General features: G+C 40.2%; 1 protein-coding gene, 1 long non-coding RNA gene and 1 pseudogene across 2 annotated transcripts; 2 read left to right on the forward strand and 1 right to left on the reverse strand.

The window, feature by feature from the left end:
* The first annotated feature begins 24,102 nt into the window (after positions 1–24,102).
* Positions 24,103–24,957, forward strand: LOC115933796 (putative postmeiotic segregation increased 2-like protein 1). The gene has a single exon (XM_031008909.3). It carries the CDS (start codon positions 24,175–24,177, stop codon positions 24,880–24,882), a length of 708 nt encoding a protein of 235 aa, XP_030864769.2. The 5' UTR covers positions 24,103–24,174; the 3' UTR covers positions 24,883–24,957.
* A 67,909-nt stretch (positions 24,958–92,866) lies between these two features.
* LOC129532117 (uncharacterized) lies at positions 92,867–221,218 on the forward strand. Its single transcript, XR_010129627.1, has 4 exons — positions 92,867–93,298; positions 127,011–127,108; positions 217,412–217,471; positions 219,289–221,218. It is a non-coding gene; the product is annotated as an uncharacterized lncRNA (long non-coding RNA).
* A 41,703-nt stretch (positions 221,219–262,921) lies between these two features.
* Positions 262,922–271,947, reverse strand: LOC129532096 (uncharacterized; annotated as a pseudogene).
* Positions 271,948–288,358: the final 16,411 nt, after the last annotated feature.

Here is a 288,358-nt window from a genome sequence, read left to right on the forward strand (position 1 = left end):
TCTGTTGCTGTTTCCCTAGTTTCAGACCATTAACATTCTTCTCTTATATTTTGCCTATTATTCCCTCTAGACTGAGGTCTCCTGTTTCTGCCCTCTGCTTTAGCTGGGTGCATGTTTCCTCATGGCCCATGAGCTGCTTTCTTCTTCCTGCTCCAGGGACCTCCTGGTCTTCTTATATTCCTATTATTTATTTATTCATTTATTTCTTACCAAACAGGACTTATCAAATATTATCTTATTGCTAACCTCAGTAGGGCTTTTGTTTTTTGCATAGATGGAGTTTTTGAATGTAGTTATTTTCATTGATTTATGGCTTTCACCAACTCTGATCTCTCTTATACATGCATCTACTTTTAGCTCACATGTCTACATCTAGACTTCTTTAGTTTTCTTTCAACTATTTACATACGGCACTTTAAAAACCTTTTTATTATGAAAATTTTTAAATATACAAAAATCTAGAGAGAATAGTATAATGAACTCCCCTGTATCCATTGCCCAGCTTCAACAATAATGACCTCACAGACAATCTTTTTTTTTTTTTTTTTTTTTTTTCAGACAGAATCTCACTCTGTCACCCAGGCTACAGGGCGGTGGCATGATCATATTTCACTGCAACCTTGAACTCCTGGACTCAAGGGATCCTCTTGCCTCAGCCTTCTGAGTAGCTGGGACTATGGGCACACACCACCATGCCTGGCTAATTTTTTTTTTTAGTAGAGACAGGGTCTCACTTTGTTGCCCAGGCTGGTCTTGAATTCCTGGGCTCAGAGTGATCCTTCCACCTCAGTCTCCTAAAGTGCTGGGATTACAGGCATGAGCCACTACAGCTTGCTTGCCTTCTTCTTTCTTTCTTTCTTTTCTTTCTTTCTTTCTTTCTTTCTTTCTTTCTTTCTTTCTTTCTTTCTTTCTTTCTTTCTTTCTTTCTTTTTCTTTCTTTTCTTTCTTTCTTTCTTTTTCTTTCTTTCTTTCTCTTTCTTTCTTTCTTTCTTTCTTTCTTCCTTCCTTCCTTTCTCTCTCTCTTTCTTTTTTTCTTTTTCTTTTTCTTTTTTTCCCCCCTCTTGGAATTTAATTGTTGAAAAAAATAGTTGTGTTTCCTATTTCCTTTTCTGTAGTCTGGATTTGCTGATCATGTCTTCTTTCCCTTTATTCACCAGCTTTCAAATTAATGGTTACCTAACATCTTCAAAGATGACTAATGAGTGTCTTTTTTCTTAGTATCATTATGAATGCATGAACTTTAAAAAAATTGAGAAAAGAAATCAGGATATTGAAGAGATATCTCCCATGTTTATTGCAGCACTATTCCCAGTAGCCAAGATTTGGAAGCAACCTAATTGTCCATCAACAGATGAATGGATGAAGACAATGTGGCACATATATACAATGGAGTACTATTCAGCCATAGAAAGAATGAGATTCTGTTATTCTGTCATTTGGAACAACATGGATGGAACTGGAGGACATTAAGTGAAATAAGCTAGGCACAAAAAGACAAACTTCATATGTTCTCACACATTTGTGGGAGCTAAAAATTAAAATAATTGAACTCATAGAGATAGAGAGTAGAGGGATGGTTACCAGAGGCTGGGAAGGGTAGTGGCAGGGGATGGGGGATGCACCGGGGAGAGTGAGGATGGTTAATGAGCATGAAAATGTAGTTATAGTATTTGATGGCACAACAGGGTGATTACAGTCAATGATAATTTATTGTACATTTTAAAATAACTAAAATGGTATTAATATACTGGAAATGTTTGTAATGCAAAGAAGTGATAAATGCTTGAGGTGATGGATACCTCTCAAAATTTTTCAGTTATGTAATAAAGATTAAATCTACATTCAGATGTTGGTTTGAAGATCATTAATAGAAAAGCATTGAAAATTTTAACATGTAAGTGAATTAATCACATTCAAATCTAGCATCTTCATTTTCCCTTTATTTTACTTACATTGTATAAAATAAAGTTGTATATATAATATATACATGACATGTTTTACATATATACATACATATACTACATGTTTATGTTAAAAATGTTCTGATGACAAAAAAATTGTCAGTGTAATCCATGTATTTATCTTTATAAATATGCCCATTTGTCCTATCTTCAGCCAGTGGGAGTTTCTTCAGTTTGGCTTCTGAGTCCTTTTGACTGGGATAATATTTGGTAGCTTTTATTATGACCCATCTCACACATTTCCTTCTTCAGACTTGGAACCAGCTATATCTCTTAAGAGCTCTGGATCTTTTTAGTGGGAAGTGGTACTTAGAGGCCATAATAGAGATGCTCATTGCTACTGCAGTTGATCATTGTCTCTAAGCATATAAATATATTCATGTATATAAATGAAACAAAGCATATTCAGAGAAGTCTATCTTGTATCCCTGTCCAGAATATACCACATTCCTTATGTGTTTATTTTTCCATTCTTCCTTGTATTGCAGAACAATGCACCAATGAAAAGTTGCATGTATATTTTCTCCCATATTTTTGTTAATATACCTTTGGAATAGATCCTTAGAAGTGAGGTATTCAAATTAAAGGGTAAATGTATATGTCATGTTGCTAGCTATTGCCAAATTCCCTAAAGGTAGCTCAATTTTGCATTGTTACTAGTAACATGAGAGTCCCTTCGCCTCACAGCCTCAACAATGTTTTCTAACTCTTTGATTTTTACTAATATGATAGGTAAGAAATAGTATTTCAGTCTAGTTTTGAAAATCAACTTTATTGAGATATTATTTACTTATAGGAAGTATAAGTTTTAAGTATATAGTATTTAGGTTTTAAAGGAATGTATACAACTATGTAACTATCATCAAAATCAACATGCAGAGAATTTCTGCCATCCCCCAAAATTCTTTATGACCCTTTGCCGTCAATCCTCAATGCCTACCCCATTCCCGGCTTGAAATAGCCACTAATTTGCTTTCTATTACTGTAGATTAATTTCCCTATTATAGAATTACATAGAAATGGAATCATATCGGATGCACTCTTTTGTGTCTGACTTCCTTCCGTCAACGTTGTTTTAGGGAATCATTCATGTTGTCACATGTATCAGTTCATTTCTTTTATTAATGTCATCCATTTTATAAATGGTATGGATATACTACAGTTTGTTTATCCATTTGCCTGTTGATAGACATTCGTGTTCTTTCAAGTTTTTGGTTATTTTGAGCAAAGCTGTTATGAACATTCATGTATAAGTTTTTTTGTGGACATAGGTTTTCATTTGCGTAAAAACCGAGGAGAATTGCTCAGTCATATTCTAAGTCTATGTTTAACTTTATAAATAATAACAATTTTTTCCAAAATGGTTGCACTATATGGCATTCCTACAAAAATATTTGAGCTTTTCAGTTGCTGCACAACCTTGCTATTATTTAGTATTGGCAGTCACTAAAATTTAGCCATTTGAGTACATGAGTAGTGATATATCTCATTGTGATTTTATTTTGCATTTTCCTGTTGACAGTGATATTGGGCATCTATTATAGGCTTATTGACTAATCATGTCTTCTTTTATGAAGTATCTACTTAAATCTTTTGCTCAGTTTTAATTTGATTCCAAGAGTTTATTTTTTAATATTTTGGACAGAAGTTTTTTGTCCATATTATGAATGTATTCTCCCCGATTGTGGCTTGCCCGTTCATTTTATGAAGAATGTCTCTGAAATAGAAAATGCTGTACATTTTGAAGAAATTTGATTTATTTATTTTTTTTATTTCTAGGTTTGTGCTGTGTTCCATTTAAAAAAATCTTCCCCTACCCCAGGGTCACAAAGATATTCTACTATTTTTAAGTTTTAGAGTCTTAACTTTTACATTTATTTTTGTGTACAGTGTGGTCATATATATTTTTAAAATATTTATTTTCAGTTATTGAAGCATCATTTGTTGAAAAGACATTTTTTCCCACATTGAATTACTTTGGCATCTTTGTGGAAAACTAATTGATCACATATTAATCAGTTTGTTTCTACATACTTTGTTCTGTTCCATTAATCTATATATCTCTTCTTATGCCAGTAAGAATAATCTATGTAGATTGCAGTAGTTTTGTAGTTAGTCTTGAAATCAGGCAAAGTCCTCCTATATTATCCTTCTTTAGCAAAGTATTTTTGGCTATCGTAGGTTCTTTACATTTCTATATAAATTTTACTTGCCAATTTTTATCAAAAACTTGCTGGGATTTTTTTTTTCAGTACAACTTAGAGAGAATCAATAGGGAGAATTTAGGGAGAATCAATACCTCAACAGTATTGTTTCCTCTATTTGATTATCACATATTTATTTAGGTCTTCTTTAATTTTTCTTAGCAATGTTCTGTAGTTTTCAGTATATAGTTCTTTCACATAATTTGTTAAATTTAATCCCTAAGTATTCCATGTTTTTGATACTATTATAATTGGTATTGTTTAAAATTTTATTTTCCAATTATTCATTATTAGTATACAGGCATTTAATTAAGTTTTATATGTTGTGTTTGTGTACTACAACTTTGCTAAGTTCATTTATAAGTACTAGTAGCTTTTTTGTAGATTATTCCAAGATAGTCTCCATAGTCATCTTTATTATTTCCTTCCCTTTACTCACTTCAGGTTTAATTTATTCTTATTTTTTTTACCTTCTTAAGGTGCAAGCACAGATAGTTTTAGGCATCTTTTTGCTAAAATAAAAATACTAAGCTATGAATTTCTTTTGTGACACTGCTTTATCTTTATGTCATCTTTTCTGTAGCCTTCAGTTCAAAATATCTTATAATTTCCTTTGTAATTTCTTATATCAATGTGTTATTTAGAAGTGTATTATTTTAAAATATTTGAGGATTTTCTAGATATGTTTTTGTTACTGGTTCTAATTTAAGTCCATTATGGTCAGAGAACATGCTCCATATAATTTTATTACTTTTACATTTATCAGGACTTGTTTTATGGTCTAGCATAAGGTCTATCTTGGTGAATGTTGTGTGTGCGCGTGAAAAAATGTGCATTCTACTGTTCCTGTCTGTAGTGTTCTATAAGTGTCAGGTCAAGTTGGTTACAGTGTTGTTCAAGTCTTTAATATTCTTAATGATTTTCTATCTAATCATTCTATCGATTACTAGGAGACGGGTGTTAAAATCTCCAACCATAATTATATATTACGTATTCACCTTTCACATCTGCTAATTCTTGCTTTCTGTATTTTGAAGCTTTATCAGTAAGTGAATGCACATTTAAAATTGTTAAATTTTCTTGATACATTCACCTTTTTCATTTTGTCATTATCAAATGTTTCTCTTAGGCCAGGCACGGTGGCTCACACCTGTAATCCCAGCACTTTGGGAGGCTGAGGTGGGTGGATCATGAGGTCAGGAGTTCAAGACCAGCCTGGCCAAGATGGTGAAATGCTATCTCTACTAAAAATACAAAAAATTAGCCAGGCGCAGTGACAGGCACCTGTAATCCCAGCTACTTGGGAGGCTGAGGCAGGAGAATTGCTTGAACCCGGAGAGCAGAGGTTGCAGTGAGCCGAGGTTGCACCACTGCACTCCAGCCTGGGTGACAGAGTAAGACTCTGTCTCAAAAAAAAAAAAAAAAAAAAGAAACAAAAAAAGTTTCTCTTTACTCTTGGTTATACTCCTTGTTCTGATGTCTGATATTAATGTAGCCACTACAGTTTTCTTATAATTACTGTTTGCATGGTATATTGTTCCCCATCCTTTTACTTTTTAACTTAATGCATATTTATTTAAATAGCATATAGTTGGATATTACTTTTTAAATAATTCAATGTGAAAATCTCTGCCTTTTAATTGGAGTCTTTATTCCGTTTACATTTAATGTAATCATTGATGTGTTTGGGTTTAAGTCTACCATATTCCTTTTTGTTTTCTATTAATCATATCGGTTCTTTGCTCCTTTTTTCTTTACCCCTGCCTCATTCGGGATTAAGTGAAATTTTTTTGTATTTCAATTGAGTATTACTATTGGCTTTTTAGTTATGTGTCTTTTATTATTGTTATATTTTTAGTGGTTGTATAGGCTTTGCAATAAGCATCTTTATCTTGTCACAATCTAACTTTCAATAATAATATACCACTTCCTGAATAATGTAAGGACCTTACAATGGTATATTTTCCTTTTCCCCCTCCAATCTTTTGGCTCTTATTGTCATTAATTTTATTGATACATATATTATAAACCTCACAATACACTGTTATTATTTTTGCTTTGAAGAGTCAGTTATCTTTTAATGAAATTAATAAATGAGCAACAAATCTTTCATATATATCCACATATTTATTATTTCAAGTTTTTCATTCTTTGAGGAACTTCCTTTAAACCCTTCTTGCAGGGCAGGTGTGTTGATGACAAATTATGTTAGCTTTTATTTGTCCCTAAAAGTATCTATATGCTTCCATTTTAAATACTATTTCCTTAGGTGTAGAATTTTAACTTGGCAATTCTTTCCTTAAACATTTTAAGGATACTGTTTTACCATCATGTTACATGGTTTTGGATGTGAAATCTGTGCTCATTCTTTTGTTGTTGTTGTTGTTTCTATTTTTGTAATGTCTTTTTTTCCTCTGGCTGTATAAGATTTTCTATTTTTTCCTAGTTTTCAGCAATTTGATCATAATGTGCCTTGTTGTGGATTGTGTTGTGTGTGTGTGTGTGCATGTGTGTGTGTGCATGTGTGCACATGTATATGTGTTCTTATTCTTGCTAGGTTTGTTAAACTTCTGGAATCTCTGGAGTTGTTTTTTTCAAGTTTGGAAAATGTGTAGCCATTGTTTTTCTTCAAATACTATTTTCTGTTTTTCCTCTCTTTTTATTCCTGGAAATACAAATACATGTACGTTGGACTGCTTGTTATCGTCCCAGATGTCAACAAGACCCTGTGTTAAACTTTTATTTAATCATTTTTTTTCTTTCCATACTTCAATTTGGATATCTTCTATTGCTACGTCTTTAAGTTCATTGATGTTTTCAGTGTTTAATTTCCTACTTATCCCATCTTATGAATTAATTTTTCACTTCAAGTATTGTATTTTTAAGCTTTAGACATTTACCTGGCTCTTTTTTTAAAAAAAAATATTTTTTATTTTCTTCCTCATTATTTTAATGGTTTTCTTTAAATTTTTGAGATATTTATAAGAGGTGCTTTAAAGTCTTTTTGCTAATTCCACCATTTCTGTTATTTAATGATCTGTTTCTAGTGGTTGATTTTTCTTTTAGTTATGGGTCAGGTTTTCCTGATTCTACATCTTTTAAATTTTGATAAAATGTTGAATGTTTTGAATATTACATTACTAAGTGTCTGGATTTTGTCGTCTACCTTTAAGGAGTATTAAAATTTGATTTTGCAGTAAGCTTCAAGATCAGCTCGATCCTTTTGAGGCTTGTTTTTAAGCTTTCTTACGTTAGTTCTAGAAATAGTCTTTACTCTATGGCTAGTTTAGATTTACTCTTAAAGCGTGATCCTTTGGGGTTTTTACTGAATGACCTGAAATTTCAACAAGGTTTTAAATTCTGTTGGTCAGATTTTGAATCTCTTAGCCCTTTTGAAATTCTAGTACATATCTAGCTTACAGTTTTCTATTAGTTTTTTGCTTGGATATTTTACCCTCCTCATGTGTACTTAGCATATAGCCAAAGACTCAAGGAAACCCTTGTGCAAATTTTGAAACTTTCTCTGCAGAGTTCTCTCCTTCATAGCACTGTACACCACAAATTTTTGCCACCTTATCCTTTCTGATCTTCAGTTTTTGTCTTAACCTGGTGAGACCACTCTGCTTTGCTTGGCTTCCCCCTTCCTATAATATGGTCCACTAGGTGCCCTCAGGCAAAACACTGTGTGATTGTAGGGCTTATCTTATTATCTCCCTTCTATCTATGATCACATTCATGTGCTGCTTGTTGGCCAATGTCTGAAAACAGTGGTTTCATATATTTTATTCAGTTTTCTAGTTGTTTACAGTGGGAAGACACATCTGGTACCAGTTCATCTCTTATGGTCAGGAGCAAGAAGTCCTTTCCTTATTGTACTTTTAATTTTTATTTCTCTTATTATGAGTGAGATTTGATACTTTTTCATATGGTTAAGGGTAATTTGCTTTTGGGTGTTTTTTTAACTAGCCCATTAAAAAATTATATCTTTGAACATTTCTCTCTCTCTCTCTCTCTCTACTTTTTTCCACTTTGTCATTTGTATCTTTATTTTTGGATGGTATTGCTTGCCATGTGAACAAACATGAAAATGTTTGTTCAAATATATATACATTTATATAAAATAAAATTTTACCAATCAAACCCATCCACATTATGGAGGAATTCATCCATGTTTTCCTCTAGTACTTGGGTAGCTTCAATTTTTACATGTAAAATCTATTTACATGGAAACTGTTCTGATGCGTAGCATGAGGAATACATCCACTTCATCCACATTTATTTTTTTACATATAATTCTCTAGTTATTCCAATGCTACTTGCTAAAAAGTCCATCTTTTTCTTCACTGACTTGACATGCTGCCCTTATCATATACTAGATTTCCATATGCAATTGGGTCTGCTTCAGGGTTTTACATTTTGTTTGATTGTTCTGTGCATTAAGCACTTTGTGGTAGTTGAGGCACTGTGGTATGTGTTATACCAGGCAGGACTAGACTCCTCACTGTTGCTCTTTGATTTCCTGGGTATTTTGGTTTATTTGTTCTCTCAAAATGAACTTTATAATCAACTTGCTTAACTCCAGAAAGGAGTGGAGGATGAGTGGGAGGTACTTATTATTCAGAGGGTAAAAGTCTATAGAGAAAGTTCCATTTCAGGAGCATTTTGAAGATTAAGTTTTCTGAAGCAGGTGTGGCAGGGAGGAGTAATTGGGATAAAGCCATTTGGGAAGTTGGAATCAGACAGAGACATTGATTTTTAGGAAACTACTTAGAAAAAACACAGAGAACAGAAATCCAAAAATAACAATGAAAGAAATAATAATATATCTTATTCTTTTTGTGTTAACCTGATTTTATGTGCCTCATTGCAATTTTTAGAGTTGATTTTTCCTAACTTTGGCATTTCTCATCACATAAAAGGATAGGATTGTCTGATGCCCTTTCATATAGGAAAAGGCCCACCTGATCCAGTCTTAGTCAGATATGTGCACTGGACTGAGTAGACACTAGCAGTGATGGCCTGCTGTAAGCCATCTGCCTTTGGTGTAGTGGGTGGGGCAGGGGATGGAGGTGGATAACAATGCCTTAGCCAAAGCTCAGCCTTTGAAATTAATCAGATCTGGGCTCAAATCTCAGCACCACTACTTCCTAGTCATACGACTTGGGGAAGTCAGTTTCCTCATTTGTAAAAAGAACATACTAATGTTTATCTCAGAGATGCTGAGCTGGTTAAGTGTAACAAAAACAGTAGTAGTCTCTTCTCTCATTGTTGTCTATTTTTCTTTGGTCTTTAATGCCAATTGACACATCCAGGAATCATAGAAATGGTCTTGGCTTTTTTTTTTTTTTTTGAGATGGAGTCTCGCTGTGTCACCCAGGCTGGAGTGCAGTGGCACAATCTCAGCTCACTGCAACCTCCACCTCCTGGGTTCAAGCTACTCTCCTGCCTCAGCCTCCCAAGTAGCTGGAACTACAGGCACCTGCCACCATGCCCGGCTAATTTAACACAGCTTTCTGAGTACCTATTGTGTGAGTCAGGCACTGCCAGGCTACGTAGGGACATAACAACCAATTCCAGTGAAGTTCTTGTGGTTATGTGATTTCTAGATAATTAGGGGGAGACTAAAAGTTAAATCTCAATTTTATTTTGAAATCAGTTTCTGATTTCCTGATGCATAATGGGAAATAATAGGATTCAAGGTACACTAAAACCCCTCAGAATGTCCAAGAATTACAGTAGATAGCCAAATAATTTCCTTAGCCCCAAAGATATTCCATGATTTGGAAATGAATTATACATGATAATTTTTGATTAATTCCTCTTGGCATTTTTACTATAAATTAATTTCTTAATTTAAACAAATGCTTAATCAGAGGTGTTCTGTGCTCTTCACAGGTACTGAGATATAAAAAGATATATACATATTCTGCATTCCCCAATTGTTTATAATTTTATTATTTTAATTGATGGCTTTAAAAAATAATTTGTTCAGATCAGTGCAATATTCTGTGCCTTTCTGAGATTTGCTCTATTGTAAGGAGTAAAACCCTCAAACGTACATGTAAACAGAAACGCTTAACACCAAACACCACACAGCAAATAAACCCACTCAAAATTTTCCATCTCTAAGTATAAGCGCCTTATTGACAATCTCCTTTCCCTATGTTAAATATAAGTGAGGTGTGTACTTAGCCCCTTGTCATTGTAGTCTTGTTAGAAATGCATCTAGACTCCCATAGAGGTGACTTTCTTCCTGTTTCACACAAGTTACTATAAAATGTGAACTATCATGGTTTTGCATTATATTGACTCAAGGGTATTTAACAAAAATAAAAGCATCAACTCACATGCAATGTCTTTCTACTTTAGGCAAGGGCAAGATTATCATTGTGCTTTTCCCACTGTATCAGATCTACTGCTCTCTGCCTAAGCACTAATGGTCTCAGTGACATTGAACAGATGAATTATTTCAAATTTAGTTTCTCATCTGTAGATTCAATTGTGGTGTCCTTTTATGATGTGAGCTGGTAGAGTTACCAGACAAAATATAAGATGCCCAGTTAAATTTGAATTTTAGATAGAGGATGAATATATTTTTAGTATAAGTATATCCCAAGTATTGCATGAGGCATACTTATACTAAAAAAATTCAGTCTTTATCTGAAATTCAAATTTAACTGATGTTCTGTATTTTTTAACTGTAACTAAAGAAATTATATTGTAAATTATAAGTTAAAATTTTGTAATTAAATTGTAAATTATAAATTAAAAATTGTATTGTAAATTGACAAGTTATAACCATACATATTTATGGGGTAAAAGTGATATTATGATATATGCATAAAAAGTGGAATAATTAAATCAAGCTAATTAACATACACATCACCTTACTTATCATTTTTTGTGGTGAGAACATTTGACATTTACTCTTATTACTTTTGAGATATACAACAAACAATTAATAACTATAGTCATCATGCTGTGAAATAGACCTAAAAAAAAAACACCCTTATTTCTCCTGTCTAACTGAAGATGTTCTGTATTTTTATTTCCTAAATCTAGCAACCCTAGTTGTTTGAATTCTTGGAAAGAGAATATTCTCACAATATTTGTACATATCTAGGATGTTTAGTACAGAAGTATGTCTAATCTGTACTAACCTGTGTGTTTGCTTTAGGACAAGTGTTTTAGGACATCAGTGCGTAAACCCTGACTGGAGGCCTTGGTACATCCTACCTGTTCAGCATTAGAACCTTCGGAATAATGAAATAGGAGAAACTACTCTGGGAATGAAAACACCCCCAGGCTGCTTTCCTTTCTGTCGCCCCCAGTCCATAGGGAGTCAGTCACTCTGAGCTGGATTACGGGGCCACTTTCTGCTGTCTGGCTCAGCATGAGACTGGGTGTTTCCATTTCACCTCCAACAGGTCACAATAGGAACAAAGTTGCAAGTCCAAGTTCAATATTTGGCTTCTGTTAAATATTTTACAACTACTGATTTTTCATGCCCAGAGTTTCCTTTTATTGAATTTTGATGTCTGATTCTGTCTCTTCCATAAGAATTAAATCCACTCACACAAAGGTTCAATCTGAAACTTGTTGTGAGGAATTCTCCCCCTTAAGTCTGGGTATCCAGGGCCACCAGCAATGGTATTGTTCTCCTATGTTGCTCCCATTGTAATGAGCTTACAATCCGAATCTCTAGATCTACTGCAAGTTTAATTGAAAGAAGCATTTCAGCACTAAGATCTATTATCCAGTGAATTGAAGGGGAAGTAAGAAACTAATACTGATGTGTGTCTATGGTCCACAAACATGCCCGATGAACAAGTATGTTAGCTTATAATTTATTTTGAAAAGAGGCTTGAAATACAAAAATGTTAAATAATGCAAAGAGGTTGATATCTATAAAGAAGTCTGACATGTCCTCTAGAGCATGAGCCCTTTTTCCAAATAAGGGTCCACATCTACAAGTGGTCAGTTCTTAATTACATGGGGAAACAGAAGTGATAGAGCGAACATGTCCCATTCTTGGGCCAGCATCTGAGTAGGAGAATTACCATTATCAAAGGCCTACACACTTATCACATGAAGGCAATATGTGTTTTTAAAGTGGCAGGTTGTGCACAGGAGTGCCTCTGCTTAGTGGTGGCTTCTTACTGGTCTGTGAAATTCATATAATTGTTCTAAGAGGTCACTTGGCTATAGTAGGCTGATTTTGGTCTTGGCCAAACTGCTGGTCACCTTTACCGAGTTGCAAACATGATTTCTACAATTGTTGCCCTTGTTTAGCACATGAAAAATTTTTGTCCAGAAGAAACTTCTTTTAGTCTTCTATATCATCCAGAAAGAGGTCCTTCCACATCCAGATGTTTCAGACAGTGGACTACGTAGGGAATCAACATGTTATTGATTGATTTGTGATCTTTCCTCTGCCTTTGTTGAAGGTTTTAGCAAGCAGCAAAATGACCAAAAAGCAAGGGATCAAATTTGACTCAGACTAATAAAAATCTGACCCTTGTCCTAAGCCTCTGGAGTTTGGATTGAGGTTGTGAAACAGTTGTGTTTATGAATCTAGTTAATTGAGCTCTTACTTAGAATGCTTTCACTTATTGCAAACTATTGAAATGCAAGTGCATTTTAGAAGCATCTGTGTACTATATTCATTAAGCTGCATGTGTCTTCCACATGCCAGTGACTTTTGCAAATCCAGGAAAGGCGTTCTCCTTCCCAGAACTTGTAGTGGTTCCTACGATGCTGAAGTCCCATAATTTTATGGATTCTGATGTTAAGTATTTCAAATGCCATCAAGTTGAAATTTGGCAAAACAATTTATATTCTAGATATATTTTTAAAAACTCTCTGTTTGATTTGCTTGGGATGCTATCTAAAATGAGAGTCAGGAATGTGAGAATCCATTTCTGTGACAAGCAGGTGAAGACCATGCCTTTTTAGGGGGTTGTCTTGTATCAGCAAAGTCCTGGGTAAGTTAAAGACAGGAATGGGAATGTAGTGCAAGTTTCCATCCCTTCCTCCAGCTATTTATGGTCTTAAGGGCTGAAGGAAGGAAGAAGGTTTAGAGAAGGGGATTTGGAGGAAGAGAGGAAGAGGACACAGGGGGACAGCAGGAGCTGCAGCCACCATGTGGTGACTCTCTTGAATGGCTGCTAGTTGCCAGCTTCTTGTATGATTCTTGAGTGAAAGACCTTGAACAAACTTGTTTCTAGTGGCAGAAGTTGAGGAGACAGCAGGGGACAATTTGAAGGAGGCTGCAGGTTTGCACAGGCCCTTGGAATACTAAGCTGGCCACAATCAAATAGTAATGTTGGCCAGATATGGTGGCTCACACCTGTAATTCCAGCACTTAGGGAGGGCGGGGTGGGAGGATCACTTGAGCCCAGGAGTTTGAGACCAGCCTGGGCAGCATGGCAAAGCCCCATCTCTACAAAAAATACAAACATTAGCCAGGCATGGTGGTGTCTGCCTACTCGGGAGGCTGAGGTGGGAAAATCGCTTGAGCCTGAGAGGTGGAGGTTACAGTGAGCCATGACTGCACCACTGCACTCCAGCCTGGGCGACAGAGCGACTCTCTCTCTCTCTCTCTCTCTATCATCAATCTATCTATCTATCTATCTATCTATCTATCTATCTATCTATCTACCTATATAAAATGTTACTTAAACCCTTTTGGTCTCCATAGGCTGGTGAGGCCAGTGGTCTGAGATAAGTAATGTAACTTGCAAATAGCCCTGGCCATCATGAGACATCCCAATTTATTGAACATCTTCTGTACTTTTCATCCATATCACCCTTCAAAGGTATCCAAGCTATCTGGGGAACTGATAATAGGCATGTGCAAGACACACTGCTGGCCAGGTGCACCTTTTTGTAAGAATACTATTGACTATAGGAGTTTGAGCCTATCCTTTTAGAACAGTGTTTACCAAATTTTTTCCAAAGCATAAGAACCTTCTGAGTCATTTGTTAATATACAAATTCCCAGGCCTGTCTCTTGGAGATTCTGATTCAGGAGGTTGGTAGGAGAGTGAGGCAGGGTGGTGAGTGGTGGGATGAGGTCTGAGAATCTGTATTTTTAATGAGCACCTCAGGGGATCTTTATGATCATTAAATTTAGGAGATGTTTACTTTAGATGGGATTAATGTATAAAATGACCTGGTTGGCTGGATTTTGCCCAGAATTTGATGTCTGGGATTTAATGAATAAGTACATCATGTTACCTTATCTATTACTTTTCTTAATTTCATAGATTTTGGTACATTTCTCTTTTAGCCCTTATTAGGTGGGAGTTCAATTCTTTTAAGTCTTTCTTCCGTGAAAACTGCTTCACCCACATGTTTCCAGCCATATCTGGATATTGAGTGCAAGGACCAGAATAGCATGCAGTTTTTCAGATGTTGATGCATTAATTACCATTGTGTTCAGGAGGGTAAGAACAAGTCTTCACCTCTATCCCTTCACCACTTCCAGACTGCATCTCTTCATCTCCGCATTCCAACCACATAGAACAGCCTCTTTAGCACTCCATGGCCTGCCCATCAGTCTTTTTTCTTCCTTTGTGGAACACCAAATCCTTTCAACCTATCTACATCTACCAAACTCCCACCACTTTTGTTTGTTTTTGTTTTTGAGATGGAGTCTTGCTCTGTCTTCCAGGCTGGGGTACAGTGGTGCGATCTTGGCTCACTGCAACCTTGGCCTCCTGGGTTCAAGCACCTCTCCTACTTCGGCCTCCTGACTAGCTGCAATTGCAGGCACGCATCACCACATCCAGCTAATTTTTGTATTTTTAGTAGAGATGGGGTTTCACCATGCTGGCCAGGCTGGTCTTGAACTCCTGACCTCAAGTGATCTGCCCACCTCGGCCTCCAAAAGTGCTGGGACTATAGGTGTGAGCCATTGCACTTGGCCCTCCCAGCACTTCTTTTAGCTTACTTGAGCCCAGTCATCTGGGTATGTGTTCTTTTTCCATGTAGCATCATGTGGTTATGTCTAGAAGAGCATTTGCCACATTCCATCAGTTTATTTGTCACCCTGTTAAACTATAAGCTTTGTATTTCCAACAGCAAGCACAGTGCATGGCACATAGTCTGTGCTCAGTACACATTTGTTGAAAGAATGAATGTTTATTTGTTACATTTTCTGATGTCATCCAACATTCATGTGCTTCTTTGTTTGCAGGAACATGGCAGGGGTAGTGTCTGCAGAAAAAGCCCTTGAAGTCTAGGACAACTGAAAGCCCAGATGCTGCAGTTTCACAGGAACATTTTGTATGGCCTCTCCTAAATGTTGACACTCATCTTCCAACTTATATCAAATCACAGTTGTGAGAGACCTTTGCCCTGTTCTGTCCCTTTGAGCGTTTCACATAGTGAGTGTCTTGGCATCATCTGTATTCTGGGAGCTCTCTCTCTGTTCTCTTGTAGAATACTTATAAAACATCAGATGGCCCCAATTCTGATCTCTATGGAAACTCATTTTTTTTTTTTACCCAGAAAGATGTTTATTTCTATTTTCTTTTTCTTTTTAGCTCTTATACTTCTCTTTCTTTGATAAAACAACAGGCTTTTAAGAATAGAGGTCTTAAGCTCATTAAGAGCCATTTGGATATGAATGGTTACAAATAGTACATATTTTGTTGACTGGAATGGGAGAAGAGTCTATAAAAACATATGGACTGGGACTCATACCAAATAACATTATTTTGGGAACCATATTTTATTTTATTTTAATTAAATTAATTAAATTTATTTATTGAAACAGAGTCTCGCTCTGTCGCCCAGGCTGGAGTGCAGTGGCTTGATTTCAGCTCACTGCAACCTCTGCCTCCCAGGTTCAAGTGATTCTCATGCCTCAGCCTCCTGAGTAGCTGGGATTACAGGTGTGTACCACCATGCCCGGCTAATTTTTGTATTTTTTAGTAGAGACAGGGTTTCACCATGTTGGCCAGGTTGGTTTCTAACTCCTGGCCTCAAGTGATCCACCCACCTCAGCCTGCCAAAGTGCTGGGATTACAGGCGTGAGTCACTGCACCCAGCCGAGAACCATATTTTTAAAAGAAATGGATACTTTCATAATGTGCATGAAAATATCTATTAAGAATACATGTCAGCCAACTCAACTCAAAGTCCTTCTAAAGGCCTGTTAGGTCCTATGTGGTCTGACCCTTGCTACTTCTCTGAACACATCTCCCACCAAATTCCTCTCACCCACTTGGCTCTAGCCAAATGAGCCTCTGTGCTTTCCTGTTCACTCAGCCTGAATAACTTTCCCACCTGTTTTCCTTCAATCTCTGCTGAAATATCACCTTCTCAGTGAGTTTTCCTTTGGATACGCTATATAAAAACCCACCTCCCCCATCCTGTCTGGCACTATTTAGCTCCCTCTCAGGCTTTATTTTGCTCTAAAGCAGTCATCACCTTCTGAGGTGTGTTCCATGTATTTGTGATTGTTTTGTCTGTCTCCCCTGCTTGAAGGTAAACTCCAGAAAGGCTGAGGCTTGTCTGTCTTGTTCACTGCTGTATCTTCAGGACTTAGTCCAGTGTCTGGCAACAGACTATGAGATCAATGAATATTTGTCATTCAATATTGAATTTAATTTCTATCATATAGTATTTGTAAAATCTGTATTATTGCAAAAAATGAAATTGTACTTAAGGAAAAGTAAAAAGTTACAGAATAATTACCTCCTAAACTATTGAGTTCTAGACAATTTTGCTGTTGAGATTTTAAAGTTTTTCATGGACTATTTCATTTCAGTGCTATTAAGATCTTTTATAAGATAAGGAAAATATTCATCACAATTTATTATGGTGAAAAGTGGAAATAATACAGGTGTCCAACAATTAAGATTTGCTTAATAAGCTAATATATATCCATACACTGTAGCCTTATGCAGTCATGAAAAATCATCTTACTATGAAAAAATGCTTCTGAGGTACTAAGTGTATAATAAGATATAAATATGCAAAAAAAGATTTCAACTTTGTTGTGGAGGATTGGAAAGAAATGGAAAGAAACAAGTTGAAATAATAATGAAACAGAGATACAGATGGTTTCAGTGAACTGCCCAAGACCACACTGTTGGTGGTGAAGGAGCTGAGGGTCAAATCTCGACCAACTTCTCTGCCTTAGCATTGTCCAAACTGTGCGTACTGCCTCTGCCTGCGCGGTGCTGTGCCCATCAGTCTCACCAGCATCACTCCCTCCATCTCCTGTGCATCTCAGGGCAGGGGCTGGTGTCTATAACCCCTGCACCTGCACATGTGCCAGTTCACCATGTAGTTTTAGATTTGAGGTACAGTCTAATAGAACTTTGGATCTTATACATCTTCTCCCTGAGATAATAGGTTTAGATCTCAGCAGGCATAAATCAGTCCTTTAGTTTGACCAGAGAAATAATAGCAAATAGTAAATACTCTGTAGTGCTTTCAGTAATGACCATGAAAGAAGCCTACCAAGGTTGAGTTGATTTTTTTTTCTTTTCCAGAACTGGGACTACTGTTGACTAATGTGGAAAGAATTTAGCTAAAATGCTGGTCTATTAAAAATAGTCCCAACTGTTAAATTGTAAGTATATCAGTTAATACCTTGGGCAACTCTTAGATTATGGCATCAGTTCATTTGAGGGCAAGCTCAGATATAAAACATCTTCCAAAGAATTATCACTGGAAAAGTTTATTTGGGTATTTAACCTACATACCGTGTTAGTAAATACAGCCCTAGACTAGAGTTTATAATCTCAGGAAAGTAGCTTACCAGATGGTCACCATTTATTCTTCTGTTTCCTTAAGCAGCTATCTTGATATCCAAGATGTCCTGCTTATAAACAGTCATCTAAGAGGCCAGGGAGCAAAGAGAGCGGGGTGATGGATCACCCTCAGCGGGCTGATTCTGCCTGTCATTCTCACTGGCTCTAATTAAAAGACGCCTAAGTCAGAGGTCTGAGGCAGGGATGACAATAGGACAGCAGTCCCCAAAATAGCAGCAAAGGAAAATGGATGCCTTTGGGTGATTGCATGATGTCTGAATTAATGGCCAGGAAATGAGCGATTATTGCATACTTACAGCTCGGCTGTTTTATAAAGCTGTGGCATGCTCAAAGCCATATTCTTGAACTTGGGGAAATTTAAGAAAGGAATTTGTTCAGTTATTGCTTGGCTGAATATAATGCATATCCAAGCAGTGCTTAAACCAAGGAGAAAAACACTTTCTGTTACTGCTGTTTTAGTATTGATGTTTCTAAAATAAGCATAGTCTTATGAAACTCATTTTGTAGACACATGTAGTCTCTAGCCAGTTGTTGACTTAGAGAAACAGTTTTATTGCTACTGCTTCTGTTCCTGACTTATAATAATATTAGTTGGTATTTAAATAGCTGTCTTACTGTGGAAGCAAAGCTTCTAAAATCTTTCTCTTCCTTTTGTTTCTAAAAAAAATATTCCCACAGCACTTCTATTTGGCAAATCGGTGACAAGCATCCTTGTGGCTTGTTACTGTGGCTTATTAGTTCAGTAGGTTAAAGCATCATACAGAAGAGGCCACAGTCCGGCGTTGGATACCCTTGTGGAGGTGAGCTCCCCCAGGCTGCACTCCTCACCCTATCGCCATTTTGCAATGGTGTCCATTCATCACAAGCGGAAACGGGTGAAAGGGTGAGGGTGGATTAGAGCAAATCCATCACGACTACTGGAAACCCAACTGATTATGCCAGCCTCACAGACTGAGGGCTGGGAGGGGTCCAGGGAGTAATATTATGCAAACAACAGCATGGTATGCAAGTGAGGAAACTGAGGTATGGGTACATTATATTGCTGGGTTTTTGTTTTAAAGATCCTTTTAATGAACTTTAAATCTATGTGATTTTTCCTACTTCTTAGTCAGTTTGAATTTTTTAGACATAATCATTAGAACATTGGCCACCATCTAGCCTGCATCACAAACAGACACCTAATTATTTCTTAAACTATCATGTGTTCTAAAAATAGCCATCTCAAATTTAATAGTTCCAAAACAGATGTCAAATGAAACCTTGCTCACATATATCCTCTCACAGAGTATGGCCTACCTTAGAGGAGCCTATAGGGAATAAAGAAGAAAAAAAAAAAAACTGGAACATAACACTGACTTCAAAAGGAGGATGATTTTGGTTGAGGTAGGAGATGTTATAGTTGGCCTGGTTTTGTTTTGCAGGACAGTTATTCTTAGAGTGGCTGACCTTCCTCCTGTGGATTTCTTTTGTCTTGGCTAAACTCCTCTGTTTTCTCCTCATTTATTTATTTATGCTCCCACTGGTGGTGCCTCTGAGAGGCCCTGCTGCTTTCAGTCTTGCAGACTGTGCCATCAGATGCCCTCAAGGGGCCCTTGGTGCTGAGGTCGCCACCAAACGTCTCAAGTGTACCAAGCCCACAACCAAGTTAAGTGGAATGGTTTTGTAGGGATGAGAAAAGTCCATCTCGTTTCCTGACTTCACTCAGTGGCATGCTACTCTTTTCTCATAGCGTGTCTTTGGTGAACAGTAACTGAGGAGAAAGGAAAGGCAGCCAAGGTCTGTAAGTGCTATTTATATGCTTCCCTGACAAGAGCGATTTGGCTTCATTTTCCAAAGTGCTATATCCACAGATAACCAGAGTGTGCTCTTACCAGTACAGGCAGCCTGCAACCTACATTTCTGGCTTATTTCCTGTTTTTGAGTGGCCTCTGGACCTGGCGTTACTTCTCTGGACACCAGCATTATCTGTCCCCATCTGTGTCCTGGTCAGGAAGTACCTGATTTTGACTGTCTGAAGTCACTCTTCCTGGGGACCTGACTTTCCTGACTCCTCTGTTCCAGCTTCAGTCCCTCTGCTTCACTGGAAAGGTAACATCTGGGTTTATCCCCAGCACTTTTCCCACCCACACTCTCCATATCTTCTGATAGGAACAACAGCTTACTAATTATTTTGGGGGTTAGAAGGCTGGAGAGGAGGCTTCTTATCTCAGGCTTTAAGGAGGTTTTCTGAGTCATAATTAAGGCCACAGACCCTGGGACAAGACTGCTTAGGTCAAATCCCAACTCCGTTGCTTTTAGCTGTGTGATGTTAGATAAGTTACTTGACCTCTATGGCCTCCACTTTTTCATCTTTCAATGGGAATATGGTATCTACCTCACAGGTTTGCAGTGAGGGTTCAGTCTATTAATATTTGTAAAGCACTTAGAACAGGCCAGGTAGAGTAAGTGCCCTGTAAGTGTTACTCAAATAATGAGAAATCACTCCCCTTCAACTGCCTTGCCAGGAACTAAGCATCAGCTGCCTGCAGTTCCCAGCTCCTGGCAAAGGTGTAACTGCAGGGTTAGTACATTTTCCCTCCATGAGCCCTTGTAAAGCCTTGGCCCTGAAGTCTCACTGTGAACTTTGGGTCTAGGTCTACCCAGCATAGGGCCCTGCTGGCTATGGGAGCTGTGAGGTGCGTTGGGGCTGAGTGCCTGTGCATATTCTGTGAAGTGTGGGGTATGGTGTTAAACTGGAATCTCTCTGGGATAAAACATATTTTGTATTCAAGACAGAGGTGTTTTTAGAATGAGAGAAAGCAACCCAAGGGAACTAGAGACAAACTGGAAAACGATGTGTGAAAGACAGGAAGACTCAATAAATAAAGGGAAAATTGGTTTTGAAGGTAATTTAGAAATCTTAGTTAACCTTCTCAGTATCAGCAACAGGTACTCACTATATTTGTGACCCAAACATTTCCCTATCTTGACTAATAAGCTTAAAGCAGTCTTTAAAGATGTGCGTGTCAAGGAGAGAGAAGGGCCAGCACCACCAGCTCCTGCTGGGCTCTGCAGTGTCCCGGCATCCCCTCCAGAGCCTGCTCAGACCTTCTTGGAACTCTTCATGTTCCTAATTAAATCTGCTCTTTACAAGTGCCAACAATGAAGATCAAATAAATATGCTTTTCCTAATCCATCTTATTGTCATCTGTCACTTTTGTTTGGTGACTAGTTATGGGATGCATGAGGAAACTACTGTGTATATGTTTTTTAAAACATTTTGAAATGGTCCATATACTTACATATAATTTCTGAATTCTGAAAGACCAAGATGATTCTTCAATAGCCACAGGTCTTGGACCCTGTTTCTCTTAATAACTGTAACTATAGAACTTGCTCAGTGCCTTACTCTTAGGAGAGGCTTCAGAAATATTTATTGCATGCAATTACTGAATATATGGCACATGTAACATCTGTTGTATCAACAGATAAACAGGATTCTGAGCTGTTTTTTTCTCCATTGGGCTTCAGGTACATAGAAATGGATTGATGGCCGGGCATGGTGGCTCACGCCTGTAATCCCAGCACTTTGGGAGGCTGAGGCAGGCAGATCACGAGGTCAGGAGATCAAGACCATCCTGGCTAACATGGTGAAACCCCGTCTCTACTAAAAATACAAAAAATTAGCAGGGCGTGGTGGCTGGCGCCTGTAGTCCCAGCTACTTGGGAGGCTGAGGCAGGAGAATGGCGTGAACCTGGGAGGTGGAGCTTGCAGCGAGCCGAGATTGCACCACTGCACTCCAGCCTGGGAGACAGAGACTCCGTCTCAAAAAAAAAAAAAAAAAGAAGTGGATTGATAATTTTTGGTTTATGACACACTCTCATAGTTTTGGTTTTTTTGTTTACTTGTTTATTAATATAATTTTATGAAGTCATATATAATGATGAACCCACCATTCAGCAGAAAAGCTCAGATTTAAAAAATAACCTACATCTAACTCATGGTTCCTCTCACTCTTTCACCCTGGCTCCACCCCCTGAAGAGGTAGTCATCTAGAACCCTAAAACCTTTCTCCTGGGATGGGAGAGGAGAAGAAAAAACATTCCCATGTTCCAAACAACTGGCCCAGGAATTTCTGAAACAAATCCTGTGCAAATTGGAGACCGTCTCTACAGACAGTCTGAGTTGTTCAGGCCAATGGAGTATCTAGTCTGATCTCATTCATCTTTGCATAGAGGACTTTGCAGGCCTGTGATGAAAGAGGTAGGGTGGGAGGAATTTCTTTGCCTTTTGATATTAAATGTTTAACAAGGACATACTAATTGACTTTTTAAAGTATAGAATTAAAGCATTTTGTACTAGATTATCAGAACTGATATTCGTCCGTAAGCAAAAGCTATTAATAGAAAAGTCTTCTGTGAAGAGAGATTCTCTCATTCACTATGTAAGGAAGCTTTGCCCCTTATCCTTCAACTACTCCAAATTCTTCCAGTTGTTTCTTCTGGTATGACTTCCGTATTCCCAAGTAAACGCATGCGACTCTTGAGCCATCAGTTTTATGGGCAACCTATTGCACAGCCACTGTGGCTAAGAGGACGTAGCTCTCTTATGCCACTCTCCAGACTTTCCCCCATTATTTTTGGTTAAATCGGCATTTCAGAGTTAATAAAATTGTGACTATCGATATGGTTGTCTGAGCCAGGCAGTATCCCACGATTACCTTTCCTCTAGCCATGGCACTTTCACTTTCCTTGGAATGACTCATTCCCTTGAGTTTCATTGGATTTGTTTGCTTTGTGCCCATTAATATGTCTTTGCATACTTCCTAATTGTCTCCCAGTACCATTTCCCTCATGATAACCCATCTGATGTTCTATCAGTCTCCCTCTCTGCCTGTCCCCCTGGCTTTTTTCTCCCTGGAAGCCTCTCTGGATCCTGAGTCTTCCTGCTCCACTTAGACCCAGCTGCCCTGGAGGCTCACAGTCCTAATTTCTTTCCTTGCCCCTTTCCTATATTTACCTCTTATTTTCTTGAAGCATCTATCTTCCTTTCTTGTTTCACTATCTTATTTTGTGAGAAAAAAAAAAAAAGCACTCCTGAGAAAAAAGGGCAGGCGAGGTAATTATTTTAGTATTCTATGTCTCTTAAAATATCTTTATTCTTCCCTCACATTGAAATGATAGTTTGGTTACAGGATTCAAAATTGAAAATGATCTTAATTGTCTTCTAGGTCCCAATGTAGCTTCTGAGAAGTTAATACCATTCTTATTCCTGATCCTTCATACGTACCCTGTCTTCCACTCTCCCATTTAAAAGTTATTACAATTTCTCTTCCCCCTCAGCGTTCTAAAATTTCCCGATGTGGACATTTTTCATTAATTATGCTAGGCTCTCACAGGGACTTTCATTCTTCAGAAATACATATTTCTGTTCTGGGAATCTTTCTTATATTATTTATTTGATAATTTTCTCCCAACCATTTTCTCCTTTCCTTTTTTTTTTGTCAGTTCTATTTATCAGCTATTCCATACCCTGGATTGATACTCTAATTTTCATTTTTGGGGGGTTTCTTTTGACTATTTTTCTTCCATTGTCTGTTTCCTTAAGAGATTTTCTTAGATCCTTTTGTCGCAATTCTTTTTTTTTTTTTTTTTTTTTGGATATCAAATTTTTCTTCTTGGAACTCTTCATGTTCCTTATTAAGTCTGCTCTTTACAAGTGCCAGCAATGAAGATCAAATAAATTTTGATCAATGAAGATCAAATAAATTTGCTTGTTCCCTTTTTAGAGCTTCTTCTTATTTCATGCAATATCTTCTTTTGTCCTGCTGAGAATAGTAATTGTGGTTTGGGGGATGTTTTCTTCTGCCTTTTGCATTGTTTCTCTTACCTCTAAGATCCTTTCCTCCCTCAACCAAGTTTCTTGGTTTAGATTTCTGTCCTTTATATTACAGAAGTTCCTCAGATATCTGGTACTTCTGTGCTATAAGATTATAATTAAGAAAAAGGTCATATTATTTGTGATATCTGTAACATTTTATTTTCTAAGCAGAAGTTATCTTTGGTTTTCTGATATGTTTGATAAAATATTTAACAAAATGGAGGAATCAAAGTTTCCTCAGAATTCTACTTCCTACAGAAAACCACTATTAAAGAAAATCCGTCGGGGCGCCTGTGGGAGCCGTGGAGGGAACTTTCCCAGTCCCCGAGGCAGATCCGGTGTTGCATCCTTGGAGCGAAATGAGAGCTCGAGAACCTGCTAAGGCCATCAAACCTATTGATTGGAAGTCAGTCCATCAGATTTGCTTTGGGCAGGTGGTACTGAGTCTAAGCACTGCGGTGAAGGAGTTAGTAGAAAACAGTCTGGATGCTGGTGCCACTAATATTGATCTAAAGCTTAAGGACTATGGAGTGGATCTCATTGAAGTTTCAGGCAATGGATGTGGGGTAGAAGAAGAAAACTTCGAAGGCTTAACTCTGAAACATCACACATCTAAGATTCAAGAGTTTGCCGACCTAACTCAGGTTGAAACTTTTGGCTTTCGGGGGGAAGCTCTGAGCTCACTTTGTGCACTGAGTGATGTCACCATTTCTACCTGCCACGTATTGGCGGAGGTTGGGACTCGACTGGTGTTTGATCACTATGGGAAAATCATCCAGAAAACCCCCTACCCCCACCCCAGAGGGATGACAGTCAGCGTGAAGCAGTTATTTTCTACGCTACCTGTGCACCATAAAGAATTTCAAAGGAATATTAAGAAGAAACGTGCCTGCTTCCCCTTCGCCTTCTGCCGCGATTGTCAGTTTCCTGAGGCCTCCCCAGCCATGCTTCCTGTACAGCCTGCAGAACTGACTCCTAGAAGTACCCCACCCCACCCCTGCTCCTTGGAGGACAACGTGATCACTGTATTCAGCTCTGTCAAGAATGGTCCAGGTTCTTCTAGATGATCTGCACAAATGGCTCCTCTCCTCCTTCCTGATGTCTGCCATTAGCATTGGAATAAAGTTTCTGCTGAAAATCCACATCTCCCCTGGGTCCGGTGTTCTGGAAGTGAGAGAGACAATGTCACACCTCAAGGAGGCAGCTCTCTAGACAGGAAGGTTATTCACGTCCCATGTCAAGTCTAGCTAGAGTTCAGAGCAATTGAGAAGTGCAATTTTATCTCCTGCCTTTCATTCTATACCCTGCTTCTGAACCATCGTGTTCAACTGTGAAACTCACACTTTGGTGACCCTGACTCCAAAACTTAATACACCCAAGGTCAGCCCCAGTGATCTGCTTCATAGCAAGGACTTTGGGTGGGTCTTCCCAGGGAGTAGGGCACCCTCAGAGAATGTGGCTTTGGACTTCATCACAGCTGGGGCCTTTTGTGTCACTTCAGATCTAAACTTGTAACCGTGCTAGATCTGTTTCTAATGTGACAACATCACGAACCACGAGTCCAGAAGCCTAATCCATAATCCTCCCTCCTCATGACGAAGTCTCATGCTCTGTGCTCAACATGGTTAGCTGCACAAGATGTAAACCAAAGCTTCACTGAACCCTCGACCCAAATCGGTAACTCAAGTGCATCAATCATAATGAACCTCCCCGAACTCAGTATTTATGATTATTTTTGAGGCAGGGTCTCACTCTGTCGCCCGGGCTGGAGTGCAGTGGCAGGATCAGGGCTCCCTGCAGCCCCAACCTCCCAGGCTCCAGCGATCCTCCTGCCTCAGCCTCCTGAGTAGTTGGGAGTAGAGATGCCTCCCACATCGCCTGGCTAATTTTTGTATTTTTGTGGAGAGGGGATCTCGCCACGTTGCCCAGGCTTGAAGCCAGATCAAGCAATTGGGTTCCTTGGATTTCCGAAATAGACCCCAATATTCTGCCTTTACCCCGGAGGATGCAGATGTACCTTCTCTCAGGCCGATGACCTCAGGCCTCCATGGTCCCTGGAGCTCTAGGAAAGGTGGGCGCAATCTCGCGCCCACACCCAGTGCTCTGGGTCATAAGCCTGGATCTGGAAAAACAAACACGCTTTGAGAAGACGGGGACTCCCCAGGATACCCCTCTCTCCCCTCGTCCAGCCTCCAGCCCACCCGATTCCTCCCTACATCCTCCACCTCCCCAGGCCTCACCCACCTCCTCCACCTCCCCAGGCCTCACCCACCTCCTCCAACTCCCCCGGGGAAACCCAAGCCCTGCAGCGCATGGAACAGAAGAACTGGAACCGACGCTTCTGGAACAAGGCTATCTGAGAGCAGTTCTTCCTGGCCCTCGGGTTCATGAAACAGCATAACTGGAACCAAAGCTTACGGAGGAAGGGTGTGTGAGAGTGGGTCTTCCCATACAGGAAGTGGAAGATGTTTTGTTTGGAGTCCTCGTCGTCCTCCTCCATGTCATTGGCCAGGTAGCTGAGGACAGAAATCAGGTTGCTGCTCAGGGGCACCAGCAGGAGAGACCTCCGGCTGAGGTCAGCTTCCCAGAGAGGAAGGTAAGGGACCGTCCCTAGCTCAGGACTGGCACCCACCCTGCAGAGAGCCATGCCTTCCTCAGGAGGGCTCTGCTGGACAGAGACCTGATCAAGGGCGTCTCCCACTCCTTCAGGATGGAGACAAAAACCCAACTGGTGACCGAGAGTGGTGGCTTATGCCTGGAATCCCAGCACACTGGGAGGCCAAAGCAGGAGGATCACTTGAGGCCAGGAGTTTGAGACAGGCCTGGGCAACATAGCAAGACCCTCGTCTCTATTAAAAATATAAAAAATACGCCAGACGCGGTGGCTCATGCCTGTAATCCCAGCGCTTTGGAAGGCTGAAGCAGGTGGATTGCTTGAGACCAGGAGTTTGAGACCAGCCTGGTCAACACAGAGAAACCCCATCTACACTAAAAATACAAAAATCAGCCTGGTGCGGTGGCACACCCATTAGTCCTAGCTACTCAAGAGGCAGAAGCATAAGAATTGTGTGAACCCTGCTGGAGTGCAGTGGCGTGATCTCGGCTCGCTACAACCACCTCCCAGCCGCCTGCCTTGGCCCCTCAAAGTGCCGAGATTGCAGCCTCTGCCCGGCCGCCACCCCGTCTGGGAAGTGAGGAGCGTCTCCGCCTGGCCGCCCATCGTCTGGGATGTGAGGAGCCCCTCTGCCTGGCTGCCCAGTCTGGAAAGTGAGGAGCGTCTCTGCCCGGCCACCATCCCATCTAGGAAGTGAGGAGCGCCTCTTCCCGGCCGCCATCACATCTGGGAAGTGAGGAGCGTTTCTGCCCGGCCGCCCATCGTCTGAGATGAGGGGAGCACCTCTGCCCTGCTGCCCCGTCCGGGATGTGAGGAGCGTCTCTGCCCCGCCGCCCCGTCTGAGAAGTGAGGAGACCCTCTGCCTGGCGGCCGCCCCGTCTGGGAAGTGAGGAGCCCCTCCGCCCAGCAGCCACCCCCGTCTGGGGGGTGGGGAGCGTCTCCGCCCGGCGGCCACCTCGTCCGGGAGGGAGGTGGGGGGGTCGGCCCCCCGCCCGGCCAGCCGCCCCGTCCGGGAGGTGAGGGGCGCCTCTGCCCGGCCGCCCCTACTGGGAAGTGAGGAGCCCCTCTGCCCGGCCAGCCGCCCCGTCCGGGAGGGAGGTGGGGGGATCAGCCCCCCGCCCGGCCAGCCGCCCTGTCCGGGAGGTGAGGGGCGCCTCTGCCCGGCCGCTCCAACTGGGAAGTGAGGAGCCCCTCTGCCCGGCCAGCCGCTCCGTCCGGGAGGGAGGTGGGGGGGTCAGCCCCCCGCCCGGCCAGCCGCCCCATCCGGGAGGGAGGTGGGGGGGTCAGCCCCCCGCCCGGCCAGCCGCCCCACCCAGAAGGGAGGTGGGGTGTCAGCCCCCCGCCTGGCCAGCCGCCCCATCCGGGAGGGAGGTGGGGGGGTCAGCCCCCCGCCTGGCCAGCCGCCCCATCCGGGAGGGAGGTGGGGGGGTCAGCCCCCCGCCTGGCCAGCCGCCCTGTCCGGGAGGGAGGTGGGGGGGTCAGCCCCCCGCCTGGCCAGCCACCCCATCCGGGAGGTGAGGGGCGCCTCTGCCCGGCCGCCCCTACTGGGAGGTGAGGAGCCCCTCTGTCCGGCCACCACCCCGTCTGGGAGGTGTACCCAACAGCTCATTGAGAACGGGCCATGATAACAATGGCGGTTTTGTGGAATAGAAAGGGGGGAAAGGTGGGGAAAAGATTGAGAAATCAGATGGTTGCCGTGTCTGTGTAGAAAGAGGTAGACATGGGAGACTTTTCATTTTGTTCTGTACTAAGAAAAATTCTTCTGCCTTGGGATCCTGTTGATCTGTGACCCTACCCCCAACCCTGTGCTCTCTGAAACATGTGCTGTATCCACTCAGGGTTGAATGGATTAAGGGCGGTGCAAGATGTGCTTTGTTAAACAAATGCTTGAAGGCAGCATGCTCGTTAAGAGTCATCACCACTCCCTAATCTCAAGTACCCAGGGACACAAAACTGCGGAAGGCCGCAGGGTCCTCTGCCTAGGAAAACCAGAGAACTTTGTTCACTTGTTTATCTGCTGACCTTCCCTCCACTGTTGTCCTGTGACCCTGCCAAGTCCCCCTCTGCGAGAAACACCCAAGAATGATCAATAAAAAATAAAAATTAAAAATTAAAAAAAAAAAGAATTGTGTGAACCCAGGAGGCGGAGGTTGCAGTGAGCCAAGATTGGGCCCCTCCATTCCAGCCTGAGAGACACAGCAACACTCTTGTCTTGATAAATAAATAAAAAATAAAAAAAAAAAAAAAGAAAATCCGTCACATTTTAATGCATGTGTAAACATACATTTACATAAATAGAATTACAACATACAGTGTTTGAAAACTGCCCTTTTCCACTATTGCTAGGCCATTAATATCTTTCCATTTCAATACATATACTATACCTTTTTTATTTTTTATTTTTATGTTTTGAAATAGAGTCTTGCTGTGTCGCCCAGGCTGGAGTGCAGTGACGCTATCTCGGCTGACTGCAGCCTTAACCTCCCGGGCTCAAGTGATCCTCGTGCCCTAGTCTCTCAAAGTGCTGGGATGACAGGCATGAGCCACTCAAATTCTTAAATGGCAGTTTGTGTTACTTTTTCTTCCTTTAAACATCCTGAAGCTTAGACACAGAATCTATATTTCTCAAAGACCACTACAGCCTCCTTTCACCGAACAGCCATTCAGGTAACATACACTCAAAAGAGGAAACACTGATACTTAATTAACAAGAGAAAGTTGACTTGATATCCTGTTTGCACAGAGACAAAAATCAGTCTTAAAAAATAGCAGATTGAAGTTGATGTTAAAAATATACACCTTGACAGTGAGCACTTCTGTATCTCTATGCATGAGATTACCTATGCTATTATAGTAAATAGAGCATCGAATGGGACATGATTAGGTTCAAGTTGCTGTGATTTGCCATAACACAAATATGCATATTTTATAGTGAGAGATGACAATAAAGATTCAAACAGGACCAAGCTATCTGTACTTTTGTTATAGTCCCATTGTTACTAATGCATAGTTGCACTTAAAAAATGAAAAACAAACAAAAGAAAAAACAGCAGGACACAATCACAGAAAGTCCAGCTGGGTAGAACTACTGTTGATCAGATTCTCTAGCCTGGGGGAGGGGTGTCTGTGCCTGCGGCAACCAAGGGATTCCTTTATGGGCCAAGAATTAGAACAACTTCCAGTTTCAGCGCCCCCTCATCTTGCCAGGCAGTCTAGGCTGTGACTCGGGTATAGTGCCCGGGTAAGTTGTCTCTGGATTTCCATGATTGAATACCCCAACATAAGTACATTCATTTATTTAGGGGATGTATATACACTATTACATTATGTTACATGTACATTACATAAACCAAACAGAAAATTAACAATGATCTAAATAGTACCCATAAATAAAAAATTTAAATTTTCTATCTGTACCCAAGTATATTATTCCTATTTTGGAGTCCACTGGTCTGGGAAGAAGGTACCATTTTCATCCATGAAATGAAAGGTCCTAGAATTTGCCTTTACAGCAAGTGAAGCACTTGGTGAGAATAATGAGTCTGGAGAAGCTTATGTAAATTATCTTTTTTCCTTCTCAGCACCCATCGAGACCCGTCTGTATTATAGGTCATCCTTCACTAATGGAAAATTCCTTTAACTAGACACTGGGATAGAAACAGCTTCCAGAAATGTGTTTCTCCCTGATGTGATTTGAAAGTATTATGCTGGCTATCTTTATGTTCTCAAAGTTCAGAATCAAAGAAGGAATTTTCAGATTAGTTGCAGGTTCTCCCTTCCTTCTCCCCATCCCACTTTTGTAACTGGATGTGCTTTAATTCAAAAGGAAACTTTTCAGGCCATTAAGCTTCAGTACAGTTTAATGCCTTTGGGCTGAGAGGCTTGAAATCATAGAGATGCCTGAATAAATGTTTTAAAATAAAATCTGGAACAAAAAGCACACTCTTTAAATTTATTTTAAGTTTGATTTTCTGCCTTGTTCAAATAAAAAATCTTGCTCATGTCCATGCTGCAAAAGCCCCAAAGAATGATGGCCCAGCCCAGCTTTGGAGTGGATGGGCCAAGTCTGAGGAGATTGGGCTTATCTTAGAGGGAGGAGGGCCTCCTCTGGCTTCTACTTTTAAAATAGTCCCAAATGACCAGTTTGCATTCTAGGCCGTAGTAACTCTTTTGCAGAATGAATAATATTTTCTTAAGCACTTTTAAGTTGTCATTCACAGCCTATTTTAAAAATGACTTAATGAGTAAAAATATGCTGTTTATAAGTCCCTATGTGCATATTTTTTTAGAATGGCTAAAACAGTAGTTTTGTTTGCACACATTTACTGCAGTGGCCAAGAGAGATGCAATTGTGGTCAGACTCCCTCACAGAGATTCATGAAGGACAGTGCTATCTGCCTGGTCATCTTTTTTAGGATCAAATTGGATTTTAGCAATTGATTCACTTGAACTTGCACAGACCTTCAGCCCCACTTTTCAAATACGGAAATTAAGGTTTGCATATATGCAAATAACTTGCTCCAGTGTAAGCCAAAGGCAGTGGGGCAATGAGGAACACAGGTCACTTGAAAAGCTAGCCACTGTTGCCTGTAAACTATAGTGAAATCTCCTTAGAAGAGCTCTGGTCAGCAAGACAAGAAGTGGGTTCTTACTTCTAGACTGGGAAGGATTTGCCAAGCAAATTAATAATCCACAAAGAAAGAAAGTTTAGTGTATATGCCATTTTAAGTCCAGGAAAGCAACCAGTCATGTATAATTGGCATGCTAATTATGAATTATTTCTCGATTTGTTAACCAGATCCCTACATTATCTGTTACAAGCAGTGCCTTTCTAGCTGTATGAGTTATGTATGGTTTACAGAAATGAAACTACATTGATTTAAAACATTCTCTAATTCAGATTAGACTGAATGAAGTTCATGTAGCAAGAACTCTTTGCTTCTTGTCCTAATTTTAAAAATTAGCTTTATTCATAAATTTGCTGTTATTTAATATTTGTGGGGTTTGGAATACTTTTATTATTTAAAATTAACAATCATTCTAACTTTAAGTAGGAAACTGCATTTTAAAAACCATTTTCCACCAAGAGGAAGATTTAACTTTATTTTTTAAACTGTATCTCTATGAGCCACGTCATTAGGAGCAGCCCAGGCAAAGATAAAATTTAAATGAAAAGTAAATTTTCTTGTAGGAATGGGCTGTATCAAATCTTTAAGTGATTGTTTTAACATCTTATGTCCTTTTTAGTTAGATATTCCAGGAATAATCCAAAACCCTTGAAAAAAACTTTAAAAATACGTCCTTTGTTGCTTTTTAAATCAGTGTGGTGCTTTAGGAGTTTCAGGTAAAATGACAGAGACCACCTCAATATTTCTCAGTAAAAAGGAGGATCCAGTGATATTATACTTTATTATAATACCCTCAAATAAAAATGGAAAAATAACTAGGGACTGTATACCCATACAATCCTGCAAATGCAGAGTCACTAATTGACTTGAGTTTTTTGACAAATCTTCTGGTTCAAATTAATTCATGTTAATCAGATCTAGGCCACCAAAGACTGTCTAGAAGGATTTAGGAGATGTACAGCTCAGGCCAGTCATGACAGAATCAGAATTCTTTTAAAGAGCTACAGTTTTAAATTGTGAAGTGTTGAAAGTGGGAAAACTCATTTTTTTTTTTTTTATTGGAAAACTGAAGTCAATCTAGAGCACGTCTTCTCAGCAGAGAGTAACATTGATTTGGGGGTTGGGAGTTCTTGATGATTAGTTTTCAAATAAGGATGCCATCCTCTGCAATTCTGAATCATGCCTGGTTTCATCTTCACTTTGAAAACTAGTTATTTTCATCCAGCAAAAAGCATTTTCTACGCAGTGGTAATATCACAATGAAATTTTATCAAATGCCTCAGTAATATATAGTCATCAATGAATCTAACAAGGATAAATTTTATAAGAAAACCAATAAAAGAAAATGATTGTATTGGTTACTAGAGCCAGCATCCAGAAATGAAAAATAGAAAGGAAAATATCACTTTGCATCGGACAGCATTTCAGTATATATAATATGTTGGGATCTTCTCTTCAAAGTTATTAGGTATCTAGCGGAACAACAGGCAGCAAAGGGATAAAAATACTTCAGCCCTTTTAAAATGTCAAAAACAACGTGAAAACCACTGTTTCATCCCTAATCTGTTGTCTGAATAAAGTGCAGTTTTCTGTCCCACTGAAATGTTTATGTGTTTAAGTCAAAATGTGCTGTGAGCCACTGTTTGGAGATGCATCTACACATGGGAAAAACTATTCAAATAGTGAAGTGAAAAAAAATCAGTGAAGGATTCTACCAGATAGACATCTGGAAAACATGAGAAATGAATTTTTTTAACCTCTGAGCATTGGGGGTCTTGTACTTATACGTCATCTGCCTAGTGTTGCTTCCAGATGCAAGAATGAACTTGGTAAAGAATGATACATGTTATAAAGAAGAATAGAAAATACTTAAGATTGTAGGCACATCATAATAATCTGATTTTTTTCTTCAAAAAAGTATATTTAGTTTGAAATTGTAAAACTTGAAATATTGTTTAATAAATTTGTCAGAGCAAAAGAACTTGAATGTTTAATAAGTTTTATCATTAAATTTGGAATATGCATCAGCTATCATAACTGTAGCTGATTCTAAAATATGGATTTATTTTGATATATTGATTCTATTAATTTTTTGTCTCTTTATTTAAAAAATTTTTATAAATTGCCTTGTACAATTTACAAGGCAAATCATTTTAAAGGGTTAAAATTAATAACAATAGCCTCTGACTCAAACTTCCCCTCCTCTGAGTCCTTTTCAATGGAAACCACTTTTAGCTCCTCCAGCTTGTTCTTCTAGGATTTGTGAACATTATTTTGAGAAACATCCTTACACCACTATTAAAAATCCTTCTTTTCAGCTTTAGGTATTATCTATTAGTTTCCTACTTGTGATGATGAGGGTCAGTTTTCTTCCACATCCTTCCTCCCTCCATCTTCATTTTACTTAGACCAATATTCAAAGTTTATGACTATGTAAATATTTTTCACAGCTAAGCCATATAATATGATACTATTTCCTTTATTGCATACTATATTGTTCACTCTGGAATTGGTAACTCTCCTTCTCTTTTTTGTTTGCTTAGTTTTCTGTTTTTGTTCTAGCTTATCCCCAAGTCTTGGACAGAGTGGTACATTTTTCTCTGATTTCAGTTAAACAAACCAGGTAACTTTTTTCTTAGGTACATCCCTCCAGAATCTCTTTTCGCCTTGCTCTAGTCTAGACTAAGCTGTGTGCTATTTATTGTCCTAGAAGCTTCCTTTACTATCATCTTGTAGATTCCATTGCCTTTCTCTGCACTGGAATCTTTGTTTCCTGGATCCCATACATTTCAGGTTCTTGTTTTTCCATCCTTTTGGATAGTAAGCCTCTATTCTATTAGCTTTCTAAATAAACAAAATGCAGAGAAGATACTTTATTTTTGTCTTTGCATTTACAAAAATGATGTTATGCTATCTAATATTTGATCAATAGTTTGGCTGAGAATATAATTCTATTATGTAAGTAATTTTCCCTCAGTATTTTGATGGCATTGCTCCATTGTCTTCCAGTTTCTGATTTTGTTGTTAAGATTTCCTATGCCTTTCTTTGTGTGAGCCTGTTACAAAGCTTCCTGGATTTCCTCTTTGTTTCCAGAGTTTTGAAATTTCATGATCGTGAGCTTTGATATTAGACTTTTTTCATTTGCTGTGCTGGGTACTTGAGCCCTCTTAATACATGAATGCATGTCGTTTTCTTCTGAGTGTTCTTTTCTGGTGTTACTTCTTTGATGATTTCCTCTCCACCTCCTGCCCTAGTCTTCCTTTGTAAAGGTACTATCATTCAGAAGCTGGACTTCCTAAACGGATTACTTAAATTTTTCATCTTATTTCTCTCATGTTCATATATTTATCATTTTTATTTGGTTTCTGGGATTTTTTTCTCAACTTTATATTCCAAACAGTGAATTTTTTTCTATGATCATAATTTCCAAGAACTCTTTACTCTTCTTTGAATATTTTAAAATAACATAATTTTGAAAATCTTATTTTTAATTTTCTTTTCTGATCACACATTGTTTCTGTTTTCTCCAAGTCTGATCTTCCCTCCCTCCCTCCCCTCCTTCCTCCTTCCTGCCTTCCCTTCCCTGCCCTTCCCTTTCTTACTTCCCCCTCCCTCCCTTCCCTTTCTTCCTTCCCCCTCCCTCCCTTCCCTTTCTTCCTTCCCTCTCCCTCCCTCCCTTCCCTTTCTACCTTCCTCCCTCCCTCCCTCCCTTCCTCCTTTTCTTCCTTCCTTCCTTTTTTCTTTCCCTCCCTCCTTCCCTTTCCTTCCTTCCTTCCTTCTTTCCTTCCTTCCTTCCTTCTTTCTTTCCCTCCCTCCCTCCTTCCCCTTCCTTCCTTCCTTCCTTCCATTTTTATATGTTAGAAGCATTTCTCACATGTCTAATGATCCTTGGCTGTCTGTCCATTTGTGGGAATGAGCCTCTGTCATGTGATCTGGAAGCTGTGTGCAGGTGCACGTGTGTGCCCAAATTCCCACTAGGCTTCACTCTTAGGTGACCCGACAGTATTCTTCTATTAGGGGAATATCCAAGCTGTTTGTATGTATTGGTCTTTTCTTTAGCTTGGTCAGTCGTTCTCAGAGAGAAATACCGCCTGGGAGCCATTAGCCAGGCCCCCAGCATTCTTGCATTCAACTGGGGAAGGGTACTGTTCTGTGTGTAGACTTTCACTTAGTCCTTCTGTTTCCCGTAAGGAAATCCTATGCTCAGCTGTGACTTGTGTTCTTGTGACCAAAGTCACTCGAATTCAACTTTCCAGAGAATAAATCTCTAGAATTCTACCAGCTTAGTTAGTGATAGTATATTGCCGAACCACGGTGGCTGGAAAAGGAGATCTGTTGTATATAACTGCCATAGAATACACTGTGTATAAAATTTTAACCAATCCATTTGTTTTCAGTTCCCCCACAACCCTACCTCCAGAGGTATCAACTGCTCCATTTCCTAAGCCTTTTAGGGTTCTGTAGTGCAACTATATTTGTTCCCAGACTTTCCCCCACTGCTGGCTTCAGTTTCTGTTTTCTGACTCTGCCTAGAGAGTTATAACTTCTCTACTTGCTTCCAAGTAGAGAATTCCAAGATATTACTGTTATCTTCTCACTTATTCTCTTAATCCTTGTGAGTGAATACTTTTTTTTTTTTGAGATGGAGTCTCACTCTGTTGCCCAGGTGTGAGTGAATACTTTTAAAAAAATTATTTAATTCCCCCTGAAGCAGTGATTTGGAGAGAATAAATGCATCAGTGACAGCATCTGTTACATCTACCCTGTTTAAATAGAAACATCCTTTTTCCTGACTCTTCGGTTGTCCTTTTTATGTTAGGCCTGCTCATTCTTGTTTCTTTTCAGGTTTTCAAAGGAGACTTCTTAAAGCTCAGCCCTTTGTACTTCCTTCTCTTTGGTGTCTACTTTGAAGACCTCATAAATACAATAATCTTTCTTATGCTACTTCTTTAAAGACTGTATCCTCAATCTTATTTATCATCTAACCCCAAGTTCCATATTTCCATCTGCCCAGTAGCGCAGGGACTAGGGGGAAAGAACTGTGGTCCCAGGTGCAAAGTTTAAGGAGGCCCTCACTCTCAGGGCTGTGCTCCCTGAGACCTTGAGAGTCACCACCTTCTTGAGTTTGGTATCCTGGGCTTCTTACCCTCCCCAGCCCAATCCCAGTCCTGCTGCCTCCTACATAGCCACATTTTGGCTATCACAATGTCACCTCCCACTCATTATGTCTGTATCAGTCCATTCTTGCATTGCTATAAAGAAATACCTGAGACTGGGTAATTTGAAGAAAAGAGGTTAAATTGTGTCATGGTTCTGCGGGCTATACAAGAAGCATAGCGGCATCTGCTTGGCTTCTGGAGAAGCCTCAGAAAACTTACAATAATGGCAGAAGGTGAAAGGGGAGTGGTCATCTGACATGGCAGGAGCAGGAGCAGGAGAGAGTGAGGAGGTGCCACAGACTTTTAAACAACAAGATCTCGTGAGAATTCACTGACTATTATGAGAACAGCACCAAGAGGATGGTGCTAAACCACTCATGTAGGATCCACTCCCATGATCCAATCACCTCCCACCAGACCCCACCTCCAACACTGGGGATTACAGTTCGACATGAGATTTGGCGGGGATACAGATCCAAACCATGTCAGTGTCTAAAACCAACTTCACCAATTTTCTATTCACAATTCTTCCTTTTTTCCCTACCTCTATTTCTGGTTATTTTCAATAGCACTACCATTCTCCCTGTCAGATTCATTTATCACCTTTTCCAGTGTCCTGATATTCCAATTCTAACTTTTACCTATTTTCCCTTTAAAGTATGTCTTGGCTGGGCGCAGTGGCACATGCCTGTAAACCCAGCACTTTGGGAGGCTGAGGTGGGCAGATAACTCAATGTCAGGAGTTTGAGAGCAGCCTGGCCAAAATGGTGAAATCCCGTCTCTACAAAAACCACAAAAATTAGCCACATGTGATAACGCATGCTTGTAGTCCCAGCTACTCAGGAGGCTGAGGTGGGAGAATTGCTGGAACCCAAGAGGCCGAGGTTGCAGTGAGCTGAGGTCGTGCCACTGCAATCCAGCCTGGGCAACAGAGTGAGACCCTGTCTCAAAGAAAAAAAAGTATGTCTTTTATTTGTTCTGTCCTTTTCATGTTTTTTTTTCTAATTACTTCCGACAGAGATTTTAACTCTGGAAGCCTTGAACAGAGACTTTCCCTGCTTCAAAATTTCCTACACACTGTTTTCATCACCTCCCTCCTAGAAACCTCAGTGTCTACTTCCTCCCCATTCAAATCTACTATGCCTACTAGACTTTCAAAGCCCTCCATTACCCGACTCTACTTCACCTTCAACAAATTCATCTTTCTTTAAGGTTCAATACAAGTCATAACTCCTTCGTGAAGCTTTGAGTCACTATTCATTCCTTCACTGACTAGTCTGTTTAGTTTCCTCCTTTCAGTTTCTCTGGTACTAATTGTTCATTTCACACTTAATTTTACGCTGACTTGTGCTATTCCATGCCTCACGGCCATCTTCCACTCACTGGGCCAGAGCCAAGTCAATCATCTTCCCACTCACAACTCACTTCTCCTTTTCTCACCTATCATTCTAGTTTCTGTCAGGGACACTTCTAATCTCTAAGCCAGATTCATGGATCTCCTTTACCTGCCCCCTGATACTCTGATTTAAAGTTCGATCAATTTTTCCTGTAAAATATGTCTCATGTTTGTATGTCTGCCTCCTCCCCTAGACAGTAAGCATCTGAAAGGCAGGATGCATATATGAATATGGCTTCTTGCAGAGTTTTAAGCAAATAGCAGGTTTCCAAATTCTCCTTAACAAGTAAGAAAACCTCCTCCAATATTTTACATGATAGCTATCCATGAGAAAGAAGGACTAATTTATCTTCTTATCAAAATATATCATTTCCAAAGAAGAGGATATTGCAGGGTTACCCCAGTCCCATGTGGGAATTATCATTCAGCATGTATTTTTAAAATATTTGTACAATTAGATAAAATGTTTAAAACTGAGTGCCAAAACTGTCTGTAACACTTAAACTTTAGTTATTCAAACTATGTCTCTGGTTACTATGATTATTAAAAGGCTGTGTTTTCCATAAAGGCTTATATAATGTAAGGCACCAAGAAACTTTCTAAACATTGCCAACTCAACGTTATAGAATGTACTGACCCCAATAAAGTCTCGATATCCTGTTACCACTTCCCAGCTTCTTTCCCTCCTCCTTCCCTTTTTCCTTGGTGAATGCCTATGGTTTCATCACTAAAAACAAGAAGTTTAAAAACCAAGGAAGAACAAGCAACAATCATTATAATTTGCCAATACATTTTCAGTCTTTCCAGAGTTCCTGAACAAGTAATTTGTTCAGTTATTCCAACAACAATAAACCTCTGCAAACTATCAAACTACCAGTTATTTGGGAAATGAGAAATTCAATTAGGAAATGGCAAATGGGGTTGAATTAGCACTTCTCTGGGAATATATGAGATCAGAATTTAGGGCAGAATCTCAGAGCTTTCTGGCCTTCATGGACATTTGATGGGGAAGAGTCAACAGATGATGGCTGTTTTCCTAATGTGGAAGAGTCAACAGATTTTCCTAATGGGGAAACAGATTTTCCTAGTGGGGAATCAGGAAACAGATTTTCCTAATGGGGAAGAGTCAACAGATTATGGCTGTTTCCCTCATTGTTCAGGCCTGGACTCCACACTATTTAATTATCCATCTTGGTCTTGCAGTGTTTGTGGTGGTTACCCAGTCGTCATGAGATACCATCTCCACATTCACTCTTTTCTCAGCAGCTTCCTGACTATAATTAACAGGTATATGCTACTTTTGTCCTTATAGCAAGGCTGCTCCAATTTTATGTGCTTAGGAATCACTGGGATTTTGTAAACATGCAGATTCTGATTGGGTGGTTCTGGGTGGATCTGGAAGGGTGGTTCTGGTTCTGGGTGGGTCTAGAAAGTTGCATTTTGCAAAAGCTCCCACATGAGGCCAATGCTGCTTATCTAAGGAACACACTGGGAATAGTAAGGACTTTGGAATATTCAGAAAAATGTATTCATGTTTCAAAGTATTCTTTTTAAGAATAAAGTGAGGCAGGTTGCCAAGTTTCTGTATGTTGAATTGTTTTTTTTTTTTTTTTTTTTTTGAGGCAGAGCCTGACTCTGTCGCCTAGGCTGGAGGGCAGTGGCATGATATTGGCTCACTGCAGTCTCTGCCTCCTGAGTTCAAGCGATTTTCCTGCCTCCCGAGTAGCTGGGATTACAGGTGCCCACCACCACGCCTGGCTAATTTTTTTGTATTTTTAGTAGAGATGGGGTTTCACCATGTTGGCCAGGCTGGTCTCGAACTCCTGACCTCAAGTGATCCACCCCCGCCCCCCGAGCCTCTCAAAGTGCTGGGATTACAGATGTGAGCCACTGCACTGGCCTGAATTGTCTTGATCTCTTACTGGTAATTATAGGCCCATGATTTTGCCCTTTATTTCCAACTTCTAGTGGTCTAGGGGGTGCCTTGTCTCATATTGGAGAAGGCTGGCATTGCAGACAGGCAAGTTTTCTTTGAACTCACTGGGTCAGCAGCTGATCAGGGCTCTCAGGAAGCCAAGGGAGCGATTCTCAGCCCCTTCAGATCCTGCCCATTTGGGGATTTGGGGTATTTCTAATGCCATCCACCTCTGAGTAATTGGATCTTTATTTTTAAGAGTGCTGCTCTGAAGTACTTAGCTTTGAAGAATATTCAAGGGTCCCACTACTGGCAAGGAAGGCTGCATGTGGACTGCAGGACTCTCTGATTTATGGGGCTTCTCTTCTCCCTGTTCAGCAGGGAGTCACTTGCCAGATACTGAAACAGAAATATGACTGTTGGTGGTGATAAACATTCAGAGAAGAGGGCATGAAATGTGACTGAGCAAGGAACTGAAAAAGAAAATAACATTTTATTCATTGCACTACAGTCAGCCTCTATCTCCATGAGATTGTATGGGGGCCCTTCTTTTGGGTGGTAGATAGAAAAATATGAAGCTATGCATCACCAAGCACTGGTCAAGCAGGAGATTTTCACAATGGCTGCTTTTTGCCTGCTGTTTCAGAAGGGTTGATTCATTTTAAGACACAGATAAGATGGAGATATCTCCCTTTACAAGTGAGTTTTATTTTATTTTGTTCTTTCTTTTTCTAGGACCAGGTTGAGTAGCCTTGTGCTGGAGTTGAAAGACATTTTATCTGAACTGATATTTGTCTATATCAAAAAGGATATAGACAAACTTCTCTATTTTTAGTTTGCTAAATTTTTGTCACAAATGGGTACTGAATTTTGTCGAATGCTTTTTTTTAACATAAATTGATAAGATCATGTGGTTTTTCTTCTTTAGGTGGTCAATTTGTTGGATTACATTGTTTGATTTTTGAATAATGAACTAGCCTTATATACTTGGAATAAATCTCACCTCATTGTGATACATAATTTAAAAAATATGTTGCTGGATTCAATTTGCTAAAATTTTGTTGATTTTATGTCTAAGTTCATGAGAGATTTTTATCCATAGGTTGCTTTTTTTTGTGCTATTTGTCTGCTTTTTGTATTAGGGTAATGTTGGTCTCATAAAATGAGGTGTTCCCTCCTTTTCTATTCTCTGAAAAAGATGATATAAAATTAATGCTAATTTTTAAAATGTAAGGTAGAATTCTCCAGTGAAACTATCCAGGCCCAGGAATTTCTTTTCTGGAAACTCTTAAATTACACATGCAATTTCTTTAATGGTTATAGGACAATTCAGATTTTTATTTCATCTTGGTTGAGATTTGGTAGTTTGTTATTTTCCAGGATTTGGTCTATTTCTTCTAAGTTGTCAAATTATGAATGTAAAGTTGTTTGTAGTATCCCCTTTTTATCTGTATTGAAACCCTCTGCAGGAACTATACTGAAATCTCTTATTTTATTCCTGAGATAGGTGATTTGTGTCTTCTCTTTGTCCTTGTTAGTCTTGCTAGAAGTTAATCAACTTTATTGCTTTTTTTTTTAAAAGAAACAGCTGTTTATTGATTTGCTCTATTGTTTTCCTGTTTCCAATTTCATTGGTTTCTTGTCTTTTCTTTATTGTTTCCTTCCTTCTGCTTGGTTTGGGTTTATTTTGACCCTTTTCTGTGTTTTGTTTTGTTTTAGGCTAGTCAAGTGGAGCAGTGAGAATGGAGAACTTTTTCTGTTTTTTTAAGGTAGGAACTTAGATTATTGATTCGAGACTTTTCTATTTTCTAATATAAACATGTTTCCTTCTCAGCACTGCTTTATTTGCATTCCACAGATTTATTATGTCGTATTTTCACTTTCAATTTAGTTCTATGAATTTTTAAAAATTCTTTTGAGATTTTTCTCTTACACTATAGATTATTTGGACTGTGTTGTCTTATTTTCAAGTGTTTGGAGATTTAGCTGTTGTCTTTCTATTGTTAGTTTCCAATTTGATTTCATGATTGTCATAGAACATATATCATTTCAATTTTTATGAATTTGTTGAGGTTTGTGTTATGACCCCGCATGTTGGTCCACCTTGGCCTATGTTCCACAGCCTTCTGAAAAGAATGTGTTCCTGCTGCTGTTGATAGAAATATCATTTAGATCCTCTTGGTTCATAGTGTTCTTCTGTTCTCCTATATCTTCGCTGATTTTCTGTCTAGTGATTTTATCAGTCACTGAGGGGGTGATGAAGTCTCTAACTGTAATTGTGGCAATATGTGTTCGAACAAGACTTCCAGATGGTTTTGATTATGCTGAAGTTTGGGAACAAGTGCCTTTAACTATTTGCAAATTTCAACGTTATGAAAGGAATCCCCTTGAATATTGAGAAAACATGACTTTTTTGGTGAAGTTGAAACTCCCTAGCTCAGGTTCTTTTCTTCCAATTCATCCTTCTGATCATTAGGTACCTTTAATAAAGAAAATTCCAATTATATCACTCCCAGGGACACATTTAATGACTCTCTGCTGCCCTCGAGTTAAGCCTAACTATCTTAGCTTGAGTGGTCTAGTTTCCTCTCCAGCACTGGAATTTGCTACCATCCTGTATGGGTTCTGCTGTCTACCAGACTGGACAAGTCATAATGTCTCACATCCACACCGTGCCTTCTTTCCCCTGGGTTTTCTTCATGCATTTTTTTACTGAAATGTCTTCCCTCCATATGTATTTTTTCCTGCCTTTCTATTTCAAATAATACCTTCTGATCAGGAGTTTTCTTAATATCTGAACAATATAGAATTTCTCCCTTCTCTGAGTCTCCATGGCAGTTTCTGTCTTTCTTTCCCATTTCTTTTTTACATGTTTCTTCTTTAGAGTTATTTGGGATTTTATCTTCTCTCTCCTGCTAGATTGAAATTTTATTGAAGCCGCGGACTCCATCTTTGTATTTCCAGCAGCACATCACATGGTTTCTTAAAAATATTTGTTGAATTAAATTTTCTGGACAATTAATGATACTTAATGTGCCATTGCTTTGTTCCTATAAAATTAAAGAAGATTTCTAAAGTGAGTAAAGACAGTGTCCCCTTTTAAGGATCCTGGAAGTAAACTATTTTTCTTTTTTAATGAAAGAGCATTCATTAGGAATTTACGGTGTTTCTAAAGTGGCCTTTACATATATTTTAAGCCCTTTTTAAAGTAATGGTACTGCAGTAAAATACGTAGCAATATAAATGTAATTGCCAATGCTCATAGTGATTCTAATGTCTAAGTGTAAATGATCTCTACCCTCCTCTTTTTTATCCCCTCTACCACTCTCATGGGCTGTGTCTTAGTCCATTTTGTGCCACTATAACAGAAAACCTAAGACTGAGTAATTTATAAAGAATAGAGGTTATTTCTTACAGTTCTGGAGGCTGGATAGTCCAAGATTAAGCGACTCACACCTGGTGAGGGTCTTTTTTCTCATCATTCCATGATGAAAGGTGGAAGACAAAGGGGAGGGGAAGGAGGAGGAGAGAGAAGGAGCCTGAACTCATATTTTTATCAGGAATCCACTCCTGCAAAAACGAATCCACTCCTCATAAGTGGGCATTAGTCCATTCATAAGGACAGAGCCCTCATGACCTAATCACCTCTTAAAGTTTCTACCTTTCAACACCATTTCATTGAAGACTAAGTTTCCAACACATGAACTTTGGGGGACACAGTCACACTATCGCAGGTTGGTTCCAATAATCTATTCCTTGGACTATTGCCGTGTTTCCTAAACCTGCCTGGTTATAAGGATAGCCTAGAGAGCTCACTAAAATACAGATTCCTTGGCCCCACCCAAGATCTCCAAAGAAAAATCTGGGAATTTATATTTTTAGCAAGCATCCCCTGTGATTCCAGTTTTCAGGCCATGCCTTCTAATAGTTTCAATTTCTCACCTCTCCAATCCATGATTTGTCTGTCATGTTACTTAACCATCAATTTTATTGCAAACTACTTTCATCAAGTATTTGCAATTTGTAATTGAGATGACAGTGTCTCTGAATGCTTGATTTTCTAAATGAAAGGGACTTTCCTGGTGGTCTGGTTAGGAATCATGGAATGCTTAGTTTCCTCAATAGAAGCACAAAATATATTATTATTTTCCCCTAACCAGAATACATTGTTGGATATTACAAGAACAAAAGAAAAAATCTTTTCACAGTATAATATGGAAACATTGCAGAAAGCAATATGAAACCATCTTACCTGTGCTTTAGGGCAAACTATGTTACACTGTGTATATCTTAGCTTGAGTGGTATAGCCTCTGAAGTATAATACCATAGGTATTATACTAAAGAACTGATACAAAAGCATTTCAGGATGTCCTGAGAATGTGATGGATAGAATAACTCAATCCATTTGGTGCTCTATAGTATAAAAAACTAGGTAATTGCAAATGGGATGAAGTAAATTTACTCCTAAGGTGATATAATGTCTACTAATGTTACCATGCGATTGCCAGGTAGCAACTTTGAGTGTCATAAAACAGAAGAGCAACATTGCTATCTTGGCTTTATAGTCAAAAGGGATTTTAGAAAGTATATCATTTAATCCTATTGGTTACAGACAATAAAATGGTGGATATTTGAACAATTATATCAGGACAGACACTGTTGTAAATGTTTTACATGTACAGCATCATTTCATCTCACTGCCTCTGAGTTAGGTTACTATTGTTGTTTACATATAGGAAAACAGAGCAACAGAGAGGTTAAGTCACTTTCCCCAAAGCACACAGCTAATAAGCAGTAGATTGGAGTCAAGGTAGTCCTACTCCAGTCTGCTCTCTTAATTGCTATTCTCTTCTGAGGAAATAAGCCACAAATGTACTAAGGCAAATCCCTTTCCCTCAATAAGGGCAAAGCACAGCTTTCTTGGCTGTGACCAGTGTCCTTTCTACCTCACCAGGCTAAGTAAAAACATATCAGACAAATTGCCATTTCTTTGAGACCCCTTACTGTCATCAGTTGGAATATGCTGCATCTCATAGCTACAGCTATGTAAATACTGGAAGGTAAATACTTTCACTAATAGTAACAGCAAGATTTTCTAAAGTTTGCCTTAATTTCAAGTCTACAATTTTTCCATTCATAGACAGATAATTATCTTACTGCCACCATTACATTAATTAAAATGTAAGAACATTATAAATAACCAAAACAAATATTACCACTTAAGAGTTACTTTGTTTTTCATATGCATGTGTTATGGGCTAATTTGGGTCTTCTCCCAAATTCCAACATTGAAGTCCTAACCCTCACTACCTCAGAATGTGACTGTATTTGGACACAGGGTCTTTACAGAAGTAATTAAGGTAAAATGAAGTCCTATGGGTGTGTCCTAATCCAATATGACTGGTATCTAATACAAAGAGATTAAAATACAAATAACACAGACAGAGACCATATCAGGACACAACAAGAAGGTGGCCGTCTGCAAGCCAAGGAAAGAGACCTCAGAGGAAACCAACTTTGTCTATACCTTGATCTTGGACTTCCAGCCTCCAGATATGTGAAATGATACATTTCTGTTTCAGCCACCCAGTCTGTGGTATTTTGTTATGGCAGCCCTAATAAACTAATACAGCATAATTGTCAGAGCTTATATAATCTTGGGAATATTGATACTTGAGAAAGCACTTTGGTCATTAAGGGGATTCTTTTTTTTTTTTTAATTAAATTAAATTAAGTTCTGGGATACATGCGCAAGACATGCAGATTTGTTACATAGGTAAACGTGTACCACGGTGGTTTGCTGCACCTATCAACCTATCACCTAGGTATTATGCCCCGCATGCATTAGCTATGTATCCTGATGCTTTCCCTTCCCTGCCCAAGGGGATTCTTTATTTACTTTGCATAGAGCAATCAGCAAATTAAATATTTGCTTTGCATACAGCAATTAACAAAAAGAATTGTCTAGTTCAGGATATGTTGCCCCTCTCTGTGAACATATTTTCCTTCATCGGTAAGTTTAATTTGAATTTCTTCGTAAGGGCCCCAGAAATAATTCCTCATTTTTGCTCATCCCTTCAATCAGCAACTTTCTCAAATCCAGTAACACTGACCATTCTCCTGGCTTTTCATGTCTTTAACCAAGGCTCTAGATTGAGGTAGACAGCCTGGTAACTAAGTAGGGCAGGGAGTTCTGGCTTAGCAATTGTTCTGTGGCTTGGTCAGTAGTTAAGCCATTTTAGTAGTTGGCCATCTTGGGGAAAATTTCTGTTCTTCAATACCCGGTGAAGATTAAAAAAAAAGAGAGACAAATATGCTTTCGGAAAGTAGGGCTTTGGAAAGTAAGTTCTGGCAATTATAAGGAGCATTAAGGAAATTGTACTTATTTCCCCCAGGCTCCCACAGGAAGGACTATGGCAAAAGTTCTTGGGAAAAAGATGTGTAGAAAGGTCATCTTTCTGTCTGGAGCTTTCAAACTTAAGATGTTATTAGCAAGTACATGTTATTCGCTAGTTTATTTGAAAAGTATTCAATACAAGCCCTTATACCTCTCTTCCAAACTCAAAGGAATGTTAAAAACTTTTATGCTGTTTCTTTTGTTTAGGTCTTTTGCAAAACAGCATGAGAAAGAACATTCTTTTTCTTCTAGAATGAAATGTCTGTGTGGGTGAAAGGAAGGAGTTTGGATACCCTAAACTTTTGTCAGTTTTGTCATAAATATCAGTACATAAGATAAAACCAATGCCATCAAACACACACCACCAGAGCATTCCTCAAGCAGAGTTAGACTGGGGCAAAATGCTCACTGTAAATTTTGATAGCACATAAAAGACTTTAATGGCTCTAGGTCCACAAAGCACCAAGAAGTGGCAAAAATGACAATTGTAATGGAAAAAGAAAAACACAATTCTGTCATGTTCCAGAATTTTAAATTATGTCAGGTTTTAGATGCATTTTGGTAGCTTTAAATCCATAAAGTTCTAGGAAGTAGTAAAAACAAGAACAGTTTTTAAAAATTCTGACACGTCCCAGAAAGTTCTAATTGTGTCAGATTTTAAATAATTTTTTTTCTTTCACAGATAACATATATTTCACAAACATACACATGATTCACTAGATATTTATGATCATATGTTGGTGGGATGGAGGCCTGAGAAGCAAATCACGTGAATATCTTTAAGCATATTACTGTAGTTACCGACTTCTGGGAACATGAACTGAGGTATTACTCATGATGCAAAAGTAACATGACTTTCCTGTTTTTGCTGCTAGTTTCCTATTAAACAAATGCTGCTGGCAGCCATAATAATGTTGTGAACATAAAGCTTTCTTCGTCTAACATTCCTGCTTTCTTCGTCTAACATTCCTGACAAGTGCTTGATTGTCCAGAAAAAGCCATCTGTATGTATCTGAAATCTTGTAGGATGCTATGTGTCACTATTTTTTTCACAAAGAAACGTCTGCATTGGGGTGTAGGTGTTCTCTAATGCATTTCTTTAAGTGTTGATTTCTTTATAGCCAGTCACAAGCAGATGCCCCAAATGAGTAAACCAGCATTGAATCCTTGAACCACCAGTCCTATTAGCCATGGGGTGGATGAGCTTCAAAGTACAAAGGAGAGGGCAAAAGTGGGCTCCTTTCTTCCTCAGACTCAATAATTCTCTTGAAGTGGTGGTTTAACAGGTGGAAAATGATGTGAAACTTTAAGAACAGCAAGTCAAATGCATGGCGAGGCTCCAGGGATTTGTAAAGGGATATGGACGTTTCTAGTGCAGATTACCAGGTCATCAGTTCAAATGCAGCTGTGCTTAGCTATCACTAAACATGGTTATGCATGATGACTGCCTGGGTCTGGTGTGAAGTGGGGTGGTGCTCTTGGTTCCCTTGCAGACAGCTGGGGAGCTGAAAACCCAGCTAGGAGGACCACCATTTCAATTGGCACTCATGGAAATTTGAACTCACCAGGAGACCCAGGCTTGCTGAACCCTCAACTCTCTACCTTCTTAAAGCATCTCCTGGGCTCTGCATGCCCAGGACGTGTGCTGAAATAAAGCACATCCTGTGACTGTGTGAATGGCATTAATTCTGTCAGCCCAGAGAAAATCTTTCATGCATGGATCCAGCTGGCCGGTAATCGAGCCGGTGAATAGAGGACTTGGCTTCCCAGTTTGACTTCTTGTCTCTGAAAAAGTCACACAGTTCTGAATTTCCTCCAGGCCCCTGTCTCACCCCAAAGTGCCAAGAGGTGTCCCAGGAATTACCTCCAAGAGTGTCGTGGTGCAGTCCTTGGATGCGGCTCAGTTGCAGTAGGATTTGTGTAAATGTATGTGCCATGTTCACAGAATCTCCAATTCTATGACACATTTTTTAGGACTATGACTGTGTTGGAACCCAGTAGCCAGGGCGCAGCTTCCCATGAAATAACGAACAGTTTTTAAAAGACAGGAAAGTAATCACATCTTTGGTAGTCAGGTTAGGATTATGCTATTCAAGCCAGCTCTGCGCAGAGACAATAGCAGCTGCTGGGTTCCCTGTAGTTGGAGAAACAGACAAGCTGAATGCTGTCTTTCTATGATCCCCATGCCTGCTCTGACATCCATCCCAGACCAAAGAGTCTAGGGGCTGACAGAGGCAGCTGTGGCTAGGCAGAAAGAGCAACAGTTCGGGGTTTTAGAACATTGAGTTATAGTCTTTGATCTGCCAAGAATAATCCTGGCTAGTCCCATAGCCTCTTTAGAACCTCAGTTCCCCCATCTATAGCCTTTCTATTGCACTAGAAAGGCTTCTGATGTGGTTTCCAATGTGCTATTTTAAAAACAATTTGAATCCTTCAGAAGACAGGGCTATGAAAATAGAAGTAATTGTGACCTAAGCCACCAATGGTAATTAAATTATATAGGCTCATAGTGAATGAACAAAAATTTATTTGTTGTGTAGAAACCTGAGGATGTGTTTATAAAGTTTAAAAAGCAAAACCCATACTGGCATTTAAATAAAGATTGCTCTGTAAAACATGTGCATGTGACAAAGACTGCACAGAAAACGGTGAAAGTGGCCATGTGAGTGGGAGAAACACAGATGTGGTTTTTATTTTATATAAATTTGTTCTAACATTTTATTTATTGCACCCATTATTTTTTCAACAACTAAAAACAAACTTCCAAAGCGCTTTTATCTTTAAATTTACTTTATGGAGGTAGTCACACTGCCTTTAGAAAAACTTTGTTAGACTGTACTTACTACATTATCTAGAAAATAACACATTTATATGCCTATAGATTCATCTGCCCCCCCCAAACCACACAAAACAAAAAATATAGATGTCTGATTTTGTCTTTCTCTATAAATAAAAGGAGGCAGAGACAGTAAATATAGAAAGGTGGCATGTTACATTACCATAACACACCAGAAACCCAAGGTGAGGATAAAAGTGCTATTTATCAACCCACTGAGAGCTATGATTCTGTGGATTTTCATGTCTTCAGTGTTACTGGAGCTTAGATAATTCCAGAATTTTATTCTTTATCTTAGAACCTCATCTTTGGAAAGCTTTTTAGTAAAACTAGGAGGTAGAGTAGAGAAGGTATGAGCCTGATGGGGAACAAAGATAAATGAGTGAAACGTGGAGTATCCATACTCCAAATAGAAACAGAAGGCAGGGGAAATTTCAAATTCAAAGGGAATCCTAAGTGTCAAGATACTCATCACTTCCACATTCATGTACTTGTTTGCAACCCTAGCTCAGGCAGCACCACCTGATTTCTGTTTAGTATCTTTCCAAAAACACCATTCCAGGTCAGGAATTCATTTGTCTCATTTTAAAATAGAAATTTAGTAGAAAATAAAATAGAAGTAGACAATATTTATATTATATTTCTTTTCATCTTGAGTATATTTCTTATTCTCTCTGTGTTTCTGTTACCTCTTAAATACATGTCCACGTATTTATTATTAGGTATCTGTCTTTGTAGATAACATAACAAAGGTTTGTTAGCATTAAAGTAAATCGGATATTATTGAGGGTGAAGAATACAGCATCTCTCTCTTTTAATTCAAAAATTTTCAAAAAACAGTCTGGGTTTCTAAGAGAAGTATGACGAACATTTTCTGACACTTAGCCTATTCTAGGCTCTGAGCTATGTGCTTTAAATGTTTTATACCATTACCCCTCATACCAACTATCGGAGATAGAGGTTGTTCTGTTTACAGATAAGATGACTTGCTCAAGGTCTTGGAGGAGGGAGTTAAGCTACACCTGACATGGGAAACAGGTTAAAATTTTATACTGTACAGTTTGTGAGAAAAGAGTAGCTTTCTTTGTTTGGTTTTTCTTTTTTTATTACACTTTTTTCTATTTTTTATTATACTTTAAGTTTTGGGATACATGTGTAGAACATGCAGGTTTGTTACATAGGTATACACGTGCCATGGTGGTTTGCTGCACCCATCAACCCATCATCTATGTTAGGCATTTCTCCTAATGCTATCCCTCCCCTAATCCCCCACCCCCTGACAGGCCTTGGTGTGTGATGTTCCCCTGCCTGTGTCCATGTGTTCTCATTGTTCAACTCCCACTTATGAGTGAGAACAAGTGGTGTTTGGTTTTCTGTTCTTGTGTTGGTTTGCTGAGAATGATGGTTTCCAGCTTCATCCATGTCCCTACAAAGGACATGAACTCATCCTTTTTATGGCTGCACAGTATTCCATGGTGTATATGGGCCACATTTTCTTTATCCCTTCTATCATCGATGGGCATTTGGGTTGGTTCCAAGTATTTGCTATTGTGAATAGTGCTGCAATAAACATATGTGTGCGCACGTGTCTTCATAGTAGAATCATTTATAATCCTTTGGGTATATACCCAGTAATGGGATTGCTGGGTCAAATGGTATTTCTGGATCAAGATCCTTGAGGAATTGCCACACTGTCTTCCACAATGGTTGAACTAATTTACATTCTCACCAAAAATGTAAAAGCATTCTTATTTCTCCACATCCTCCCCAGCATCTGTTGTTTCCTGACTTTGAGTGAACAGGCAACCTACAGAACGGGAGAAAATTTTGGCAATGTATCCATATGACAAAGGGCTAATATCCAGAATCTATAAGGAACTTAAACAAATTTACAAGAAAAAACAAACAACCCCATCAAAAAGTGGGCAAAGGATATGACCAGACACTTCTCAAAAGAAGACATTTATGCTGCCAACAAACATATGAAAAAAAGCTCATCATCACTGGTCATTAGAGAAATGCGAATGAAAACCACAATGAGATACCATCTCACCCAGTTAGAATGGCTTTCTTTGTTTTTTAAAAAAGATCTTGCCCTTAAGACACCACTCCACTGATGCTGGAAGAAAAGTGCATATTTGTCAATTAAGGAAACGTGAAAGAGAATGAGTTAGACTGGAAAAGAGGCCTTGAAATGCAAAGAGATAAAGGTATCTCGGCACATCAGACTTACGCATAACAAAGTAGGTTATAGGTTTTGCACATCTGAGTCCTAGTGTATGAATTCTGGCTTGGCACGCAGGAAATTGTGGGTGGATATTGTGACGGGGCTTCTGTGGAGAGAGTGTCCCTACTCTCCTCTACCCACCCAGCTTCAGCCTGGGTTGCCTCCTCAATGTCAGAGACTCCAATAGCACCCTGTGCTTCTCATTTGCAGAACCCCTTGCCCTTCCGATTACTTTTTTTACATCCATCTCCCCAGCCAGGTCAGAGGCTCTAGGTGCGCTGTGACCATCTCCACTCATCACCATGGAACACCTGGCATACGGGGCCTCAGGCAAAGCTGCCAGTGGAGGCCTTGGGCCACTCCCTTCTCTCTTCCCACACTGGACACCCCAGTTTCATACTCAAGCTCCATCCTCTTCCACTTAACCACAGCTGGTCCTGTGCCTCCTCCTTGAAGCCATTTGGACAGGGAATTCTGGGGTCTTGGGTACCTGGAGCAGGGCCTAGAAATGGAGGAATGTGACCAGGGCAAACAGTGTATATTGTGGGGCCCAGGGCAGAGGCCCTGATTGCCTGAGTCTACAGGCAACATTGCCAGCATTCCAGAAGCACTGTTGTGCATGTGACGAACATTAATAAACTGCAGCACTGCTACAGAGAAATAACATGAAGCCAACTCAGAGGGCCCTGAACAGCAGGAAGCGGTGTACAGGCTTTGCCGGAAGAGAGGGCAGGTCTGAGGGGCAGCAATGGTAGAGCCTGAATGAAACACTCACTGTAGCTTACCGTACTCTAGCTATTATTTTTCCATTACTTTTCTATAACTTTTAAGGGCAGAGAATGTTCCTCTTCATTGCAGAGGAAGTTCCATTTACTTGGATGTTTACTAAAGGATAGTCTCAAGCTTCCCAGTAATGACTCAAACAAATAGAATTTGGACATTCTGAGAATAACCTAGACCCTCAGATTTTTTCCCAATCTGTCACTAGTAGTTTGTACATCCACACAGCATGCCTAACACGTTTCTGATAATGTATTTAAGGTTCAGATTATTAAGTGAAATTTCAAAGCAAGGTAAATTCTTGTTTATACAGCAGTGCCTATAGGGTAGAGATCAATGAAATGGGGATATCTGAATGAAACAAATATAAAACCCAAACAGAAATTTTTACTGTATGAAAACAAAACCATCTTTTCTATAGCTAGACCAATGCTATATGTCAGGCTGATTTTGAAGTTAAAGTTTAGGGCTAACAGGAAGCGAGAGCATGAGGTGCTGAGAGAATTCTTGTGAAGCAGTAGAGAAAGTTCCTGGGCATGAACCAGAATACCATTTGTTTTCCTCCATTGTTTTATTTTAAGAATAATTCTGAGAGATTCAGAATGTGCTTCATTTATAGAAGGAGAAAAAAACAAGGGAATATATATTCAGTAGACAGGAACTCCATTTAAAAAAGAATTGACAATTACTTAGAAGTCAGGAAGCCAATTTTCAAATCAATACCTTGTTTGAGAAGGATAACGTGATGTAGTGTCAAAGTAGGAAGCATTATCAAAGCTGCATTTACTTTGCATCAGTTTTTAAGCAGTCCCAGTCAATGCGGAAATATCTGAGAAAGGAAGGTCAGACAAAAAGGAGTTACAATCTGAACTAAATCTTTACGCTGTCTTAGCCAAACCTTACCATACAGGACAAAGCCAAAAATCAAGTTTGAGTTGCGTTTATAACTCACATTTGCTTAGTTTTAGCCTAACTGCCAAAGAGCATCTCCATCCAAGCCCTACCCCTGCCCCTGGAATAAACAGCATAACTATAAACAGGAACAGCCGCAGAATTGGGTCCCTTGTGTCCCACTCAGATTCTTGGTGGCATTGCAAAACGCAATTTGAATATTATTAAAGGGGACGTAGACAACAAAAGGAGGTTTAAAGTAAATTACATGAAATGAGTTTTTATCATCTCTGCTTTATTTGGTATGTGAGGAATTCAATGCCATCTACATATGTACATCACTGAAGAATAATTTCAGTGTAACCAGCTGAAGGAGCAGAAATATCTTTAATTTGTGGAATGATTAATCATGATTTGCATATCATTATCAAATCAAGAAAGTGCTCAGTAAAGTGCACTCTAAGACGAAGTAAAGACATAGACTGCTGGAACGGAATGATGAAGGAACCAAATTTGTTTTTTCAATATTTGGCACAAAGCCTTTTCCCATTCGTTTTAAATTACTAGGAAAAGTAAACATCTTGGTAAATGCTTCAGAGAGATTTATAGGGGACCCTAAATGCAGTCTACTTGGTGACTGACTCAATTTTAATTCCTTTGGTTCTTGGTTGCAGAAAGGGCAACATTGTTACCACTTGCCTGGTCAAAGGTTACACTTCCTGCCCTCCATCAACCTGGCTGGGACATGTGAGTGTTTTTAGATACTACTCAGGTCACCTTCCAAGGGGAATCACTCAGGCTAACCATCTGATTAAGAGGCTTTTGTAATGAACACTGCGGCCAGGTATGCAATTAGCACAGCACTAGCTCTCCCTTGTTTAATGAAATGCATACTAGGTGCACATTCATGGAAGAGCTAAGTAAACAGCCAAATAGTCATTCTTTCTTTTCAAAACTTTTAACTACTATTTTAATTGCATTTTTTTATATATATAATACAAAGTTTTCTGTTCACATCCCAGGGAATTTGGAAATTCAGAGTGCCAGATTTGGGTTGTTGTTTCTCCTAAGAGGCTTCCACAGACGCAGCTTGAGTCATTCGCTTTCAGCTCAACGTTAATACCCATGGCCATGCATGGGTGCTCTTCCCCTATGATCTCTGTTAATGGAGAACCCTTACTGAGTGCTTACAGGAGCCAAGCACTGTCTTAGGCTCTTGGCTTGCTTAAGACGATCATTCTTTCTTTCTCACAGACAAGGAAACTGAAGCCAGACAGCTGAGAGCCTGTGCCCTCACCTGGGACCCAGATCAACAAGACTGGGCCAGAGCAAAAATAGTGAAGACTTCTGAAGTTGTCCTGGGTTCTCCAATATCCCCTCTCTGTTTTCCCTGTAGTAGTATCCCTCTCCTGGCCCTCAGACACTAAAATGCTGGACTCTAACCACCATCCCAACTCAAAGCAGAGATTTGCCACCTTAATTTCCTCAGCTCAGGATGGGCGCTGTTGTGGTACCACCCATGGGTGTTAACTTGTTAGCTTGGCCAATCTAGCCTCACATCCTCTGACTCTAGGGATCATTTCAGTTGTGTGCATGACCCACAATAGTCCAATCAGAGTTGAGCTAGGTCCTGGCGACAACTGTAAGGCCCAGTCTGGCTGGATCTGCAGCTGGTTCTACCCCTGGACCTCTCAGCTATGTGACCTGATGAATTCCCTTTTTGCTGAAGTAGTTTAGATTGAGTTTTCTGACATTTGTCTCAGAAAGGAGTCCTTGTATCAGAAAATAAAAATGTTGCCCAGTGGCAGCGAGAAGCCACTGTGATCCTTCAAAGAAGCAGAGGGGTAGGGTGGGTGTTGTGACAGTTGAGGGTGAGGGGGAAGAGACTTAACACTGAAAAGCTACAACTTCGACATTTATTTTATCATTTAATGCCCCCAGTGATCTTGTAAAGAAGGTGACATTCTCTCTAGTTCACAGATGAGGAAACTGAGGCCCAGGAAGGTTCAGTAATGTCACTCATTTCACAGTTTATAAGTGGCCGATTTGGCCTTCAAACTGGGCCCACCTGGCCCCAAAGGCCACAAGTGACTTTCTGCCACTCGGTGCTGCTCCGGAGAGTGCTGTGTAAGATGGAGCACCTGGGCAGTGAAATTCTCCAAGGCACTCTATGTTCGATGTGCCATCTTCAAAGTACTCAACGTGTCATCTCATTTGCTGGGTGTCATGGATGAGGTGGGTGAATATGATGGGTAGATGTTATATTCACTTCTTGGAGATGAGCTCCTGTCATGAGGGTGGATAAGATTTGGGCTAACACTTTGGTTGTAAAGATTGAGAGGAAGGAAACAAATATGAAAATGTGATGCATTCAAAGTAGTAATGTTTTGCTGTAAGAGGACTCACAGAAGACAACGTGGACTTAACATGGCTCTTGGATTTTTTTGTTTTTGGTCTGGGAGGAGTCTGAAATGCCACAGTTGCCTGGTAATGAGTATGAGAGCACTAGGTTGAGGAAGGAAGAGGACATTTTCTCTTTCTTTCCCCCCCATTTTTTTTTTTTTTTTTTTTTTTGAGACAGAGTCTCGCTCTGTCACCCAGGCTGGAGTGCAGTGGAGTGATCTTGGCTCACTGCAACCTCTGCCTCGTGGGGTCAAGCGATTCTCCTCCCTCAGCCTCCCGAGTAGCTGGGATTACAGATGCCTGCCACCATGCCTGGCTAATTTTTGTATTTTTATTAGAGACGGGGTTTCACCATGTTGGCCAGGCTGGTCTCATTTTTCACATTTAATTGATGGCAAGGCAAATATTTAACATTTTAAATGTTGTACTGTGAGTACAGTTCTGTACCAGGTGCTTTGAGAATATTAAATAAAAGAGAATTTTGTTGAGGAAGCCAAAATACACAGAACCATGGAGCAATTAAATAGCAAGACATGAACAAGAGAAGATAAAAACACATGTATGCATATGTTTGGAGTACACCAAGGGTAACAGGAGGGATCATGAGTTAAGTGGGGCTGGCCAAACGCAACTTTTTGTATCTCTTGAGTTTTAAGCTGAGATCCTGAGAATTAACCTCATCAGTAGAAGTGGGCAGGAAAGATATCTTTTATTATAGTAGGAGCAAATTGAGGTGGCCTTTTATTCTACTGAGCAAAAGAAAGTCGTAGCTGGGTCTCTGGAGAAGGGGATGCTGGAAACTAGGGTTTGAGCCAGATTTCCACTGTGCCTGTCTGAAGAGCAGACAGGGAAAGGCAGCCTATCGTGAGGTTGCTATTAAAGTCCTGGAATGACACCGGGAGGCTTTACCTAGAATGGAAGCTGGGAAAACATGGAAAAGGTGAATCCAAACAAATAGGGATTTGGGCAACTGTCCTTTCTGGCTCAGTTGCTCAAGGAAAGTGTACACCATTGGGAAGTAAATCAGACTGGGTCTTATTCATCTTCCCTTAGTGTCTGGCACTCTGGGGATATTGATATGTGTTTACTAAATGAACAAGTGAATGAATGAATGAATAAGGCTGACTCAACTGGGAGGGTACCTTAGAAGCAGGAGCAAGATAATAGCTATTGATCAATGGCTGGAAGTTACGAAGAGTTCAGAAAGATTCAGAATGGAGTAGGGCCATTTTTCTTTACGGAAGTGAAGAAGTCATTAACTGGATGGGAATTGTGGTTTCTTTTGCGGTGGGGCAGGTGGAAATTATGCTGGAAAGGATGGATCTCTTTGGCTCATTTACATGGCCTGGTTACACCAGGTCTTCAACTTCCACACCAATCAATATTTATATCCTTAATGCCCCCTGGCTTCCCTTCTCACAGAAGTAAGACACATCAGGAATTGAATTCCAGGTACTTTGCTCTCCGTAGACATATTTGCTTTGGTATGAGAATTATCTTGCTTGACATACCTTAGTATTCTTTACCTCTGCTCAGCAGTTTCAGTAGTTTTTTTTCCCCAAACCTGTTTATAGGGTTTTGCAGACCTGCCTTCTCTCTTCAAGGGACATTTCTGTTTCCTCCAAACATTTTCTAAAACACCTGAACAAACCAATTAAAAGAAAAAGTCATCTTGTAGTTTATAATGGTATTTGTGACTTCACAGGCAGTGAAATCTCTTCCTATATACATCCTAAATCAACAGAGTCTCCCCTTCATCTTGTTTCTCTCGGTGCAGGAAATTGTTCTGGGAAATGGAGTCCCTCCCCCACGAATGCCTGGGATGGCCAGAGCCACAGAGTCCTCTGATTGTGCCCCAGGTTGATGGTTCTGTGTGCAGGGGGTCTGCATTGCTCCAGTGATCCCATGAAATGGAATTCTTTCCCCAAGCTGGAGCCCCTGAATTTACCTCTTTCTTCTTGCATTCCCTCAGAGATAGAGAATCCGAGTTAATCCCTTCAGGATTCTTATGCTTTTAACTCTTGCCTCTTCTGCTGCTGTCCTCCACTTAAATACCCGAAGCGAATTCCCTAAGCTCATTCCAGCATTGAACCTTATTTTCTTGTATAAAGGGAGAACTGCATTAAAGGTAGAGTTTCTTTAAGTGAGATTCTTATGCAATTATATATTTTTTTCTGTATTCAATGGTTGACTGTTATTCTCTTACAATGTCAAATCCTTTCTAACCTTGCTTTTCAAAACAAGCTTTGCTTTCTATTTCTTATAGCTTGCTTTGGGGGAAAGAACTTTCACAGCATTTAGAGGAAAGGATGCTTAGACTAGGAGTGAAAATACCAGGTTTTCCTTTTCCCTTGTCTCTTGGGGAATAAAACATCTTCACACAGGCACACTGTCAGGTGCTGCCAACAAACAGCTACTTCTATAAATCAGTTTATTAGGCCTTTAATTTCTGTGACATTTATCTTCCCAACTTAGTTGTAAACTTTTTTTGATCGTGGGAACTGACTGTTTATTTCTTTTCCTTTTTTGTTTGTTTTGCATATTCTAAGCCAACTTCAGGATTGGGTTCTCCAAATAGTGGGAAGGGCCTCCATATGTGTAGCTGGTGCCCAGGTTGAGGTAGCTACTAATTCCTGTGGGGTTGGTTCTGTTTGTTAAAATCGTTTTAAAATTAAAACATTTTAAAAATGAATTTATGCCAATATATGGAATGTGATGGCACGTTCACTATAATTATTTAGGATATTTTTGTCTACAAGTGTCAGAAAACTCAATTCAAAGTGATGTAAACAACAAATGGAGGGTTCCCTGTACTTTTTCCCTGCAATTTACCTTACTTTTTCTGCCAAAATTATTACTAGCATTCCTTTCACTCTCAAAAGTGCCTGGATTTGGATGATAAAATATTTAGTCATCCATATCAGTGCTTAGTGGCTGCCGTAATAAATGACCATAAAGTTAGTGGTTTAAAACAACACAAATTTCCTTTCTTATGATTCTGTAGGCTAGAAGTCGAACACAGGTTTCACTGGGCTAAAATCAAAGTGGCACCAAGGCTGGGGTCCTTCTTGATGCCCTAGAGAAGAACACATTTTCTGTTTTCTAAAACATTTATTTTTAAATAGACTTTATTTTTTAAAGCAGTTTTAGATTCATAGCAAAATTGGGCAAAAGGTACAGAAATTTCCCATATGACCCTGTCCTCACACATGCATAGCCTCCCCCAGTATCCTTGCTTTTCCCAGTTAGGAGAGGTTGCCTGCATTCCTTCAGTCATGGCCCCTTCCTTCAACAGTGTCCGGCCACATGCTCCTCATACTACCGTATCTCTGGTCCTCTCTCCAGGTTCCCTTTCCCATGTTTAAATGCCCTTGTAATTATAGCACACCCATCCAGAACAATCCAGGATCATCTTCCTTTTTGAAAGTCATCAGTTGAGTTGCAACCTTGATTCTATCTGCAACTTAATTCCTCTTTGTCCTGTAACAAAACATATTCACAGCAGCCAGCAATTAGGCCATGGTCATCTTTGGGGGGTCTTTATCCAGCCTACCACATCGCTATACTCATAAAGGGCTTTATTATTATATTATACATATCAAGAAGTCTAGACATGAGATGACTCCGGGAGGGTAAGTTTACAGCTGATGACATCATTATGGGCCCAAGTTCTCACGCCTTTCTGCCAAGCCATCTTCAGCGAGCAAGCTTGTCTTTTGCGTTGGGTGCAAGATGGCTGCCGCTTTCTCAGCCACTGTGTGCAGTCACAGCCACAGCCAGCTCAGATAAGCAAGGAGTAAAGAGACGGTTGTTTTGTCTCCTGTAACTCCTTACTAGTGATGAAAATCTTTTCCACAGCCCCATAAGAAGATTCTTGTGTTTCACTGGTGAGGATGTAGCACACCATTGTTCACCTTCTGAAGCATATGGCTGAGGAGGGAGTGGACGCCAGAGGAAACTGGGGTACTCTCAAAGGAAGGACAAAAGGGGAAGGACTCACAGGCAGGCAACCAACCATTTCCTGTGCATTCACAGGAAGGCGGGAGCAGGAACCTTCAGGGCACTCTTGTGACACATCCTAGTTTCTATGCATGAAATTCTTTGGGACTATGAAGTGGGTAATAATTTTATTTAGAGTGACCGTTCCAGAAATCTTAAGGCACAGCAAGATTGTTTTCAGTATTGCATAGATGAAGGAAGAAGACACTGTGAAACCAAATGCCACTCACAGAAGGAGGGTCTGAACCGTAGCCCTTAGGTATCCATCTTTGGTTTGCACCTGAGCCTCATTGCAGCTGTTTGACATCTTAGTCCTGTGACGACGTTGCTTCGGGTATAAATGTATGTAAAATCTTGAGGTACAAAAGCATAACTTGTCAGCATATTTTTTATGTTTTATAATAACTTTGCAAGTTTTCTATATTATCCATGCTCGATGCTTCAATAACTATTGTAGCTAATAGTCTCATGTACTTTTGTGAATTTATACAACCATATTGATAGCTATAGCCTCATAATGCAGAGCAGTACATTCTAGTAAACAACTGGGCTGTAAGATCCTATTATTACTGGCAGCAGGAATATATGGTAAACACAAGAAGCCACAAGCAATAAAAATTGCCTCATGTCCTTGCAATAGTCCAGGTGAAATGACATGCCAGGCACGGGTAAATATCCACAAAACCACAGAGCACCCCTTCACCCCTTGAGGAAGTAGGCTGTTAACACCAGAAGAAAAATTGCCACTGAGATTATTAGAATGGAGTAGTGACACCTGGTAGTGAAGTGGCCCATTCTAGTTTTTCCATGGCTGTGGATAAAGCATGGTTCTCTCACATCATTCTACAGAAAAAAGTGGAATAAAACATGAATATGCCATTTATTTATTACTCCAAATTATTATCTTTATGGAAACTCATTCATCTAATCAATAAGTGTTTATAGAGCACCTACTATGTGCCTTCTACCATTTCAGGCTTTTAGAGATAGATCAGTGAACCAAACAAAGATCCCTGCCCTTATGGAACTTATATTTACACAGGAGATGGACAAGAAACAGTAAATATAACAAATCAGTAAATTACATGGTGTGTTAGAAGGTGATAAATGTCATGGGAAAAGAAAAGTTAGAGCAGGTTAAAGGGGATTCGAAGTATGAAGAGACGGACAGAAGAGAAGAGGAGGGTTAGTGTTTACAATCATAAATAAGGCAGTCAGAGCAGGTCTCATAGAACAGGTGGTATTTATGAAAGAAATGGGAGGTGAGGGAGTTAGCTGTGCAGATAGGAGAAGCATAAATCAGATTACATCTCTCCCTGATTACCCCACTCACACTTAAAGCCTTTCAAAGTCTTCCCTTAGCACATACAGGGAAGTCTAACACTTTAACAGGACCTATAAGGTAATTTTTTCTTCCTCTCAAATCATATGTTGTTCATCTGTTCCCCCAGCCCTTACACTGCTTCAGCCACCTGGTCAACCTTCTGTTCCTTAGGGGCTTCACTCTCTTTGTTACTTGGGACCATCTTCCCTGGAGGTTTATCACGGCTGGCTCCTTGGCTTCTTCTCACCCTTCAAGTCTTAGCTAAAATGTCATCTCCTCAGAGAAGACTTCCTAAGTCCCTGTCAAAATTGGACACCAGTTACTCTACTGTATCACCCTATTGATTTTCCTTATAGCATTTTTTTGCTATAATCTGCCATTTTCTGGTTTATATATTTGTTTCCTTATGTTGTCTGTCTTCTTTCTTTGGAATGTAAGTGCCCTGAAAGAGCCTTACACATGGAAAATGACCTTATCAATTTTATGCCTTACTTTATCTCTAAGATTTAGCACACAGTAAGCACCCAATACATTTGTTAACTGATATGGTTTGCCTCTGTGTCCCCACTCAAATCTCATCTCAAATTATAATCCCCACGTGTGGAGGGAAGGAGGTGAATGCATTATGGGGGTGGTTTCACCCATGCTGTTCTCCTGATAGTGAGAGTTCTCATGAGATTTGATGGTTTTATAAGGGGCTCTTCCTCTTTCACTTTCTCTTCTCTCTCTTGTCACCGTGTGAGGAAGATGCCTACTTCCCCTTCTGCCATGATGGTAAGTTTCCTGAGGCCTCCCCAGCCATGAGGAACTGTGAGTCAATTAAACCTCTTTCCTTTATAAATTATCCAGTCTTGGGTATTTCTTTACAGCAGTGTGAAAATGGACTAATACATTAAGTGAACAAATGCATGCTTGTGTGTATGAGTATTTGGAGGCCTGTTGCTTTGTAGTAACTTAAGGCTTACAGAGTACTCGCCAACCACCACACCACCACCACCACCACACATGTGCGTGCATGTGCACGTGCACACGCACACACACACACACAGAGATAAAAGTTTTGTGGTGTTGCTGGGGAAATTACTGGATAATTCATCTGCACCACCCTGCTCTCTCTTGCCAAAAGACCAATTGCTACGCAAATCTGAGGGAGGTAGTGTGTTTACAGACAGATCGACCCTGGGGTGTACTGCAAGTGACCTACATGACAGCTGCTTAATAAAGCACCTGCTCTGTTGCAGGTTAAATTAGGTTGATAATTGCTCATTGCTATTTCAGGGGCTATCTATCTATCTGAAAAAATCTGAACTAGAGTCTTGCCAAGGATTGGAGTTTTTCCCAACAAAATCTGGAATAACTGGATATCAGCACAGCCAAGTTGCCACTTACAGAGGTTGTAATTGCACAGCCACAGGTGGTAGCACCTGCTTCGTTTCCATTGTTTTCAAAACAGCTGTCTTGGTAATATGTTTTACTCTTCTGAAATGAGGTGAAAGAAACAGAAAAGAAAAGAAAAAGATGGGGGCTATTTTCTTGAGTTTATTTTCCTTGAGCTCTTTAGAAACTAAATCAAATGTAACTGGTCTGTAGCAGGCATTCTACTAGGAGAGAGTCTATGGGGGTTAAAGGATATTAATGTTTTAAAAACCTAATGATTTTTGTCAAACACTTTCCATAAAGGTTGTTTAAGGATTGCATGGATAGGTGGATGAATAAATAAAATAAAGATGGCAGATTTACTTTATTTGGGAAGGCAGCATGTTGGGATAGTAAATTCAAGGACTCATAATTGCTTTGTGACATGTCTAAAACTGGAATAATTCGGGGGAATTAGCATAACCTCTGAAGAACAACATTGCATTTTTAAAAACATATGAACAAGAAGCTTTCATCTGTTAGTTCAAACAAGAATGGTAAGCCTATTTTTCATCTATCCATTAGCAAAGATTAAAAAGTAATACAGTAGTAGTCATAGTAAGGGTGTTGTAAGACAAACACTCTCAATTACTGCTGGTGTGAATTGATACAACCTTCCTGGAAAACTCAGTAACAAGTAACAAGAGTCTTAAAAATTTCCATACCCTTTATTCCAATTATTCATCTTTTAATTGAATTTCTTGCGGAGCATGATTTGTATATGAAGAGGTTTATTGCAGTGCTTTTTGTAATAGTGAAAAACTGGTAGCGTCCAAATGTATATTAGAATGATTAAGTAAATGATGGAATATCCATATAATAGTATATTCTACTACCATTAAAACTTATAAGTATGATGTAATGTTAAATAAAAAAGCAGGATATGAAATTATATATGGACTGTGAATTCAACTATTAGAAAATATGCTGAAAAAATATTGGAAGGAAATTTGAGAACATAGTGAGTGAGTGTCTCTACAGGGTGGAATTATAGATTTTTTCCTTAATAGTATTTGTATCTTTCCATATCTTTTTTATTCATCATGGGTTATTTTGATCCTTCTGGGAAACAATGTGGAAGCAGAAGTAGATCCTGATTTAGGCTTTACCGTATACGAATTGTGTGATATTTGGTAAATTACTTAATCTCTCTGAGCATCAATTTATACCTGTAAAATGGGGACAATAGTATCCAATGTGCAGGGTAGCTGTAATGCTTAAATAAGACACTGTATTTAAGGAGCCTTGCAGAATTGCTGGCCTATGTTAGACAGCCAGTAAATAGTGCTTCTTATTACTCTGGGGTAACAGGTGATTACAAGCTGGGAGGAGTGTTTCCTTTTACTTTACCAATTAATCTTTTATTTTTTATTCCATACTCAATGTTTTACAGAAAAAAGATGGTAAACTACAGTTAATTACATATATGTTTTCTGATTATTTTCAGTATAGAGACCTATATTTTTATATAAATACCATTAGTGAACACAATCATTTATGTTCTATTAAACATTTTGATTCTCATTTAAGCATTTTGCATACAATTATATATATAAATGTTTTTTAATAGCTACATGTATGATGACAACAGCAGTACACCAAAATTTACTTATTCATTTCCCAATTTGGGGCTTCTTCTTCTTCTTCTTTTCTTTTTTTTTTTTTTAAAAAAACTTGTATAAGTGGGATTGCTAGAAACATCTCTGTACAAGTAGCTTTGTTTTCTTTGAAATATTTTCCTGGGCATATGCTACTCAAAGTGGGTTAGTATGTCGAAAGATAGATTGATTATTGTGCTCTTATTATATTCTTTTAGCCCTTCTTTAAGGAAGGGCTAAAGAGGCAACAGAGAACAAAAGCCTCCCTTTTAAGAATATAATCCAGCAGTTGCTAACATCTCATTTGCTCCCTTTGGAATTTAGTAACATGGTCTTCATTAGCAGGAGTGGGGGCTGGGAAGGAGGATCTCTAGTGACTATGTGCTCAGTTAAAACCCATGTTGAGATGGAGTGCAGAGAGTGTATTCTACCATGAAAAGCAGGACAGAATAGAGAAGGGTTTTCCCCATTATCTGCAACACTTTCTCTGTGAAGTTTTTCCTGTCATCCTTAGGCAGAAGTAGTTTGTCTCTCTGCTGGGTCCCATATTTATGGTAAATAATTTTTGCACATCCTTTTCTGTCTTGAGTCTGCTCTGCTTGAGGACAAGCATAGAGCTTCCTTCTTCTTGGAATTTACCCTCTTATTTCATACTTATATGGATACTACATTCATTTTTCAGTATCAGACATTATCTAGCACGTTGACATCTCCCTTAGAAGGTGAAGTTCTAAGTCTGTTTCACCTTCTTCCCATAATACACACACCTATCCTATGTCTTCACCCACTCAATATAGTTATACAGTAATTTTATTTATGTCAACATTGTGTTGTGTTTAAATAATTATGACCATGTAAATCCTTGTTTATGTGTTGAGCAAGCAATTATGACTAATGCTTGCTCATGTGCTGTAGTGTAATATAATAAAATTTCCCATCCTGTCCAGTATTTTGTTTTCCCTGGAGTTTATAGTTATGCTTGTTTTTAATAAATTATTGTTAAGTATCTATGTAGTTATCACTGAATTCAATCCTAACTTTATCCAAATTGTACAAATATCCTTTTAAAATGTTTAAACACATTAAGCATAAATTACATCTTCTTGAAGAAAACACGCCTTCTGATATGCTCTAAATGGGACTGTTTTCTAGGCCTGCCAAATAGCTATTATCTTCCCTTGCTATCCCTCAACTCTTTTTTGTATCGGTTCCCTTGTTTTTGAGGTCCCGTTTCCTGGTTTATTCCCTCCTCTCCCCCTGCCCCCTTTTTTTTTTTTGGTAGAACATACCCTCCAGAAGCTTCTTGAGAAAAGATTTATGAGAAGTAAGATTTGAGACCTTGTTGATCTGAAAAAAATATCTTTATTCTACTCTCATACTTAAATGAGAGTTTGGCTGGGTACATAAAGTTGGAAATACTTTTCCTTCAGAATTTTAAAGGGATTACTTCATTGCCTTCTAGAATTTGGTGTTGCTCTCAAGAATTCAGATGCTGTTCTTCTTGAAGCTTCTCAACCATTTTGCTTTCATTTCTCTGGAATAGTCTAGGATCTTTTCTTTGTCCTCAGTGTTCTGAAATTTCATGATAATATACCTTGATATGAATCTGTTCTCTTCTGGGTAACTAGTAGGACTTTTCATTCTGAAAATTTATGTACTTCACTTGTTCAAATTGTTCTTGAATTATTATTTTGATTTTTTTCTTCTCAGTTTCCTTTTTGTTTCTCTTTGTAATTCCTATTATTTGGATTTTAGACTTCTTAGCCTGGTCCTCTGATTTTCTTACATCTGTCTTATTTTACTTCACATTTTATTTCTGCTCTAATTTCTGATTTTCAAATGTTTTATTATTTTTTCCATTTCTGTTATCACATTTTAAATTTACTGAGAAATGAAACGCTTATTTAAAAATGTTATATGTGTTTTTTAAAGATTTTTTCCTTCTTGCAAAAATCTTTATTTTCTTCAACTTTCTTTTTATTCTGCTTGTTTGTTTCAGCCTCCTTTTTTCATGTTATGGGCTGTCATGCCTGGTGACCCTTGGCTATTTGCTCATTTTAAAATTAAGGCCAGTAAGCCTGGGTGTGGTGGCTTAACGCCTGTAATCCCAGCACTTTGGGAGGCTGAGGCAGGCAGATCACTTGATGTCAGGAGTTCAAGACCAGCCTAGCCAACATGGTGAATCCCTGTCTCTACTAAAAACACAAAGATTAGCCAGGTGTGGTGGTGGGCACCTGTAATCTCAGCTACTCGGGAGGCTGAAGTAGGAGAATCACTTGAGCCCTGGAGTCAGAGGTTGCAGTGAGCAGAGATCATGCCATCCACTCCAGCCTGGGTGACAGAGTGAGACTCCGTCGCACTAAAAAAAAAGATTAGGGCCAGTAAAAACCTCTGTGCATGTGTACAGGGCCTGTGGACTAGATGCAGAAACAAATGAGTTATATGGGTCAGAGCTGGGTAACACAACATGAGGGAGAAATAAACCTTTATTGTTGTAAGTCACTGAGATTTGGGCATTCTTTCTAATGACAGCAAAACACAGCTGAGGAACACAAGGGTTCAAGACCCTTTTCTTTTATAAGAGTGACCTCCAAATATTTTTTAAAATCACTCTTTATTGAAGTATAACTGATATATAACAAGTTGCACTCATTTAAATTGTACCACTCCAGTTTTAATGGATGTGTGCACATGGGAAACCACTTTCATAATCCAGATACAGAATGTTCCTATTACCCAAAACATTCCTCATGTCTCTTGCAATCCATTCTTTCTCTGTCTGTGGCCCTAGATCACCAATGATCTACTTTTATTACTGTAGATGAGGTTCCATTTTTCACATAAATGGAATCATAGAGTATGTACTTTTTTGTATCATACTTCTTTTATTCAGCATAATGATTTTGCGATTCACCCATGTTGTTGTGTGTATTAGTGATTCTTGGCTTTTTATTGCTGCGTGTTCTTCTACCATCTGGATGTACCTCCAGATGTTTTTGTTTACTCTTCTATATTATTAAACTTTTTTGAGCATTCACCCCTCTACACATATATTTAGTGTATTAGTACTACAGTACTAATATATTTTATACATTATAAAATGACACAAACATCTTTTGAAAAAATGAGATCAAAATAAATATAATTTATTTTTTTCTTACCTCCTAGTGCATCATCCTCATTAGTCCCTGGGTGTACATACTTGGTGGCCATTATATTATGCCCCTGGATGTACATCTCCATTTGGATATAACTTATGATATCTCCAGAATGATTCATTATCTTTCCCCTAAATTCAACTTGTCGTCCTGATAATCTGTGCATGAAATTAGTCTTTTCACTCAATCAGACAAGATTGGTAAGAATTACCTTCAACTATCTCTTTCTTACCCCTTATAAGCAATGCCCAATCAAAAAATGTGTTCTGGATGCATCCAATAGGTGGTCCATCACTACCTCTCTGTGTTCATGGTCTATTCATATTTACTGCTGCTTCTTGGGTCAACTCTGAACAGTTAATTGTCTTTTTCTAGGAAATCATTTCCTTTTGTTTCCAAATGTGGTGGCATAAATTGTACATAATATTCCATTATAGTCCTTTAATCTTTTCTAGAACTTATGATTATGTCCTTTTCATATTTTCAATTTTATTGTTTTTCTCTTTTTTCCTTAATCAAGATTGATAGGGGTTTATCCATTCTATTAGTCTTTTCAAGAATCCAGTTTCTAAATTTATGTAGTTTTGTTTTCCATTTTACTAATTTCAGCTTTAATCCCCCCAAGGTATAGTTTAGATCATATCATTCCTTCTTGGTAAGCTCTCAATGGCTCCCCGTGGTCCTCTGAATTAAGTACACACTCTTGAGACAGGTACTTTTGGCCTTAAGGAGATGTGTATTGAATGGAGTTCTTTCTCCATTGTCAGGGAAGGAGAGTTAGAGTTGTGTGGAGAAGAAAACCATGTCTGCAAACCAGCCCATAATCTGTTTAGCTGTGTTATACAACACCTTTTATGTTTAACATCGGGGCAGATCCCTGACCTCTGGCAAGCCTGTGAAATAGTCCTTGCTTTCCTGAAAGTTGGGGATATAAATAATATTTATATATAAGGTCTGCAATACTATAGGATCAGTTTCATGAGCTGTAATTAAATAGGACTCTTGCCATAAATTCTTTAGTTCTTGATGGCATGCAACAGCTGGCGACCTTAGTTTTTAATAGTGTTTTCAGGGGAGAAGGAAAGAAAAAGAGAGGGTCATTAATATGGTCTAGCCTTTGAGACCTTTGTGAATATTTTGGTCTAGTATATACTCCCACCCACTAAGTGAAAGACATCTGTTCATTCTGTCTGCAGTAGTTGGTATTGGCATTGAAGGCAGCCTAAATGAATGGATCATCCCAGTCATGGGCTACCCGTTTGATTGAGAGGCAGTATTTATCACTTTTGGTGGACTTAGTCAGCTGAGCTGACTTTTTCTTTTTTTCTTCCCAGAGTAACACCTCAAAAGCCAATATTACTGATTGATCTGATATCTCTTTTTACTTCCTATGTGAAAAAAAAGATACCACCAGCTGTCATACTCAGGCTAGTGTGACTGGGGCCTCGTGGGCTTGTGGGTTTTCCTGAGCAGGTTGCATGAGAAGGCCATGGCTTGGTCTCTTCCTCAGTGGTGGTCACTCCCCACACTGAGTTACCAGGCTCACTGTGGATTACTAGGCATGGCAGGTAACCAGTGGTCTAAGACATTGAGGAGATTTATTGACATAAATATGATGGAAAACAAGTATGAATTTATGTGTAATTTTTACTTGAGGGTGTGGTAGATTGCTCCATGGTTATTTTGCAAGATATATGGGGAAAAGTGCCTAGCTAGCATAGAATATGGAGGCAAAATATTGTTTGTGTCTTTTCCAAATTTTAAAAGTTAAATATTTGTATTTGATTTGTTTCTGATCACAAAATTAATAAAGATTCAGTGTAGAAATTTCAAGTAAAAACGATGAAAATAAAACATCCAAATTTCAGGGAATAATATTCAGTATTTTACTTATGTCCTTATGGTTATTTTTGTTCCTTGCTACATGTCTACTTAAGAAAACACAGCTATATTAGATATATTCTTTAGTAACATGCTGTGGCAGCTTAAAAAATGATTGCAAACTTGTTGACACTCCTTTCATTGTTCTCTTGCCTTGTATTGGCAGGTTTGTGGCTTGCTTGTAATCAATAGAATGTGACCAAAGTGATTCTATGGGACTTCCCAGGGTAGGTCAAAAAATGTGATTCAGCTTCTGCCTTGTTCTTCCTAACACTTGTGGAGGAGCCTGGAGCCACCATTCAAGTTCAATTTCCTGAAGCAACCATGCTGTAAGGAAGCCCAAGCTTTACGAAGAGGCCATGTGTAGGCACTGCAGTCAACAGCTCCAGACTAACTCCCAGATGACAGCCATCTGGGGTATTCAGCCCAGGAGGGCCTTTGATGACTGTAACCCCAGCTTTCATCTTACTGTAATCACTTGAGGAACCCTGTGCAAGAACCGTCCAGCTGAGACCTTTTTAAACTTCGGACACATTTTTTAGAAACACAAAATAGAGTAATTGGGGTAATTTGTTATGCAGCAATAGTAATCAGCACACATGCTGAAAGCCAACCAACCACCAACTTAGCAGCATATTATGAACTCTTCTTTCATGTCATTCCATTTCCTTCCACACCATTTTAATGGTTCATTGTATTTTATTGTATGGAAAAATATACCATTTTAAAACTAATTCCATAGTGTTGAATATTACTTTGCCTTGTAGCTAAATATTTCAATGAATAACCTTATAGTGAAATCTTGGTGCATGCTTATTATTTATTTCTTAAGATAACTTCCTAATTCAGAAAGTAGAAGGGTTGGAGTAATTATTTTTAGCACTTTTTACAAATAGTCTCAAATTATCTTATACCAGTAGTGTCCAATAGTGTCTGTGTACCTGTATGTGCACACACATGCACACAGACAGCTGGAATAGGGGAGACTGTGGGATTTAGAGTCAGCAGGCTTGCAAGCTTGACTTCCAACTCATCTCCACAATTTGCATGACCTTGAACAAATTACTTAAGCTCTCTGGACCTCATTTTAATCACCTGTAAACTGGAGATAGTAATACTTACTTTAAAGGATTGCTATGAGAATTAGATGAGACCGTATTAAAGTGCCAAGCACAGAGTGGCCATTTAAAATGGTAACTATTGTTCTTATAATTAGCAGTTGAGAGTGAAGTAATCATTCCCAGATTTCTTTTTCCTACTCTCTCATGCCTACTTGGTGACTCTGCTTTCCTTCTGGTATTTACTGTGGCTCTGGTCATCTTGGGCCTTGCAGGTAGCTGGTTGATGAATCCTGGGTGAGTGATAGCTGTCAAAAGTCGAAAGTGTTATTTCTGCCAACTGGTGAGTGCATTTTAAGAGGCAATTCTTGAAAGCAAAGGCATTTTGAAGGCCAATGGAGTGAGTCCCTGATGCTGGGGCTCCTGGCACCTTCCCTGCAGAGGGAGCAGATGTTCTTGGGAGGAAGACTTCTGTGTCATCGCACCTTTCAAACCACATGCCTCGGGCACTCCGCATTGTGAGACTGACCCTGTTCTCAGGCAACCTGTATGGGACAGCTGGTCTTCTAAATATGAGAGAAGTAAGAAAACCAAACAATGCAGACAGTTCTTTCACATTAAGTTTTGAATTACTTTGGAGAGACACCACGTGGAGCTCTGGAAAGTGTGAAAGGAAAAGTGGTCACAGATGTGGGGCAGGACCTGGGTGGTGGCTCTGCAGGCACCCTCGAACATGTTTAGCTCGAAGATGGGTAGCTGAAAAAGACTGATATTCACAAATGACTTCTGCAGATTATCAGCAGATAAATGGGAATGAATGATGTGGTGAAGATCTGAACCATTTATATTTCTCTATTCCTTTGTTTACTTTCACTCATTCCAGAAAACTAGATAAATTGAGGGCTAAAAAGGGACAGAGTTTTTTCATCTTTAACTTTATTGACTCTTCTATATGGGAATCAGGCCTTGGCTGGGAAGGTGTTTACTTTTAGTAATTTGGATAGTCTTATTGTAAATATGCTGTTATATAGCAACCATAGAACCTTCTTTAGAGACGGGGACTAGGCAAGATTATTTTTAAACAATGTAAAATATTGACAATATAAATTATTTTCATTTTGGATATTTCCTTTTAATCTTTGTCTACATATTCATGTTGTAAGGTCACAAATTTTCTCATAATATACTTAGCTGTGCAAAAAATATAGCTTTTTGTTTATATAAAACCAACCTGATCTTCCTCATAAATCCCCATCTGTATCTTGGCAGTCAAGATACAGATCTTGATCTTTCCTGGGGAGAAATGTTAACCACTAGATTTTTGCTAACTGGCAAATTTAGTCTATTGCAGTCATTTAATCAGTCTTTATAGAAGTTCAGATGCTTTAGATAAAATGGGCTGTGACTCACGCCCACCCTGCCCTGCTCCTCTCTTTAAAGGACTTGGGAATATAAGGTAGAAGGACCTGGGGGTCCTTGAATCTTTAGAGATTTCCGTGGGATCCGTATTGGTCCCTGTTCTGAACTGTTGGTCTGGTGGCTTCCTGGGAGGGTGACTGCTGGGGTGGGACCAGTCCCATGATGGGTGTCAGCTGACAGCTGAGGCTGAGGCCTGCTGCTGGTGTCATCTGTAGTCTTGCTTGGGAAAGGCTAGAGGTTTCTCCCAGGGACTTGGCATCCCTTACCTCATCTCCTATTAGGCCCTTTGCGCCTGTGCCACATGCTCCATTTGCCCTGGCTGGGTCCTTCCACTTCATCACCTGGGGTGTCCCCAGGCTGTCTCTCAGCTCAGTTGCCAACTGTGTCTGCCCTAGAGACATGAAAGCACCTCTGGGTCCTATCCAAGCCATGCAGAATCCAGGGTGACCCATAAAAGCCTTTGTGTTCACAGCCCATTCTGCCCTGCAGTGTTTACTGGGATCAGCAGCCTCCAGTTGGGTGTAGGCCACATTTCTTCCAGAATCTAAAGACGAGGGGGCCAAAGCCTGCCTTCCCACCAGCCAACAAGTATCCCCTCATCTTCTTATTGGGTAGGAACCTTCCTCAATTAAAACTATGATCTAGCTGGCGAGCCTCATCTTACATATTTTAACAAGGATATTTGTTATTTAGACACTCCTCTCTCCTTCAACCAAGTCTTGCTTTCAAGACCAATGTTTTATGAAAGAAAAAAGAAAATTGGTTCTGAGACTCAAAGCTAATTAATTGCCTCTTTGTTCTGACTACATGTTCGACTGCACTATTTACCTGCATACGTTCCCTGGAGCAATCACCCTATTGGTTTAGCCTGGAAGTCAAAGGCAGAAGCAGCCATGATCCAAAGTGGGAAATAGAAATTCATGGGTTTAACATTTGCAATATATTATCCCAGTAACAAACATTTATATTATTATATTCAGAGTACATATGATTCAGTAATATGTTTTTCATCACTATAATATGTACCCTTATACTCTAATAAATTTCCAAGTTTCCACGAAATCACTTAAAATTATAATTTTTAGTGGTTATAAAATGTTTCATTAGTTTGACCTTTCATAATTTAATTACGTGTCTCTCTTGTTAGACATAGTATGTCTTTGCTAGTGTTGCTGTAACAAGGTACCACAAACTGGGTGACTTAAACATACAGAAATATATTGTCTCACAGTTCTGGACACTAGAAATACAAAGTCAAGGTAGCAGCAGAGCCATGCTTCCCCTGAAACCTATATGGGGAGTGTGCCTCTTCCTAGCTTTTGGTGGCTTGCCAGCAATCTCTGGCTTTCCTTGGCCAAAGACGCATCACTTCAATCCTCAGTTTTTGCCTCATATTCTCCCTGTCTCTTCACATAATCTTCTCTTTGTGCATGTCTGTGTCATGTCCAGATCCTGTCCTCCATCCCCCACAGTTTAAAAAAGAAATTTAGCATTTTTAGAGACAGAGTCTCTCTCTGTTGCCTAGGCTGGAATGCGGTAGTACGATCACTGCTCACTGTAGCCTCAACCTCCCTGGCTCAAATGATCTTCCCACCTCAGCCTTCCAAGCAGCTGGGACTACAGCAACATTCCACCATGCCTGGCCAATTATTTTTGTGTTTAGTAGAGATGAAAGTCTCATTTTGTTTCCCAGTCTGGTCTTGAACTCTTGCCCCCAAGTGATCCTCCTGCCTTGGCTTCCCAGAGTGCTGGTATGACCGTTGTAAGCCTGGCCCAAATTTCCTCTTTTTATAAAGAAAGCAGTTATAGTGGATTTAGACTCACCTTAAAGACCTTTCATCTTGACTAAATCGGCAAAGACCCTCTTCTAAATGAGTTCATATTCTGAGGTACTAGAAGTGAGGACATCAATGCATCTTTTTTTGGGACAAGTGATTTCATCCATAACAGATATTGAAGTTGTTTCTAGGTTTGTGTTGTTGGTGATGGTAATGGAGGTTGTATTATCATAGATAAAACTGCTATGGATGTCTTCAGGTATATAGCATTTTACTTCTGTTTTAAAAGAATGCTAAAATTTAAAAGCAATGAAAGAAGATTGTAGTTAACTATTTTTAACTTAAGTGATTTATTTCTACTTTTTATTATTCACACATTTTCAATTGATACCATAAAGAGAAGTAGAATAGAGATGGTTCAGGGCTTGGAATCAAGTTGTTAATAGATAGTAGGCTCAGAATGAAATAGACATTGTCTTGTAGATAATAAAGCATCATGGGCAAAATAAAATTTTAAGAACTGGGAAGTTTTGACTAAACTTTTTCTAAAGAGTTGTTTTGGGGATCATGTTGCCTTGGCATGTGTGGTAAAGTTTTTCCAGATATTTTTCCATGGAAGATAATTGGTAGTGTTTTGAACATGTTTTGAAGTTCAGACATTGCCAAAGACTTCCAAAAGAAAGAAACTTCTGTTTGATGAAGAGTAAGATCTTTATAATTTGAGACAAAGCAGTTCCTCAGTCCCAACCCCGTATCTATTCCTGACAAATGCACCCAGATCTCATTCAGGCTCAAGGCCTGAGTCTTATTGCATGTGTGTTTCTGTCTTGGTGTTTCCAATTGCATCCCAGCTACTTGGTTGTGCTTCTCTTGGTTTAGCCTCATGAATAGCTAGAATTCAGTTAGACTCTTGGTCCTCTGGGAAGGCCTGATAATTCCCAGCAAAGCTTGGTTGTAAAGTTTTCCTCTGTGAGCCAGCTTTTCCAACTTGGAATCTTCAAGATCTACACTACAGCTCTACCATATTTCCATTGGTAAACCCTTCCTCTTCTCTGGTAGTTTTGGTACCATGATTAGTGACAGGGAGTTAACATTATTGTGCTTTTCTGGTGTTCCAGGCGTTGTGTCACGGTTTTCAGACACAATTTACTTAACATTTTATCTTGGAAGCAGGCATTTTAATTCCCACTAACAATTGAGAAAATGAGGCTATGAGAAATTTAAAATATTGTCCAAGGGCTCCCAGTGAGTGAGTGACAAAACCAGGATTAAAACCTATATTTTCCAGGGGCACAAGACTCTGTGCCCTTTCTAGTGCACCACAATTCCTCTAAAGAGAAAGAGGGACTTCTCTGAAATGGGCAAATGACCTAAAGCAATCTGGGTCATAACTGGGACTGGTTTGGAGCTAAGAATCACTAGGCAAATCAAAGTAAGTCAAGAGCAATGGATCTCAACTGGGTTGGTTTTGGTTCCCAGGGAACATGTGGCGAAACCTGGAGATGTATTTAGTTGTTACAACTGCGAGATGGGTGCTACTGACATACAGTGGGTAGAGACCAGGGATGCTGATAAAGATCCTACAATGCACACATTGCTAATGTAAACAGAAGCAGACCAGAGATGGGTTGGAGTTTGGAATCAGTTCCTTTATGAATAGGCTCAGAATGAGAAGATTATTGTCCAATACACAATATAATACAACAAAGCCTCCCACAACAAAGAGTTATCTAAAATGTTAATAGTGCCGAGGTTGGGAAACCCTGGTCTAGAGGACTGGCATCTCATCTTGGCTTTTCCAAAGGGTTGTGAACCTGAATGTGTCACTTTGCTTCTTTCAACTCTGATGTAGTTTGGATGTTTGTTCCCTCCAAATCTCATGTTGAAATGGGATCCGTAATGGAGGTGGGGTCTGGTGGCAGACGTTTGGGTCATGGAGGTGGATCTCTCATGAATGGCTTGGTGCCCTGCCCATGGTAATAAGTGAGTTCTCACTGTGTTAGTTCTCATGAGAGCTGGTTGTTTAAAGGAGCTGGCTCCTCCTCCTCCCTCTTTTGCTCCTGCTCTTGCTGTGGGACATGCCTGCTCCCTTTTCACCTTCCACCGTGATTGGAAGCTCCCTGAAGCCTTCATCAGGAGCAGATGCTGGTGCCATACTTGTGCAGCCTGCAGAACTGTGAGCCAATTAAATCTTTTTTCTTTATAAATTACTCAGACTTAGGTATTCCTTTACAGTGATACAAATGGACTAACAAATTATGAAGTATGTTTGTAGAGATACATGAACTCTCTGATTCTGGGGTTCATTAAAGAAGGTAACTAGGCCAGGCATGGTGGCTCACACCTGTATTCCCAGCACCTTGGGAGGCTGAGGTGGGTGGATCACCTGAGGTCAGGAGTTCAAGACCAGCCTGGCCAGTATGGCAAAACCCCGTCTCTACTAAAAATACAAATAACTGGGCGTAGTAGCAGGCACCTGTAATCCCAGCTACTTGGGAGGCTGAGGCAGGAGAATTACTTGAACCCAGGAGACAGAGGTTGCAGTGAGCCAAGGTCGCAAGGTAGCACCATTGCACTCCAGCCTGGGCAACAAGAGTGAGACTCCCTCTCACAAAAAAAAAAAAAAAAAGAAGAAGGTAACTAAAAATGCCCACACTTGAAAAACCAAAACCAAAAATGGGGGTAATCCTGCTTTTCACCAAATCTGGACAAGTATTAAAGTATACTAGGGCTGGAGTTTTAAAAGTTCTGATTACCTTTACATGAACTAATAGGAAATAGCTATCTCTTTTTCTCCCTAAATTATTACTGGGGTAGCATCCTCTCCTTCCAACTGACTGCTTCAATTCACCTTCCCAGTCGGCTGCTGTTGCTGCTCTGATAGCCATAGCCAACAGCTCCACTTATATAGATTACCGTTTTGTTAGAACAATCTTTATCAGCCTATGTTAGCTTTCTCTTGAATCACTTGAAGAGGAGTCTTGAGTCTTCCCTTAGAGTGTGCTAAGGATTTCAGTTTTTAAAAAATGAGTTGGATTTCAATAAAAGTGTGACTATTAACATAAGTTATTTCAAATATTTCATGCAAAGTTGCATACTTCTGGGGCTCAGAGTTTGGAAAGAGCATCAGAACACAGAACTGCTGAATTTGTGTGCACAGACACAAAACCTTAAATCAGCTTAAATTCATTGTGCTAGTCTAACTTCTGTGATGTGAACAATATATATATATCATATGGCCAAGTGTTTTTATCAAATTTTCAATAACCTATTTTGTATTATTTATATAATAGCACATGGAACTTAGTGGTTAGAATATCAAGACTAACTAAAAAACATACCTAGTTACTTTTTCTTAGAACAGAAGATAGATGATTCTCTTCTAAGAACACTAAATGGGAAATACTAGGTAATATTTTCCCATGCCCCAGTAATAGGAAATATAATAGAATTTGGTAAAAAAGAAAATTTGCTTTTGGTGTGACTGCAACCGGCCAAATGAAATCACATATCTGCCATTCAATGCAGAAATCAGTTTGTGTGGTAAAAAAAAATACTTCCAGTAATCATGAGCTGTTTTATTCTTCTTTTCATTGTTTTTTGTTTGTTTGTTTGTTTGTTTGTTTTCTTAAGAACCAAAGGTACAGAGCATAGGTTTCCCAGCACCCATCATGAAATAATATTCCGGAGGGTAATATCCTTTTTTCATGTGGATAGGTTAGAGTTGTTGCCAAGTGATCATTATTTAATGACTTCTGCCAAAGTAGTTTACATCGTTGTCCTGAACTGATGGATGTCTCTATCAGGAGAAAACAGCTGTGGTAGGTTTCCTTGTTACTAATTTAAACAAGGCCCAAGAAGAAAGGCCCAGTGAGACAGATGTTTCAGTAGAAAGATTCCCTTATTAACAAATAGTAATTAAGTGTACTATGTACTATGGGGTAAAAGAGAAAGGAGTAGATCTGGTATCTAGAAAGTATATTGGCTTTGTGGTCAGAAAGGACCAGTCTCAAGTCCTCACTCTACCATTACTAGTTACACGAGCCTGGACAAATTCCCAAGCTTTTTTTAAGCCTGTTTTCTTACCTGTGAAATGTGGATATTATCTTCCTCATTGAGTTGTTTTTTTTAATGATTTAAATGGAACAAAATATGTAAACTGACTTAAAATAGACACTTAATAAATATTAGTGTTCTTTCCACATGCACACTGCTCATATTCCTCCCGTCATCCTCCACAGCTTATATTACAATGGGAGAGAGAAGGGCATTGTAGAGTGCCGTGCAGAGGCATGTGATTGGTATCATGCAAGAGAGAGACTCAGTACTCTGTAAAGGGTCACACCAGCCTGGTGACTTAGGAAGAAAAATAAAACTGAATGGGGACTAATCTCAACCGTCCTCACTTGATGGGACACCTGTACCCTATTTCTAGTTCCAGATTATGCATGAGTACCCATGGCTCTATGCATAACTCTGGCCCAGCCCTTCTTACCCTGCATTTTGTGTGTGTGTGTGTATGTGTGTGTGTGTGTGTACAAATCCTTGGTTTTAATGCCCTTCCCTTGTACATTCCTATGTTCTCTGGTCTACCTTCATAGAGCAGGTAAAAATAAATGGTCATAGAATGAATGAATGGAATGAGTGAGCTATACTAAGAACTGTCACTTTTGGAAATATCTAATGGAGAAGAGCATTCTAGGAAGAGTGACTTGCAACCAGCTTTCTCTCCCCTGTTTAAGGTAAATTTAGTAAATTGTGCCTGCCATGCTTTGTTATTTGCTGTGGGCAAATGGTTAAGAGGCCATTGCAATGACAGATTGTTTTTCTTTAGGCTCAGGCCCATGAAGAGGAGCAGGTTAGAGCACATTTCACTAAGATTCCACCAGAATCTTCACTTCATTGTAGGAGCCATGAGCAGGGTTCAGCTCTGCTCCTCATTTTACTGATTCTGGACCTGAGGCCCAGAGGGCACCGGCCACCGGCTCCCTCTTGCCTAGCCCACAATGCTGGTTGGAATGGTGATGAATAGGAACCAGCTCTTCCAATTCAGCTTAAACAAAATGAAACAAACCATCAAACAAACATTACCATTTGCTTTCTATGAGTCATTATTCTGGCTGTGTTTATTTATGGCTGAGCAGAGACCAACTGGTCAGTATTGCTCACTAAAGGCCTCTTAACCACCAGCTGGGCCACCAGGAGGAGAGACTAACTGAACCGGCTACAGTAAAAATCAAACTGTTTCTGTCACTGACCCAACATTTATTCCAGATACAGGATAACAGCTTTTATGTGATCATAAGTTTGCAGGAACAAGAAGTTAGAAGAATGTAACTGTTGCAGGCATAAACCGGTTTTCCCCAAAGTTAATGAGGCTTAAGCTTCTGGGCTTCTCACTTGTGTACAGACCCCACCCATACAAGGCCTTGGAAGGGTCTTAGCAACGTGGTCACAATATCATATGCTTTGCAACATTTCCAAAAGTTAGATATTTTTGTAATATTTTCCTTGAGAAAGATCTTTGCTGCTGCCTCCACCCTGATTATATGAGCTTCAGGCTCCAGAAAAATCTAGATCTGACCCTGGTTATGGGGTATTTTTCTCAAATTCTGATTGCTTAAAGAAAGAACACATAAAAATACTCCTTGGGCCAAAAATGGTTCATTTCCCCCGATTTCGATGTTCCCCTCCTCTCTTTTAGAAACAGCATCCCATAACTTTTAGCTGGGCAGTCTGGCTCAGCTAGAGAGTGTATTTCCCAGCTTCCCTTGCAGTTAAGTGTGGTTATGTGACTATATTTGAGCCAATAGGATGTGAGCTAATGTGAGAATGCACAAATTCTGGGCCTTAAAGCCTAAGCGATGTGTCCTAAACATCCCTCTTCCTCCTTCCCACTGGCTGGAAAATGGTGATAACTTGAAGCCACAGGTGCAGGAGGGTGAGACTGCTCTCCCTGTCCTGGCCTGCTCACTCCAGACACAGGTATGAAAGAAATTAAGTCACTTAACTTTTGAGTCTATTAGTTATAGCAGTTTAGACTGTACCCTAATGAATTCACTTCCTCCTTCTTCCTGTCAAAGGAAATAAACAAAACTGAAATCCAACCCTGTAAGAATTTATCTCCATAATTACTCCTGAGCCTATGAACTACAAGTGAGTTTGTTTAAGATAGGCAAAGCTCTAGAAGTGTCCTTATTGATAGATCCTCTCAAGTTCTGTTGTCCTTACATTGTAAAGAGCACTGGACGAGCAGGTAGGGGATGAGGATTCTGTCATTTATAGGTACAGAGCAGGCACTCTGGCTCTCTGGGTCTTTTTATCCTTGACTGTGTGTATTGTGAGTAATTATTATTTCAACAGGGTCTTGGGAAGGTCAAATAAATCCATATATGAGATAGAACTTAAATTTTATATGTATTATTTTACTTTATTTATTCTTGAAATATCTAACAAACTTAATAATGACACAAACCTGTTTGTTGTAACAATTTATTCAGTGTTTAGCACCAGCCCTGCACCTTGTAAGCATGTAAGTGGTGATTTACTGTTAGAAATGATAGCTTTTGCTGTTTATAATACTTTGCTATTAATAATAATAATGTATATCAAGTATTTTAAAACTGTAAAACTCTGCACAAATGCCTGTTGTTGAGCTTATTCTGCAAAAATATAAGCACTTATTATTGTCAGATATGATGCAATAAAAGTAACTTAGGCAATATTTACAAGATACGAGTCTAGAGTGTAGTGGACATGAGAGAGGATGGCTGTGCAGCTCATAGTACCCTTAGTGACCCTGTCTGCGGTTTCATCCCTAGCTCCTGACCTCATCTGATTGGTTCAAGGATAGAGATTTTAGACCCAAGCTGGGCCAATCAGGTTCCCTATCTTGAGAGACTGAAGATGGGTGGAACCGAGTCTGGGGCTCTGAGAGGGAGGTCACTGGTACTGTCTGAGTTTCTGCTCTTCTTGCCCTCCTCTCCATGAGCTGTATCCTTCCCATAACCTGCTTCTTGCATTAGCCAGAGTCTGTTTCTCTGGCTTGTACCCAAAGAATCTTGACTGATACCTATAGCAAAACAGTGTTTGCTCTTCTCAAGTGCTTGCCTTGAGATTACATGCCTCTAAGATTTGTATAGAGGACAATAAGAATAAGAGCTTATTGATAAGGCTGAACAAAACTGGGGAAACAATATAAATCCAAATATTTTTGAAAATTTTATCCAGCTTTCTTCAAATTATTGACTTGGCAGGTATAATGAAAAATATTAAAGCCAATTAGAAATGTTTTTCTTATCAAGTTATAAAACTATATGAGACTAAACAAAATCAAATTAAGGCTAAATTAATGCATTTTGTGTAGAGAAAATAAATACATGATTAAATGTTTCATGGTGTCTTTACCTAAGACCATGATGCAGGAGAACCTTGACCCAATTGTAGCAATGTGTGAGCCACCAGAGCCTCACTCTAGCGCTCTTCCAAGAGGGAGGAGTTTGGTGGGCTATGGGCCTGTCTTGCCCTCCAAGGAGTGCTTTATCGCTAATGTACCAAATGCGCTAATTATAGTGCCGTTTTCTCTTTAAGGCAGTTCTTGAGCACAACCTCTTGAGAATAGTCTATCTCTGCCACTTGTAAAACTGCTATGAAGTGGGTTTTGAAACATAAACAATTACATGGATAATATATGTGGGAATAGACTATTGTTAAAATAAAAATTATATTTACCTTCAGTGGCATAAAATGGAATGTGTCCTTTGCCCTGGTCACACTTTATTTGTCCCCTCCATTTTATAGGGATTTTTTTTTCTTAAATAAATCTTTCCCAAGCATAATAAAAACCTCATTGATCCTTTCTTTGGGGACGTTCATAACCAGATCTTTGATGAAATGCCCCATAATGGTTCTAAATGAGGTGTATTGAACTGTTTTGTCAATTCATTGCAGGAACAGTGGCATTGCCAATATTAAGCACGAGGTAAACAGATCTTATAAAAAGTACTACAGAAGGAGTATAATGTTTGCCTTTTAAAGCCACTGTTTTATATTTTAGATCTTTTAAATATAGTTTGAGAATGTTCAACACTATTAGATAATGAAACTAAAAATGCCATTCAATGTAAAGCCCCGCTAACAAGGCTTGGCTTTCTGTGAAGGGTATTGCCAGACGTTCCCTTTTGCTTCTCTACCTTTCACAGCTCCCCAGACAACATTCATCCCTTCATTCATTCACTCAGTCACCCATCCAATCATTCCTTCATTCATTCAACTATTGTTTATTAAATGCTCACCACGAGCCACGAGGGGAACATATTTGAACTCAGCTTTGAATATGTCTTTGTTTCCAAAAAGTGTGTCTCTCAAGGTACACTGCCCATATGTATTTCTTACACTCACTGGTCTCCCCTGTGTTACTGGGAAGACTCTTTAACCCTCATTAAATGAATAAATCCCTGCTGCTGGTCATAGGGAGGACACCATAAATGCAGCTTCTCGAGAAGCAGTTCTATCTTGAACTGATGCTTGCAGTCGAGAGGCCTTCATGAGTTTCAGTTTGGGCTCGCATCTGAAACTCCATTTTGTTTTCTTCCTTGCCATATCTCAGATTAGTAGTTATCAGCACCTCTCCTGTCTCATTTTTACCTGCTCCCCGGGGCCTCCTGTAGTGACTTGCATGTTTGCAAGCCCCATGGCCTGTTTCTTCAAGTTGGGACATCCTAAACACATCTTCAAAATTGATAAAAATCTGTCTAGCTGTTTTGGTATGATGTGGTGACAAAAAAGATAGAAACTTAACTTTAGATGTATGGAACAAAGATAAAGCTTGGTAGTATGCTACAGAGAATTCCTGCAGGTTCAAAATGAGTTCAAGTGTGTGGCAACAAGGCTCTCTCCCTTTTGATGTAGATTCAGGAATTTGGATGCCATGAATTTCAATAGCATCAGCTTTGGTTTCAAGCGCCTGTTTCAGGGCTCCTCCCCGACTTTCCACCATCTGGAATCTGAGTGGTTAATGGGAGAGGCTGTGAATACCAAATCATTTTGTCTTCTCCTTGTCTGTCCCCGCAGTGGGGTTTGTTCACATGAAAGCTACATTCTGCAGGAAAGACATCATGCACCAAGGAGAAAAATGGCATTTCTTGTCAACTTTGACTTTTTCACACACTTTCTCCAAATTCTACTCTGAGAGACTGTGATAACTTTTTTTGAAAGTCAGAATCTGAAGGAAAAGCTGCTTTCCAACTAGCTACAGGGGCATTTCTTGAGATGTAAAGTTGTGATTACATGTGAAAAAGTCTGACCATACTATGAATTATTAATTAACATTGATGTCCTATCAATCAGGCAGTGCATTTATAGTTAGATATAAGTTAGAGCAAGTCAGCCATCCTAATTGGCACTCTGGAGGGAAGGAGACTCAGACAATCCCTGCAGAAACCCCTCCTGCACTAGGGATATGGCGTCTATTTACCCTCCAGACAGTATTAATTCTTGCAAATATCTGGACAGCTTGTTGTTCCAGTGCCAGCTTTCACAAATTGCAGTATAAAGGAGGACCAGTTATTTATTGTTGGGTAACTAACCACTCAAGAGATAGTGGTGTGAAACAACAACCATTAATTTCTTGATTTTGTAATTTGTGCTGGGTTCAACTCCATGGTTCTTCTGCTTATCTTGCCTCCTGGAGTCGCCTATGTGGCAATTGGTTGGTGGGTTGCTTGGAAGCTGGCTGGTGGGGACCGTCTCATTCATATGTGTGTGAATTGCTGAAACAGCTTGCTGTCTGGGCCTCTCTACTTGGCCTTATCCTCAAGGAAGCTAGCTTGGGCTTTCCTATATGGTGATAGTGGTGTTTCAAAAGAGTGAGAGTGGAAGCTGCAAGATCTCTTAAGGCCTGGGCTTGGAAGCCTCACAACAACACTTCTGTTGGTCAAAGTAAGTCACAAGCCCAGCCCTGATTCAAGGAGTAGGAAAATGGATTCCATCTCTTTAAGAAAAGAGCTGCAAATAATTCATGGCCCTGCTTCATCTACGCAGGTAGGAGGAGTCAGTGTTAGAGCCATTGGCCCCTATAAACGTGGGCTGCTGGGATGTTTCTTTAATGTCAGGTGAAAATTCACTTTGGGAAAGGAGTTGTAAAGTGAGCCCAGGTTATGGTCTTTCTACTGTCAGATCAACCCTTGGCAATAAGCTCCTGCACTCTTGCCAGATGATTTTTCTAAGATTCAACTCTGATTGTATCACTCTCAAGCTCATACCTTAGTGGTTTCCTTTCTCCTGGAGTCTACAATTCTCATTCTTTTTTTGAGAGGAAGTTTCACCCTTGTTGCCCAGGCTGGAGTGCAGTGGCATGATCTCAGCTCACTGCAACCTCCACCTCCTGATTTCAGGTGGTTCTCCTGTCTCAGCCTCCCAAGTAGCTGGGATTACAGGCACCAACCACCATGCCAGGCTATTTTTTTGTTTTTTTAGTAGAGATGGGGTTTCACCATGTTGGCCAGGCTGACCTAAGGTGATCTGCCCACCTTGGCCTCCCAAAGTGCTGGGATTACAGGTGTGAGCCACTGTGACCGGCCTATAATTCTCACTCTTTAGCATGGCCACTCACAGTCTGGCTCTTGTCCACCTTTGAATCATCTCTCATGATTTCCCCATGAGTAAGCTTTGCTTCTTGCAGTATCTAATTGTCCCATGTGCTTGTATGCTTTGGTGCAGTTCCTGATGCCTAGAACCTCCTTTCTAGGTTTGTTAAGGATTAGGTGGCTCGCAAAGCTTTCTGTGAGACAGCCTCAGCTAAGTTAGGCTCCCCTCCCTGCACTCCCCTCTGGTGTCCACAGCATCCTGTGTGTGAAGGCTGGTCTCCTTGACCTCTGCTCCACCAGACTGCAAGTCCCTTGAAGGCAAGAACTATGCCTTATTTCTCTCTGTTGCTCCTAGCCCAGTGTTGGGCACATAAAGGGAGCTTGAAATATGTCAGCAAACATATGAATTATATAGTAAAATCTCTTTGGGATTTATTTCCTACTGTTTTTGATAAAAAGACCCCAACTGTCCTTTGGGCTCCCCAGGATGTACAAATATGGAGATACATCATGGAGCAGTCTCCAGGCTTGTTTGTGGGTCATGAGAGATCCTGGTATTTCTCACCACTTCCAAGGCTCTGCCTGGCCCCTCTTCCCAGCACCAAGGTCTCTGGATTCTTTCTTTTTCTTTCTGTATTTTAGAATTATGCCATCACATAATCCTTATCAGTGAAAAGTTCTTTTTGGGTGTAAAAGAAACCATCAAGAAATGGCAAAAAAAAAAAAAAAAAAAAAAAGCAATATTAAAATCTTGGCCAGGCACGGTGACTCACGCTTGTAATCTTAGCACTTTGGGAGGCCGAGGCAGGCAGATCATATGAGGTCAGGAGTTCAAGACCAGCCTGGCTAACATGGTGAAACCCCATCTCTACTGAAAATACAAAAATTAGCTGGGCATGGTGGCAGGCACCTGTAATCCCAGCTACTCAGGATGCTGAGGCAGGAGAATCACTTGAACCCGGGAGACGGTGGCTGCAGTGAGCCGAGATCGTACCACTGCACTCCAGCCTGGGTGACAGAGCAAGACTCTTTAAAAAAAAAAAATCTTATCTTCAAATTGCCTATGGAGTCCACGAGAATCCCAGGAAGATGGCACATAAGTACTACTTCCCAGCCATGCATGTGACCACTGGAAAAATGCTACCCTGGACTGATATGGAGTCATTAATCAGGTGTCATGCAGTGGTCCAAAATGGCCCTTACACATCTATAGTGGACTGAGGAAAATCACTCTCCGTCCATGTCAGGCCATGACCACCCTGATCATTCACTGAGGCCACCTGGGCCTTGTCACAGCCACTGGCAGCAAAGGCAGCTCATTGTGCTCTTTCACCATTCAACAGCTGCTCCAGGAGAAGGTGTGGTAAGGAGGAGTCAGGCCAGAGGAAGTGAGAAGGAAATGAGAAGAGGTGATGGCATGGGGGTGAGAGATGGAGCAAGGAGAGGGAAGGAGGGGGCAGGCCTGCTTTCCCATTCTGTTGCCCTGAGCATGGCCAATCTGTTTCTCCTCTGTGCTTTCTTTATCGTCTGGGCTGTCAAGGGTAGTATTTCCAGTTTTCTCTGGCACACATTATAAAGTATTGGGGACAGAGGAGTATTGAACTTGAAGCTCCGTAAACCTTGCAAATTTCAGCCCATAACTGATTTTCTAATAGTGCTGTTAATGTTTTTTCCTTTCAAAACCCTCAATCAATGTTGATTACCAAAGGCTTCTGTGTCTCTCCAAAAATAGTTGAACTTGCTTTTTGGGGGAATGTTTGAATAAATATTTGCTCTTATATGATACTATACACTAAGTCCTTAAATAAAACTGGGTTTAAATGAAACCAAAGGGAAGAATCATAACCTTTTACCCTATGCCAGGCACCGTGCTAAGTTTTTGTGTGCCTTATTTCATTTATCCTCACTTCAACTCTGTGAGGTAGCATCTACTGGTATTATCTCCTGATGGGGAAATGGATATTAGTGTGATTGAGTTGGTTTAGTAAGGCCACACAGATAGTGATGGAAAGAGCTGGAAATATCCTACTTCTGCGTAACCCAGTGCTCCCAACCACTTCCCTAAATGAATATAGGTCAATATATATGTGTACATATATCAGTCCTCCTCACCCAGTACCAATTTTTATTGAACATGTACTATGTGCCAAGGACTAGACTAGATACCTTCCAAAGGTCTTCACATTTCATTAAAATAGCCACTCACTAGCTGAGTTTGTATACAACTGTTGCCCCTTCTCTACTAAGAGATAACGTAACATGTTGGTTTAATACTTGGACTTTGGTTTCAGACAGGCTGGGTTCAAATCTTGACTTGTCTATGTGCTGTTTATTGCATATTCTGGCAAGTTACTTAATTTCTCTGTGCCTCAATTACCTCTCTGTGACAACACATAAGAGTAGTATCCACCTTATGAGGTTTAAAGGACTTAAAATTTCAAGAATGCCTAGAACAGTGACAGATACCACCTAAGTTCTATAGGAGTTTGATTAATAAGTGAACTGGCTTTTAAAACATGGCTCAGGCTGCAAAGAGAATAGGGTGAATAGTGAACTCTTGCTAGAGAATAACTCCTGCAAGAAAGATATTTAAAAGAAAATAAAAAAAAAACTATCAAATTACAAAATCTATCACAAGTTTAAAATGAGAATATTACCCACATGTGTCTACGGAGCTGTGAAGTGTGAGTGTAATGAGCTAAACTGTCTAAGTTTATTCAAAAAGCAAAAGTAATAGGTCTCTTAAAATGTTTAAATAACAATGGCTGGTGATACTGGATCTTGGTTTTGAGAGGAGAACACTGTTGCCCACTTCTGAATTATTTGCTTCCAAGATGTTTTTGGATTGTCTAAAACAGGGTTAATTATTTCAGCTAATGAGTGGATTATTTATTATAATTATTTATGCACTGCCAGGGGAACATGAGGTGCTTTCTACACAGGCTCAAGTTGCCAAGGAACACAGTTGACTCTTGAGAAATTAAATAACTGGAGGCCAGTTTTATACTGATACACATATGCATTATTGATGCAGGCTTTTATGAGACAGTCTAGAAATGTCTTGTGCCCTTTGAGTTGATCATGAAAATCAGGCAAGCCTATCTTGAAACTTTTGTGGGCATGTATTCAACCTTCTTCATAATCTGTATTTAATTTCCTTGACAGTCATCTTTCCTCAGATTTTGCTTTTAATCCTTGCTATAAGAACCACTACTCATCAAAATGTCCATTTTCATAAGAGGTGGGAGGAAGGCTTCCTAGAGGGGAGTGTCTGCTTTGAAGGAGGAAGCAGAGGGTTAGAGAAATCAAAATATCAATTATCTGTAAGGTCGGCTGCTGCAGAGCAAAGCTATAAAACCGAGAGAGTTTACTGCAAAAGGGTGCCCCCTGCTGGGGACTCTTTGAACTGCACGGTCATCCGTTCTGAAGATTTAGCTCAACTCAGCCCAGAAACCTAATGCAGCGGCTGGAGAGGGGCCTCCTTCCCCCAGCACACAACTCATGGTCCCAGACATCTCTCCCAGATGTTTCTTTATGACCCGTCAAAATGTTTGCTAAATATCATCTGTTAATTTCCCAAGCATCCTGACTCTAGTTCTTTTATGTGTAACCTGATTCAAGATCTTAAAATAGCTGACAGCAAAATAAAATATAAAATAAAACATGAAGGTGCATTTGTCCTGAAACATCAACAAAGTGTGCTGTTCAGTAGGATTCCAATCTCAAAGGACATTTATTCATCACGATGGGCAGACTGGTGGGGTGTTTGGCGATCATCCCTAGTCTTCAGCTTTTTGATCATGAGATTTTAAAAAATGTCACCATCTGTAGGGAGAGCTACTGGTCTCAACCTCAGTTTGTTGTGGTGGCAGTCACTCTCCACCCTCAGCAAGTACCTCACAGCAGGACTTTGGTGCAATTGTTAAGGAGGTAGCATTGCTGCTGTCAGCCTCTCTTCGTGGATGAGGTCTGGCAATTTCTCCTCTGAGGCTGGTACCAGGCTCCATTTGATGAAAGAATTCACATTCCTCCTAAGGACTGTTTGGATTGTAAGACGGGATTCGTGGATGGAAAAGTGCTTACTGCAAAAGGAGTTTCTAGTGATGAAATACTTTCATCTGGAGAAATGGAAATGGTGGAGCCCACCCATCAAATCACACACCAGGGTTCCTCTACCCCTCAGTGGATAGAGGATCAGTTGCCATGGCAACCAAACCTTCAGCAGTTGCCCTCCAGACTGTGTAGGCTGGTTCTGGCAGGAGGGCTGACGTCAGGAGGTGGGAGGAAGTGGGGAGGAAGTCCACCCTTGAGGCCAGGCTGCTCAGGCCCTTAACACACCCACGAGTCCCCTGGATAGAGGGAAGTAGGTCCAGCTGCAGCTCTGCTCCAGGAAGCTGGGAGCCTGCAGCTGGTCTGGGAACCTTTTGTGCTAAGGGAGGTCTGTGAAGACAAGCAGTCACTGATCATAGGATATTTCATCAGAGCAGCTGCAATTGATCAGCTCCTGAATCAGTGCCTCTCAGAAGGTCCACCCTTAGAAACTTCCCAGGCTGCGTGCGTCACACATTATCTGAAAGGCTCTACTACTGTCACTGTTGTTTTAAATGGAAAGGCAACCTTAAACAAAAATTTTCCCCTAAGCAGCTGTTAGGATGGGTAACTGATTCTCTGTGTTCCGTAGACTAGCAGCATCATGTCACCTGGGAAACTGATGGAAATGTGCCCCATCCCAGACATACTGAGGAAGAAACTTTAGTATACGGCCCAGGAATCTGTGTTTGCACAAGCTCTCTGGGTTATTCTGATACACACTAAAGTTTGAGTACCAAGGAAATGGGTAATAAGTACATAATTTCATTAATACAGGAATATATAATGGAAACGAGTCGGGTGGGGGGGGGGGGGTGAAATGGTGACCCAAACCCTCTCTAAGATGAAGCCACATGTAGGTTCTTCATGCACAGAACCTATTGGTTTCCTCTTCTTCTGGAACCTAGCCCATCTTTAGTGTCCTGTTGAGTCTGGACAGATAGCAGTACTGTCCCCATCTTTGACATCATTCTTATGGAAGACACCAATGTATTCAATGATGATCAGCTTTCTAGTGGAGTTTCCAATAGCCCATTGCAGGGAAACACAGGGACTGCCAAATTGCTCGAGAGCTTTCTAAAGCCGTTCACAAGGTATCTCAAACCAGCTACATAAAGGAAAACTTTGGCTTCAGTAACTGTGATAGGCTTCAGAAGATAGTTGTAGGATGAGTGATCACAATGAACTATTATTAAGAGGCTAACAATTTTTTCACAGGGCACTGTGGTGTTTAGAAGGTTGTTTTGATCCTTATCTTTTTAGCCATTCGAAAAGTGCTTGGCCCAGGTCACTCTTAAAAAGGAGGACCTGAGTAACAGCTGCCCTTGATGGAGGGCTTACTATCTACTAAACCAGCACAACAATCCAACTTCTCACTCAGTTCTCACCACATCCCTATAAAGTAGATGCTTTTAATTTCCCCTATTGAGCAGTGAAAGAAAATGAGCCAGATGAGAAGTAACTTGCCCAAATTCCCAAAGCAAATAAGGGGCCACTCCAGGATTAGAACCCTGAGTGGTCTGACTCCAGAGACCATGGAATTAACCACAACCTCCCTGAAGCCCTAGACCAAAGGCCACCTCCTTTCCAGATCTCTGTAGAAACCACCTCTTCCTCTGTATACCACTCCTAATATTGCCACTGACAATTTGCAGAATTTTACATTGATGATCTCATTTTATATTCACAACAGTCCTATAAAGTAGACAGCGGTATCAAGGTTCCTATGTTACAGATGAGGAAACTGAGGTTCCAACTAGCCCAGCAGCCTGTCTGAAATTATAGTTCATACGACGCTGAGCCAAGGTTCAGACTTGGAAGCACGTTCACTTTTAATACACTCCATTCACCCACTTAGCTCATCATGGCTTGCATCCAAATTATTTATGTTGAAATCTGTGGTTGTTAGCTATTGATGGCAGACTTTCTGAGTTAGTAACCACTTTTTTCTTTTAAATATTCAGGAGATGAGGACTTAGAACTTTTAAAAACTATTACTTATTTTTGTATTACAAAAGTGGTACATGTTTATAATAACATGTCAAACAATTTTAGAAGCCTGTTAACCTTTTTATATTCCCCATAGCACCCAATATGTTGCCCTGGCATAAAGTAGCTTTTTAGTAAATACAATGGATGTAATTAAATATTGAATTGGTTTCTCACATAGGCACTGAGTTCCCAAGTATTCATTGAACACCAAAAACTGTGCTGGGGGGTTGTGGGGATGCAGCTGTGTCCTCTGTCTTCCCGGATAACAGGTAATTCAGGTGACATGAATGGGGCAAAGGGGGAAGGGCAGGCCCTGGAGGAGACTGCACTACACAACCAGATTCTGAGATTTCCATAAAGGCTTCCCAAGGAACAATATGAGTGAGTCCACACCTGAGATACATGTCTGAATTCTGCTCGCTTACTCCATGTTATTAATTTAATCTGCAACTGAATCCCCCCATTCACTCATTATCCAACAAATATTTATTGAACACCTACTTCGTGCTAGCTTCTGTGCTTGGCCCTAGAGGATTTTGTTGTTATCAAATAACAGGTTTATTGAGATACAATTAATATACCATACAATTCACCCGTATAAAGTGTACAATTTGATGGCTTTTAATATATTCACAGAATTGTGAGCCCATCACAACAATCAATTTTAGAATATGTTCATCACCCCAATGAGAAATTCCACAGCCATTCCCCACTTACCCTCAAGTCCCTCTGTGCTAGACATCTATTAATCTGCCTTCTTCCTCTATGGATTTGCCTATTCTGGACATTTCGTATAAATGGACTCACATAAAATGTGATTTTTGGTGACTGGCTTCTTTTGGCATGTGTTTTCAGATTCATCAGTGTTGTAGCACGTATTAATACTGCATTTCTTTTCATTACTGGCTAATATTCCACTGTATATACCATTTTTAATTTATTCATCAGTTAATAGGTATTTGGGTTGTTTCCACTTTGTAGCAATTATGAATAATACTCCTATGAACATTCAGGTACAAGTTTTGGTGGGGAAATATGTTTTCATTTCTGTTTCTTACTTAGGAGTAGAATTGTTGAGTCAAACCCCCACAGGGTTATTGTAGGAAAGCTACCTGGTGGATATCAAGTCAACTAGCCAGAAATTCCTCTCTTAGGTGAGGAATAGAAATGTTTAACCATTGGAGAAACTGCCAGATTATTTTTCAAAACAGCTGCACCATTTTACGTTCCCACCAGCAGTGTATGAGGGTCCCAATTTCATCGCATCCTGACCAACATGTGTTATTATCTATCTTTTCGATTATAGCCATCCCAGTGAGTGTGAAGTTGTATCTCCTTGTGGTTTTGATTTTCTGGGTAACCTGGAGAGTTTTGAGCACTGTGGTAACACAACTTGGCTTAGTTTTAAAAGAATCTGTTTGGCTAAGAATGAACTGCAGGGGGAAGAAGCAGTGGGGTCGGGTGGGGGGTTGGCGGAGCTAGTTCGGAGGGTAATGCAGTCATCCAGGTGAGAGAGGCAGGAGAAGTGGTGAGGAGTGATGGAATCTTGGAATCTGAAGAGCTCCCATGTAAGATGTGAGGGATTTCCATATTCTTTATAAGATTGGAAAGACAAGGATTCCATTGTTGTCCCTGGAAAACAAAGTAATGCATGAACCTCAGATTTTGTACTGAGAAAATGCAGTAAGAAGAGTGGTGAGCCTGAGAGCTCCTTTGTGATGGGATCTGGATCTGGATCAAATGCTTGATAGCATAGGGAGGGACTGCGGTGTTGAGCCTGACCATGGGGTCTGCCAGAGAGCTTGCGCTTGAGACCTGGTTCCTGCACTCATGAGTATGGGTGACTTTGGGCACCCCACTTAAGACCTCTCTGCCCCAATTCTTATCTGAAAAAGGGAAACAATTCCTGACTCTTCCAGAGTTGCTGTGGGAGAAATATTACTTTTAATGGCAAAAACCGCAAATACTTTTGCACCAACCTAATGTTTGGGGGGATTCAAACATTACCGTGATTTTCTCAGAGCTTGAGAAGAGAAAGATCAAGTTTGAGAGGAAGTCAGTGGAAAATAAGAGCTCTAAAATGTTTGGTTTAGACTCATCTTTGAGATCCAACTGCCATTCATATATTTCTACTCTCAAGTGCTTTTTTTTCTTTGACCTCCTGGAAAACGCAAACATTTTAGATGTGAAAATCTAAAATTACTTGGTTTTTTTTTTTGCCTTCCTGGGTCATATGACAGTCACATGACTTGGTTTAAATAAATTGGCTGGAGGTGTGTGTCAATGGATTCAGGAACTGTAACCATCAATAGCTTCAGTCTAACCTTGTACAATGTCACTCAGACACTGTCAAATCTCTGTAAGATCTAGTTGATCAATCAAATTAAGAAGGACACATGAGAGGCAAGGCAAGTTGCCATTCTTTGCTGATAGAGTGCGCCCTTTACTGAGTGCCCTTTGTTGTCTGAAGAAGCCAAAGACACACGTGCTTCCTGGGTAGAGCAGAGGAACAAGATTCTACCCATCATATTCACATTTCAATGGAACATACCCCTGGATACAATATCCACTGAGCTTTTAATAGCAATTTTTAAAATGTCTAAAACATAGATTATCACTTTTTCAGCTGAATGCTTTATTGCTTTACCTTTGGTTTCTGTTTCTAATTTGAAAAGTAAAATGCATAAATCAATTAGGTTATATACTTGATTTATTAGACAACATAAAAATATGTGAGCATGTATATCATTTTACAGTTACAAAACTAACAGTAATAGTACATATAAGTAGTGGCATATACCTACTTAGTTCATAGAGGAGTGAAGAGTATAAACCTTTTGCATTCTCAATATGATTACAGGGTCTTGAAGTGTGAGTCTAACAATTATCTTAGTCTTATGAGGTAAGAAAGTTTAAGCCCCACTAACTCCAGATTATCCCTATTTCTTGATTATTTTGAGTTGGGGATAGAATGAAGAAGAAAAAGACTGATTTGTCCTTTCCTTCAGGAACCTCTCCTTGGGCACTCAGTATTCTTGTAGGTCCAGAGATGGTGTGGCTGGTGTAGAGGTAGCTATTCACCAAACCCAGTCCTCTTTGTTTTTGGACATGTAAAGAATGTACATTTCCTAGCCTACTTTTCAATTAAATATGCTCATGGGACTAAGTTTTGGCCAACTACATGTGAATGGAGCAATGCTTTTCCATTACCCATTTTTATAACCATTATTCAATTTTTAAAAAGCAACCTCAAAATAGAAAACTCCTATAATGTGTTAAAGGGATCTTAATAACTGGTAACTGTTATTTTGGTCATCCCATACGTTTTGGTAGCCAAAGGTCTTGGCAAGAGCTTGCCTTAGAATAGCAGTTATTTACTCATTTAAGAGCAATTCTGACCAGTGAAGTTTACTAAGATGCAGATTCCAAAGAGAAGAAGACAGGAAATTATTTCACTCCATTGGAATTTATTCTCTGTTGCCAGAAGAACCTTGATTCCAGAATCATTCTTTGGTTGACTTTGGATATAGCAGCTGAAAAGCCTGAGAGTCCCCAAAGAGTTCCAAGCTTTCACCATGACTGCTGGGCGGGGGTGATGCTCCTTCAGTGTTGGTGAAGACTTAAGTCTTTTCCTCATCTCTTTCCTGATGTTTGGGGCCTTCTCCATGGGCCGGAACTTGGGCCAGGGTCTTGGAAGAGCCTCTCCTCTCTCATAACCTCACACAAGCTGATTAATGAAAACAAACTTTTTTTTTTTTTTTTAGTTTACTTATTTGACTTCCTTTATAAACGTTTCCAACCAGATTTTATGCCTGGTAATGAAATTATGCTTATTTTTAAACTTCTAAAAATGTTTCCGTCATCCTTGAGTTGGCTGGAATTTCAATTTATTCAGGCATGGATTATTCAAAAAGAAGCTTGCTGTATTTGGCAAATGGTAAGAACAAGGACATTAAACTATTAGCACTTGTAAGTACCATTGAGCAATACTTTTATTCCCTAAATGTAAAGCTTTGCATGAGAACGTGTCTAATATTTGCTGGTAGACCAGATTACTCGGGAGTCTCTTCTGGTCTCCTAAGTAAATAGTATTTCTTGTGTTGTAATTATTTATTTTCCCAAGAGGCCAGAAAGGCTGTAATCTTAACAACAGTTTTATCTGTTTCCTCTCTCTATAACGATTTACTATGTATACCTAAGAGACTGGGAAACCTCTTTGGGTTTCCCTAATCCAGACTTCCAAAAGATATTTCTCTTTTAAAGAACCCAGGAGTTAAGCCAAATCCCCTGTTTATAGAACGTTAAGGTTATGACACAAGTCAATAAAAGCCTGGAAGTGCTGTTACTGCTGACATTGCACCCCTAACACACACCATTGTGCCTTTTATTTCTCTTTCACAATAGTGTGGAGTTAAGGAGGGAGTGTAAAACTTAACTTTGAATTTCCTGGCTTTTGTTGGTTTGTTGAGCAATCCTAATGCTATTGAATTTTTTTTCCACTTGCTGGGTGGTTGTTTTTCTGGTGTGCAGTTGTGCATTGTATTTTTCTAAGAATTACAATGGTTTAGACACGTCATATTGGTGTGAATGTAAACCAGAGGTTAACCTTTGGCAGGATAAGGAGAGTAGAGGAATATATGTAAAATGTGTGAATTCATTTGAACCTGACAGTGATTTTCAGTAGGAGAGGGAGTTTTATGTACACAGTTCATTGGGCAGCTCTCTCTTCTTTTAGCCCATGGGTTGGATCTGCTCATGGAGTTGCTATTATTACATGAAGGTAAGAGCCCAGATGAAAGGGAACACATTCTGCCAATCAGCACGGTACTTCCAAACTTAGAGATCTCACATTTATTCTTTAGGGACAGTGGACACTCTTTCTAGTGAATTTACTGCAGAAAAGTGGCTCTGAGCTTGTTCCTATGGCAAAATTAAGAGGTCCCTTTGGTTGCCTTTTTCTCTTATTTCTTCTAGTAATTAACAAGAGTTTATACTGTTTATTTTTCTCAGTGCAAAAGCTATATATGTTCATAGTAGGAAAATTGTTAAAAATAAGCAAAAAGAGGAAGACAAAATCATTGCTTATCAACCGCTGCTAATATTTCAGCATATATCTTTGTAGGTATTTTTTATCATGTAAACTAATTTTTTTTAAAAAGGAATCATACCATACATACTGCTTTGTACCTACTGTTTATTAAACCATAGTGTCAAACAGAACTGCACAGCAATAATGTTTATCTCATTTTTAATGTTAATTATAAAGGCAATACATATGTATAGTTTTACAAAAAGAAAACATCAGAGGTTATTTATGCTAAAAGTTTCTAACTGTACTTCTCATATATATATATATACACTTTTTTATTTATTTTTTTTGGTTAGATGAATTATAATTTATGTGAGTACTCACCTCTCTTTTCTCTTTCCACTGGGCTGCAAGCTCTGTGGAAGCATGTCAGTTTTTATGGCCATTGCATCCCCAGCACCTGCATAGTGGCCAGTATATAACAAGCTCTCAATAAACAACTAATAAATGAATAAATAAACTTTTAGATTATTTTCATTTTTTCTCCATTATAAACACTCTTTAACGTATAACTTTGGGCGCGTATATTTTGTAGATTGTGTATAGTTCTAGAAATAGATTATCGAGCCATGAGCATGTGTGTCGGAAGCCATACTGCTTGAATTTGTATCCTGGTTCTCCTACTTACAAAGTGTAGTGTGCCGAGGCTGGCACATGAAAGCCAATTATGTACATCTCTTCCCAACTCTGAATTCAGTGACCTCATGTTGGTAGCCTGAAGTCAACTGTGGTGGAAGTATTTATACCACAGAAATTGGCAGGGCTTTTTATTTCCATTTTTCTTTCTTTCTTTTTTTGTTTTTTCTTTTTTTTACCCGAGACAGCTAGTTTACTACTTTACGATTGCTAAGACCCTAGGAAAGTTACATCACCTCTCCAGAGCTTAGTTTTCTTATGTATAAAATGGGGACAATTAAAGTCTGACCTCATAGTCAGGGAGGCTGCATTGCACAGTTACGGGAGGCATCATTCACATGGAAGTCTATGTGAAATGTGCCTTCTGGAATTGTGGAGTGTGCAGTGCTGCACAGAGGGTGGCTGTGAGGATGAAATGTTTAATACATGTAACTATATAAGCACTCAGCCTGAGCACACACTAAGCACTCAATCAATGCAAGCAATCATTATGTTACTTTATTGTAGATATATATATTATCTTAGGAGTTTCCAAATATTCTCCAAAAATAACAATTTATATTCTCACTACTAGTTTCCTTACTCCCTTGCCATAAGTGACTATTATTGGTCTTTGTCTTAGTTTAATTGCTGCAAAATATCTAATTATGGCATTCATTTGGTTTTCATTGATTATTAGGAAATCCAGGCATCTTTTCATTTGATTATTGGCCACTGGATTTCTATGAATTATCTGTTTATGCTCCTTGTATATTTTCCTCTTAGCAGCCTCTTCTCTTTCTCCTTCTTCAATCAATCTGTAGGAGTTCTTTGTGTATCTTTTGAAATATATGTGTTGCAAGCATTTTCCTCAGTTTGTCTCTTGACTTTGTTTATCCTGTTTTGTTTTTGTGTTTGTTTGCTACACCAAAAATATTTTAAATTAGTATGTAGTAAAAATCATGTATGTTTTCTGGGTTTTGTATTATGCTTAGAAAGTTACTTTAAAATTACACATATAATCTCAAAAATAATAATTATGGCAGAGTATTTTGTGTTTAGACAGACATCTGGGCTATTTTCAAATCTATCTATCCATCCTTTACCTATTTTTTAATTTGCTATTATAATTATGATAGTTAAATATGTATAAGTATATATGACAATTGTAAATGCACATAATTGTAAGTAGCTATTTTGTTATAAACAGCTCAGGTTCAATATCCTTGTGAGTACATTTTTGCACACATCTTCAATTATTCAACTAGGATAGTCCCAAATTGTCCCCCAGAAAGATCTTTTTCACAGTATTTTTACCCTCACTACCAGCAAATGTATTGAGAAAATAAGAAATCTGTGAAGCAAAATATTGTTCACATTGAGAGTCTGGGGTGCAGTTTGTAGTATTTTTCTCTTTTAGGTAAGAAGATGTCTCAGTGTCTTTCCAATTCTGATTCTGTCACATCTTCGCCACATAAATTATCCAAACACAAAGACTGAAATGCGTTGCTAAGCTCCTTATCAGATTTGGGAAAACAGCAACAACTGGAAAGACAATGTGAGCTGCTGCATAATGCTCATTATGGAGTCTTGAAAACAGACATCGCATAAACGCAAAGAGAGGCTAAGCAAATAAAGATTAAGGTGATGTGCCTGTGCGAGAGCCAAGCCCACAAAACCCGAGATGTGAATTAGAGACAATAAGGATGTGAATCCTGAGCTGTTCAGGAACTTCAGGTTCCTGGATGGATGGTGGAGAGTGCAAATGTGGTCTGAAGACATCTAATATATTTCTGGTGTGTGCTGCCACACTGCAAATTCACCAAAGGGTGTAGGAATGATTTCACACAACAGTTCACTTGGTGATTTACATGGGTGCAGGCAGTGGGGTCATATGACACTGGTGAGCCAATAGACAGCAGACCTGCTTTGCCACTGACAATCAACTGACACTGAGAGATGTCAGCAGCCAATATGACTGAGAACTGGGAAGGCATAATAACATTTACATTGATGTTTTCAGCTGCAATTGCTACATGCTTTTTCTCTGCTATTGCGAAGATACAATATGTTGATTGTACAACAAATTCCCAAGCCTTCATTCTTTAAAGCTTTCTAACCTAAATTTGATAATTTCACAGCAGTGCTGTGGCTTGCTGTTACTCTAAAATGGAATCAATATCTATCTTATATATATGGTTTTTCAGGGATCATTGTTTCTATTTCTTGAATACCACTGCCATTTAATCAAAAGGCAAAATTCAAGAAAAGGCAAGATGATATTGTGCTGAATGTTAAGCAATATTCTGCATGCATTAGACGTTGATGAATATTTCAAGGAGCACCTCATGACTAATCTTTTGTCACTTTAAGATAAAAGATTTAGTTGTTACACACCCAAACTCCTATACTCAAACCTGAAAAAGGTGATAATTTGGTAAGATTGAAGTCTGCTGTGTAGATTGCGTACCACCGTGTTCTTCAGAGAGAAAGAGAATAAAGGTTAAAAGAAAAAGAAAGCGGGAGGTATGTTCTAATTATTATTTATATTTCATACTTATAAAGATGCAACTGTTTCCTAGACTGCAGTGTATTTTTTTAGATAAAGCTGACAAAAACAACCATCACAACCAAAAAATGACAACTGCAGATGTTTAAGGCTGGTTGGTTATGGGGTCAGGGAGGTAATAAAGACAACTAGCTATCCATGATGCTCATTGAGGACTGGCTTGCTAAAATTTCTCTACCAGAGGGCTAGAATCTCTTTGCCTTTTTCTTACTGCTCATTTGGACTGCTTGGGGAGACAGTGCAGCATTAACAGAGAAATGCCATTCAAGTCCAAAGAGGACACTGGCTTTGAGCTTGGCTGGTGAGATAACTGTCCACCTTAAGAACATTGCTCCATTTTTTTTGGACTCCATGTCTTCATCTGTAAATGAGGTTTCAAATTCTGAGAAGAAAATTCCACGAATCTCTCCACCGATACCCACAGGGTAGGTGATCTTCTCTTTCATGCTGGAGGAAATTTGAGAGAGCAGATTGCCACTGTGTAGGTCAGGTCTGGGTTCTTTTTAGTCCAGAGTAGGGAAGAAACAGGAAAGAGGGCTGGTGTTCAAGGACCTTCAGCCACGAGAAGGGCTGTGTACCATGTAGCCCTCTGGGGAGGCATGAAAAGGCTCACCATTTTCTGAAAATGACTAGACTGCAGGATCCACGTGAGTGTGACTATTGCATTCATGACCTTATCCACAGGGCCTCACAAGGTGCCTGACATGCAGTAGGCTCCAGATGCATATTTATTATAAAGCGAATAGTCCTTAAGCTGCAGGGTCCCTTCTATTTGCATTCTAAGAAATAGTCACTTTTATGCCTAATTTTGTATTTGCAGTTTTATGAGTTTTATAAGAGGGTCTCCCAAACAGTATAAACTTCAAGCCCCACAAAACCTATGTTTGCCTCCCATAGGCATGCAATAAATATTTGTGGATCTAATGAGTAACAAGAAAAAGAAGGAACAAAACCCTAACTCCTCCCCCACCCAAACCAGTGGCAGCCGGGAGGATCAAATTCAACCTTGATCAGTCAGAGGCAGCATTCCTAAATTATTCCCAAGCAGCAATGGACAATGATTTACCTCAATTAATTCAGCCAGTTAAAAGCTTAGTTCTTACTTGCCAACCAAAGGCTTGAAGGCAAATGTGTTTAAGCCTCTCTAAAGATCTTCTGAGTGATTACAAGAGGATTGTAAACATCTCTGGAGGCAGGAGATGTAAGTATAGAAGGAGCGTTTGTGCTTGGCATTGTGCTAGGTACTTTCACATACAGTGTTTCAATTTATCGTTCCCATTTTGTGGATGAGAAAACTGAAGCACAGAGAGGTAAAATAATTTCCCTTAAAGTTATGCAACTATTAACGGGTAAAGTTTGGATATGCGTCCGAAATACTATGTATGTTTTCCACTCTTCCACACTGTTCTACAGTGACAAAATGGAGGGCCTTTTCTTGTGGGTTGTAAAAATCTAAATAAAAAATAAGAAAAGCACAAAGGAGAACAGCAGGAAACTAAAGTGAATAGGAATTAGTGGACATTGACAGCAATATGTTACCTGATTACTTCATGACCTGTGGCATCTTTTATTCTGCTGCTTATTGGAACAAAACCTGTATAATTCAATGTAGACTGAGAAGAATCTCTGCATTTGGGCGATAGGAACTTTAAGAATCTGTGAGCTTAGAAAGCAATTTGAAGCAGAGGCTGTAGATGATTCAAAGATCAAATCCGAGGAAACATGTAATCAGAGGGATCAAAAAAGTGCTTAGGGCTGGGTGTGGTGGCTCATGCCTGTAATCCCAGCACTTTGTGAGGCCAAAGCAGGCAGATCACTTGAGGTCAGGAGTTCAAGACCAGCCTGGCCAGCATGGCGAAACCCCGTCTCTATTAACAATACAAAAATTAGCCAGGTGTGGTGGCGCAGGCCTGTAATCCCAGCTACTCTGGAAGCTGAGGCGGGAGAACCACTTGAACCTGGGAGGCGGAGGTTGCAGTGAGCCGAGATCATGCCACAGCACTGCAGCCTGGGTGACAAAGCGAGACTCTTGTCTCAAAAAAAAAAAAAAACCAAACAAACAAACAAACAAAAAAACCCAAAATGTGCTAAGACTGAAGTGAGAAAAAATAACTTCTCGGTAGAATTTTAATTTTTTGTAGTTCTGGAGCGCTCTTGGTGATTCATTCCTTATGGTAGGAAGCCCTCAAAGAAGTCAGTTTTTTGGGCACTGCAGTGTGTAAGGCTGTGCTAAACATTGTGGTACATTCAAAAGAAATGCATGGTTGTAATTTCTGCCCATAAGAGCCAACAAGGCAGTCAGGAAGTCAAAACAGGCCCAGAACATAGGAGATAGAATCATCTGTGATGATAGAAAGTCAATTATGAGGAAGGAATAGGAAATAAGGAAATAAGGCAAAATAGAATACACTGCTCATTTGGTGGATTTCTTGACCTTTTCTCAGTGTCTCACAGTTTAGAATACAGATTTATGTGCATCCTTACAGCAATCTTGTGAAGGAGGCAGGGGAAGTATTATTATTAGGAGACTCAGAGGATGAAGTGATTTGCCCAAGGCCACCCAGCTGGGAGTCAAGCTCACACCTGCTGATTCCCAGGCTAGTGTTCTTACTAGACGATAATTCTTTATTGAGTCACATTTTATTGGGCAGTATTTACATGACCTAATGCATTTTAAAACAGCGACAAGTTTCCTATTCACTGACAGTGAGTATACAAATTTGGCTCAATATTAAAAGTGTGAGCGGAGAAATCTATGACTTTGGATTCAGGCTAAGGAGACATTTGGACATATTCTAGGACTTGGCCAGTGGTGCGCTGCTTAAATGGCTCTAGAGAAGTGCAGAACCTGCTCTGCAGCATTTACTAATTTCCATAGTGTTGGATCCTCCCATCCTAGCTGATTCTAAGCTATCAACCTAGTTTAAGGTCCAGCTGAGGAAATTCATGAATATCACTGCTAGCAGTAGTTTCTTCACTCTTCTACTGTTAGTTTTGGCGCTAAGAAGCATCTCGAGATAAAATTTTAGACCCAACTTGAAAATCTTGAGTTTGGTTCCGGGGTTATGCCTCCCTGTCTTCTTTGTCTGTGCCTGTCCATTAGAATACAAATTCATATTATGTGTCTCATTGATTTCTTAGAAAGTGGTTTGACTTTATCTGTTTGATATATACATGCTGACTACATTATTGATTATTACTTCTTTTTAATTCTCTTTTTTTTTGTTTGAGACAGTCTCACTCTGCCACCCAGGTAGACTGATAGTGGTGCAATCTTGGCTCATTGCAACCTCCACCTCCCAGGCTCAGGTGATTCCTATGCCTCAGCCTCCCCAGTAGCTGGGATTATGGGTGCAGTTCACCACACCTGGCTAATTTTTTTTATTTTTAGTAGAGACAGCATTTTGCCATGTCGGCCAGGCTGGTCTTGAACTCCTGACCTCAGGTGATCCACCCACCTCAGCCTCCCAAGGTGCTGGGATTACAGACGTGAACCACCATACCCAGCGTACTTCGTTTTAATTCTTAAAGAACAATGAACTCCTAATGGATCTGAAGTCTTTCCAGGACCCATAAGAAAGATGTGGTTTCATTTAAATATTCTCCCTTTCCTAACACATGAAAACATTTCTATAGGGAACTAATCCATTCAAGATCTCTACTTTTGCTGAATTTCATATATTCTGATGTTAATGAACATCTGATTCTGGGTTTCTGATGCTTCGCCTTGATTCTGTTGATTGCTATTCCTTGCCTTAGCAGCACTGCTTTTCCATGATTATGTCAAAAGATTTGCTTTAATCATGTTGCTGTGAAAACCTGAAGCACAAGGTATCCATTCAGTTTTATTCTTCCCCAGTGGGCACAACTTTCACTGGATACTAATGAAAGTTGCAAATGTGGGTAAAGGAGAAACTAGTGCCTTTGGAGTTGGGCTGGTTATTTAAAGAAGTATTGCCATGGCACTTAAGGGAAATGATTTATCTGTTTTGTTTTGTCCTCCTATAAATCAAAAATACACCACAGTGTTAAGCATTTCTCAATATTTATGCTAATATAAATTTGGGCTTACATACTTGACACTAATTCAGGAGAAGCTGTGGTATTAGAATAATGGCTACCTGTGACAGCCACAGTGTTATTCAACAAGCACTTTAACTCTTTATTAGGCTATGGATGTTCTGCAGAAAACAGATGCAGTAAATTTCCCTGGCAGAAGCAGCTTCTCTGGTAGGTAAATTGAGATCACATTTTTTATCTTTTGCTTGGTTTTGTTTTTGAGACTCGGTTAGCAATTGCATTTATAAATTTCTTACTAAGGAGGCACTTGGAATAGAGTTAGGATTCAGAGGATGAGTCCTGTGGGAAATCGGAACCCAGAAATTTTGACTGTGTAAGTCTTGAATAGTCCATGGATCCAGCAGGCAAACAAATAAACGTTTGCTAAAGGACAAATTTTTGTCACTTAACTAAGTTTCTTCCTTTTCTGTCATTGTGTTAGCATCACCAAGATGTGAATCTTTCAAGTTCCTCAACATCTTTGTGCTTCAATTTTCTCACAGAAAAATGGGAATAATAATAGAACTCATATCAAAAGAGTCCTCCATCCATCAGAGTGAGAGTGAGTGAGACAAATGCATATAGGTTGTGCCCGTATATGCACGTGGCAGGCAGGCTCACTACAGGTTGCCGGGTGTGACATTTGCCACTGACACCTGGGATCCCGATAATATCTCTGAACTCTGGATTGTGTTAGAGAATTTGTGAAAGTCCACTAGACCTCATCAACCACAGGCAATTTTCTGAGATGTCATGTTGGGGCATCCCCCAACTAGTCTGTAGCAGAGGCCCAGAGACTTGCTGGGGTCTACTGCACTGGGGGTGTCTTCAGTGCCTCTTCAGTCTATGAATTGGGCCAATTGCTGATTAGCTGCCTGGCTGACCTTTGATTGGGGGGAACACTTCAGCTTTACTTTCCGTATTTCTCAGTGTCTGAGTGCATTTTTGACATTTCCTATCTGCATCTACCCACAACGTGCCCACATTTAATTTGGTAATTGGCTTCCTCTGGAAGATATAACTAATGTAGATACCATATTTCTCAAGAAAATTTGGGAGTTTTTTGATTATTTTTGATGCAAAGTACAATGAGAATTCAAGACCTTATTATTCTTACTAAACAAGAGGCACACCAGGTTTAAACTCAGATTTGTTTCTGTGTTAATAATACATTTGTATTACCCTTCCTTGCAATCCCCGTCTCTACTCCTGCTATCTTCAATGTGAGTTTGCACTTGTCAAAATGAATAATATGCAGCATCAATTCAAACTCCACTTTTCCAGTGTGTTCAGCTGTAATAGTTTCACTTTGCCTTGATTCTGTTGATTGCTATTAAATCCTGGATTGCTTTAAAATCTGGGAGATAGTCCTTAAAGTCTCACTTATAAATTGTGTGCATTTATTAGAATCTTGCTTAGAACAAAGAGTATTCAAGCCCCGGGAAAAGATTGCCGTTTACTTCTACACTCTAGATAGAAGAGGTTGCAGAAACACATTTTATTTTTTGAGGAAAAAATTACTTGTTTAAAAGGTATAATAAATGGTTGTGGAGAAGACCTTCCTTTTCCTTCCTTCCTTCCTTCCTTCCTTCCTTCCTTCCTTCCTTCCTTCCTTCCTTCCTTCCTCTGTCCCTCTCTCTGTTTTGTCTTGTGGGGGAAAATTATAATCTAAACCCAACACACTTTAGTGAAGACAGCGGATTTTGGCCAAGATTCACAAGTTTCTTTGTGTCTATATGCCATTGATGTAAATGAAATGTTAGTTGAATGTATTATGAGAGCATTATTCTCATGGGGTATATTTAGATTTCAAAATCCAGCCCCCAACTCTTTTATTCAATGACTATGGTTATTTTAGACTACGTTTTAAGAAATAATTCCAGATAAAGTATTACAAATATCAAACCTATTTTTGTTTTAAGAAAATCAACCTACTCCAAATAAACACCCATCCAAAGTGTAGTTAAGTCAGTTGAGCATGGTAAATAAAATCCAGTGGCTATCAATACTGGCTGAGCACACCTGCAGGCACAGCTGTGTGCTGGGTGCTGGGCACAGGAGTCCTGGAAGGCACTGTGACAGAACAGCTTATGGGAGAGGAAGAGGGGACGCTGATTTGTTGAATGCCTGTTATGGTTACAACTAGATGCAGGTTTACCATGAGGCTAATGAACCTTGAGCTTTAGGGCCCACATTTGCACAGATCCTTTCCAAGACCCTGTAGCACCTAAGTAATATGTTCACATGGCCACGTGTTTTATAAAGTTTGGAAAAATAAGATATTTAAGTGCAGTTAGTTATGATCACTGTTTTTGTTTGCTCCTACTTCCCCTTTTGATAGGTACTTCCTTTAGTATTGAGTAGTGGGTGTGTTTAAAGATGGCCACTAGTATTTTGGGGACCTCGTTAAGGGAAATTGGGTTGGGACAACATTTTGTTTTGGTTTCCTGGTCCGCAGTCACTTCATGCCCAGTTATGTTCTTGCTAACCATCCCAGTGTAGAGACAGCTTCCCAGAATACATGTACTGTCCACCGGCTGACACCCAGCATGGGGGACAAAACTCAGAGCCCAGGCGTTGTATCACAACAGCAACACGCTCTACAGGGCCTGGCATCAGCATCAGAAATAGGTGACCGATGAGGGAGACACAATATTTGAAATGTACAGAGGCAGAAGCTGGTGTCATCAATGACTGGTGAAAACGGAAGCTCTTTTCTGTCAGGAATATACTTAATAATGAAACACAAATCGCCGTGTATAAACCCACCATACATTTTTCTTGGTGTGAGAAAAACGTGAGAAAAATGTGAGAAATAGAATGGATCATAATTCTTGTATTTTTAGGGTACAAACCCGTAGCCATATTATAAACAGAAATATGGCTGTGTTTAATGCTTAATGCATCCAGCTATCAATAATATAAAACAAGTTTTGTTCAATTGAAGTAGAGCAAAGGCTAAATTATCTTTTTATTCTCTCTATAAAAATCATATTACAAAATCATTGTCATATAAAGAAGTGATAAAGACTGTGCAGCCAAATATGGGGAAAATATTATGGAGGTTCATCAGGCTATTAATAAAAATATTGGGTTATTTTTCTGTATTTTGTGATGCATATGGCATTTGGCAGCTTAAAAATATGTAATTTATGGTGATTCCTTTTCTCTTTCTAAGTATGCATTCACTTTCACTTTCTCTTCTAGTCTTTAGACAGTGCTCTCCAAATTGTAAGCACTCTGAGCCCCACACAGTCTGGATCCACCAGGCCCAGGCTCTGTGCCAGTTTCAGGCATGTTAATCTTATTTCAGCTGCACCTCGGCTGGGCATGCTAGAACCTGCTCATCCCTTTTCGTACAAAAAGTGAGGCTCAACAAGGTGGAGTCAGTTTCCCGAGGTGAGATATAAGCGCAGGCCTGGATCCTTCCCCAGGTCAGCCTGTATTCACCACATGCTGGATTCACACCCAAGCCCAAGACTTGGCAGTGAGACTTTTCTCTTTTCAAGGCTGCCCTTGATGTCTGTCCTTTAATGTAGCACTTAGGAGCTTTCTCATTTAGCCTTCACAGTAGTTTTTTTCTTGTTTCATTACACCTCCCTTATTTTCAGCAAACTTTAAAAAATCTATTTCACACTGTGAGCAGAGGTCACCAGGTGGAAATCTCAACCCCTCCTCTTCCTCTGCCCCCCGCCCCCAACCATCCTCCTCCTAGCCTGTCCTAGTGGAACTCAGTGAACGATGCCCCTCTGTTTCCCTCCTGCAAACCAGCAGTCCTCCCCACTTCACTCACTCACTCACCTCTGCATTCAGTCAGTTCCAAGATTTGTAGAGTTCAGCTCGTCAATACCTCTCGCCCTCCCTCCATCCCGCCGACCCTCCCCTCTGCCCCATCATTAGCTCAGGCCCGGACTGGGATTGGTTTAACTAAGTGACCTGCTACTTGGCCCCCTTGGTTTAGCTCTTCTTTAATCTGTTCTCAACAATGCTGCCATCTGATTCTATTCCCCTTCTGTTTAGAATCGTTTAAGTCATTCATTTATCATCTAACAAATCCTTACTGAGATGCTAATTTGACGTGGGCAATGGGGACACAGTGGAGAACAAGACAAAGTTCCTACCTTCATGGAGCTCACATTCTAGCATGGGGAGACCCACTATAAACAATGTTAATAAGTTAAGAATATAGATATTTCTAAAATCTGGACAAAAATGTGCATGTCAGAGAGTGATAAATGTTAGGCAGGAAAATGAAGCAGGGTAGGAGACCTAAAGCAAACAAGCAGCAAGGGAAGGAAATTTCTTATTTTGTGTATAGACTGGCTGGAGGAGGCCTCACTGATAAAGCAGATATTTGTCTGAGCAGAGACTTGAATGAAGCAAGGGCGACAAGCCATCGGGACATGCGGAAGAACATTCTAGGAGAGGAAACCGTAGGAAGGAGCATGACTGCCATGCTGGAGGAGCAGCAAGGAAGGTGGAATCTTGGTAGCTTGGTGGGAGCTCAGGGGCATGGGTTGACAGCATGGCATTGGGTGTATGTCATGGGAGGCCTCTTGCTATTGAGAGGTTTGGTTTTTACTCTGAGTGGGTTGCAGCATTGTGAGGTTTTGAGCAGAGTAGTGATATGATCTGAGTTGTAGTTAACAAAATCACTCCTGGCAATGTGTTGGGAAGGGATTGTAGAGGGGCAAGAGTAGAAGCAGGGAGAACATCAGGAGACCACTGCCATGATCCAGGCAAGAGATGATGATGGCTTAGAGCGGATGGCGAGAAGTGGGCAGATTCTGGATGTCTGTTGCACGGTTCTGTGTCCTTCAAGATAAAATGCCAAGTGCTCAGCATATCACACAAGGTCCTTCATATCTGTCTCCTTCATATTTCTTAGCTGTCCCTAGGGCTTTGCACATACTACTCTGTGTTCCCGGAGCCCCTGGCTACTTCCTTGAATGCACAACTCAGTAAGCCCTCTCTTCTCTTCTTCGTCCAAACCTGGCTGGACTATTTTTTCAGCTCCTTGCACTTGTCTCCATTCCTTTGTGATATAACTGTGTCTTTACTTGTTTGCCTTCTCCACACTGGGCTGTGAGCTCTTTGAAGGAAGAAATTACCTGAGACTGGGTAATTTATAAAGGAGAGAGGTTTAATGGACTTGCAGTTCCATATGGCTGGGAGGCCTCACAATCATGGTGGGAGAGAAGGAAGAGCAAAGGGATGTCTTACATGGTGGCTGGCAAGGGGACTTGTGCAGGGGAACTCCCATTTTTAGAATCATCAGATCTTGTGAGACTTATTCACTACCACGAGAACAGTATGGGGGAAACCGCTGGCCTGATTCAATTATCTCCACCTGGCCCCACCCTTGACACATGGAGAGTATCACAATTCATGGTGAGATTTGAGTGGAGACACAGCCAAACCATATCACCAGTGCTTGGCACATAAAGAGATGTTCAATAAATATTTGTTTCGTGATGAAATATATACACTAATGAGGCCTGGGCTTGAACTTCCTTTTTTTTTTTTTTTTTTTTTTTTTTTTTGAGATAGGGTCTCACTTTGTCACTCAGGCTGGAGTGCCATGGCATGATCACACCTCACTATAGCCTCAAACTCCTGGGCTTAAGTATCCTCCCACTTCAGCCTCCCGAGTAGCTGGAACCACAGGCATGTACCACCAAGCTTGGCTGATTCTTAAATTATTTTTGTAGAGATGTGGTGTGTCTCTGTTTTCCAGATTGGTCTCCAACTCCTGGGCTCAAACAATCCTCCTCCCTTGGCCTCCCAAAATACTGAGATTACAGGCATGAATCACCATGCCTGGCCTGGGCTTGAACTTCTGGTTCTTCAAGGAAAAGCCCTAGAGAAGCATTCCCAGCCTAGGGACATACATAAACAAAGACAGCAGTGGGATTTAACTTTGGAATATAGACACTGCAAACTTAGGAACTTTTTAGAGTATTGTGGGGTTTAAACAAACAAAAAGAAAAAACTAGCAGTATAGGCAAAAGGAGTGAAGGGTTAGCAGTTATGGAGTAAAAATACAAAGACTTACTGTTTGTAGAGTGCCTACTCTCAGTCATACTCTCTACTAGCATCTGAACTATGGAGAGATTGACCTGGAGGCTTCTGGGGCCCTGTGAAACCTGGCTGAGTGTGTTTTTTAAAAAAGTGTTATGGTCTGAATGTTTGCATCCTCCCAAAATTCATATGTTGAAATATTAACCCCACGGTGATGGTATTAGGAGGCAGGGTTTTTGGGAGGTGATTAGCTCATGAGGGAAGAACCCTCATGGATGAGGTTAGTGCTCTTACAAGAGGCCAAAGGGAGCTGATTTGCCCCTTCTGCCATGTGAGGTTACAGTAAGAAGATATCCATCTATAAGAAAGCGGGCCCTCACCAGCATCTAGCCATGCTGGCACTGTGATCTTGGACTTCCCAGGCTCCAGGACAGTGAGAAATAAATTTCTGTTGTTTATAAGTCACCCAGTTTAGTGTATTTTGTTACAGAAACCCAAACAGACTAAGAGAATAAGCTTCCAAGAGTTCACCCATCCTCTGAACAGGCAGAAGGATACAAACATGATGAAACCAGCATTTGAGAAAGAGTATGGAAATGGTCCCTTGCCAGGGTCCCCATGTGTCACCATATGCAAGTACCATAAAAATACTTATTCTTCTTGGCATCCCCAACAGCATTTAGAATTGGTATGACTGCTGGGTACTTTGTCACAATTCACTTGTTAGTCTTCACCTAAGTGGTTTTATCTCTGTGTTTAGCATTTCGCCTGTATTGTCCCCCACCCTCAGCCCACCTCTTACTCTACCTGCTGCTATTGTAATTAGCTTTCTGTGGCCAAATTTGACAGCACCTCACCTCAGCTACACCATGGACCTCTTGCTTCCTGTCCCAAGGCCCCTCTGACATCAAGGCTGAGAGAGATGCCTGTGGAACCCATTCACATACGCAACCTGGAAGTGCAGGAAGGTAAAGTTTCACAGGCAGCCCTTGATCAGTGGAAATAAGAGCTGGCGGAGAAATGCTTCCTCATCTGTGTCCCTAGGCAGGTAATTCTGAGGCACATTCTTTTTTTGAGATGGTCTCGCTATGATGCCTAGGCTGGAATGCAGTGGCGTAATCTCGGCTCACTGCAACCTCTGCCTCCTGGGTACAAGTGATTCTCCTGCCTCAGCCTCCCGAATAGCTGGGATAACAGGTGTGCACCATCACACCCAGCTAATTTTTGTATCTTTAGTAGAGAGGGTTTCACCATGTTGGCCAGGTTGGTCTCAAACTCCTGATCTCAGCTGACCCATCCACCTTGGCCTCCCAATGTGCTGGGATTACAGGCGTGAACCACTGCGCCACTGTGCCTGCCTGGCCTCTGAGGCACATTCTATACAGTGTCTCAGAAGCTCCTGGAGGCTTGAGCTCCATCACTCACAGCATTGACTGGACAACACACCCTTCTCTGGGCTTTCCCCTCTTTCCTCTTTTATTGTCCACAGTGTCTCATTTCCATTTCCTGTTTTTTTGCCTCTCAACCAGATGTGGCAGCACAGTTGAAGGGTAGAAGGGAGCCAGGCTCAGAACCCCATGCTTAGTACCCTCAAGTCATCAGAACACCAGGACTACATCTTGGAGCCAAATAACATGTTTGCAAACAAAATATACACAAGGAGCAGTTTGGGAGAAGCAAAATCATCAGCATAGCTGGTTGAACACCTTCTGTGAAAAGATTTTTCGTTAGATATTCTAAATGTTACCTTCCAGCTTCAATAGGTCAATCCGTTTCTTTCTTCTATGGACACAGGGACCACGTTTTTCAGGAACAAATGACCCTGAGCTGAGAATCCTTGTGGGGCAATCTGCTGCATTATTCCCTGATAAATGGCCTTTACCATAAAGATGTCATGGATTGCCACAAAGAATATTCTAAAAAAGGAATATTTCTCATTATGAAAAATCCTGTGAAGACAGTTATCACAGTTTTGCTACAAACTGTCATAGCAAACAGTTGTTTTCTAGTTGATACAACATTATTTTGTGAAGTCTTTTATTTATTATTAAAATGAGAATTCCATTAATTTCAGTCTTGTGTTTCTAAAACGTAATATTTTCTCGTAGGGATCAGGAATCAGGCAAACATCTTTCATTTTTGTCTAAGATGGGTTTGGGTAGACAAAAAGTGAAATGGATTGCATCTCTCACAAGTACAAAGCTGCCTTATTATCGGAGTCCTTCCATTACGCATTGTGCAGAGGAGCGAAAGTAATCATAACATGAAAGTCTTTACTAATGTTATTTATTCATTTATTCACTTAAAATTCATTTATTCACTTAAAAATCTCTCCCCTAGTTAACACAAAATTTGCCATTTACTTTAACAAAATAGTATAAGTGTGCAAAGTGAAGCTGTAAATCTTACAAAAGATGTGGGATTTGTAAAGTTGATAAAAGTGATGTTGACAATTGTTTGAATCATATGCAAAGCTATAGAAAGATAGGTGCAGCAAACCACCATGGCACACTTTTACCTATGTAACCTGCATATCCTGCACATGTAACCCAGAACTAAAAATTAAAATTTAATTAAAAAAGAAATTAAAGAATCAGTAAAATAAACAATAAGTAAAAGAGAAAAAAATGATGAACTAGAAGTTCTTCATAAATGTTTAAAAATCAAATGATTAAGAGGGCCCTTGAGAAAATACTAAAGTCCTAAAATATTACTATTTTTATGATAGGGATATCATGATGTGGTATTATACTATCATAAAATTTGGTAGAAAAGTTATGTGAAGAAATCTACTTGTTTCATTTTTGGTTCTAAAGAGTAATTTATAGTTGCAATTATAGCCCACACTTTAAAATATATGATAATGTAAACCTCTTTTGGTAATTTTTAGGTTTTTTCTTTTTTTCAAAGTGACGTTCCATTCAAACGTTACTCTCAGGCTCAAACTATTTATGCTGAATTTTTAGTTCTTGCTGTAAATGAATTCACTCAAAGAAGCTCTTGCCCATTATAAATTGTCCTGTATATGAAATCACAGAATCATGAATCAAGGCATTTTAGAACTTGGAAAACAGTTTCAGGAAGCCATCTGCCTTTGTATGCTCACTTTGCAGTTGAACATTTTAGAAATTGGATGATACAGCTCACTGTCAGGGATATGGCAGGTAGGGGGAAAAGATAAGATTCTAAGTCTTATGATTCCCAACAGTTATCCCTACACTATGCTTATGCAATTTTGCCCAAATCATCAAAATTCTTTGCATCTGAGAACTCAAGAATTATACTTGATACATGGTCATATCCATAAAGTTTTTGGAGAAGATTGAGAAAAGGTGCCATTCAAAATTTAAATATAGTTACATAATTCTTGATTACTTGGGTCTCTGGATTAGAATGGAAGTACAGATAGTTGAAAAAAAAACCTCGAATGCTTAAAAATATTTTAGCTCTGTTCTGTTTTATAATGTATGACATTCTCAAAATTACATTATATTTTTACTCTGAAGGTTTTAAAATGGTTTTTGGCCAAAAGTATTAAAATTCTGACCTAATAATCTAAAAACAGTAGATAATTCAGAAACTATTTATATTAAGCTTTGTAAAACCTTATAGAATATTCTGGTAGTGAATTTATCTTTTCTAAATATATCTTGAAAAATGTGTAAAATTAGTTTGTCTTTCCTCTGAGCACAAATCACTAGTAGTGGGTGGTAGAAGAAGTCAGTTTTGAATTAAAAATTTGTCTTAGATAATCCACTGAGCCAAGAATATGCATTTAGATGTTATAGAGTTGCTTGTATTTCAATGTTTTAAGGCATTAAGAAAATACTCAAAATGGAGAGAGATGTTTTTGGATCATTAAAACTACTTAGTATCAATAAGAAATACAAATAAAAAAAACTCACCTTATTACTTATTGCATTATACTTGATTCCCTCCCCTGTCCCCCTCTTGAAATTACATCTGGTTAACAGATGGCAGACACTAAGATTGCACAAAGAAGCAGTCACACGCACACATGCATCCTCTTAATGAGGCCCCCACTTCTTAGGGTGTCCAGTGAAGACTACTGGCTGAGAAAGACCCAATTGGCAGTCTTCTGTCAGAGCTAATGTGGAAAGGGGAGGGTTTGGGGATACATTAGCTCTGTATGTGTGTCCCACAAGACCAGTGGATAAGTCACATGTTCAAAGTTCTAACATAGTGGAGCCTTCTCTGAATGTTCTGTGTTGTTGTTGTGTTTTTTTTGTTTTGTTTTGTTTTGAGACATGGTCTTACTCTGTCACCCAGGCTGGAGTGCAGTGGCGTGATCATGGCTCAATGTAGCCTCGGTCTTCCAGGTCCAGGGGATCCTCCTACCTCAGCCTCCAAGTAGCTAGGACTACAGGCGCATACCACCACACCCAGCTAATTTTTGTATTTTTTTTTTTTTTTTTGTAGAGACAAGGTTTTGCCACATTGCCTAGGCTGGTCTTGAACTCAGAGCTCAAGCGGTCCACCCACCTCGGCCTCCTGAAGTGCTGGGATTACAGGTGCGAGCCATTGCGCCAGGCCTGAATGTCTATATTCTTGAAGGAGACCTTCTGGGGCATGTTGAGTAGGGAAGTGACAAGACCAAGTTGAAAAGACTGTTCTTGCTGCAGTGAGGAGAGTGAACTTTTTAATGGCTGTGCAGAGGAAGGTTGGGGGTGCGTGAGGGTGGTTGGCTACTGAGGCAAGAGGGGAAGCGTGGAGACTCATAGCTGGCTCTTGTGGTGGTTCAGATGAGGGATGATACAGCCTGATCTAGAGAAGTGCCCAGATTCCAGAAAAAGTGGAGTTGAATCAACAGGACATGGTGATTAATTGGCAGTATGAGTGCAAGAGAGAGAGAGGTCTCAAGGAAAGCTCCCAGGTTCCTGGCTTAAACATCTGGTTGGGTAAAGCCATTCATAAAAATGGGGGAAATTCAAATAGGTGGAAATCGGTAGGAGACAATCAAGAAGTCCATGTTGGACATGCTAAGTGTGAGATATCAGTAAAATATTCAGGTGGAAATGCCAGGGAGACCACCTGGAGCTCAGAAGCGAAGTATAGAGAGAGTGCTGGAGACTTATGTTTTAGGACGTTTTATGTCTTTCAAAGCACTTGTATTAATTTAATCTCAGTCACATAACAATCTCTTTATGAGCTCAGCCGAGGAGATATTGTTATCCTACATTTCATAGGTGAAAATTGAAACAAAAAGACATTCAGAGACTTTGCCAAGTTCATATCCCCTGATCCAAGGACATCCTATGGGATATGGTAATGTGATCTTGTTCTTCCATCTCAAAGTCTTACTGATTGGTTTAGTCTGATTTGAGACTTGCTTTCTAGTTTTCTACAAGTGGATCAAGAAGCAGAGTTTTTCCTCTTTAAAGAGCATCCCAGATTCCATAAGTATTAAAGGGCCACAAGTCAAGTTTATTGCTGTCTCTTGTCTCTTGAGGTCCAGTGAAGAAAGAAAAGGGATTATTTTCAGCTCAGAAAGAGTTCAAGGCCACCCATGGTTCCCATCAACCCTGACAGAGTAGGTACTGCAGAAATGATGGCAAAGGTACAGCCTATGGTTCTGCAGAAAACTGGTGTGTGTGTGTGTGTGTGTGCACGCCTAGTGCATGGAGGGACAGTGCTATCATCCGTTGGGTCCCAGCAGGAACAACAGTAGACCTGTAGATTAAGAGTTTGTTCTGTTGCCTCAGGCAGTTGGTCTTCAGGCTGTCACTCTTGTGGGGCATCTGGGTGTCATCCTAACTTATCACGAGTGTCTGGGCATCCAGGAGTTCAACTACCTAGACATAAAACCCATCAGTTCTTTTAAAACTTCCAGCTAAAAGTCAGTCACATTTCAAACCTATCTTTGGAGGCTGTAAGAACCCCTTATTATAACCAAGATGCAATAGGCTTAAATTTTTGAGGGAAAAACCTGGTGACCAGACAGTCTTAAGAAAAAGTGGGGTTTGCTTAGGGAACTCGATGCCCCAGGGACGTACATGTCTCAGAAACCAGGGCCAACTTCAGGTTCCTTTGCTCCTTTTCTCTAGCCAAGGTTCGTCTAGCTTTAAACATATTTTTCTCTGTGCATATTTGAACACTCCCTTGTCCTTTCAGCTCCAACATACTTTTTTTCTCCTTTCATTAACTTGACATTAAACATGTCTTCCCTCAGCTGCTACACAGACTCTATTTTCAGTAGGAGAAGGTGAACATTGCTGCACTTTGGGTTCAACTAACATCTTGAACTATTTTTCAGATGTTGTGAGTAAACCCAAACCCTAAATAACTTTAGCTGAATACTTTCCCTTTATTTTTTATAGCCTCAATATGTATATAAAGGGAAATATATCCCACATGGTTCTGATTTTATTTATTCCCAATTCCTCAAGAGGTTATTTTCTGAGACATGGTGGAAGTTCCAGAAGCTTCATGAACATTTTTTCTCCCTCAGCAAAACCCATCTTTCTCAAGCTTAGAAGACCCCCGATCAGTAACTTCATCATCAAAGTTTTCTTCTGAACTATGTAGACTTCAGGAATTAGGTCCAAAGAGTGTCTCCACAGTTGTCTTCCAGTCTTCAATTTCCTAGATCTTCCTAAGTCTATGTATTTAGGGCATTAGAAATGTACATACCTTGAGATTTTCTTTCAACTTAATCTTTCTGGTTTCAATCAACCCACAAAGATGTACTTAGCATCTCCAGTAGGTCCAGCCAGTGCTGGAGAGAGGTCCTTGGGGGTTGTAGAATATAAAAGTAATTTTGAACAAAATGCCTTTCACTTGGGCCAGTAGAGTGAGGGTGTCTGTGGCCTGTTAGGAATACAGGGCTAGAAAGAAGGTAGGAGAACAGGTGGGCAGTTTAGAAGTCATGAGACCGAATGTGCTCCCAGAGGAGTCAGAATCAAAAGGGAAAGAGAAGGTTGCAGGAAAAGTAAGGAGGCACCAAGGGTTGGGAAGGAATGGTCTGAGATGAAGCCTGGGAGAGCATCCAGCGCTCTGTAGGATGAGAGCAGGTGTCCTTGTCCCCTGAATCCGCGTGTCTGTGTCTCGTGATGCATCTTACAACAGATTATTGTTGCAACAGGAAGGGTTTGCTGATGGAAATCATTTTTCACATACCAGTTTATTTTCATACTGAAGGAAAAAGCCGGTAGAGAAATTTTCTCAGAACTCACATCCTCATGGGTCACTTGGCACTTGGGACAGACACTGTGAAAAAGTGACAGGAACTAGTTTTTTCTTAAAAAAGATATTCCTAAAAGAATAAACAAACTCAAGCAAAACCACTAGATCCACTAAGGACCCAAACACTATTTAAAAATGCCCAAACACTTCAGCTGGGGGAAACAGAGGAAATTCCAGGGAACAACTGAAAGAAGAGGAGAAGCACTTAAAAATAGGTGGGGTTCATTTCCTCAGTGCATGAAGTTTTCTCCAACCCTTGCCTCAAGGCTTCGTGTTTCTGGTATTAATAATTCACAGGAAAAGGTAATGAAGTAACCCTAGTCTGGTCTGGAATGGAAATGATTTAGAGCTTTAATGAAGGACGTACCTTACCAGGGAGTTTTCTCCATAGCCGTGTTATGCATCTCCTAACACGCTCTCCTGGGTTTGTTCTGACTCAAGTGTGGTTTCATTGATGATATAGAACAGTTTAATGTTTGGCAAAAGAATTACCACCTCGAGCTTGGGACAGCTGACTATAGATCAATTCTGCTTCCACAGCCAATTTCTGTTGGGCATGATTATCTGAAGGCAGCTCTTGGCTCGTGTATACGATTAGCATGGTTAAATGAAGATTTAATGACCCAGGATTCAGCTGTTTAGTTTTCAGTATACCTACATCTTCCAACTAATCATTCTGACACACCCTACCTTAAAGGGAGCAGTACATCTGGGACTCATTTTCGTAGACACAATCAGGGGCTTGAGCACCAAAGATGGTACCATTCTACAGAAAGTGACTCAGAGTCCGATGAGAGTGAGTGTGTAGGAGTTATTGCTACCTGTCCTCAGAACAGCGAACATGGACTCAGCACCGTTATGAAAGGTCTGTATTTCTCAGCCCTCGTCCTGGTCCCTTAAGGTAGAATGAAGGAACTAAGACCATACCAACCTGTCCAAACCAAGAAAGTAATTTCACATCAGAAAGAGATTAACTCTCTCAACCCTCCGTGTTCAGCTTGCTGGTTATTATTTCACGACCCATCCTCTGCTTTTGACTCCTGATATTCAGAGAAGGCCCTCCTCTGAAGTGAACAAAGCCTCTCCTTCGTGGAGGGTGCCTGCTTTCTCCTGTACCTCCCCAGCAATGATTCATCCCTGTGAAAGCAAATTGAGATGCCTGCTCTCCCTCCCTCCCTCTCCTGAGGCTTACGGTTGCACAGTGGCTGTGGCTGGCTCCACTGTGGAGCTGCTGGGGTCTCTGTAATGTTATTTGACTTATACATATTTTATTATGTTTGGCTGTTGGTGATATTTAGATTAAAATGATTTCCAGATTATAATAAGGGCTGCATTCCATTAAAGGAGAGCAGTTAGATCATTGACCATGTTAAAATCCTCAAAATTGGGGACTATATATCAAGACAGCTAGGAAACGGGTTTCAAAAGTTGGAATGGGGGTAACATGGGAAACTCCACAGCCCATATGTAGCATTTTTGGCTTAAAGGAACTGCTGAACCTTGAAAAAGATTTATACCACATTTATTATGATGCGACAACATCACCAAGGATATAAACCAGTCACTGGCACTCTCTCAAAGAACACATCATTGTAACTCGTTATAACAATACTGCTGTGATATGTGCTCATAATATTTATAAAGGCTAAGCTATGAAAACAGTACATGCCAACTGTCAGCAGTGATGTATCATTTAAAACAAAAGAGAGTGTACACAACATAATGGTTTAAATGAACTCCATAAAAATGCATTGTTCTGCTGAAGCAGTTTGGCCGTGTGGACCTCCAGTGTCATGCACTGCTTTCCAGGATTTTCTGTGGCTTGGCCTCTGGGAGCTCTTTGTAGCTCCCTTTGCTGTTTTCAGAAATCCTGCAGTGTTCTTGGCAACCTGGCTGGACTCTGTATCTGGTTACTTAGTTCCTAGCAGAGTACCTTGCTAAGAATGCTTGTAATCTCTATAGGTAGGCTGATTGGATTTTTTTTTTTTTTTTTTTAAGACAAGGCCTTACTCTGTCACCCAGGCTTGAGTGCAGAGGCATGATCATGGCTCACCTTAGCCTCCTGAGTAGCTGCAGCTACAGGCATGCACCATCACACCTGGCTATTTTTTTTTCTATTTTTTGTAGAGACGGGGGTCTTGCCATGTTGCCCAGGCTGGTGATTTGATTTTTATATGGGTGTGGGACACTTGATGGCCAGTGAGAGGGTGAGGCAAATGGGTTTTACTTCCTTATAAAAAGAAAGGTGATTAAGGGGGCAGTCAGGTGGCCTGGCTGATAATTTAGCTCTAACTTTGGGTATGTTCTGTGAAGATGCTCTTGGAGCTTTTCTGAAACCAGCAAGATGTGATTAACCAACACTACCCCAGTGAGACAGATGCTGGGCAGGTGAAACCACAGCAGCACCCACCAGAGTGGGAAAGAGAAGGAACATTTGATAGTCAACTCAAGAAATAACTCAGTGACTTCTGAGGGGTGGGCAAGATGTTCAGTTCATACATTACTTTAGTAAAAAGCCAAGATGGCAGGTAAAATCCCTCCCATGAGTGCAGGATGGAGAGAGGAAGATAGGGAGGGTGAAAGGGAGAAGGAAAGGAATTCTCTTACAGAGATGGCTCTGTAAAGTATGAGCTCTGAACATGCAGACACAGAACATTTTGTAACTAGTGGATCAGCAATGACACACAGAAGGCAATGGTCCCTTATTAATGGAAGAAGGTAAACAAGAGACATTCTCTTTGACCAGTCTTTGTTAAGGGTTCCAAACTTATTTAGAGGGAATTAATAGATCATTGGGAAAATCTAGCTGAGTATGTTTGGAGCTTTACAGGCATTTACATGTAAGTGTAAATGATCTATTTAGCAAGCTGTGTATTTTTTATGCTATAGTATAGGATTACTTGTCTCAAATAATCCTTTATTCTTTTTGATGTCCTTAGAAGTCTTGAATCAAAACAACTTCTGGTATTTTGAAGAAGTGATACCTAAATTATCTGGGGTCAACAGACAACATTTACAGTCAAAAAACTTTGCCCATCTTTTTTAAAATCTTATTTATTTTATTATACTTTAAGTTCTGGGGTACATGTGCAGAATGTGCAGGTTTGTTATATGGGTATACACGTGCCATGGTCATTTGCTGCACCTATCAACCTGTCATCTACATTAGGTATTTCTCCTAATGCTCTCCCTCCCTTAGCCCCTCACCCACCGACAGGCCCTGGTGTGTGATGTACCCCTCCCTGTGTCCATGTGTTCTCATTATTCACCTCCCACTTATGAGTGAGAACATGCGGTGTTTGGTTTTCTGTGCTTGTGTTAGTTTGCTGAGAATGATGGTTTCTAGCTTCATCCATGTCCCTGCAAAGGACATGAACTCATCGTTTTTTATGGCTGCATAGTATTCCATGATGTATATGTGCCACATTTTCTTAATCCATTCTATCACTGATGGGCATGTGGGTTGGTTCCAAGTCTTTGCTATTGTGAACAGTGCCGCAATAAACATACGTGTCATGTGTCTTTATAGTAGAATGATTTATAATCCTTTGCGTATATACCCAGTAATGGGATGGCTGGGTCAAATGGTATTTCTGGTTCTAGATCCTTGAGGAATTGCCACACTATCTTCCACAATGGTCAAACTAATTTACACTCCCACCAACAGTGTAAAAGTGTTCCTATTTCTCAACATGCTCTCCAGCATCTGTTGTTTCCTGACTTTTTAATGATTGCCATTCTAACTGGTGTGAGATGGTATCTCATTGTGGTTTTATTTGGATTTCTCTAATGACCAGTGATGATAAGCTTTTTATCATATGTTTGTTGGCCGCAAGAATGTCTTCTTTTGATAAGTGTCTGTTCATATCCTTTGCCCACTTTTTGATGAGGTTGTTTTTTTCTTGTAAATTTAAGTTCTTTGTAGCTTCTGGATATTAGCCCTTTGTCAGATGAATAGATTGCAAAAATTTTCTCCCATTCTGTAGGTTGCCTGTTTACTCTGATGATAGTTTCTTTTGCTGTGCAGAAGCTCTTTAGTTTAATTAGATTCCATTTGTCAATTTTGGCTTTTGTTCCCATTGCTTTTGGTGTTTTAGTCATGAAGACTTTCCTCATGCCTATGTCCTGAATGGTATTGCCTAGGTTTTCTTGTAGGGTTTTTATGGTTTTAGGTCTTATGTTTAAGTCTTTAGTCCATCTTGAGTTAATTTTTGTATAAGGTGTAAGGAAGGGGTCCAGTTTCAGTTTTCTGCATATGGCTAGCCAGTTTTCCCAACACCATTTATTAAATAGGGAATCCTTTCCCCATTGCTTGTTTGTGTCAGGTTTGTCAAAGATCAGATGGTTGTAGATGTGTGGTATTACTTCTGAGGGCTCTGTTCTGTTCCATTGGCCTGTATATCTGTTTTGGTACAAATATCATGCTGTTTTGGTTACTGCAGCCTTGTAGTATAGTTTGAAGTCAGGTAGCATGATGCCTCCAGCTTTGTTCTTTTTGCTTAGGATTGTCTTGGCTATGCAGGCTCTCTTTTTGGTTCCATATGAAATTTTAAGTAGTTTTTCCAATTCTGTGAAGAAAGTCAATGGTAGCTTGATGGGGATGGCATTGAATCTATAAATTACTTTAGGCAGTATGGCCATTTTCACAATATTGATTCTTCCTATCTGTGAGCATGGAAATAAAACTTTGTCCATCTTTATCACTCTTATAGAATGACACCTACAAAGTCATTCCTCCTCTGTAGTGCCAGTCACACAATTGAGAGCAAATGCACCTAGAAGGGCAGTGAGGAAAGGGGATGAGAATGGGGGAAAAGCCAAAGAGTGGGGCCAGGAGGCCCAGGCCATTAAATGGGGGCTGTGGTTGGTATGAGAAGATGGGGGCAGGAGGACGGTAACCACAGCAGGGAAGTGGCAGACCTAGGGGATTGGGAGGCTCAGAGAACACATTTCACAGATTGTTCTGGGAGGCTTAACTATGGTGATAGCCCTCCTGGCTGATCAGAATGTAATAACTTGGTAACTTCTAGTTTCAGGAAGATATCATTCCACTGCAGAATTCCTACAGAAATTCCCACTCTCACCAGAGGGCTCATCAGGGAAGGAAGCTGGGATCTGTGCTTTGAGAACTCTTCAAGTTAAGATGTTGTCTGGGAATGTCCATGTCCCTCTGGAGAAAAAGGGCCCTGTTTCTCACGAAGCAATCATTCCTGGAAGCTGACTTGCTTTATCCATGCTCTATCAATCTGCCACCTTTTGGGAGAACTAAATCTAGTCCAAACGTTTTTATAATGCTATTTGATATTTTGAAACTGAGTCATATTTTATCAAACCTCCATTGTCATAGTTCCAACAGAGAGGTTGAAGAGCTGCCCTCTAAACACGAAGTTTTAAAAAACAATCTGTGTTCCTCATTAGCCACAGACTTTAAATTTTACTGTTGGAAACTTCTCAACTTAGAAAAATGTTAGGTGAAACAGCCTTAAATGTGGGCTTTCTCACGACTGTTAATATTTGATGTGCATACTGAGAAATACTCTTGCTACAGAGTTGGATTTGTGTCTCTGTTGTCCTCAAACCCCAAAACTTAAAGAACAATGAGAAGAGGACAAAGTGTGAACAAAAGATTTAGATGCTCTTAAAATCAGCTGTACTTTATCAGGGTTTGGTACTGAAAACCCAGATTCTAAAGTCCGGGTGATGAAGCCTTTTCTGCATGCAGGATAATGGTTTCTGAATAGCAAATCGTCTCATACATAGGTCTCCCTGGTTGATTTCTGCATGGGTCTCAGAGATGACACGGCTTTCTCACTAAGGAGCATTCATTATTTTAGATGTGCCCTCATTTAGCAGTAAATCATCAGCAGTAGAAGTGCAAAATTTGGAAATGGAGATTCAGCTGGAGAAAATGCTATGTTACTTCTCTCCTTTTGGAAATATTTTATGTCCTTCATCCCATCACTGCATTATATATTTAAATAAGGAATTCTCCTGTGTAAATTCCTGAACAGACACTACAACTTTATTTGTAATTTTGAAATTGGAAGATACCTTAATCCACCCTTCAACTTTACAAATGAGAAAAACAAGACCAGCAGGAGACCAAGTGACTTACTCATGCTCATATGAAATAAATTGTTTAATTTAGGGGTTAACTCAACTTCTAAAGTGAAATAAAATGAAACAACCAAGCACCTGCTTTGTTTCCTATTGTGCACTGAATGAAGGTTAAAATTCGAAGTTTAAATCTGAGCAGCAGCCCCTCTACTGCCCTCCCCAAACCTCCACTTCCAGACTAAGGGAAATTGGTCAGAAAATGTTCTTAAGAGCTTTCATTCATAGGATTGCATTCAGGCTTTTCCTTTTTGTGGCAATCAACAGTTATAATCAGCAAGTGGGTCACTGCTGGCCCTGATTACAGACAGGAACAGGTTTTATAAGCGTATGGTAACACCAGGCAGGCAGGACTGGCTGAGGTGGAACAGAAAAAGGAGCAACGGGAGGAGAAAGGTGCCATGGCCCCAGAACCTTGCTCTGAATTGTCAGCTGGAAAAGAACAGTGCCTGGGTGCAGTCACTCTTCCTTGAGCCTAAGATCATAGCTTTTCTTCTGGGATAGCCTGGCACTCCACAGACAAGCTGGTGATTCTGAGGGAAGTTTTGGTTCCTTCCTCTTGGAAAGAGGCCCCCTGAGCAGACTGTGAACATATTTTGCCTGTTAATTATACCTATAGGACCTATTCCGTCTTCTATTGAAATTGGTGGTTTACTCTCTCTTCTCCAGCAGTCCACAGGCACCCAGCTGCAGAGTTCTCCCGAAGGACGACCTGTGCCTCCTCCAGGGCACGTCTGTGGCCAACCGGGCGCTAGGAGCCTGTGGGGTGGAGTCCTTCTCCGTCCTCTTTGGCCCTCACTCTGGCACTCTCCGCAACCTTTGTTTTGGATTTTCCTCCCTGTAAGCTGTCGCTGTTTCCCGTGTCTCTGTCGCCATTCCCTCGGCCGGCGCGCAGGGGACACCAACGCAGCCGTTGCCTGGGGACTGGGCCTTGTGCGGGGCCGGAGCTGCGGGCTGAGAGCGAGGCGGGCAGCCCCAACAGTGCGAGGACCGGCTGGAAAGGTTGAAGGAGACTCAGATTGCCAACGGGGCGGCTACTCTTGCTGCAAAGGGAACGAGGACCCGGGCTCTCCCGGCCTCCCAGCTGCTCCCCTCCTGGGGATCGGCCCAGGCCTGCACGGCCTGAGCTGCAGACTGCCTGGAGCAGCTTCCGCCGATGGCCGGGACACGGCCTGCCCCCCCCCCCCCCCCCCCCCCCAGCGGCGCTTCTGTCCACAGCAGCCGCCCAGCGCAGGCTCCCCCAAGGTTTCCTGGCAACCCCCCTACAATGCAGCGCTGTGGCCTGCAGCGGAGGCAGGAGGCCCGGTGGCGGGTGTTCTCTCTGGCCTGAGCTCTCAGATGGCGCCCATTTTGATGTGCTTGTCATTGTCAGAAAGGCCATTCACAAGCCCAGATACTTTCCTCAACGAGACAAAAACACAAGCGATGCTTGCCTTCCCTCCACTCGGAGGGCCAGGAGGGGTTCAGCGTTCTCACCTCTATCACTGAGATTGGACACTAATAAGGGAGGATGACTGTGTCAGTTATTTGTTCCAGCTGGAAGCAGGGGTACAAAAACAAAATTACCTCTTAAAGTTTTTTTCTAGAACTGTGTATGAATCTATTGGATTTGGGACCATATCCCATTTGTCCAAGCAAACATGATAGCCACATACACACAAAGAACCCGAGAGATCATAAATAAAAAACCAAAACTCAAAAGCAACTGCCCAAATAAAATCTGCCCAATATCCCCAAAACTGCTGACCACTTTTATAATCTCCAATGCGGAGTGTTTCTCATGACTAGCAAAGGGAGGGCTTAGGGACGATGATTCAGAAATTGGCCTGAGCCAAATGTGGGTGTCAGTCTCTGGTGATATTTGATGCGCCTCAAGTAACCACAGGCAGAGGAGGAACAGAGCCTTCAAATGAGTTCTGGCTTGTGAAAATGACTCAACTTGTTTGGGGGGTGAACTTGAAAGTGTGCAGCCCAGATGTCAACTTTAAGATCCACTCTGCCTGACACAGCTGTGGTCTTCAAGTTGCCTTGGGATTGAGTGGAGCCACACCCACAGCTGCAGCCGAGCTGTGCTATTTGAAACTCCCCCAGGGCCAACTGCTGTGAAAAGAACAGTTTATTACAAAAAATAAAACAAAATGCCAGCTCATCTTTACAGTTTCATGGTCTGCCTTGGGGAAACGAAAAGGAGTTTTAGTTTTCACCCCTTGTGCACCAAGTGTGCTGTCTGGGGCCCGTTTTGGAAAGATCTGGAAAATTCTCTACTGTGCTGTTGACTCACTGTCTGACCGTGGGCCTGCCATTTAACTTGGCCAGCCACTGCTTCTCTGTTTGGGAAATGGAGAGAATGGCATTTGCCATCTACCACATGGTGAGGTATAGAGTGCTTTGGCAATGAACGTAGATCTGAATGAAATCTGTGATGCATTATAATCATTTTCTTCAAACAAAGATAACTTCAATCATTGTTTCAAACAAAGATAACTGAGTTTGGGAAAATTGTTTGTCCTGACAGCCTTAAGAAGCTCATTCAGGTTGATTCAAGGGCAGGCTTTAAAAGAAAACAGTGTGTCTGAAAGACTATGAAATTGGAATATTGAGGCAAATATTAAAAGTTTTTCTACTCTAAATACAACACAGACAAAAGACAACAAAAATATTTTGTTATCAAATGAAACATCAAATTACTGGACTAAAGATAAAAAGTGCTTTCCCCGTAATATTCAGCAGATAGGCTAAATGCTACTTATTTAGTGTTAGAAAAACAGCCCCCTTGTCTATTATTTCTCAGTGCTTAATATATTGAATTTGATCCTTTGAGCCTAGAAAAATGAGTTTGCACTATATATATATATATGTATGTGTGTGTGTGTGTATATATATATATATATGAGAACCCAGCCTGTGAGTGGGTACGATAGTGTTTCTGTGGTACCTAAGCATCTGAAAGAAACATGAACTACATTGATCAACCAAATGTTTTGTCTACACAATACCAAGCATTAAGATATTTCACTTATATGTGGATTCTTGGTGTCATATAGATGAAACGCTTCAGAAGATAATTGAGATTTTTCCTTTTTGTTAAAATATTTATCATATATAGAAACAGTTGAAGTCTTCAAAGTTCAGAGGGAGGAAACAGAAGGACATAGAAGCAAATAAAAACAAGGATGGGGACACTGCTAGCTTTTATGGTGACACTGTCCTCTGGGTGCACAAGCAGAGGACACGTTTGTATGAAGAAAAAAGCACCACTTCCTGATTACAGCAACTTCATGCCAAAGGCATGTGACTTGGCCATTGGAACACGGACTAAATTTTATCCTCCATTCTTTCCTCAGCTTGGAGCCTTTGTGCAGTGCACTAACCATACAACTGTACATACTGGCCCTGAAAAGCCATTGAAAGGAATAGGAGAAATGTTCAATAATAAGGTAGAAGTAGATATGAAGAAGAGAGATAGAGGCTTGCCTTTGCTCACGGGCCTCCTCAGTGAATGTTCACAATCCAGAGGGCACTGTGTGTGTGTGTGTGTGTGTGTGTGTGTGTGTGTCCGAGCCACTTGTTTGTTGGTTGGCTTATTTTTGAGGTAAGAAAATACTATAAATTCTGGCCATATATTTACTGCCTTCTCTATTCGGTGCTGTGCCTGTCAAGTTTTCACTTCCTCTGAATTTTAACTCCCTGTCTCCCTCCCTATGCTATTCTCCCCTCCTGTAACACAAATGCCTTTTTAAATTTTTGCTAGTTTAATTAGTACATGCATTCATTTTGATTGATGAATTGATGTGGCTTATTTGTATGAAGACTCTCTTCCACTACCAGCGCTGTAATAGAAACGGCTTGCGTGGGGCGACACCTGCTTTGATGCTGCAGACATTCTGTTTGATGCGGAGAGGCCAGCCATTCGGCTGTGATTTGGTAGTCTCTGGGGAGATATTTTTTCCTCACTGTTGGTGGAGTGGGAGGAGGCTGGTGGCGAATAAGGAGAGAGAGTGGTGTGAAACTGATGGCTGAGGAACAACATAGCTAAGGATTTAATGTTAATATCTTACTGGACTGATTTTGAAATAGTCATTGTTCACACCCTGGGCCCAGGAGGGAAGGAGACCTTGACATTCTGCCATCAGTAGTAAGGTATTGTGAATTAGTGCAGCCAGTTGAAACTTTCCAACACCTCTTGCCAAGGAATTAAGCTGAAATTAGTGCACAGTTGGTAACAATTTGATTTCTAGTTTCACTTTAATCAGTGAGGATTAATGGGTAAAATTTTTACTTCTAATCTCACTTTATCCTGACTAACAAAAGCTGTCACTTCCTTGAAAACTGCTAAATGAAGAGGGATTTATACGATCTTTCAGAGAATAAAAGCTAAAGTGCTAAGGCCCACTTTTCAGACCATAAAATTTTCAAATTCCCCTCATACCCTCTACATAATGCTTAGAGAGCTGACTGCTGCCTGATTCAGTAAGGTTTATTGCTGGAAAACGGTGGTGGAAAAACTTAAGAGCATTCCTAATGGCTTCAAAACTCCAGAAGAAATGCAACAATCTTCCTGGGGAAAATTAATATTACAGAAGAAAAGAGGAAGTAGGATTCAAATTGCGAATACAGCATTGCCCATCTAGTACATATTTTAACTCCTTTTTCTTGTTTCCGTTGGCCACCTTAGCTAGCCCTTTGTATGACCCTTCCCTGACAATCAGTCCACAGCAACATTGTGAAACTGGTGGTCTGTCCCCACTCTACCAAGGTTTTCCCTGAATATCTTATGATCCATTTTTTATTAACTCTCACTCCCAAGAGGCCCTCACTCAAGATCTTTTTCCTTGGGGACAACCTCCTACTCCAGACTTTACTCTGTTTTCTTGTCCCACTTCCCACCAAAACCAATGTTGTTATGAACCTTTATGCACTCATTTCTCACCTCCCTAATTTTAGTATCTTCAGGGTAGGAACACAGCACCTTGAGCTTGGAAGTCAAGGCTCGAGTAGGTATGATTGATGGAGATGTTGGGGAAGGCATTATTTGAACGTCATGAGTTGTGAGACCGGGTGATCTTTCAAGTTCCTTCCATTTTCCAATTCTGTGAGTCCACAGCATCACCAGAAGGGAAACATGGCCTCCTCAACCCTTTCTCTAGTTTGATCAGAACCAAATATGAACCTTTACTCCAAGGCTTAATTATCTTCAGATAAATTTAATTCCCTAGCTACTGGGTTGCTCCCAAGATTATGCCGCAGAATGGACACCTCTTTTCATAATCAACTGGGAAATAGGAATGAATTCTCTAGTGCTCGGATGCAAGAACCATCAACCCTCACAATTCTTTGTTTTTCCCAGTCATATTCATTCTAAGTTTCCACTTAACAAAGCAGGTTCACTATCAGTTATTTAAGGGGTTCCTTCCCCCTCCAATGAATTACATAAGAACCCTGGAATTTAGGTGGTGCCAAGAGAATTTGAAACACTGTGTTTCTAGCTCGTGGTGGCTTTAATCTTTGTAATAAGACTTCTGCTAAATGAAGTGCTTGCTGTTCAGCATTGGCACAGAGGGCTGGTTGGGTGAACCCATAGGGCACCCTGCCAGCCCTCAGAGTCATGATTCTTACCCTCATTTACCACACAGGCTGTCATTTGAGGAACTTGTCACAACCCTTTGTTTCCTATCTTGTTTTGGGAGGATACTTCTGTTCCCTTGGATTGGGCCATGTCCAGTTCTCACCCTTAAGGCCTTTCCTTGTCTTAGTCAATTTAACTCCTCTGCTCTGTAATCCTTGGATTACAAAACAAGTTGTTTCTCCTTTCCAGGGACAAGAGGAGTTTCCCTATTGTTCTTAATTCTTAGGGCAGAGAAAAAGGCACAATCATATTAACTTGTAGCAGACGAGAAGGAATTGGGTAGATTAGTGAAATCCTTTATTCCTGCTGATTTTTTTTTTCTTTTTAAGACAAGGTCTTGCTCTTTTATTCAGGCTGGAGTGCAGTGGTGTGAGCACAGCTCACTGCAGCCTCAAACTCCTGGGCTCAAGTGCTGTTCCTGCCTCAGCCTCCTGCAAAGCTGGAACTACAGGTAGGTGCCACCACACTCCACTTCCCTACTGAAATCTATCAGTCATTTAGGGCTATGCCCACATCTACATATGTACCTTAGGTTTATTTAATAGAGGATTGTAACTGCTATTTGAAAGCTCTGTTAGAATGAACTTGTCTAGTGATACTGTGTGTTGGCTGGGATTGCATATGATCGTAGGTAGCAGGGGTTTATTTTCCTCACGTTACAAGAAGTCCCAGGGTAAGGAGCTTAGGGCTCGTGCCGTTGCTCCGTGTGGTCACCATAGTTCCCTTTCCATGCATGGTATGTCCTTTCATCTGTGTGATTGAAAATTGGCTGCTCCCAGGCAGGAATAAGGAAGACAAGAGAAACCTTCTCTTTGTGAGGCGCTGTCTTTTTATTTAGGAACAGGAGTATTCTCCAGGGGCCTTGCTGGTATCTATGACCAGGACAGTGCTGTGTGGTCGCCCCTGGTGATATGGCAAGCTGGATAGGTATGTTGATTTTCCAGCCCTTCTAGTGGAAGCAGAGGAAATGGCAGAGGGGAAGCATTGTAGTGGGTACTGAGTTAGCCAATCTATGGTATCTGTCAAAATGCATGCAGGGGTCTACATTATTTACAAACAGAAAAGAAAAACTATGAGTTGTGTCTGTGTTGTGTGACTGTGACTAAAGAGACAAATGGTTACCTAAAAATTACAGTTCACATTATCACTGGATGAAAAGTTAATGTATGGAGATTGATAGCAAGAGCTATGTCAGAGTCAAGGCACAAAGAGTGTGGAGAGGCTTCCAGGGAAGAGGGCTATAGCCAGAACCATCCTTTGCAAAGACAGGAGAAAATGAAAACTCAAACCTGCATTGAGACTTGTATATTGTCCCGAGTCTCACAATGGGGGTGGGGGTGTGTGTGTTCTGCTTCTGAGGCTGAACTGGGGAGGTGCCTGTGGGAGAAAGAAGGGTATTTCTTGATCACAGTGGCTCTTGACACTGTCTGCACACTGTACTAACATGGGAAACTGTTTTTTCTTTTCTTTTAATACTGGCTCCTAGGACCCATCCCCAGAGATTCTGATTTAATTGGCCTGGGGTATGGTCTGTGTATCAGGATATTTCAAAGATCCCCAGTTAAGATTCTAATGCACAGCTAGGGTTGAAGCCACTGCCTTAGATTATTCTGGAACAATCACAGTAACCCACCTTCTTTAGAATTATGCTCACTAAATCACACCTTGTCCTGATCTCATCGCAGACACCAGAGGATGAACCTGCCTGTAGGAGCTCCTGGTTGTATCTGCTGTCGGGATGCTGTTGGGCATCCTCTTTACGAGAAGCTGTGGGGAAAATGCTTCCAGTCTCAGTTTCAGGAAGTGTGATTCTCCTGAACTTTTGGTTTGCTTTTGTCTTGTTGACATGCTGAGTCTTATAAATGATTGTTTCCCCTTTTATTGTGGCTGCTAGGAAGCTTGGGAGCAGCTCTACATTATCATATGGTCTACATTCCTCTCTCTTAATATCACTTAGAGTTTCTTATCCAAAATGTTTAGTTAGACTCCTTCAATTTTTAAGAATTATTTTTTGTTGTATATCTGTAAGCCATCTCCAATCCTTGGTAGAAAAGACAGAGGATTAAAATGAATCAAATAAATAAAATAAATATCCAAAAAAACGCCTAAACTTCTCACCATCACCCAAGCAACACCCTTTCATCCTTTTATTTGCAACTTTGCTAAAGTTCTAATTTCTAAAATTTGATTTATTTTTTGCCCTTGAAATTTACTTTAATCTGGGCTCTTCTGTGTAAAAATGTTTTCAATGGGAACTTGAATGGTAGTATTTCCAAGAGTAATTTGTTTCTGGATCTCTCTACCCTCAAGGGATGGCCTTAGTTCTTTATAAGGTTGCTTTGCTTTGGGAATACAAAGAAATTAAAATTTAGAGAACTAGACATTCAGCTTACTCTAATAGAGTCATTCAGCAGACAGTATAATAGGTGTTGTTAGAAAATGACTATATTTGTATTTTTGCCTTTTATAGTTTTTTTCTTGGGTTTATTGTTTCAAGAAGCTGTTTTTAATCAAAAGAAGTGGCTGCTGTAGCCATTCACTGTGAGACAAAGAACCAGGAAGCCATCCTCATTTGATTTCATTTCATTTCACAGAGGCAGCACTCAAGCTCTGATTCTCACTGTTGCCCAGCGTCAGTTGTTTAGCAGACATGATTTAGATAGCTACAACCCGTTTGTAAGTCACTTATTTTGTACATTACTTACTAATGTCTGGCAAAGTGGTTCTAAGTTACCTATTGTCATAAAAGTTAAGAATTCTGACAGAGATCTTAGGAATCATAATGATACAATATTTATGAGGCAAACTACCAGGTAACATCTACTGATGGAAAAATAGCTAGCAAGCATTTTCAAAATAAGTCTGCTATTAGCCTTTTTTTTTTTTTTTTTTTTTTTTTTTGAGACGGAGTCTCACTCTGTCACCCAGGCTGGAGTGCAGTGGCGCGATCTTGGATCACAGCAACCTCCGCCTCCCGGGTTCAAGCGATTCTCCTGCCTCAGCCTCCCGAGTAGCTGGGACTACAGGCACGTGCCACCACGCCCAGCTATTTTTTTGTATTTTTAGTAGAGATGGGGTATCACTGTGTTAGCCAGGATGGTCTCAATCTCTTGACCTCGTGATCTACCCGCCTCTGCCTCCCAAAGTGCTGGGGTTACAGGTGTGAGCCACTGTGCCCAATCAGCCATTGCTAACCCAAGTAGAGTTAGAAGGAAGCCAGATGCCCAGGATTAATTTCTAAGTACTTGCTGTGTGTATTTGGGTGACATACTTAACCTTTCTGGATTCCAGCATCCAAGGAAAACAGTTAAAATGACATGAGTATTGTAAGATTTAACTAAGGAGGCAGACCATCAGGCTCTCGCTCTCATGATTTAGTATTCTGAATTTAACATGGTAATTAACAGGATGGGCTTATGCTTGTAATCCCTGCATTTTGGGAGGCCAAGGAGGCAGATCGCTTGAGTTCATGAGTTTGAGACCAGTCTGGGTAACATGGTGAAACCCTGTGTCTACAGAAAATACAAAAAATTAGCTGGGTGTGGTGGCGTGTGCCTGTGGTCCCAGTTACTTCAGGGCTGAGGCAGGAGGATCGCTTGAGCCCAGGAGGTAGAGGTTGCAGTGAGCTGAAATTGTGCCACTGCACTCTAGCCTGGGCAATAGAGCCAGACCCTGTCTCAAAAAAAAAAAAAAAAAGTAATTAACAGATGCCAAATTCTTCTGCTGTTGACTGGTGCTAATGTGAATACAGTCCAGAGGGGAGGAAGCCTTCCTTGAGCAACCTGCAGGATCCATTGCATGCATCTCTTAGTCCTTTTCGAAAGCATAAGCAAGGAAAGAAGGACAAATCTGGACAGAAGAGAGGCATGAATTCTGTCTTTTTTCCCCTCCGCTTTCTCCCCTCTCTGCTACTAACATTTATATGTGTCTTATTTTGGTATTAGAGGTGGAAAATTTGGTTTCATTCACCCACCACCCTTCCCATCTCTCTCTCTCTTTTTTTAATCGGAAGACTCTGCAGAGAAGAATTCACAATAGTAAACTTTGACCTTCAAGGTATGAGATCATGCTAGGAAAATTGTAGAAGTCTCTAAACTATAGCATTGGCCATGGCCTTTGGGTAAATTAGATTCCTAGCTTTCAGGGCATGGACTGTCTCTTGCAGAATTCTGCCCACCCCTGCTGGCCTCTCTGCTAAGCAGCAATAATTGTGCTGAGTACTGCTGCTTCCCATTGTCTGAGAGTTCTGTCAAGAGGAAAAATGATAATTGTTACATTGAAGTTATTAAATTTTGTGACACTAGCAAAATGTCTTGCAATACAATCAAAACTAAGAAGAGAAAGAGACCGTTTGTAATCAGAGATCCCACCCAGCTCCAAATGAAATTTTTCGATCACAATGTGATGTCCCAGTAGTAATTTGGTAGCAAAATCTCTGTGAGATTTTTTCCATTGCTATTTTTCCACTGTGTACCAAGTGAATGTAGGGAGACTTTGGCTCAAGTGAAAAGGCCCGTCTGCTCAGTCTGCATCCTCTTGCCTCCCCTCACTGTCCAGCCCTGCAGGTGTCTGAGTTTTATATATTAAAGAACCGTTGATACTCAGTTTCCAGTGAGGTTGCCTGGACCACCAAATCTGCAGAGACACTTCTCCCCAACCCCTTGACTCCCTCTTCACCCCCCTTATTTCTGCTTGTTCAGTTATGTCATGGGGTACATGTAACTTTGCTAGTGACTGAGATGAGCTGCAGGACCTGGCCAACCCAAGACACATAGAACCAGAAAGGGAATGAAATGGCTGGGCTGTTGGAGATCAAGTAGGGACACTCAGCTTCTCTGGCTTCCTGAGGAAGCATACTGCGTAAGATGTGAGGTTTGAAGTGTGCTTTGGAAGAAATGAAGCATGTGGGTTGGTTACTAAAGAGAGGAAAATTATACCACACCTGGAAGTGGTGAGATGATTTTTCTTATGCAGATGTTTGCACAGGGTCCTGCCTAGGAATCTCTGATGGGAAATGAGAATAGCAGCAACCAGTGGACGTATCCTGAAACTCATACTCTCTTTTGATTGAACTTGAACACCTTGGGTATTTTTAGGTGTAAAGAAATGTCCTTTTTCCAACCTACAACGACTCTAGCCACCAATGTCTCTAGAGCATCTGAATCCATTTCTTGATACCATACTCATACCATACTAGCTATGAACATGTGCTCCAAGCCAGATGGCATAAATGGGAATCCTGGAAATGGGAGGTATGGTCAAAATATGTGGTTTGACAGTGAGGGAGGATTAGCTCCCCAAAGAAAACCTGGGGTATCCCAGAAAGGAAGGAGTAGCAGTTCTGGGGTAAGTTAGACCTAGGCTTGAATCCCAGCTCTACTAAATCACTGCTGTAAACTGGAGCACTTTATATAGCCTCTGTACACTTCAGTCACTAAAATGGGTAAAAAGTATCTTTTTTGTGTATTCTTGAGAGGACTTAATGAGATTAAGTTATAAAAATATATATATAGTATGTGGGACACAGCAGGCTCTCAATAAAAGGGCATGTTAAAATATTTGGATCTGGCAGATCTTTCGCTCCCTCATGGTATGAGACATTCTCTAAAGTTCTTTGGATTTGGTTATCCTTTTCAGCATTCCCTTAGCCACTAAGGTTTCCTAAACATCAGCATAAAGAACCTTTTCCAGTTATAGCTTTGAGTCTGCCTTCTGTATCCCCTGGGAATGAAACTATTTTTTTGGTATGTGTTTATTGTTGTGGTTATGATTATTATTAATTCACCATCAAAAGACAGTGTATCCTTAATAAGTTACTTTCTGCATCTCATTGCACACATTTCCAAATCAAAGCATTGAAATGAGCAACTCAGCTTGTTGGTAAAACATGCTTTTTAGTTTGTGTAACTCCAGCAAAAAAATGCTCCCCATGACCTGCCTTCCTAATAATTCTTGAGGGATGAACTAATGCTCATATAGTTACATCTGGTTCTAGAGTTAACAAATGGGTCACAAGGAAAAGGAGGAGTGAGAAAAGCCAACCAGTTCCCCCCGCCCTCCCTCTCTGCTTTTTTTTTTTTTTTTTTCCTTCCTCAGTGTGAAGTCATTTGCTTTTCTTTCTAGCCCATACCAAGTCTTCAGAAGTTGAGCCAGGCAGATGGTGAGGTTATAGCTTGGGCAAGATGTGTTCTAATGTTATCAGCTTTAAAGGAGCACATGGAGCAGAGAGGAAAGATGGTTTGTGGTATTTTTGTTTATTAAATTTGATGGTTGGATTATGACATTTATATTTATTAAATGCACAGAATCTCATCCATCACAGTTGACAGTCAGAACATGTCCTGTGTGGTTGGCATAGCTGTCTCTTCCTGCAAGGAGATCTAACATTTATTCTTATTTGGGAGACTAAGAAGAGGTGAAGAAAAAAGGAGATCCACCCTTCAATGCCACCACCCTGGAGACCGTGGGAGCGGGAGATAAGTGTTATTGTGTTTGATTCTGTCACGTTAAGAAGCATTTTCCTTGTTTGGGTTGTGAGTCGGTTTGATGGTGCTGTGTACGGAACACTCAGCAGCATGGGAGCAGCAGAGCCAGTGAACCTAGCACAGGAAAAATATCCATAAAGAGGGCTCTCAGCTTTGCCTCATTAAAATCCTGGCATTGCTATGGTTGAAATAATGTTGCTATGGCTTTGTTTAGTTGCTAGAGCACCTCAGCAGCTAGGCGTCCTCATTCCACTCTATTTTATTACCTGCCAGATGTGAGCCTCTTAGATATTTTATTAGAGCACCAGGTGAGCTGATGAAAGGACAGCACTCTGACTGCCTTCTAAATGACTCCTGGTTCACTTGAGCTTTGTTTGTACGTAAGAGGCAACAAGAGCTGGCAAGACTTAGGAACAAGAAGAAGGTACTGCCACTCATGGGTCTCAATAGGTCCTTAGGTGGAAGAGATGGTGTGCTTGCTTAAGGTTTACAGATTTTTCCAGAGTATAACTTGAAGATATTTCCACAGTCAATGTGCAAATGAATTAGACACACATGGATTCAATCTCTCTGCCATATATACTTCCAAGAATAAAAGGTTCATTTAGGTTTGAGTGAACCCAGTCTATCTGGAAATCAGATAATCCACAATACTGCCCATATAGCCTAGAAATCTTTGAATTTTAAATATTTAAGATACCAACCTGAAGAAGAATTAAGTCCTTTTTCTCTCCCTATGCCCCTTGTTATTTTGTTAGGGCTAATGTTCAGTTCTAACTTCAGTCATTAGTGTCCTGGTTGGCATTTTCTGAGGCAGCAGGCTGTGTGTAGTTGCTATGTCTAAGAAAGATTTCAAGCAGTACCAAACATTTATGTAGGCCTCACACAAATTTGACTATCATGTATTTTTTCCCCTTAGGTTGACTTAGGACCTAGGAAATAGTTTATAAGGGTACCATGTACTAATCTCATTCCTTTTTAAATCTAAAAGTAATTGTTCATAACCATTACAAGTCACTGTCTGAGCATCTTTAGGGAACAGCTCTAGTCTACATATTATGTGGGCTGTTAAACAGGTAAATGGCAGTTTATCTCTAAAGAGTTTAAACAAAACATACCAAAAGCCAGACCTCTGTGAAGAGGCACAATTTCCTGCTAGATAGCATGTGTGCATCTGATTACATAATGGACTGTAAACATTTCCAGAGGTGGGAGAGAGTGCAGGTCCCGAGGGTTAGAAGACAAAGGTCATGAGTATACCTCACATGGTCCACTTGGCTCCATTCTATCCCACAGCCATAGCCACCCCTCACTCCACCCTGACTACTTTGCAGTTCACATGAGTGAAGCCAGGGCTCACTGATAAGGGAAAATACTGGTAGTCTTCTATGTCTCCCTTTCTTTCTTGAATAAAAACAATACTGTGAAATACAGTTTTAATTCTTCTTCTAACACATTTACTGCTTATTCTTATCTGCTGCTTTAATGGAGTGAATACTTGTGAGAACATAGCATGTGCTAGGGTACACATACATATCTTATACACATACATGCACACACACATATACATACATACATACATATATATTTTCATTTGATTGTCACAACAGCCCTCTGAGGTCTGGACTTAGTATCAACATTCAACTGCTAAAAAACTTAAAGATCAGCACCTGGTATGTAGTTGGTGCTTAATAAAGATCTGGTGAATGAATAAAACTCAGAATAAAGATCTTGCTTTTGCTTCTGTGATCATAAAGCAAGTACAAGGCAATGGCAGGATTCCAACCTGGTTCCTGTAGCTGCAAAGCCTGCTCTTTCCTCGCCAGTGCATGAGAGGGCCAGCACAGATAGGTCTGTGCCTGCCTAGTTCTCAGATGGGTACACCTCATGAAAGAGGAGCACATCTGAGAAAATTCTCTATCCCTCCACTAACTGTTCTGTTGCAGACAAAGCCATAACTATGGATCTTCTAGCATTTTATTTTTGGATCAGAACCCTGGCTATAGAACAGAGATCAGGAGACTAATGGGCTTGGAACTGGTCATCTCCCTGGAACAATTTTTTTGTAGCCAATGCAAAGTGAGAGTTCAGAGGGGGCTGAGGACATGGGTGTGGAGCTAAGAATAGTGGACCCAGGAGTACTCCTGAAATCTCTGATTTATATTTGTTTCTTGCAGTTGCTAGACCCCTGAAGAACAGATTTCAGAGTTCTGTGGGTTGAGACACACCAATTCCACACTTGGGAGGGAACTGCTATTTTATTGCCCCAATTAACTGTTTTATTTGTTTATAAATTCTTCCCTTTTCTGTTTTATGATGCAGTTGTGGTGTGTTTAATGGAAGTACAAGATTAAAACTGGCAAGCTGACTGCATGTTACATTTCCAAGGCTTATAAATAGTTTGAATCCAGAATGTCTGTGGCCCTTTCCAAGAATATTTGGTTTCTCTAAAAAGCAACAGCTGTTGGGAAATGGATGTAAAGTTTTTTGGCTTTTTTGTTTGTTTGTTTGTTTTTCAGGAGGAGAAAAGCCATTGGCTTTTACTATAGTGTGTACAGCATTTTGTTTAATGCTTTTATTCCGTTGGGGAATTTGCCTGTTTGATAAGAGATGAAACAACAGGGACTTAGTAAAATATAAAAACTCATGATGTTAAAAATCAGCAAATTGAATGCTACTTTAAAAAGTCACACAAGAAAAGAATCTTTTTCTAAAAAAATACCTCTTGCTGAGTAGAAATTTTTTTCTGTAAGAGTAGTATAAAATTAAAAATTTTACTTTCCACTAACGTTTCTGTTGTATTCTGTAGTTTACAAAGCACACATATATTTAAAATCTGAATCTCACTACAATTCTACTAAGCAGCTTAGGGACAGTGATTTTCCTTGTTATAAATGATTCATATAAGTCCTGGAAGGATGAAGCCACTTGCCTGGAGTCAGGCAGCTCACCAGTGGCTGAGCCAGGGTTAGGAGAGAATTTTGCAATGACTAGCTCAAGGCTTTCTGTCATACCAAATTATCTAATTATTAAATGGTATCATTATCAGTTGAGTTAGGCAATGTGATCTGGCCAAGCTGTTATCACTGCTCCTGCTGGATGCTGTTCCCACAGCTATAAACCCATCACTTATCCCTGGGTCAGTATCCTGGTGGAAGCATCAAATGGCTGAGTATGCTCACATGCTCAAGCCCTGACTACCAGGGGGTGGGACCAGAGAAGCCCTCTCTGCCTGAGCTATCCAGAGGAGCAGGGCACTGTATCCCAAGAATACTATATACATATGGTGAATGGTTCGCCTCAAACAGGACAAAAGGTTGGATGCTAGGTAGAGCAAAATGCAGTGATAGCGTATCAGTTTAGTAGGGCAAGTATGGACCGAATTGAACCTAGTTGACTAAAGTGGGGATAAACCTTCCTTCCTCCCCTCACTCCCTTTCTTTCATTTTCCCCAAAATATCAACCAAAAGGATTGAGAAAGAAAACTAGAGGAAGTAGTTTTCCAATTGTAGTGAATGTAAGACTCACACAGGAGCTTAACATACATGCAGACCCTAAGGCTTGAGCCCCGAGATTCTGATTTCATAAACGTTTTCAGTACTAGTCAAAAACAGGCAGGATCCCCTAAACTAAAAAAAATGGCCTGAATAATATCAAAGTAACACTAAATAATTCTTTATTTTAAAATAAAGGAGTAGTAAAATAACTGGCCAAAGACCCTTGATATTATAGAATTTCTATGTTACTACTTTTAAAAAAGAAACACAAAGACACTAAGGTAGTATCCTAAAGGCTATGACCCCTGATTTTGGCAAGCTGCTGAAATAATAAGTCTGGAATGAGATTCAGGAATCTGTATTTTTAGTAAGCCCTTATGTGATTCTGATGCAGCTGGTCCAAAGACCTCATTTTGAGAAACTCAACCTAAGAAGTCAGAGGGTTAACATAGGCAATTCTGTCTACTTGATAACTGGAGAAATCACAGTCCAGCTCAGCTAGGGTCCCTCCTCTGTGCTCTATTAAATGGGCTTCATCTCACCCCTAAATTGCAGGTTTGGCCTCCATCTGTTGTTACTGAGCCTCTGCAGGCATCTACACCATCACCTGATTTGGCCCTTGCTTTGGCTTCCGGTGGCTGGCATTAGTGGTCACCAGAGTGCAGGAAAATGGATAGAATGTGCTCCATTGACAAAGAGAACTGGACTTAAGAGTGAGGAAGTTTAGCACTTTGAGTTTTCTTTATAAACCCTGCCACCACTTCTCCAAGTGAGAGATTGGAGGGTTGGTAAGAAAAAGAGGAAAAGGGAGAAAAAAGAGTAAGATAATGAAATTGTATCTTTCTTTACTTTATGGTTTATGTAGCACTCTGTCCTTCAAAGAGCTTCTAGAAAAAGATAACTGTGAGACTAAACAGTCTGGGGCAAAAAGTCAGTGCGATGGGGGACAGATGAGGGCATATGGGAGAGCATCAGAGGCAAGGAAGCATGTTGGGGGACGCAAAGCAACGTGCCTGATCAGGGGGTGCATCATGGCAGGGTGAGCTCATTGAAATGCCTTCCAACTTCCAAGAGGGGAGAAATTGTCATATTACATAAAGGTAGATTGTTAAAAGTCCAGGGAATCCTCTGAATTGATTATGAAACATAAGCCCACAACTGTTTGGTCTGGAATAGTTTAAAATATTGAACAATTTTTATTATCAGGGAAAATTGGAACCCATAACTACCATATCCTGGTAACCTATGCTCCCATACTCCACTCCCCACTCACTGGATTCTCGTTATACCTTCCAGCATTGGTTCTTTAGAAATTTTTCGAGTTGTTCTAATATAAGGAAGCAAAGAGCCAGGGGTCCAGGACCTGTGTCCTGGATAGAGGACATCTTTGCTTGGCTGCCAACTTGCAGGTGACCTTGGAAGAGTCATTTCATCTCTTTGGCTTTCAGTTTCCTCATCTGTAAAAAAAAGAAGTAGTTGAAATAGTAGTCTGTATACCCCTTCTATGTATAACACTCCACATTCCCTTAATATATTCAGGATATTTTTAAAGAACTTGCTAACCTTTCCGTGAAAGACAAAATAAAAGTCCACTATTTAGAGCTAGTGATATTTTTATAAGACCTAGGAGAATTCTCCTAACAGTAAACAAACTAATGGCTTTAGTTTCCCTATCATTTTGCTAATGCTGTGAGCAAACCACCCAGTTTTAAAAAATAGAAATTTATTTTCTTATGCTCCTGGAGGCTAGAAGCCAAAGATCAAGATGTCACCTGGGTTGGTTTCTTTTGACGCCTCTCCTTTTGTTTTGTAGATGGCCATCTTTTCCTCTGTCTTCGGATGGTTTTCCCTCTGTTGTGCCTGTTTGTGTCTCAATCCTCACTTTTTTTTTTTTAAGATGGAGTCTTGCTGTCGCCCAGGCTAGAGTACAGTGGCACGGTCTTGGCTTACTGCAATCTCCGCCTCCCGGGTTCAAGTGATTCTCCTGCCTTAGCCTCCAAAGTAGCTGGGATTACAGGCTCCTGCCACCGCACCCAGCTAAATTTTTTAAATTTTATTTTTAGTAGAGACGGTGTTTCACCATGTTGGCCAGGCTGGTCTCGAACCCCTGGCCTCAAGTGATCCACCCACCTCGGCCTCCCAAAGTGCTGGGATTACAAGCATGAGCCACCATGCCTGTCCTCAATCCTCACTTCTTATAAGGACACCAGTCAAATTAGATTAGCGGTCACCCTAATGGTCTCATTTTAAGTTAATTAGATCTTCAAAGACTGTATCATGAAGTAATACAGTCACATTCTGAGTTACTGGGGAGTTAGGACTGTAGCGTATAAACTTGGAGGGATGACGAGACTCAATTCAGCCCATAATAGTCCGTCTCCAAGCCAGTGCATCTTTAGGAGTATGGTAAACATCTTATACCTCAGCTATCTTGGGTGAAGCCGCAGATTAGATGAACAAAGGATTCAATGAACTCTTAAAGACCTCATCAGTTCTAGGTATTTGTGATACTATATAAAGTTCTTCAAACCCAACACCCAATCACCAGGAACATAAACCAAGGAGGGGTGCAAAGAGCAAGTCTGCAGGAAAATAAAATAAAAGGGCAAATTGTTTGTACTTTGGGGAAAGCAAAGATGGAAAAGAACTTTGAAGCATTTACATTTAGAGCAGTTCCATTACATCATAAGGGCAGAAGTATTTTATCACACAGCCATTATTGTTTGATCTGTGCCAGTAGGTGAACTTTTAGAGAGCATAGGAGTCTATTTCACATAAATCGCACTTTTAGCAAACGCAGAAGCAGGATCCTGCTGAGGACAAAGGAAAAATTCATGATGCAATTCCCACTTATCCTCATGGGTGCCTTTTTACCACTAAGAATGAGGAAGAAGAATTCCTTTCCAACACCACTGTAAAAAGAATACTTACAAATTACTCTTCCTCATTGTTTGGACAGTAAAAGCAAGTAATGAGTCTCACACCACATATCTTGGGTTTTTATAGCCTCGATAACCTATCTGTCTCCTCAGGTATGTTCTCAGTGGCACAGATAACTGAAAAGAGAATAAATGCATAGGTTCTTGTGCTCAGGCCTGCCTCCAGGCCATTGCTCCCTGTGGCTTCTCAGGGCCCACAATACACTGCTGGGCATCATCTCTGTTTTCCCAGTGGGAAAAGAGGTACACGATATTCATTGTGTATTTCTCCTACACTCTGCAGCCAACCATCCTCATCTGTAGAACGTTACACTTCTCTCTCAAGGAACCCCTACTGCCTATGAAATCACATTTGTTTATTAACTAAAATTCAGATTTAAACACACACACACATATACACACACAAAGAAAATAGTTTGGATGCCATCTTAGACATTAGCCTCTTTATATGTCATAAACTGTCTGTGTCTCAATCCTCACTTCTTATAAGGACACCAGTCAAATTCTGGAAACCACTGCCCAACCACACTTTTAACTCATTCTAGTGAGATATCACCCACTCTCTACTAGTTTCTTATCACTGTTGTAACAAGTTACCGCAGAGTTAGTTGCTTATACAGCATAAATATATTACCTTATAGTTCTGCAGGTCAGGAGTTCAATGCGGGTCTCACTGGTCTAAAATCAGGTGTTGGCAGAGTTTGGGGAGAATCTCTGCCTTTTTCAGCTTCTAGAAACTGTCCATATTTCTTGGTTCACACCCCACCCCTTTCTCCCTTTTCAAAGACAGATAGGTTGCATCTCTCTGACACTTTTTCCATTGTCATGTCTCCCTCTGACTCTGATTTTCTGTCACTTTTAAGGACCCTTGTAATTAGATTGGGACCACCTGTATAATCCAGGATAATCTTTCCATCTCAAGGTCTTTAACCTTCATAACATCTGCAAAGTCCCTCTTGCCATGTAAGGTAACATATTCAAAGGTTCTGGGGATTGGTACATGAACATCTTTGGAGGGCCATATTCTGCCTACCACAGGCTCTGACTAATTTAGCTGTGCATTTTGGTGTCTTCGTTTGCACACACCACAGAAAGATATGTAATTACAAGGCAGATTGTTTTTCTTGAACAACCCAGTGTGGTTTCTTTTGCATCATGTAGGGAGAGAGTAGGAGGGGCCTACATTTAGAGCCCCACTGGGTGAGATGTGGGATCTGTCAGAGGATTTTTTTCTTGCTCACCCGACCATGCAAACCAGTGGAAATCTTGATTTCATTTTGGTTAGTCGTGATCCCCGATGGGAACCACATTCATGTGTGTATATCTGTATGTGTGTATGTGTATGTGTATGTGTGAATTTAGGTAAAGCCTTCCAGGAGCCCTCTTTGTCCCCTTAGACTGGTTCTGATGTCTCTTGGCTCTCATCAGAGCAGTCATAACACTTTGTTGCATGTGTCTGTCGTCTCATCTGTCAATGTTGGACAACACGAGGGCAAGTACTCTAACTCGTTTCTGTTGTACTCCCCATGCCTAGCACATGGCCTGCCAGGATGTTTAATAAACATTTGCTGAATTAATGAATGCTCCACATCAAATCTCCTATTCATAGTGTTACTAGCCCAGCCTCTGACATAAGTGAGTGGCCTGGCAGACTACTAAAGATAGAGTAGAAATCTGAGGAGTATTTCCCAGAATTTTAACATTGAATTAATTAAATTGGGAAAATTCAGAGTTGTTTTTTTCTCCTGTAAAACAACTTGGCAGACAAATTGTATATATTTGATCATTGAATTTCTAACACAATAGTAAAATCTGCCAATGGTGAACCAGGGACACAATGTAGAATTCAGGAAAGCGCTTTGATTTAGGATCACAACGCTTGAATTCTGGTTTACGTAGCTGTATGGTTTGGGGCAAGTCATTTACCATCTCTGGGATCTTGTCCTTATCTCTAAGTGATTCTAGTTGATGCTTAACATAGGTAACGGCCAAGGGCCTTCTCAATGCTGAAATGCTGTCATCTCCATGGTCCTGTTATTCTAGTGTGGCGTGACTCATTCTTTCCTAAAGTGTGGAATATGAAATGTAGGTGATCGGTTGGGAGTGGGGTGGGTGTGACACGATTTTAAGTACATAAATGAACATTTTTTAATTTTAACAATTTGTTCAGTGGGCTGAATGCCATGAGGTACAATCAAGAAATGGCATGGTTTTCATCCCCTACTGTATCCCATGCACTCTTACAGCTCTCCGTTCTGCTGCTGAATGATAGTCTAGACCAGTTTCATAATTTTTTGAATCATTTTTGGTATTTGAACAGTCTCATGCTCATGTATTAAAAACTCCAGTCAAATGAAAACCTAAATTTCAATCTTTCATCCAATTCAGAGTTTTTGCCCTCCACCATCTGAATCCTTACCCTTGATTCTGAAGACCAATAGTAGGAAAAGAGAGTGATGGTTTATTTTGCTTTCCTTGATTCACTGACTCCAATTCATAGTGTTACCACTGACATCCCCAGAGTCAAGGCCAGGGGAGGGGGATTGGAGGACAACAGAAAGACTGGCTTGCCTGGAACTGGTATAAACTTGCTGTCAGAGGCTTCCCTGGAACAGAGGCCCAACTTGGTTTTCTCTGGGGGCATTTTTATGGGCCCTTTGGAGATGCTCTCACCCAATCAGCCTCTCTGTCAGGATTTGCTCTCCTCAGCAGGCGAATCTTGGGTAGCATCCCTTCAAGATGGCTCTAACCCCTCTCCTTTCTGGGGCATTGCCCGTGGCTCATGGAAGCTCACATACCTTGCCCTGTCTGCCATTTGTAGAAGGGCAGCTTGCTTGGCCCTGTCTTTGTGTTACCGCCTGGTGGAAGCACCAGGTAACCTCTTGTACTCTGACGCCTTCGGTTGTCCAAGATTCCAGGGGATGTGACTTGGGCTTCCCCCAAGAATTCACAAATGCTCTGGAGCTTAGCTCCCCAGAGCTTGCATCCGGCTAGGGAGTAAGAAGCCAGCGTCCACATCTGGCAAGGATCATCATGAGTGGTTTTCTTGGGACCTCCCTTAATTTGCTCAGAGTGGAAGGGGAAGACCCCACAGTATCCTCTAATCCAATGAGATATTCTCATCCTGTTGAATCTTCAACCTTCTCTTTGTAGTCCTAAAGGACAAGCTTGGCCACCTATTAGCACCTTACTTTAGATGACTGGGGCACTTCTCATTCCTTTTTAAAAGCTTTGAAACTCAGCCAAAATTTTGAGATGACAGGGAAAGTCCCCTTTTACATTTTGTTATGTATTTATTTTGCTGTGTATCAGCATATATAACTTAACAAATCTGATTTCATAAATACTGTTTAGGATTAGAATAAATACGGAAAGTAGGAGAATTAAAGAGAAAAGTAAATTAATAATAGTATAAGTGGCTTATAGATATTGCAAAGACATCATGTATATTAGGGTTCTCTAGAGGGACAGAACTAATAGGATAGATAGATATATAATAGGGAACTTATTAAGTAGTAATAAATCACATGATCACAAAGTCCCACAATAGGTCATCGGCAGGCTGAGGAGCAAGGAAGGCAGTCTGAGTCCCAAAGCTGAAGAACTTAGAGTCTGATGTTTGAGGGCAGGAAGCATTCAACACAGGAGAAAGATGTAGGCTGAAAGGCTAAGCCAGTCTAGGCTTTTCATGTTTTTTTGCCTGCTTTATATACTGGCAGCACTTGCAGCTGATTAGATGGTGCCCACCCAGATTAATGGTGGGTCTGCGTTTCTCAGCCCACTGACTCAAATGTTAATCTCCTTTGGCAGCACCCTCAGAGACACACCCAGGATCAATACTTTGCATCTTTCAATCCAATCAAGTTGACACTCAGTATTAACCATCACATCATGGTAATACTCTGTTGGGCCTTCATGTCAATGTTAAGTGGGACAGTGCAAGGCTGAGGCAGCATACTCTCCCCTTTCCAGCCCAACTGTGACAAAGAGTGCTTATCCCGAATTAAAGACAACATTTTTACTCCATTGTAGCTAATCTACAATGGGACATTTTCTTCTTCAGCTTCATAGTTAAATTTTTCCAAGTGCTCAAACAGTGAGAAAATGCTGATTTCCAAGTTATAAGAGAATAACCTGTTTACTCTATTGAGATGAAGAATTGTCTTAAAATTATAAAGTGGGTGCTAAATAAGGTGGTCACAATACAGAATAATAAAGCCCTCTATAATGATCTATAGTTAAAAAAAAGAGATGGTCTGTATCTTCTTTCTTGATTACTTAAAGTAGTATAAAGCAACTGCTATGATCTGAATGTATGCATTGCCCTTTCCCAAATTCATATGTTGAAATCCTAAGCCCCAAGGCATAGTATTAGGTGGTGGGACTTTTGGAAGGTGATTAGGTCATGAGGGCATGAGTGGGATTAGTGGCCTTATAAAATAATCCCAAAGGAGCTTGTTTGCCCCTTCTGCTATTAGAGGACGCAGCCAAAAGATACCATCTATGAACCAGAAAGCAGGACCTTACCAGGCACATAATCTGTCAGAACAGATGTTAGACTTTCCAGTCTCCAGAACTATGAGAAATAAATTTATGTTTTGGGAAAGGGACCCAGTCTATAGTGTTTTGTCAGAGTAGTCCAAAGGAACTAAGATGGCAGCACTTTGAAAATGTTAAGGGAAGTTTTAAAAATATGAATTTCCATGGAAAAAGAGGCTTTGTAGGTGAAAGAATGGTGAATCTAGAATAAAAATTCCAACTTTGCAACTTACCTACAGATAGCATGATCTTAGGCAATTCCCTTGGCCTCCCTAAGCCCATCTTTGTAGAATTGTCCTACAGAGCCATACTGGATCTGTGCAAAGATCAAGTAAGATAATGTACAGTCTTGCATCACATAACAACAGCAATACATTCTGAAAAATGCATATTTAGATGATTTTGTCATTGTGCAAACATCATAGATTGTACTTATTACAAACCTAGATGGTATAGCCTACTACACACCTAGGCCAAATGATATAGCCTATCACTCCTAGGTTACAAATCTCTACAGCTGTACAGGATGCTGAATACTGGAGGCAATTGTAACATAAGTAGTTGCATACCTAAACATATCCAAACATAGAAAAAAGTACAGTAAAAAATATGGTGTAAAAGAAAAAAGATGGTACACTCGTACAGGGCACTTAGCATGAATGAAGTTCACAGGGCTGGAAGTTGCTCTGGATGAGTTGGTGAGTAGTGAGGGACTATGAGGGCCTAGGGCATTACTGTACACTACTGTAGGCTTCATAAACACTGTACACCCAGGATACACTAAATTCATAAAAAAAACTTTCTTCAAAAATAAATTAACCTTAGTTTACTGTAACTTTTTTACTTTATAAACTTTAAAAATTTTAAAAACTTTTTGGCTCTTTTGTAATAACACTTAGCTTTAAACACAAACACATTGTACAACTTTACAAAAATATTTTCTTTCTTTACGTTCTTTTTCTATAAGCTTCTTTCCTGTTAAAAATGTGTTGTTGGTTTTTTTGAACTTTTTAGTTAATAAAGACACACACACACACACACACACACAATTAGTCTAGGCCGACACAGGGTCAGAATCATCAATATCATTGTCTTCAACCTTCACATCTTGTCCCACTGGAAGGTCTTCAGGGGCAGTAACACCCATGGAGCTGTCATCTATGATGATAACGCCTTCTTCATAGCTCCTGAAGGACCTGCCTGAGGCTGTTTTACAGTTAACACTTTCTTAAAAGTCAAAGGAGTACACTCTAAAATAATGACAAAAGTATATTCTAGTAAATACTAGGTGATGGGAATTTTTTAGCTCCATTATAATCTTATGAGACAACCACCGTATATGTGGGCCATCATTGGATGAAACGTCATTATACGGTGCATGAGTGTATGTGACACAGAAATAATCTAAAGAGCCCAGTGCAGTGCTTTATCAGTCAATAGACAAGAGAAATTGACCTTAACATTTTTCACTGAGATATAATTTACATTGACAATGGACCAATTTTAAGGTACAGTTCAATGTGTTTTGACAAATGTATGTAGCCATATAACCGACGCCACAATGAAAATTATAGAAAATTGCCACCATCTCAAAATATTCTATTGTATCCCATTGCAATTCCTTCCCTACTCCCGCTTTCATTTTTTTGTAGAATTTTATATGTAGTCATGCGCCATCTGAAGACATTTCAGTCAAGGATGTGCCACCTCTATGACAGATTATAATGGAGCCAAAACATTTCTATCATTTAGTATTTACTATACTGTACTTTTTATCATTATTTTAGAGTGTACTCCTTTTATTTATTAAAAGAAAACACCCACATTCACTGTAAAACAGCCTCAGGCAAGTCCTTCATGAGGCATTCCATAAGAAGGCATTATTATCATACGAGATGACAGGTCCCTGCGTGTTTTTGACCCTGAAAATCTTCCAGTGGGATAAGATGTAGAGGTGGAAGACAGAGATATTGATGATCCTAACTCCGTGTTGGCCTAAACTAATGTGTATATTTGTGTTTTTGTCAAAAAAGTAAAAAATAAATAAATAAAAATAGAAAAAACCTTATAGAATAAGAATATAAAGAAAAAATGTTTTCATACAGCTGTACAATGTGTTTGTGTTTAAAGCTAAGTGTTTTTACAAAACAGTCAAAAAGTTAAAAAATATTTTAAGCTTATAAAGTAAAAATGTTGAAGTAAGCTAAAGTTAATTTATTATTGAAGAAAGATTTTTAAAATAAATTTAGTGTAGCCTAAGTGTACAGTGTTCATAAAGTCTACAGTAGTATACAGTAATGTCCTAGGCCCTCACATTCACTCATGACTTACTCACTGACTCACCCAGAGCACCTTCCGGTCCTGCAAGCTCCATTCATGGTAAGTACGCTATACAGATGTATTATTATTTTCTTCTTTTACACCACATTTTTACTGTACCTTTTCTATGTTTGGATATGTTTAGATATGCAAATACTTATTATGTTACAATTGCCTCCAGTATTCACAGTACGGTAATATGCTGTACAGGCTTGTAACCTAGGAGCAATAGGCTATACTATTTGGCCTAAGTGTGTAGTAGGCTGTACCATCTATGTTTGTGTAGGTGCGCTCTGTGGTGTTCCCACAACGACAAAATCATCAGTATGGAATGCACGACTGTAAATGGAATCAAGCAGTGTATAGTTGTTTGTGTCTAGCTTCTTTCACTTGGCACAGTGCTTCTGATAGTCATCCATGATGTTGCCAGTATCAGTAAGTTCCTTTTCTATTGCTGAGAACTATTTCATTATGTGGATACATAATATTTTGTTTCTCCATTCACCACTTGATAGACATTTGTGTGATTTCTAGTTTTTGGCTATCATGAACAAATTACTGTAATTATTTCAGCATAAGTCTTTGTATGGATATGTGTTTTCATTTTTATTGAGTAAGTATGAAAAAGTGGGATTGCTGAGTTGTCTGGTAAGTCTGTGTTTAATTTTACAGGAAACTTCTAAACTACCTTCTAAAATGGCCACACCATTTTGCATTTCCTCTAGCTGCATATGAAATTTCCAGTTGCTCAACATCCTTGGCAACACTCAGTGTTATCAGTATTTCTAATTTTAGTTAATCTAGTAGATAGGAAGTAACATCTTATTGTGCTTTTAATGTACATTTCCCTAATGATGAGTGATGTTCAGCATCTTTTCATATGATTGTTTCTTGGGTGAATAATCTGTTTGAATCTTTTGCCTATTTGTAAAATGGATTTGTTGTTTCCTTATATTGAGGTGTAAGAGTTCTTATATTCTAGGTAAATGTTCTTTAGATATATAAATGGAGATTTTGCAATATAATTTCCTGGTCTGTGGCTTGCTTTTTTATTTTCTTTTGAAGTGTAAACAGTGTCTTTTGAACTGTAAAGTTTTAATTGTAGTTATACCACAGAGGCAGGATGGATCCCCTCCCCAGTTTTGGTTTAGTTGTTGGTTTAGATGTGTGATACCACACTTGCACCAAGAATATATGAAAAAGTTATGGCTTGTAGAATAGGACTTTCTTGGGAGAGCAGGGCAGGCTCCTAAGCAAGTTTAAAAATGGCTTGAGAGAAAGCAAGAAAAGAGTTTGGCTTGGCTTTTACTGTGATTAGGGAATGAGGTTGGGGTGAGAGTTCCTGTGCATGAGAGCCAGGGCTTGCATATTTTGAACTTCCCGTTGGCAACAAAGGTAGATGCACCTGGGTTTTCTTATCAGCTAGCCCAGATGTGGGGCAGAGGGGAAGGGGAAGTGGTGGGGCTTGAAAGATTTCAGCAGTCAAAATCAACCATCCAAATGGAGTCAGGCTCTTTATTATAGTTTTGATTTTTTAAAAACCAATTTATCATACTTTTTATGTGATTCATTATTTTTGTGTGTTCTAAGAAATATTTTCCTTACCAAAATAAAACAATTTTCCCTTATGTTTCCTTCTATTAGTTTTATAGCTTTAGATATTACAGTTAAGTCTTTGATCTATTTTGAGTTAGTTTTTGTATATGGCGTGAGGTATGAGTCTAAGTGTTTTTCTTCATATGGATGATCAATTTTTTCAGGACCATTTATTGAAAAAGACTACCTTTTCCCACACTGAATTTTCTTGGCACCTTTATTGAAAATCAGTTGGCTATAGATATGAGGATCCATTTCTGGACTGTCTATCTCATTGATTTATATGTTTATATTCACACCAATACTACACCATTTTTACTACTGTAGCGTGTGTGTGTGTGTGTGTGTGTGTGTGCGTAATTTTATTTTTTAGATGGAATCTCACTGTGTTGCTCAGGCTGGCATTGAACTTGTGGGCTTAAGCAATCCTCCTGCCTCTGCATCTCAAGTGTCCAGGACTACAGGTCCACACCACTGTGCCCAGCTATAGTTTTATAACGTGTCTTGAAAATGGTTATCATAATCCTCCAAATTTGTTCTTCTTTCCAGAATAATTTAACTTTCTACATCTTCTTTTGCATTTCTGTATGTGTTTTAAAATCAGCTTTTCAGTTTCTACGAAGATACCTCTTGGGGTCTGATTGAAATTGCATTGAATCAATAGATCAATTTTGGGAGAACTGACATCTTAACAATATTGTGTCTTCTGATATATGAACACGGTTCATCTCTCCATTTATTTAGGTCCACTTTTAATTTGTGTCAAAAAATGTATCATAATTTTCAGTGTAAAGTTTTACATACTTTGCATTTTTTCCTAAGATTTTATATATATAGATTTTGAGCTGAAGTGCGGTGGTGCCACGTTGACTCACGGTAGCCTTGACTTCCCAGGCTCAATTAATCCTCCTGCCTCAGCCTCCCAAGAAGCTGGGACTATAGGCACATGCCACCACACCTGGCTAATTTTTGCATTTTTTGTAGAGATTGCATTTCACTATGCCTAGGCTGGTCTCCAACTCCTGGCTCAAGCAATCCACCCACCTTGCCTTCTCAAATTGCTGGGATTACAGGCGTGAGCCACCACACCTGGCCAGAGTTTTATATTTTTGATGTTTTTGTATATTAGTATTTTTTTTCAATTTCAAATTCAAATTGTAGAACTTTTGCTTCCATCCAAAGTGGAGTAAACAGGGATTGGATCTATCCCCTCAACTGAAACAGCTAAAAAGCTGAACAGAATATATCAAACAATGGATTTCAAGTCATGGGACATCAGGCATTGAAAGACAGTGATTTCTGAGTGATGCAGCACAGTGAGGAGAGCCCAGCTCACCACCAGGTCATGGCAGAGGGAGCAGCAACCCAGGCAGGGCCCAGCAGTTGCCCTGAGTTGAGTAAATAGAGATGGGAGTTCAGGGAATTCCGCTGGGCGTAGAGGTGTGTGCGTGTAGTCCCAGCTATGCGGGAGGCTGAGACAGGAGAATCACTTGAGCCAGGGAGGCAGAGGTTGCAGTGAGCTGAGATTGCGCCACTGCACTCCAGCCTAGGTGACAGAGCAAGACTCTGTCTCAAAAAAGTGAATAAATAAAATTAAAAAAAAGTAAATTTGAAAATATAGCAACCATCCAAAATGAAACTCAGAGATGAAAACTTACTGAAAAACTAAAAAGAATAGAGCATCAGTGAGCTACAAGACAACTTTGAGTCTTAATGGGGTGGGAAAAGGGTATGGAGGGAAAACAGATAGGGATTACCAAGGGACACAAGAAAACTTTTAAGGATAATGGGTATGTCCATTTTTTTATTATAGTGATGGCTTCATGGGTGTGCACATATATGTGTGTGTATATGTATATATATGTATACACATGTATGCTAAAACTTACCAAATTGTACACTTTATGTACAGTTTATTATTTGTCAATTATATCTTAATAAAGCTGTTTAAAGGACCCAATTATTTGTTGATAGTATGTAGAAATACAATTAATTTTTATGTATCAACTCTGTGTCCTGCAACTTTGCTAAAACTCACTTGTTCTAATAATGCTTGTTATTGCTACTATTATTGTTGTGATTAAAATCTACACTATCAATGAGATAATCATTATCTCATTATCAATGAGATTTAATGCAGGTGTTAGGGCTTTACAAACTGTGAAGCACTCTATGAGTATGAGTTATTTTATTAACTATAATAGAAAAATCAAACTTTTATTCTTTTAGGCACCTATGCAGAGGGTTTCTCTGTAGAAGAAGGCCCAGATAAACTGGGATCCTCGCCATCACATGAGAGCAGTAATGCACATAGGACTCTAACCTACTCATGGGCCAGGCTGCCATCCTTCTCTAACAATTGCAGGAAATGGACTTAGATCCCTTTTCCTTAGAGCTCGTGTGTGCCAGCTCCCCTGCTGGAGAAGCCCCTGCATCCTGTCTGCTCGGTATTTGATGCTTGGTGATAACAGGCCTTCATACTCCAAGAGCTGGGAGCTGCTCAGGACAGAGGTATTTATAGGTTCTCTGGAAATGCCTGCTGAATGTACCCTGGAGGCTGGCTGGAGAGCTTTCCCTTGCAGCGCTGCTCAGCTCCTGGACTGTTGTCAACGCCAGCAGAGCAGGGTAGAGAGTCTTCTACAGAACCAGGCTCACTTTCCTGGCTTGCTGTCCATATGCCCGTCTACAAAAGACCCTCTTCATCCACTGGCCCTGTTACCGCAAAGCTATAGTTCTATGTAACGGCAGTTAGTGTTAGAATAACAGATTTCATTTACCCTTTATGAGGAATTAATTATTCAGTGTTGGTAAATTTATTAAGAATTCTCCATGGGCTGCCAAGAACAAAGCATTAGACTAGAGAGCAAATTAGATGTGCTGAAATCCATGTATTTATATTCTATTGTTTTCTTAAAGCCATGAACGAATATTATTTCATATGGACATGATATTTCTTTAGTCCTGTCAAACATTTGATGTATATTTGGTACATTTGAGTTTTTCCTTGTTTCTGTAGACAGCAGTGTAACAAGCTAGGCTTCCAGCTATTCCTCAGGGGCCTTAGCTGAAATCACAGCCCTGATTTTTCCTCTTATGGAACTCATCTTTGCTCCAAAAGACTTCTTGAACAACACAGAGAGTTTAGCAATGGGTGAACTCATTTTCTTCAAGTTCAAAAATTATTCAGATGTGAAGATTTTTGAAATTTATGGGGATTCTTGGTTTCTACATTAGGTCACCCATGACACAGTGCAACTTCTGTTTTTGCTTTTGTTTTTGTTTTGAGACAGAGTCTCCCTCTGCCACCCAGGCTGGAGTGCAGTGGCATGATCTCTGCTCACTGCAAGCTCTGCCTCCCGGGTTCACACCATTCTCCTGCCTCAGCCTCCCAAGTAGCTGGGACTACAGGTGCCCGCTACCACGTCCAGCTAGTTTTTTGTATTTTTTAGTAGAGACAGGGTTTCACCGTGTTTGCCAGGGTGGTCTTGATCTCCTGACCTTGTGATCCCACCTGCCTTGGCCTCCCAAAGTGCTGGGATTACAGGTGTGAGCCACCGCGCCTGGCCCGCAACTTCTGTTTTTAAGTGGGATATAAATGCTTTAAAGAAGCTTGTTGAAAGGCCTCAGAAGATTTTGTGGACATCAAATAGTTTTTAAAGAACATTTTGCTGGTTTAATTATAAGAAAATAGAAAACACGCAGATCAAATTGACCCTAAAACACACGATTTTAAAAATTAAGGGCAAATAATTCTGACAGAACACATTTTTCAAATCTAAAACACATGAACAAAATCAGGAGGACTGAGGAATTCAGGTTATATTAATAGCAGTTGGACTAATGATATCAGCCATACAGAACTTCCAAGGAGACCACGGGCTGCTTCCCTGTGTTGCCTCGGACCTCATCACCTGGGATCGTGTTTCTCACCTCAGTTTTTAAAATTTTATCCTTTTAAATGGATAAAATACTAAATCTTTCCCCTTGTCAAGTATTTGTGTTTTTTTCTTAGATTCTAAAGAAAATTACGTGCTCTTTGAATTCCTTACACATATAGTTTGTTCCCAAGCAGATTAGGTTCTTGTCTGAAGGAATTTGATGACTTTTACTCTGTTTGGCTTCCTAATTGTCAGAGAACTGGGTGCACCTATGAGTCACATAATGAAGAAATCCCAATATTTGCAGCTCCATGACACTGCAGTGTTTAATCATTTTTAACTGCAGAAACTTTTCTACAAATAGTAGATGTATTAAAAGGCACCTGCCCTGGTGGGGCTGGGACGGTGTCCCCTCCTCTCCTAGTGATCATCCTTCTGTTGCGCACAGCTTAGGGCTACTCAGCAGATAACAGATTTGCTCGAGATACCTTGTTTCTGTGTGTTTAGTAAGTTTTATGCATGTACTAGTCATTGCCTTTGAAAATTATTTGTGAGAGTCTTTCGGGCCTATCATGAAGGTGCCTTTCTCCAGAGAAGTTTTGCTACTGCCTGGCACTTGTGAGCATTACTAATCCTCGACCACCTTAAACAAGTTCAGGAGTTGAGGCTCCTTGGAAGCTCCAGGCAAAACAAACCCAGGTGCAAATTCACATCAGGGGTGGCCTGTGGCTATAAAGTCTCAGAGATGGATACTTTTTCTTTCTTTATCCCCCCGCTTTCCTTCCTTTCTCTACCTCTGGATGCATTAGAGGCTAATTGACTTACGGTTGATACTTATTCTGAGGGTGTAGTCTTTGGGCCCCATTTAATGTGAGGAAGGACTTTTTCCTCAGACTTCCTTCTTGCATTGGCCCTGAGCCTTAACTTCTGCCCACCTCTGCATAAGACCAACAAAGTTCAGCAAATGTCTTCTGCATAAAAGCGTCTGTGGTGCTCAGGTCTTGCTTTCCTCTCTTGCTTCCCTCTTTCTCTTAGGTTTGGGCCTGGTAGTTCCTTACAGCTTTGTCAGCTTGTTGACATTTTTGTGAAACTTTTTAAATTAATGTTTTATTATATATTTTTAGTTTTTTTCTGCAGGAGATTTCATCTGAAAAAACCTGTCTCACCATCTCTGAAAATAGAACTTCTCTAGATATTAAACTGAGTTGACAGTTCCCAAGCATCTGATAGTCAACTAAATCTTACCGCAAGGCCCTGCATTAAATCAGGGCTTTCAGATTTCGAACAAGGAGATCATTTTCTGCTTCTCCTATACTGGTTGACAATGTATGTTCCACCATTTTTCATTAATAAAATTGTATATTAGAGATTTTATAGGAATCCTGTTTTATCTCAGCCCTATACTAGGCAGTACATGTGATGGTATAAAATATGATTTATTTCCATATAATTCTAAGGAATTTGGGATGCTGTTTATTTTAAAGAATACATTTAGTTGGCCTTTAGCTTTAGGAAATAAACATTTTTAAAGTGAATTATATGATGTCATTAATTTATCCTGAGCAGAAAACTAACTCTAAGTTGAGAACAATAGTGTCAACTCCTCCAATATGGAATTTCCCCCACTGTGCCCGAGTTGGTATTAAACCAGCTTCCATGCTCCACCTCTCTCATCAACAGAGTCTACCCTGCTGTCAAATGATTGTGGGCTCAAGCTCACAGCCAGTCATTTAAACCTCCAGCATTAAAGGGGGTTTCAGGAAGTAAAATCAAAATGCTGAAAACAGAGAACAGAACATGGGCACTTGTATGGTATCTTTCTGGAAACAAGGAGGCTATACTTGAAGAACAGTAGCTAGCAGCCTCAAAGAAAGGGAAATTTGAGGAGAAAAAGAATAATTTCCTGCGCCCAGTGACTCTGTTTCTGACAATGGGCCTTCTCATGGGCTAATCTCTATGCATGGGCCTCAAAGAGCAGCCACAGGCCTGGAAAGCAAAGAAGTGCTTTGTGATAGGTGCTCAGTGGGATTTGTTCAAATGAATGAAGGCATGAGCGAAGAAACAAATGAACAGAATGCCCTTTCCTTCCAGACTAGCAATCTTTCTTCTGCTCATCAGAGAGCAATTGTCTCCATGTTGCTTTCTAAAGTGCTTCTTGGCTTACTGGAAATACATCATTCTTTCTTCACAATTCATGCCCTATAATGGTATTTTTCAAAGTGTGGCCCACACACCATCTACATCCAAATTACCTGAGGTGTTGGTGAAAACTACAGATTCCTGGGCCCTATTCTACACCTACTGAATCAGCATTTCTGGGGATGGGCTCAGGAATCTGCACTTTTAACACATTCCATGTGATTCTATTTTACAAAGAGGTTTGAGGAGCATTGCATTATGTGAACAGTATTATTACCATCAGTAAACATTTATGAAGCAACCACTATGTTCATTGCAAATTTTAGTCTTCACTGTATGAAAATCTGTAGGAAGTCTGTAATCTGTTCTATCACGTTGTTTGATGCTTTCTAATGTTGAATGCATCTGTTTGCCTTATTACCACAGTCATCTTTATTAAAAACATTCATACACATCCTGTATCATGATGAGTTTCCTATAGAATGAGAAAAACAGGTAGAAATATTTCCCTTCAAACTCTAGACAGAAAATCTGAAATATGACAGTACCATTGAGGATATAAAGCTTAGAACCTAGCTAAAGAGTTAAGGGAGAAGGGAATTGTTCCTTTCAGTTTTCTGTAGTTTGGAAGTTCCTTCAATCCTGAAATAGTAATTTGTTTAAGCAAGTTTGTCTGATCTTTGTCCAATATGGCTTCGCATAATAAAATGAAATTCCTTTTATGAATTCTAATCAGAATTCCTTTTACGAATTGACACAAGATAAGTCCAGACTATTTGGCTTGGCTAATTCTCTTTGGTAAGAAAAATTTCTTGGGTGTAAAAGAATTTTTTTTTAAGAAGAAAAAAAAATATCTTGAAATAGGTTCATGTTCCTAAAAAGTAAGCTTGCATAAAGACTGTTCTTGTTGCCAAGTTCAGGAGATTTCTAATGCAATGTAAAGGATTAAGTGACACACTGAAGAGAGATTTGAAAAGTTAACTATGCTGCATGTGAACAGAAAGCCTTTAGCATCTCTACATAACATCCTTGCATGAAAGAAACGTGGATTAAAACCACTGTGACTTGACATAGTACACACTTTGTTGCAGACAATAGGTAGGTAATTGATCAGTTGTTCTCCACTGACTTTTCAATCCCGTGTTTACAGCAATAAAAACATAAAGCAGTACTCATGCAGACACCAGCAAAGAAGCATATTGTGATGGATTTACTATTTCCTTTGTATAGGCCTTAGATTGGAAATTAGCTGAACTTGTAGATTTTGAGTCCTCATTCGTCATATGAGGGGCTGGCCTGCCAATGCAAGGCATGTTGCTGCACAAACATAAGATCTCCAGGAAAACAGCGTTCTGATGTGGGCACACCCAGCCTGATCTGGGGAAATGCTTTAAGCATGCCTTGCCAAGGGAAATGGGTGATTAAAAGAAAGGCTGTCAGGATCCTAGTGAAAAAGAGGCCATAGAGACATCAACCATCCTGGATGACCTGAGGTTCCACCACTATTAGGTGAGAGACACTGTAGCTTCCCCAAAGGTTGGTACTATAAAGGATAGTTCACTAGACTTCTAAAGATAAAGGGCAATTTTATAAGACAGAACTGAAAGGACTCAAATAAAATATAATGACTTTTAATTTATAAAGGCACTGGTGGATCGTTGCCTGGTGTCACCCAGAATCTTGTATCCAGTTAAGAGGAATAAGTTCAATTGTTCAGAAAGAAAAAAATATATTTTTAAAAATTCGTTGTTTTAGTGATCATTTAATAATTGTTCATTGCAATAGTTACAAAGAAATCAATTTAACTTTAACTCTCATGTCTCCAAAAGGAAAAAGAAGATAGCTTTATAATTATTTTACATGAAATCTTTAGAGCAATTTATAAGCACTGCACATTTGAAACAATGAAGGAAAAATCTAAGGCATTTCCTACTGCAAGATTCAATTGTATGAAGGCAAAAGGGGCTAGGAGTAATATATTGCCCAAATGAGCATAGGGTGTATATACTCAAATCAACTAAGAATTTATAGGAGCTGGATTTCATTGATTAGGACTGTTTTCTCTCCTGAAAGCATCTGATGGTTAGAAAGTTTAAAAATAAAAAAGTCCATCTGTTAGCTTGATTCAGCTGTGTAAGTATTGCTGGTAATTCATCAACAAAACACATAATCTACCTCACTTGTAGAAAAGGGCAAGAGGAGAATCCTCAAATGGGGAAAAACAAATTCCGTCATAGATTCAAAAAGCCCAAATAGATTTTGTCTTCTCCCTCTTATCTTTTTCTCTTGGCCCATCTTATGTGAAGATGCTGCCCCTGGCTTATATCTTTGGTATTCTCCTTCATCCACTGGAATTTGTGCTGTGTCTTAAGAGCTCTTCTGAACCATAAGTAGTGTATTAATTAATTATTGAGCAAGTGAAACAAATTGCACATCAGTGTATTTTATAATTATTCTCCAATTAGATTTGGTTTATTGAGTTAGAGGAGGAGGAGAATGGGATTTCTGGTTAGACTAGAGGGAGCAGCATGCAGGGTTATGTTCTGAACTGGGAAACATTTTGAGTTTTCTTATTAAATAAAATCAGTCATTACATGTATCCACAGCAGCTGGAAGAGTGTAGAGAGAATGTTATTCCAAGAATCAGATGCCATGTTCCTTATTTGCAGGATTTCCCCAACTTTTGGAAAGGCTGCAGCTGATATGCAAGTGCGAAATGCTGTCTGGAGAAGATATGCTGGAAAGGGAAAGAGAAGGAGTTGAAATGTTGTTGGCATGGGGTCAATAAGGCAAAGGGTCAGGAATTTAGAGTATTTCAGATGGAAGAACAATTTTGGATCTGGGATATCAAGGAAGAGAAACAGAAATCACAACGGACATCACATTCAAATGGTCACATGCCATAGAGATACCGTTTGAGAAAAAAAATTCTTGTACCTTTGGAAGTATCCCACTTCTGTTACTGCTAGTACATGTTTAGTGTGTGTATTCCTGAAATATTTGGTTACGAGCTTTGGACTCTTTTCACTTGTAACCTTTTCTCTCCTACACTAGGGATCCTCAACCAAGGTCCTCCACACTTGTCAACGTTCTATACAATCTGGCCACTATCTCCTTTCAAATGTTACCCTTCCTGTGTTACCTCCAGAAACCTCTGCACAGCCATGCTGCTCCGTCCTCTGAACACTTGTAATGCCTACCTGCACTTGTTCAGAGCATAGCTCAATCTCTGCTTGATCCTCCTCTTACCCATTTCCATATTCTACCCAGCCTTCAATGTCCAGCACAAACACTTCCTCCCTTAGGAAGCTCCCCCTGCTTTCTCTACCCTGAGAACCCATGGTGCTTCTTTCTGAACCATTAGTTTGGCAACTTACTACATGCCATCATATATATTATTGCTTATATTGTTATTAACATTTTGAGGTGCTATGCCTTGTCTTTCTTATGTGGCTGTTTGCCCTTTGAGAGCAGCAGCTGGGTCTTCTATCTTTATACCCTCCACAGGCTCTAGGACAGTGCCTGATACACAGTTGGAGCTCAATTAATGTAGAATGATAAATTTGTAAACAACAAAAACAAATTATAAGTTCTAAGAAACGTTTCTTCCATTCCTTGCAATTTCTTCTTCCCAATAATATTAGATTTATTAAACCTAATTTTTTTTTTTTTTTGAGACGGAGTCTTGCTCTGTCGCCCAGGCTGGAGTTCAGTGGCATGATCTCTGCTAACTGCAAGCTCTGCCTCCCGGGTTCACGCCATTCTCCTGTCTCAGCCTCCTGAGTAGCTGGGACTACAGGAGCCCGCCACCATGCCCGGCTGATTTTTTGTATTTTTAGTAGAGAGGGGATTTCACCCTGTTAGCCAGGATGGTCTCAATCTCCTGACCTCGTGGTCTGCCCACCTTGGCCTCCCAAAGTGCTGGGATTACAGGCGTGAGCCACCGTGTCCAGCCTAAACCTAATTTTTAAATTTGTTAGATGCTTAATTTAAAAAAAAACTAATAAATTATTAGCTTTTAAAAAGTATTTAATTACTGTGAAGGAGGGCCCAAGGGATGTGAACTACTCTGTTTCTTGGCATAATACTTGTATTTTCTCATAAAATGCAACAGAATAATATTACCTTAAGGAAATTACTTATCTTCATTAAATTTTTGTATTTATTCTTGCTTCCCTCCTTACTATTTGAGAATAACTGATGAACTTGCCGCACGACATAAATAATAAAAGGAGGAAGAGACAGATATCACGTTGGCTTTCTGGCCCCTTTCATACAGAAATGTCCCAGGTTTGACCTCTTTTCTTCAGTCGACACTCACCCGTTGCTTCTGCTCTCCTTTCTCAGGTTAGGGCTGGGCAGGAGCCCAATGTGATATTCTACTAAATCACTGAGCTATTGGAAATGCAGCATGCATCAAGAGGCAGCTAAGTGGTTAATTGCAATTCATGGACTCAGCCAAACTAAAAGGCAGCTTGTTCACCAAGCCACCCTCCTTTTTCCTCTTTTCTCTGGAGCAATCCCAGCTCTAATTAAAATGTAATATTCTCCTTATGTGATTCCTTGGAAAAGTTTGTGGAATGACCACATAATACAGAGCAGGTTTTCCAGATGTTCCCTGTCTTGGCTGGTATTCTCATGCACAGAATCTCCACCTCCAAATTTCTCTTCTATATACTTACCAGATGACCTCCTCTCTCCTCCCACTTCTCCCCTGCTGTCCCTGATACATTGTACATAACTTCCTGAGTCTTATTGTTGTGCCTTCAGTGTATAAGAACCATTACTGAAGTGCAGTGGGCCAAGAAAAAAGTAATACTTGCCTCCAAAGAGCACTTTAATGCTATTTACAATGGAAAAAACAACTTTGAACTGCTTCCAAAATAACAGGCATTAAAATCACTTCTGTTTGCAGTTGAGACGGATTTTGCAGTAACCTTTCCAAACCTGCTTCCTCTGAATGTTTTTCAGTCCAGAGAGTGGCTTTCTCAATGAAAATTTAAAATGGTGCCCACATAAACACTTGACATACACCGCAAAAGGCAATTTTCCAACACTTACTCAAACAGTTGCTCGTGAAACCAGGGTCTGCAGTCACACGATTCCAGTGAAGATTGTACAAGCCTAGAGATATTATGAAACACTGTTCCAAGCCATGAATCAATAAAAGTGGCCACAATGGCATAGCCATCAGGTTTAGGCACATGTTTGATAAAGTGATCATTTAACATAGTTCCATGAATTCAATTTCCCACGTCTTTCCCCCACGTATTTTCCATCAACCTTATATCCCTTCAGTCTTTTAATCTGGGTTCATAAAATGTTATGAGGATTTCTCAGCCAGAGGTTGCAAAATGGCACTCTGTAAGTGAAATCTATGTGATTTTTGTTTCATTTTTAATTCGTATAGGTTTTTTTCCCCACAATTTATGAATCCATACTAATGTTTTAAAATTATAATATTCCACTCAAAAATTTGGATTCTTGGCTTCTTTTGAGATATCATTTTGGTCTAGCACTGTTCTGCTAGCACGAAATTGAAGGGCTGTCCCCTTCACAGGGGCAGGAACCTGCTATTCTCTGGAGCTTCTGATTCTAGTCATTTTTTCCTCATCACCTCCCTGGCATTGAGTTTAACATTTTGAGTCATAACTTTTTCAGTTTAAACATTTTATAGCCAAAAATTCAGCCAAGCAAGACATTTAAAGCCATATGTTCTAAGTTAATTTTTTTTTGAAATCTAAATTCTTTCTCCATAGTATATTTCTCACTTATCTATATTCTTGACATTGGATTCCCCAAGTAAACTGAGGTTCATCACATAGCAAACCTACGTGCTATGTTAAGAACAAGGGCTCTGGAGTCATGCAGCCTTGACTACTTTCTAGCTATGTGGTGCTGGAAAAATTGCTTAAACTCTTTGTACATCCTTTGTCTTATCTCTAAAACAGGAATACTCCTTAACGCAGTAATTCTCAACTATAGTGTGCATCCAAATAATCTAGAGGGCTTGTGAAAACATGATTGCTGTTCCCATCCCCAGAGTTTCTGATTCAGTAGGTCTGGGATGGGGTCTAGAAATCTGCATTTCTAACAAGTTCACAGGTTATGTCACTGGTCCAGGGACCACACTTTGAGAACAACTGTGTAACCCATTGGATGAAAGTTAAACATGATAATTTTGTAAAACACAGGGTGCGGTGAACTAGTCATTTTGACTGCAAGAAAAAGTTATATTTAACTTGTTAGAGGTTCAAAGTTTAACTCTTTATAAAGCTTAATGAATTATTGCATTTTTATAAATAGTATTGATTAGTGGAGATTCCACATGTAATTATTTCATTTCTGCAACCTATATATTTTTATAATGAAAAAGATAAAACTCACACCTTAACCATGTTCTGGTCTTACTTTGGGTCTCTTGCTCTTTCACTGCTGTAAGGGGAGAATTAATAGATTTGTCATAAGACATTGGAAGGAAAGATGAGCTGGAAAGGTATCATCTTAGATTGCCATGAATGAAATCACATTCCATTCTTCCACTACCCACTCCGTCCTCCTCCCATACCCTCCTGGAATCTAGACCCAGTGATGGAGGATCACCCTAACAATGCAGCGTTCCCTCTCGTCTGCAGAGAACACAAAACAATCCATGTTCCACTGGCTGTTTGTCTGCCCCTTCCCTCTCCCTGCGTTGCCCCAGTGATGGGCAATGAGACATGGCATGGCCTCATAGCAGACTCAAGAATCCTGGGAGTGAGTTCCACATGGACTTAAAATCATTAAACAGATTTCTTCCTCCTTTTCCTCTCTCCTTCCCTATCTCCCTCCTTTCTTTCTCTTTCTCTTTCCTTTTTTCCTATATTTGAACATTAAATGTCATAGGGATATAGTATCCATTTTGCGATACTGGCAACTGACACCTCTTTAAAAGAAACTCTAGAACCCAATCCTATTTGCCTGATTCTAAAAAAGAAGTTCTAGCACAGTATTCAGGCATATTCTACTCACAAAAATAGCCCTGGTGCACATGCAACAAATAGAAGCTATGTAAATAACACATGGAATTGAATGTGTTATATCTAATTACAAATTTATGGACCCCTAATTTTCAAAAAGCTTAACCATTACATTGTACTCTACTTCTTCCTGTGGTAGACCACTTGGGATTTCAATGCCTCTTCATCTGGGAGAAATGGGTGTGAATGTGAGCTGCAGGGGCTTGTGGAGGTGCTGGGGAAAGCTTACCCGAGTGACAGGCTTGTTGAATGGTAAATTTTGTTACCAAGGAAGGAAGTCTATGGAACCTCTTTTCTGAAGATTCCAGGGAATGTTCTAAATGCAGCACTGGACCAGAGACAGCAGACTGGACTGAATGACCTCCGAAGGATCCTTTCAAGACTGTGATTTTGTGAATGTTTTTGTTATACCAATCTACTCATTGCTTCCTAGAAGCTTATGAAGCTCCACACATCTTCTCCACTGCATAGTTAACTGCCATGAAGTCTTTTACAAGTACTTCTAATAAAATACCCACTTCAGAGAAGCAGAGCCCATCACAGTCAAAAATGGCTATGACTTAGAGCAACCTTTGAGATAGGAGCTCTCAATTGGTATTTAAATTTAAATACCTCATCATAATTCAGGATGCTAAATCAGTGTGTAAAAAAGGATCAATACACAATAAAACTACAAGCAAGACTGGCACAGACCACACAGCTTCTTTTTCCATCTAAACGCTCCCAGCTTGTCTCCAGATCTGCTTGACACTGCCTCATTTGACATTACTTAGTCCATAAAACTTTACACATTTATAATGGGCAACAATAAGACTGGGCAGTTATCATGGCATAAAAATGGGAGAAAGAAGTTTCCAGATAATCAAATATGGACATCGTTTTCTAGCCAAATGCTTTATTAATGATAAATTAGCAGTCCCAAATGAACACAGATGTGATAAAATATCTACTTCATTGACAGGTTTTTATTATGAACTGTACTTACAGGCTTAAATTGAAAAGACCCATCTCCACAAACCATTTCCACATTTTGAATAATGTTTCACTTGTGATAGGTAAATAGGAGGCATTTTAGGAACATTTCAATAAATCTCATTTGGAGTGAGACTGATTTTTCTTAAGTAGACAAAGTTGAGTTGGAGGACTTATAAAAATAGATTGATTATTTCCTGGTGCCATAAGAAAAGAAAACCGCAATAAGTACTTTGCTGCTGACATTTTGAAAATCTTACATCCTATAGCTTGTTTGACTTCATTAGATTATACTAAATATTAGGAAGATGCAGAGGAATGGTGAAGAAATGAAACTAGAGAACAAGGGTGTATTTGCAAAAAAAAACTGGAAGGAAAAAATGAATTCTTTTCATTGAACCACTATCTGTTCCTTTCCATCCTACTTATGAGACAAGTCAGTCCACAGCTATTTACAAGACATGGAAGCTTAGAATTACATTGCTTTAAAGTATGAGGACTTCAATATTATGGCCTAACAACTAGCCAGTATCTTTTACAACACAAGAGTAAGCAGTCTGGCAGATCTCTGGAGTTCTAAACCAACAGATCAAGTTCTCCCCTTGGTTGTTTAGGCCTCTATAAAGAAAGAAATGCAATCCAATAATGACGATATTGGCAGTGGAGAAACACACCCAAACCCCTATTAAAGCTAATTCAGAGAGACTTCCTGTACCCTGTAATGATATTTCAAGGCATCTTTTTTGACTTGTGGTGGATTCAAATGTATGTAATGGGTCATAGACTAATAAGATTTTATTGTTCTTGGAATTGGGTTGAAATATCTCCTTTACCTCCCACCTCCTTCATTCTATCACATACCCATGCCCTCTCTGCCCTGATCCCAATATGACCTCATAGCACATGTCCCTCAGGACCAATGCACAATGAGGATTTAGCACAGCTCTCAGTGCCTTACCTCTTTGGAGTCTTTGGATAACCTTCCAGGTATGGTTCTGAACCTTTTCCATAAAGCAGTAGCAGCCTTGCAGGAATTTTGCTATGAAAAAAGTAAAATGAACTGGACTTCACGATCAACCAGAAACAAGCGTGAACAGACCTGTTCTCAGACCAAATCAACATCTACTCCTGCCCTGACAACTATAAATTCAGAAGTCGTCACCACATAAAGTGCCTCATGCACAAATACTTGAACTCTGACTTCCTTTCAACAGCCTTAATGGTACTGCTTCCCATATCATTTTAACATGTCCTGGTGTTGTAATGCCATAAATGACAAGCTCAACTATGATCATGGCTCTAGTTGCCAGGCCTAACTCCACAACACCTCTGTCATGTAACAGGCGGCCCTGATGTGGCACACACAAGGGAACTCCGCCCCCGCAACTCCCAGAGCCTCAACTCTCTCAAGCCTTTCCTTCTGTATTAGAATGTGGAGGCCTACAACCCACTACTGCAAAGTACAGACATGAAAATAATTAACCATCTCTTCTATTCAGCTATAACTTATATTCCCTCTGAGGAGGAAAAATGGAGAGAGAGAGAAAAAGAACTCCAGGCCCAGAGACCCACGTTTCATTTGGAACACTAGGGGTTCTTGGTAGAGATCATTAAAGTGTAGTTTGAAATATTTTCCTTTTCTCATCAAATCACTAGCCCTGTAATTGATGTCATAAAAAATATCTGTGTTCAGTTGCAGTGGGTTTCTCAGGTCCCTTCAAGTTATCAATTATTTACATCCCAATGAAATGAAAGGAAGCTGCATTGTAAGCTCCTGAAATGCCACTGAGGAGTCTGAGGGTGGCATCGTTAATCTTGTGCATTGCACCCATGAAGAGCGCATTATACTCTACTTGGGAAAGTTCATTTCCCCTTCTCTGTCATACATTATCTGGTGGATTTTATTGCTTCTCCTCATAAATAGTCTCATTGGGCTTTTTGTTTGTTCATATCCTCCACAATTTAGACTCATAAGGATGACAGGAAAAACACCAGTGCCTTCGGATTCCACAGACCCTTTTCTTTGGGTCTTGTGGGCTTTAGCCATTTCCTCCTCATTCCCATGGCATCCAGGGAGTTTTGTTCACCTACCAACATTACACAGTCTGGATTTTAGGAAGAATTACATTTTCTAATGGCATAATTTAATTAGTATTAGGGTTCATAGCCTTCCATTATTTCTCCTGCTTTAATTTCCCCCTTCCCAAACTTTCTTCCCCTATTCACACAACAGAGTAATTCTAGCAAGATGAGATAATCACACTGTTACTTTTCCTTGGGGGAAGCAACAGAAAACATTTGATGATAAGTCTTAACATCCTAACTTGGCCATTATTCTTTTAGTGAAATGAAAAGGAGTCTTGGCTAGCACACTACCTTTATATATTCTGGTAAAGAACTTTATAGGTATCGCTGGTAAAATCTGATACTGCACCTTGTGCCAACACATTATTTTCAGGCTTGTTTAGGATTGTCCTTTTATAGGCCTCATTGTAACAACTAGAGACAGTTCATGGAATCAGAGTTATATCTAAACAGAGTGCTGCAATAGGCTTTAGCTTTTCCATCATGCAAAGTGCAGATTGAAATCCAAATGAATCTGTTCCTAATCAGCCTATGTCTCTGATTTACAGACTATAAATTTGGTTGTTATCAATGATATGGCATGCAAGTGTAAGTAAGGATTGCTTATGTGGAGAAACCACTAAGAATGTTCTAAAAATGTTGGAAGAAAGGAGCATGAATTTATAAGAAAAAAAACGGGTACAAGCAAACCCAAATAACCTTGTGTAGTCTTACCTCTACATGACCTATATTTTCTGTTATAGATCATGATCTCCTTTTGGAAAACAGCAAGGTAGCTCTTTCCAGGACTGAGGAGGGCATATATATTATTGTTCCCCATCTAGTCAAAGGGAAGTTTTGAGAATAGGGAGCACGCTGGTTAGACAGGACTGCAGCCACAATTCTTTCTTAACGCTGCAGTTTCATGTTTTATATTTACTATTCCCTAGACATCTAAATTGGCATTAGGAGTGTGGGGAAATTCTGCCAATATTTGGATCCTGAAAACCTCAACAACTTGATTAACTTCAGAGACTTGCAGTCCTGTTTGCCAAGTATTATGCCATCCAGAGTTTCACAATACACCTAGCAATACAGATAACTAATATTCCTCTCCCCTTCATTTCCTGCAAAGAAAGGACTCTTTAGAACATAAGGGGATATGTTCATTTAATGCAGCTACAAAGAAGGAGAGAGGGATATTTTTGCAAAGTGATCAAAAGCTACTTAAACAATTAGGTGCCTGCGATGAAGGCCCCAGCACTTGTGATCTCAGCTTGGTGCTCCAGCTTCCTGTAGGATGGAGAGGCATCATATGGCTGAGGCTATGTGTTTCCTGTCCAGAGGAAGCAGAAGGGATCAGGAAAAAAAGAGAGTAGGGGAAGGAGCAGATGGGTAGAGCTAGAGAGGACTTCTAGCTCTCTCTGACTCTAGCCATGGTCCGTGCTTGATGGTTCTTTTAACAGAATGTGGTTTTGTAGAGGACAAAGCAAGTGCAGCTTAAAGAAGCCCCTGCAGACAATTTCAAAGCTGAAAAAAAAATCAGGGTTGCTTATGTGGAGAAATTACTAAGAATGTTCTAAAAATGCGGGAAGAGAAGGGCATGAATTTATAAGAAAGAAAATGGGTACAGGCAAACCAAAGTCACCTGGTTTAGTCTTAGCTCTCCGTGATCTGTATTTTCTGTTATAGGCCAGGATAAATGATTTCATCTATGTCAAGCTTAATGTTTTTCTTTTCTTTTCTCGTTTTGTTTTGTTTTGAGATGGAGTTTCGCTCTTGTTGCCCAGGCTGGAGTGCAATGGCGAAATCTTGGCGCACTGCAACCTCCACCTCCCGGGTTCAAGCGATTCTCCTGTTTCAGCCTCCCAAGCAGCTGAGATTACATGCATTGCACCACCACAGCCGGCTAATTTTGTACTTTTAGTAGAGATGGGTTTCACCATGTTGGCCAGGCTGGTGTCAAACTCCTGACCTCAGATGATCCACCCGCCTCGGCCTCCCAAAGTGTTGGGATTACAGGTGTGAGCCACCATGCCCGGCCAAGCTTGATGTTTTTCAAAGCATGTTCACATAGGTTTTGTTGGTTGTTCCTTGAGTAAGGTCTGGCTGCTGTCCTGTTTCCAGGTTTAAGGCTCGGAGGGGTAAGTGACTTGCCTGGTGTCCAGCAGTCCAGAGCAGGAAGGACATCACTTAGCTTCTGTTTATGGCTTCTCCGCTACTCAGCTCCTCTAGAGTGGAGCCTTTGTCTCAGGGACTCCTCCACCCTTCTGTTGCTCGGCAGGGCACAGTGCTGTTCCCCTTTCTCAGTGGCAGCTCTGTAAACACTGATTGATGAATTAATTGGCAACAGTGATAATGACTGCTCTCAAGTACCTACAACAAAAGTTGTTGTTTTCCTCAGGGATCTGCCCAGAACTGATGTACCTAGGGTTGGCATTAGAAAAATAATGAACAATATCAGCGGATATTAGTGACCGAGGAAGCAGGCGCCAGTTTAGCTCTAGACACCACACTGAGATTCACACAATTAGAAGTTTACAGTCAACTGTTGGATGATACAGTCCATTAATCTTTCTAACAGTTACATGGTTCCATTTGGACCAGGCTCAACTCTCATAAAATGCAGACTCATTACACTGACTCAGATGGGAGCCGGGAGAACATGTTCAAGGGCAGCACTGCCATTGGCCTGCATACTTGAGGAACTATTTTGGCACCTTAAATGTGAAATGGAAGTTAGGCAGTTTCTCCGGAAAGTCAGTCCTTGCTTTTGCTTATCTAGTCCTTTGCTCCTCTGTCCTGCTTGTCTCGTCCACTTGGGCTGGGAATTCAAATACAAAGAGGAGAGCATCTGTAATCATCTGCTCAGAGAACATGGCCAGGGAATTTTACCAAAGTAGATTTAAGAACAAAATCATCCTGTTTGGGAGGCAGTGGAATAGGCAGCCAATGTAAATATAGCAACTCAGAGGATGAAGTGGGTAATTTGACCTCTCGAATACCCTTTGGATCTTGAATATCCAGTCTGATTATATTGAACAAATGAGCACATAGTTCTCAAATCTACAGACTTAGAATGATGAGGAGAACGCTGTTTCACCTATGTACTTTCTATTACAGAGACGTGCCTCTTGGTGTTACGAGCTTGGTGAAGGTAATTTCATTACATCTGTATCGCCACTTTTTCAGCTGAGAAATGATGTCTTAGAAAAGTAAAATGACTCACTCAAAGTCACACAACTGTGAAGTGAGCAGGCAAGCATATGTAAATGGACCCCAGGCTTATTGAGGCCATGCCCTGAAATCTACCTTGGCATTATCAGAGGGAGAGGCTATACTTTCAGCTTTTGTTAATAATTTTAACCCTAAAGAGGAGGAAAATGAAGGGTAAAATATGACGAAGTTGGGAGAGAGAAATGTAGAAATGGTGTTGACTTCACCTACATCACCATTGGCCTAAACTGGCCGTGCAGTCAGGGGAAGAGGGCATTTGGATGTGGTTCTCTGATGCCTGGGAATGGGAATTAAGATTTATTTGAGATCAGTTAACAAGTAGGCATCCTAATAACTGCTTAAAAATGCATGTGAGGCTGGAAAACATGCAGGCTCTAGAGGAGAATGTAGAAACGCTGCAGGACTGTCAGTTCTAAGCATTATTACTATGCTGCAGTGGTTTCCAATGACTATGTAGTTCTGATGCATGTGGCATGGGTCTTTCCACTTAAAACCACTTTCAGGATCTTTTACACACTCTCCTTGCATTTGCATAAACTATAACCACTGTAATCAATATTTCCTACCAATAGATTCTGGTCATTGAGCACTGAGCCTGTTCTGAAAAGATGGTTCCTGGAATCCTAACAGTGATGAAGTCATATTGATCATCTGCATATGGATTGTCTATGGCCAATTTTTAAATGCCATTCTGATTTCTCACAGCCCACAACATCCTTCTAAGCCAGCTCCTTTTATACTCTGTCACTGGGAGCAAGGGAGGGCACATTAATTTTAATATTGGCTTTAGTCAAACCTCATTAGGAAGGTCAATATACTGCCATAATCTCACTAAATAATATGTTTAAAACACTAAATAAATAACACTTGGATTATCCATAGTTTTGGAACATCAGGGCAGCTTTTATTCTTCCAGTATCACAGCTTATTTAAGACAAAGGAGTTTTAAGCACAGTACTTTTGGCTTCTCTCCAACAATGTTGCAATATGATATTTAGAGCTTGTGAATCGAGACAAACATGTATGGCCAGGTGTGGTTTGACATAAAAATTTCTGAGAGACAGTTGGTCTCTGTGCATGATAAATGATCAAAAATCTCATTCATTTCTAACGTCTGTGCTTTAAAAGGAAAGGTAAATATACCGAAGGCTTCCTTTTCTTTGGTTGGCATTTATCTTCTCAAGTGTGGAGGTCCATTTGATTAATGTCTAGTCATTTAAGGAAAATGATGTCTTCTTTAAATTGCATGAAATATGAAATGATTAGGTCATGCTTCTGGGGAGTTTTTATGTTCAATTACTTAAACTTTTTAAAACTTTTTTTTTTTAAGTTTTGTGTTGTGTGCGCCAAGGAGACTCTCACATCCCCTGCACAACTCAATAGATGGGGCAGGCCAGGCATGGTGGCTCTTGCCTGTAATCCCAGGACTTTGGGAGGCTGAAGCAGTAGGATTACTCAAGTCCAGGAGTTTGAGACCAGACCTGGCAACATAGTGAGACCTCATCTCTACAAAAAAAAAAAAAAAAAAAAAAAAATCAGCCAGGTGTGGTGGTGCATGCCTGTAGTCCCAGCTAATTGGAGTCTAAGGTGGGAGGATCACTTGAGCCTAGGAGGTTCAGGCTGCAGTGAGCCATGGTTGTACCACTGCACTCCAGCCTGGAGAACAGAGCGAGACCTTGTTTAGAAAGAAAAAAAAAGATGGGGCTATTTTCTGATGTGGATCCTTCTTTAGCAGGAGTCTTCATCTGCTGGCAGTGATGGCTTTGAATTCTGGCTGTGCCCAAGTACTAGTGGGTAGTGGTCTCATCTGGTGGGCAACCACATGCTAACCTATCCCTCTTTCAAAGTTTTATTAATTATGAAAGACAAATGTCCATTCTAATTTGGAAATTACATTTTAGATTGTTGGCCATGGTACCACATTGAGGCTGCTGCTTTTCATTATATTATTATCCAGTCTGGGTTTTGACTTTTGTTGTGTGCTTGTAGTCATTTTCTCCTAGTGGACTAACATAGTTTCAAACACTACATAAATAACCCAGTTCCATTTGCTAGTTTCCACAATTTTTAAAAATCAAGATACCAGATAAAATAATGTTTTGATGGCTAGAGGCTATTATCAGCATATTACACAAGCCTGGTCTTTGGAAAGGTATAAATCAGACAACGCAGTTTCAGTGATGCTGTGCTCTTCTGATTTTTTAACGCCTTCTGTCAAGGCTGCCTTTACCTGCATCTTTTGATAATAAGAGAATTAGATCATTGGCATCATCACAAGATGCATCTGGCAGCAGCGTTTCTTCATTATTATCATTACCAGGGGTTTGTGGTGTTGGATTTCTTTCAGTTCCATTTGTTTCATGTCTGTATGTTTCTGGGTTCTGATAGTGCCTGTCTCTCTCTCTCTCTCTCTCTCTCTCTCTCTGTGTGTGTGTGTGTGTGTGTGTGTGTGTATGTGTGTCTGTGTGTGGTTTAAGGATACAGAGAGTTAGAGAGAGAGACTAACAGAGAGATTGACAGTGAGGAGGAAAGAGATTGGTAGAAAATTAAAAGAAGGTGGGGCTGGGCGCAGTGGCTCATGCTTGTAATCCCAGCACTTTGGGAGGCAGAGGCAGGTGGATCACAAGGTCAGGAAATCGAGACCATCCTGGCTAACACGGTGAAACCTCGTCTCTACTAAAAACACAAAAAATTAGCTGGGTGTGGTGGTGCACCCTTGTAGTCCCAGCTACTCGGGAGGCTGAGGCAGGAGAATCACTTGAACCTGGGAGGTGGAGGGTGCAGTGAGCGGAGATTGCAGCACTGTACTCCAGCCTGGGTGACAGACTGAGACTCTTGTCTAAAAAAAAAGAAAAGAAAAAAGAAAGGAAAAGAAAAGAAAAAGAGAAGAAGTTGGAAAAGAGAGACTGGGTAGTGGTGTGCTGGGGATTCCTTCCCTTACCCTGATCACACCCCTACCCCTATTCTTTATCTACCAAGCAGCCTATGAGGCCTAGTCAGCCATTCCTCAGCACTCAGCAGAGGGACAGTGTGGCTTCCTTTGAGACCGTTCCTGGGTTTTCTATCCTTTCTCTGTCTACCTTCCCACCCTCCTTCAGAATCAGAGGTCCTGAAATGTGTGGCATAGAGGATATCTCACACAGGGAAGCACGATTTCCCTACCTATCTTTCGAACAGCCCGTTCTAGACTTAGTGGCACTTGAGGAAACATTCTCTTTGTTTCTGTATAAGCTGTCACTCCCTCTTCCTGTCAAAGGTTCTGGTTTCATTCAGCCAAGATGAGTAGAGATGATTTCCCACATGAAAATCCTTGAAGAGAATTCCTTTTGCCTTCCTTCTTCCTGAACACACAGCTTAACTGTTCTTCCTGTGCCTAGGGTATCAAAGTGGGACCATGAGACCGAGTTTTGGCCAACAGAATGTGGGTGGAAGCTATGCTGGCCACTACCAGGCCATTAAACCTTCTGTGCAATCTTCCAAGCTTTGCTTCTCACTGTCCTTGGGCTGGAAGTAGGATATTCTGAGACCCTAGAAGACAGAGTATCCTCATGATGGAGGGCCCAGATCTGTGTCTCACTGCTAGGAAGAGGTGCTCCAAGTGAGCTGCCTGGCCAGAGACATTCACACTGGTCTCTCAGTGAGCAGCGCCAGAGATTTAGGGTTATGACAACTGTTAGCATCACACCAGAACTGCGTATCTGTGATTTTTTTTTTTTTTTTTTTTTTGAAGAAAACAAGTTTGGTTGTGGTAGTTTTCAGTAAAGTCTTTTGACTTATAAGAAAGAAACTAGGATGCTGCTATCTTTGAAAAAAGAATAAATTTGTGCAAAGCACTGATAACGTCTTCAGATCTAATATCCAACATTGTGCAGCACGGTCAATTTTCAAGAGGATATATATTTCCAGGAATAATCAGGATATTTGCATTATCCTCAGTTTTGGGAAGAAATTATTATAAATGGTTCCATTTGTGCATTAGTGAAATCCCTAATCCCATGGTGTGCTTGTCACATGACTGTTCATTTGCAGGTATTCAACATTTCCGATACGAGTATTCCCTTACCTGCTTTTAAATCATTACTGTTTTTATAATGGCTTCATTATTTCTTAATTGTCCTAATTTTTTTTCTTACCTCTTCTTGTTAAAAGCCGATTAAAATGTGAATAATTTCAACATCCCAGGCATTCTAGAAACAAAATGAATTTCAGGTTTACATCCATTTGTCAGTAAAAGGCAGAAGAGGAGGGCAGGATGGACAATTCTAGATTAACCTCAACTGAATTTAATTATGGCTTTATGCCACATCCTCATGGCACTCAGAATGTAGTAATGTCAGTGGTGTTCACTGCTCATTCAGTCCTGATGAGGAAACTAAGGTCTAAAGAGGTCTGCACAGTTAGATAGTGATGAAGGCAGGCTAAGTCCCAGGTCTAACAATTTCCAGTCGAAGGAGCTGTGTGGAACTAAACCTGTTAATGTAAGTGGGTGTTCACTCTCTTCAGCACTGTGTTCTCTCTCTCTGGTTTCCTCCCCTGGCCATAACCTAAGGCCCACAGGATAAAGGCACTAACAAATACCACTGATGCATTGGGAGGCTGACATCTCTAGGTGCTTCTGCCAAACACTGAGTTAAACTAAACTTTTTGACAACATATTTGTGAAGGTTTCTTTCTATCCTCTCCATTCCCTACTTCTTCAATTCACTGGCTATTCTTGCTTGAACCATCTCTAGGCAAAGCAAGATAGGAAGAAATGTTCTATTTCCTGCAATTGTTAGAATATCACCCTCTTCTGTATGATAACAGTCTTCTAATTAATTAGGAGAATCACTAACAGCCAATCTACTTTTTCAAGCATAAGAACATTTTTTTCCTCCTCAGTTCAGGAATATTGAATTCTTGTCTCTGATGATCCTTTAACTAGCTATGTGACTTTGAACTAAACTCATCACCTTTCTGATCCTTAGTTTTCATCAGTTAAATTAGGGGTTAGTTCAGAATGCCACTGTCTCTTCCAGTTGGAATTAATCGATCAGTTCAACAATATGTGACAGCCACTGTGGAAGGTACTGAGAATTTTAAACGAAGAAGAAGGAGGAGGAGGAGGGGAGGAGGGGAGGGAGGGGAGGAGGAGGGGAGGGAGGGAGGGAGGGAGGGAGGAAGGAAGGAAGGAAGAAAGGAAGGAAGGAAGGAAGGATTTCCTGTCCCAATCTGGCTTGAAGTTCCTGCTTTTTCTGGATGGGGTGATGAAAATTAAGGGGTACCTGGTTTTCTGGGTAAGATCTGGTTTCCAAAATCACACTGGGAAATGGAGAATCCGGGGACATCCTCTGAATCTGTCTGGATTTCCAAGCCTCCATTCTTTCTTTCTTTTTTTTTTTTAAATTATTACCCTGGATAATGTTCTTGAGATTTGAATTACCTATCACTTGTATTAAAACTCCTTCTTTGGCAAGGTATGGTGACTCATGTCTGTAATCCCAGTACTTTGGGAGGCAGAGGCAGGTAGATCACGAGGTCAGGAGATCGAGACCATCCTGGCTAACATGGTGAAATCCCGTCTCTACTAAAAATACAAAAAATTAGCTGGGCGTGGTGGCACGAGCCTGTAGTCCCAGCCACTGAGGAGGCTGAGGCAGGAGAACTGCTTGAATCCGGGTGGCAGAGGTTGCAGTGAGCCAAGATTGGCTACTACTGCACACCAGCCTGGGCGACAGAGCGAGACTCCATCTCCAAACAAACAAACAAACAAACAAAAACTCCTTTTATTGTTTCACTTGTCTCTTGTTCTCCTAGTTTTTTTTTTTTTTTCTCCCCTGCAAATTGTCAACATTTAAGAATTTGACCTGGGCATAATGGCTCATGCCTGTAATCCTAGCATTTTAGGAGGCCAAGATAGGAGGATTCTTTAAGTCCAAAAGTTTGAGACCAGCCTGGGCAACACTGAGAGACCTCATCTCTACAAAAAATAAAATGAAAATAAATTAGCTGGGCATGGTGGTGGGCGCCTATAGTCCCAGCTACTTTGTAGGCTGAGATGGGAGGATTGCTTGAGCCCAGGAGTTTGAGGCTGCAGTGAGCCATGATCACACCACTGCACTCCAGCCTGGGTGACAGGAAAAAAAAAAAAAAAAGAAAAGAAAAGAAAGAGAGACAGAGAGTTGTGTTTTAGATTCTCTACAAAGGCCACCCATTGATGCACTTATCCTGACATCCAGTTCTTCCTATATAGACCTTTGTTCGTTTGCATACACATATGTATTTACTACACTAAAATTCTTCTTATGCTTTATTTGATAGTTTTCTTAATATGTTGTTATAAAACTATATCTGATTGATCAAAGGAAAGCAGTTCCCTCTCCCTCTATTTCTCTTTGAAATGTTGAATACTTGTCAATCATATCAAACCAGGGTCAGAGGAAATCTGATGGAATGGTAGAGGCAGCCCAAGGAAGTCTGCCTACCAAGAGCCTCCTGGAAGTCTGTGCTTGGTCTGCTGGTGCAGAACCTGTACAGTCCATTCTATTTTCTCATCCCAGACAGCTCTGATGCTCTGCAAATCTAAAACACGTCCACCAGCTGGTCTCCATTTTATGTCTTCTCCTTTATTTATTTGCTGTTGGCAGTGGATAAACCAGAGATTGTCTGTGTCATTTCAAACTTCAGTTTGTGCCAACCCCTCTCAGCCTGGAGATGATTTTTCCCAACATGACCTTGTAATCTTTCATCATATCCTTCTTCCTCTAACTCACTCTATGTTTAGCACATGGACCCAGCAAGGAAAGGGCCTTGGTTCATCCAGAGCACAGATGGGAGTTCTTTTGTGTCACCTGCCAGAAAATAGATTCAGACTTTATACTCACTGTCTCACTCTGGTTCATGTTCATTATTTTGGAGTATACCCATCAGGACTGTCTTGGTTACAAAGGACAAAAAAGTCACCTTTAAGGTAACATTAGGTTTTTAAAAAAAAAAAAGATTTAAGACATTATATAATTCTAAAAACCAGGAGAAATTCTGGCTTTAGGCATGGCTAGACTCTGGAGTTCAAATTTATGTGGACTCAGTCTCTTACTCACTCTCCCTTTTGTTGGCTTAACTCTTGGAGGGATCCTCTTCTTAAGATGGCCCCCAGCACCTTCAGTCTTACACCCTCCTGGGTTCATGTGCAGCTCAGTCTGATTATTACTGACCAGAGTGGAGTTTTGTGCCTTCTCCTGAGACAATCACTGTGAAATATGTTCATGGCAAAAGCTTGGGTTACACGTCTCCTTCAGGTGCTGGAGTGTGCCCAATCTCAGTGTACACTGAGGTTAAGGGAGGTGATTCCTCCCAGGAAACCAAAGGTATGGCTACCAGAACAAGGAAAAGGTGACTGGCCAGCCAGAACACCAGAGGTCCACTGCATGAGTACATTGCCTGACCATGCATGTGCTTGACTCATTTCTTTTTCAAGATTATACTTTGAGAATATCAGTCTCATATGTTTTCCTCTTGGTTTTCCAGTTGTGTCATTATCTCTGATTCTAACTCCCAGGCAATGAAGGAGTTCTCATCTTTTCAGTTCTTCAGCTTGTACTTTCAAAAATCAGAGATGGCTTCTGTTATTTCAATCTGTAAATCAATAGAAAAAAATCACCATTGTACAAGGTTTCAACTGTTTCTCCAATCCAGCACGCACGTGGCGATGACTGCAGGGTGTTTACAGTTATAAACACAATATAACATTGTACATGAGGCAAAGAGCACATTTTGCAGTTCAATTTCATAAACTGTTTTCTAGTTTATCAATTCATTTATTCTGTTTTCATCACAAGAGTTTTAACATTTAAACCCTGGGAAAAAAAAGCAGGCAGTCCGCATCATAAAACTAACAAGTTTGGTAAACACAAAAAGAAAAAGCAATCGTTTTCATTTGCAATTGTCTAAACAGTCCACAGATGCACATGAGCTATTGCCAAGTATATTTGTTTATTTACTTGATTTATAACATGGGCTCAATGCGTAAAAACATCATAGCATACATACAATAAAATATGTGCGTGCATGAATCTGTTGGCTCACAATATTATGTTTCTTTCTGTACTTCAGAATTCCCTTAGCACGTCTTTGACGCTCAATGTATGTTCACTAATAGTGACTCTTCCTGCAATTTCACATAAACACCAAACAAAAAGAGTAACTGGGAGAAAGAGAAAAAAAATATATATATATATATATGTATATACCTGTATCTTTACAGTCATTGTACTTTTCTGGATCCTTCTCAAAAAGCCAAATGGAAGTGAGTAGGTCTGGCATTTCTTCCTTTCCTCTCAAGAGATATAATGTGTTCATAAGACCTTATAACGTGATGAGATTCTAGGAATACTTTCTGACTGTTACTCTGATTTTTTTATTTTTCTAATCAAATATTAACTTTCTAGTTCCAGAAGTTGAACTTAAACCAGATTTTTCTTCTTTTTAATGAGGGATCCTTTGCAGACCCACAGACACGATAAAGCATGAGCATGTTTTAATGCCACCCTCTTCCTTCCCATGACCCAGTGGAGAAGAAAATGGAGAATGTGTATGTATTCAAAGAAAAATGTAAAGTATTTCTCACCATCCAGGCAGGGTATAGAGCATTCTAATTAGTCACTCCAACTAGTTGGATGTCCCCAAGACACTGAGCCTGTCCTTTTGTGTTCTAGGATGGAAAGATAGTTTGGATCTCAGACGGCACCATGGTAGCAGCCATGCATGTCTTGTTGCTTCTTGCCATCCCAGAGTAACCAGCAGTTCCTCTTTTCCAGCTGGATATAGCTCCAACTTACAGAGTGACCAGTCTTTCAGAGGTTAGGCTGCCTAAGTGCAAATATGTATCAAACCCCTTTGCAAAACAGAGCTAAAACCTAATCACTTTCATACATTTCAAACATCCTATGGTGCATTGCCATATTAAAATTAGGTTGTGTCAGCCAGTTTTACATTTAAGGCCCATGAGATTCAACTAATTTAGAATTCAATCTTGTAACTAAGGAAAAAGACTCATTACAAATAGCCTTTCTTGGCAGCTTTATGTCTCATAAAGAGGATTGTTTTTACCAAGATAGTCTCCTAGGCTGAAACAAAGGGATCACTGTTCCAAATGTTGGTCTCTACCCCAATTCTTTGATTTGATTTCCTCAGCTACAACACTGATACGGGCAGTACTCACTACCAAATGTATTCAACCTCTCAGGAATGCTCTGACAACCAATGAAACAATGCCCTAGGTTCTCTGAATTCTTTGGCACTTCCCTGAAAAGCACCCAGAAAAGAAGCAATGTCTGAACAGATGTAAATTTCACATATCCTTTCTTTAATTAAATGGACAAGTGTAAAAGGCTCAGAAATTAGGAGTATGGACAAAAACAGCATCCACTAATCTTTGGGGGATGTTTCTAAGCAACCAGCATTGTGTGATACAGAGATCATTACATCTGTTCCATTAGTATGCCTTGTGTTCCCAAGGGGTTCCGAAACCTCACAACATTCCAAACATTTTATGAAGAATCTTCCTTTGGCCTCATTAATAGGAACTGAGGACATGATAGAAGCAGAGACATTGCTGGTGCAAATTATGTGAAAATGGAAATCTTACACATTTTAGGCTTAGCCAGCAAATTGATTTGTGATGCAAATGCTATTGTCCAATGTCTCTCACATCCCTGGACTCTCTGAATGTGTATGTGTGTGTGTGTGTGTGTGTGTGTGTTTTAATTTCAGTCTGGCATTAGAATTCTCTTAGTTTATGGCCATAAACTACCATCATCCATTCCATGTGGATATTGTTTCCTGCCAAGTAGCACAGGCTGTCACAACTACCACACTGACCAGGGGATTCCCCAAGTGGCCTCTGGATGCCTTCATTTAAGTAGCTGAAATTTATGAGTTCTGGCCTTAGAATAAAAATTTCTATTACGAGGTCCAGACTGTTTTTGGCTGAAATTTTGATTTCCTGTGATTTCTTGTGGAATGTAGGCAGCTGTCAGTCTTGTTCATGAGAGGAGGTCTAATGAGTCCAGAAATTATTTGTATTTCATTGTTTGGGGATCTGATGTACTACTCCTGATGGGCCAACTGTCCAGTACCTGCAATAAGTAAATGCACATTCTCCCATTTCTCTGGAATACAGTCTGTCATAATTCTCTGGACTTTTAAAATAAGAGGCTAGCTGTCCACTGCTGGAGAGAACGTAAGCTGTGGAACAGGATGACCTTTTGAGCTCCTTTCCAACTCTGTCCCCACATTCTGATTTCCCTTCTGGAAAGCAGACATTAACATTTGACGAGGTTCCATGCTTCTTCACTTTCTCAGCTTTTGTATTTCAAATGTCTATTGATCGTGCAGTAGTTGCACATTATTCCTTTGTTCTTTACATCTTTATTGATGCAAAGCAGTGCCAGAAACTGCTTTTTAACAGTTATCCAATCCCTGATGCCCTTCACGTATCAGATTTGGGATTTCATTTCTTAGAACTACTGGGCTGGCTACACAATTAATTGCTTCTTATTAATAAGCCATTAGATTCACCTGACCAGCCATCAACAGCTGAAGAAAAGCACGCCTCCCCCTCCTTTGCCTGTATCTCTTTCTCTTTTGATGTTGAAGCTGCTCTCCTGTGCAACGGGAGACTTGCTGGAGTGTCTGGAGGTCTCTGGCTCGTTTAAAGTGACAGGCAATGTTATCCCCTGATAATAAACAGGTTTCTGTGGTCGTCGCTATGACCTTTATCCATTCACCCATCGGAGAGATCCCAGAAGGCCACTGACACTTCACTCTGGTTAATCACATGGCATTTAAGGAAAGAGGTTGTATGTTTGTGTGTGTTTAAATTTCCATCCACTGGCATCAGCAGTCTGTGCTCAGGAGGAGGCATAACAGGCAGGGTAGCAAGGCTAGGTCTGGAGAGAGAGAGATGTTGGTTTCAAATCCAGCTCCACCACTTATCAGAAGACATCAAACACATTACTTCTCTCCTAAGCCTCAATTTCTCCTCCTGGAAAATGGTGGTCATAGTACACCAACCCAGCTTGATTGTTTGCAAATGAAACAAGCCTGCATATAGGATATATTCCATAAGCATTTGCTAGAATTGCTCTCTTTAGCCTGCTGCCAATTGATTTATATTCAACAAGAGATCTGCATGGTGTAATGGGCCATGAATGGCCTTTGGCGTCATCAAACAGACCTGGTTTGATCCCCAACTGTGCCATTTACTCTGTGACTTTATTTGCTGATCCTTATTTCCCCTTCTCAGAGGGCGTGTATGAGGAATAAAATGAGTTAGTGAGTTGTGCCTGGCATGCAGCAGGCCCTCAAAAAACATGGATCTCCTGACTAGAGACCATCAGGAGCCATTAGACTTTCCTCTCACGAGAACATGGGGCTAGGGCCAGCCCCAGGTTGATTCTGATGACTATCTGAGGACTCACAGTATTATGTGAGCACAGGCCCCATCTGTGCTCCATGAAGGTGGACCTCTTGCCCTGGCTGTGGTCTCTCTGTAGGCTCTGTATTCATGGTTCTGACACTCCCAGGCATGTAGTCCTCTTGGCCCTCCCATTTCAGGTCTAAGTGATTTATCTAGATCCTTGGGGCCAGATGTGTTTCAGAGTTCAGAATTTTCCATGTTTTAGAAAGATCATTCAGAGCTGTCTGTATTTATGGTACCTAATATCCCCAGTGGTCTCTGGGCAGCACTCCATAATCAAACACATTAATATTTCTTCAGTGAAATATATGATTGCTTACCATAAAGTGGGATAATGGTAAATATCTTCACATCTTTTCAGATCAGGTTTTGTCACCAAATATATTCCAATCAAGTCAGTATCAATGGCCAAATGAGTTTGGGAAAAATATTCAGTTTTCAGAGACTTTTCAATTTGGGGATTGCTGATTGGGGTTGTGGACCCATAGAAACCCTGGAGCTAGAATTGACTCCTCAGACCTTGTTTGTTTTTGTCCCGCTGATGTACAAGCCATTTCCAAGTATTCCGTTCTCCTCGGCTATAGGTAGCCTTTCTTGTCTGTGCCAAACTATAAAATTCTCATTTTAAAGCCTTTTCTTGAGGACCCTTTTTTTTGGTAGATACATTTCATTTATCCAATTCACCACCTCCATCTTTTATTCCTTTCCCCACCAACTCTGAACTTGAATATTCTGCATAGGTTTATGTGGTTGGCCTTGAATAAAAGAATGGTTCCTTGATTTGCCCTTAATGTGTGCATTTGCTTTTTTGCTTTTTTTATATCAGCCCACAGAGCAGGGATCCTGTTATTAGATTCCTTATTAACTCGCTACCCACAACCAGGGACTTCCATGGGTTGTATGCATGCTAATGGGAGGAGAACCAAGCACACTAGACAGAAAAACCCAACGGAGGCTTCAGTCACTACCATGGCCACAGGCTGCAGTCCTAACCTATTTATGTTCAACCTTTTTACAAAAGGGACTGAGTAAAAGGCAGTGAACAAATTAGTGTTCACCTCTATCTTTGTTGCCATAAAAGCAACTTAAACTCGTTTCATCAAACATGAACATCATCTTAAAACAATAAAGAACTGAAAACTGTGCCCCAGACAGTGTTACTCTTGATGGTAACAGTGATCTTTTTATAAAGGACTGTTCTAAGAGGAATATCTGATCTCGACTAATAAATAATAGTGACTGACAAGAGGAGTCTTTGGCAAGGTAAACGGGGAGCTGCTTATACTTGCTGGCTCTATTTCTCACACACCAGTCACTACAATTCAGCTTAATTTGTCTTCCCTCATCAGTGCAAACAGTTCTCCCAGAGTCACCAGTGGCCTGCAATGGCTGGATTTAAGGGCTATTTTTCAGTCCATTTTACTTAAACTCTCAGAAGTATCTTATGCCACAGCCAGCCCTTCCTACTTGAAATACTTTCTTCCTATGATTTCTATAATCATGTGGAAACTTAGTTATCTCCTTCATCTTTTACCTCTTCTATTCATTCTCCTCAGCAGGTCATCCTTCAGTACCTAATCAAGATAAACTAGCATTCCATAAGACCTTCTTGCCTTTTCCCTCAGTGATCTTTCCCTAGGTGATCTTTCTATAGTCAGATGACTGACAAATTTATATTTCCTGCCCAGGTCGAGACTTTCCAACTCCAGACTTGTATACCCAGCCATCTCCTTCCTATCTCTTCATGGGGGTCAACAGATCCAAAATGGAGCTCATGACCTCCCCTTCCAAACCTGGTCTTTTCTCTCTCTAGAAACAGCATCACTATTTGTTCTCTTTTGCAAGTCAGACACATAGGGGTCATCTGGAATCCTTCCGTCTCCTTCATTGCTGATATCCATCTCCCACCAGCTTCTGCTGGTTTTACTTCTTAGGGAGCTCTCCTGCCCACCACATCTCTTCATCTCTACCACCATAAACCTAGTCCAAGCTTCTATCACAACTCACCAAAAATTGTAGTCCCCTCACTGTGGAAGGAGGAAAGAGTGGAAATTGGAAGAAAACAAAGTCTCTGTTACAATACCTGTAGGTTTATAACTGTTAAGATAAGTATAATAATCAATAAAACATTATGTTTCTCAAATTTGCATTTTTTTTGATGCTAGACCATTTATGATACCAAGGAAGGGTCTCATTTTCTCAATGCTTTTAGCAAAGGAGTTCCTAAGACCTATGTCTAACTGATGACTGTGATGGCGGTGCCATGTCTGTGGGGAGAGGAACAGTGGGGCCTAAGTCACTCTAAAAACCCCTTAAGTCCAGGGATGCAAGGAAAACTGGATATACTTGCTTCCTCTCCCTGGTTTCCTGAGTCCTGTATTGGCTCAGATTAGAGGATTTCCTTAGTTCCTGTATGATCTAGCCCTTCTGTGGGACAAGGTTAGAAGCTCTCCCGTCCTGACACTCCCCTGACACCCGCTCAGCAATGGACATTGCCCCTGGAAGCAGATTTGTAGGAGGATCCCAACTCAAGCCTGCATTAACTTACTTCAAAGGAGTCTGACTGGAATTGATCAGGTCTGGGTGGTTTTGTTCTTTATCCTCATTACCTACTGAATTTGTTGTTTATGATAATATATCCTAAGTCTCATCTTAGAAAATAGTCTCAGACAGTTGCAAGATCAGCCTCATAAACAGAAACAATTGCAGTGACAATTCCAAACAGTGGCACTCACCTCCCAATTCTGCTTTTCTGTTAGTCTTTCCATTTCTGTACATGTCACAAATGGACCCTAGTTGTTCATGCCAGAAACCAAGGAATCATCCTAACACCATCTTCTCTGTAACCACTTCTACCCATATTCATGAAACCATCAAGTCCTTTTGTTTCCATCTACCAAATACTCCTAGGGTCTTATGCTTCTCCCAAATTTCACAAGCACCACCCTAGTCAAAGCCATCATCCTTCTTCGCCCTGCCTACAGTAATAAACACCTAGCTGGTATTTTGCATGAACTCTTCATCACCTCCATGTATAGTCTACACAGAAGACCTAGTGTCTTTAAAGACATGGGTTATAGTGTGTCCTTCCCCCTTTGCTCTCACTCCACTCACTTCTTTCAGTTCTTTCCACATGATCATCCTCTTTCCTGCCATGGGGCCTTTGCAAATACTGCTGTTTCCTCTCTCTAGAACTTTCTGTCCTTTTCATCATCTGGCTAATTGTTCACTCACTTCTAAGGCTCCGGTTAAGTGTTATTTCCTTGGACCCTCAAACTAAATTGAATCCTGTCATGCTCTTACAAATTTACCCGTTGATTTGTCAGCTTCACTTGTTTTACCTGATAAATATATAGTCATTTTTACAATTGTTTAATATCTGTCATCTCAACCAAAGTATGAGTTCCAAGAGGACAGGGACTGCATCTGAACCAACACAAGTGTGGACTGGCACTTGGTAATGTCTTTGATGGAGGAGGAGCTCAGGCTGCCGTAACAAATTACCGTAGACTGGGCAGCTTAAACAACAGGAATTTTTCTCACAATTCTAGAGGCTGGAAATTCCATATTAAAATCCAGCAGGGTCAGTTTCTAGAGGGCTCTCTTCCTAGCTTTCAAACAGCCACCTTCTTGCTACATCCTCATATGGCCTTTCCTTGGTACATGTGTGTGGAAAAAGAGAGAAAGATATCTCCCTCTTCTTTAGGACACCACTTCTATCATATTAGAGGCCCATTATGACCTCATATAACCTTAATTACCTCTTAAAAGCCCTATCTCCAAATACAGTCACATTGGGGGTTAAGGCTTCAACCTATGAACTGGGGATGGGGGACACATTTCAGTCCATAGCAGAGTCCAATAATATTTCTTAAAAATATGAATATAAAGCACAATCATTAATGAAAAATGACTTGCCTTACATTGACAGTTGTCTATTGTAGTTGGGTTTCATGAATATGGAAGAATTAATTTATTGAAACTTTGTATTCAATCATAATTATCTTAATAAACATTTTGTGTTTATTTTTAATTTTTCCTTTTCTGTCATCATTTCCCAGGTAATAGTGTGGTGTTGGCATCTGGATATGTATGTGGCAAAATAAAAGAGAAAACGTTTTTCAAAAGTTTATCAGAATTTAGGGGAAGTTTGAAAGTTAAGTTTCTTTGGCCACTTGAAGACAGTTTAATTCTAAAGTCCTTTTAATTCTGGTTGTGAACCTTACTTCCTCGTTGTGATGGCTAATTTTATGTGTCAACTTGACTGGGTTAAGGGGTGCCTGGGTAGCTGGTAAAACATTATTTCTGGGTATGTCTGTGAGAGTGTTTCCAGAAGAGATTAGCATTTGAATCAGTAGACTGAGCAAAGAAGATTCACCCTTACCAATATGCGCTGGCATCGTCCCGTCTCTTGAGGGCCCAGATAGAAGAAAAAGATGGAGGAAGGATGAATTCCCTCTCTCTCTTTGAGCTGAAACATCCATCTTCTCCTGCCCTCGGACATCAAACTCCTGGTTATGGGGCCTTCAAACTCACACAAATGCCTCCCATTCCCCATCCCTCAGTGACATCTTAGGACTCAGAATTAATTACAGCACTGGCTTTCCTTGTTTTCCAGCTTGCAGATGGCATATCACGGGTCTTCTGGGTCTGCATAATTGTATGAGCCAATTCCCATCATTCATATATATATATATATATATATATATATATATACACACACACTATACATATATCCTACTGGTTTTGTTTCTCTAGAAAGCCCTACCTAATGCACTAGGCAAATCATTGGTAGGGAAATAATCCTGGCTCATTGGAAGTGCAACAGGAATGATAAGTCTGACAGATCATCCCATTGTTCATGCTTAGTGTCTATCCTAAAAGAAATACAGTAAGAACCTCCACAAAAACTTTGACTGTACTTTGATACTTGCGTTTATTTTCCAGAGTGAATACTTCCTCTGGGTTTATTTCCAGAGGCTGCTTCTTTTTTGGGGGAGGGGGAGGGGCGGTGCGGGTGTAGGGGTAAAGGACATCTAATTTGGCTTCATTCCAACTAAAGAAATTCCTCACATCTATTAATGACAAACTGCAATACTGTTGCTGGACTAGAAAATTATCTGTTAGAGTCAGTACAGCTACCAGGGTTATTAAGGAGCACATTTGTTTTTTTTCCCGAGTCAGTGCCCAAAAGACATTTTATGTAGCCTCAGCTATTTTGAGTACAGTTACACAACTGGCTTGAACTTATTTTGGCAAAATCTTAGTGTGTGTGTCATGAGCAATAAAAAAATATGTGTTTTCATACAAAGTACCATTACTTACACTTTCTGGAAATTAATTTCATGTAAATCACAATGAATGTTTGATCTATAGTCTCATATAGCTAGTTGACTCTGACCAGAGACTAAGTGGCTATATGAAGAGAATTTGGTCCAGAGAGTGTCTCAAGGGCTTGCCTGAGGTAGTAGTTGAAGCTGTCAGCCACAAAAGGCATGCCTGTCAAGGGCTGGCCTCACAGCCTAGTTTGCATTCCATCTTTTGGTGTAGTACTTTGTCAGAATGTAGCAAGTAGAGAAATTCTGTTGTGCATACATTTTATGGCTCTCAGTGGTTAGGATCTGAACTTGGTAGACATTTCACAGGGCACAAGATGGTAAAAGATCCATAAGGAGAGCCTGGGTGGTAAGGGTCAGAGCTCTGAGTTCTAGACCTCTGTTTGCTGCTGAGTGACTTGGAGGTAGTCTGCCGCTTACAGGCTCTGCGACCTTGGGCAAGCCATTTGACCTCCTCTCTCTCTCTCCATTTTCTCATCTCTAGTAGGAATAATATGAGTGCCTGCTTTGTAGTGTTGTTCGAAGATTAAATGAGTTGATGCACAGAAAACACTGAGGATTATACCTGACGTGTAGTTGGCACTCGATGTTCGTTGCTTACCTCTTTTTCTGTTTTTTATTTTTTTAATTTATTACATGATTATCCCACTAACTTGCCTCCAATGATTGTGGTTAAGTATAAACTACTAATCCTGCCCTGAGAAATGTCTCATTTGATGAGACAATGGTTAGAAATGGTCATTTGATGAAATAGTTTATAACATAAGTGAGCAAGGAACTATTTTCAAATATGAAAACTTTTGGGCCATGTATTTCAACTCCTTCCTCCATTTTTCAAAATTCTCCTCTAGATGCTTACAAGGGGGTTAGTACCCCTTGTTTAGGCTCTCTCCTGAAACCTCCCTTCCACTCCAACTCCCTAGTTTTCTTTAACTTTCTCCCCCTTAGGAAAGTGAAAGAATAACAGCTCCAGCTAGAGACGCTTGCTTGAAATAGCACGGGCACACGGCAGCCTCCTCTGCAGGGCTTTGCCAGCGAGCCCCGCCCCGCCTGCAGATCCTGGGTATGCTACTGGGTATGGGAACCGACCCCTGGCCGTGAGGCTTGGCATCGGGCCCTGGCTGTTCTGAAGATAAGGACGATCTCCCTCCGGGATCCAGGCAGGCACTGCCCGTCTTGCTATCCTTGGAGTCTGTGCCAAGTACATCAGGAAAATCTTTTTCATTGTTTGATTTTCCACGGGCTTTGAAAACGTTCCCATTTCATACAGCCAAGTCCAGAATTAAATTGGACTTCACTGATCTTTGCTGACAAAAAATTCCCATTCCACTTCCTGAGGCTCTTTCTCCTGGATTTGTTTGTTGGCCTCATAGATGATGTTTCTGACGTGCGCCCAGAGCTCCTCACTCAGAGCCCCTTCACACACGAGCTGACCCTGCACATTGCTTTGTGATATAAATTATTCATCTGATTTCTTCAGCACTAGGCAGGCATGGCCGAGGAGAGCCTCGCTTTCCCAACGTGGAGTCATTGACGTTTTTCTGTTTTCCCGCGAGGTGGTTAGGGAATGATTAAAATGGACTTGAACAGTCAATTTCTGTTGGGATTGTAGCTCGGCAGTCAGCAATCTGCTAGGGTGGTCTGAGGGCCAGTCATTACGGAAACGCTGCCAAAGGTGTGTCTTCATACTTCTCTCTTTCCTTCCTACCACCCTGCCGTACCTAGAGAGGGAGAATGGCAATGATGTGAGCATTTTATGTTTAAAAACAACAGCAACAACAAACTCAACCCCCCAAATCCCCTGAGCTTGCTTTCAATTCCCCTCCCCCTCCTTATCGCCCACGCCACCATCAACAGTGACACCTAGTGGTCAAATATAAATTAGTCCCTTTATTCTGAATTGACTAGCTTTCTACAGAAAATAAAATTTCCTGTAGAAGCAAATAAAGACTGAACTTTACTCCTTCCATGAACATAGAGAAAGATGGATTATTCATAATGAGAAGCTAAAATATATTACTTGGGAGAAGAGGCAAGTGCATTTTTTTCCTTAAGAACATATTGGAGCTTTGTATCTTAAAAAATAGTTTCTATAGACGAGTGCTTGGTTTTCCTTTCTTTGATGATGGCCACTTTAATTTTATTATAATTTTAAAAGTTAACAGCTGTTAATCAATGTTTTAAATTTCAACAACTGTAATTGTTATGTTTAAAGTATTTAAAAATGTATGATAGTACAAATCAGTCATTTGCATAATCCGTCTCAAATTCTTGGAACCACATTTACTGGCAAAAAATGGTTTCCACTTTAGTGATGTAGTCTCCAGAAACAGGTGAAAATTTTTATTTTAAGAATTTTTTTTCGGTAAGTGAGGAAGCAAAAACATTTATATTTTTAATGAAATCTTTTAGTGGTTAAAAAAGAAAAACCTTGAATCTTCTTTTAATTTTTAAATAATTATAGAGTCGCAAGAAATTACAAAATAGTACAGAAAAGCCCTGTGTACCCTTCACCCAGTTTCCCCCAATGGTAACATCTTACATAACTATGATACAATGTCAAAACCAGGAAACTGACATTGGTACAATTCGTGGAATTTATTTAGATTTCACCCGTTTACTTGTATGCATTTGTATGTGTGCATAGTTCTATGCAATTTATCACGTGTAGTTGCATGAACCACCACTACAAACAAGGTAAAAAATTGGTTCATCGCCACAAAGATACCTTGTGCTACCCCTTTATAATATTGAAATATATGCTTGAGCCCAGGCACCTTGTCTGCGGCAGGAAGAAGGCATGTGTATGTCATCATCATCACACACATTTACTGAACTCTATGGGTCTGTCTTGTGTTAATTGCTTATGCAGTAGATACTACTTATTTTTTTAACAAGTGCATTAATTTAAAAGGACAACAGGGGAGAATTAATAAAAGAAGAATAATAATTCATCTAATGTCTTGTCCTTTAACACAGTGGTTCCCAACCTTTTTGGCACCAGGGATTGGTTTCATGGAAGACAATTCTTCCATGGATGGGGGAGATGGTTTGGGATGAAACTGTTTCACCTCAGATCATCAGGCATTATTAGTTAGATTCTCACAGGAGCGCACAACCTAGATGCCTCGCATGCGCAGTTCACAATAGGGTTCGCCCTCCTGTGAGAATCCAATGCCGCTGCAGATCTGACAGGAGGCGGAGCTCAGGTGGTAAAGCTCACTTACCTGCCGCTCACCTCCTGCTGTGCGGTCTACTTCCTAACAGGACGGTCCGCAGCTCCGAGGCTGGGGACCCCTGCTCTAACACACCAGATAGAGTTTTTTCCAACTCTGTTTTGTATTTGATACAGATTTAATTCAACAAATATTATTGGGCACTGCGCTGGGTGATGAAGGAATTACAGGTGCTGACAAAGTGCACTGCTCAGCACCAATCCTCAGATCTCAAGGTCCGGTCTTCTTCTGGGAACCTCAGACAGCCAAGGCCAGGCTCACTCTCTAGAGTCCCAAGGACAGGACCAGTTCCAGTTGAGAGGCTTGGCACAAGTCACTTCCGCTCTTTTCAATCCTCCTTGCTAGGTTTTTCTTAGACAATTTACTTCTTCAATACTTGAATATCTGAAAAGTCACACCATATTGGGAAATACAGATTATCAATGTGATTTGAATTAGCTACTCTGAAGTAAGGAAAACTGAAACGCAGTTTAATGATTGTTTTCTTCTGTCCAAGCAGGCAATCTGACAGGAGGAGGTACCTAGAAGAACATTGGACTGGGAGTCAGAGATGTGCCCTAGCGTTGGCTTTGGCATGAACTCACTTGTGATATGATGTGAACTTTGAGTGTCTCAGGTTTCCCATATGAAGAAAAAGAGGCTCAGCAGATGGCCAAGTCCTTTTCAGTGTTATCTTTATAAAGCAAGTGTTAAAAAGTTTCTTTATGGTATCAGCTTCTAAATATTGGGTAGGTGATAAAAGTTGATTAGAGATGCTCCGCATGACTTAAAATAGACTTCTGTCTCAAAATGAATGCTTTAGAACTATGTATTCTTATAAATGTGCCCTGTAAGATCTACATAAGACTTTCCTCTAGAAGTCACTCTCAATCTTGAACATCTAATGAAATGCATTTATTAGTAAATGATGTGCTAATGCATGGTATCATTCTAACGCAACGTGTCTGTTGAGCAGAAATCTCACTCGTGAGGAAATTGTGATGCTAAATTCCTGATGTAAATATGTCTCTTTCCAGCTGTGTAATCTTGGCAAGTCAGTTGGCCTTCTTGGGTCTTATGTGTCCTCCTAAGTTTGCTATCTAAATACAGAAATTTTCTTAGATATCATTCAGGAAATTTCTAGAGAAAACTGAAAATACAGGAAAACACTTTGTAGTCAAGGGCAAGTGAGACACTACCCCAATAGTATATATGTATATATTAGGAAAAAACCTTCAGATATATGATTTATTCTACATGCAAAAGAGAAATAATCTTTCACAACTTTGAAATGGTGGTTCTCCCTCACATAGGATCTCAGGGCCATTGTTCAATGGGTAAGGCTCTACTCAGCCTACCCTGGTCCCTTCACAGGAAAGCCTGCATTGATTACCCACTGGCTATGCTGCACAGCCAGCTGTGGTCCCCCCTTCCTCCACCTCACTTCCAGGCTCCCGATAGAGAGGAGTCCCAGGCATTCCCGCCTGAGCCATACCTCCTGTCAGATCTGTGGCAGCATTAGATTCTCACAGGAGCACGAACCCTGTTGTGAACTGCGTATGGGAGGGATATAGGTTGCAAGCTTTTTGTGAGAATCTAACTAATGCCCGATGACCTGAGGTGGAACCGTTTCATCCCATCCCCCCGACGTGTGGAAAAATTGTCTTCCAGGAAACCAGTCCCTGGTGCCAAAAAGGCTGGGGACTGCTGCTGTACAGGTCTCCATGATGTCCTAAGGTGCATAATTTGAAATAATTATTTCAATGTGCTAAATCTACTAAAATTTAGCACTTACTTTTAAGTAGTAATACTGGCAGTACCCTACTTTTGGACATAATGCATTTCCAAAAACGTGCTTGAAATTTAAGTGTGTAAAGACGGAATAAAAGACTCCATATTTTAAGAATGGGGAATGTCCATTTCCAGAGTTAAACATTTTAATTGATTCTATGATTAGTTCATTCAGTCAGTCAGTATATGTTAAATGAGCACATGCTATGTGCCAGGTAGTATGCTAGGTATTGGGGAAATTGCAGGGAACAAAACATGTAAAAACCCCTGCCTTCATGGACTTACATTCTGGGGATAAGTGGAGGAAACAGAAATAGACAAAATAAAAGAGAAGTGTGTTTAGGCTCTGCACAATGGCTCATGGGACCTGTAATCCCAATGCTTCGGGAGGCTAAGGCAGGAGGACCCCTTGAGGTCAGGATTTCCAGACTCCATCTCTATAATTTTTTTTTTTTTTTGTAATTAGCCAGGTGTGGTGGCACTCGCCTGTAGTCCCAGCTACTCGGTAAGCTGAAGCGTGAGGATCATTTGAGCCCAGGAGTTCCAGGCTGCAGTGAGCTGTGATTGTGCCACTGTACCTCAGCCTGGGTGACAGAGAAAGACCTTGTCCAAAAAAAAACCAAAAAAAGACAAAGAGATGGGAATTTTCTTTATTAAGAGGCAATACATGAGAGAAAATAAGCATGGGGGACTAGGGTGTGTGTGTGTGTGTGCACATGAAGGGTGCAATTTTTGGTAAAGGGGTTCAGAAAGGCCTCTGTGAAGAGATGATGTGTGTGAGAGTCTGAAAGGCAAAGATGGCTGATGGATCCCAGCTACCTAGTATTAATATGTAACTTCATTTCCATACCAAGAAAGTTTCATGCTGAGGAAGTTCCTAGAGCTGGACTCAGAAAGGAAATGGTGCTAAAACTCACTGTCTTCTCACACCATGCAGAAGCCGGCCAGCCGGCAGAGAGGCTGAAGGGTGATTCCCCACGAGCGTCTTTTGTGGGCAGCTCTGATGGATGCCACAGACCAAGGAATCCAAAAAAGGGTTATAACACAGTTAGAAAACAGGGTTTTTGGCAACTTCTGGGGGAGCTGAATATATCCTAACTCAGCAATTTCTTTTTCTCTTAGCTGCCAGTTTGCTTGCCTGTGCATTATGTGTACACTCACCATTCTCCACAAAGGTCCCTGCCGTTCTCTGTGTGGTCAGGCAGGGGCCTGTGGTGCCTTCCCTACTCCTGTCCGCCCTCTCTTCTCAGTTTCAGGAGGTGTTGGGTTCCCAGGTCTAAATGATGACCAACCCAGCAATGCTAAAGAGAGAATGTATTATTAGAGCTCTGGATCACTTGCTTGTTTCTTTCCCATGTTATGCAGTCAAGTAATAATGTCCTTTTATAGAACAAGAAATAAAAATATTTAAAAAATGAAATGAAAGTTCAGCTGGTAAGAACCATAACTGTAATACTGAATGAGTAGCTCCAGGTATCACTTTTTTTGAAGTATGAGGTCTGCTTATCTACCCTCACCCCTGGGAGCCTAGCCAGCAGCACAGAATTATTTAGACTCTCCCTAATTTGCTCACCTACTTCATGTCATGGCCAGGACTAGCCTTCTGCCAAGGCAATCTTGTGAGTTTTAGCATGCAGGGAATATGTCTCTCTAACCTACTTTCTGAGGCCACTCATTCCATTCCCTAATTCCCCGATATTAAAAAGATGTCCCCAGAGAGGTAAAAATTGACCTAAAATTAGCTTCTGTGTAAAAGACTGATCTTAGATAAGAGCAGATTGCGTTGGGGAAAAAAAGGCCCCAGTGTTGGATAGAAGAGGGTGGGAGGGAAGAGACTCAGGGCCTGAGGCATAAGGAGCAGAGCATTGTTTGGAAGGACAGCAGCACCTGCTTCATTGTTTTGCTCCAAGCCAGGCTCTGTCTACGCAAGGCAGGAAGGAACTGTGATTAGAGGAAGAAGGTGACAAACTTTGGAAGGGAATGTATGGAAGTGGAAAGCAACATTGGCTCTGCTGTGTTCCCTGAAAGCCTCTTAGAATCTGTAAGCACCCCAGGACATCTTGGAGCCCTGGACACACAGAGAGAGTTAGAGAGAGTTAGAGAGAGTTAGAGAGAGAGAGAGAGAGAGAGAGAGAGAGAGAGAGAGAGAGAGAGAGAGAGAGAGAGAGAGTGTGTGTGTGTGCGCGTGTTTCTGTGTGTGTGTGTGTGTAGGCAGCTCCGGAGGCACAGGGTGGAGGCAGCTCAGACACCTCTCCATGAGGAGCCTGGAAGTGAGGTAGAGGAAGATGGTGACCACACCTAGCTGTTCAGTATAGCCGCTGGATAATCAATGCAGGTTTTCCTGCTGAAAGAACCAGGGTGGGCTGAGCAGGGCTTCACCCAGTGAACCATGGCCCTGAGGTCCTGAGTGAGGAAGAACAGGGAGAGCTGTTTGTTCAAGGCAGCTAAGAAGAATACAACTGCAAGTGTAATCTAAGCAAACCCAGCTGGGGTAAGATAAAGTCAGTGTTGTCACTGGGAAAACTGAGAGGCATGGTGATGTCAAAGAGTAAGGCTGCAAACAGGAAAGTTGAAAATAGGGTGGGACATGGGCAAGGAAGAATCTGGCATAAGAATTCAGAAATATGTTGGTTATAACAGGCAGCATGGTTAGGGGATTTGGGAGAGTCTGGAGCAGGACAGAGAGTGAGTACCAGGATCTTCTGGGCAAGCCCAGGGCTGACCACAAGAAAGGGGTTTGGAATCTCTCCCAAAGCATGTTTCAGAGCATAGTAGTCCAGTGAGATGAGCTGCTCCATAAAAAGGCTCCCCTGCACCCCCATTAAAAAGGAATTGATGAGACTGCAGCCTGCACTCTTCTTACAGATTCATTAGTGTAGTAAAGCTCCAAGAAGTCCTGAAACAAACCTCTTTAGCTTTACTTAACCCATAATTTCTCCAATAAATTCGACCTTGGACCCCTTTTCTTATGTTATACCTATTCCATTCCTAGCAACACACTTTGGGAAACACTCTTTAATGGCTCTTTCCCCTGGTCTGGTTGCAATGGCCACCCACCTGAAGTCCCCCGGTCATGAAGGTGATGCCTGCAGACCCCTTGCTATAAAGTAGAAGTCTCCTTGCCTTCCTGACGTCCAGGCCCACAAAAAGGCACGGACACTATTCATATCCTCTCCCCTCACTGTCCTTGTATGCATTTGGGTGTCTGTTGAAATGGAGCTCAGAGAACATCAACAACCTACCATATTGGCTTGAGAAATTATTACAACTATGTTATAAGAACATCTTTGATCTACTGAGAAAAATATTTTTCTTATAGCTGGAGAGGTATATCCTTTTCTCCCAACTTCCTACCTGTACTTTTTAAATCTGGAGGGTTTTTTTTTCCTTACTGTGATTCTTGATGCTACCTCAAGGCGTGACTGTCAGTTAGCTATACTTTATTGCCAGCTGATGCTGGCTAACAGACCATGAACCATTGATAGCTAATATCCTTAGTTACATCTCACCCCTCGTGAATACAGGAGTTGAATTGCTAAATTTCTTTTTCCAAAGGACATTGATTAAAGGAGTTGACAAAGCCACTTGAATGCACAATTTCCAACTGTCTAAAATGAAAAGCTTTCTCGATCTTCATGTCTTGGACTGGAGAGAAGGTTTATTTTCCTACTGTGTGTAAATAATGGATTTTGCCTTTTCTGGAAATCCATCATCAAAGAGTATGTTGAATACTCAAACAATGGCAGTCTAAATTGTCCTGCAGTGACACTAACTAGGTGGAACTAATTCAGAAATGTGCAGGGAGCATGATGAGGATAACTTCGTGTGTGGGGAAGAAGCAACATGCCTCACCTGCCTCCATCATAGCTTAGCGTGGCTCAGGACAAATGCTGCCTCATCCAAAGCTGCCCAGGAAATATAGAATCCTCATTATAAATTACAGTCAGCTTTGTTTTTTCTTTTTCTTCCTTTCTTTCTTTTTTTAAAGAGGCTCTTTGCCAGAGAATGTCAAAGCTCAAATACTTTTTACTCATTTTCTTGCTGAGAGCTGCAAGCATAACCAGCAGCAACAGCCAGTAATTAATCATAGCTCTGGAGATGGGAGCACACGTTCAAAGACATTTTCAACCCACTGAAAGACGTCATGGGTTTAAAATTCTGCATAGAGCAGAATCTCTGGAATGAGGCTTTACATCCTTGCTGATTTTGATGTACCTACCGAGTGTGGCCAAAGGTGGCCCTTGGTAAGACATTAGAGGTTACAGAATTCCTCAGGAAGCATCTAGTGTGGGCTAGCATCTCTGGAGCCCAGTAGGGAAAAACCAGAAGATGGGCAGAGATAAGCATGTGACACCAGGCAAAATATTAGGTGAGTATTTTGCTTATGACCTTTTGTTGCAGTGAACCAAGATTTACAAGTTATGCAAGGGATTTATTGCAAAGATGCTTGTGGAACAGCATTGGAAATGGAAAATGCTTAGGGTTGGAGATAGTTCTAGAAATCACCTAGCTTCTCTGTTGCTCTCAGGAGACAGAGAACTGCCCTCTATTAGTTGAGCTAATTACTTAATGATGACTTCTGTCATCACCATTCTAGTCCCTCTGTGGACTGGCCTAAACTTCCCCTTCCTTATAACTTCAGCTTGCACATGTTCCTTTTTGCTCCATCCTGTCTCCAATGTCCTTTTAAAACTTCAACTCTTATTAGTAACTGGCTCATTCTCTTGGCATTTTCATAGTTCATATTCCCAAGAGAGCAAATTTAGTTGGTTCAGATTACAATTAGGGGATGGGCTGCATCATTGGTTGCTGGCCAGCCTATGGATGGCTTGCCTCGGGGTCAGGTGCTCATCCCTGTTCTAATCAACTGTGACCAGGTAGAGTAGGGTTACAGTGTTTAACACAAGCTCCTCTAGACCTGCCCCTTCAGCAGGACTGTGATCAAGGCAGGCACAGTGATTGACATCTGAGGTCACCCTATATTCCTATTCCATAATTAATGAGGTGTCTTTAGGCAGCTCATGCTATACTCATCCACAAGCCCACACAACTATCATGTCAGTGCTCCAGACTCTCCCAAATCCCCTAGTCATGCTACCTCTTGTAACCAACTTATATCTGAATTATTACCGCAGATTCTTTCTTGCCCCTGTCCCACCCTATTTTCAACTTTCCTGTTTGCATTCTTACTCTTTGACATCATCATGCCTCTCAGATTTCCCAATGACAATACTGACTTCATCTTACCCCAACTGGGTTTGCCTAGATTATACTTGTGTTACAGTCTAAATAAATCTCTAATCTGTTCAGTTCTTCCCATCATAATGACCACTATCCTACTGAAGGCCATAATTACTCCTTAACTAGTCCCCCTGCTAACAATCCCATGGCCCTCCAATCTTGCATTCATCTTTTCTTTTTTCTTCTTTTTTTTTTGAGATGGAGTCTTGTACTGTCACCCAGGCTGGAGTGTGTAACATGATCTCGGCTCACTGCAACCTCCGCCTCCTGGGTTCCAGCAATTCTCCTGCCTCAGCCTCCTGAGTAGCTGGGATTACAGGGGCCTGCCACCACACCCAGCTAATTTTTGGTATTTTTAGTTGAGATGGGGGTTTCAACATGCTGGCCAGGCTGGTCTTGAACTCCTGACCTTGTGATTTGCCCGCCTCAGCCTCCCAAAATGCTGGGATTACAGGCATGAGCCACCACACCCGGCCCTTTGCATTCATCTTTCAATGATATGAATCTTTTTGTGCTTTCAGCATTCAATGGCTCCCTTTGCCCACAGGTTAAAATCTAATTCCTTGATGTGGTTTCAGAGGTTGACAGGCTTCCATAATTGCCTGGTCCCTGCCAGCCTCTTCCCATATCTGCTCTCTTAGCTGCCCTCCTTTGCTTTATATGCTCCCCCTTACTCAACTCCTGTGTGTTTCTTATACATGCTGCACTCTCTCTTGACTTGGGGCCTTTGTACCTGTTTTTTCCTTTGCCCATTTTTCCACTCTCCTCCTTCTCAGCTGAAAGTTCATTTCCCCAGACATTTCTTACTCCCTAGATGGGTGCAGTGAGGATGAGGAGCTCATCTGCTACGTTTGCAGCTGTATTCCTGCACTGGCGCAGATGGCGCCTGGCGGGTGCCCTCTGAATGTTTCTTCTTCTTGTGATGTTAAATCCCAGTGCTCCAAGAAATTATCACTTCTGTGTGGGAATCAAAATGAAGGCAGCTAAAAGGAGTGATTGGAGAAAGGGAAAAGAGGAAACGAGTGAAGTGAAATAGAGGGGTATGTAGTATAATGATTTTGAAAAACTCACAGAGTATAGATGGACCCCTGAAGGGAGAAAAAAGATCTATGAACTTTGATTGCTGAAAGAAATATGCAGCTCCCAGAAAGATCACTGAGATCAAAGGACTTTGCTGAGGAATCCATCTCAAGGCTATTTAGCCATTAACAAAGCAGGATTTTGGCTCTGGATTAATTTCTTTAGCAAAGAGAAGTTCAACTCTTTTCTGAAATATTTGGAATAGCTGTGGTAGTTCTAATGGGTTATGAATCCAGGCACCTGTTACCTGGGGCTTCCTGGGACAGTTTGCATTCCAAGGTGCAGTCTACCACTCCCAGTGTCCAGAGCTCTCTAGTGTTTCTTGATAAAGGTTCACAGACACCTGCAGAATAGTTTATTTGCCCTTTAAGTAACTTAGCCTGTGCTCTCCTCCTTGTGCTCTGCCCTTGGAACTCAGAGGAGAGAAAAGGGCTGGCAACCTTGTTGCCCCTCTGTGAAGGAGACAGGCTCAGCTCTCTCTGACATGAACTTTCTCTAGGACAGTCCTATAGCCATATCTGTTATCTCTACTCTACTCACACAGGGTATGTAGTGAGTTTCCACAATAACTGCCTGAGCATGCAAGTGACACCATTCCCCCATAGGTTTGAATGTGAGAGTCTAGATTTCTGAGGTGGCAAAATACACTGGAAACCAAAATGAGAATGGCCACTGCATGGTATTTAGCCAGTGAGAGATAGGGCAGGAGAGGAAGATGGCAAGTGGCTAGTCAGTAATGCAGCACCTCAAAATCCATTTTCTTTAGGCACACAAATTAGCCACATACCCCCAGTGGAATCCTTTCCTACCAATGGCAGATGGTGATCACAGAACACAGTTTTGCCCCAACCTAGGAAGGAGAAGATGGCTGAAATAAACATGTATTGCAAGAACCTGGGATTCATCTCCTTTGATGGGGTCAAAGAAGGAAGAAATTGCTCCTGGAAGACATGAAAGGCTTGCAGACCACACCCCACCACCATGTCCTTCCTACCCTGCCTCCCAGTGTCCTGCCAGCCATGAGGTTTGGTGGAAAGCAGCTTTTGTCCTTCCATCCAAAGGCAGTGGTGGCCCATCAGAAAAGCAAGGATCCAAGTTCTTTATTTTCCTGACAGCTCAGTCTGGAGAGATGCAGGATCATCCTCTCCTTGCATTCCAATCTGAGACTGATACAAGTAAACATAACACTGCATCATTTAAGTCTTCTTTTTTTCCTATTTTTCTCTGAAAACAAAACAAAACAAAACAAACAAAAACCAAGTTGGGTTACCTATCTGAACCTTTCTTTTTTAATCTGCAAAATTAGAGGATTGCAAAATTTTTGAATTTTTTTATCTGCAAAATTTATTGAAAATTCTCCTATGAGAGCTATTTCTAATGCCCTATTTCATTTCATATAAAATAGTCAGAGGCCACAGGACAGAGAAGGAAACACATTATTTTCACTGATGGGCTATCAAATAAGAAGAGTAATGAGGATTTGGGTGCAGGGTGCACAACAAGACTGACTTACAGACACAAGATGCCCAATTAAATGGTGGCCTCCCCAAGGTCACAGCCTCTTTCCTGGTGGTGTCACCTCTCCCCTCTGCTCCTGGTACTCTGTAATGCCATGTGTGTCCTGGACTCCCTGACAGCTGTTGACTTAACTCTTCACAGACTTTGTTTATTTTTCTCCAAGTTGGATTATAGACCTAAGGCCAAGCGGGTGGAGACACAGGATTGCTGTAGATATTTGCATTCATTCTTTTCTCGTCATCACTGTTTAGACCAACATGTCTGGTGAAAGTGAGATTTATGAAGAGCCGCCCTCCTTTTGGCTGCCTGGCTTCCTTGCTCACAGTCGGGCCGCCTTGGGATGTTGATTTTTGTTCTTTTGCCATTGTTTCCAGGCTCCCTATTTCTAAGTTCTTTTTTCAGAGGCTGACGCAGTTATTTCCACCTCAAGTGCTTGGCCCTGCTCTCCAGCTCTGGGCTTCGTAACCCATGGCAACAAGGGAAGGGAAGCAGGTGATCGCATACCACACACATGCACATACACACGCGCGCGCACACACACACACCCACACACTCGCATGCACCATATTCTCCCCAGCCCCCTTCTTTGACGCTGGCAGTCCTGCATAGGGCCCACAGAGGGAGGAGGCTTTCCTGGCTGCAGTGCCAATTAGACACACAGGCCTCGTGGTGCTGGGCGCTCAGGGCTTCCGGGTCACAATGCAGCAGCTGCGGTGGAGCAGCGTGGCCTCTCCTTCTGAGTGCTCCAACTCCTCGTATTTCTCTGGGGCAGCAAAGTAAAATCCGACCTTGCACACACAGAAATGCCTTCACAACAGTCCATTTCCTGCTAGCTGGGAACCTTATTTTATGTCATAATGGCGATTGGCAGAATTATGCCTGTTAGTAATAGGCACAACTACTTACATATATTTACAGTAAGAAGACTATTTTTCACATGATTTTACAAATGTAAATGATAATTCAGTTATTTAAAAGCTAAACTCTCACTCCTCTGCCTCCATCCCATATTTATAAGTCCTGGGAAGCTTCAAACCAGTTCAACAATTTTCTGTTCCTTGCCAAATTTTCTAGCTGGTTTTACCAAAGGATTGAAGGAATCAAGGGATGGACTTAAGCTCAAGTGGTAAAAATCCCTTTTCTGTCCACAGACTAGAAATACGTGATGACTGCATTCTCATCTGACTTAGTCAAGACTGGTGGTAGTAGGTTAATAAAAGATTAATTAGGGGATTGCAAAATTTTTGAATTTTTTTATTTGCACAATTTATTGAAAATTCTCCTATGAGAGCTGTTTCTAATGCCCTATTTCATTTCATATAAAATAGTCAGAGGCCACAGGAAAGAGAAGGAAACACATTCTTTTCACTGATGGGCCATCATTTGAAGTGTGGCATCATAAAAAGTGACACATATAAAACAGGAAACATTTTCTTTTTATTTAAAACTTACAAATATACATTTATCTCCCATGCTTTTGAGGTAGGGCCAGGGTCTGATGCTTGGAGTCCAAGTCACCTTACTTGTACAACCTGCATCCACGATGTGTCATCAGCAACTTCCAATTTTAGTTTCTTAGTGCTTTAAGAATTTAAAGACACTTGGGAAGCCCAGAGTCTGTCTAGTTTTTAATGTCCTGCCCCTGATACATTACAACAGTTTCATTCCTACCTCATTTACTCAAAGCAAAGTAGCTTGCCTTATCGTTTCCAAACAATTCAACTTATTTTCATTTAAACCACTTTATTTCCTTTTGCATTCATATTGCATTGATTTATATATTCAACAAAATTATGAATTACAAAACAAATGGAACTGACAAAAACTGGTTTGGGAATGAACACAAGTGCTCTTGATGAGTTGGATATGAAGCTGGTGGGAGCAGAAGTGTATGGACATTGAAGAGAGAAGCAGAGAGCATTACAAAGCAAGTAGGAGCTTTTAGCCCTTCCTGCGCATGCCAGTTGGATGTGATCACACATCTTAGACCCACTAGAATGTGACTCCTAATATTTGAAAGCTAATATCAGCATGACACTAGACAGCCTCTTTCACTGATCTCCTCCACACACGTGCTTCTGAACCTATATCTTCATCCCTAAGATCAGTTCTTTATATTTTACATTTGGACACCTCCATTTGTCCCATTTGCCCCTCAAATTCAGTATGTCTGAAAGCAAGCCATTCTCTTCTTTTGCGATAGAGTAGAACATGCTGATTTTGCCCTTAGAATTCCTTCATCAAAGGAAATATTAAGAAAGGAAGCCAAGATGAGGGCCCAAGGCCCAATCTCCTTCATGCCCTTCCTAGTAACCCCGGGACCCTCTGAGGATCTCCAGAATTCTTCAGAACACAAATTGAAAACCTCTGGAATAGGTACACAGTATAGGCTTTGGAGCCAGACAGAGCTGAGTTCAAACAATCACTGTGTCACATTTTATCTGTGTGAATATAAGCAAATTGGTTATTATCTGAGCCCCAGTTTCCTCAGAAACAAAGTGGGAATAACATAGTTGCCAATAAAAATTGTGAACATAAGATGAAATGGTGCCCGAAAAGCACTTGACATGCTGAGGTGCTCAACAGTGTCTGCAGATCAGTTCATTGCTTTGTTGGTCTGTTTGTTTAATGATACCCAGTTCCCAAGGTTTTCAGTCTCAGTTAACACCAACTTTTTCTTCCTCTTGGGCCACAGCCCTCCTACTGTATCCCTCTAGTCATTTGGAGAGCCTTCGAGGGAGACAATGCCTTGGATAAGAGCACAAGTCAGTGCCCTTTACCACTTGAGCATAAATGCATTAAGTGCTGCATTTTCTATCCCCTTAACACGTAACCCTTACTTTCACTTCCATTTCATTCCTATTGTTATCACTCTAGTTCATGCCTCCATTGTCCTCTAACTTCCTGCTAATCTGTACCCATGCATTCAGCCTACACATTGATGACCAATTACCTTCTTGCATCACAGAACTCATTGGACAGATGGTGCTCAGAGTCCCTCAGTGGTACCCAGGGGTCTACCACATAAAGTCCCTATGGCTGAGGTTGGCATTCAAAGTGTTTCAAGTTTTAGCCTCTTGTCTTTGACCACTTTGCCACCCACATCTTTTGTCCAGCCAAAGCGACTCCTCTCCATTCTCAGAATACAAAAATCTCATTCTTCCCCACGTCTGTGACCTTGCCTGAGGCATTCCCTCCCTCGAGTGCTCTCCTTCTGTACTTCTGGCTAAGTCCCACCAAGATTTCAAGCTGAAGTGGCACTCTTTTTTTTAAATAGTATTTCATCTTTTCCTATTTTAAACACCCTCCCCTTACTCTGTCCTCCAAAGTTTATTCACCTGAATAACTGGTGAATAACAATTCACCAGTCTTCCTGAATTGTTATTGTTTATATGAGATTTTTCCCCTCATGAACCTGGCTTAGAACCTTGCCGTAGTAAGCTTCAGAAGAGGTATCTTGGGTAAAAACTTTTTGATGGATAAAATCTCGATAGAATAGATAAGATCCAGATGAGGAAACAAAAACAAAAGCAGATACCAAGCCTCACCATGGGTTCATAGTGTACTATCTCAGCATCAGTCTCTCAAAAGGGGCATTATTCCCCTTGAGGTCTTGGTTTTCCTCCTAGGAGGCTGCATGTGTAGGCAAGACAGAGATCAATCTAAAGGAAACACAGTTTTCCTTGACTCTATGTTTTGTTACAAGTTTATTCATGTTTTTTGGAGAGAGAAAATCAAACTTCTATAAATTGCTGCATTGCTATAACGAAAGAAAATCCACATGCTCTTCCAAGTGTTTCTTGCTGCCATTTTATTTTCTGTCTTCCAAGCTTGGTGTGGGAGATAATTGGCCACAATTTCTTGAACACATATATTGGAAACTATGACCCCAATAACAATTTCTGATTCGTCTGCATTAAAGATTTTCCCCTTTGCAATACAACAGATTAAAAATTTTGTACAATCATTCCACATTGTAACTATGGAAAGCCTGGAACATTATATGAGTGGTAGAAAACAAATCAATTGACATTACCAAATGAGCACAGTCAAAACCCCCTTATCCTTTTTTATTAAGCTGGACAGACTGGCTAATGAAGGTCTGGGGCATTGGGCTCTGACAACTCAAGGAAGCCACCATTAGCAAACAAACATCTGCTTGCTTCCCTCTGCGGTCCCTGCCAGCTGAGCCGAGGCACAGTAAATTACTCTGCTAATTCTATTGGCTTGTTCCTGCATTTCTCTAATGTGGAATATTGATCTGTGCTGGGGAGCCTTGGCTTGCAAAGTTCCTAAAGGTGCAAGTGGGCAATGTCTGATATTTTTTAACACCAGGAAAACCTATGGTATGGGGGAACTGTTGCTGAAGTGGAATGATACCCAATGACGAAAACTGGAAGGAGAAAAGCTAAGGTTGAAAACAGTTCAGTTCATTGAGTGAGTCCCCTTTAAAGGTAAAACAGTGGGAATCACATAAGAAAATGATCACCCTTTTAGTCGTTAGTGGAAGGCAGGATGATTTTGACCCATTTTGAAGGATGGTGGAAATGAAATAGGAAAATATAGTCTATCTTTATTGATTATTTGATGTGGAAATTCTACTCAAAAGAAAAAAATAAAACCTCTATAACAGATACCTGTCTTGATTTTTAGAGGCACCAGGGTATACTGGCTGAGATCTCAGATTCAAGGATCCCCTACTACCTTAGTAGTGTGATGTACGTAAGGTTGTTTCCTCATCTCTAAATGGCAATGATAACACATAGACTTGTGAGAATGAAATTTTGCCTGGAGATCACCTATCACAGCCCCAGGCACATTGTTGGATTAACTTTCAGGGCACTATATTTTTCATACAGAAATCTTATAGACAGTGGATGTACTCCTCTCCAGATTTGTTTGAGAAAAACAGAATAGGTGTTTGAAACCGGTTCTCCACTGAGAAGATATCACCCACCAGTACCCTACAGAGTTTACTAAGCACTGACTTCTCTGGCTGGATGGGGTATGAGAAAGTATACCCTGAAGGAAATTAACCCACATATGTAGGGCCAGTGGCAATAATACAATCAGGCATTCAGAAGTTATCAGATTGCTTACAAAGTGTGAGGGGATTTACATGAGCTCCTGCTCCCCGCCCCCCTCTTAAACCTCCTTCCCTAATTTAATAGCTATTGAATTTCAAAGAATTATTCTGTATGTCTTTCCGGTTATTTTAAATCCTACTGCTGTCCCTGGCAGAATGGGATGTGGAAACAAAATTCAGGTTATCTTTCAAAAATAAAGCTGACATTGATCTCAAGCAGATATTCGGGTGGGATGTCCTCACCTCTAAGGACAGCTGGCTTCTGTTCAGTGTGGTTTTTCTGTAAGGTGACCAAAACTTCAGAACACTGAAAACTGTGGGGCATCTCAGAAGGTTTAGTAGAACCTCAGCTCCCTCCTTTCTGAGTTCATAACTATTGACTTTAAAATAAATGTTTTGGGAACTACCTTTTTGTTATGTGGGGGAAAAGCCCTGTGTGAGGCACTAATTTAATCCACACAACACTCCAAGATAGATACTATTATGCCTATTGTATAGTAGGGACAGTAAAGCTCAGAGAAATTAATGCATCCAATTGTCTAAGAATTCACAGCTCGTAAAGTATTAGAACTGAAATGGGATACATACATGTCCATTTGATTTCAAAAGCTATCCTAAATTGCCTACGCTATAATATATTACAATAAATGAACCTTATGAAATTGCTAAAGTTCAATCAATTTTGACCTACAAAATGGCAGTTTCATATACTACAACCAAATGCTTCATTTGACCATGGCATATGTTTCATTTGACTTACAGTATTGATCTAAACTTTTTGTATTGATATTACATATCCAAAAAGGAATGCAATTAAATGTATTTGAAGACTTTAGTTCCATTCTTCTCATTTTTCTGCTGCAAAATACCAGAGGAATCTGACTGATCCTACGTCAATGATTCATACATTACTTGACGTTTCCCAATAATTTTGTAATTAATCTTTGTATTTTTTTATCAGTTTCATTGTGACCTGACCAACTGAGCTTACAATTGTGTTTCCCTCTTGGCTGCTGAACTTCAACACATTTTGCCATTATGATTTTTATATTACTTTTCATTTCTTTCTATTCTCAGTTCAGCAATATTGCTGGAGTAATTATTGTTCTTTATACCTTCCAAACATGAGTATATTTTTAAAAACATAAATTAGATGAAACTATATTAAATTCTCTGGGATCTAGAACATATTCTCGAGGGGGATGAAATCCACTAAAATTACATGTACCTAAGATACGCTTGTAATATTTTGCTAGAAAAATTCTTTGTTAGCATAAAATGGTAAAATATATTACATATAGTATATACATATATAGATAGATGTTTGAACATATAAACAATTTATTTAATAATATTTATTATCTATGTTTCAAACTTACTAATTAATGTGTTGGCTTTCTAAGCTTTTCTCCTTTCCTCCCCAATAATTCTGAATCTACCTTTGTCACTATGATCAGGTAGTCCTTTATAAAAACATTTCACTATTCTGCCCCCATGTCTTCACTTTACATTTTCTTCTATGAACCTTTTGCCCTTGTTTTCTGTCAACTCTTTTGAAAGACATATTTTCTCAACTTACAGTTTTAGAGACATTCATAAGATGAATTCAGTTACCTTTTATCTCACTCTCCTTTTGTCCAAGGAGAATGTTGAAGAAATAACATTTTTTCAGTTGCTTAGCATTTTTTATTTCTGGAGAGAACTTTCACTGTTGCTATCATTTGACTTGAAAATGACATGTATATTATCCATGTGTCTGTAGGCATTTTTTAATTTTAATAATTTTGTAGATTTATTTATATGTATTTTAAGCAATAGCTGCATTAGACTGTATAAATCCCTCCCGCCCCCTTTTTTTTTTATTTTTATTTTTTGAGACAGTCTTGCTCTGTTGCCCAAGCTGGAGTGCATTGGTGCGATCTTGGCTCACTGCAACCTCCACCTCCTGAGTTCAAGCAATTCTCCTGCCTCAGCCTCCCGAGTAGCTGGGACTACAGGCACACGCCGGCACACCCGGCTAATTTTTTGTATTTTAGTATAGACAGTGTTTCACCATGTTGCCCAGGCTGGTCTCGATCTCCTGGGCTCAGGCAATACGCCTGCCTTGGCTTCCCAAAGTGCTGGGATTACAGGCATCAGCCACCATGCCCCACCCTAAATTTCCCATTTTTCAATAGTTATTTAGTTTCACAGTCTTTTCTAGTTTTTAAATTTTGAAACTGCTCATATGGACATTCTCTGTCATGTTTTTCTTGCCAAGGACAGCACAAGAGAATCCAATGCTCTTTTTAGCTATGATACCTTGGAACTAAACTTACTCTGACAAATGCAAACATTTTCCTGCACTGACAAAGGCCTTCACTAGTGAGTGGCGTGCTGGCCACATTGTCAGGAAGGCTTACCTTATAAGTTATAAATTTATAAGAGGTCTGACAAAGCTGGGATGTTTTCAGGTGGTCTTCCTCAAGATCGTTTAGATTTAAATATTTGAAAAGAACCCTCTAGAGACAACCTTTTTAAGAAAAAGCTCATCTAACAATGATGAAGATGGGGCCAGAGAACTCTCAGAGCTGCCACCACTGCTGCAACCATTTAACATCCTGTTTTCATCTTTCTCCTCCAGCAGCCACCTCAGTAGTCCCAAGGCGTGTTCCTGCACACTTACTGCAGGATGCCATAGCCATTTCCTTATTTTGTGTAGCTATTTTTATGAGGTTGTGGACAATGTGCACACTGGTTTGTGAAGGGTTAACACTCAGTTGCGCTGTTGTTGTGCCCTTAGTCACAATATGTTTCCTTTGAAGCAAGGGTGCAGTGTTTCAAACGACAATCGGTGTAATTCTATGCAGATTTTTCCTGATTAATGGACAGGAATTTTCAGTCGAATCTTTAAATGAGTTAGGACAGTGTAAGAGATGGATATAATCCTTACATTTTTTCATTAATAGACATTTCAAATTTGAAAAACTTAGGCATTTTATACATATCTGATTTATTGCTGTATGTGTTTCTTGAGTCATAAAGCTGCTGCAAAAGTTATATAACGCTTGCAAAAAAAATAGCGTGGTCTCTTTGTGAAGCTAAATGAAATAAAGTATAAAGTTGGTGATACATTAAATCACAAACATAAATACGTACTTTATGGCCAGCTGTTATTTCTAAATGTGCACATTTTAAAATAGAAACATTCACCCAACATGCTGATTAGCAATTTCCCAGTTCCAAAAGCCCAATTGCATTTAAGATGCAAAAGATTAAAATGCCTAAATAGATAAAGTTAATAGTTCATCTTCCTAAATGCTTTTATATGTTTTAAGTCTTACAGTTCCTTCCAACCCAGTAGTCTCAAGGCTGGAGCTACTTTGATGTGGATTTGTGTTTTATGCACATGTTCTCATTGGAACTGAATCTCACTGCATCTCAGACACCCAGAAAAATATTCTGCACATGAAGGGACGAAGGGACACCATGTGGCTCCATACTACTTCCTGCTGTGCATGCGGATTCTCAGAGAAAGTGAACTGTTTTTCCATTATAATTTCTCAAATATTCAACCTTCATTTTGGCTAACAATCATCTCAGATGCTAATGTTCCATCTCTCGATTTTACTCATCCCCTGCATAAAAACTGGTCAAGGAGAACATGCAAGATTATGTTGATTCTAAAATACGGTTCCCCCAGGAGACCTTATTGGCTCGTCCATATAACATTTCTGTCTTTGTAGGTAGAGCAGAATTTGTAAATGCCTCCAGTCCTTTAGGACACATTGGCAATTGGCAGTTCAAAAGTTCATATGATGCCATATGTCTGAATAATTTTTATCTACATCTAAAACAATACAGGACTGTCAAATAAAATCCTGCATGCAAACAAATGATGGAATGCAGGGGAACTCTCTGCTTTAGCCTTTTCTTCTTTGTCCGACAAGCTAATGCAATAAGGCCAATAATAAAAGGTTGTGTATTAGGCCTAAAGCCTGTGACAGATAAAAAGAAACGTTGGAAACCAATGAAGCTTTTGCACAATTAGATTTTTTGAGGCTGTGCTGTAAGGATTGCCCAGAGCCTGTTCAGTCCTGATTGATGGTAAAATCATAACTACATCATATTAGCTGTAGAGTTCACTGACAGGTTACTACAGATTAATATTGCCACTGCTGTTCACTTACCATCAAACCAGGGGAAATATGAATTGAGCTGTTCTTCTAACAAACCCCGCATATTAAAAGGTAAGGTGCTCTACTGAACAATCTCCCCCTGTCACTGAGGTAAGACACAAACAATGTCTATTTGAGAGATATGCAGATACCTTGCAGCATATTAATTAGTTCTCTGCTAAAACAGCCCCATCACATCCGGCTGGCTAACGACCCTTCATGTGAGCTTGTTCCTTCAGAGCTCTTGGCTACAGGATTGCAAATGACATCCTAAAACGTAGAGCTGCAAACCTTGGTGATTTAAATGCTCGCTGCCAGGCAAATTGTGGTGACATAAATTTGGCCCATGTGTTTTGCATCATGTGAATACGAAACAGGGGGACGCCATGGAGCCGAGTTTTGTTTGCACTGGACTCTGGAGGTTTGGTGGACTATTTTCAGAGATGCTATTCATGACAAGGGAGGAGGATCTTTTGCTTTACTTTAAAAATGTTGAAAATGCAAGAAATAAGCATGTTGTTCTCCTAAATTAGATCGTGCTGATAATAATGGCATCCTAAGATGAAAGCATTTTATCTTTTTGCCACCCGAAGCCTTGGATAAAAATTCAACAGTAAAACGAAAACAGGGCTCACTATACAGTATATGAAATGGAATGATTCTTCCTGATTAGGATATGTCAATAAGGAAGCACTGGAGTAAGAGAGGTATTTCACGTCCTGCCTGCTGTGATGACAAGAGCCCCGGCCTGGCATCAGGCAGGAGGCCTGAAGCTTTGGCCTCTTGGTCAAGGTGCTTGTCCTCTCAAGACTTGGAATGTGTGTGCGGGGGTTGAACTAGGGGATCTCCAAGCTCTCTTTCAGCACTATCATCCCATGTTGCTGGCCCCAGTGTTTTGTATCCTAGGCCATGTTTCTTTACATGGGGCTGCTGGATTTCAGCATCAGCATTCCCTGGGTAGCTGGTTAAAGACGCGGAGTCTGGCCCCACCCCATGTGGTTCAGGTGACGTTCAATTTAAGAACCACTGTCATAAGGGATGGCAGTGACTTGCCTAAACTCACTATAGACTTTATCATTGTTTAAAAAAGAATGTGCAAAGAGCTAGACAGTCAGCCAGAGACTGGGGAAGAAGATAATAATATCTTCCTATAGGTTTAAAGAGAATTGTTAATCTATTATTTAAATTTATATTATTTATTTATTTGAAGAGAAAATGATGACCCTGGCAACAGTAAACCATAAGCTTCATCACATTAGTGGACAGATGATAGACTAGGAGAAGATGTTTGCAATGCTTAAAACCAACTTTGACAAAAAAAAAAAAAAACCTGACACAATTAATATCTAGAATCTATAAAAAGCTCCTGCAAATTGACCAGAAATAAACAGGAAACACCATAGAAATATATGCAAACAGTATGAAGCTCAAATGATGAACTGGTGTTGGATGGGCTGTTCAAATTCATTGATAAGCGGAACAATTGGCTACTCTAGACACATGAGAACATCTGAGTTTAGAAAACTGAATAATGCCAAGTGTTTGCAAGGATGTGGGGTTGTGAAAACTCTTTCGTTATTGAGGGAAGAGGAAATGAGTATGATTATTTCAGAAAGCAACCTGACGATCTTGATGAAATTAAGTATGAGTATGTCGTAAGACTAAGGTGACAAGGGGCCCTTTCTTACTCAGGGTAGCAGGGAAAGTCTGAGGTTCTGACATAATTATTATTAGTGCCGTTTTCATTTCCCAGGATGTTCTTGGGAAAATAAATTATATAGTCACCCTACTACTGCAATCCCACTTCTGAACACATATCCCAGAGAAATTTTCACAAAGGGATCTTATATGCAAATGTCTTTTTAGCATTATTTGTGATAATGGGGAATCAAACTTGATGCCTTCTACCAGGGGAATGGATCAGTACACTGGGTTGTCGCAGTCTGGAATACCGTGCAGCAGGTGGAGGCAATATTTTTTATGTAAATATAGCAATATGGGTAAATTTTTAAAGCAAAATTATGAGTGATAAAGAGAGAATGATATTTAAAATTCCATTTGTCTAAATTTTAAAAACAAATATAAAAATTTGTTGAGTACAAAAATAGTAGATATATGAAAATATATGCACACATCAAAATATTAAATTGACTATTATGAGGGTGAGAAGAATGGGGATGAGGATCTGAGTGAGGAGGAAAAAAATAATGAAATATGAGAAGGATTTTTTGTGGAGTTATGTGATGATATGCTATACAAAGAGGTGTAGGATTGTTACAGACCTCTGCCCTTGAGGTCAAAAATGAAGGATAAAAGAGTGACTGTAATCTTAATTTCTGTCTCTGGAAAAGTAATGGAAAAATTTTCCTTCAAATCAAATATGATTGTTAGCAGGAAACAATAATTCATAGATAAGAAGGCTTTTGAGTCTGTCCTGTATAACCTATTTGCCAGGAAGATGGAAACTATTGTCCAGATAATTCTACTGTCTAGTAATCTCCTGACTGATAACAGCCTCTGGCATTATCAATGAGTGACACAGATTTCACAGCAAAGAGTGTAGCAAATAGTATTTGCAAGGTATATGTTTGTAACTGTCTCCTACAACTTTCAATGGATTCCCCGTTTCCTATAAGATAAAGTTCAAACTCCTCAGCTTGGCAACAAGGACCAATGTCTACCATCTGACATGAAATATCCTCTCCCATTTAATCTCCTAATTTCCCTACACCGATCCTTTGCTTTCCTGAAATGGTCCCTTGTCTTGTCGCACCATGTGTCCTGCCTCATATGCCCTTCTATTCCTCCTCTTGTCTTAGTCTTACTCACTTCCAGGACTAGTTAGAAGTTTCGACCTTCTATAAATCCTTCCTTTTCCAACTCGGACCTGCGTGACTTTGACTTTCTCCTTCATGCAGCTGTTGCAGTGCTACTTGAAATTATAATGATCTGTTCATGTATGTGCTTTCTCTTCAGGGGCTTTGTTATATACTCTCAACTCTCTCTTACAAATAGTCCTAAGCCTTTTAAAAAGTATTTTTGAACACACATTTATTGACCCCCTCCTCCCCCTGATACTACAGGAAGATAACAGTGATTCCTGGAATACTGTCCCTGACTTCAAAGGAGCTTATAGTCCATGGGGGGATATGTCAATACCCAGAGAGAACTGAGAAATAAGAAAGTAAAAAACGTCAGGAGGTTATGTTAGGAGCTAGGCTAGAGTTGGGGAGAACGATGGGTGGAGGCTGCATGTGAGTCTCAGCAGCCTCCCCACTCCCGTTTCAGATGAGACCTTCACCTTTTGTGCACACTGCTTTATTTTTATTTTTATTATACTTTAAGTTCTAGGGTACATGTGCACAAGGTGCATGTTTGTTACATATGTATCCATGTGCCATGTTGGTGTGCTGCACTTATTAACTCATCATTTACATTAGGTATATCTCCTAATGCTATCCCTCCCCTCTCCCCCCACCCCACAACAGGCCCCGGTGTGTGATGTTCCCCTTCCTGTGTCCAGGTGTTCTCATTGTTCAATTCCCACCTATGAGTGAGAACATGCGGTGTTTGGTTTTCTGTCCTTGCGATAGTTTGCTGAGAATGATGGTTTCCAGCTTCGTCCATGTTCCTACAAGGGACATAAACTCATCCTTTTTTATGGCTGCATAGTATTCCATGGTGTATATGTGCCACATTTTCTTAATCCAGTCTATCATTGATGGGCATTTGGGTTGGTTCCAAGTCTTTGCTATTGTGAATAGTGCCACAATAAACACATGTGTTGTGCACACTGCTTTAAATCCAGGACTGGCCTATCACTTTATTGCTCAGGATAGTTAGACACAAAGAAGTTCTTCCAGAAGGTCTGCTGGTGATAGTGACTATCATATCATAAAATAATTTCCCCAATACACAGCCAACACTCCTTTTTTCTGCCTGGTTTATTCTAGGGATAAAATAGTTGTTGAGTGAATCTGAACTTTGCTGAGGGAAGTGTTAGCTGATAACTGAAAACGGGAAGTTGTATCCTTAACTGATTCAGTATCATTGCCCTGAATCCCATGGTAGGAAAATTTGTCATTGGGTTGTGTTGCTGTGTAAGATGGGAAGATAGTAAGTAATTTAAGAATCTCTTACATAAGATGTTTGGGATGGGAGTTTCATAGATGATTTTGTGATTTAATCAGATTATTGGGGACCCAGGGTCTTTCTCCATTTCTACTTCCCCATGCTCAGCATGTTTTCTTTTCATCCTCAGACTTACTGCATCTTGGACATAAGATGGACACCATAGTCCTAGACTTCACACACAAAGTTGTGTTCAAAGGCAGGGTGGTAAAGAAGCCTTCTTTCCAAGATCACTCTCCACTTGTCAGAGAAGGACATATATCCCAGAAGCCTCTGGGGCTTCTGCTTACATCATATGGACCAGAAATGGGTCCCACGGCCGTAACACACCACAAAGGGTGTTGGCTGTTTTAGTGCTATAATAGGAGGCAGTCTTGTTAGTATGGAAGAAAGGGGAGGGGACTTGTGGTAGAGTAGGCAACCAACAGAGTTTTCCACAGGACACAAATGTATTGGGTATCCAAGAAATGGTGAACCTTTTCTGCAATTTCATGCCACCACCTTGTGGATTAAAATCATGTTCGTGTGGACAGGTTCTCACCATGTCAGACCTGGAGTCAAGCTTCTTCTTTGCTGGGCAATGAGGAGTTTCTTTCATTTCATTTGTTCTTTCATTCGTTTTTCTGATTACTCATTTGTAATATATTTACTGAGCATCTAGCAGATGTTATTAAGTTTGTTTGCACTATAAACCCCTTCGGCGGCCAGATGAAACCTACGGATGCCTACTCAGAACGTTTTTTAAAGCATTAAATAAAATACACAGGATTACAAAGAAAGCCAATTCCATTGAAATACAGTTTACCTTTGGACCCTGTGGCCAGATCCTGTGCTAATGCCAGGCTATAAAATAGCAGGAATTACAGGAGGAACATTGTCCTCATGCAGCTTAGGGCCCAGTGAAGGAGCCCGCTGAGCAGGAGGCAAGTGAAGGCTCTCATAAGAGAGGCCTGGGGTGCCTAGGAGCACACATGAGGGCACCAGGCTCCATCCGGGTGGAGGTTGAAGGAAAAGAGATTCCTGAGTATCTAAGAAGGGATCCAAAGGAATTGACCAGGAAAGAGGGAGTAGGAAGATAGTTGTGGTGAGAAAGAAAAGTAAGAGCAAAGAGAAGATTGAAGAGTTTGGAGAACCATTCTAGTTCAGTATTTCTGGAGTGTAGAGACAAAAGGGGTGCTGAATTTCTGGGCAAAGATGAGCTCAGGACAAAACACTCCTGAGTCTGCTGCTGTGTTGAATGAGTTTATTGTACAGTAGCTTTGCCCAGTAAAGACAAGTGACAAGCCTGTAGTGACCTTGTTGGGTTTTGCTCACTGTTGCATCTGCAGTCCTGAGCACAGTGTTGCATTAAATAATGGTTACATGAAGGAAACGCAAGCCCTCTGGGTTTCTCATTCCTAGGCCAGCATGTTATAATGCATTTTGTGAGGACTCACAGCTGTGTATGAGAGCATGCTCAGTCAGTTCCTAAAACAAAATCTTCTACAACTCTCATTCCTCTCCACCTCCATATTCCTGGCTTCGAGTAGCTGCCGCATCCTTCCATCTTTGGCCAAAATATCAAGTTCTTGGCTGCATCTGTGGGAGTAAGGCCTACAGGTGTGAATGGAGCCCAAGTATTGAGGCTCACCCAGGAACACGTGGGAGGCTATGGGCACTTGCCACCATGGCCACCATGCAGATTCAGGGCTCTCACCCCACTCTGTCACCAGGCTTCACAGAGCCATCCAGTGGTTGTTCCCATGGTCTTCTTGTTTCCTTTAGAAGTACAAGAGTCATGCTCTAGGTTTCTGGGGTTTCCTTGGTCCCTTCTAACAAAAATCCCCACCAAAAATCTCCAGAGTTCACAAAAACGTGGCTTGCAGTGTACCCTACACATTGATATGCATCTGTTTCTCAATGTTTAAGGGAGAAGATAAGGATGGATAGAGCACCCAATGGGAATAGGCGACATGGGTATTCCCTGAGAAGAGGTAATAGCTAGTCAGATGTTAGAGCTGCAAGGGAGCTTAGAATGTGGCTAGCTCAACCCTTTTCCCTCATTGAGGCCCATTTACCATTGAAATGAAAGGGTTGAACTTCGTTATGTCAACTGTGGCCTTGAATAGGGTGGTAGAAATTAATTAAGTTGTCTAAACTCTCAGAATTTAGCAACTTCAACTCTAAGATGAATGGTTTGAATATGTCTTTGAAAGTCCTAGCTAAGCATAAATGCTATGATTTTTGAATCATATCAGACACTTTCTCTATGCATAAGTCTAATTTTCACCAGAAATGTAGCCTTCTTTTTCTTTCTAAGAGAGATTGACATATAGCTAAATTTTTTAAATTGATCCACTTTTTGTCATATGGACACTATTTTGTTATGGTTATCCTACAATTCATGAGTCAATTTGCAGCACAAATCTCAGGTGATATAAGTGAATTATTCACATTTCACAGTGGTAACATAGTAGTTTTTCATTTCCCATGTCAGTTAAAATATCTCCTATATTCCATGTTCTGTATTTTTAAAAAACCTAGGAACATGCACATATTCTCTGTTTTGGAATATGTTTGAGAACTTGGCACCATGAACAATGTGTTTGCGAGAAAGAACTGAACCAAGTAAATTTCACATAACCTGGTATTCTCTATTCCAGGAGCTCAGAAATGTCATTCTGACTGATAGGAAGATCCTAATGTCAGTAGCCTCCTGATTTGGTTTAATCGGAGCCTCAGCTCATCAGTTAATTTCACTGTGTCTGATCTTTCCTTCGTAAAATGAGAGATAACCTATCTGACAGCCAGATAAAGACGAATAAAGTTTGCAAAGCACTTAAGACATCTACAGAATGAATTGAAGAGAAAAAGATAATAATCCACTCGGATTATTCTTTGATGACACGGCAGATTGGCCTGGTGCCATAATTTATAGGCCTCTTTCTTTGTCCACAAAAGGACCTTAGGCTCTGTGAATATGTTTCCTTGGAACTCTACTAATTTTTGGCATGCATCAGGCCCTGACCATGACCTAGATTTTGAGCAGAAGATCAAATGAAGCCAGACTAGACCACTAAAATTCTCCTGCATCATTTTTTCCTCTTATACTAGAGCACATACATATTTAAAAGAGAAAAACATGAAAAAAGGCATCTCTAAATCAAAAATACATTTGAAAACTTTGTCCAGGAATCCTTGCGGATGGGCACCAAAAGTCAACAAGGCAAGCTGTCTTTTTGTAAGACAGCTTATAAAATATCCATGGGAAAATGTGTACATTGTAATTCTACAAAAAGGGATCTTATAGAAAAGTCAGGCACATAAGTATGGATTTCCAAAGTATGAATGTCAGTAAGTAAAACAGTGCAAGAATTCTAGAAGTTTCTGATTCGGTTTCTGATTGTGGAATTTGCCTTTGCCTGGAACAAGAAGCCCAGCTGTTTTACGATAGGGTCTTTTGCCTCCTAGCAACACAACAGACAATGTGTGCCTTAAATAGCAAGGCTATTTTCAAGGGCTACATCTCTTGGTTGTCTGCAGTTTCAATAATATTTTCTGGAGTTATAATTCATGTTGCATAGCAGTTATTTCTTTTATTGTTTGTTTACTCAAATTTTGACCTAGCAATAAATTCTTATGGATTTTATTTTTTGATGCATTAAGTTTAATTGGAGCACAGGACTTCCATTTTGGGGTTCTGGTATTCTTTAAAAACATCGTTGGTCTTTAAACTGAAAGGTTTGATGGAATATTAAATTTGATGAATCATAGCAAGTGTCTGTGTTTGTTAGCTTTTATAGACCATATTATTCATTAATAAAGTCACACTACATTGCCTTGAGTGGGTTCTAAAAGGTTAATGACTTGGTGCAGGCTGGTGTGCTTACTGTTTGAGGGTGGCTTGTGGCAAACTTAGTTCACTTTAAAATTGGAATACAAAATAAAGATTATAATTTTAATCTCAAAGTCCAGAAATTTATTGGTCCCCTCCCTCTTTTCCTCCTCCTTTCTCTTCTTCAACCATCACCAAAAATCTTGCTCATTCAGATGTATGTGGTTTGAAGCCACTGGCTAGTTAGCTTCAAGATAATTCTGGAGGGGCAGTAGCATCACCAGAGAAGTCACCCTCCCTCCTGGCTGCTCCTACAGTGACCCTCCAGCAAGCAGACGCTGACTCAACAATGAATCACCCATTTTGAAACAAGAGCTGTTATTTGAGAAGTCTACTGTTAACTGTTTGATTTTTTTTCCTTGGAGGCTCTGTTTTGGAAGACAAAATATTTGCAACCTTCAAATAAGAATAACTTATATAGCACCAATTACAAGATCACCTGTGTAAAGGAATCCATTACATATTTGTTGACTGACTGAAATCAAGACTCAAGGAGGCACGTCTCCTGTTCTGTGGTTAGAAGCATTTGGAGTAATTATTACATTTGGATTGTTTACCCCAGAGATTTTCTGAGTCAAACTTTTATGTGTCAGAAACAGTATTAATTTAAGCCAGACTGGGATTATGTGGTTGCTTAAAAAAATAGCTAAATTGTTCAATTCCTTAATATTAAGTAAAGGCTCTACAGATACTTAACGAAAATCCATGAAATCTATATCCTTCTCAGAGGAAACCTTCTCTTGACAAAGTCAAGTGTGAGGGTAAATTTATCTTAAAAAGAGACTCGTCCAGTGCCTTGATTCTGTTGGGAGTTGTTAGTAAAATAAATGACTCAAATTGGTTTTGTGTGAGAAACAAATCAAAGCATTACCGGGGGGGTGCTGGGCTGACATGCAGTAGCTTAACCATTTCCTGAGCAATGAGAAGCTGCTAGATTGGATGGGTGATAGTTCCCGTGCTAGTCATTGTGGAGAGAAAAATAAAAGTTCATAAAAAACAGGCCACCAAGGGTTATATGGCTGCAGTTGTTTCCAGGCTGAAACAATTTCGTATCTGTTTGTTATTGTCAGTATCTTGTTATATTGTTCTTTCAGAATCAATAAAAGCTAAACTCCCTCCATGGTTTTACTACTAAACTTTCCTGGAAGGATGTGTAACACTGAAAGTCAAGAATGGCAAAATAGGCAAGTAGGCAGAATGAATGATGATGAGTAAAATGTAAACCCACTTTAGTTAACAACTTTTTTCTGAAAGTTTTTCTACTAATGTAAAACATATGGAAAGATTCTTGGTGTTTTTGTTTTCATTTTTGTATTAATGTGTGAGGTAATTTTTTTTCTTCAGAGGAAAGAAAAGAACAAACACACATAGTAGCCATATTTTTATTTTTATTAAGAAAGGCTATTTTCAGAGGATTCTTTACTCTCAATTTTTCCACACTTCTCAGAGGCCCTTGCTGGCAGTCACTGTTGCGGGAGGTTGAATTTATCCTGTTTAATAGTAGTTGTTATATTGAATGAGAAGGCGGTTTTATTAAAACTAGTTTAACAAGCATAATCATTTGCATTTTTCCCCTGCTCTATGTTACTCATCCATATCTATTTACGGCTGAGCACAATAGTCACTCTTAAGTATTTAATGCTTCTTAATGATTGGAAATCCCAGAAATAACTCACCAGCATTGGAGTCCAAGTCTGGACACAGTTCTGCTAAAGTTGTGGTGTGCTGGTAAATATTTAACAGCCAGTTCCTGGGAGTAGGGATAGGGAGGGAAGCATTTGCCATTGTTCAAGGTGTAAATACTCACATCATAGCAGATTTGAAACTACCAACCTTCTATTGCTGAGTAAGGCATTGGGAAGACAGGTACACATTGGCTCTTGCCAGCCAGTTGTGAGTTGGCTTGAGTATGTTACTGTAGACTCCCCACAAAGTTAAGTGATTATGATTCTATGATTATTTAACAGATTGGAAAAGGAGAACTCTGTTGGTTTTATTATTTTTTTTACCTAAAAGTTATGAAAACAATTGTATCTAAATATTGTCCTTGGATATCAATATGTGCTGACCTTACCCAAGCACTGTGAGAAACTAGTTCTCGCACATTTCTTTTTCTAAAAATTCTTGGTTGTAACAGAATGTTCTAGGTAAAAAATTTCTCTCCATGGGGAAAAATAGAAGAGTAAATTATTATTTTTTCCCAGCTTTATTGAGGTATGATTGATAAATAAAAATTGTATGCATTTAGGGGATGTAATATGATGTTTTGATATATGTATACATTGTGAAATAATTACCACAATCAAGCTAATTAACACATACATAATCTCCCATCATTACCTTTTGTGTATGTCTGTGTCTGTGTGTGTGATGAGAAAACTGGAAATCTACTCTCAGCAAATTTCAAATATATAATATATTATTATTAACTATGGTCAACAAGCTATACATTAAGTTTCCAATACTTAACTCACCTTACAGCTGAAGGTTTGTACCCTTTGACCAATATCTTCCCAGTCCCTCCACCCCTCAGCCCCTGGTAGTGAACATTCTACTTTCTGCTACTAGAAGTTTGACTTTTTTTTTTTTTTTTTAGATTCCACATATAAGTGAAATCATCTGGTATTTGTCTTTCTGTGCCTGGCTTATTTCACGTAGCATAATGTCCTCAAAGTTCATCCATGTTGTTGCAAATGGCAGGATTTCCTTCTTTTTTTCAGGTTGAGTAATAGTAGAATGGTAAATTGTAGTGGGTGATCCAGCTCTATAATTTTAAGAAGTTTATTTTTTAAGATATGGTCTCATTACTGAAATTAGAGTCTCTGTAGAATGGGGAAGTTTTGAAGGACCCATTCATAGGGTCAATAAAAAATGATGGGCCACTGATATCTCTACATCTTTTATAGACAAACAGAAAAAATAGGGACTATCATAAAATATATATGTATGTGTGTATATATATATGTATATGTATAGGTTAATCATATCTCTAAAGTACTTTAAAGAAAGCTATATAGAGTAAAGCTTATCATTTGCAGCTGTTAAAGAGGAATGCCTGCAATGTGAGCAGCCCAGTTTGAAGATAATGGATGTATGAGTTGCAGGAAGCAAAATGTGTGATCGCTTGGGCCAGAATCTGTTAAGTATCATGTTGCTATTTCTCCCCTTTCTTCCCCATCTTAGGTCACATCTCAAATATGAACATCACCCAGAGGTTACCCAGGTGATCCCAGGCCATCTCGGGTATGCAGCTGTGCAGAACTTGATCTTGAAGGACAGATGGCATTAGGGGGAATTCTTTTATACCTTGCACTGACCAGGGTATTTCTGACATTTCTGTCTGCAGACAACAAAAGGCTTTCATCATGAGCTGCTTTCTGATGCGTGCTTAAAACCAAGTTGAACGCATTAAAAGGGCGAAGAAGCAGAAATCTACTCGCTGTGCTCTGTGAAGAATTAAACAAAATTTTGATGGGGGTCGAAGGAAGGAGAAATAGATTTTAAAAAATCTTTATGCTCTCTCCTCCAAAAACTTGGATTTAATGTGTATTTTGGGCTAATTCTAATTCTCCATTCATGCCAATACACATTAAATCCTATATTTTCTTTAAAAATAGACATTTTAAATAAAATGTTTAATGCAAATTACATTTAGCTGAGTTTGATCTCCCTTTCTGATTCGAATAATATTATGATTCTTGCAAGCCCAAACCTTCCCTTAGCAAAATTTAATGTTACCGGGATGCGGTATGCTTTCATGAATTCCCCTCCAAATTTTTCCTTTTTCAGCTAGAATATTTTCTCAGACCTCCTTCTCTCTAATGTTACTAAAATCCTTTGAAGTATTATCTAATTACAGAACTAAGACTTAACCATGTCCTTTTCAGGAAACTTAAAATAACTCTTATATCCTTCTAATTTAGTACTTTATTCCACCATATATCCACACCAGTCCTTCTGACCCATCATATTTCTGAAAAGTACAAGGCAACATTTCTGAAATTTAGTTATTAATTGTATTACATAGAGGCTATATGCATGAGTGAAAAACATAGTGTTATAATAACTAACATTACTTGAGTTACACGACTGTCCCAGGAATTATTCTAAGTGCTTTATGTGCATTTTTCATGTAATCATCACAATAATCTGGAGGAGATAGATCATATTCTTATTATCATCCCCATTTTCCAGATGATAAACCTAAGGCACAAAGAAATCATGAGACTTTTGTAAGATCACAGGACAAGTCAGTAAAGGCAGGATTCGAACTCAGGTTGTCTGGATCGTTCACATTTTTATCCACTTTGCCATGCTTCTCAGAGTGATCTTACCATTTATTTTGAAAGCTCTATTCAAGGCAGTGTGTAGGGTGGATAGGACACTGGACCAAAGACCAGAAGATGGGCCTTTAACCTGATTTTTTTCATGAATTGGTTGTGTAAACTTGGACAAATCAACACCTCTGGAAAAAAGGGTAGGCAGAATTCATTACATTAAGTCCTTTTATAAGCATCTTATTTATTTTCAATAAATAATGCTGTCAGTGGGAGGCCATCTAAGCAGGGCCTTTAGGATCAATATTGAATGCAGATTCTAGGGTGAGACACTGTGGTTGACACAAGGCTGTGGTTGATGTGGGACTTCTGGGTTGAATCCCTACTCTGCCTCTTACCAGATGTGAGATAGACAAGTTAATCACACTGCCAGAGCTTCTGTTTCCTCATCTATAAAATTCAGATAATAAAAAACGTTCACATGACAGAGTTGTTGAGGATACTTGAAGAGTAACCTTAAAACACTTAGCACAGCGTCCATATGCTTTGCTGTGTGATCCTGTGAGGTTACTATTACCAGCTCCATTAAACAAATGAATAAACTGAGGCAAGGCCTAGAGAAGTTAAATAACTTGTCCAAAGTCATTCGTCTTGTGAGTGGTGGAGTCAGCATCCTAACTCAGGCAGATGAGCTTTCAATGAACACACCATCTTTCTCCCAGGACTAGGAGGAAACTTTATGTTATCTATTACCTGACGGTTTACTAACTGTTTGTTTTCCAGGATATCCTCCACGTCCCACAATTCAGTAGCCAAAGGATTGAACTGGTACCTGTAGAAGACTTCCTGGATTCCCTCTCCAAGACCCACAATCCACTATGATTGGATAAGGCCTACACTCTAATTGATCAGTACTACACACACACACACACACACACACACACACACACACACACACACACACACACACACTCACTCACCAAGCCTTGGTTTCCTTTTCTAAAAAACAAAAGAAGGTAAAGGAATGCCCTCCCAAGTCTCTTTCTAAAATTTTCAAGTTCTACAGGCTCAGTAGGCATCCAGCCTCTCAGCACTACCCTACGTCCCATATGCCCACGTAGATAAACTTGTTTTAATAAAAGCTAACTTCCGATTTAGCACACAGTATTAAGAATTAAAGTTGGATGAAGCTATTACTGTTAGGAATAGCCTTGGGCTATTTTTCAATTCACCTATGTCATACGTCAAGTGATCAAGAAAATCAAATGCTGTATCCCGGAAAATAGAACATGAAAAGGCAGGAATAATGTGTGTCTTTAGGACACACATTTGAACACAAAAGAATTAGGGCCCAAATTTCACTATATGTCAAATGTGAATTTATTTCTATAAAAGGCTTCAGAACTCTCTAAGCTTTGCATTGTCTGAAGAGTGCTACAAAGCCATCTGTGACTTGTAGTGGTTGCATCCAGATCTTTGAAAATGCTTTTTCTTCTTAATCAAGTTAGGATATTGGATTTCCAGAAGAGTAGGATCTCTATATTTTGATACTCGCCTGATTTCTTAAAGCTCCTAAAGGTGCCTTTTGACTTCCTAACTGATTCTAACAAACACATGGCTTCAGTCTCTCTGGCTTCCCCTTTGTCTAAGAACACTGACATTAGGAGTTGCCAATTGGCACCTCTATGTGGACACCTTCCACCCAGAAACCATGTTGAGTTTTCAGGTTTCACAATGATGCTGATTTGAGTCAGCACTGTTGGAAATGAGGGTCTTTTAAAAAATGCTTCAGATTCCCAGTTATTCCTACCTTTGTCTCTTCAGTCCTCAACATCCTCTGGGGCAAAACTAGAGAGCTGCACTGTTTCTGTGTGAGGTGAACCTGCGTCCACAGAGGAGCAGCACCCACGTTCCCCACTCAAGACCTGTGTAATTTATTTCTAGCAAAGCTCCATCCTTAATTCACTATTATCTTGTCTTTCTGGCATCCTCCTTCCCTCTGTGCTATGCATGTTGGGGTCGGTGAGGGGAGCAATGACCCAGAGAGGGGCATCTTTAGCACGGCAAAGTCCTTTGGATGAGCTGAGGATTCCCATCTTGACTGAAGTTTTCCAGTTTTAAAATCTCATCTTTCATTTTGTGATGCTTGATAAAGATAGCAAAGTAATATGAGTTAGTAAATGTTAACACGTGCTGCAAATACAAAAGCAGTTTATTCTGTCATTGATAATGGAGGAAAATGTGCAATAATAGTATTGAATTTGCACTCATAGGTAAGAGCCTCCATTGCAACGCAAAATCTGATTTTTGTTTGTGACCAGCATGAATGCTGACCTCTGCCCTTTGAATGATCTTTCCGTCTCCCAGAAAGTTCATGAAAAGGTCATGGAGCTGCGCTGACTTCCTCTGTGTGTGCATGGACGTGTCTTTGCTATTGATCCGGGAAAAGACCATTCTGTGGTTTTGTTCATTTTATTTTTAATGGAAACCTAATCAGTAATTATAAAATGTTTCTAGTGGAATTCACGCCTGAGTAAGTGAAGAAAGCTAACCTCATTTCATGCTGATTATTTAACCTTGGTCATAACTCCTAATTAAATGCATTTCTTGAACCTGTAACAAAGCAAAATATGGCACTTACTGGTCAGAAGTTCAAAGCAGGAGAGAGAAAAAATGGCTTAATAGCTGGAAATAAAAACATCAGTGAATTTTTCTTATGGATTCCTTCATGTCAAATTCATATCATGAGTGACTCGCAGTTTTCCCTTTAGATCATCTTGGCATCATCGAGGAGCAAAAATAAAAATGATTTCTAGTATATTTTTGTGGTGATTCCTTCTTTTGATGCTGCCTGTCACTGTAAAAAGGGTTATGAATCTCTGGAAACCTGCTGTACTGTCGGCAGCATAGGCACCAGTTTTCAAATCAGGCTTCAGTAACTGGAACAGTTGGAGGGTTTTAAATCTCTACGAGAAAACTATTGCCATTTACAAACAACAAGGATTGTACTGAAATGGTGAAAAATGCACTTGCGTCATATTTAGAATGATTGTGTGTGGGAGGATATAACAATACTTTTCAGGACTGTAAGCCGTACGTATATTCATATCTTGTGCTATTTATCTTGTAGATATACAGCGCTGGAAGTTCTCTGCTGCTAGCTGTTAGGCTCGTAGCATTGAGGAGGAAAGATCCCAAGGCTTGTCACTGCCGTATATCACTGCAGCTGTGCCCTTTGATTACACTGGGGCGCCACCAGTCATTAGTAACAGGGAAAGCTTTTTGTCTGGCAAATGCATCGCTGTACAGTCTTTTCTTAACACCTAGGCATCTTGGTGCGGTAGCAAAGGTAAATTAAAGATGAAGCTTGTTTATTTTACAGCCACACTTGTGAAAATAGAGGTGGCCTTTCCAGAACCATTCAGGAAAATGTATTTTTCCTTGCCTTATAAAATTGAAATATTTTCATATTTTGCATTTGCTGAAGGGAATCCTGTCATTAAGTCACTCAAACAAACAATTTGAGCACAATGTAGTTATGATTTTAATTCCATCACTGTCACACTCATTTGGCTACCAGAGGGTTACAAAACAAGCTATCATCCAAGACAACAATTACTGTATAGACTTAAAAACCCAAATGTGTTCCTGGTTGAAGATTCTTGAAGAGCATAATGTGAATGAAACTTGCATAGAATGTTTTCCAAATGTGGAAAAAACAACACAGTCAAACTTGATGCTTACTGAATGTGTGGCTTTGAAAGGCAGATGCCAGAGGCCTGTTTTCTAGGCAGTAGTGCTTTCCTATCAAAAGTAATCCTGAAGCTGACCAATTTCTGAGAAGCCTGATCCACAGTAAACTAACTCACAAGAAATGGGTTTATAAATGCCACCTCCCTATGTCAAATGTTGTACTCTTTTTTTTTTTTTTTTTTTTTTTGAGATAGGCTCTCTCACTCTGTCACCTGGTCTGGAGTGCAGTGGTGCAATCACAGCTCACTGCAGCCACAAACCTCCTGGTCTCAAGAGATCCTCCCACCTCAGCCTCCTGAGTAGCTGGGATTACAGGTGCACACCATAGTTTTCATTTTTAAGGCAAATGACACTGAATTCCCTATGATGTTCATTATATAAAGTTTATTTTAAAATAGTGTTAGGGAAAGAGGCAGTCTATTTAGAGAACATTATTAAGGAATTCAAAGTACAGAATAGGTACATGGTTAGGACAAAACACCACGATTGGCATATGCAAATTACCAAACTATTTACTAAAGTTTGGACAACACTATTAATCAACTTTAAAAACTGCCAGGATAATCATTCTAAAATATGAATTAAATCCCATCATTGCCTCTACATAAAATTGCTCAGCAGTGTTCCAGTATCTACAGGATCTGACGCCTGCCTCCTCTTCCAAACCTATCTCTGTCCTCAACCCTACTCACAACCAAATTCTGCCCCTTCTGTGAGAATGCCACTCCCTCCCCGAGGGTTCCTCCTTACCCCTTACCCCTCAAGACTCGACTCAAATGTGAAGACTCCAGCCCTCAACCCAAGCATTCAGGGCTCTTTTGGTCACTATCCAAGGGTTCTGGGCTAAAAGCGGTGGGGGCCTCAGGTGGGGATGGAGCAGTCCAGGAGTCAGGTAAAATGCTTCAGCGGAAATCACAGAGGTCTGCTGAGGTCAGCAAAGGCTGATGTCTCCCCAGCATCCTTCCTGCTTCAGCCTGCTTGGTGCCTATGCTGTGACTGACTGTTTAAACCAGCCCTGGGGAAGACTGTGGGAGGAAGTAGGAAGGTTTGAGGGTCCTGTCTAATCCGTAATCAACCCTGGGCTGTAATATTTGCAAAGAGCTTGAGGAGAAACCAAAAGTTAAGGCAGAAGACCCGTCAGAGAACCAAACACACAAGATGGGAATTGAGTGAAGAGGCTGCACCTTAGGCATCAGTAGGTAACTGAGTCTCCATTCACTCTGAGTCCTAGTGAGGCTGGACCTGCCAGCCAGTTCCAGGTCCTGTGCCAGCTGGAGAAGCTCCCCAGATGTGAGGAAGACCTGGTTCTTATTGGCCACCCCCCCCCATGGTGGGGCTGGGCCTAAAGAAGGCACAGCACAGTTAATGACCTTTGAGATCCCATCAAGGAGAAGCAATGTGTTCCCCAATAGGATTCAGGATAGATTTCCAGATAAGAACAGGATAAGCTTCCCAAAGCCAGGGGCTTATGTTTTAGAGCAGAGATTTCTTCTTCTTGGTGGTGATCACAGAGAGAGTGGCAATAAGCTAGGCCTGGTAAGATGTTAGTACTTGTATGATGTCAGCAGATGGAGCTGGGCAGGAACAAAATCCCTGTGGATAGAAAGGAGACAGCAAAGATATGGGGGGTGGAAAAGCATGCGGTGAGGGGGAGATTTATTTAGAAGAATTCAGGCCTACAAGCTGGGGAAATTGAGCTGTAAAATTGGCATTGTTTTTTAGAATAATCACATAATTTTCTCGTTCTGGAGATTATCTTGACCTGTTCTTAATCTCCAGAGGAATTCACTGCTTATGTATCCCTTCTTGACGCCAACCCCCTGTCAGTAACTGAGATTCAGCGTGTCCATGGTCCTCAATAAGGGAGGAGATGCAGTGGTGGTGGTGGGGCAGACATCAGCACTGATGAGTGGAGATTCTACTTTGAAAAGGTTTTACTCCACTGCAACCCTAGATGGCAATCAGTCAATTCCTGCTCTCAAGAGGAACAACCACTGGATGCTGGAACTTAGTTTTGGGCAAACATAGTGTTGCGCTGGATAGTATTTAAGATTCCTTCTGAGCTCAGATTCCAGGACTGTCTTCTCAAGGCTTGTTCATGCTGACAAGGTCATCTCCAAGTAGATAATATTTAAAGGAGCTAGAAATGTTTTGATTCAACTAGAAGAGTAGCTGCCACTTTTTCCATCTCACAATAGAATATTGATATTAGCCACTTTGAGAATGAATTATAAATCATTCCAATAACTATGAATTATATATTTATTGTGTACATGGAAGGCTGTGTGATATAAATGGGTATGACATGGCCCCTTACCTTGAGGGACTCTCAATGTGGTGAGACTAATATTTAAACACACAAATAGATGTGGCAATGTAACACAATGGTTGAGAAGGTGGGCCCCAGACAATGTTACGTTGCTAAATATTTAACAATAACAACTGTTGATCTGAAAGAGAATTGTGGGAGGAGGGTATGCTGGTGTGTAGTTCATGCCTATTTCCATGGTGTAAATACTCTCACTATAGCTTATTTCAAGCTACCAACTTGACATCACTGAATGGAGAGTTAGAAAGAGATCCTAATAATGGACTCTCTAATGCTGGTATGAATTGGCTCTGGTGATAACCTATCTGGTCTTGAGTCTCAACTCTGGCATGTACTGCTGTAGTCCCCGCTTTGTAACTCCTTTATCCTTTAGCACCATCTGGAAAGTGGGATGTTAGTGGTGCTTTTTCATAAGTTCATTTGAGGGTTCCATGTAAAGTACTTAGAACAGTGTCTGGTGCATGGTCTCAGTAAGCATGAATGTAGTTATTATGATTAAATACAAAGAGGATGGAGAGATGGCTACCAGGTAGGGGATTCCAGGACTTAAGAAGGGGTAAATTTTTCTGCAGGTGGGGATGGTGGGGATTGTCCCCCATCTCAAGGGTTGGGGGACAGCATGGCAAAGCCAAGCAGGTAAGAAAGTACCAATAATGTTTGGAAAATTCCTTGTAGCTCAGTTTGTCCTGGATACAGGTTTGCCTTTTTAGGGAGATTATGTGCTTAGGAATTAGGGTGGTCTACGAATGCAGGAAGATCGGACTTACTACAGGGGACAGTGAGGAGCCACTAACTATTTAGGGACAGCAGAGTGACATGAGGCCTGGTATTCCCAACAAAACTTCTTTAAGCTGAGGGTGACATGAATGTCCAAGTGATGTGAGGTGAGTGCTTCAAATTATCCCTTGGGAATGCAGACTTAATCTATGATTTAAAACCAGTATCGACTGGCTACAGCCAAGTCTGGCATGCAACTAAAGGACATCAAGGCAAACTCTGGGTTTCAATACAGTGTTCAGGACTCCAATTGGGCCAATGAAAGTTGTCAAACAGGTATATCTTCCATAATAATTAACTCACATTAATGAAATTTCCTATCAAGTAGATGCTCCATAGATATATGATCGAACTGACCGGAATCATCAGTTCACAGAAACTGTAATACAAAACAAATTGCTGCCCTTTAGAAATGACTTACAAACAGAACTTCTGCAAATATTATAGGATAGGAGAAGAGTATCACTTTCTACAGAGCTGACTGAAGGAAAAATTGCTCAGTTGATATTGTTTTCCAGAAGGTCACCCCTTCAGAAAACACTCTTTCAAAATGGCTCATTTACTTTGCATCTAATTTCTATCAATTCAGGCTTTGTTTTGTAAACAATGTTCCAAGAGCCAAGTTCCTTTTTAACAGCTTACAAATTACCCCAAATCACACTATTGTTCGTAACAGCCTTCACATTTTGTGTGCTGCTTACCAGTTTAGAAGGTACAGTGGAATGCGTTGTTTCCTCTCATCCTCATAGTGGCCCTGTGAGAGGGAACTGCAGGACTTGAGAGTTGGAAGGGACCTGTGAGATGACATTGAAGGCCCTCTTTCCTCATTAATTCATTCAACAAACATTTGTTGTATACACACTTGGCAGAAACTGTGCCAGGATTACCCATGCTGAATAAGAGAGAAGGTTCCTGTTCTCAAGGAACTGACATTCTTAGTGGGAGCCCAACTGCAAACAAATACACAAATGTATTATCAATATAATTAAATTGTGGTATGTTCTCTGAAGGGAATATACAGGTTCTATGATAGAGAGGATTTGGGTTGAAATTGTACTTTAGATATCACTGTCAGGAGGTGACATTTGAACTGAGATTTGAATAGTAAGAAGGAGCTAGTCATTGAAGACCTTGGGGCAGAGCATTTAAGTCAGAGAGAACAGCAAGGGCTCAGGCCAACAGTGAGCCTGGCATGGCTAAGGAAGGTGAGGACCAGTGTGGCAAAGCAAAATAAGCAAAGGGGACAGTGGTACAAGATGACATGGGAAACTTGGACACAACCCAGATTCTGAGGACTGAATTTCAACCCAAGCCATGGAAGTGTTCTGAGCAGAGGAGATATATGTATCTGCTGGGAGGTGAAGGGACGTGTCGAGGTACTGAGAGTGTCAGCAGTGGGACCACTCAGGAAGCCGAAGCCCAGAGAGAGAAAGTAACTTGTTCAAGATCATTCAGATGGTTGGTGGCAGAATTGGTTCTAGAACCAGGTTTTCACCTTCAAGTTTTAAGTGTTCTTGTCATTTTGCAAGTAAGGAAGTGTCTAAGGGATTTTAATTACTGTTTGTACAGGAGCATCTAGAAAGTTTATAATCATCCCAGTCTTCAGAAAAAAAAATTATATTGCAGAGTATATTTTTAGTGTGTGTGTGTGTGTGTGAACATGTGTGTGTGTACGTTAGAAACACTGAGATCAGTCTATACTTTGTAGATACTAGGTATGTGGGTGTGGCAGACACACCTTATTGTCTATATTATTATAGTCTCCATCCTTTTTTCTTTCTCCTGCCCACAGACTCCTCATTTTGTTCCAGATAACATTGTATTTTCCAGTCTCCTTTGCAGTTAAGAGTAACCTAGTTTTGACCAATTAGAATTTTGCTGAGGTTTTCTGGAAAATTTTTACTTTTCTCATAAAAGCCCCATTTTTTCTACATTCTTGTCATTTTCTCTTTCTTTTGTGAAACCATGGAAATGAAAGCCACATATTAAGATGGCAAAGTAAGAAGCTGGAAGGAGCCTGGTCCTTGGTGGTTTAAAAGTCATGGCACCAACTCTGTGCATATTATATTACTTCTGAACTTCATGGCAGTTAAGAAAATGTTAGTTAAACCACTGTGTTTGGATTTTTGTTAAATGCAGCTGAACGCATGAGCTAATTCACTGGCCTGGAGAGAGACGGAGCGATAAGTTAATACACAGTGGCTGCAATCCAATATAAACAGCTTATGAAAATATGAGATGGGATCAACTATCTGCTAGAACCAGGAAAAGTAAGAGTTGTGGATTTTCCTAAACAAAAGTGGTATTTTTCTAAGCAAAGCTATGGTAGCACTTTCTTTAGGAGGAATTAAGCCATCAGCTTTGACAATAAAATTTCCTATCCATGTGGGCCCAAGAATCAAGGAGACCTAGAACCAGGGACATTTGAATTATACCAGGAGAAGGAACCCTGAGAGGGTGTTCAATCAAGCTGCTGTCAATCACCTGCAAATTCACTTAAAGCAATTGTCAAGAGGTCTAGGCAAGTTTAAGCCTCCTTTGCAGGTTATGAGTCCATCTGAGGTTGCATCCAGAGTCAGCTCAAGGAATTCTTGGTCCCTTTTATAGATCAGGCTCACAGTACATCTTCCTTCCAGGCTACTCACACCCAAGATGGTGATGAGCCTCTAAAGGTCACCCTATTTTCAATCTAGGGATCTCCATGGCTAGCCAAAGGAGATGTAAATAAGAGCTTTCTGTGTCATTTCTTTTCATGACTACCTGAAAACATTGTCTGGCCCTACTCAAGTCCTTTGACAGTTATTCAAAGGCGCTATTTGGGTCAAGGAGCAAAGGACATATTCATGCCCTCATTTTCTCACATTAGAGCTGCTCTTAGAATTTGCGTTTTCTCTCTTATACATAGACACACATAGACATTAGACTATAAATTTGAAGGCAAAGTCTATTTGTAATGGTTACTATATAATTCCAAGCCCCAGTACAGCATAAAGTACTATGTGTTATTCCATAAATATTCACCGTGTATCTGACTCGTGGACACAGACGTTCTTACAGCTTCCATAGAAAAGGCTCTAATAGGTCACTTACAGCTTCCATAGAAAAGGCTTAATAGGTCACTGAACAGGTACACAGAGGTAAGAGGAATATCAGGCTCTCCATCCCTCTAAAAGTTTCCCAAAAGCATGACCACTGAATACCCACCAGACTAAACTAAGAAATCCACCTGGGCCTTATCCATAACAACAAGCTGTGACATTGAAAAAGTATTTTCACTTCTGAGGCTTCTGGTTCTTCTTGCATTATCCACCTACCACTCTATCCATGTAGCACACATTTATTGTTTCTTAGTTTCAGTTATTCTCAAATTCTTTTAGCTTGCGGGGTGTCTGGGAAAATAAAGCATTTGAAAGCAAAGAAAGCCTGACCATGAACCAGCAGTCTCATGTAGCTACAACCCTGCAGGCCAGACTGTTACTCTAAGAGACATGTCATGGAGGTGGCTCAATTACCATGAAGGGGTTCCCTGCTGAGTGATGGGAGCTCCTTTACAGCCTTCAGTAGTTACAATATCCCCTCTTAGTGGCTTATACTTTGGTATTAAAAACAGAATTTGTATCAGAAGTAAAAACTGGTCATGGCTCACATTTGGGGAATACTGTTGCCACGCTAATTTATTTTTCTTTTAAAAATACATCTTAATGAATTTTTTGACATTCCTTGGTCTCCTCTCCAAATGATGCCCTAGGAAACACTGGCGTTGTGGTCATAACTGGTTTTGAGCTAGTGACTTGCAGTGATTTTTCAAGCTTGGGTTGGGGGAGAGGAAGAAGAGAGGAGTGAGTTTGTTATTGGGCGTCAGGGATATACTTTTCAAAAATGCACAGCATCTTGGAAATTTGGTTTCCCATCACCATTTATATTGCTGAGGAATAGACATGTCTCTCACTCTGCAGTAGTGTTTCGTGACATTTAGATTTACAGTGTTCAAGTTGAAGTCTCTAGCCCCTTGCAGTCTGTCAAAAACAGCTTCTTTGTCCATTTATTTTTGTCTTCCACACCCAGTCTGAATATCTTTTGTAAATTTATACTTGACAACCCTCGTATTTCAGTAGCTGGCTTTGGTTTCACAATCTACCTTGCTTGCTCAGTTACATTAGCTGAAACAACAAATTTAATCCATGATGTCAATAGTAAATTATAGCAGAGAGGTAATATACGTCTGACATCATAAAGGTCAAGGCTATGGTGGAAACACTGCAAATTCTGGAGCCATTGTCTGAGCAAGTGGTTGGCTTTTGCTAAACACTAATATTATGAAAATCAGATTATAAAACTGCATTTGGCTAATCTTATTTTTTTAATGGAAAATTTCTAAAAGCAGAAAGCTCTCATACTCTATACTGCACTGTGGATTTTGTTCCCATGGACATTGGCTATGTAATTATATTTTATATTTGGCAGTGGATAAATAATTAAAATGAGAATTACTTTCCTGAAAAGATTCATTTAGAGCACACATTTTCTATTACCATAGCTGTTAGACAGGGGAGGGGACATTGCCTCCTACCTACCTAAACTACCTTGCCATTAAAGTATCTAAATTACCTCGGTGAATTCTGACCACAGAAGTGGTTGATGAATTGCTTTTGCATAAATGCGCTTTCCCTTTGCTAGAGTCTAATTTTATGAAACACACTCGTGTGTGTGCCCACACACACACACACACTCACCAAGAGACACACATATACCAAAGCAACCACTGAACCCTCTCAAGAAGAAAAATTGAAGGCTGGAATTTTCTCTATATAATGAAGTTTTTTTAAACGTTGCCAGTAATATAAGCATTGCTGAGGAAAGCCCAAATGGTTTCATCTCCTGTAGGGAAGAGCAGTTCATGAATCATTGTTTCCATGCAAAAGTGTTTCATTCCTTTAACTGGTGCTATTAATTGTACTGGCTGAATTTTTTTTTTTTTTAAGTATCAAAATTTGATTCTGGCTTAAACTCATTTCTTACAAGTAGGGAAAAAAATCTTTCTGCAGAGTAAGCCCAAAAGCCATTCTGTGGATGAAAGGGTCTGAAAATCCCATCCCTTTTGTCATTATGATGTGTTTAAAAGCTTTGATCCATCATAGGCAAGCCCAGCAGCCAAGGAGGGTTCTTAAGCAGCTATATCTCTCACTTGGCACAGATGTATTTTTATTTGTTAATTAGAAGCATTTATTATAGTTGCCATGTATTCTTGCTGCATGCGTTAGACTAGGAAAGAATACAGTATCTGAGCCCCAAGATATGATGTGGTGGAATAATTCGTGTTAGGTATTATCTCAAGGTAGTGTCATTTTTGTTTGTGTCCCTGAGAAGGGAGAAGATGACTTTAGTCCCCCAGTGTCAAGGATAACCAGCCGCTCATAAGATGAGAGTTGGAGCAACTGCTCTAAGGAATCTGAAGACAAACAGGCTGGCGGAAAGGAAGTCACCTCCAGTGCTCTCAGTCAGAGCCTCTCTGATTCGCCTGTCTCCATTATTGTACAGCACATGATGAGTCTGACTTTGAGAGATAAGTTGGCCAAAGTGGAGGAATGCCACATGCTTAGGCCACTTTCTCTGCCTAACTTTCGATCACTTACCATGAGCAAGCTGAAGAAACTTACTCCTCAAACTGGCCTTTGCTCAAGTTCATAAAGCACTTCAAAGAAAGAAAATGACTCCTGTATATGAATGTTGTTGCAATTAATAACTGCCCATTTTTTATTTCTAAGATATCTTTAATTTGGTGGTTGAGACCTATGAATATGCCCAAGAGATCATGAACAAGACACAATTTCTGCCTTCAAGAATCTTAAAATTGAAAAATCACGACGAAAAAAAACAAAGCCCTCTGATCTGGTTTGGATTTGTGTCCCCACCCAAATCTCATGTCGAATTGTGATCCCCAGTGTTGGAGGAGGGGCCTGGTGGGAGTTGATTAGATCATGAGGCGACTTCCTCCTTGCTGTTCTTGTGATAATGAGTAAGTTCTCACAAGATCTGGTTGTTTAGAAGTACGTAACAGCTCCCTTTTTGCCCTCTCCCTCCTGCTCTGTCCTGCTTTCCCTTCGCCTTTCGCCATGATTGTAAGTTTCCTGTGGCCTCCCCAGTCATATTCCCTGTACAGCCTGTGGAGCTGTGAGTCAATTAAACCTCTTTTCTTTGTAAATTACCCAGTCTCAGGCAGTTCTTTATAGCAAAGCAAGAACAGACTAATACACCCTCTACCTAGTCTCTCAGTCTATAATCCCTCTCGACGTCACGCTGCTGCAAGTGAGGATGATAAATTGGAGAACAGGTGTGTGTCATTCACGATGGGCTTCATCACAGCGTCTACCACAGCGTATTTTGCTACACTGACAGCATTACCATCACTTATGTGTACTGATTTATATGCCAATGAAAGATCACTGGGGTGTGGTGTGTACCTTGCCTTATATCACCAACATGTAACTTTGATATTTCTTCTTCATAACAAAAAAGAAAAATTATTTAATTTCTCTAATTTTTGTTACAAAGTAAAGTAATATCCTACAAAGCAGGTTTTGATCATTTCTGGCAGCAATCAGTTTTCTTCTCTACTTTAATTCAAGAGTAAATTTTGTTTTCGAATGAATGAATAAGTGAATTGTAGCTGGTACTATGATCCACCCACCTGTACTTCTTTTTGACTCTGATAGTGAATAGAAGTTTACAAAAGTTTACCCTCCTAGTTTGGCCTTAAAAACATAGAACCTTGGTTTCAGGACTATTTGACTGCTGCTTTAGCTAAACAATAGCAATAATTAACCATTACTATGTCCCATGTCGTAGGTACCATGCCTGGCACATCATTTGCTGTATCTCATTCAGTGTTTGCAATAGCCCTTTGAGTTAGGTATTGTTATTTTTCTGTTTTACAAAGAGAGAAGTAGGATTTAGCAAAACTCGATAATGATCAAATGCTACAAAAACAAAAAATAGGTTGATTGCTAGCCTATGGATTGATTTCCTTTGGGTCAGGTGTCCACTCCTGCTCCAAAAATCCATTCAAGGATACAAATCTGACTGCCTCCAAATGCAATGTCTCTTATCTCTACCCAGTCCTACTTCATTGATGGTTCACATTACAGAGTTCCCTTGATGTGGATTATTCTCCCTGTTAATTATCTCGGTCCTAGAGTGACAATTGTACTTCCTTTAGCAATTAGAAAGCAGTGGTTTCCTGGGCTTGCTTCATCACCTCAAGCAAGCCTGTTAGTTACTGCTCTTAGCAGGGGAACTGGGAACATGACGAATGATGGCCGTCTGCTCCAGGAATAAACAAACTCTTCATTATTCCATTAGTGATTTTCCATTTCCTGCTAAGCCTAACAATTTATTAGCACTATTTAGGCTAATGTATGGCTGTATTATTTTACATATTTACTTCATATTCTTCATGTGATGACATATTTAGGTGTTCAGATCCTCTGTGTGGTTTTCTGCAGACAGAATTGGATGAGTTTGAGAAGATAAATCTCCCAGCACTGGTAAGACCACCATTAATTCCTCTTTGTGGAGCAACTTTTCTCCAAGGATTTTAAAAGAAATGACCGCATGGCCATTGTGAATCAAATAGGTTTGAAATGCAATGCATTAGGAGGAAACATTTATGTGTGCTTCTCAGTCACGCTACACTGAACATAATTCTTAGGGTTGTGTTGAAAGCAGCACTAGACAAGGCCCCAGGACCCCAATTTCCAGCCCTCTACTCTGTAGGGTTTTTATGAAAATCAGCAAAGGCATGTAGGTGATGACTCTGAAAAAGTGACTCTTATCCAGACTCCTTTAAAAGAAACACCTTTATTGCAAGATCACACGTGGACTGGAATTGGAAGAAGAAAGCAAAGTCCCAGGGGATAGAGAACACTCTAGGTCTCCTCTGGCCACCTCTCTCTCTCCCTTTCAGGTGACATGTTCTTGCTCCCATTGTGTCTGTTCTCTGTGATGTTGCTGTCCTCTTGCTGTGGCCACTGCTCTCTCGACACTGACCAGCTTCTTTCTTCCATCTCTTCCAAGATTCAGAAAATGGTGGCCAAGAAGCCAAATACAGCCTGAAGTTGTGCTTTATTTGGCCAGCTTAATATTTAGATCAAATTTTGAATTTGAATGTTTTTGGCAAGGCATGTATTAATTTTTGCCTCTTAGTTGCAAATCCGTACATTTACTTTTTTTCAGATGAAGGCGTTCAAGTTTAAAACCACTTTATATATTTTCTCTACTTCCTTATTCTTATTCATAGTTTTCGCTACTTCTTAACTTTCTATGACTTCACATGCTGTCCACCCATCTAATAATGTGCTCTGCTACAATTGTATGTCCTGTCACTGCTAACCCTCAGTTGATCTGTTTATCTCCATTTACATTTCTGAGAAAGAACACTGCTGTCCCATATGACGTAATAGGTCATTCCAAGACATCACTACTGACATGTGTATTATAAGTGGAAAAGTTGTAGGGTATCCATTATTATTATTGTTATTCTTATGTGGTAGTATATATTAGGGCCATATAATAACTCCAACTCCAAAAAAATTTCTCTCCTGGCATATGTGATGATTTATTGCTTTGGAGTTTATCCAAAGACCTTAGCTAAGAAGCACAGCAGTTAAGCTACGGACCCGTTTTTTTACTGATGTGAACATACCCGTGGGTCTTCTGTACACATCTGTGAGGCAATAGTTTCAGGTTCAGACAAACCACTCAGGTTCTTAGTTGAGTGAGGTAGTCTGTAGGCAGAGCCAAAGCACCCTGGAGATACATGGGCAGGCACGGGTCATCTGGGGCTACCTTGAAAAGAGTTTAAAAAAACTTTTGGATACAACAAAGCCATCAGTGTTGAAGAATATTATGTGGTCCTTACTTATGCTTACAAATTTGGCCCCTTCTTCATCTTTGATACACCTACCTTCTATTCACTCAGTCATTTGTCTGTTTTATTCTGTTCCAACCTCCTCTGCCAACATGGACTCAGATTAAAAATAAAATGAAGACAAATAAGGGAAAATAGACCATTTTCTGCTTTCTGCCAGGTCTAGGCACCAAGGCTGAATGTGTCTCTTTCAGTATCTCATTTTATAAAGAGATAAAGACCACAATTATCAGAGAAGCCAAACCACTAGACTGAAAGATTTCATAAATATTTAGACTTAACTAATAAAGTAGCATATGTTTACAAAGAATATAGTCTTGGAGATCTCATAACTAGAACTAATTAAGGTTGGGAATTAACTTTGGAAAGAACTCAAAAGCAATGAAAACAATTATACAAATGATCTCTTAGTCCAGAAGATGCAAGATTTTGCAAGTGGCTATGACTCGGCCAATGTCTCTTAAGCTTTCTACTTTAGACATTGTACTGGAAGCTCAAGAGGCCAGATCTTAGCCCATGAGTTATCTGCCTTGGCCCAATTCTAAGGGGTGTCATGAAGATAAAAGAGATAATCAATGTAAAGACATATCAAACATTTAGAAAGAAAGGTACTGTATACACCCAAGGTATTATTAGCATTATTACCATTACCTGTTCTAGCAGGCTTTTTTCTTCAAGGATGCTGCAGTGTAGTACCCAGTTGTAAAAAGCCTAAGTAAAAACAAACAAAAACAAGACCAACATGCAAACAACAAATATCTTGAGGCCATCCAGGAATGCCTGGAAAATCATCCTTTCATGTGCGTGGGAACTCTGCCCTTTTGAAGGCTGCAGGCAGGCTGAGCACAGAGCTTAAGAGCAACATTGTAATGGGACCAAATCACTTGGCTCACAAACTTGTGTGTGTGTTTTTTTGGGGAGGGTGGGGGAGGGTGTTGATTAATCCCTCTTGGTGGCCATAAGTGATGCAAAGGGCCCTAACTTGAGAAGAATTGAGTCTCTGTAGATGCCAACTGAACTGCCCCATGTCTTCAGGTGGTAATTCCTTTACACCAATGTCAAAATAGCAGGGATTAGAGCAGTTAGCAAACGTTAAGAGGTGTATTTATTATCAGTATCATTTGAACGTCTGCATCTGCCCAGGATTCTTTTTTAACACTTTGTTTTCCAGGCACCTAATGACTAACTAGAAAAGCCCAGTTAAAATTAATTTTTTTTTTAATTTTAGTAGAAGATTTCCTTTGAGAGGAGGATGTGGACAATATGGGCATTTGTAATTTTTAAGAAGTCAGTTGTTTTAAAAAGGATGATAAGGGTGATATAAGGTTACACTCAGCTCATTCTCAGCAGTATTAAGTCAATGTTTGTGGAACACTGTGTGGAAACAATGTTGAATTAGGCCATAATGACTAGAAAAAAGGAGGATACAATAGCAACTTGGAGAGATGGGAGAGAATAAATTTAAAAATTGTAGTCATTAAATCAGAAGTTCCAAGTTGAAAAGAATCCCAATTGTCTTCTACTCTGGTTTCTCAAATTTTAACTTGGACAAGAATCACCCAGAGGTCTTGTTGAAATGCAGATTCTGGGCCAGGTGTGGTGGCTCACACCTGTAATCCTAGCACTTTGGGAGGCCGAGGTGGGTGGATCACTTGAGGCCAGGAGTTCAAGACCAGCCTGGGCAACATGGCAAAACCCCGTCTCTACTAAAAATACAAAAATTAGCTGTGCATGGTGGCACACACTTGTAAACCAAGCTATTCGGGTGGCTGAGGCATGAGAATTGCTTGAACTCATGAGGCAGAGGCTACGGTGAGCCGAGATCAGACCATTGCACTCTAGCCTGAGCAACAGAGCAAGACTCTGTCTTAAAAAAATAAAAATAAATAAAAAAATAAAAAAAAAAAGCAGATTCTGATTCAGAAGGTGAGGTGGTGGGTTGCTGAGTTTCTGAATTTCTAACCAGTTCCCAGATGATGGGTCCATAGACCAACTAGGGAGCTCTACCCTAGCTCCCTACCTGGAAAATGAGTCCATTCAACCACACAATACCTTTTACATCTGGTACGGGCCATAGAGTTCACAAAGCACTTTCATATGTCTTCTCATCTGATTTTCCTAATCCTTACTTTATATCCTGCCAACCTACTTCCTTGGCCCATTTTACCAGTGAGAAAACCAAGGCTTAGATGAGTTGGACAGGGTCTCGTGGTTACAGAGGGCAGACCAGGACAGAGGTCTTCTTCCTCCTAGTCTACATCTCTTATCTCAGAGGGGCTGTACTTGGGTGTAGATACCAGATAAATAAGCAGAGAATGATAGCTAGTTAGAGGAGAAGTATTGCAGTAATTTTGGGAGCATTTCTTCTGTGAAGTTCAAAAGTTCTTTGTACACATTACTATACAACCTAGTGTAGGACTTGATTCTCTTTTAGTTTTATTTGTATGAGGGGCCTTTTGACAATATGTTGAAAGGTATGGGCCCTTCTCAGAATATTTCACTCACACTCACACCCTAATGTTAAGAGTTATAAATTTTCTTGAAACCTATGTCACTACAGCCAGGCTAAGGAGTCTGTCTCTGCTAGAAGCTACCTTTCAGTTTTTTTCTCACCTTGTACCTTGAATTCTCCAACTAGCAAAAACATATTTCCCTCTCTTTGTCTCCTTCTATTCTCTTGGAGATTATGATTACAGGTGACATATAATTTATGCAGAAACTTCTAGGTGATAGCACTCAAGGTATTATTATGTTCCCTTCCCTACCTCATTCCTTTCTTCCTTTATCTCTCTCTGTCTCTCCCACCTTCCCCGCCCACCCTCCCCCCCACCCCCCGTCATATCACACTCCTGTCTTGGGCTGAACTTGCCATCTAATAAGATCTATTTATTACATGATTTGCTGCTAGGTCAGTGTCTTCACCTGGGTTCCCATCAAAGTAGAGTAAGTAGAGTCTGATGACCAGGACCTGTGTGCAGCAGGTGTCTTTGGAGATGATCCTAGGGATCAGGAGTGACAACCAGGTACAGAGGAGAAGCCCATCAGTTCCTTATAGAGTTGGTTCCTCTTGTACTCAACTGGACTATCTTGTTAGGACCATCTGAGGATATAGAATGCTTCTCAGAATTGCTCATAATGAAAACCACTGAAAACAAAACACATTTATCCATCAACTCTCATACCTGTTGTCTAGGAGTTGCCCCAGCTACTGTTGCATGTGACCTGAGCAGGCTTCTCTAGGTGCAGTTCCTAAGAATCGCAGGGCTTTATCCGTTTCTTCAAGGTTATCCAATTTGTTGGCACATAATTGTTCACAGTAGCCTCTTATGGTCTTTTATATTCTGTGGCATCAGTTATAATGTCTCCTCTTTCATTTCTGATTCTATTTATTTGAATCTTATTTTCTTAGTTGAGCTGAATTTTGTCAGTTTTAACCATCCTTCTCAGGGGAAAAAGACAATTTTTCCATGGATGGGGTGGTGGTCGGGGGATGGTTTCGTCAGGCATTAGGTTCTTCTAAGGAGTGCGCAGCATAGATCTTTTGCATGCACAGTTCACGATAGGGTTCTTTTCAAGAAAACAACTGTTTTGTGATTTTCTAAAATTTTCTATTTCATTTATTTCTGCTCTAATATTTACTATTTCCTTTTTTCTGCTAATTTGGCTTAGTTTGTCCTTTTCTAGGTCCTTTAAGTATAAAGTTGGTTTATTTGTGATCTTTCTTCCTTTTTAATGTAGGTGTTTATTACTACACAAGCTCATAAAAGTGGAGAGTAGAAGTGGGGTCACCAGGGACTGGGGGAGAAAGAAATGGAGAGTTGTTCAATGGGTATAAAGTTTCAGTTATGCAACATGAATAAGTTCTGGAGAACTGCTATACATCACAGTACCTATAGTTAACAATACCGTACTGCGCCCTTAAAAATTTTAGGGGAGTAGATCTCATATTAGGTGTGCTTACCACAAAAACAAACAAACATACAAACAAAAACCAAACAAAAAAATACAGAGTCACAAGGAAACTTTCGGAGAGGTTAATGATGGATAAATATGATGGATATGTTTATTACCTAGCTTATGGTAATGGTTCCATGTGTGTACACATATATCCAAACTCATCAAATTATAGACATTAAATATGTGCAGATTTTTGCACATCAATTATACTTAATAAAGCTAGAAGAAGGAGAAGGAGGAGGAGGTGGGAGGAAGAGAAAGAGAAGGATAAGGAGAAACAGAAGGAGAAGGAGGAGAAGGAGAAGAAGGAGGAGGAGGAGAATAATAATCTCAGGGCAGAAATGTGAGCTCTTTATATGAGGTTCTGTTAGCAGAAGTGTCCTGCAGAGCTTCTAGCACAGTGGTTCCCAACCTTTTTGGCACTAAAACCTTTTTTGTGGAAGACAATTTTTCCACAGATAGGGTGGTGGTCATTTCATCAGGCATTAGATTTTCATAAGGAGTGTGCAACCTCCATCCCTCACATGCACAGTTCACAGTAGGGTTTGAGCTCCTATGAGAATTGAATGCTGCCACAGATCTCACAGGAGGTGGAACTCAGCTGGTAATGCTCGCTCACCTGTGGCTCACCTCCTGCTGTGTGGCCCGGGTCCTAACAGGCCATGGACCAGTACCTGTCCATGGCTCAGGTGTTGGGACACCTGTTTTAGAGGATATGTGCCACAGCAGCAGCTAGAATTAGAAGTGAGGCTAGGCTGGGCACGGTGGCTCATGCCTATAATCCCAGCACTCTGGGAGATTGAGGCTGGTGGGTCACTTGAGGCCAGGAGTTCGAGACCAGACTGGCCAACATGGTGAAACCCTGTCTCTACAAAGAAATACAAAAATTAGCTGGGCTTGGTGTTGAATGCCTGTAATCCCAACTACTTGGGAGGCTGAAGCAGGAGAATCGCTTGAGCCCGGGAGGTGGAGGTTGCAGTGAGCTGAGATGGCGCCACTGCGCTCCAGCCTGAGCAACAGAACAAGGCCCTGTCTCAAGGGGGAAAAATAAAAAGGCTGGCAAGATACAAGGTGATGCCCAAGAGACTCTGATGTGTGAGATCTTCCTCAGCCTGCTTTGTGCAATTGACTTATGTTAATCTAATAGAGGAACTGAGAGTTATTCCTCTTATTTTCACCTTATTGATTTTTGCCTAGCAATTTAGCCTAGAGAATATTTCAAATATTCTGTTTCCTTCACTTACAGTTGTGCCAATCATGGCCAGTTTTGCCTGTCCACTAGGTGGTTTGCCTTTGGATGTGGAGTCTGCTGGCTTGGACTCAAATCCCAGTTCCATCAACTAGCAGTGCGACTTCAGGGAAGTTACTTAACTTCTCTCACTTATAAATTGGGGATTTATAACCCTATTGTGAACTGTGCATTACAGTATGTACATAATAAAATTTTTGTTCTAAAGATTAAATGAAATAATCCTTGAACAATTAGCTGAGTATATGGATTATGTAAAATAAATGCTTAATAAATATAAACTATATTTTTAAATCTGATAAGTTTATAACCCCATCTAAGTCATTGGTAAAAGGATTGAACAGGAAAGGTTCAAATGAAGAACCTAATGGCAATTTTTCTGAGCCTTTCCTTTGGGTTATTCTCAATCTACAGGATCTCATAAAATCTGCTTTGAGTCCAACCACCAATCTCTTGCTTGAGTTCACCACAACAGATGACCTCAATTGCTTTGGTGAACTAAAGGAATCCTTTATCTACATAACTCAAAGTGTGGCCCATCAAGTATAACTAGTCTGAAATGAGATGTACAGAAATTGAGAGTAATTGGGCACAAATTTTTATAGGAATTTGACATTGCCTTAACGTTCAAATGCATGGTCAATGGACTGTCTTCATTGAACAGTATATAGACCAGATCAGGGAGTTTTGAAATCATAAGGTGAGCTACAGATGGTAAGTAGTAAGAGCATGCTAAAGCATGTAATATTTTAAGGTTAAGTTGTCAACTGTAACTCAAATGTATATAAACTGTAACTCAAATGTCTGTTCAAAAGTTAATTTAACTACAAATTTACAGAATAAATTGTTGGAACTGCTTACTGATAAAGAATTTAAAAATTTGCATAGAGCATCACTTGCTACATTTTGGGGAAAAATGTTAAAAATGAATATCCTGTTTTCTTTGCCATGAATATATCTATGTAAGACTGGTTTGTCTATTTTGTTATCAAAACATAGAGACAGTTTTGATATACATTATCCCCTATAAGTAGCACCGTCATCAGTCTAACCTAGATTAGATAAGTTAACATCAAGAAGCAAGCTCATTCATCACAGGAAAATTACACATTAATATACAAATTGTTCATTAAAGTGTGTACATAGGTGCTTAATATGCAGAATTTATTCCATTCATAACTTCGTTATGATTGAAGAATTACAAAAATTATGAGTGTAACAGTAATTTTTTCTATTTGCCTCTCCAGACATTGTCAATGAACAATGTGTACAGTTTTTTAAAATTCACTTTTTTCTTATGTTTGGTAATATTAGTTGAAATGTAATTTTATGTCTACTGAATCTAATATTAAAAGGGGGCAAGCATTTTGCATTCTTTAACTTTTTTTAAATTGACAAATTATAATTATATATATTTATGGAGTACAATGTGATGTTTTGATACATGTATCTGTTATATAATGATCAAATCAGCTTAGTTAGCATACCATCACCTCATGCTCTTATCATTTATTTGTGTTTAGGACATTCAAAAACCTCTCTTCCAGCTATTTCATAATACACAATACCTTACTGTTAACCATAGTCACCCTACTGTGCAACAGGACACCAGAATTTTATTCCTCCCAATTGTAACTTTATACCCATTGACAAACTTCTCCGTTTTTCCCCTCATTCATCCCCGTCTGCAGTCTCTAGTAACCACTGTTCTGCTCTGCTTCTGTGATAACCCCCTTTTTTTTTTTTTTTTTTTTTTTTTTGAGACGGAGTCTCGCTCTGTCCCCCAGGCTGGAGGGCAGTGGCGTGATCTCGGCTCACTGCAAGCTCCGCCTCCCGGGTTCACGCCATTCTCTTGCCTCAGCCTCCCGAGTAGCTGGGACTACAGGCGCCTGCCACCGCGCCAGGCTAATTTTTTGTATTTTTAGTAGAGACAGGGTTTCACTGTGTTAGCCAGAATGGTCTCGATCTCCTGACCTCGTGATCCGCCCGCCTCGGCCTCCCAAGGTGCTGGGATTACAGGCGTGAACCACTGCGCCGGGCCCCAACTTTTTTTTTAAGTTTCCACATATGAGTGAGATCGTGTGGTGTTTCTTTCTGTGTCTGACTTAGTTCACTTAACATAAGGTCTTCCAGGTTCATGCATGTTGTCGCAAATCACAGGATTTCATTCTTTTTTTATGGTGCAGTAGTATTCTATTGTGAATATATATATCACGTTTTCTTTATTCATTTATCCACTGTTGGACACTTAGCTAGTGTGAGTAGTGCTGCAATAAGCATGGGAGTGCAGAAATCTCTTTAATATACTGATTTTTATTTTCAGATATATACCCATTAGTGGGGTTCCTGGATCATATGGCAGTATTTGTTTTAATTTTCTGGGATATCACTATACTGTTTTCCATAATGGCTGTACTAATTTACATTCCTACCAATAGTATGTAAGAAAAGACACTTTTCTTTTGTCTTTTTGGTAACCGCCTTCTAATTGGAGCAAGGTGGTATCTCATTGTGCTTTGGGTTTGCATTTCCCTGATGATTAGTGATGCTGAGCATTTTTTCATACCACGACCATTTGTATGTCTTCTTTTGAAAAACAGTAGTTTATTTTTATTGGTTTTACAAAAGTTGCCAACCTCTTGGAAAATTTTTTAAAAAGCTAACCTTCCACAAGAGATAGTTTGAGAAGCTCTTCTCTATGCTATTCACTTGATTCACCAACCATCCCCAGAAAAGGAAATGAGTAACTCTCATGAACCAAATATAACCCTTATAAGATTTTATTATCTATAAAATAACTGAAATTATCTCACACAAGACATTGTAAGGCTGAATTATTGTTTATGAATCAGCTTTGAAGACAGGTTAAAAAATAACTACCCATTTTTACATTCATAACAATGTCCACCAATCTCTTCTGTAACCACAGAGTGTAGTAGTGGAAGGTATCAGAGAATACCTTTCAAATTATGGTACACAAGATCACAATAAGCATCAATACCCAGAGAAGGCAAGGAGCACCCTGGGAGGTGAGGTGAGTAGGAGGAAGTGCAGGAGCTCATGAAGAGCCTCTCTCTGAGTCAGTTTCATTTTTTAGTAAAATTTTTCATACTGACCCCATAACACAGACAATATAGCCTGGCCTGGCAGTGCTAAAACTGGAATAAAGCTATAATTCATTAGCCAACATTTATCAGTTCTGGAGTATATCCTGGGATCACCAAGACTTGAAGAAGGCAATATAAAAACACAGAAGGAAGGAAGTCAATGATAATAACAAAACCCAATGCATGATTTTTTAGGGAAAATAATGGATAAAAACATTTATGGTTTGAAAACATCTTTACTGAGACATAATCACATAAATAACATAAAAAACACCCATTTAAAGTATACATTTTAATGGTTTGTAGTATAGTCACAGAATTGTGCAATGATCACAATTTATTTTTAAAATTTTTAATATATTCACTTTTATTATATATAACTATTAATTGTGCACACACATATATGCTAAGTTACTGAATAAAAAATACATCAGTGGTCACCTTGGAGGAATTAACAATGCCTAACAAAAGGAGCTTAGCTTCTTGCTACTTCTCTGTTTACTGCTCCAGAGGGGAGGTGAATGAGCAGCCCAGGGCTGGAAGTCCTCACCTCCCCATCAGAGATGGGCTGCAGTAAGCTAGCTGACCTTCCCCTACCATGACCCCGATCCTGACTGTGAGTGGTACTGGGCCTCCTGGGCAGGTTTTGACCAGTAGCTGTGCCTCACCAGCCCAAGTTAGTGGTTCTGTTGGTTTCTCAATGTTGACTCTAGTCTGGTTGCAACTACCAATGTATTTTCCATGTGGCCACAGAACATCAGATAATGATATTACTTCCTACTAATCTGGAGTAGGTTCAAATTGGATGTCTACAGAGAAGAGAAGGCATGGGTATGTTTCCCCATTTCTTTTCCTATATTCCATATCCTAAGTTCCTTGAACCACTTCCCGTTTCCAAATGAGTCTGTCCTTCTAGTCTCCCACTTCCCACAATTCTCACTCTTTTCTTTGACTCTTTAGGAAAACTGATTGCCACTCTTGGAAGGGTATCTGGGATAACTGTCTTTTGATGAACTGTTATTGTTTCACTGGCTAGACACTTAGCCAACAAAGTATTTTCTCAAATGCAAATAACACATTGTTTTCCAAGTGCACCACTCCAGAGCATCCCAGCCACCAACCACAGCGCCACGTGGACCCCTTCATGCATTAAAATAATAAATGCATTAATCTGGGAAGAGGGAAGAAAACGAGAATGCTATTTTATTGGAAAGCCCAAATGATTTAAAAATAAATATAAGGAAAATATAGCTCCCTAATGTAAACTTCACTGCAAAAAGGCAAACATAAAAATGTGGTCTCTGTTTCAGGTGTTCTGGAAACAAATTCACTTTTAAGATTTGGGGACCAAGCCCAAGCACTGACAAAATTAAGAGAGAAATCTGTTTTTGTAATATTTTCCTTCCTTTGTTAAACAATCTTTTCTATCTTGCAGAAGTTTTAAGATTGCAATTTTGGTTCTGATAAACAGTGATTTCACTAACATGTATTTAAATAATTCAAAATTTGGAAACGATAGACAAACAGCACACTGGTTTACCTTCTCACCGTGTACTCATAATGCAAACCAACTGTGTAAAAACATTGGTAACATAAAATTACAACCTGAAGAGAGCTCTTCAATATTTTTGTGAGTGCTCACCGTGTGCCAGCACTAGGCCAGGACACCACATAACCTGCACGTACAGGGTGAGCATTCCAGAGCAGAAACAAGTGGTAAGCAGCTATGATAAAGAAGAAGAATGCTATGCTAGATAAACAGCATGGTTCTATGACAGTTCGTGGCAAAGGCACTGCCAGAGGAAGTGCCAACCTCATGGCAAATGGAAATCACAGGTTTCTAGAAGTAAAGTGATTTTAGCTTCACTGCCTCATACTTGGAACAGCAGACACCCATAGAGAATACAAACTTACTTCTCTGTTCCACTCAAGTTAGAAGCAGCAACTCAAACGCAGAAAACCACCAAAATAGAAATGCTGCCTCAATGCATTTGAAAGGAATTTTTCAACAAGAACAGCAATTGCATATTGTCTGAAGAGGAGCAAACTGGCAATCTTTTCCATTTTTCTTTCTTCTCTAAGATGCTGGCATCTGTTTCTGCTCTGTTTACTAAGGTTTTCATTAGAAAAAGTACAATATATATAACTTTTCTCTATCATTAATATAATACATACTATCTTTTTTGAGTGATGAATTCAGACATCACTCAAAGTATCTCTGTATTTTCCAGCATAGCTGGCCATAAATCCTGCAGCCTGCAAGTGATAATGTGCTTTGGCTTTATGTAATTGTGCTGGCTGGAGCTCTGCATGCTCGTGTCTCCAGTTTTATTGTGTTGGGAAGACAGAAAACTCTTCCAAGTTCCTGATGGAGATGTTGGCAATGGTTCAGCTCTCTTGGGTGATGATATGTGGGTTGCTTTCTCTAAGGAATTGCTTCTCTCTGACCAGCAATTTCTCTCATGGCAGTATGTCCATCCTTTGGAAGACCATGAAAAAAGTACACATATTCCCCCTCTTCATAGCTTAATGTGAGAATGAGGGTGGAGGGTGGAAATGGACATGTTGACTTTAAAAGCATAAAAGAAAATAAGTGAGTCACATTAAATGCATACACATTAATTCACCCACTCCTTCCTCCCTCCCTCCTCCCTCCCTTCCTTTATACCTTCCTTCCTCAATTCCATATGCATTTATTAAATACCTTACATGTCCTGCACTATACTGAATATCATGAAAGTCCTAAAAGAATTTCAAGTTCTGACATGGAAAAGACAACTATAATGGAAACTTTGGGGAAGAGTGTCAGCTTTAGCAGTATATGTGTTAGGGTAACATTAGCTGCTATTAACAATAAACTTCAAAATACCAGCGACTTCACACAACAGAAGTTTCTCTCTCACTCAGATAACAATCCAAAGCAGATGTTCCTTATCTGTGGGAGGTTTTCCTCCATGTGGTGATAAAGGATTCGTCTTCTCTCTTGAGGCCTGGCTTTTCCCTATGGCTTCAGAATCATTTCCAGTCCCCAGAGATACTGGAAAAGGCACAGCCACTTAGAAACTCTACTTCTGCTCATTTTCCATTGGCGAGAACTTGTCACATGACCCAGCTAGATGCAAAGGAGGCTGGGAAGTGCAGTCCCTGGCCAGGCACCTGCATTCCCCAGTATGGAAGGAGAAATGAAAAACTAAGGGACAGCCACAAGAAGAATAGAAATGAATTCTCTCTCTTCTCTATTTTTTAAACAATTAATGATAGTAGAACACTTGGTAGGAAAATACTGGTGGACCTACCGAGATAAGCTAGAAATAGAACAAGGAGATTTGAGAATCTAAAGGCTGGCATATAAGCAGATCCAACCTCCTATTTTTCAGGCAAGAAAACATGATATTGTTTATGCTACTTCTCATTTTCAAATCCCCTATCACAGTGTGATTTGGCTCATTTTCTTTCCCTTTTTTTTCTCAAAGCAATCATAAAAATTAAGTCTAAAACAAAAGTAATTCTTCAGATGGCAGGTTGGGCTGCCCTTTAAGATACCTAATTTACAAAGCTCCCTTTAATGGGTGCCATCTTACAGCCGGGGAAATGAGCCACTACCATGGAAGTCATGTTTGTTAGCTTTTTTGCCTGAATCCCCTCCGTTTTTCTCCCAGCCTCAGCGAGCACAGTTTCTTTTCATCCTAATGTGGAGAGGGATAAAATGAAAGGAAATTTTTCCTTAATCCAATAGTGAAACTTTCCAGTTGTGAAGCACTTTGAAATACAAACTAATTAATAAACACAACTGTCTTCCAAAGCAGTAAGGATTGCCATTCTCATTTTTCACAGCTGAGAAAGCTGCAGTTAAAATAGTTTGCCCCAGGCTGCGTACCTTGTCTGTGGAAAAACTTTGAGACACTAGCCCTGTATTCTCTCAGGAGGGCATGTTGCCTCTCTAGAGAGTAATTGGCTTTTATACGGGTTGTAGCTAACAGTGACTTCCTCAATGACTCCACAGTGCCCCTGGCACCAGCTATGCAATTGGTAATGCTCTTGTCACAAACTGTGAGTGACCCACTAAAGAAAATAAAGAAAAAGTAATTCACTGGATGGCCCTCTCTCTCACAAACACTTCTGGAGATTGAAGAAATACTTTTGCAATCATAAGTCCTGTGCTAAACTGAGAATCAGAAAAATGAGAAGTATTTGTTCATATCCTCATGATACTAAGACCTTAGGGCCAAAATTATTACTGCCATTTCACAGGTGGAGAAACTAAGAACCAGAGATCATTGCTCCCAGTGGGAAGTCATTACAAGTCTCTCATCTCAATGCTACCATTTTGTCTTATCTCATTAAAAGAAATACACTTGTATACAACAGCACTGCAGCTATTTCAGTAAGAAAAAAATGATCACAGGTGACATTATGTATGAGAGTTTGCCTTGACCACGCCTTTTATGATGGAATAATTGGTTCTGAGTTGTATCATAGATGCATAATCACAAACTGGCCCCAGTGATGGTGGAATCTGTAGCCAATCTGGGAAGCCCAAAATGCTTTTACTATACCCACAGTTAAAACATTTGTATTTACAATACTGTATCATAGCTTGCTTATGAAGTATAGGGCTTGTCATAAACACTATTGGCTGTCAAATATAAGAGAAATGCCTAGGACATAGATCTTTACAGAATCTTTGTTCTCCCTTCTTGAAGCATACACTGTTTATGTAAGTGAGGGATTAGTCATCATGAATAAATCCAGCCAGAATACTCTGGGTTCATTTTCACTGGTGACCATGGTGAGATTTAATGTTGATGTTATAAAACTGGACTCCTCAATATAAGAGCCACTAGCCACATGTGGCTTTTGAGCTCTGCAATGTGCTGGTACAAATTGAAACATATACATGTAAAATACACACCAGATTTTGAAGACTTCACATAAAAACAAAATTGCAAAATAGCTCATTATTTTTATATTGATTCCACGTTGAAATGATAATATTTTGGAAATACTGGGTGAAATATAAGATTATTAAAACGAATTTCACCTTTTTTTTTGTAATGTTATTACAGAGCTACTAGAACATTTAAAATTCTATTCGTGAATCACATATTTCTACTGGAAAGTGCTATTAAAGAATTCTCTTAAGAGCTTCCTAAATTGAAAGCTTATTCAATCATTCAGTCCCCCAGACCACCAGCAACAGCTTCCTGCCAAATGCACAGTGTATTATGCCATTTGCGTTGCTATGAAAAAATACCTGATGCTGGGTAATTTATAAACGAAAGGGCTTTAATTGGTGCATGTTTCTGCAGGCTGTACAAGCATGGCACCAGCATCTGCTAGGCTTCTGGTGAAGGCCTCAGGAATCTTCCAATCATGGTAGAAGGAGAAGTGGAAGCAGGCATGTCACATGGTGGGAGCTAGAGCAAGAAAGAGAGACGGGGAGGTCCTAGACTTTTAAACAACCAGATGTCTCATGAATTAACTGGGTGGGAACTCACTTATCATCAAGGGGAAGATGCAAAACCATTCATGAGGGATCCGCCTCCATGGTCCAGTCGCCCCCAACACTGGCAATCAATATCAACATGAGATTTGGAGGGGACAAACATCCAAACTGTATCACACAGGAAGAGAATATTCAAGGAAGAGAATGTTTCCTGGCTTTAACATCTGTCTTAATTATTTTATTTTCTAATATTGGAAAAGACACTATAAAGTATTTTTCTTATATTTCTCCCTTGACTAATTCCTACACGTCCTTCAAGACAGCTCCACATCACCGCCACTTGGAAGCCATCCCTCACTACCACATCCCTCCATTCCTGGCTGTCTGGTGGCATGAAGCTGGCTGGGTTAGGTGCTCCTGTTCTGTGCTACTCTAGCCATATTATAATCTTGTCTCATTATAATCTACTTGTCTCTTAAACCCATTTCCTATAAATTCCTATGGTAAGAGTCTCTGTCTTTCATTTTTAAATTTCTCTTATGTAGCACAGTACCTGGAAACATTTCACAAACAATCATTTGTTGAATGATTGCTTAAATGAAGAACAAATAAATAAAAATAATTATTGGCTGGGCATGGTGACTTTTGCCTATAATCCCAGCAATTTGGGAGGCCAAGGTGGAAGGATCACTTAAGACCAGAAGTTCAAGACCAGCCTGTGCAACATAGCGAGAGTCCCTCTCTACAAAAAACAAACAAACAAACAAAAGTTAAAAGAATTAGCTGGGTACAGTGATGCATGCCTGTAGTCCCAGTTACTCCGGAGGCTGAGGCAGAAGGATGGCTTGAGCCCAGGAGTCTCAGGCTGCAGTGAGCTATGATCATGCCACTGCACTCCAGCCTGGTTGACAGAGCAAGCCTCTGTCTCTAAAAATAGTAATAATACTGCTTTAGTTGACATTGTTATTTCAGAATTATAAATTACAGTAGTTTACTTTTTTTTTTTTTTGAGACAGGGTCTCACTCTGTCATCCAGGCTGGAGTGCAGTGGCATGCTCACGGCTCACTGCAGCCTTGACCTCCAGGGCTCAGTTGATCCTCCCACCTCAGCCTCCCAGGTAGCTGGGACTACAGGTGTGTGCCACCATGCCCAGCTAATTTTTTGTATTTTTAGTTTTTGTAGAGATAGTGTTTCATCATGTTGCCCAGGTTGGTCTTGAACTCCTAGTCTCAAGTGATCTTCTCACCTTGGCCTCCCAAAGTGTTGGGGTTACAGGCTTGAGCCACTGTGCTTGGCCAGTAAGTTTGCATTTAATTGACATTATACAAAAGTTATGTTAGTTTATTCTCATAAATGTATTTGAAAGAAAATCCTTCATCATTTTATTAACCACAATTCTTTGTAATTACTCTCCCTCAACTCAGGAGTGCTGTGAAAATGATATTGATGACTAGAAATTGCTATGTGAAAATTATAAAGTAAAAATGTATTTGTATTTGTATATCGCAAATCAACTAAACCGATGGTAGAGAGGTTACTGGCGATACACATGAAGCATTTGCTGGGAATTGAGAAGGTGCCTATTATAAAATTAATGCATTTGTGTCATATAATTTTCTGACCAAACCCAGACACTTTGAGAGTTAATGGTAGTGCTGTAATATTTATTCTGGGACAAAAAGCATAAATAGGACTGTCAGGAACAAATCAGGACATATGGGCACCTCGTTATATTAAATGAGAACCGTTTCTTAGGCAAGTAACCCTCAGTATAGAAGTAATGGATGGGCTGTCCTCACAGGTTTATAGGAAGAAAGGGACCCTCATCCTTAATGGAAGTCCCACGGGTTAGAACCAGCAGTTACAAGATTCTGTCTTTTCTACTGGCCACTCTGTCTCGGGTGGATGAAACCTTTCAGCAGTCCCCTTCCCGATGGAGCAACTGACGAGCCCTGTGAGTGGAAGCTCTACCACTTTGCCCATAAGCTCACAAACTCAGAAAACTGCTGGGATGGATCTGTTCTGTCGGGTGTGGGGAGAGTCCTTCCTTGATCAATGCTTAATGAGCCAACTCTGTCATCTTCCTTTCTGTGCCCTCCATCAGAGAGGTTGGAAAGAGGGAGGAGCTATAGAGCTGCAGCTTACTAAAGCCACTAGCCTCTGTCATTGTTCTGTTTGTTCCTCCTCGCCTTGGGAAAAAACTCAAAGCTGTATCATCTTGATAAGAGCTTTCTATTAAAACCAGTGCATACATTATTATTATCTCTTGAGAGATGAAGAAATGGAGGCTCAGAGACATTAAGAGATTTGCCCAGAGAGAGTATCATGGTGGAGACTTCCGAGGCCCGGGCTGGGGCATTTTCCACCGTAACACAGTGCTACATGGAAACACCTCATAAAGACTGCATTGCCTTAATTTAATTTACAATATAAGCTTGAGTGTTTCCAAAGAAATCAAATGTGATGTTCACGCTTTGTTTCCTACAGTGGTGGTTACCCTGTACCATTCCGTAGGCTTGCTGTCCTTGGGCAAATGTGACGCTGCACACCTAATAATCACAGCCAGTCTAGCGGAGGCCTGTGCTGCCCGAGAGCTCCGTGGATGCCGACCAGCATTATTTAAGTTTTCATTCAAAATCTCCTTTAGGGTGACTTCTGTGCACCTGAACTTCCCGTTCAAGAAGATCAACAAATGGCTGAAGACAGATTTTTCAGCCAGAGGAAAGAATTATTACCTTACCATCAGTCTAATGAAAACAGAGGTGAAATACCAACCTGCAGTAGATAAACAGCACACCAAGCCATCCATCACATTCAGCCGCACTGAGCAGAACACCCTAACCGATTTCACCTGATTTTCCTGCGCCTCTTGCAGACAGGCATTCACAGTATCAGAGAGCTGAGACATTTTCCAGCGAGTTTTCGTCAGAATAAAAACCTGATCAGGAATCCTTGAAGCCATTCCTTCTCCCAATCTAAATTCCCCTTTCTCTCTAGCTATGAACACCAATAGCTTATTAAAGACTTGCTTCTCACTCGCAAGCTCTGCCAAGCTGGCATTCCCTTCCAGGAGCTGGTTTCTATTATTGGATCTACACAGCACCTCCAACGACAACTTTCGTTTTCAGAACCTTCTAGTTGATAATTAGCATATCCATTCATTCAGCAGAAATACCTGCCCATTACTAGGCACTCCGGGTATAGAGATACAAGGCCCCTGTCTTCCAGGAGCTGAAAGTCAAAGGAAAAAGGCATCTTGCCTATCTATAGACCTTTTCTTTCATTTTTCACATATATCATCACTCATTTTGCCTTAGCAATGGTGAATCAAAGACAGCAATGCACATGTTGTTAACAATGGCCGTTGAGGAACATGTTTGAAGGGCTCTAACACATTATAAATTGTGCTAATGTCTGTTGATCTTTGCAATAAGGAATCATAATAGAAACAACAAAACTATGAAATAGATTTGTGGAATGCTTATGATGTGAAAGGCGCTAATCATATTTTGTTTAATACTTATGGAAATCCCACAAGATCGTAGTATCCCCAATACACAAATGAAGAAATGGAGCCCAGCCTGAGAGTATACATCTAGTGAGTAGCAAAGCCACTATTTGGACCCAGGTATTTTTCAGGGTATTCAGAGATGGTCATACTGTATCTGGTTAATTCACAAGAAACTAATAAGTAAAAGAAAATTTTGACTATCCATAGTGGAGGATATCCCTTTCTGGGGTCCAGAATACCTTGCTCCTATCCATGGAACACCTTCCTCATATCACATTTTTAATCAGAAATCTGCAAAGGGAGAGCGAATAGTATCAGAGGATGTTCCATACAGACTACGGTAAGGACAGATGAGATGACACTTCAAGTCATACACACACGTGTACACACGCAAACACACACACATGCACACGGACATGATCTCTGGTGACTGGAGTGATTCCCCCTTTCACTTTCATCACCATCTCTCTAGGACAATTCTACACAAGTCATAAAACTCTGCCTATATGATTACTTATTTTGTGTTCCAGTGCAGATCATCCAAGGTGAGCTTTTGTCCTTAGCCTGGGATAGGCCATATTCCCAGAGTAAGTATGCCTTGTAAATTAGCTCCTTAGTACACTAATGAGTATGACATTGTTAAAAAAGCAAGAGGTCATGTGATAGAGTTCTATGGTTTAAAACATGTTTAAGAAATGCAAATGTAAACAAAGTGAAATCAGCACTGTGACTATGGAAGACTGTCCCAGATTTGAGAAGCACTGTAGGACTCATGATCCCTAGGACACTGGGCTGTACTCCTGCTTCTTCTGAAATCACATTTTGCAAAAGGTAAAGAAACATTCTGTCTCCTTCAATTATGCATGTATTTAAGTAACTTAATGCTTAGAGAACAACTACTTGCCCTAACTTCCAAGCTTCGGAGAGATACCTCCATGTCACCTCCAAGAACCATCTATCACTTATTTATTTCTATTGCCTCTAACACTTACACTTAGTAGAGAAACTTTCAAGTAATCATCTTTTTACTGGAATCACCATGTCCAGTCATATTAGTATCTCACCCAATGTGGCTGCTCCATAAAGTGTCAATAAGGAGTTGAGATTTCAGACTTTTCTTCTGTGGCTGTGAAACTGGGATGTAATCCAGCTGTTGGGTCAAAGACAAACTTCACCTGTACTGTTTCAGATCCATCATGAGTACGATGTGCAAAGATAAGGTTACACCCAGTCAGGTGCTGACACATAGGAAATCGAATCGACCCAAGGGCCACGTTAATTAAAGCAGAGCTCTGCCAAGCAGGGTTTATCAACTGAAGGGGCTGAAGACTCCCTAAATGTGGGCAGCTCAAGATCAAACCCAGTGAACCCTTGCCCTTGGCTGTGAGGCACTCTGAGGACTTGTTTGAAGTACAACCTGAACTTTGCTGGCACTGACCCAAATGCCTACACAGGGCTTTGATCATGTAGCTCTGCGTGCCACAGGATTTCAGTCCAAACTGAGGCTCACTAACAACGACAGAAGGTGGAGATTAGAGGAAAGCAAGAAAGACCCAAAACTTCAAGCACATGCCAAGGAGATAACACTGTGTTGAGAGGCAGTCAGTGCCTCATGAACAATGCTTTGAGCTGCAGTTAATAACAGAGGCATCAACACCTCCCTCACAGATACTATCTTTTCACATTGCCCTCTTGTGTTTTGTATGTTCACATTTATTTCTCTAGTGCATTTATGCTCTCTATGCCATGTGATGTGCTATGACAATCAGAGAATTTTGATGTGGCCTAGATTCTGGACAAACATAATGAAGATTTGTTTTTCTTTGTTATGATGGAATTCAAACTAAGCCCTACACTGGAAAGGTGTTCTCATGGTAAGTTTACTGGTTTTGGAAATAGATGTGGTATTTGTCTAGCCCTTATTTCTTGTGTATCTTTTTCCTTAGGAGGCTCCATTCATGGGTTCTGTGAAGGGCTGGGAGCCAAGTGTTGAGAGAAGGAAAGCTGGTGTGCGTGATCTGTGCTGATGAATTGAGGGTGGCTGGGGGAGCCCGTCAGCCGTGCTGAGTGACATTCCACACAGTTAGCCTCAGCAGATGTCCTGTACAGAGGGCTTTGTGGTACCCACACAAGTTATGAACTCTGGAGTCTGTAGCTATGAAGAGGTATTTCAAGAAAGAAATTCCTTCTGCATGCATCCTCTTTCTGGTGCGTCTAATACTTTCCCTGTGGATGGAGGAATTTTGTATGGTGCTAAGTATCACCTGATGAAATAGTTACTTTAGGCCGGCGTGGTGGCTCATGCCTGTAATCCCAGCACTTCCGGAGGCCAAGGTGGACGGATCACTTGAGGTCAGGAGTTCGAGACTAGCCTGGCCAACATGGTGAAATCCTGTTTCTACTAAGAATACAAAAATTAGCTGTGTGTGGTGGTGCATGCCTGTAATCCCAGCTACTCGGGAGGCTGAGACAGGAGAATCACTTGAACCTGGGAGGCAGAAGTTGTAGTGAGCTGAGATGGTGCCACGGCACTCCAGCCTGGGCCACAGAGTGAGACTCTCTCAAAAAAATAAATAAAAAGAAATAGTTACTTTAATTGCTTGTTATACTAGTAGTGGACAAGAATAGGGCCTCTGAATGGCTAGATGAAAACAACAATAAGAAAACCACAATTTTCTATGTCGTCATAACTGGATAATCATGTAGGGTGAAAGTGGATTCTAAAACATCTTTGGTAGCTGAAGTTACCTCCTTTCTTGTTCTTTCACTTCCATGCATGGATCTCTTGCTTACTATAGTAATGTGCATAAGCATATTCCGTAAGATGTGCATAAGATCTTCCTTTTGCATAAGATGTGCATATGTTAAACAGGGAATCCTTTCCCCATTGCTTGTTTTTGTCAGGTTTGTCAAAGATCAGATGGTTGGAGATATGTGGCGTTATTTCTGAGGACTCTGTTCTGTTCCATAGGTCTATATATCTGTTTTGGTACCAGTTCCAAGCTGTTTTAGCTACTGTAGCCTTGTAGTATAGTCTGAAGTCAGGTAGTGTGATGCTTCCAGCTTTGTTCTTTTTGCTTAGGATTGTCTTGGCTATATGGGCTCTTTTTTGGTTCCATATGAAATTTAAAGTAGTTTTTTTTCTAATTCTGTGAAGTAAGTCAATGGTAGCTTAATGGGTATAGCATTGAATCTATAAATTACTTTGGGCAGTATGGCCATTTTCATGATATTGATTCTTCCTATCCATGAGCATGGAATGTTTTGCCATTTCTTTGTTTCTTCTCTTATTTCCTTGAGCAGTGGTTTGTGGTTCTCCTTGAAGAGGTCCTTCACATCCCTTGTAAGTAGTATTCCTAGGTATTTTATTCTCTTTGTAGCAATTGTGAATGAGAGTTCACTCATTATTTAGCTCTCTATTATTGGTGTACAGGAATGCGTGTGATTTTTGCACATTGATTTTGTATCTTGAGACTTTGCTGAAATTGCTTATCAGCTTAAGGACATTTTGGGCTGAGACAATGGGGTTTTCTAAATATACAATCATGTCATCTACAAACAGAGACAATTTGACTTCCTCTCTTCCTATTTGAATACCCTTTATTTCTTTCTCTTGCCTGACTGCTCTGGCCAGAACTTCCAATACTATGTTGAATAGGAGTGGTGAGAAAGGGCATGCTTGTCTTGAGCCAGTTTTCAAAGGGAATGCTTCCAGCTTTTGCCCATTCAGTATGATATTGGCTATGGGTTTGTCATAAATAGCTCTTATTATTTTGAGAAACATTCCATTAATACCTAGTTTATTGAGAGTTTTTAGCATGAAGGGGTGTTGAATTTTATGGAAGGTCTTTACTGCATCTATTGAGATAATCATGTGGTTTTTGTCGTTGGTTCTCTTTATGTGATGGATTACGTTAACTGATTTGCCTATGTTGAACCAGCCTTGCATCCCAGGGATGAAGTTGACTTGTTCGTGGTGGATAAGCTTTTTGATGTGCTGCTGGATTTGGTTTGCCAGTATTTTATTATCAATGTTCATCAGAGATATTGGTCTAAAATTCTCTCTTTTTGTGTGTCTCTGCCGGCTTTGGTATCAGGATGATGCTGGCCTCATAAAATGAGTTAGGGAGGAGTCCCTCCTTTTCTATTGTTTGGAATAGTTTCAGAAGGAATGGTACCAGCTCCTCTTTGTACCTCTGGTAGAATTCAGCTGTGAATCCGTCTGGTCCTGGGCTTTTTTGGTTGGTAGGCTATTAATTACTGCCTCAATTTCAGAACTTGTTATTGGTTTATTCAGGGATTCAGCTTCTTCCTGGTTTAGTCTTGGGAGTCTGTATGTGCCCAGGAATTTATCCATTTCTTCTAGATTTTCTAGTTTATTTGCATAGAGGTGTTTATAGTATTCACTGATGGTAGTTTTTATTTCTGTGGGATCAGTGGTGATATCCCCTTTATCACTTTTTATTGTGTGAAAACTGGCTAGCCATATGCAGAAAACTGAAACTGGACCTCTTCCTTACACCTTACACAAAAATTAACTCAAGATGGATTAAGGACTTAAACGTAAGACCTAAAACCATAAAAACCCTAGAAGAAAACCTAGGCCATACCATTCAGGACATAGGCATGGGCAAAGACTTCATGACTAAAATACCAAAAGCAATGGGAACGAAAGCCAAAATTGACAAATGGGATCTAATTAAACTAAAGAGCTTCTGCACAGCAAAAGAAACTATCATCAGAATGAACAGGCAACCTACAGAATGGGAGAAAATTTTTGCAATCTATCCATCTGACAAAGGGCTAATATCCAGAATCTACAAAGAACTTAAACAAATTTACAAGAAAAAAACCAAACAATCCCATCAAAAAGTGGGCAAAGGATATGAACAGACACTTCTCAAAAGAAGACATTTATGTGGCCAACAAACACATGAAAAAAAGCTCATCATCACTGGTCATTAGAGAAATACAAATCAAAACCACAATGAGATACCATCTCATGCCAGTTAGAATGGATCATTAAAAAGTCAGGAACAACAAATGCTGGAGAGGATGTGGAGAAACAGGAACACTTTTACACTGTTGGTGGGAGTATAAATTAGTTCAATCATTGTGGCAGACAGTGTGGCAATTCCTCAAGGATCTAGATCCAGAAATACCATTTGACCCAGCAATCCCATTACTGGGCATATACCCAAAGGATTATAAGTCATTCTACTATGAAGACACATGCATGTGTATGTTTATTGCAGCACTGTTCACAACAGCAAAGACTTGGAACCAACCCAAATACTCATCAATCATAGACTGGATAAAGAAAATGTGGCACATATACACCATGGAATACTATGCAGCCATAAAAAAGAATGAGTTCATGTCCTCTGCAGGGACATGGATGAAGCTGGAAACCATCATGCTCAGCAAACTAACACAAGAACAGAAAACCAAACACCGCATGTTCTCAATCATAAGTGGGAGTTGAACAATGAGAACACATGGACACATGGAGGGGAACATCACACACTGGGGCCTGTCAGGGGGTGGGGAGCTAGGGGAGGGATAGCATTAGGAGAAATACCTAATGTAGATAGATGATGGGTTGATAGGTGCAGCAAACCATCATGGCATGTGTACAGCTATGTAACAATCCTGCACGTTTTGCACATGTATCCTAGAACTTAAAGTATAATAATAATAAAAGATGTGCATATGATCTGCATCTTGCATAGGATCCCTGGGTAGGACTTGACTGTGTTGGGATCCTTTTACTTAATGAACTTTTGATAGCTGAGCTTTGTTCCATGTTGAGTTACTATTATTGTTTTAAATCATTAAAACTGTCATTTAAAATAGTCTTTAAAGCAGAAAAGGACACAACCTAGTCTATCCATCTATTTGGATCTTCCAGTCTGAAGTGCACATATTACATAGCAGCAAACAACAGTCTTTCTCCAACCACTTGGTTAAGTGATGACCACTGTCCTTTCCCCCGATTTTTTCTTTTTTTAAGGTGTGCACTTTTATTCAACTGGTCTTAAGTCAGTGTACAGGTAAGCCCTGGCTGCCTCCACACCTCCACCCCCTCCCAGGGAGACCAAAAGCATTCATACATCGCAAGTTGGGAGACAAAAAAGGGGGGCTACGATGGCTGATCATTCAAAATAAAACCAAAAAGTATTAAATTGAAGATTAAAAAATTACATTACCTTATTTACATTGAAAGCATTGCTATCACCTCCCATGTGTGGGACTCGGGAGAGGACTGGGCCATTCTCCTCAGAGAGAAGTGGGGTGGTTTTGGGGATGGCAAGCGTCTTCCTGTAACAATGCATCTCACGATATTTGGAATGACTTAAAAAAAGATTAATCAAAGTCCTCAGACACATTGCAGAACTTTGGGGGATGCTCACTCCAACTGACTGCTGTCACCTTCATCGGTCTAGTTTTTTTAAATCCTGAGTCAATCCAAAAACAAAACAAAACAAAACAAAAGCCTTGCCAATCTTGTTTTTTGCCCATAGATAGGTTTTGGCAAGAAAGGGTATAACGCGCCTCTCCCTCTCCCTCTCCCCTTTCCACGGTCTCCCTCTCCCTCTCCCCTTTCTGCGGTCTCCCTCTCCCTCTCCCCTTTCCACGGTCTCCCTCTCCCTCTCCCCTTTCCACGGTCTCCCTCTCCCTCTCCCCTTTCCACGGTCTCCCTCTCATGCCGAGCCAAAGCTGGACTGTGCTGCTGCCATCTTGGCTCACTGCAACCTCCCTGCCTGATTCTCCTGCCTCAGCCTGCCGAGTGCTTGCGATTGCAGGCGTGCGCCGCCACGCCTGACTGGTTTTCGAATTTTTTTGGTGGAGACCGGGTTTCGCTGTGTTGGCCGGGCTGGTCTCCAGCTCCTGACCGCGAGTGATCCGCCAGCCTTGGCCTCCCGAGGTGCCGGGATTGCAGACGGAGTCTCGTTAACTCATTGCTCAATGGCGCCCAGGCTGGAGTGCAGTGGCGTGATCTCGGCTGGCTACAACCTCCACCTCCCAGCCGCCTGCCTTGGCCCCCCAAAGTGCGGAGATTGAAGCCTCTGCCCGGCTGCCACCCCGTCTGGGAAGTGAGGAGCGTCTCTGCCTGGCCACCCATCGTCTGGGATGTGAGGAGCCCCTCTGCCTGGCTGCCCAGTCTGGAAAGTGAAGAGCATCTCTGCCCGGCCGCCATCCCACCTGGGAAGTGAGGAGCGCCTCTTCCCGGTCGCCATCCCATCTAGGAGGTGAGGAGCGTCTCTGCCCGGCCGCCCATCGTCTGAGATGTGGGGAGCGCCTCTGCCCCGCCGCCCTGTCTGGGATGTGAGGAGCGCCTCGGCCCGGCTGTGACCCCGTCTGGGAGGTGAGGAGCGTCTCTGCCCGGCCGCCCCGTCTGAGAAGTGAGGAGACCCTCCGCCTGGCAACCGCCCCATCTGAGAAGTGAGGAGCCCCTCCGCCTGGCTGCCACCCCGTCTGGGAAGTGAGGAGCGTCTCCGCCCGGCAGCCACCCCGTCTGGGAGGGAGGTGGGGGTCAGCCCCCGCCAGGCCAGCCGCCCCGTCCGGGAGGGAGGTGGGGGGTCAGCCCCCCGCCCGGCCAGCCGCCCCGTCTGGGAGGGAGGTGGGGGTCAGCCCCCGCTAGGCCAGCCGCCCTGTCTGGGAGGGAGTTGGGGGGTCAGCCCCCCGCCCGGCCAGCCACCCTGTCCGGGAGGTGAGGGGCGTCTCTGCCCGGCCACCCCTACTGGGAAGTGAGAAGCCCCTCTGCCCGGCCAGCTGCCCCGTCCGGGAGGGAGGTGGGGGGGTCAGCCCCCCGCCCGGCCAGCTGCCCCGTCTGGGAGGGAGGTGGGGGGTTCAGCCCCCTGCCGGGCCAGCCGCCCCGTCCGGGAGGTGAGGGACGCCTCTGCCCGGCCGCCCCCACTGGGAAGTGAGGAGCCCCTCTGACCGGCCACCACCCCGTCTGGGAGGTGTACCCAACAGCTCATTGAGAATGGGCCATGATGACAATGGCGGTTTTGTGGAATAGAAAAGGGGGCAAGGTGGGGAAAAGATTGAGAAATCGGAGGGTTGCTGTGTCTGTGTAGAAAGAAGTAGACATGGGAGACTTTTCATTTTGTTCTGTACAGGGAAAAATTCTTCTGCCTTGGGATCCTGTTGATCTGTGACCTTACCCCCAACCCTGTGCTCTCTGAAACATGTGCTGTGTCCACTCAGGGTTAAATGGATTAAGGGCGGTGCAATATGTGCTTTGTTAAACAGATGCTTGAAGGCAGCATGCTCATTAAGAGTCATCACCACTCCCTAATCTCAAGTACCCAGGGACACAAACACTCTGCCTAGGAAAACCAGAGACATTTGTTCACTTGTTTGTCTGCTGACCTTCCCTCCACTACTGTCCTATGACCCTGCCAAATCCCCCTCTGCGAGAAACACCCAAGAATGATCAATAAAAAAAAAAAAATAAAAAAAAATAAAAAATAAAAAAATAAAAAAAAAAAAGAAAGGGTATAACGCAACTAAGTAACAGTCTGCCTAGAGGCATTTGCAGCGGACAGTGGAGGGGCCGGGCTCATATTCCTGCTTGCTGATCCACATCTGCTGGAAGGTGGACAGTGAGGCCAGGATGGAGGCTGCCCCGGATTCTGACTTCAATTCCTAACTCCCCTCTCCTTGCTCTTTCTGCTTCAGCCCAAGTGACCTGCTTAACGTGCCAGGGCGCACGGCAGGACAGGGACTTTGCACTTGCTGTTTCTTCAGTCTGATGGCTCCTCTCCAGCTATCTGCATGACTCGTCCTTGCTTCCTCCAGGTCTTTGTTCAAATGTCATCCTCTTAGTGAGGCCTCCCCTGGCCGCTCTGTCTAAAGTTCGCCTTGCACCCGGCACTTTCTGTTCTCCTTCCTTGCTTTATATTTCTCCCACATATTTATTGCTATACTATAAATATATACGTACTGTATTTTTTAGTTTTGGCTCATTTTAGTGTTGATCTTCCCAGGCAGAATGTGAGGACAGAATTTTTGTTTGTTTTGCTCTCTGTTGCATTAGGGCACATGACGAGTATTTAATATAAATTTTTGAATGAATGAATGAATAGGGTCCAGGTTCTCTGCTGGTCACAACTGATCAAGTCAAATATGGTTTCTCATTGCAAGGAGTTTATGTCTCATGAGGATGGCAGATATTTAAGTAATTAAAATGTGTCCACACATAAACCTGCATACAGATGTTTATGGCAGCTTTATCCACAATTTCCCAAATTTGGAAGCAACCATGGTGTCCTTCAGTATGTGAATGGATAAATAAGCTTGAGGACATCCAAACAATGAAATATTTATTCAGTACTAAAAATAAATAGCTATCAAGCCATGAAAAGATGTGGAACAAAGTTAAATGCATTTTACTAAGTGAAAGAAGCCAATCTAAAAAGGCTAGGTACTATAATAATTCCAACTATATGACATTCTGGAAAAGGCAAAACCATGAAGATAGTAAAAAGACCAGTGGTTTCCAGTGCTTAGGGACAGTGAGTGATGAATAGATGGAGCATAGAGGAGTTTTTTTTTTTTAAGCAGTGGAACTACTGTGTATGATACAATAATGGTAGATATATGTCATTATACATTTGTCCAAACCCATAGACTATGAATGAATCCTGATGTAAACTATGGACTTTGAGTGATAATGATATGTTCATGTAGGTTCATGAATTGTTTTAAATGTACCACTCTGGTAGGGGATGTTGATGGTGGGGGATGTTGATAACATGGGGAGTGGCAGGGGCATATGTGAGATCTCTGTACCTTCCCCTCAACTTTGCTGTGAATGTAAAATTACCTAAAAAATAGTCTATTAAAAATGTGCAAATAATTTGTGAGAAAATCTAAGTGTCTCCAAGATCATGAGTTTGAACTTGAAAATGGCTATGTCTATACAAAAAAAAAAAAAAAGGAAGAAAGGGGTCACTGCAGGGGTGAGAAGGAATAGCAGTGGAGCCTAATCTGGTCTTCCTGTGGAAGTGATGTTTAAACCAACACCTGAGCTTTATGTGAGGGGCCAGAGGCAAGAGAGAATATGGCGGTTGCCAGTTCCAGGTGGCTGGAGCTGGGGCGCAAGAAGTGAGAAGGGTCCAGATGTTAAATGAAGCTCAAGGTGGCAGGGGGAGGGGGGGTGGATGCAAAGATCTGGCATGAAATCTTCAGGAGACTGAGCAACAGGGAGCAATAGAGGGGTCTGAAGCAGGAAAATGACATGACCAGAATAGTATTTTAGCCAGATTTGAGAGAAGCAAGAAGAAAAGTTAAAATGAAACAGATCTCAATGTGTGCAGACTGTCAAATCTGTCTCTAGGAGAACTGATTCACTCTGGACAGACAAAAATAGTAAGCACATAGAGTACAAGTGAAATTTTCTTGGGGTCCTTACAGCTCTGGGAACACTGAGCCCATCCCTGCCTCAGCATTTCACCCACCATGTCCCCTTACTGAAAATGTTCTTTTCTTCCATCCACAGCCACTCATCCTTCACAAATACAGTTGCAGTCTACTTCCTCTGGAGAACTCTTTCTGTCCTCATTGGTATTTCTTTCCTTTGATCTCCTAAAGCACTAAGGTGCACACCATGCAACTTAGCTCTTAATGGTCTACCTTACTGAATAATCTGATACCTTAGTAACCCAAGTAGAATGTTCTTTCCTGACTAACAAAGACTCCACACCCCACCCACCTCCTCCCTACCTACCAGGTTCTTCCAAAATGTACCAAATAATTTAGGTCCAGAGTATTGAATATAACCTGGCAGTTTGCAATCTTAGAATGACTCTTGAAAGACTCACACTTTATAAATGAGAACATCTGGACATGAGTAGGTCAGCAGGGAAAGCCAGGAGAACTAGGCTTTGGAGTTATTATCTAGCTATAATTTGGTTGAGTGACCCCATGCCAAAAAAATCAGAAGACCCTCTAAGACAGTTGAGCATTTGTGAAGAACAAAGGCAGAATATCCAAAATGTAAGGAAAAATCTTAAATATAGTAAAAAATTAGGCAACTGCCACATGAAAACACCTAGTAGAATCTGAAAAACAAACTTCAGTGAAATTTGGCCAACTGTGTAAATGACCACAGACCTCAGTACGGTCAGTATTGATATCCAAAACAATGGAGTAAAATATATAAAAACAGCTCTATTTCTGGAGTAAGATGTCAGAGCATTCCCTCCCTCCCTCCCTCCCTCCCTCCCTTCCTCCCTCCCTTCCTCCCTTCCTCCCTTCCTCCCTTCCTTCCTTTCCTCCTCCTCCCTGTCTCCCTCCCTACCTGGTGTTGAAAATATTATCAATAGACCTATTAACAATTACTGCATTCATGTATTCTTCCAGTGTCTTTTTATTGGCTGTCAAGGACCATTAAATGGATCAACATAAAACGGCGTGCTACCTCTTGACTCCAGTTTCAAAATCTCAGTATATTTCAGTAAACTATCTCTTTAGTGAGAGTGATGATGTTTGACCATAAGGCCTTGTTGAGAGTGACAACAACGAATGGGTTACACATTGCTGATCTAGATCAAGAAGCTTGTCAGATGTTACAATATGCTCACACATTAAAGTTACACTATGCGGCAATTACCCTAAGTTTATTTTGTGTCAGTTACAGCATGATGGGGATGCCAATCACAGAGCTCTCCTTACAGGTAGGTTAGCATTTCTATTCTAGGTCCCCGTATTCAAAAGCGTTCATAACTTGGTCATAAAAACTAACGAATGAATCTTGGCATATAAAAGTCATTTCTCAGAAGATTAAAAAACAAATTAGAAAAAAGCCCCAAGTGCTTTGCCATTCTGATGTTACCCACAGGCCCCAAAATGAATTAGCAAGTCAGCAAGTCCTTTTCACTTATTTTTTTCTTTCTCCAAGGAAACTGTGTACTTCAGGGCCTTTGGGTCAGTTTTTAAGCTGACTTGTCTGGAAAAGGTTATCACTTGGAGGGAAAGAAGTTCTTTTCCAGCCTGGACAATATAGTTGAGACCCGGTCTCTATAAAAAAATTTAAAAAGACAAATCAGCCAGGCATGGTGGCTCACACCTGCAGTTCCAGCTGCTCGGAAGGCTGAGGTGGGAGGATTACTTGAGCTCAGGAGTTCAAGGCTGCAGTGAGCCATGATGGTGCCACCACACTCCAGCCTGGGTGATGGCAGAGTGAGACCCTGTTTTAAAAGGAAAAAAAAAAGAATTAGAATTAAGTTCTTTTGTGCTACACAAAGATATTTTCCTTCAGGTGGTGATGGGAGGAGGGAAGGTTGGCTAACACTGAAGTTTCAAGTTTGAGTTCAGGGCTGTATTTCTGAATATAAACAAGATGCTATTGAAACTGTTCATCTAGATGCTCTCTCTCTTTTCTTTAAACAATCTCTAAAATTTTATAGAATGAGAAACTGAGAACAAAGATTCAATCTTGTTTTTCCCTTGCAACTGTAGTAGCAGATATTTACTGATGGCAAACTGTTCCAGATATTTAGTGAACGTTATGCCATTTAATACTAATTTTAATATTGCAAAAAGGCACCACTTACTGCCTGTGTCTTATAAATGAGGAAACTTAGGCTCAGACCAGTTAAGAAACCTGCCAGGGGACATACACTGAAGCTGAAACCCAGGAAACCCAGGCCCATAATAAGTTAAATGTGTGTGTTCTATTAGTCATATATGCTTTTTAGCATGACACACAAAGGTAGGTCATGCTAAAAAGTGCCAATACCTATGTGGAAGAAAATACTCACAGTTAAATATGTACTCTAAAGGTCTTAATGTTAACATACAGGTGTCTGAATGGCAACTGCTAGGGCTTTGTGGGGCTGGGCCTAAGGAAATGCTGATACAGGCAGCCCCTTCACTTAGCCTATCCATTTTTGCCCACATTGTCTTTGGCAATTTCTGTAGTCATCTCCAATTCATTTAAAAAGTTTACTACGAGAGTTAATTGATCTTGATTGCTGGTGGGTAGCATTAACCCAAATACAGAAATGCTCTTGCTCTCCAAGATGACTCCTATTTTAGGGCCTGGCCACCGCTAGGCTAAGCTTGGTGGGTTACCCTCAAATGACGACCCACATTCATGTAAGGTGAACTTGTCCTCAAACAGCTGCTGGCTATTAACGTTAAATTTTGATCAGATCTTCCAACATTTAGTAGTACAATTCCAACTCACTAGGTTTTCCAGGTTTTTCAAAAATCACCTTTCGTTCTCATGGTGAATAATTTTAATTGGCGAAAGAAAAAAAATCTCAAATGCACGAAATCTTTTACCATGTTTCATCTTTTTAATAATGTATTTATTTTTATTCTAAGTCCAACAGGCAAAGACCAAGTCAATTTCAGTATTTGGCACAAAGCCTGCTGCAATATTGATGATATAATATCAATCATGATTATAAGTTACTCTGTTATTATGTGAATATTATTTTATAAGCTTTAATAAGATGCTTGAGCATTTAAGATGAATGGTTTAAAGTCTAAATTCATATTCATGCCAAATATGTAGGACATATTTTTCATAATTGTTCTTGTCCCTTGGGTCAGTAATATACTTTATAATCATCATAAAATTTCATTCTTAATTCATTTTAATTTATCAGAAGGAAAATATGGATGGTTATTGCCCAATTAAAATACTCCTGATGCTTTTAAGGTAGATATTATTGGGGTTTTGGAGTTTCACTGAAGACAATTAAAAAAAAAAGAACAGCTACATGGCTTCAAAGTGTTTTTAAGTGCTCTGAGTTTCCAGAGATATCCAGCTGTTCAGCAGTTCCCTGTCCCATGTCCTGTTCTCGTATCATCTGTGATGTAATCAAGGAAAGACTGGAACATTTTTCCCACATGAAAGGTGCAGGAGCATGTGACTAGAGATAGAATTTTCACTTGGTACCTAGAGAATCCATTCTAATACTTATGTACACTTGGCTTACAGTTGCCAAGAGCAGGACCTAGGAAGAAGGTCACCAAAAAACCTGAGATAAATGCATGAATCTGAGTCTGCCTCCTTGGCTAGACATAGTACCACTTGCTTTGTGAGAGACACAAGAGGTGTGCCCTTGGAATGGATGCTTTTTGAAGGTGTTTGCTAAAGGCATTTTCTCTAGACAATTCACATGATACTGGCTAGAAAGCAAACTGGTAGGTGCCTATACAGAACCCAATAAAGCAGATTCTGTTACAAAAGCTACAGTTTCTTCCAGAGAAATTAAATGAATCAAAGTGATTAATATCCATAAAAGAAAACATATAGTCAGAAAAACTGCATTTCAGTTCATTTTGAAAAAATTACAAACAGAATTCAGTCTGACCGTTCTTCCTTTGATGCACTTGATTTCTACTTTCTTCTCAATTTCATCAAGATCTTAAGCCATAACTGTATTGACACCTATTTTTATTTTCTTCCCCTCACTTATCAGGATATTGTAATTTTATATACACGTGTTCAGTTGTCTGAAAAGAAAGTCCCCAAAGTTCATAATCTTCTAAATGTTTACTTAATATTAAGATGAAAGCACTCTTAAGGAGGGATACTATGAAGATGTCTTCAGATTGTTTGAAAGTCCAGGCTTTCAAACAATTGGTGTTCCTCTCCAAAAAGAGGAGAGTCTTTGCAGTGGGAGCATAAGGATTAGTTGGTGGATGTGGTAAAGGCAGACAAGTTTATTAAAATACATGCAAATTGCTTTCATTTGGAGGTGTGTTATAGTTTACAAAGAGCTTTGGCATGCACATGTTGTATCATTTGGTAAAAATTAGCATACCCACCATTCTTAGAAGCAATTCAGTTGTCTTCTAATACACTGCTCATTTGTGAATATTTTCTTTTTGAACAGGCAAATTTTCACTTGAAATATTGAACTGTAAGATTCACATCATAAGGGGCGATAAAGTCATATGCATTCTTAAATAAAAATAATAGCACATTCTTAAAAGGACATTTATTTGTTTATTACTTAAATGGGTTTCAGCCACTAGCGTACATTTGGCACCAGTTGCTGTGTTTTGCTCTAGCCTGAGACTCTAATGCCTGAGCACTAGTTACTCCGGTTCTAAAAAGCTATGAATTTTGATATATAGCCTACGTTATGAAAGCTTACCTCTTTATGGCTTCAACCAGGTGAGTGTATGGCTCCGGGCTTTTCTTTTAGGCTCTTTGACCTAGAGAAATGAAGCTTGGAACAGGGGATCTGCAGGCACTAACTTGTAGAGGAGAGTCCCAGAGGTGCAGGTATCATGCATTCAGTGAGCTGGGAAACTCTAGCCAGGGAACATGGAGTCACTAGGTCTTTCAATGTAGGAAAGGAGCCCCAACTGTTAAGGCAGCTAGCCAAGCAGGTGACAAACTGTTGTACTTCAAAGACAGGAAATCCCTTCAAACGTTAAATTGTAAGGACACAAAATGACCTACATTCAGGAAAACGGGGAGTCAGTAATTCCACATCAGGCTTGTTCCAGTTTATTGAAGCGCGTCTGGTGGATATTAACTGGTCCTAAGGATCCTACCCTAAGTGAATGGCAGCCTTTTCCACTAGAAACCCACATTTTTAACATCTTATTTTTAAAAAGTCATTCGAGTTCACATCAGATTGAAGTTATTATGTAAGGACTCTCTCTGGGACAGTTTTCAACCCTAAAATTAGTCTAGTTTAAAATTACAGTTACTCAGAATGTTTAAGAAATCTATGAACATGTTTAAAAAATCTTCTGAACATCAAAACTAAGAGAAGGCATCAGTCTATATTGCAGTCTTAGAAAACAACTGATGGATTGCTTAAAATTGGAAAGACAGCCTAGAAGTGCCCCAATATCAAGGCATAGGACTTCCCAGTAGTTTTACCCAGCTCAGAAGGCAAAGTCTAGATGGATTTCCTGCCAATCTCCAAAACTACCTAGGGCTGTGGATGTAGCAGTTTGAAACATGTGTCAATGCTAAATACTTGTCCAACTGGCTTGAAATAAAGGGAGGGCTGGGGGTGGGGATGGTTGAAGGGGGCAGAGAAATGGCATAGGCTATTTTCTCAAGGCAGGGCCTCTGTCCCCCAGCACTCGAAGAATTACTGAACAAATGTGTTAAGTGGGAAGGAAATGGATGGGTGAAAGCTAACTTCATCTCAGCACAAAAGAAGTTGTCCTTCCATGCTTACATTTTCAAAATGCAAAAATCCAAAAAGCATTGATATTGGAAAATTCTTGGGAAACTGAAAAGCTTAACCATATTCCATAATTTTATTAATTTAAGACCTTCCAAGCAGGGAGGTCAAACTTAACTCTGCTTCCAGCTTACAAAGCAAGTCAACTTATTTTGTATGTATAGCTATAAACTGTTTGCAAGTTTCCTCAGTCAGGTACTTGGGATGAATTATGAATGGAATTAGCCAGCCTGACTTGGAATTTCCTCACTTTTACTGGTCTTTAAACAAGATTTTTATACATTCATATGTAATCGATGGAACCAACACATGAAATGGCCCTTCACATAAAACACTCTCTTTTAAAGTGATTTTGCAGTTAAGGAAACCTAAATATGAACTTCTGATGTGGAAAAGGTAGTTTTTATATGCTATTTAGAAACTGATCTGAAAAACTGATGAGCTGACCACAAGATTTCTGTCAGAAACTGAAATTAGGATTATATTTTAAAATACAATTGTAAATGCTTGCTTTCTTTTATAAAACCAATCTGCTTCTCATATTCCTAGCCTTAGTCACACTGAAAATACATAAATTTGGTATTTGCTTATTGAGTTTTGAAGTTGCAAGGCAGGATAATTTAGATATTCATAGATACAGAGCATAAGAAAATCCTTCCTGAGTGCAAAACTATCTTTAAAATAATCATCCAAAGGAGTGAATGCCACACCTCCTGATTTAATTTTGGCTATTAGCTATTCATACCTTAATATACATTCTTCCACATAAAACTTGCACTGTCTTAAAACTTGCCTACAAACTGGCATGTCCAAATTGTGCGCATAAAAAATAAGATGAAGATCGATGCCAAGTTTTCAAGAAAGAAATGAATTTGGATTATTACACCAGCAAGACACATGTTCAAATTTATCCCCTGTATATCAAAAGATTAGTATAAAATATTTCTCAATTGTTTATGCAGAAAGTAGTAGGGAACAAATTCCAATAATTTTTATCACATAGCTGATATAGCTAAATATTTGGAACCTTTAAAAGAAAAGTGCTAATTAAAATACATATAAATTTTTCAAAGTTTAAAAAGCAGTTGGAAAAATACTTCTACCACTTAGAACACAATTACCTGCACAGCTTAATAGTCTTATGGATTTCAGTAGTAAAGTGTGTTTAGAAACATCTTGTCTTTTCCATTCCTTCAAACACACAGTGGGCTGAGAATATAACTCTTCATAATATATTAAAAAGTATCCACGATCTTGAGAAAACTATATATTATGGTAATAATTTTTACATCTGATTATGCCATTTTTAGACTATGGAATATAGTTTCTGAATTCTTTTGGGGGGAGGGAAATGGTGTGGAAAAACTACTTTTAAAACGTGCTTCTATCTTCATTTAAAATGTATAAATTCTCAAGTTTCTTAACAAAAAACTTTGATCCCACTATTTTATATAGACTGCATTTATAGGCTTGGAAATCCTGTTCTCTCTATTAAACTCCTTAGACAGGATTATATTAATCTTACTTAAAAGAAAAAACTACTTACAGCGAACATGGCACTCAAAAGAATTAAAAATAATAGTTGCAATGTTTTAATATTTATGAAAATGTTTTTTGAAAGACAGATGAACTTAGAAATGTGAACACACAAAAAATACAAGTATAAAGTTTCCTTTCGAAACTTTTCCTTTCAAAGAAATATTTATCCCACATTTCTACATGCAAAACTTTTAGTGTAAACTATTGAGAAAATCCTAAATAGTAAAACATTTGTTTCTGTAAGTCCATAAGCACTTGCTGTACATACTCAGAGGCAGCCCTGGCCCACTGTATCCACAAATGCATCTGCAGGGGGAATGGTTCCAAGCCAGTCACTGAGTGTCATCTGTCCCTTCTCCAGGGGCAGGGACATTGAGTCACAATGAAATTTTATTATTTATATACATTATTTTAAATTCTGTTTTTCTTAGCGCTCAAAGCTTTGATAGTAAATGTCAAACCACACTGAAGTTGACTTGTTAGCTTTTGCAGCTAGCCTTACTGCTGTCGGCTATTTCAAATTGCAAATGACAATAAACAGGTGGTTTTTTTCTTTTAATCACTAAAGAACATCCCTTTTCATATAGCTAATATAACAAAAAAGTCTAAAACATGGGCATATAATTCCCACTGTAAATTAATTATAATTATTTCAGGCTTAAGTATTAATAGTAAGTGAATTCTTTTCAAGTGATCCTTGGCTGTTCCACTTGCCCTTGAACATTAACCCTGCCACCTCAAAACTCAATGCCTTTGCACTTAGTCTAGAAAATTAAAAATACAACTCGTCCTCATCCTAGTAACCTGCGCAAGTCTCTACAAGAGACTGGAGAATCTACGTGGTAACTAACTTTAACTTACCTCTTCTAGGCTTTATTAACGAGTTTATCAAAAAATATTAACTTTCAGGCAAGATGTGGCTAATTCTTAAATGCAGCTTAAAACTTTCGACATCCCCTTGTAAAAATGATGCCACGAAATGTGCCACTGTCCATTTATTTCCCATGTCACTTAACGCATTAATATTGACCCTTCGGACAGCAGCGCTGGCATCATTTTGGAGCTGCAAAGCAAGACGTGGCGCGTTGATGAGCTAAAAAGGACCCGTCTTTCACTGGGCCCCTTACCAACATCTCTCTCCCTAGAAGACAAATACTTTTCGGATCTCGCACCCCTCTTTACAAACCTGAGCGGGGCTTTCGGGGTAGGGGGAGGCAAGACTTTGGTGGGAGCTGCTCGTCTTCAGCAAAGCAAGGGCCGGCTGCAAAGGCGCAGGCTGGCAGTTCGGGTCATTTCCTGCCGATTCCCGATTCCCCTCGGAGCAGCTTGGAGAGGAAGTCGGACTTCTTTTCCAGGCGGAGCCTCCACGATGGGCGTGGGCGCCTCGTGCGTGGGCCGGGGGCCTCGTGCGTGGGCGCGGGCCTCGTGCGTGGGCGGGGATCGGGGCCTGGGAAAAGCGGGAACCCGATACCCGCCCGCGCCCTCGCGCGTCGGCCAGGAACCTCGGCCCCATGCGGGCGGCCCAGCGCGGCCAGGAGGGCCGGGAAGAGGGGTCCCCGGAGCCGCGGATGCGCTGAACTCCGGGGAGGGGATGGGAAGGAGAGAGAGCACACTCCTGGAGCCGCGACGTCCAAACCCGGACGCACTTGAACCCGCAGCGAGGCCCGTGGCCCGCGGCCTTCGGGAGAGCACCCGCGCCCTGCGCAGACCGGACGCCGGCCTTGCCCGATCCTCGGTATCCTTCGGCGGGGCGGTCAGTCCCAGGGCGCTCGCTGAGGGCCACACCCTGTCCCCAGAGTTTAGCACCGCCACGGGCAGGGCGCTCCGCTCCCGGACCCCGAATCTGAAAGCGGAGACCAAGGGCTGCCTGCGGCAAAGCTCGACATACACTTGATTTTCTTACGATTTGGAGAAAATGTCACGGGCGAGAGCAAAAAAAAAAAAAAAAAAAAAAACCCTAACTGTAAATATTATTTGGAGGTGGGCGAGGGCGCGGCGTGCGCGCGGCGGCGGGTGGCGGGCGGCGCGGGCGCCCTTGCGGGGATTCCCGGTCTCTCAGCGCGCCCTAGTGGACGCCCTGCCTTTCGCCGGCTCCCCGTGCTCGTTACAATCTGCAATATATTATTTCTTCCGAAGTATTGACAATGTGTGAGACTCCAGTAACCCCGGAGCTCTCGTCTGTAATCAGCACATTTATCCACATTTAAGGGGGAAAATCCGAATTAAATCCCCGTGACCCTGATTGGGTTACAGTGTCATTTTCCCTGGATCCTCTTTTAAATCCACTCCACACTGCTTCTCTGTCTATTACATGCTAATTTAATTTTACTGTGGAAGATATTTTCAGCATTTGCTGAGGACAGTAAATTTTGTAGTTTATGTTATTTCACTTTTTATGACTTTTTAACACTTAATAAAATTTTATTAGAGCACTTTTGTGTTTACAAGGCCACAAAACTCTTGGCAGGTTGTCAGAAGTCCTTTTTATTATGATCCTACTGATATACTGCGAGTAATGAAATAATCATGTCCAGAAATGTATCAAAGGCCAGAGGGATTATCCCACTTAATAGCTCCACAGATGCGCCCAGAAGAATGTGGACGCGATAGGATGGGCTGAAAGGCTGCAGGACGAAGCAGGCAGCCCCCGCTCCTGGCTTTACCATTTCGGTTGCTTTCCTAAAAGGCTACATGCAGGGTCATGTGACTTTCCGCGGTCTCAATTAAAAAAAAAAAAAGAAAGAATTTATTCTATTGCAAAATGTGCTTTTCTTTTTATTCTCCTTGTGTGGGCATTTAAGGCTGTTCTAGTGGCAGTGGGGCTGGCTGTACATATCCATGTCAGTCACCGCGCCCGGCCCCACTTTCTTCTCATTTCTAAGTGTACTTTTGTGGCATTTAAACTGCCGATGGTGACATTGGTGTTGAGCGGTGTTGTTTCCACAGCCCACACTGAAGGCATTGGGAGGGACCCAGGAGGGCACAAGGTGTTTTAAGGCCCTTTCCCACCTGCCAAACACCTTTTGCTGTTGCTTTTTGGTTTTATTTTGTTTTGCGAAACAGGGGAATAGTGACTTAAGGACTCGGCTTTCTGCCTTGTGCCAGAGAGCCACAGTACACTGCTTTTATTTTTATTTTTTGGTAAGACTTGGCTATAAGAAGGACTGAGAATATAGCTTTCATTTCTTTTAAAAACCATTTCCTTTTCTTTTAAATAGATATGTGATCATTTAACACACGGGTGTTAAGTTCATTCTTGCTGCAAAAGAAGGCCATTGTACCTCCTGACCCTGAAAGCAAGGTGGGTGGCTTTGTTTTATAATTAAATTATCTGTCTTCAGCTTCATATTTCTTTCTCTGTTATTTCCTAAAGAGTGTGTCAGAGTGATAAAAGAGGTGAGGAATGGACTCATAAACAGAGTGATTTTGAAATTACTGTTGGTGTATCCATAGCACGTGTTCTTCTAAACTTTGGCTTTTAAGGATTTCAGCAGGGTTTTTCACAAGCAAGTGTGTGTGTGTGTGTTTCATGTTCCAACATATCACATTAGGATTTTGTAATCTGTCACTGTTTAAAACAGCCTCTGGGAAGCGCGCCTCTCTCTGGATTGCCTCCATCACACATGTGTGTTCTCTCCCATTCAGAAATACGTAAGGCTGCTCATGATGCTCTTTGATTTCAACTTCAAGGAAGCAGTTTAGTTTTTTGTATGTCGTTTGCTAACCATGGACAAAATTTAGCACCTGGTCTAATAGTCTTCTGTGTGTCCGTGATGGCCTAGATTCTGAAAAGAGCTTACGAAGGACTGCAGCCCTCCCTTAAAAATAATTATGTCCTGAGATCATTTGGGCAGCCATTTATCTCCTTTTCTGGTATTTTCTATTTGCAAATATGAGTCAGTTTTTCTTTCTGTTTTTCAAATTATTTCTCTAACAGTTAAACTAGGAACGAAAGTGATGTTAGGCCCTGACTAAACATTCTTCCTTCATTGTGCTTACTACTGACGGCTTGTTTTCTTTGCCTTTTACCACATGAGACACAAGATATGAGACGGAGCAGAGAAAAAGGTTCTGATCTTAGCTCTCCAAATTCCAGAGTGTTTTGCATAAGGGAATTTATGCTCAAGTTCAGGAATCAAGAGGAACATATTAATTTTCATTCTGCTATGAAGTGACAGTTCAATTTTATGAGTAATTTGTGTCTAGGACAATTTAAATAATACTTAAAAGCCTGCAGTAGCTTTCAAGTTAAAAATCTATTGTGTTCAATTATGAAGTAAACCTCCCCAAGGTAGATCCATTTAATGCATCAAAGTATGTTTTTAACTCTTACTCAAAACCCCAAGAGATTGGCTTAAATATGGTAACTGATGACACACAGCTGGGTTAATGGAGGGCTAACTAGTGTCCACACGGACTTTACAGTCCCTTCTCAAGTCTTCAGTGATGAAAGGAAAGAAAAGAGTGAAGCCTCAATCTTTTCATCTAGAGAACCGATCTTCAAAAACAGGAGTAAAGGAGCCACACCAGAGGCATGCAATGGTCTCCTCATAAGAAAAGGTGCTGTTACAAAGCAGTAAGGTATTGGTGATACCAGGGCAGACCCTAGAACCACTTCGCTTGTTTCCAATCCAGTTCTGCTGTCTATTACTGTGTGGCCCTGGACAAGTTATATAACCTCTCTGTGATTAGTTTTTTCATCTGTAGAATGAGACTGATGCTAGTCCCCCCCTCCTAGTTTTGTTGAAAAGTTTAAAGAGTTAATTCATATGAAATGCTTAAAACAGACCCTGAGTGCTTCTTAAAACAAACTCCAGGAAGACTGACATATCCATCACCTAGCACAGTGCCTGGCACATAGTAGGTCAATCAATATTTGTTGGATGAATATTGAATGTTATTTCATTGATTGCCCTAGTTGGTTCAGGTGTGACCCATGAAGCAATGACTGAAGCACTCTCAGCCTCAGGTGTGGACTTGACTACTGAGAGTGGGCAGCACTCCAAGAGAAGTTTTATCCAACTGCAATTTTACTTTTTCTACGGATTTCTATGTTGTCTTCTTGATTAACAATTGGGTTATAAAGCTTTTGAGAAAAGAGCATCCAAAATTTTGAGGGGTCTCTATAACACTTACCACAGTGCTTTGTACATAAGTAATAGACAATTGGTAAGACAGTTAGTATGCCACACATATCAGAGCAGTATGCATTACAGTCTTTTATTCAATAAACGATGGTTACAGGCAGTATGCGAAATCTTTTCCATACATTGTTTCATTTTATTCACACTGATTTTCATACAGGTAGTTACAATCCCTATTTTATAGGTAAGGAAAATATGAGGCTCAGAGAAGCCTAGTGACTTTCCCAAGGTCACACAGCTAGTAAATGACAGGTCTGGATGTTTAGTCCAGGTCTATGGAAATGTCAAACATATACAGTTAGCACTACCCTGCACTGCCTCCCAATCTGTTTGGCTTTAAAGAGTCCCTAATCAATCTGGTCATTTACAATTAATGTGTAAAGCATAATGAAAATGGAAATGATTAAGGCTGGAACCCAGGCCTATTATTCTTGAATTAGTCTTGTGCGGTGGTTGGAATACTAGGCCCAGTGGGGTGAGACACAGGCCTGCCTCCCAGGGTCTTTCCTGTCCTCCGCTCATTCCACCACTACATGTAGATATTTGAAAAGGCCCAGAGGAAAAGTCAGGGTTACTTTTTCCCCTCTGTGGAAAAACATGATGAAGCTGAATTTACCTCAACTAGTATTAAAACATCAAGTGAACAGATGTACATATTGATTAAAGATGAAGAAAGGAGAACTCAGACAAGTGGGTGGCAGAGCAGTTTTTCCTTTTAACCAAACGTTCTTTCTTGATGGCCTTTAAAGATATGCATTCTTCCAAGATACTTGACGGGTGTTCTGACCATTTCAGGGAATGAAGAACAGCCTGAGACCATAAGGAAAGCCTTGATTCATGTATGAGTTTCTTTAATGAGTGAGCAAGAGTCGTGCAAGAGTGCTCTGCTGTAGCCATGTGATTCATTCTGCACCCCTGAAACAAATATGTACAGAACCCCAAAAGAGGAAGCTAAGGAGCCTGTGAGTTATTCTAAGGAATGTGCAACACCCCCTATTAAAAACTCCATCCAAGGATAAATTTCAAAAGTAGATGCTGAAAAGATGGAAGTCACTGGCTCTACCTGGTAAATCCTATACTATCCCTGAGAAGGCAGAAGTCATTCTTAGGTTTAGAGAGAGTCTGCTACAGCCAAAACAGTTAGAATTAATCTTGGACTTATGACTTTGTGGCTGTTATTGCTGGGACAGGGGGATGGAAATGGGGGGAGGAATTGAGGGATACCTCCAAAGAACTCACAAGTCTGCAGAGATCGAGCTCACTACATAAATACAGCAGTGGCAGACTCCAAACCTCAACTTGCTGCTCAGGGAACCCCAGGCAGTACCAGGCTTTGGTGGCTTTGCTGGAACAGAGTTCTGGGGTTCACCAGCCCTCTCATGCATTTAACTCTGGGCACTCAACTCACCTTAAGTCTTTGAGTTTTCTTATTGAAAGAGAAAAGTAATCATACCTTTAAATTAAATTTATGGGTTTTTTGGAATAAAGGATATACTTATACTTTCCAGCTCTTCACTGTGAAGTCTGATTAATTTTTTAACAAATGAGGAATTTGTGTATTGATGAATATTTGATAAAAACAAGAGAAAACATTAAAAAGCAACATGAACTGCAGAGTTCAATCCCACCAAAATAAAAATGTAGCACTGTATATCTTGAAACTGAGGTTAGACTCTCTAGGAAGAACATGGAGGAAATAAATGCTCAATCCATATTGCAGCAGACATAATTTTAAGCCACCAAAACTTTTAAGGACCTTTGAACCATTTTCTTCAAATTTGCCTTGCCTTTCTTTCTGCATCTGTGAACTTGCCAAGTTAGAGTTTATTGCTGTAACAGGTTTTGAATGATAGTGTATCTGTTTTGAAAAGGTCAGTACTTTTTGATTATTTGATGGAAAGAATGTGTGCTTTTCCTTTTTTATGTATCTTTCAAACCAACTGTCTTGATATAAATGGAACCTTTTAAAAAATATATTTACCCTTTTTAGACTAAGACCAAACATTCCGTTCCATGAAAGTCATGAGTGGTTGCTGAAAGGAGGTTATGAATGAAATGGTGTCTCCGCTTGAACGTCAGCAGCTAGCCTCCATTTATTCCTCAATTTCCAGAATCTAGAATAAACACAGTGATTAGCAAGGCCAAAATACAAAACCCCAGGACATAAAGCTGTGAGCACGGGGAGGCTCCCAGGACAGGAAACCACTGGAAGCTGGTTGCTAGGAGACACTCGTCTTTTGCCAGCAGCAGGAAGATGTCCTTGAGCATGGCTTCCCCTGTGGTTGGCTTTGGACAAGCCGTGAATCAGACTGTCCTCACTAGTGCCGCCCTCCCAGCAGGGCCGACCAGCCTACCATACAGGTGCCACTGAGGGGCAATGGTGGGTCCTGTTCCCTGGGAAAGTTTCTCATATGTGCCCAGCTTTTCTGATGTGCTCTTCTGAAATCAACAAGCATTTGATGTCTACTCTGGGTTATAAGAATATGGAAAAAAAAAAAAACAGTTTCCTGGGTGGTGCTTTTTAGGTGAGAATTTTAAAAAATAAAATCATACCCTAAATTATACGAAACAGCCTACAAGAGCTGTAGGAAAAAAGAGAGATAAGATAATGAGTTAATGGTAATTAAAAGAGAATTCATAGAGGAGAGAGCATCAGAGCTGGAGGATTCACCTAGGGAGGAGGATGCTGGCAGGGGAACACCCTGTTTACTGTCAAGAGCTCTCGGAGGGACCTTGATGGCAGTGAACTTGTCTTTCTTGCTCCCAGAAGCATCCCCAGTACATAGGACAGTGTTTGTCAGAGTGTTCAGGGTTCAACGGCTGAACAAATGCAGGAGAATGAAGATGCTGAAGATGAGCAGAGGGGCTTGGTGGTCATTGTTGGTGTTCCAGGGAAGAACCAGTGGAGAGAATGCTGAATGAAGAAGGCTGGCCTCATTGTTATCAGAGTCTGTAGTGGAAAATGGTGAGAAATGAGGTGGCTGGGTAAGGTGCAGACCAGTTATGAAGACTCCTAAAAACCAGACAGAAAATGGCTTAAAGAAATTAGGGAGCTACTGTGGGATTCTGAGCCTGGTAGAGATGAAAGTTTTATGGTTTACAAATGCTTCTTTTCAAATGCATCATCGCTTAACATGTACAGTTTATTATATGTCCATTACAACTCGATAAAGCCGTTAAAAATACATGATCTAATTAGGTGTTCAATATTTGGTGAAATGGACCTTATCCTTATTTCATTTTTACAGATAAGGAAACTGAGACCCAGAGAGGTTCATGGCTTGCCCGAGTTCAAACATTTCAGATGACAAGCCAAGACTTCCGGGTCTTCTGCCTCCACGTCCCTCATTTGCTTCTTTCTGAATGCAGCTCTCTGCTAAGGGACTTGGAAGGAGACTGGCCTGTGGTTGGGGAGGCCAGTTGGGAGGCGGCGGCAGATGGCTGTTTGCAGTTTTCTCTCCCTCTCTCTCCCTTGCTTTCTTGTCTATGCTTCCCTCACCTTCTCTTCTTTTCTCCTCCATTCTTTCTTCTTCCCTAACAGTATCTCAGACCTCTGGGTGGCATCCTGCTAAGCTGCACATGTAGGGGTTGCTCCCTGACTGTCACAGCTGCTAAAGGGCCAGCTTTAGGGCAGTGCTGTGCCATTTGGACGTGAAGGGCAACACCTTTGGGACTTGCAGCATTACATCTGTGGCACCTCTTTGGAGAGGTCTGATGTAAAAGAGAACACAAAGAATGAGATTTGGAGCCCATGAAATATTACTAAGATTCAGACAATACGTGGGAATGTTGCATTTAAATATGCAGTTAACAGATCATCTTAATTGTCTTCCAGACCTAGCTTCAAAAGCATTCACCCAGTTCTCACATGTGTGAGTGAAAATCACTTAGATTTTGACTTGGCTATTAAATGGCCTCAAGCAAAAGCAAGTCAACCAAATTAGAAAGAAGGCAAAGTGCTATGGGCTTTGGAGCGAGATGACTGTGAAGTTCGATCTGGATTCCTCCATTTACTACATGTCACTAGTGCTAGATGCTACTTAGCCTCTTTGGGCCTCAGTTTTCTCATCTGTAAAATGGAAATAATGAGTCCAATTTAACAGGTTTGTTACAGCAATTAAATAACCGATGTATTGTGCACAGTGCCAGGCATGCAGTGAGCCCTCACCATGTGAATGGCAGCACCAGCATCCACATCAGCTCATCGTCTTCATCAGTGGCATTACCTGAAACACTCTGTCCTCATCTGTGACATACATTAGAGGAAATCAGCCTTGTTTTCTTTAGGTTTTGTATTCTCCCAAGGCTGAAACTTGTATTTGTAATGCTACAACTTTGATAATTTTTTCCCTTAAGAGTTCCTTCAGCAGCCTTTTTTTCCTACCAACTTGCATGTGTAGAGTTATTCAGTAGATGACACCGAAGAGTTTCATAGTGAATGTTTGTTGAGTGAATGTATGAAATGAACAATACCACCACCTCCAAAGCAAGTTTATTTTCTCTTGTTGATTCTAATGAGGATTTTGTTTTTAAATGGGGTAGGTGGTGGTGGTTGGTATGTGGTTTTGATAGCCAGGAGTGATGTGGCACAGGTGGTTGTGTGGGGTTAGGGATGGCTAGCCCATCAACCCAATCATTTGGAAATTCCTTTTCATTATACTGCAAAGCAACCAGCTAGAAATGGAAAATCTAGTTAACTAGTTCTTTTATGGAAAACATCCAAGTTAGTAGAAGTTTTTTTCACTGAATGTCTCCTAACACCTCCCTGATGGCCTGGCTAGATTGACTCATTATTTCCAACCGACCAGCTTGACCTGAGAGCTTCTGTGACAGAACCCCTGCCCAAAGCTCCTTCTATCCCCAAAGCGCTCTGCTGGCTGCTCTGGAGAGCTCAGGTTTGACAATCTCCAGTCTCCCCTCCATTGAGTCTTAACTGCTTCTAACAATCATTTCACAGCTGAACCCCAATTTGCATCATGGGTATAGACAAGGGGTAGAATACTAGTATTAAACAGTTGAATACGTGGCAAATGGGAGTAGAATTAAGACAAACAAACAACAGTAAAGAGATCAAGAAGCCTGCTAGTGTGAAAGGCAGTTTGGGCTGCTAAGTCACATCTTCCCAACGGGTAATATACAAGCAACTGGAAACAAGAGGTGTCTTCTTAACAATAGAGTCAGACATACATACAACTTTCAATCTTTTAGTAATACTTTGGGTTAAAAAATGTTTAAATATTAGGCCTATATTTTCCTTTATTACCAGAGCCTCTTGTTCCAGATTCTATCAAGAAAGCTAATACTAACAATAATGTATAGGTTCTAAGATTGTGGGAAACCTCACTTCAAAGCCCCTTCATTAGAAGCTCAGACTTCCATACTAGCACCTAGTTTCAGGCCCATGTTGGGACTAATTACTGCCACTGGGTTTGTCATGAGCCATCGCACCTGGCGAATCTACCTATATATTTCTTTGAATGTGCTCAGACCACGGGTCTTATCTTAAAGGAATATCAGACCAGAGCACCAGACCTATGGCTGAGAAACACCTTTTTTCCCCCAGCACACATTTTCCCATCCATCCATTCATCCATCTCCAACAAATAACCTTACACAGCTTCCACACTCTGAAAGGTAGATACCATATCTGTCTACTTTATCTCCAAATCATAGTCCATAGCCAGCAGAGCGTAACCACCGAAGGAATATTTGTTCAATAAATAAGTGAACAGTTATAAAATGCCCACTATATTGGCATTGTCATACATATATGATGAAGCACAGTCCCTGCCTTCTTGATACTCACAGTTGTTTTTCAGGATGGCTTTGTACCCCATCAGAAAAAAATAGATTTCAAGGCCGCTAATGCTCCTTTTATATTCCATTGGCTGGCCGTGTCAATATTGACTGTGTAATGCACTGACAGATGCACAGTTCCCTTCAGAGAGAGATGAGAAAAAAAAAAAAACAAAACAGCTTCACATCAGGCAAATTTTGATTCTTTCTTTCTAAAGTGCACAGCACCTCCAGTCACTAATGGTTGTAAGAGACTTCAGGGACACTAATCTTAATGCGCCATTTCCTATAGGTCTTGTTAGTTCCTAAAACCATCTGTAAGAAGTTATTGTATTTGGCTTTCTTCAGCCATATTTTTTAAGCACGACATTTAATTAGTGCTTGTTAAGATGTTTCAAGTGCTTTGGCCACTTCTCTCACCCCTGCTGTTTCTTCTTGGTCAGCATATTTTCTGGAAATGTTGTTTTCGGGAAAGGGCATCAGATGCGTCTGTGTCTGGAGAATTGCTCTGTGTATCCATGTGAAGCAAGTCTCTGAGAGCAACTGGAGGGACTGTCAGGCTGGCTGTGGGGCCTCCGTGTTCACAGCAGGTACTTTGAAAGGCCTCCAGTTTTGACGTTCTCATGGAAAAAGCAGAGACCTCAAAATGGGTTTGGAACCAACAACAATAGGAGGGTACACTAGAGCCCTGGAGAAGAATGTCACATAAGTGAAATGTATTTGAAATATTTAATCTAGGAACCTTTGGATTAACTTCATTAAAAAGAGTTTGCTTGAAAGGGCATAATTTTTACTCGAAGAGACCTTATGAAAACTGCAAAATGGTTGATGGTACTGAAATATCCACCCATGCTCACCAAAAGAATAAATAGGTTGAATATAATTCCATGATTTTTGCAACTGCTTAATACCATAAAATTCATTAAAATTTCAAACTGCTTTACAAAATAAGACATTTTTTTCTAAGTTTTTCCCCCAAATTCTTTATCCACATTTGGATTAGAATGGCTTGATATTTGTAGTAGTTTATGAAGCACAAATTCATGTCAAATCTGATATACAAAAGAAAAGTATTTCAAGATAATACGGAATCTGTGAAAATGAAGAAATATGTGTATTTAGCTAGGTTAAGAAACGCTATCTAATCTACTAGCATAACCTCAAATTTTTTTTGAGACGTATTCGAGGAACAAAAAGCTTTATGCCGATCATTGCTTTAATGGTAATTAAATTTTCTTTCTCTTTGAATTTTACTGTACTCTTCTAAGGTAAAGAGGAAGCACAATACATGTAATATAGAGTTAGTCAAATTATTAATATTCCACATGTAAAGTAATTTCTAGTGGAGCCTTTTTTTGCCTCTGTAATCTAAACATTAAAGTATATTGAAGTCTTTAGTCAAAGACTGGCGTTTGGCACTGGGTGTCCAAACATTTCCCGCTGGGCCCTCAACCACTAACAAGCTTTTTGTTTGGATAGAAGAGAAAGGGGAGAGTAAGGAGTTGAGCTGGCTAACTCTTGACATCTGAAATCTTTATCAGTCACAACGACTTTTTTGGTTTGTGTTGATGATTTGTGGTATTGTTGTTTATCTGTATATCATTCACTTGGACTCGCTGTTTAGATGCAAAGATCTCAAGACTATCTGCAGTCTTGATGGGTAGTTGTAGCAGCCCGACCAGACATCTGGCTGTCAGTTATAATTGCATTCCTGCTCCTAAAGTTGTTGTTAGATACTCCTGATTCCCTTTGAATGTATTACCGTGATGCACCACCGTTTCAGGCCATTGATGTGAGAGACCGAGTTAATTCCTGGCTTTCGTCTGGCTAGAACCAAGATTTATAAAATGAACAGAACTATCCATTTTGCTGGAAGGGTGGCTGTTTTTGTCTGCACTGGGTTTAATGATGCATCAGTTTCTTCTGCAGCCTATACAACTGATTCTTTGAACATGGAGAGAAATAGCGCATCCGAAAACTATTTTCATGGTGTTGCCATGTTTACTATTTCCTGTTGTCTTTGCCTGAAAGTGTTTTAACAAAAATTAGGGTAGAGCATACAAACATTTGAGGCAGGGGATGAAAGGAGTTGTTATTATGTTTCCTTTCCAGGTTAATGTGGTTGCCTTTGATTTAAGCACTACATACTTAGGACAGGATATGACACCAATTAAAGACATGAAACTTAATTTTTGGACTAAACAATCACATAATCCTTCTTCTGGTATCTGGTTGAGGTTTACTGACATGGCATTTATTTCTCAGTCACAATCCTAAATTTATTGGGTTGGCTTTATTTAAGGTACATGGGGCAACTAATATTAGTGCATGTAAAAACCTAGCAATGTCCTAAATTGTGAAGGAGCTATTATAAAGAGAACATATTTTTTCCCGATGACTGTCAACATGAGATCAAGAATGCATGCAAACTCACTCCATGAGCCCTGGGCTCACTCATCTTGGTTGGAGGCAGATTTTGACTTAAGATCTAAATTTCAAAAAACGAAAATCAATTTTATCTCATAAAGTACAACAGGGAAAATTTTTACTAATAACCTCTCCTTAGCCTTAAATTTAAATTGCATTTTTGTCAAGAGAATTTTAGTATTTTTTGAAAATCAAGTTTAGATAATAATCACAAAATAATGCATTAATCATTTAAAAAGATAGAAAGTAATGTACTGTTTGTGGGTAACACATTTAAATAATAAAATTGAATATTAGTGTTTAATTTTAGTGCAAAAAATAATTAAAATGAAGGCATGCAAATATAATGAGCCAGGTTAACCTCCCCATCTTTCCACTTTGACACCTTGTTTAACTCTAGCTAATGATGCTATGAAAAAAAAGTATTAGTGGTTTCAGTTCAGCCCCTGGTGGTCTGTGTCACATATTGCATAACCTGCTGGTGGGTCTTACGGGCTATTTCTCATTTACAGACAGTAGCCTTTTATAATTCTGTCTGGAAGTGGGGGATTGCAGAGGGAGGGTGCCCTGTTTTAACCTATTTATTATGCACTTGAAAATACTGAAAATGTTTATAGAAAGAAGTCAAATTAAATTTTGTAAAACACATTAGTGCATTCACATGTTCAAACCTGAGCCTACAATTCTATACCAACTACTCATGTAAAGTCATTATGTGGAAAAGAAAAAAGTCACTTATGGCTTCTACTCCATGTGGAAAATTACCAAAGACTGCAGTTTTTCTAACCACGAACGGTCTCATTTTCCATGTGCAGTTGGTTAGCTCCTCACTGTATCCCCAAGGAGTCTGCGTGAGTCTGAAGCACTGCAGAAAAATGAGAATTTTCACACTTTAAAAGAGCCAAGGCAGCATTTGTAATGACTAAAAATAAGAGCAGAAGAAGTAAAAGAGGAAAGAAAGATTGGTCCCCGGTTTTCCTTCCCCTCTGTTAAACGACAGCATGGAGTTTCCAGGTGAAAGTCAATTGTGGGCTTGCTTTTAATTTATACAGGACATTAGGAAAGAAAAAGAAAGAAAAAGAATACCAACTCCCTTAAATTTCCTAGCTCAAAGTTGCTTGCAGTGAATGCTAAAATGAAAGGAGTTATCAAGGCCAAATTCACAATACAGCTTTTGCGAACTGTTAGAAGCAATTTCCAGGACCTGTGCTTTTGCATAGGTTTGCTTTCACTCTCAGCTTGAGTGTTAATTTTTGACTAGTTCTTTCTATCCTTTCGTCAGATGTACACATCCATTTCTTCCGGCATCTCATACACACACTGCACACCACACACACACACGTGCATTATATACATAAGCAAATACCTCTAGCCACTTGGTAACAGTATTTTAGAAAGCAGCTTGATATCTGGATTAGAGAGTAGAATACTTTGATACAACTCTCGTGGGCACAATGTGTTAACTGTTTTCTGTGCCACCATTTTATTGTATGAGAGCGGACGGCAAAATGGTGGTTCCAGCATTTTGTTGTATAAGGACTCCTTCGCATTCAGCCTCTGATTGAAGAACCAGTTCGTATACCGATAGAAAAGCCAGACTTCTCAGGCTGGGAGACTGACTAAATAAACCATATACGCAAATCTTCTTCTACTCACTGCTTTGCAGACGTTTAACCAAAATTTTGCATATATAAGTACAAAGGGAGCAAATCCTGATTAAAATAAAAAATGGACAGAAATGATATTCCATTTAAATATATAATTCAATGGTGTTGGTAAATACATATGTTATTAAAAGACCTTCCAACGTTGCCATAAGTAAACTACCTTGAGAAAAGGTCCAACACAGAGTTAGCGTAGAGAATGTGAATGTTTTACTTGTGCATAAACGATCTTTCCAGATCAAGGTTGAGGTCATTGGCAAGATAGTTTAGTGAGCTCATTCTACAGTTATTTGCACATGCAAATTGGGGTTCCAGTTTTAAAAATATTATTGCTTTTTGTTCATGAGAAGAGCTTTGATTAAATTCTTAAAATAAGAATATTAAAATAATTGAACAATATACCTGTGCTAATAATATTCAGTTTTAATTAGCTCCTAAATAGAATCAAAGCTAAAATGGATTTTGACGTACCCTTAACTGGATCTCAAATTAAGGAGAGATGAATTTGACTAAGAGAAGATTTTTACATTATTGTCTATTACAGCTGAATTACCACTCTCTTTTGTCTGAAGAAAAATATTTTCTTCTCAACGAGGTATATATTTTTAAGACTGAAGACAACTGAAGCTTCCAGCATATAGTATTTGGTTAGGTTTTTTTTTTTTTGCTTTTTGACTGCAGTTGCCAAACATTTGAGATTATAAAAACGATAGTACTACATAAAATAGACCTGCAGCAACACTGTTTATGGCACACGCAACAATATTATTTTCTGCTGTTTGGTGTGCAGGAGTTGTAAATAGGAAAATGTGTAAGCCATTAAATCTAGTAGCAATAGGACTCAAAGCAAGGTTTATTATACCAGTGCCTGAAAAGCTTTACTTTTTATCTCTGTGTGTTAAATTTTCGTGTTTGCAACAGTATTTTAGCTCTGGAGCTATTTATCTGGTAGCATCTTTGAGAAAAAGGAAATGGACAGATGTCCATAAACAAAGGGCTCCACCTGGTGGTAAAGAGGAGGTATGAAATGTTGATGAAGAGAACTAATGCTGCAAAGGCAAACAGATGGAAGAGCAACGTGTGTGTGTGTATGTGTATGTCTCCTATAATGAATATGTTTGAAGGAAAGAGAATGACAAAATCCTCCAAATTTGGATTCCAGTGTGGATATAGGCTTACAGCTAACATTATTTGATTATTTCTTTCACATTCAGTCATTCCAATATGTTTACAAATTATTTTATTCAAAATACATACATCTGAACAGATATTAACAGATGACCCTAACAGATACTAGGTACAATTGATGACAAACTATCCATATCATCTGATCATGTTAGGTTTTAGTAGGATGCCATCTAGTAGACAGATTGAAACAAAGAAAGCATTTGTTCCGACTCGAGGGCGTCCTTTAGGTGGCTTTGTGGCTCACCTAGTTAGGAAGACCTGAAAAGGATGTGGTGCAGAGCTCCGGGGAGGGAAGCAAGGGTTTCAAATCCATGACTAAGAAACAGAAAATTGCTCATTTTAAAATGTCATCTGTGGCTGAAGTGTTGAAGAATTTGAATCTACGTATTGTGATTCTTCCACCTTTTCAAACTCTAAAATTAGGCCAGGAATTACATATATCAAATACTATGCAAAATGTAAAACAGGCATGCCATTTATGGCTCTCTACGTAAGGTGGAAATTAAATCTTCAGCCTCCAATAAAATTGTATTTCTGTAATAAAACTGCTGCACCTTGACTCTAGACTACATTGAATCCCAAATTAAACACTCCATTTGCTGTACTGTAACAAGCAAAAGGGTTTGCTACACTGAACAATATTACAGATAGGAAAGACGTATTCTTTTTTGCTTTACCACCTATGTAGAGACCACGAAAACAGGCTAATTCCTCATCTCTTCTTTCTCAGAACACAACATGTTTTGATATGAGAAATTTTAAAATTCTGTCTTTCATTGCTAAAATTTATATTTCTTCCTAAATTCTATAAATCAGCATAGGTGACTAGGCCTAAAAAAAGTCAACCAAGTAGGATATTTACTACAAAATGTCTACTGCATTTCATGGATAACTCAGGCTTATAAGCAGAAACAGCTGGTGTGCTAAAGTTTAGGTACATTTCTTTATGCATTATGTATAATTCCCCATAATGTACATGCAACATTCACTCCACATCCATATCTGAAGTGCACACATACTGCTACATGATCTATGAAAGTTTTAAACTTAGGATCTGTTAATACGTATGTATTTATCTCACCCAGTGTTGATTTAGAAGAAATTAGACTGGATGTTCTTTTAAGCAGTCTAATTCTATAGTTTTTTTTTTCCCCCACCATGCCATGGCCCAGCCAGCGCTGACTTCTGGCATTTGTAAAGTGTCTGTAGTAGAAATGAAAGCCTACCCAGGGTGAGGAATAGACAGCAATGAATACTAATGTTGCTTCTTCTTACCAACTACAGTGCAGGCGAACAAGACAGGAAGCTGTCTGTGCCTCTCTGCCTCGGCCGTCCTCCCTTGGCTCTGCCAAGCCACCCTCTAGTGGACTGAGGGGGGAATTTCCTTTCCTGGCTGCCTCACTCGGCTATTCATTTGATAAATAAGCTCCCCTCCCCCTCTCTCAGGAGATGGTAGATATTATTAACCTTCAAGCACGATACAGCGAGATGAATGTTAATCATGAAGGGATTTCTCATCAAGTTTAATGGTGTAAGACATAGAGAAGTTGTGTTAGCAGTTTCAATCCTGCTAAAAATGCTAATTGTTATGTTTCATATGATAGGCGAGGATAATAGAAAAATGGCAACAGCTTCAGCATTTCCATTTGGAAGTTGTTGCCCATAATTTTGAGGCAAATATAGAGGAAAAGAATACGGTCCTTAGTATGAATGACTTGTGAAGAGGCTAATTTAGGGCTGCTTCTTTGGAGACATTGGAGATTTGAGGCTTGACATCTACTGAGCTCAAGAAAAGAGAATTTTCTGCTGGGAAGAACTAAAGCCAAAAGAAGAAATTTTGGACCTAGAAAGAACATGAGTCTATGGTAAGGGATACAGAAGTTATAGTGTTGAGTACTGATCTTTTGAGCACTTTCTGTCTTCTACATTTTTCTCTGTGTTTCACTGGCACTTTTGCCAACATGTAGAGGTAATCTTTTTTTTAAAGCAGTTATTTCATCCTGACCTAGGAATCATAGTAAGTGCACTTAGGAGTCCTAGATGAACCCCAAGAGAAATGCCATTTTTGTTTTTCTCAACATGTCCCTTTCCTTGCCCCATGAGTTGTTACCCATGCTCTGGCATAAGGACACCCTACTGTCCCCAGCTTCAATGACCCCAGTCTTGCAGAGTTGGCTTCTCATGTAGCTCTGTTGTTTGTCCTGGTCCCTAACTGTTTGAGCTGGGGTTCTTTCGGGGCACATACACACACAAGTGGGGAGTCTGGAATGTTATATGAGCAATGTCTTCAGTGTATACTTTTACTTGACTTTGATTACCCTAAATTCTATTGCTCAACCCTAAACTTCTGTGGTAGCTCATGGTGTTACCTATGAATGAACTGGAAAGCATTTTGCTGCAAGGAAGCTTATCAGTTGAATGTGGGCCTTGAAAAATTTCCTTGTAATTTCATAGTTTATGTGTTCAGTTTAACTTTAGAAAGCATCTAAATGATAAATGCAAATTCAAAAATAATCCATTAAGGATATGAGCCTATGTGGATATGGACCTTTTTAACTGTATTGTCCCAGTTTTCATATGTAGCTTTTGTCATCATTTTTTTACAGACTCCTATAAAATGGAGTCAACATAGAGAAAATATGTGATTCTCCAGGTGCTAACATGAGATGTGATATCAATGACCAACATTATTTTCCCATCAATAATGATAATTATACTAATTAGTCCAGGCATCACACCTGTGTAAAATCCCTATCCCTATTTTACAGATGAAATCACTGAGACACCAAAGGTTAATTGCTTGCCCAAAGCCATGTAGCAACTTGGTGAGTACCAGTATTTAAAATCTTACACTCTTG

Source organism: Gorilla gorilla, chromosome 11 (assembly GCF_029281585.2).
Source record: "Gorilla gorilla gorilla isolate KB3781 chromosome 11, NHGRI_mGorGor1-v2.1_pri, whole genome shotgun sequence".
Lineage (NCBI taxonomy): Eukaryota > Metazoa > Chordata > Mammalia > Primates > Hominidae > Gorilla > Gorilla gorilla.

Excerpts from the sequence above, each read along its gene's own strand:
- LOC115933796 (XM_031008909.3), top strand. The coding sequence starts at position 24,175 with ATGAGAGCTCGAGAACCTGCTAAGGCCATCAAACCTATTGATTGGAAG.